The 282238-nt window shown below is 44.7% G+C and overlaps 3 protein-coding genes across 5 annotated transcripts in view; 1 reads left to right on the top strand and 2 right to left on the bottom strand.

Annotated features, from left to right (window-relative positions):
* Nucleotides 1–589: 589 nt before the first annotated feature.
* TRAP1 (TNF receptor associated protein 1) lies at nt 590–133812 on the bottom strand. Its single transcript, XM_029576390.1, has 18 exons — nt 133658–133812; nt 117580–117741; nt 112513–112595; nt 111660–111800; nt 99511–99582; nt 93513–93673; nt 91510–91619; nt 90720–90793; nt 87842–87997; nt 65221–65341; nt 48967–49036; nt 44936–45083; nt 35825–36010; nt 34780–34918; nt 27546–27631; nt 18725–18870; nt 15505–15577; nt 590–1576 (listed from the first exon to the last, which is right to left on the bottom strand). The coding sequence occupies exons 1-18, from the start codon at nt 133764–133766 to the stop codon at nt 1475–1477; spliced, it is 2139 nt and encodes a 712-aa protein (XP_029432250.1). The 5' UTR covers nt 133767–133812; the 3' UTR covers nt 590–1474.
* Nucleotides 133750–147645, top strand: LOC115075722. 3 transcript variants are annotated; one of them, XM_029576391.1, is made up of 3 exons: nt 133791–133872; nt 142464–142584; nt 145331–147645. In XM_029576391.1, the coding sequence occupies exon 3, from the start codon at nt 146335–146337 to the stop codon at nt 147280–147282; it is 948 nt and encodes a 315-aa protein (XP_029432251.1). In that variant the 5' UTR covers nt 133791–133872; nt 142464–142584; nt 145331–146334; the 3' UTR covers nt 147283–147645. The 3 variants fall into 3 exon arrangements, with proteins under 3 accessions (XP_029432253.1, XP_029432251.1, XP_029432252.1); XM_029576393.1 differs by lacking the exon at nt 142464–142584 and having other exon boundaries at nt 133750–133872; XM_029576392.1 differs by lacking the exon at nt 133791–133872 and having other exon boundaries at nt 140893–142584.
* Nucleotides 147646–196853: 49208 nt separating this feature from the next.
* Nucleotides 196854–282238, bottom strand: part of CREBBP (CREB binding protein) — a 918877-nt gene continuing 833492 nt past the window's right edge. The window contains exons 27-31 of the mRNA XM_029576620.1: nt 227471–227636; nt 219216–219383; nt 212214–212375; nt 208796–209077; nt 196854–199652 (exon numbers count right to left, since the gene is read on the bottom strand). Of these exons, the coding sequence (XP_029432480.1) occupies nt 197532–199652; nt 208796–209077; nt 212214–212375; nt 219216–219383; nt 227471–227636 (2899 nt within the window). The 3' untranslated portion in view covers nt 196854–197531. The remainder of the gene's footprint in view (nt 199653–208795; nt 209078–212213; nt 212376–219215; nt 219384–227470; nt 227637–282238) is intronic.

Genomic DNA, 282238 nt, shown 5'->3' on the forward strand with positions numbered 1-282238 from the left:
TAAGTAATGAGAGATTTTAAGTATCTTAAGACAACGCACTGACTATTATGTGAAAATAGATCTGCTGTACTACAAAACCTGTTGTCCTAGACCTTTAGTTAATATGTATTAGAAAATCACAGTCATTTATATTAATCTCTGTTGTGTTGATTTATAGTATGAATGTTACTTTTGTAAACTGTTGTGATCTTCTTTTGGAACAATGGTAAATAAAATGTCTAAATAAATAAATACCTTCTATATTATATATACTATGTTATATATATTGCACTGTATTATGTATTGCACTATCTTTGTCACCCTATAAGCCCCGTCCCTTCTCCACAATGGAATACCATGATACACTTCCTTACCAAGTCATGATCCCTTACCCTTTCTTGTGTCTCTATTATCAATCAGATGTAACCACTTAGAATACTTTGCTTAGCGTACCATGGTAGGAGAACGAGTAATAAAATCTTGTAATACATAAATAATAAAAACTGACTTGGATAAGACGTGATATATTGAACAAACACTCAAAGTATCTACAGCTGAAAGCTGGGATATATCCTTAGCAATGTGGACAGAAATAAATGAGCAGACTGGATGGGCCAATTAGTCTTTATCTGATGCCTAACCATACTTTCACATTCTATTTACAGATTAGGAGAGAATTACTTAAATATTGAAAAAAGAATTGGGTTCCTAGACATCCAAACAAGGTGGAACTGCTTTTGGATCATCATTTCCTAATACAAAAATTATAGGCCAGATTTTAAAAGGTCCGTGCGCGTGTCCATGTGTGTGGCTATTTTATAACATGTGCGCACTGCGATGCAATTGGGCTTCTTCCCAGTTTCCTCCCAGTCTTCCAGTAGGACAGTCCTAAACTTCTCCTTTAAACAGGTAAGCTGCACTATATCATTTAAACAGAAACATCTGTGGTGCCTGGTGTCCCAGTCATAAGATCCAGGTCTCACTGAGTCTACTGCTGATGCATATTATTGGCCCAAGCTTTCACCTGGAACGATATTCTTTTTGAATATATGTAGGGTTTAAATTCTCTCCTTAGTGGTCACATTTGCTGCCAGTGAGGAATGGCTCCATGTTGTTTATAAGATGCTCTGTGTTCTCCATACCAATTTCTAAAGATGGAATATTAAAACCTAATTTTTATTTTGGACTTCAGACACTTTCGGGCAACATGGAAACAGATCTGTTGTTATTGCACTACCAAAATTATAAATAAAGAATACTAAGAAAGTCAGGCCAAGTTGGGCTCATGGCTCCAAGGGACTGAGTGTAATGGTCCAGTAATATTAGCAGTTGTGATCTTGTCTTTGTTCATGCGTAATTCTGCCCCCTTCACTGCAGTCTGGTATCAATAAGAATGAAGGCAGTTAACTCCATATAAATGATGGCCTCCAAGAAGCAGTCAGTGTCTACAAAGCAAGATGACACATATGGGGCTTTGTCCCTATGTCCTACTCCTTCAGTGCTTTTCCAGGGCTTTGGTCAGAAGTTCATTCAGGCGGTTCACCATTGGCCTTGGGTCATCATTCAGTCCTGCTGCAATCATGGCATTCTCGTAGATCTGAGGAATAGAGAAGCGTGTTAGACTTCAAAATCTAGCACCTACAAAGGTGATTATGGAGCAAATCTAGCAGAGTATTGGGTTTCTGGAGGTTTTTACCGGCTGATGCATCTCCTGATCCTAAAGTAGCACATACACGAGGTTCTGACATGGCTGTATCTCCCAATCCTGGAGCAGCATGCACATGGAACTCTGGTGCAGCCATGCCTCCTGATGTTGGAGTAACATGCACAAGAAGCTCTGGCATCAGTGACTCCAGATCCTGGAGTAACATGCACATGACTCTGATATGACTGCATCTCCCACCCTCCTAGATTTAGTGTGCTGGAGATTAGCATTATAGCCAGTATCTATTTCTTTGCCAGAGAACAGAACAGCAAACTAAGATCAGTCACATGGTCCATGGCTGTTGCACTACAGCAAATCAAATTATACACAAAAAAGTTTGTAGTTGTATTGCTCATTTATTTGAGGAAAATAAAATATGCTCTGTAAAGCCTTTCATTGGCAGCAAATGGAGAAATTAGTTCTGATAATTTTCTTTCCTTGAGTCCAGCCAGACAAGTCCAGTCACATAGGTTATGACTCCCAACCAGCAGATGGAGACACAGACTAACGGATTTGCTGACATCACTTCTTATAGACCTGTGTTGACCTCAGCCTGCCAGTATTCTATGTAACAAGCTAAGATAAACATTTTTTATACACTAAACTTTCTCTCATCCCACAAGCAAAAAACAGAGGGCTTTCATGTGTAGGACAATTCTTGTTATATTACAGTGAAGAAGTACTGTGCTAGTGTTTCCCTAAAACTCTAGTTACTGTTAAGTAGGAACATAGGAAACATATGTGGGTCTCCAGTGGCTCTTATCCTCATATCATATCCCATGACGACTTCAGAAGTGTCAATCAGAGCATGAGAGGGAGGGTCAGAGGCTGCAAAGCTCAGCATTAGAATCTCAGCACCTGGTTAATGTAATAGGACTGGCACTGCTGTCTAGACATGCAGTGGCTACAGCAAGGGCCGTCCTACTACTCTGAGCACATATAACTAAGAGACACTACATTCCAGCACTGTACATTCTACAAAGTGAGAGGAGGGCAGAGTATAACAAGTTCTCTCTATATGTGTTTGGCAGAGACTGAAGGACAGATATTAGTGTCATTACTCTAGAACAGTGGTTCTCAATCTTTTTTCTGTCAGGACACACCTGACAGATGGTTCTCACATGCATGACACACTGAACACATGATCAACACGGGGCTAAATATAAACATATACACTGTCTACAGGAACTGCCCTGATCCCCCAACAATGGGTACAGAACCAAACTAGGACATTCCCCGTTCAATTTACCATACAAAAAAGATATTTCTGGTGTCATCTCAGTAACAGCAACAAACACTCTCTCCTACCTGGTGTAATAGCCCTCCTTATGAAAAAACAGTAATTTACCATCAATACATGTTCTATTGAGAAAACACAACAAATAATATTGATACAAATGTCTACATGCTAGTAAAATACTTCAACTCGGTCACACACATAGAATCGTTCTTCACCAAGTACAGAAAGACCATAAAGTTCAAACATGTAGACAGAAACTGGAATGGAAACCCAAAGTCCTCACACATGGGTGACATCAACAGATGGAGCCCAGCACGGAAAACTTTTGTCAAAGTTTTTAGAAACTTTGACTGGCACACTGAGCATGCCCAGCATGCCGCTAACCACGTGGGGTCCCTCTTCAGTCTTATAGCATTGATTTTGTGAAAAAATAAAACAACAAACCGAGAGAAACCCAACTCTGCGGGGTGGTGGGCGGGTTTCGTGAAGACTAACATCTTGCTGTCCTTGGAGAACACCTGTTACAGGTAATCAACTCTGCTTTCTCCAAGGACAAGCAGGATGGTAGTCCTCACACATGGGTGATTAAGTAGCTTCAGGCCACTCCAACCATGTGCAACAGAGAACAGGTGCCAACGTGCACAACAACTAGAGCCGCACTAACCAGAGGAGCAGGCCTACACCCAAGGACAGGGCCCATGGAGGGAGAGTTGGGTTTTCATGACTGAAAGAGATTACGGAGGATGGACTGTCCAAAACAACTGACCCACCGGCCATCTTTGTCCAGGCAATAATGTGAGGCAAACGCATGGAGGGAACTCCAGATCGCCGCTCTGCAAATCTCATGAATGGGAACTGCACGCAAGTGGGCCACCGAGAGTGACATGGCCCATACTGAGTGAACCTTAACGTGACTGTCAAGCTGTAAGCCCGCCTGGGGTGTAGCAGAAGGCAATACAGTCCGCAAGCCAATGGGAGAAGGTCTGCTTAGAAACAGCAACCCCCAATCTGTTTTTGTTGAAGGAGACAAAAAGTTGAGTGATAGACGGTGAGGCACCATCCATTCCAAGTAAAAGGCCAGTGCCCTCTTACAATCTAGAATGTGCAGAGCCCACTCACTCTGGTGAGTGTGAGGCCTTGGGAAAAAAGAAGGCGACACAATGGACTGATTGAAATGGAACTCCGAAACCACCTTGGGAAGAAACTTTGGATGCGTCCACAGGACCACCTTGTCATGACACAATTTTGTATAAGGTGGGTATGACAACAGAGCTTGCAGTTCATTGACCCTGTGAGCTGATGTAACCATGACCAAGAAGATGACCTTCCAGGAAAGGTACTTCAGGCTGCAAGATTGCAATGGTTCAAATGGAGACTTCAATAGTTGTGACAGGATGATGTTGAGATCCCAGGAAACTGCTGATGGGTGAGTGGGGGGGCTTTAGTTGTAACAAGCCCCTCATAAACCTCCCCACAAGCAGATGGGAAGATATTGCGGTACCATCCGAGCCCCGATGGTATGCCCTAATGGCACTTAGGTGAACCCTCACCGATGTGGTCTGCAGACCAGATTCGGAGAGGAACAACAGGTAGTCTAAAAGCGCCGGTGGGGAGCAAGAGAAGGGATCCAGACCGCAGCCCCCACACCAAGCCGACAACCTCTTCCACTTCTGATTGTAAGATTTCCTGGTGGAGGGTTTCTGGACTCCAGTATGAATCGCAATACCCCTTCCGAAAGGCCCAGGGCCTGTAAAGTCACCCGGTCAACATAAAAGCCATGAGAGTCAGGGCTTGGAGGTTGGGGTTGTGGAGCCTGCCCTGGTCCTAAGTGATTAGGTCTGGAGCCATCCCCAACTGGATTGGAGGACACGAGGCCAGGACCCGTAGGGTTGGAAACCGGACTTGGTGGGGCCAAAAGGGGGTGATCAGGATCATGGAGCCCTGATCCTGCTGAAGCTTCTGGAGCGTTTTCAACATGAGAGGAAGGGGAAGGTAAACGTGCAACAGCCCGGTGCCCTAGTGAATCAAAAAGGCATTTGTCATCGATACGCTGCTCCTCTGGCTTAGGGAGCAGAAGCAGTACACCTTCCTATTCTCCAAGGAAGCAAAAAGGTCTATGTCCGGGGTCCCCCATGAGTGAAAGATCTGGTTGACTGAGGGACCACTCATGAGGTCGGAAAGCATGGCTCAAGGAGTCCATTAGAGTGTTGTCCACCCCTGGGAGGTACACTGCCCTGAGGAGGATGCCATTGTCGATGGCTCACAACCAAATGTGGACTGTCTCCTGACAGAAAGTGAAGGACCCTGTGCTCCCCTGTTTGTTCAGGTAACATATAGCTACTTGATTGTCGGTCTGAAAAAGGACAACCTTGTTCAGGAGCTGCTCTCTGAACACCTGTAGGGCATGCCAAATTGCTCGCAACTCCAAGAAGCTGATCTGGGAGTACTGACCCATATATAACTGGTAGCAAGCAATTCGGGCAGTTAACAATGTGCCCGAAATACTCGGCGTCCAAGGGCATGAAGGGCTCTATGCTCCCGCCCCGGGGTGGGGGGGCGAGGCATGGGTGCAAATACTTTTTGCCTTCTTCAAGGCTGATTCTACCATCATCGACTGATGAGGGAGCTGTCGGCTCTCAAAACCAGTGGTAGGTTGGACCAGGTAAACTGCATCCGTCTTATGGTTCATCGGCAGCACTGAGATGGGGTGCTCCCAGAGGCAGGCCACCAGCTCCTTGAAGATGTCATAACAGGTACTGCCACTACCTCTTTGAGGGCATCCAGGATTTGCAGAATTTTAAGCATCTTGTGCCTAGTGTCTTGCTCCGTTAAGAGCTGGAAAGGCACTGATTGTGCCATGGCCTTTACGAACCCCATGAAGGAGAGATCCTCCGGGGGGGGCGGGGGAATTCCGCCGCTTCTCCGGTGGAGAGGGCTCTGAAGGCAGATCCTCTGATTCCTCGGTGGAGGACATGGATGCCTCCCCTTCCCAGGGGGTCATAAGGGACCTCCCCTTCACTGCGTCTCTCCAGGGATGTGGGGGGCCTAACACCCTACTGCGCCTGAAGCGCAGGCCTCGTTGGTTTCGAAGAGGGAACTGACGGCATTGGCAGGCCTCGAGGCTGTAAAAGCGCTGACATGTCTAATGGTGTCGGGGGGGGGGGGGGGGAAATCGGGGGCACTGAAGGCACTGTTCCAGATGGCCTTGGTGGCGGAGCACTGTGCGTCCCCGAGATGCCACCGAACCCGATGGCCCTTCCTCCTCTGAGGAGTCACTCACCGAGATAGGAGCCGGTGGTGGCAGCAGCGATGCTCCCTTCAGCCACAAAGGGGCTTGGGGCATCGGTGCTGGCTGCGACGGTAGGACACCAAGCAGCATATCAAGCCTTTCCAGTAGAGGTGCAAGCACCAGTGGAGTCGGCTCTTGCGGCGGTGGCGGTCCCAGTGGAATCGGAGGCTTGAAGCCCTGCAAGGCCTGGCCGACCACCAACCGCATGCGTCTCCAATATCTCCTCAAAGGCAGCAGAGGACAAAACGGCTTGAAGAGGAGGTGGAATTGGGACATCCCTGGGAGCACTGGGCAGCACCGAGCCGTCCACCGGTGTCGGTGGAGGTCGCCTAGAGGCTTCGGAAGGGTCAGAGGAAATTGCTTCCTTCACCCGAGACCGCTTCAGAGGAGGCACAGATGTCGATGCCTGACCACAATCTTGCATGGAAGACGATTACCAATGTCGATGTTTCTTTGATCTTTCTCGATGGTCACCACAGTCTTTGCCTGGAACCGATGGCTTGGCGAGGTACCCGACCAGAAACAGGACGACAAAGACTGCGCTCGGTCCCCAGCTCCCACCTCGGGACTGGGGAACAGTTGTGGGGGCAACCCTGAAGGGGGTTAAGACCGGACCTCTTTCCCGAGCGGGGATAGATGTCCTGGAATCCGATGACTGATCCGATCTTTTGGGTCCAAATAACTTTTCCATCTTATCAAGATGTGCCCGATGGCCCTTAGGGGTCATCTGGGCGCAGAGATCATAACCACAGACATCGTGGGACAATCCCAGGCAAAGAATGCAAACCTCGTCGGGGTCTGTGATGGACATTCTCCGGGTACACTGGAGGCACCAGTGAAAGCCGGTCGATGCCATCGCAAAAAGTATGCGGTGCATGGTCAATGGTCGGCGGTCAGGGGGTAATGAAGCCATCTGTGATCAACCATGAAAACTAGATGGGCTTACAAGTTCGCAGACAGAGGACCCGAAAAACATGAGGGACCCTACATAACGCAGGAGAGTGAAAAATTGCAAAAAAACAGAAAAAAGAAGCACAAACTCCACGACTGCGAGGCAAAAGCTTCGCGGAAAGGAAGAGACTGAAGAGGGCACCGCTTGGATGTGTGGTTAGCGGCATGCTGGGCATTCTCAGTGTGACAGTCAAAGTTAAAAACTTACAAAATTATTAAAAATTCCCTAAACACCAATAAAATATTTCAAACAGCAGACATATCATATATTACCCAATAATTAAAATGGCAGTCAATCTTGCTCTCATACGTTTTCTTACTTACATACACAGTCTCAATCACACACATTCTCTCATACACATACTTATACACATGCTGGCTCACTCTCTCTATCTCACGCACTCACTTTCACCCCCACCCCACATGGCAGCTACAGCACAAGGCAGCTGGTATGCTGCTATTAAAAGCAGAGTCCTGACAGGCTGGAAACTGCAACAGGAATGACCCTCCTCCTGCCCTGCATCGGTAAGAAGGCAGCACTCAGCTGTTTGCCTGTACTGCGATGGCGGCACAGAGCAGTCAGCTGATAATGTATTTCTATGCTTTTTCTTCTCCCCACCCCAGCCTTTTATTTTTTTGCAGCTAATGGACGGATTTCCCCAACAGCCGCACGGTAGGAAATCCCAGCGGCTACATTCTCAGATGGCTGCTCTGAGCCATGATGATCGCAGCACATGCAAACAGCTGAGTGCTGCCTTCTTATTGCTGCAGGGCCGGGGGCGCCTTGGGACGCAATTTCTGCAGAGGCAGCAGCAGGATGGCCTGTTCTTCTTCCAGCGTGCCTGGTAAACATCACTTCCTCTTCCGGGGCCACAGGGGCGGGAAGAAGAAAAGGTTATGTTTCTGTTGCTGGCTTCCACAAACACTGCTACTGTTCCCCTCCGGGCTTGAATGTGCTGATAGCCCGGGCAGGAATGGCAGCAGTGTTCGTCTCGCTGAGGCGAGGGGGGGCGGGGGGTAGAGCAGCGGGCGGGCGACACACTTGCCGGTGAGAACCGCTGCTCTAGAAAACACCTTACTGCCTTGCAGTGTAGTTAGTGGATGAATATGGAGACAACTTGGGGGAAGTTATCTACACTGAACACCAGGGCCGGTGTTAGCTTTTTTGCTGCTCCCTGCAAAAAATTACTAGTCTGCCCCCCCCACCCCCACCCCAATTCATTCAGTGTCTGTCCCGAGCCCATCAAATAAAGCTCAACTCCGTTCTGCAATTTATATTTTTAAAAACGAACACGTGCCCCCCCCCCAGAACCCATGGATAGGAAACCATTAGGTAACCTAGGCAAACTTTACAGTATTGCACACACGCCACCTCACCCCGAGACACACACTCCCACACCCTTTACAGGCATACATACAAATTACGCATTTATAACACATTTTACATAAGAACATGCCACAATGGGTCAGACCAAGGGTCCATTAAGCCCAGCATCCTGTTTCCAACAGTGGCCAATCCTGGCCATAAGAATCTGGCAAGTACCCAGAAACTAAGTCTATTCCATGTTACCGTTGCTAGTAATAGCGGTGGTTATTATCTAAGTCAACTTAATTAGTAGCAGGTAATGGACTTCTCCTCCAAGAACGTATCCAATCCTTTTTTAAACACAGCTATACTAACTGCACTAACCACATCCTCTGGCAACAAATTCCAGAGTTTAATTGTGCGTTGAGTGAAGAAGAATTTTCTCCGATTAGTTTTAAATGTGCCACATGCTAACTTCATGGAGTGCCCCCTAGTCTTTCTATTATCTGAAAGACTAAATAACCGATTCACATCTATCCGTTCTAGACCACTCATGATTTTAAACACCTCTATCATATCCCCCCTCAGCCGTCTCTTCTCCAAGCTGAAAAGTCCTAACCTCTTTAGTCTTTTCTCATAGGGGAGATGTTCCATTCCCCTTATCATTTTGGTCGCCCTTCTCTGTACCTTCTCCATCGCAATTATATCTTTTTTGAGATGCGGCGACCAGAATTGTATACAGTATTCAAGGTGCGGTCTCACCATGGAGCGATACAGAGGCATTATGACATTTTCCGTTTTATTCACCATTCCCTTTCTAATAATTCCCAACATTCTGTTTGCTTTTTTGACTGCCGCAGCACACTGAACCGACAATTTCAATGTGTTATCCACTATGACGCCTAGATCTCTTTCTTGGGTAGTAGCACCTAATATGGAACCTAACATTGTGTAATTATAGCATGGGTTATTTTTCCCTAAATGCATCACCTTGCACTTATCCACATTAAATTTCATCTGCCATTTGGATGCCTAATTTTCCAGTCTCACAAGGTCTTCCTGCAATTTATCCCAATCTGCTTGTGATTTAACTACTCTGAACAATTTTGTATCATCTGCAAATGTGATTACCTCACTTGTCATATTTCTTTCCAGATCATTTATAAATCTATTGAAAAGTAAGGGCCCCAATACAGATCCCTGAGGCACTCCACTGCCCACTCCCTTCCACTGAGAAAATTGTCCATTTAATCCTATTCTCTGTTTCTTGTCTTTTAGCCAGTTTGTAATCCATGAAGGGACATCGCCACCTATCCCATGACATTTTACTTTTTCTAGAAGCCTCTTATGAGGAACTTTGTCAAACGCCTTCTGAAAATCCAAGTACACTGCATCTACCGGTTCACCTTTATCCACATGTTTATTAACTCCTTCAAAAAAGTGAAGCAGATTTGTGAGGCAAGACTTACCTTGGGTAAAGCCATGCTGACTTTGTTCCATTAAACCATGTCTTTCTATATGTTTTGTAATTTTGATGCTTAGAACACTTTCCTCTATTTTTCCTGGAACTGAAGTCAGGCTAACCGGTCTGTAGTTTCCCGGATTGCCCCGGAGCCCTTTTTAAATATTGGGGTTACATTAGCTATCCTCCAGTCTTCAGGTACAAGGGATGATTTTAATGATAGATTACAAATGTTTACTAATAGGTCTGAAATTTCATGTTTTAGTTCCTTCAGAACCCTGGGTGTATACCATCCGGTCCAGGTGATTTACTACTCTTCAGTTTATCAAACAGGCCTACCACATCTTCTAGGTTCACCGTGATTTGGTTCAGTCCATCTGAATCATTACCCATCAAAACCTTCTCCATAATGGGTATCTCCTCAACATACTCTTTAGTAAACACCGAAGCAAAGAAATCATTTAATCTTTCCGCAATGGCCTTATCTTCTCTAAGTGCACCTTTAACCCCTCGATCATCTAATGGTCCAACGGACTCCCTCACAGGCTTTCTGCTTCGGATATATTTTTAAAAGTTTTTACTGCGAGTTTTTGCCTCTACGGCCAACTTCTTTTCAAATTCTCTCTTAGCCTATCTTATCAATGTCTTACATGTAACTTGCCAACGTTTATGCATTATCCTATTTTCTTCTGTTGGACCCTTCTTCCAATTTTTGAATGAAGATCTTTTGGCTAAAATAGCTTCTTTCACCTCACCTTTTAACCATGCCGGTAATCGTTGTGCCTTCTTTCCACCTTTTTTAATGTGTGGAATACATCTGGACTGTGCTTCTAGGATGGTATTTTTTAACAATGACCACGCCTCGTGCACACTTTTTACCTTTGTAGCTGCTCCTTTCAGTTTTTTTCTAACAATTTTTCTCATTTTATCAAAGTTTCCCTTTTGAAAGTTTAGCACGAGAGCCGTGGATTTGCTTACTGTCCCCCTTCCAGTCATTAATTCAAATTTGATCATATTATGATCACTATTGCCAAGCGGCCCCACCACTATTACCTCTCTCACCAAATCCTGTGCTCCACTGAGAATTAGATCTAAAATTGCTCCCTCTCTTGTTGGTTCTTATGGTTCCTGAACCAATTGCTCCATAAAAATGTCATTTATTCCATCTAGGAACTTTATATCTCTAGCATGTACCAATGATACATTTACCCAGTCAATATTGGGGTAATTGAAGTCTCCCATTATTACCGCACTACCAATTTGGTTAGCTTCCCAATTTCTCTTAGCATTTCACTATCAGTCTCACTATCTTGACCAGGTGGATGGTAGTATACTCCTATCACTGTAGTCTTCCCCAACACACAAGGGATTTCTACCCATAAAGATTCAATTGTGCATTTAGTTTCATGCAGGATGTTTATCCTGTTGGACTCTATGCCATCCCGGACATAAAGCGCCACACCGCCTCCTGGGTGCCCTTTCTGTCATTGAGATATAATTTGTACCCCGGTATAGCACTGTCCCATTGGTTGTCCTCCTTCCACCATGTCTCTGAGATGCCAATTAAGTCTACGTCATCATTCACTGCTATACATTCTAATTCTCCCATCTTACTTCTTAGACTTCTGGCATTAGCATACAAACATTTCAAAGTTTGTTTTTTGTTTGTATTTTCATTCTGCTTTTTAATTGATAGGGATAAGTTAGAATTTTTTAGCTCAGCTGAGTTTTTAGTTACAGGCACTAGGACTACTTTTCTTATAATTGGAACATCACTGTCGGGATGCCCTAATTCTATTGCATCATTAGTATCCTTTGAAGATACCTGTCTCCGAATATGCATGAAAAGGAACATTCAAAAGTATGGTCTTCTGAGGCAAAAATATTACAACATGCATATTATATTTACATGCACTCCTGTGGTGCAACCAGAAAACTCTGCAAAAGACACTTGGAACTCCTATGGAATTAGACTTTTTGTAATGTTTATTGGCCTTCAGAAAGCCATGAACAAAGAGAATTACCATGACAATATAGTAAACCTCCCATACCAAAACAACCCTAACAACTTATCTATGAAAAGACAACACTGCACATATTACACCAGGCCCTAGTACACCAATAAAAATCTTATTAGGAAACCAGGCTGCTATAGATCCCTACGCAGAAATTACATGCCAGCAAAATACCTCACCTTGGTCACACATGCAGGACACAGAGACCCTGACCAAATATAGACTAAAGAGATCAGAAAGTATAAACAGAAACGTGCTGAGAAGAACTGAACTGGAACTCACAACAAGCCAACCTCTATATGCAGAGCAACAATGGAAAAACAGAGACAGTACCATTCTTCATAAAAACATTAAATAAAATCAAGAAATATGATGTTTTATATTTCATAAAAAGAATAAATATTTCATATAAGTTAATGAATAAGAGTATCCAAAATTTCCCAAACACCAATAAAATATTTAAAAACATCTAATGAATAAAAAATCCAATAATTAAAAAGTGTTCTATTCCCCCACCCCCCAAAAAAATGAAATATTTCAAAAGAGCAGAATCATCATTTTACACCCAATAATTGAAACTAACAAGAATTTAAAAATTTCCTGCTCTCCATTTATTTATTTATTTGTTCAGTTTTATATACCGTCATTCGGTTCAGCCATCATAACGGTTTACAAAAAACAAACAGAGAATAAACCATTAAAAACATTGATGCATAAATTAATAGTGGAAAAGAAGAAGGGATCGGGGAGAGGTTGGTGGTGAAAAAGGGAGCATAAGGAAAAGGATAGTGGTAACAATGTTGGTATTTAAACATATTCAGGATGGTCTTCCAGTGTTAATTATAAGTTCATATTGCTATTATGATGGTCGTTGCCATACTTGTAATCTTTTGATTTCCAGTCACCCTGAGACTGTGGTGGATTGGGGGAGGTAGGGCCACACACATTTTATCTTCTCTCTCACTTGCACGCATAAACCTTCATTCTCTCACACATTCCCTCTTCTCTAACATACACAGGCTCCCTCTCCCTCACAGATACATTAGGAGAGGCCCTTCTTCCATTTGTGTGCGTGTGCCCAGCTTCCACTCCCTCCTCCTCAAACAGGAAGGTCAGTAGGCCATGGCGCAGTTCATCCCACCATAGCCCGAAGACAACAGGAGGCTGTGTGTGTGTGAGCGACTGAGAGTCTATGTGCCTGTGAGTGTGTGTGTGTGAAAGCCTGTGTGCTTGTATGTTTGTGCATATTTGTGTGTCTGTGAGAGCCCATGTGTCGCATATAGGCTCTCACAAGCATGCACACAAATAGGCTCTCAGTCTTACACAGACACAAGCACAAACACACACAGGCACACACATGCACACACAGGCTCTCAGTCACTCACACATACACACACATGGCTTCCTGTCATCTTTGGACCGTGGAGGGATGAGCTCCACCACAGCCCCGTGAGCTTCCTGTTGTCTTCGGGCTATGGTGGGATAAGCTCCACCATGGCCTTCCTGCTTGGGGAGCGGAGCTGTGTGCAGGCGCGTGCACACACACAAACAAACGGTAGATGGACCTCTCATTTTCAGCTGCCAGTGGGTTGAGCACCAGTGGCCGGCAGCCTTCTTCGGTCGCCAGCGAGTTAGGCTCCGCCGGTGGTCCCGTGGCCTCTTCTGATGCCGCCATCCTCCCCCCCTTGGGTATGTCGCCCCTTGCAAATGCATGGTATGCACACCCATTCACGCTGGGCCTACTGTACACTTGCTTAATATTCCGGAAGATTTACTTCACAGGAGAGGAAGGCAACACCAACACAGGAAAACATTTTTTGGAACCAGACAAGTACACCTTCTTATAATCAGAGAAATTCAGAATAATCCAGGAATATAAAACATTGGATGTTAAAATGATCAAACACGTCAGTACTAACAAAAAACAGAGACATGTTTTGTTTTTTTTAATTCACTACCAGACAAATTCTTATCTATCTCACTTTATCACTCTAACACATCAAATCTCTTTCCCCTTCCTCTTTTATACTGCCAATCTAACATATTCTATGATTCATTTGTATGTATAGGCAATGTCATCTTTTGCTCTGGCCTGAAGAAGGTTGTCAATTTCTGAAAACTATGAAAAATAACTAGTTATATATTTGCTGCTGAGAATCAACTTAAATCTCCAGTATTATCTCTATCTTAAAATCATGGAACTTTATTTCTCTCAATATAACTCAACTATTTTTATTTTAGAGAAAAGACCTCAGTATTGGCAAGCGTTGGCGGTGGTCAAACAGACCCTTTGAGTCGGAGGCATGGCAGCGCGGCAAAACAAGAGTTCTACATTGCAAGCGCCAGATAAGTGCTCCGCTATAAAATCATAAAAATTGTCGGGATTGTTAAGGAGTATTGGACATTAGAAGCACAAATATGCGCTTTACAAAATGACATAATTGTCATTTGTGGGAGGTTTGAAAGAAAAAAATAAATTTGCAAGAAGGGCTACTAAGAAAGAATTTTAATTCTTGTTGCAGAGAAAAGCATTGAATGGTGTCATTTGGTTCATGAGCCAGTGATGAACAAGAGTATATAAATCACAATGTCCCAGCATTTAAAATACAGCTGAATAATAATGAATAAATCATAAAGACTATAACAGCTAAAGATAAGAGCCAATGTTAAAAAAGAAAAAGACATTATTATCTAAGTGGGAGACATAATGAGACAGCCACGAGTTTTGGAGAAATATGACAACTTCATAAGGATTATATAAAGTAAAAACATTGGCATTCAAGTTGTGACTGTGGATAAAGTAGCAAATAATAATTGAGTTATAAGGAGTGTAATTCTTCCAATTAAGATATATATTGTCAACAGCAATTCATCAAATAACAGGTTAATATCAAATTATAGTGACACCGTTATAAGAACACATTACAAAAAACAAACAAGAAATAGTCTCTTTAAGTAATTTTATTAAAATAAAAATAAGAGAATATAAGACCGGTGACTGAAACAATTGGCTTTAAAGTAGTTTCTGAATTTTCAGATCTCTTGCCAATACTGAGGTCTTTTCTCTAAAATAAAAATAGTTGAGTTATATTGAGAGAAATAAAGTTCCATGATTTTAAGATAGAGATAATACTGGAGATTTAAGTTGATTCTCAGCAGCAAATATATAACTAGTTATTTTTCATATTTCATTGTATACTAGTTATTCCCCAATATTGTTGTTCAGTTTCTGAAAACTAGTCAAGGAATGTATTGTTAGTCCAATAAAAAGGTTGACCTTTATTTCAAAGATTTTCTTTACACATTGACATGGGGCTGAGCCCCTTGGAAAGACTAGCATGGGGTTGCTGAATCTTGAGCCGGGTGCCTTGGGACAGGGTGAGACTTGGTGGGATAGGGAGACAGCTTTGGGTTCAGAACAGGGTACAGAGCCTTTCACCTTGAGCATCTGGCTCTGAAATATTGTAAATGAAGAAAAATTGCATCTAGAAGGTATATGGTAATCTATGAAATACAATAAAAGTGGTGGATCTCATCTCAGCACTTGTACTCCTTACCTGATTAAGAAGAAGCTGGGCCAACTCTGGCTCACTGTCTTTCAGCTGCCCAAGTTTCTTAATCAGAGCATGTCTGTAAGAGAGCAACAGATTACACGTCTTAGGGCCCACCGCCACGTGACTCCTTACATACAGAGTACACCATTATCGAGGGAACATGCAAAGGGTGCCCATCGGCACATTCCCAAGCAGTACCATGATTAAAATGCTGACCTTTCTTCCACCACCTCTCCTCCCTGGCAGTGAGAGCAGGCCAGCAGCATGGCCAGCCTTTGCGGCTGCTACTCTTCAGCATTCTCTGTTTACTGATTACAAATGAGTGCTTAGGGGGGGACAGGGAGCACGTACTCACCATATACCTGCCCTGCGGGACTGGCACTATTCTGCCCAGAGTACACAGAGGAACCTGAAGTAGAGGGGGAGATGGAGAGGAACCTAGAAAATGAGGGAGGGGAGTGATGGAGCGCAATCTAAATATGGGTGGCAGAGGGAAGGGGCAGCAGTAAGATGAAGAGGATCCTCATGGGGCATTGAGGAAGAGATGGAGAGGAACAGGAGGAGTGGAAAAGCAGGACATGGAGAGAAGATGGAGAGAGATCTTAAGGAAAAGAGGTAGAGCTGGATGAATAGCAGAGAGGATGAATGTGAGAGGGGGAAGGAATAGAGGGATGATGACGCACCCCCCACTGTTCAAAATCCTAGATCTGGCCATGTGTATCATGCATGAAATTCAGTTGAATTTCTTTTTCCGTGTAAGGCCAAATTAAAAATCAGGACAACTATGCAGCCAAGACATAGGACAATTTCTTAAAAAGAAGGACATTTATCCACCAAAATAAGTGAAATTACTAAGAACTGAGGCAGGGCTCGATGGGAACAGAAAGGCCCTAAAATCAGCACTTCTTCTGTTTCTAAAAATGTTTCCATTTGCCCGTTTACCTTTAGCTCCCCCTGCCTCAGCTCTTACTATTATAGTTGAATAAAAAAATCATCCTTATCCTTAAACTCTCTCCCCTGCCCCTCTGCTGCAGGGCTCCTGCTGCCACAGTCTGATTGCACAGCACACTGAGATGCAGTTTAGATGAAAAATGCTTAGTACATATACATTATGATGTAAGAGGACTGGATTACAATCTCTCTTTAATCGCTGTTCCCCATCCCTTGCTGCTTTATCCCATGTGTTTCTCGCTTTAGTACCTGGCCCCCTCCTCCCCCCCTTCCCTTCATTACTTTACCCCATATGATTCTCTCTGTAGTGCCCATCCCCCTCCCTTGCTGCTTTAAGCAAAGTTGCTTACCTGTAACAGGCGTTCTCCATAGAGAGCACAATTCAGCCACGTAAGTGGGTGATGTCATCTGATGGCACCAACGCAGAACGTACTCCCAGAGAGCTCAGAAAGACCTAGAAGCCTTTACTAAGTATATGTGGGGTGTTCCTGCTCAGCCACTGTCTCACGAGGCTTCTTGGTTTGTCTACAATCTATCCTTCAAATGTACGGGGTTCGTTGAAAAGGGAGAGGTATCCCTTTAGTATAAACTGATGGCAGAAGAGGACCGGAAGGCTCATCTGCATACGCAACAGCCCCAGGAGAGGACTCCAGGGGTCATCGTGAGCTATCCAGGTTTAATTCTCCAGCTTCTAGAGGCCCTGCACCCCTTGCAACAGAAGACTGTAAGGCTCTTCATACCTTACCCAGCAGCCCCGGGAGAGGACTCCAGAGGTCACCACAAGCTATCGAAGCTTCAGTCTCCACAGCTCCAGCTTTCAGAAGCCCTGCACCCCTTGCAGATTTGATACATAAGGAATTCAATTCAAAACAAGAGTCAAAACAAGAGTCAATAAGTGGGTACCTAGGTAGTTATAAGTAGATTGACTATAGTGTTTTGAAGGTCACTGACAAATATAAAATAAATCAATAAACTAAAAGCACATTTGATTAACTATACATTCCTACTCCCTTAGAAATTTTAACTTGATGATAAATCAACAAAATGAAGATGCAGATAGAGGTCCAGCATCGACAGGGAGGCTATCTAGTCTTTTGCACTGAGTGTGGCAAGTATGATTATCTCCCAGTTAGTGAGAGGTTGTATGTGTGCACTAAGTGCAAAGAACTCCTAGCCCTCAGAGAACGAATCCAATCTCTGAAGGCTTGAGTGGCAGACCTGGAGGAGCTAAGGAAGACAGAGAAGACCTTCAGGGACATAGTAGAATAGTCCCACCTCCAATTTGGCAGCCCTATGCTGCCTTGGAGGAGAAAAGTCGCCTGGATGGAGAGCCTCACCTTAGTGAGGCACAAAGCAATTCTGTAGCTAGGACCTGCCCTCAAGATGTAGTATCCTCTCACATCCAGGATATGTCTCCAGGAGCATGTGCCAGGAGGGAAGGGTTAGGACAGCCATTGTAGTTGGTGATTCGATTATTAGAAATGTATATAGCTGCGTGGCTAGTGGTTGAGAGGATCACTTGATAACTTGCCTGCCTGGTGCGAAGGTAGCGGTTCTCATGCATCACATGGATAGAATTTTAGATAGTGCTGGGGAGGAGCTGGCTGTCTTGGTACACATGGGTACCAATGATATAGGAAAGTGTAGGAGGGATGCAGGGTCACGCGGGGGCTTCAGAGAGTCCTGGCGGTCGATGGCCACAGGGGCAACAATGGTGCTCAATGGCGAACCTGGTGCCTGATCGGTGGAGCTCGATGTAGTCGAGGAGGTAATGAGAGACGTTGGTGTCAATGGTATTGGGGCAGCACCGCATCACAAAGGCATTGAGGTCATGCTGGCACCAAAGCCGTGCACCTTGACGACCTAATGGTGAACCGAGCATCCAGGGTACACACCTCAACAGTATGGAGGGCCTGCCATTGCTTCGACATCGACAGCCCTGAAGGTGGCCATGCAGCACCTTGATGGATCAAGGGCATAGATGGCATCGAAGGCCTTGTGGGCATCGAGAGCACCATGGGCATCAAGAAGACAGCAGCATCGAGGGTACCATGGTCACCATAGCACTGAGTGCAGGGAGGTCACCGAGGCATCGATTGTTGCAAGGGCACTGAAGCATCAAGTGAACCGAGGGATGGAGACCTTTTAGTCTCCATCCCTTCCTTCACTTCTTCACCCCATGTTTCTCAGTTCAGTGCCTGTCCCCCTCCCTCGCTGCCTTACCCCATGTGTTTCTCTCTTTAATCCCTGCCCCCTACCCTTGATACTTTACCCTGTGTTGATCTCCAGTGTTGGCTGCAAGATCTGGGCTCGCTCTTCACTGGTCTTTGCCAGCTGCTGCGTTCGCAGAAAGTGTCGTGCAGCTCCCATCTCCAAGACTGTGATCATAGCTGGGTGTGTGTCCAATCGAGGGGTCACCTTCCAAGAAAAGGGCAAAAGGGCAATTAAAACAACAATATCATAAAACATTCAGGTGTAAAATAATGAACACCCAGGGTATGTTCATATATGTAATGGAATTACTTAGCCTGAGTGACTACTCTGGCTAAAAATGTAATCAGAAACTAGGCCTTAGTGACCTCATAGTTCTCACATTGCCACACATCACATAACTGTACAACTGTGGGAAGAAGTGTGAAGGATCGGTGGTGTGGGAGTTAGAATTGCAAGAGTGGAGCTGGGACAGACAGAGAGGTATATAGGGACATTGAGAGCAGGCTAAACTCCAGACAAGCAGCCCTTGTGCTGCTTTGGAGGAGCAAAATCACCTGGCAGGAGACCATCACCTTGATATGGCAGGAAGTGATCTTGTAGCTAGGATCTGCCCTCCAGGTGATGCCTTATCCTCTCACACGAAGGATGTGCCTCCAGGGCCGTGTGCCCAGGAGGGAACGGTGAGGACGGCTGTTATAGTGGATGATTCAGTTATTATTAATGTAGGTAGCTGGTTGGTTGATGGGTATGAGGATCGCTTGGTAACTTGCCTGCCTGGTGCGAAGGTAGTGGATCTCATGTATCACCTGGATAAGATTTTAGAGAGTGCTACGGAGAAAATGACTTCATGGTATATGAAGATACCGATATAGAAAGGCATAGGAGGCAGGTTCTTGAAGCTAAATTTAGGATTTTAGATAGGAAACTGAAATCCAGAAATCTCCAGGGTTGCATTCTCAAAAATGCTCCCTGTTCCATGCACAAGACCCCAGAGGCAGGCTGAGCTCCAGAGTCTCAGTGCATGGATGAAATGATGGTGCGGGGAAGACGTTTTCAGATTTATTAATGACTAGGGAACATTCTGGGGAAGGGAGAGCCTATTCCGATAGGATGGGCTCCATCTTCACCAGAGTGGAACAGGCTGCTGGTGCTAGCCTTTATTTTTTTTTTAATGTGACAATTTTTATTAAAGACAAAATGAAAACAACAATAACTCAATCATGGTCCATATATAAAAGATAGTGCATAAGAATTTTAGTACAGTATAAGTGAACCTAATGTCTCTTGGCACGGAAAATGTCATAATGCCTCTGTATCGCTCCATGGTGAAACTGCACCTTGAATACTGTGTACAATTCTGGTCGCCGCATCTCAAAAAAGATATAGTTGCAATGGAGAAGGTACAGAGAAGGGTGACCAAAACGATAAAGGGAATGGAACAGCGCCCCTATGAGGAAAGGCTGAAGAGGTTAGGGCTGTTCAGCTTGGAGAAGAGACGGCTGAGGGGGGATATGATAGAGGTCTTTAAGATCATGAGAGGTCTTGAATGAGTAGATGTGAATTGGTTATTTACACTTTCGAATAATAGAAGGACTAGGGGGCATTCCATGAAGTTAGCAAGTAGCACATTTAAGACTAATTGGAGAAAATTCTTTTTCACTCAACGCACAATTAGGTTCTGGAATTTGTTGCCAGAGGATGTGGTTAGTGCAGTTAGTGTAGCTGGGTTCAAAAAAGGTTTGGATAAGTTCTTGGAGGAGAAGACCATTAACTGCTATTAATCAAGTTTACTTAGGGAATAGCCACTGCTATTAATTGCATCAGAAGCATGGGATCTTCCTGGTATTTGGGTAACTGCCAGGATCTTGTGGCCTGGTTTGGCCTCTGTTGGAAACAGGATGCTGGGCTTGATGGACCCTTGGTCTGACCCAGCATGGCAATTTCTTATGTTCTTATAATCTGTCTTTAAAATTTATCAAAATGAGTAATACCTAATCCCTATCCCCCCACCCCCAATAAGCAACAGTAATTAAAATTATTCACCAAAAGTATATTTGCTAGGAGCGACCTAATTAACACTTGAGAGCCTTTCCTTTGTCATTCATGTCTCCATGAGGATGAGCTATCGGAAATGTTACAAGAAGAATCCCTCAAATCCGATCATCAGGGAGATAGCCCCCTATCCCCTGGAACCCTCTCTGAAAGGCCTGAGCAGGGGCAGATTGCCCTATCGGGGGATCGGGCTTCCCCCGGTGGGCCTGTAACTTTCATCACGTGATTTTGTTTTTGTTTTTTTTTTAATTCCCGGCACACCTGGGAGGGCAGCAGCAGGAGAGGCCACATGGTGGCAAAGACCTGCCGAAACAAGGCTGCCATGGGAGCCCATCTCCCTGGTGGCGAAGACCCCCACCAAAGCAAGGCTGCTACGGCAACCTGTCCCTGTGGCGGCAAAGAAGATCTGCCGAAGTAGCCCATCCCCATGGCAGTGAAGAAGGGGATTGCGGTGAGCCCCGGTGCGTGCATGTGAGAATGGGAGCCTGTGTTATAGCAGGACTGGCACTATAAAAAGCAGAGTAAAAACGCAGGAATCGTTGTCCGATATCTTGATTCATAGTCAAAATATTCCCATTTTCATCACATTATTCTGACTTTATTACCCCGTCAGCTTGTTAGCCAATATTTTACCTGCTTTATTATCGCCTTCAAAATGTTTGTTTTACTAATTCTAAATTACGAGCTATCGACGCAGTGTCTAGCTCAGCCTGCCTTGACTTAAAATTTTGTAACTCTTGACATACCTGGGATGCAAGCAAGGTCTTATGGGAGCCTTCCAACCCTGAGTGGATTTTAAAAGCTGCCCGGATATGCATGTATCTCCCAGAGCGCATACATCTCAGAAGTTTTCAAAAAGGGGCTGGGCATGGTCTGGGCAGAGCATGAGGATTTCAGGGTGTGAACCTGAGATGTGCTTGTAAATACTTATGCAATCCAGCACACGCCAAGGCTCCCTGCCATGTAACGTTACTTCTGCTATGGATGCCGTGTGAGTTATAAAATAAAGATAAATAGACAGATCTGCGGGTTTTAAGGGTCAGGGATAACTTGGGAAGTGAAGGCTATTAAACTAGGGGGGTTTGAAAGACCTCTCTCTTAACTGGGTGAACTGGGGACAAACTGGTAAAACGGGAAATGGCACTGGCATGCGTCCCTTTTAAAATCCCCTGGTTTACATGGGAGAAGCAGCATTCATGCCCACTTAAAATTTGATGCACACGGTCAGGCTGTTTTATAACGTGTGTGCATGTAGGCACGCAAGCTATAACACACCCATGTCCCTGTGCGCGGGCCGAACACATTGTTTGAAAGTTACCGTGGTCATGATCAAATCTGTTTATTGATTTTAACAAAATAACATACAAAAAAATGACATGAAGTGATTGACTTTGTACCACTCCATGTCCAACAGAAAAATATAGTACCAGAAAAATTCAACCATGAATCACAAAAACACCCCACAAGGAACAGTATCCCCAACCCCCCTCCAAACCTCCCAACCCCAAAAGAAAGAGCACAAAGCCATATATAGCTGGTACCAAAACAAAGATAAACATATTAAGTTAAAACAGGCAGAGAAGATATTCAATCAAGCCAGATCATTCAGTATTTGGTTTCTTGCTCTAGGAGGCAAAGAATCTAAATAGGGAAACCAGATCTGGAGACATTTTGCCTTACACATTTGGGGGCATAATTTTCTCATGGTGGCTAAATTGAACAATGCACTTCTCCAGTGCGTGAAACTATCAGCATGGGTAACTCTCAAGTCAAAAAGGATAGGTTGTTTTTTTTTAACCTAATTAAAAACCTTTCTTAAGCCATGACTTGATATTTTTTTACAGAAAGAAAGAATGGAGAAATCTTCAAACAGAATCAAAGCCAGATTAAAAGGAAGAGAAACACCCACAATGTCAGCCATGTAAAGCAGTTGGGAACAAAAAGCATATCCCAAAGTTCTAGTGGCATTAAAAGGTAAATTTTAAAAGCAAAACAAAAAAAAAAAATTTAGGGTTCAGGCCCTCACCCTCCTCCAGCACCCCCCCAGCCTTAAATACAAGTTGGGGCTCTCACGGTGTTGTCTGGGACACTCCACGCACAATTAAACTCTGGAATTTGTTGCCAGAGAATGTGGTTCGTGCAGTTAGTATAGCTGTGTTTAAAAAAGGATTGGATAAGTTCTTGGAGGAGAAGTCCATTACCTGCTATTAAGTTCACTTAGAGAATAGCCACTGCCATTAGCAATGGTTACATGGAATAGACTTAGTTTTTGGGTACTTGCCAGGTTCTTATGGCCTGGATTGGCCACTGTTGGAAACAGGATGCTGGGCTTGATGGACCCTTGGTCTGACCCAGTATGGCATTTTCTTATGTTCTTATGTTCTTACTCCCCTTGCACCCAGCCCGGTCAGTGCCATTTTCCAAAATGGTGCCAACCTGGCCTTGCCCCAGCCATGTGGACTGGGGCAAGGTCCGGGAATCAGACCTCAGCCACATAGCCTGGTTCCCATGCCCGGACCTTGCCCCAGTCACATGGCTGGGGGTCAGGTCAGCGCCATTTTGGAAAATGGTGCCGACTGGGCTGGGTGCAAGGGAGTGTCCCAGACAACACCGTGGGAGCCCCGTCTTGAATTTAAGGTTAGGAGTGCAGGAGGGGGGTGGGGGCCTGGACCCTAAACTTTTTTTTTTTTAATTTCGGGGGTGAGTGGTGGGTATGGGAAGGGCTGCTGGGACAATTTTTATTTTTTTAGCTCTTGGGAGGGGGGGGCTTGGGGCCCAGACATTGTTTTGGACAGGGGGCAGTGGGGATGGAGGTGTTTGGGGACCAGGACACTTATTTATTTATGGTCTTTGGGGGCAGTTGCCATATGGCTATATTTGTTTTTTCAATGGGGTAGTCGGGGCCACCTTGAGTGGCAGCCCTGGGTTGAGGCAGGAGTCAGTACAGACCCCCGCTCAAATTCCCCATTCGGTAGCACCTTTTTTTTAAAATTCTTTCCTGGCTCTTTAAATGTGAGGTGGGAGCCTCAGGTCTCTCGCTGCGCTGAGTGAGATAGATCTGGATTTTTTAGCTCTGAATAATACCTCAAGGAATAGTTTTATTATTTTAATAATTTTAATTTCTATTTTTAACAGCTAAATACTTTATTAATGTGCTTTTCAAAATTTTAACTGTTATCTTTTATTGGATATATTTACTGTATTTCCATTACTGTTTTAAATTGTAAACCGCTGTGAAGGCTAATGCCAATATGGCGGTATAGAAAAATCAATAAACTATAAAAGGCTGAGCAATGAGTAAGCCTGGTAAGTCAGGAGAAACCTAAGCGCTATCCAGACTCCACAGTTTTGAGTACTCAGCGATCTTTGGTAATCTCGCGCCATTCCGAGCTGGATCCTCCTGCCTACCGGGGAGGATGATTGTTGGGTTTGGAGGATGGTCAATAACTTGGCCTAGGCTTAGTTTGGGTCTGTGTGCCACTTTAGGTTGACAGTGTTCTTCCTGGTGACTTTGGGCCGGAAGGTGTTGCTGCTGCAGAAATAGAGGCAAGATAAGCTATCTTTGAAATTATCAGAAGGGGTATCTCTGGAAGTACAGCCTTTCACATGCATAGTACAGCCAGCGGGCTCTGAGCTGGTTGAGAGGAACTGGACTGCCACATGTTGCTCTTTGATTTGAGCAACTGTTTCCCTGAGTTTATCTCTGATGAGGGGGGTCTTCTAGGCAGGGGATGTCCACTAACTTATGGATATCGTTCCACAAGCTGCTGGCATGCAACCAAGTGTCACAGGTAAACTTTGTGGGTGTGGCAAGACACATGTCCACTGCCCTGAAACACAAACAAGAACGGTGTCCTGCAAGCCCCTTTCTGCAGGATCTGCTGCACTGAAACACAAAGCCAGTATACTGCAGGCTCCTCTCCTGACAGGATCTGCTACACAAGGCATTTCATTCCACACTCACACCCTCATACCCTGAGTCAGCACAGCTGTAGATTCTAGGACAAGCAGTGCTTTATTACTAATGCTAGCTTATGCTCTACTGCAGCTATGGTATAGCAAAGACGATAGTTGCAATAATGTAGTACAAATACTTTTCTTACAGTTATTAGGAGGGTGGCTGAACATTCAGGATTCTCTGTCTGTCCCTCTCCCATCCATGCTTCTATTGTACCTTTTTTGACTGCACATCTGAAACATGTTTTGAGAAATGACATGCATTTAACCAAAACATGGTCCAGGGAGAGGAAACAATTGTTCTTTTGTGACTAAATCCCTCACCAGAGAGAGCCTGTGCATCTGTTGTTTACTTCCTCCTTTCCCACACGATTCCATGATGAAGGAATCAATGGTAAGAATAAATACATCCCGTCAAGCTTGTCAGACTTAGGAAAAGCAATCCCATTACACCAAGCCAACTGATGTGTTCCTATGGAGGCCGATGAAGACCGGGCAGTCATGTCAAATGCTTCATAAATTGGCCAAATAAGATGGCACATGAACTCTTCCATGTCTAGAAACAGTTGGGGATAGGCCGACCTGGTATCACCTGATGGGAGGTATGGCTTCAAGTTTTACAATCAATCATGTAAGTATTGAACTATGTAGAATTGGTGAGCAGAAATCCATGCATTGAGCATGGAGTTCTAGAATACTTTCTTATCAAAACTAAGAACCTGGGATTCTTTCCTGATGAAGTATTGAAAAATATTCTTGTTTTCTTGGCTCTTTTAAGAACTGACTCCACTACTGCTGATTGATGAGGTAGATGTACTACTTCATAATTCAGAGATTTTTGTATTCTGCACTTGAGGTCTAATTTCCTTGCTATTGGGACACAAGAAATCGGGTTCTCCACATTCTTGATTGTAACTCTTGCAGAATAAAATGGATTGGAATGGCTGCTGGCTCATACGAAATCTCTAGAATCAGGAGAAGGCTGAAGATTTTTATGCAAGGATCCTTCTTCTTGCAAACATGGACTCTGAGCACTGTACCTAATTTGTCCAGAAATCTGGAGCAAGAGAGGTCCCCCAGTGGAGAAGAATGTTCCAGAAGCTCAGTTAAAGGATCAGAGGGTATCCCCATCAAACCCTCAGATCTGAGAGGGGAGGTAACACGAATCCAGGAAAATGATGAATTAGGCAACAGAGGAGGACCTTAGTGATTTCAAAGGTGTATACTCCTGGTGAACCTCCTCAGACTGGCTGGACTCAGCTGCAAGCAAGAGTCGGGGACTAAAACCACCTCGTGGGGGATCTGTTGGGGTGTCTATGTGGGGAAACTGGGACTTCTCCTCATGGGAGTAAATCCAATATCTTGGAAAGGAGAGGTTGGAGAGTATCTTTATCCTTAGAAGCCAGACAGGTAAAGAAAGTTTTCACCAATTCCGCCACTCGGTCCAAGGGCTGACGTGCTCTTTAGCCAGGCATTGGAGGTGAACATCTTCTCCTGATACCCTTGCACACCCTTTGGACTTTGTACGATCTGCCCCAGAGGCTGGTTCAAAAATAAGGGGACCACAGAACAAAAGGGATCCGGCATCTCTAGACGAGGGCCTTGCTCCAATCATCTCGATGGTAACATTGTTCTGGTGATTGGTGGGGTAAGTGTATTATATCACCTGCTGCTCCTGACAATTTTCCTCTCCATTTGGGAGTTAGTAAAGAAGAGAACAGTTGAGTTGGCAGGTTCATCAACAATGAAGCAGTCTGTTCCAACACTTGGTGTCAAAGTTCGATGCACTGCATGCTCTGGGGCTTGGTGCATCAAGGATTTGTGTAACAAGGTTTTGTGCATCAATAGTACCAATGTTTTGCGCTTTAATGAAGTCTGATGTGTCAATGGCACCAGGGCCAAAGGAAGGTGCCTTGGCACCAACAGATACTTTTTCAATTCCGGATGCACCACCAGCTCTAGAGAGCATTTCTTTTTTCTTAGCTTTTTGTTTGTTCGACCCTGAGGTATCAGCCTTTTCCACCAATGAGATTCCTCTTTCCTGCTCAACTCTACTCCCAGGGAACACAAAGCAACTCTGCTGTGGGAGGAGAATCGGCTGCAGCTCCTTAGAGTCTTATGCAACTCCTTCATTTTCCAAGCCCTGGACTTCTATGACTGCAGTGAAATGAAGCTACAGAGATAGCAGTTTGCTAGTCATGGTCCAGTCCAAGGCATCAGTAACAGAGATTATGTCCATCTGTAATGGACGTCTTTCTACCACATATATAGTCTTACAAAAAAGATCAGAGCTCCAAAACCCTGCGAGGCAACAGCTCTGCGGAAAAGAAGAGACTGAAGGGGGATCCCGCATGGATGAAAGTATAGTGGCATGCTGGGCATGCTCAGTGTGCCTAGTCAAAGTTCTAGAAACTTTTACAGAAGTTTTTCATGCCGGGCTCCATCTGATGATGTCACCTATGTGTGAGGACCATCATCCTGCTTGTCCTAGGAGAAAAAATACTTTCTCTGATTTATTTTAAATGTGCTGTTAGCTTCAAAGACTGACTCCTAATACTATATGAAAGGGTAAATAATAGTTCCCTGTTTACCCGTTCCACCCCACTCATGAGTTTGTAGACCTCTATCATATTTTCTCTCAGCCGTTTCTTCAGCCGACCTATCCTCACCTCATAGGGAAGCCATTCCATCCCTTTTATCATTTTGGTCACCCTTCTCTGAACCTTTTCTAGCTCCATTATATCTTATATTGCTAATAATGTCAATGCAATCAGTATCTTGTGTCATGGATGCATTGTACTTCCTGGATATCTCACTGAGATGCCAATGCTGTCAGTGCACTGGGTCACAGATGCACTATACTTCCTCACCTTGATGTTAGTGATGCGATTTCCCAAGCCATTCCGCATCCAGGCCAGGAGGTCCTCTGTTTCCTTCTCTGACAGACGTTCTGAAGCTGCAAAGGGAAAAAGAGGTAGCAATATGTAACACAGAAGGTGTACTGGCAGCACTCCAAGAGTACATGCAGTAAGCAGTAACACCACTCTGTATCAGTTAAAAGACTTTTATTTGAACAGCTCCCCTGCAATTCTCTGATTATCTGGCATTCAGTGGGATAGGACTGGTTGATGCTGAGTGTGAGTTTGAGATTACTGTCTAACATAGCAGATCTCCCAAGAGATTCAGAATTGCATGAAGGAAAAGCAAGTTTGCTTCCCCGTAATCAGGATTCTCCACAGACAACAGGATGAATTATCCAATATGAGCGGGTGATGTCATCTGCTGACGCTGACACAAACCCAGCTCTCAGACCTCAGTAAAATCTTACTGAGCACGTGTGGGAGTTCCCGCGCACACAAACACTGCATCATGAGCTCCTCAAGAGGCTCTTCCAGAGCTTAAGCTTTAGTAAGGTAATAGGCTGTCCAGAGAGAGGCAGGTGGATAGTAAGTATAGTTAAATCATCCAACCGTCTACAAAGAACCCTGTTTACAGACAAACTTGCTTTCTCTGTCAACAAGCAGGCATGAATAAGTTATTACGCATGGGGAGTCCCAAGCTGAGGTTTGCACGGTACAAGCATTTAAAGATAACCTGGCCCCACTAGAGGAACAGGCTGTGCAGAACTGCTTCTCTGAAGTTACTGTCACCTTGTCCAGATATCAGTGGGATGTGAAGGTGTCAGAGGACCAAGTAGCAGCTTTGTAAATGTCTTTAATATAAGTGGCCCTGAGAAGAGCTACTGAAGTTACCTTGGCTCCCACTTGATCAACCTTGACAGACAGTATGTAACAGTGTGTTATACAGTCCACTAGCCAATTAAATAGTGTTTGGCACCTGCCATTACCAAAGGACACAGTTGAAAAGCTTGACGGAGAGGTTGAGTCCTTTTTTGGTAATACACCACAGCTCCCTTACAGTCCAAGGACTGAAGAGCCAGTTCTCCTTTGTGCGCATGTGGTCTTGGAAAGAATGTAGGTAGCACAATGGCTTGATTAATGTGAAACGCAGATACCACTTTCAGAAGGAACTTAGGGTGGGTTGGTAAAACCATTCTATTGTAAAAAAACCCAACAAAAAAACCCCGCAAAAACTGCAGGTATGGTGAATATGAAACCAGAGCAAAAGTTCTCTTACTCTTCACGTTGAAATTACAGCCACAACAAACACCACTTTCCAGGTGAGAGATTCGAAAGGAGATTTCTTAAGTTATTTATTTAAAATATGTTACTTGCACCCTCCGAAGTTTGGGACAGGATACAAATCATACACTAAGGTGATGCCAAAATTTGAAATTTTTTTTGCACTTTCTAGTTCTGTTCTGTACCTGTTGCAAATCTTTTTATGATGATGATGATGATGATTATTGTTGTTTTATTGTAGTTCTATGCATTTTTGGAAAGAGGATTCATAAAAGAATATATAGATATTTGTTTTATTATGTGATTGAATCTGACGTTTGTTACGTTTTCTTTGTTTACTTTTTCCATGATATTGTACAAAACCATTCAGTACCTGAATGTAATCCACTTTGAAGTGCTGAAAAAAGTACAAAAAGCGGAAGATAAAAAAAAAAAATGTATAAACTGCAATAAATATCAAATAAATTAATACAGATTAATAAGGCATTTTTAATGTTTGCAAGTGCTTGAAGTAATAGAATTAAAATATTTTAAAATGTCACTCATGCATGTCTGTTGCATGAGTGACATGCATGAGTGACATGACTCAGAAATCCATTGTAGGGTACATGCTAAGGCATTATTTATCAATAAGAGTACAACTAGTAGGGCCTAGATCTGTATGTCTACTGCCCACCCATGTTAATCTTGGCCCCCCAAAAAATTCAGTTCTGGCTTCGCCACTGTTTCAAAATAGTCAAAAACTGGTCCTGGGCTTCAAATGATTCTGATGTTCAGCCTTTGAGTGACAGCTTTCCCTCTGCTGATTTTTGGAGGGCAGCTACAGCTGTGAAGAGTGGGAGGATTCAAAGTCGCAAAAAGAGTGGAAGGGGCATGTTTGGAAGAATGAATGGTTGTAGGGAAAATACTGGTGTTGGATGGGGGCCAATTGGTCCCCTGCTGCAGCTGATAGCACTTGTAAAGTGGATAGATGTTCTTTAATCAGAATCACCATCTCTTGAACTTGGTTACCGAACAAGGCATATCTGCAAGACAATCATGCAAGTCTTCTCCAAGGCCACTCACTCGCAGCCATATGAGCCATTGTGCTCCTAACAAAGAGACCGTAAACCTTGCCACAATGTCAAAAGCTTCGTAAGTGGAAACGGCGAGGTGCTTCTTACATTCCTCCATATACTCCACTATTTGGTGGAAGTCCGCTTGCTCTAGGTCTGTTGAATTTGCTGGATGCTTTAGCTTTTGCATGCATTCATACAGATAATTGCATCATAAAGCGTTGGTGAGCTGTGATCCAGGTATTCAACATGGACCACTGGAAAACCGTTTTCCTCAAACACATCCAATGTCTTTGGGTCTTTCCTAGGAGGTATGTTGGAATGACACAAGTGCGATTAGCACTTTCCAGCACCGACTCCACTATTACCAAGCAGTAGGGAAGTTGGACAACCCCAAAACCTGGGGAAGCTTAGACTCTGTATTTTAAATCCAGTTTAAGGGCCACTGGCAGGCATGATGTCACCTGGATGAGGAGAATCCACTCATAGTGAGGACTTAACTGTAGAAGCTCTTGTGGAAAGGCACGCACCAATGTGGGATGCAGGGTGGCCCACTATGTGAAAAAATTCCTCCATCTTGGACGGGAGAGTTTCCCAATTTCCCTCTCTGGTTTCCAGGACTTAAGTAAAGAAATTCTTTGGGTTGGAGAATCCTTTGTGCTGGAGGAGAGACATCCTCTTCAGAAACCCAGACTGGCTCATCATCACTAAGAGCAGTCTGTACAGCCATGGAGGAAATCTTTACCATAGCTGTGTCTGCCAGGCAGCAACTAGCTGAGGCACTTTGTGCCAGTTGTGTCAACACTTCCCTTTAAATGGTGCTATGATTCATAGATGGTGGCTGGCTGTGCCTCCGCTAAGCACTAAGCTGAGCAGCAGGACTCCTTGGCTCATGCTCAGAGGCACTCTGCTCTGATACAACTAATGGTCCCTTGGCATGACATGCCAAGTGGGAAGACTACGCCTTAGAATACGAGCATCGCACAGAGGACACGTTCAGTGCCGTGGTCAGCCTTGGGTCCATGCAAAACAAATAACTCGGTGACACTGGAAGTTTTGGCACAATAAAGGATGAAGAGATCTGTACCAATTAGGCTATTTCCTGCTGGCATTGAGGAGGAGCTTGCTCCAGTGGAGCCCTGCAGCGACATTAATGACTTTTTCTTTGGCTCTGATGGGAGAAAGCACCAAAGAGGATCCCTTACATCGTTTAGGTGCTCTTCTTGGTGCCTTGTCCAGCGCTTCCATGCTATGCTTAACCCCCGACTCCAGGCAGGTCTGTGAACCAGTGCCACTGAGGGGGAAGGATCTTTTCTATGCATGCGGGATCTAGATAGTGAAGATGTCTGTCTCGACTCCATGTGTTGAAAGCCTGACTACACTTTCCTCCTAGATGAGGAGCAGCCCCACACCGAGGTCAGGGGCTCTTACCTCCCAGTGTCCTCTTTATGATCTCCATCTTCCAGGCGTGGTGCTGCTACATCCTATGGGACATCAGACTATAAGTGTAGCAGATAGAGGAGCCATGATGCAGTTCCAGGCAATAGCAGATGGCATGCATATCCCTAATGGACATTTGGTGCCCATAGATACAGGCTTTGAAGCCACTGCGTGCGGGCTTCTTGGCCTTCTCTACACTTCTCTTAACTTCTCTTTCTTTTTTTATGTTTTTTTCTGAGAACTGAAAAGTTCAATTTGCGGGGTTGCCAAAGCAATGGCAAAAAAATATAAAAGCAATGAAGTAGCAACACGTTATAAGGCCAAAAGCTGAAAAATTTAAGAGAGACTGGGACATGGCCATGCAATAGCTTGGATGAAGAATGACTGAGGGGCTCTCTCATATGCTCAGTAGTTTTTACTGAGCTTTGAGCGCTGAATTTGAGTTGACACCATTGGATGACATCAACCACTCACCTATTTCATGCCTCCTTGTGTGGATGGATAATTGTTTTAACATTTATTTATTTATTTCTTCACTCTTATATACCACTTACTCAGAGAATCTCTCTCCACATGTGTATCGGGAGGGAGGGAGGGGGGAGAGGAGTTGCCACGGGAACGGCAAAGTCTTTCTGTGCCCAGCTGCTGCGAGCGGGAGAGAGAGAAAATTACTCTCCGCTCTTTCCCCCGTAAGCTGCCGGTCCTTGTTCAGGGTACTGATTAATAAAAAGTAAAAAACTTTTCCTCTTTTTTTTTTTCTCCCCCCAGACAGCTTAAAGTGACAGAGGAATTTTACTTCTCTGACAGTAAGAGACCAGTGACAAGAGACCTGAGACATGAAGGTTCACAGGGGACTTAAGTGACAGAGGAATTTTTACTTCTCTGACCAGAGGCCTGAGGCATGAAACTTGTCAGGGGTCTCCACAGGAAAAGGACTGGACCACCCCTCCTCCTGCACCTCTTCTTCCCCCCGTGGGGAAGGCAAAAAATCCACCATTCCCACAGCGTGAGGGGATCCTGAGGCACTGGAGCCGAAGGCATGGAGGGCATGGGAAACCCCCCCCGTCCGGAACAGAGTGGGAGAGCCGAGGCCCAGCTTTCCCTGGGTCTGCAGCCGGTCTAAATTGTTTAGCCGGGGCAGGATACTGTGCGTCCCAGTCAGCCTCAGTTTGCATATATACGTCATGTAGTAGAAAGAAAAAATTGGGACGAAAATGGGTGCTGCCTACGTAAGGTCCCCTCCCCGGAGGCAAAAACAGGGGAGGGTCTGCATCTGGCTGCCAATCTTGGGGTCGTTGAGGGCTCACCCCTCCGGCGGGGAGAGAAAAGGGAGATCTCCTCCCCATGAGCCTTGTGCAGCTTCAGAACCCGGAGCAGGCAAGATGGCCGCCGCACCTGCACCGCGCGGGGACGGGACAGGCCTCTGCCTGCGAGCTGCCTGATCGCTCCTCGAGCCGCGCGGTCACGGCACGGGAAAAAACCCCGTAGAGAAATCGGCCTCTGCGATGCCCCCCCCCACCCCCACCCCCGGGGATACAACAGGAGCAGAGGCCTTCACGGAGGAGCCGCAAAGATGGCTCCCCACAAGTCCCACAACACGACCTACACAGCATTAAAAGCGCGCGAAAAAATGAAAGGCAGCTGGGTGAAGTAATCCACCCCTCCGGAGGCCTGGGAGACTACGGCAGACTAGGGCTGAGGAAAAGGTCTGAATACCCTTTTAAATGTGTCCTTTTGTGAAATAGTTCTTTTCTTCTTTTTTTTTTTTTTAATCAGCCACCAAGCAGGGGAAACACCTCCCTGATACCTTAGCACAAGCAAGCACCCACCAGAGGAATTTTATCATCTCTGGGCTTGTATAGAAGGGGGGAGAGTGACCGGCCCACCGGTAAATACTCCCCCCAGCTCACCGGGTAGGGACACAATCTCCGGGTAAAAAGGCATTAGGGCATTGCCCTGCCTGCCCTTCAGGATGCTATCAGTACACTTGCCTTTCCTGGCAGTATTTATTATTATTTATATGGATATATATCTTTTAATCAGGATTGATCTAGCCAAAGGTCTAAGGGATATCTCAAATGCCAAACCTTTTCCAATGTACAGGATTATCACGGAATTTGACAAGGAACAGGACTGCAGGTTATGCGTTCCTTCATCTGCTGGAGTCAGAGAAATACTGAAGGATTGCAGGTGGCACACCAGTACATCTAGGGGGTGCTTTTCAGCTTTTCTCTGACTCCATCTGCTGGAAGGGAAGCATAACCCAGCAGTCTGGACTGATCCTGGTACGTACAGGGAAATAATAATTACAAACATATAACATTTTAAAAAATGACTTAGAGTACTCTTAGTGCCTGAGTAGTAATGCAAGGTATGTAGCAGGTGCGGTTTTCTTTTAGGTTTCTATAATTGTTAGCTGACCATGGCTGCTGTTGGGGGAATGCCATTCTGATAGCTCTGGGAATCTCCTATCCCTCCATTAATCCACGTCATTAGCCTCATACGTCCCCCGCCTCTTTACCTCCATTATCTCTGCGTCCTGCTGCTGTATCTTGAATACCATGCAAGGTACCCAACTAGGGAAGCCTACAGAAAAGGCTAATTTATAACATAACAGCACTTCCCTGGCTAGCAGAAGATGCTTCTATGGCACTGTCAAGGTGCTTAGCCCTAAGCCTAAACCCACCAATAAGGGTTTCTCATGTTCAAAACTATTAGTATACACCATAAAAAAATCAAATGCAATGCCACCAAAATCTAAGCCTCTCTGTTACAGTTCTGACCATATTTGTACATAAAATATTCCCTATACAGTAGAACCATCCTACATTAAGCTACTGTCTTCACAAGAAAACATTCTCATAGCAGGGATCAGTAAATCAGGTGATAGCAGTAAATGCACTAATTCTTCTCAGGCACAAGGGAAAAACACATACAGCCATCAGCACGTATCATCTGAAGATTAGTTTCTTTTTGCATATCAATCAGGGAAAGAGACTTAAGCTGTGTGTCTATTAATACAGTATTACTAGAAAGTACTGTATTTTTCGCTCCATAAGACGCACTTTTTTTCCCCCAAAGGTGGGGGAAAAATGTATGTGCATCTTATGGAGCGAATATAAAAAAAAAAACCAAACAAAAATCTAACAAACCCCCCCCCCCGACTCCCCCAAGACCTGCCGACTTAATTTCCTACAACCCCCCACCCTCCTGACCCCCCCCCCAAGACCTGACAAATTAATTTCCTGCAACCCCCAGGGGTCTTATGGTCAGGTGCGTCTTATGGAGCGAAAAATACGGTATTCATTGAAGTTTGCAGAAAAAACAGATGTTAAGAAAGTTTACTCCAAAAGGGCTCCATTTTCTTCAGATTTCCATAAAGCAGCCCCTCTAGGAGGCAGACATCTGAGCTCCTAAGGTGTATATGAGTCTGAGGGTGCTTGCTACTCCTGCTGCTGTGTCTGTACCTGGTCGGCTGTCCTGGAACTTCTCTTCTTTGTAGTGATCCACCACGATGTCCGTTTCCACTGACATCAGCTTCTTCTTGTCAAACTCCCGAAGGTGCAGCAGGGTCAGCTCATCAAATTGCTCATAGCAGAACAGTACCTATATCAATAGAAGCTCTCATTTATTTATTTATGTATTTATTCACTTTTATATACCGGTATTCAAAAGCAAGTATCATATCGGTGTACATAGTAAACATCACATCCAGCATAAAATAATAAAAACAACAATTATCAAAACTTCTAAAACCAATACAAATAGTCAATAAAATAATTAAAAATAATAAACATTCCTACAATAAAACTTCCTCTTAGCACTAGTGGGAAAGAGGGGCAAGGGATAAGAGGAATACCTTTAATTGACAAAGGCCTGCTCAAATAGCCAAGTTTTTAGTTTAGTTTTGGTTGGTTTTTTTTAAGTGTTCGGCTGTGATTCCAATCTTATCTCTGTTGGTAAAACATTCCACATCTTTGGGCCAGCCATATGAGTATAGCTTGTGAGGCAGGGGTGATATCCACACAGGAGAGCAAATAAGCTCAAGCATTACTCTGCACAAAGGAACTTGGGGATCTCTCATCCCTCAATGTCTGAACTCCATCCTTCTGTGATATCTCACACCCACTCTATCTCATACCCATGCCTCCTGTAAGAAATTGCATCCATTACCTCAAACCCTCCCCTTCCCTGCCTCATTCTCACCATTCTCATCCCTTCTGCAAAACCTTGCTCCCTTCTCCCTCTGCAGGACCTTGCATCCTTAATTACTTCACCCTTATTGCAGGACTTCACACTCCTCACGGTTTCATTCCCAACCCCCTCTACGGGACCTTACACCTCTCACTACCCTCAACCCCTCCCCTTCCACAAAACCTTACATCCCTCACAACCCTCAACCCCTCTGTTCCATGAGACCACACAACTCCTCTATGAGATTTATGCTGCTCATTCCTCACTGTCTCATCCTCACCCCCTCTGTGACCTCTCACACTTCACTGTATTACTCACTTCCATATCCTTCTGTTTCACGGCCTCAAAGTAGGGGGAGTGCTCAGCCAGGTGACGGTTTGGTGCACACAAGTAATAAATGTTCCGGGTCCCAGCCTGCATTCGGCTTGCATAGTCCATCAGGCTGGTCAGCTGCCCTGCAGGCAGGACGGAGGACTCAAAGCGCAGCAGCTTCCCAATATCCTCCTGGAGAGGAGACATGTAAATAATGACATACAGCAGACTCAAGACTCCTCAGGTTGAGTTTGCTCAAGAAAAAAAGGCAAGCGATTCTTAGTGTCAGACTAATCAGGAACTCACCATCACCAAGTATACTCCACCTCCATGGACAATAGAATGGTTTATGTCTTGCTATATTTAAATGTTTCATGCCTAGCTTAAATTATGATCTGGTGGAGCTAATTTGCATTATAACCTTATATTAGAAATTGGTGTAATTGACTGCAGATAAAGAGCCTCCTTACAATGCCCAATCACTTTCAAGAAAAGACTCAAGACTTGGTTGTTCATCCAAGCCTTCTCTTAGCACTACTTTGCCTCCACAGCTTCCATGGACAGACCCCATCTTTAGCAATCCTCTAAGTCGCCTTTCTCGTATATAACAGCAGCAGCAGCAGCCCTGTTCCCTCTTCCTCACCCTTCAATCAGCGAGCTTCTCCCCAGTTGGCTCGAGGCCCCACAAGTCCAGGCCCATCTATTTTATCTCTCTTTGTTTCCTCCAAGTTATTTATCCAAGTTTTTACTCCCTGTTCATTGTAAGACAATCTTATGTCATTGTTCGTTTGTTGTTGGAATGTAAACCGAAGTGATTAGTAACTCTGTTACCTGAACCTCGGTATATAAAAGTGATAAATAAATAAATAAATAATAAATGTAAGATGGGATAAGAAGTAACATCACATCCTAGATGATGTCACAGAGATTGTATCACATGGACATACATATTCATTATGGACCGCAACTAAGACAGAAGGATGCTGGAATGCATAAGGAGAGACGATGCTGATACTGTACAGATCACTGGTGAGAACTAATCTGGGGGCAAAGCCCCCGAGTCCGGCAAGAGCCAGGAGATGGTGCCGTCTCCTGCACAGAAAAAAAGACTATCTTAAATTTAATTTTTTTCTTTTTTTTAAAGAAGAAAGAGCCAATTTAACTCCTAAAAGAAAGTACTTGCTTGATCCCAGGAAAAGAAGAAAGATAGCCAGCTAACTAGCCGAGATCAGGAGACCGAAGGGTGAGCTGAATCACCTGCTGGAGACAGACAAATACTGAAGGATTACAGGATAGGCTCTGTCATCATGTAGGCCACCCTTTCAGTATTAGTCTGTCTCCACCTGCTGGAAAGGAGGCTCAACCCACGGTCTGGACTGATCCGGGTACTTATAGGGAATCTGGGGTAGTGTGTCCAGTTCTAGAAGCTATACCTCTAAAAGGATATAGATAGGATGGAGGTGGACCAGACAAAGGCTACGAAAATAATGCAAGGTATACACCAAAATCCCTATGAGACGAGACTTAATCTAAATATGCTTTATCCTACAAGAGAGGAGAGATGGGGGTGGAAGGGATATAACTGATATGTAAGGAGGCAAGCTTGAAACAGTGTTTTAAGTTTTTATTATTTTCTATGGGAGGAAAGGGTTATGGGCGATTTTATATAGGAAAATTGGTTCTTACCTGCTAATTTTTGTTCCTGTACCACCACAGATCAGTCCAGACTCCTGGGTTTTGCCTCCCTTCCAGCAGATGGAGACAAAGAAAGTTTCACAGGCACCGCCTCATAACCTGGTGTGCCGCCTGCTGCTCCTCAGTATTTATCAGTAACCAAGCAGAGCCAACTTAGAGAACAAAAATAACCTTCTAATGGATTAACCTAACCCTATTCCCTAGAACGAGCAGAGGATGAGGAAAAGAACTGTAGAATTAAAACAAGAAAAAAAGAAAAGCCTATGCCATTCTTCAGAAAAGGCTAGAGAAAAAACAGTATAGATCGAGCAGGCTCTCTTCACACAACCCCAAAACTCCCCAGTGGGCGGGCATCTGGACTGATCTGTGGTAGTACAGGAATGAAAATTAGCAGGTAAGAACCAACTTTCCTTTCCCTGTATGTACCCAGATCAGTCCAGACTCCTTGGATATATCAAAGCTTCCCTAATTGGGGACTACAAGAGCCCCACTCGGAGGACACTGGCTCCGAAATTGCCGACGTCCGAATCCTGAACATCCAATCGGTAGTGTCTGGCAAAGGTGTGTAAAAACTTCCAAGTAGCCACCCTGCAGATTTCCTGTGGGGAAACCACCTGGCATTCTGCCCAGGAAGCCGCCTGCGCTTGTGTAGAATGAGCCCTTAGTCCTTCTGGGACTGGGCGACCACGACAGATATATGCAGATGCAATAGTGTCTTTCAACCAATGAGCAATAGCTTTAGAAGTCTTCTGTCCCTTCTCTGTGCCATGCCACAAGACAAAAAGGTGATCAGATAAACGAAAACTATTGGTAACCTCCAGATAGTGCAACAAGGCCCTTCTGACATCTAGGTGTCTCAGTTCTCTTGTGTGAGGATCCCTCAGCTCCACATCCGTAAAGGCCGGAAGCGCCACAAACTGATTGAGGTGGAGACCACCTTCGGCAAAAAGGAGTGGACAGTTATTAGCAAAACTCCAGAATCCGAAATTCGGAGACAGGGTTCCCTGCAAGATAACGCCTGAAGTTCGAACACTCTCTTGGCCAAACAAATCACCAGCAAAAAAACCCACCTTCAACGTGTTATACTTCAATGTGGCCTTCCTGAGTGGTTCAAAGGGTGCTTCACACAACCCTTGGAGAACCAAATGCAGGCTCCAGGAGTGACACACCCTATGAGCCGGTGGGCATAAATGTTTCACCCTATGGAGAAAACATACCACATCAGGATGAGCCACAAGAGGATCACCGTGGATCTGGCTCCTCAGACATCCTACAGCGGAGACCTGAACTTTAAGAGAATTAAAAAATAACCCTTTCTCAAGGCCCTTCTGCAGAAAAGAAAGAACCAGAGAAAACAAAGCTCTGCGAGGATCAACACCTTGAAGTTTGCACCAGGACTCAAAGATCTTTCAGACTCAGACTCAAACATATGCTAGGGACGTAGAGGTCTTATGCACCCAAAGGAGGGTAGAAATAACCTCCTCCAGATAGCCTTTCTTCCTCAACTGCCGCCTTTCAAAAGCCAGACTGCTAGACAAAAGCGATCCGCCTGATCTAAAAAGATAAGGCCTTGACAAAGGAAATTTGGAAAATGACTCAGGTGCAGGGGCCCGTCCAAGACCAGATTGACAAGGTCCGCAAACCAAGGCCAGCGCGGCCACTCTGGAACCACGTCCTTCACTCATCCCGGGTGAAGGAAACACGTAAAGGAGAATGTCGAATGGCCAAGGAACCACCAGCACATCAACACCTTCTGCTCTGTAATCTCAAATGCGACTGAAGAAGTGCGACGCCTTGACGTTCATGTGAGTTGCCATCAGGTCTACATGAGGTTTGCTGCACCTGCGAGATATCAGATTCAGGACAACCTCCGATAGCTCCCACTCCCCGTGGTCTAGTTGTTGGCAGCTGAGGAAATCCACTTGCACGTTGATCGATCCCGCTGTGTGTGACGTTGCCAACATTGCCAGATGCTGCTCCACCCAGGATATCAGCATCTTCGCTTCGAGAGCTACAGGATAACTCCTGGTGCTTCCCTGATGGTTGATATAGGCCATTATCGTTGCATTGTCTGACAAGACTCTGACTGCCTTGTCGCGCAGTCCCATATCAGCAGGTTGTTCAGGTGGACCAGAATCCCATGCTTTCTCAACACTGCCACCATCACCACCATAACCTTGGAAAAATGTTCCGGGCACAGTGGCCAAACCACAAGGTAGCACTCGAAACTGATAATGATGCTCCAAAACCGCGAAGCGCAGAAATCGTTAATGTTCTAGCCAGATGAGAATATGCAGGTATACCTCGGACAAATTCAAGGACATCAGCAACTCCTCCGACTGCACTGCCATTATCACTGAGCACAAGGATTCCATGCGAAAACAAGACACCCATAAATGACAGTTGACCCCCTTGAGATCCAGGATGGGGCGAAAAGAGCCCTCCTTTTTGGGCACAATAAAATAAATGGAATATGGGCCACATTTTCTTGAGACGTGGGCACTGGGACCACTGCCTTCAGACTGAGAAGTCTTGACAATGAACATTCCACTGCCTGCCTCTACTGCGGGGATTTGCAGAGAGATACTATGAATATGTCCCAAAGAATACTGCGAAACTCCAGCACTTATCCATCTCGTATCACCTCCAGGACCCACTGGTTTGACGTGATTTCGCCCCACCTTCGATAAAAGAGAGAGAGGTAACCCTCTATCTCCTGTTCCTGGGGGTGGGTCGGCACACCTTCACTGGGGGGCTCAGGAGGCGGGGTCCACTACCCGAGCCTGCACCCCCTTCTGGGCTGTTTGGGACGTAAGGACGGAAACCTAGACAAGGTTGAACCCCCTGAAAGACCACTCCTCTGTAGACTCGAAAACATTTGGATCCCCTAGTATGAGCTCTCATGCTAAAGGAGAGCGGCGTCTGTTTCTTATTCTCTGGCAAATTAGGAACCTGGGACTCTCCCCACTTATTGGCCATTTTCTCCAGCTCGCTCCCAAACAAGAGCAAGCCTTTAAAGGCTGATTTTTAAGGTTAGACTTGGAGGTTGCACCTGCCGATTCTTAGCCATAACTGATGCCTGGCCGCTATTACTGACCTCCTGAGAGAGAAGTAAACAGGAGTAAGCCACCAGAAAACAACAAGAAGCTATCTGAAAAGTAATTGCCATTGCTTCAAAGGCTTGCTTAAGGATGGCCTCAATTCTCCTATTGTGTGCATCCTTCAAGGCCACTCCTCCCTCTATGGGAATAGTTGTCCCCTTGGTGATGCCACACACAAGCGCATCCACTTTTGGAAAGTGTAATTGCTCTCTCACTGCTGGATCTAGGGGGTACAGTCCTTCCAAGACTCGTCCCTCTTTGAAATTAGCTTCCGGGGCACCCCAATTAAGATCAATCAATTTTTGAATGGCCTCCATAATCTTGAACAAACATGAGGCTTTATGCAAAGAAATAAAAATGGGATCTTTCTTCAGCTCAGACATAGATTCAGCCCCAAGATCTCCCAGCATCTTCAAAGTCTGAGAAATCAGAGCTGGTAACTCATCCCTATGATAAGAACCGCAACATAGTTCTATACAGCTCCAATCCAAGAGGAATTTCCTCATCCTCCAGGAGTAAGGATAGGCTTTTTCATCTGTGCCATCTGGATCCCTATTGGGAAGACTGGCAACCAATCTAGGCATACTCCGAAGATTAGCCACAGCACCAGGCGTGCAGGATTTCACCACCTGAGACTCTGATCTGGTAAGATTGATCGGGGCAGAGGACTGCACCTGAAGAAAAGACTGGAATCCTTGAAAAAATTCCATTCAAGAAAAGGCAGAGGGATGCAAGCCAAAACCAGGGGGCACCTGTCCTGTGCCTACTGAACTACCTTCCCCCGTTGACAAACCAGTTAGGGGAGCAGTTAGGTGACCCTTCTGGCATCTTTTTACCCAGGCCCACATCAAGCTGGCAAGAACCCCCTGAGCTTCCAAGCAGTGCTGACACAAGTTAGAGGGAATGCCAGCTTGAGATGCCTGAATATGACAAGCCTTTGGATCTCTCTTGAGCACAGAGGGTAAGGCGCTTAGGTTTCTTTGCTACAGGCGCCATCAGTTTGTCAGTACGCTCTAACTGGCGACTGAGAAGTATGCGTCCAGCTGTATCTGCGCTGTAAAAACTAGGCATCCAAAATTTAGGAGTTCAAATTTTAGGCACACAACCCTGTGCCTCTAAGAGCACCCAAAAACTGAGCTCCCACAAGGCCGCTCAGATTGTGCGCATAGGTAAGCGCGTGTGTATAAACGCTCAGATACATGCCCCTAGCACTGAAGCCAAACCAAGCACCCAACTAAGCTTCCAACTAGGCGCACTCGCACAAACCGACGGAACTGAAAAGGGCAATCTAATGCACAGGAAAAGCACACGAAATGCCACTGCAGCCTACCAAATAGTGAACAGGGAAAACCTTAGAGTAAGGCCTAGCCAAAAATGGCTGTTCAACTTGCCAGGCTATCCACGACCCCCAAGCTCCTCCAGAGGTGGGAACAAATGTTGGATTAGCGTGCCAAGCTCAGAGACTGAAGGGAAGAGGAATCCCTACAAAAAAAAACTCTCTCGGCCCCCTTTTTTTTTTTTTTTTTTTTTTAAATTATTCTTTACCTGAGCACAGCCCGACCCAGCTGAGTACAGAGTCGGTCTCCGGTTGCAGGGGGAGAGGGCATAAACCTTCACCACTGCACTCGGTTTCCTGCACTCGCTTGCCTTTCAATTGTTTTACAGGTAAGTCCACACCAGCTGAAAACCAGCTACCGGACCAAGGCACTCATCGGAGGGAGGGATCAACATATATCACCTCAGGAATTCTCAACTGAGGGAGGGAACATATGGTATTACCAAAGGAGAGCGGGACGAATACATTTTCCTTTTCTTCTTCTAAAAACTTTAAGCAATCCCCAGTAGGGAGATACATGTCCACTATCTGCTGGAGACGAAGAATATTGCCGGGCTGATGTCAGTGCAGGGGTATATATATACACACCATGATGTCAGCTTTGCTCCGGCTCCATCTGCTGGTAGAGGTCATTAACCCACTTATTCTGGATCCACCTGTCTAAACACCAAGAAACAGAGGATAGTGCAGTTTCTGAAAGTCAACGGATTACAATATCTGAGGTAGTTTGGTTTCACTAAAAGGACTTGCCAGTTAAATCTGATCAATTTCTTTGACTGGATAACCAAAGAGTTAGATCTGAGGAGAGCGCCTTTGATACAGTTCTGCATGACTTATAAATACACTGAGCAAACTTGGTATGGGCCCTAAAGTGACTGACTGGATTAGAAACTGGTTAAATGGGAGGTGAAAAAGGATAATGGCAAACTGAGTTCACTCCAAGGAAAGTAGTATTAGTAATGGTGTTCCACAGGGTTGGTCTTTGGACTGGTTCTTTTCAACATTTCATAAGTGAATTTGCAGAAGAACCATCAGGAAATGTTTGTCATTTTGCAGATGATATGAAAAGCTGCAACAAGTAACCAGCCAGGAAGTTGTGGAAAGCTTGAGGAGCGATCTAGTGAAGTTTTAGAATGGTCTAAAGTCTGGCAGGTAAGATTTAATACTAAAAATACAATTATGCATGGGCTGCAGAAACCCATGGGAGAAGCACATTCCTCTATGTACAAAATAAGAGTGGGATCTGGGGATGATTGTATCTATTGATCTTAAGGTGGCCCAACATGTGGATAAGGCAATGGCAAAAGCCACAGGGAGAGGAATGGTCATCAGAAAAAGGTAGGTGATATTGTCCTTGCATAAGTTTCTGTTGAGACGTCATTTGGAATACTGTGTACAATTTTGGAGACTGCATCTTTAAAAAGATATAAACAGTATGGAGTTGTTCCAGAAGATGGCTACTAAAAAGGAAAGTGGTCTTTGCTCTAAAGCATATGGGAAAAGACATCAGTTGGGGGGGGGGGGTGGAGAGAGAGGCTGGACCACTAGCATTCACCCCTGAGCCCTTCGAGTCACTCCAGAAGAAATGGGGACCTGCAAGTGATAAAAAAGGAACAGTATTTACTCCCAAAAAAGTACCACGGGCTCTGCTTGCAAGTTTTAGAACCAGAGTCTAAAATCTGAGGGAGACTGTCCCTGAAATTACTTTTAACTGAATTTGTTTTAAATTTTTTTTTTTTTTAAATATTTTTAATTAAAGTGATCCATCCAAAGTAAAGAAATACTTCAAGTGAAAATAAGAAAGACAAGAAAAATCTATCCTTTCTAAACCAAGTTAGAGGACCGAAGGGTCTGCCATCTTTCACCTGCTGGAGTCAGAGTAATACTGAAGGGACAGAGAGAGCGCTCCAGCTTATAAGAGGCGACCCTCTGAGTTTTGCTCTGACTCCACCTGCTGGAAGGGGGACATAACCCACTGTCTGGACTGATCCGGATACGTACAGGGAACAAAGATCTAAAAACATGAATATCCTAGAGGAAAGGTGAGATAGTGGAAATGTGATAAAATATTTAAATATCTCAGAGGTGGTTCTCTTTCAGCAAAAAGGAGACTGGATTAAGGGTACACCAAGGATTAATCTAAGGAAATATTTCTTTACAGAAAGAGTGGTGGATGCATGGACCAGCCTTTTAGTGGAGATCAGGATAGTATCTGAATTCAAGAAAGCATAGAACAAACACAGTGGACCTCTAAGAGAGTAATAGGGATTGTTGAGCTGAGTAGTTGGGTTGATGGGCAGACTAGATAGACTATATAGTCTTTCAGCCATCATGAGTCTATATTTCCATCCCCTGGGTGCTGCAGAGTGATGAAGCCTGCTCCCTCTCTTCCATCCCCCCCCCCCCAGATGCTGCAAAGTGATGCAACCTCTTCCTCCAACCCTTTCCCCTCCCCTGCATGATGTTTCCCCCCCCCCCCCACCAAGTGCTGCAGAAATTTGCATGCCTACTCTGCCTCCTTTACCCCTGGGTGCTGTAGAGTGATGCAGCCTCTTCTCTCCTTTACAGTTCTGCAGAACGATGAAGCCTGTTCCCTCCCCTCCCTTGGGTGTTCACAGTGATGTAGCCCTCCACCTGGATGAAAAAGTAATGCACCCTACACTCTCTTGCCTCCACCTCCCACCTTCAGGTAGCTGAAAGTATCACCTTAGTAATGGTCCCAACTCTTAGTGTCCTAAGTTTTTTCCAGAATCCAGATTTCATCCTCTTTGCTACAAATCCAGATGGGTTATTCTGTACTTTACATTAACACAGGAAGCTCAAAATGAATCCATAAGTGCCCTCATAAGCACTCAAACTGTTGCTAATTTACAGGTGTAGCCTACTCCTCCTTCCTCTGGACCTCTCTCCAACCATCAGCAGCCTTGTGTTATCAGAACCCAGCCAACACCCTTGGAAACACTTCCCAGGTCAGTGCACCATTACCCTAACTTCCTGTTCTGCTGTCGTCAAAATCCCCTCCCTTATAAACAAGCCATAATCGTCAAAGAACTTGGCATATTTCTCTGGGTCCTTCTTGCTCTGGTCCATGAAGAACTTGATCATCCTCTTCTGCAGCACCTCCCGCAATTTTCTGCAGTTTTTAGAAGGTAGAAAATGAAGACTGGGTTAGCATACCAAAAATAAAATCAGTTACAAGAAAACCAAAGTCTTTGGGAAAAGCTGATAACTTTATAAGGCCAAGGGTATAATTAAAGATTTGAACTTACAAGACTATTTTCTTTCTGCCTGAAGGGGGGACCTTGGAGTCCCAAAAACTTGTGTCCTTAATCACTCTGCTTTCTAAAGGTTTCAGCTCTTCCTAAGTACTTTTTTGGGTTTCCTTCTCCACCTTAGTTCTTTCTATCTCAGACAATCATTTGATAACTGTCTCACTAAACCATCATTCCCCACAGCCTCATCCAGTCATGATCAATGCCTTCAAAAATCTCTAAGCTGTTGACCTTGTATCATCTCCACTACTGTTTAATCTCTCCTTTCCTCCACTAAGTTGTCTGAGTCAGTTGACAAAGCAGTTTCTTCTTACAACACTACACTCTCCTCTGCTTTAGACACTCTTGCCCCTCCCCTTACCCATCCTGTAAGGTGCGCCAAACCCCAAACCTGGCTCACCCCTAGAATTTTCTCCTACGCTCCTCTGCCCAGAATGTCTCTGGCTAAAATCCTAAGCCCATATAGACTTCATACATTTTAAATTCATGCTGATCTACTTCCAATCTGCTATTGCACTTGCCAAGCAAGGCTACTACGTCCATCTGACAAACTCTCTTGCATCCAACCCTTGCTGTCTCTTTGCCACATTCAACTTTCCTCCTCAAACTTCCTTTGCTTCTTTCCCCCACTTCCCTCTCTGCCCAGACTATGGCTAACTACTTCCATAGCAAGATTCACAAAAGTAGTCGAGTTCTCAGGCAGGCCACCTCTTCCTCCCACTCTTCTTTACTTTACACTTCCCCTGGCCTCTGCTGCTCTCCTTTTCTGAAGTCAAGGAGGAGGAAACTGCCCATCTTCTCTCCTCTGCCAAACACTACTTGTTCCTCTGACCCCCATTCCCACCCAGTTCCTCAGCTCTATCTTCACTGCAGTTAACCCATCCATCTATCACGTTCCACTGCTACTATTCTTAACCTCCATCTGCTGGAGACAGAGAAATACTGAGGAGATACGGGTAGCATACCAGGATAATAGGGGGTGCTCTAAGAAAACAAAGAGGTAGGCGATCTATGATACCGTCAGGTGAACACAAAAAAAAGATGCCTGGATCTTTTTCAACTCTTTATTGGTGCAGAGACGTGTCAAGTAAAATCGCCCAACTCAGGCCGAGTTTTTTGATTGACAAGAGTCAACATATTCTTTGTTTTACCTGAGATTAGCTTTTACAAATATTATTTTAGATTTAATTTTATAACACTGTGGGGTCGTGTATTTACAATTATTATTTTAGCTTTAGTAATTTTTAAAATTTTCTGCTGACGTTTTTGGCGCCAAAACTGACCCTTTAAAAATGGCTGACCAAACGCGGCTTGAATTAGATGAAAGCAGAGACTGCTGTTTGTTATGCTGGCATGCATTTCGAACCATCGTGCACAAGGTAAAACATATTATTTAAAAGAACCTTTGAGAAACACTGATTATAAATGTGGTGTGGTTTTTGAATCAAATAGTAATTAAATTCACAATATCGGATAAGGAGTGCTACTGATGCTTGTAATGTTATTTAGTTTGAGCTGTAATGGCACAGCCTGTTAAATAGAAATAAAACAGTCTTATATATATGTGATAAAAAATTATATCACAATTCTTTGGTAAAGAGGTTAGCATTGATATTAAATATATTATACACACAATTGCTTTTAATATTTCTAGTGCAATTGTGAACACTGAGATATTAATTAAAATTAACAGTAAGATTTTTTATAAAAATAGAGATGAGTCACACTATGGATCAATTGTTTTACATTAATCATTTTTTAAGTATAATGTAAAAGATACATAATTAATAGACGGACACAAGATATAAATAAGCTGAATCTTCACCGTGTCAAAAGTAAAAGGATTTGGTGTAATGTAATAATGGCTCTATTTTAAACTGTTAAGATCGGGTTTTTTTATTGATTTTTTTTTATTTTTAGCAATCATAATGCTGATATGTTTATGAGCCAACTGAAAGAATATTGTGATGCTATGTTTTTTAGCCATTCATATATGATGAAATTGTCGATGATATTTACCTAAAAAAATGGATTTGGTTCAAACTGTGAAGATCGTTTTTTGATCTTTAACAACTTAGATGCTGATATATGTATGAGTTATCAGAAAGAACCTTGTGATATTGTGATTTTTTTAGTCTTGTATATATGATGAAATTGTCGATGATATTTTTAACACATGCTTATAATAATTTGATTCAAGAAATTTTACATATGTTTTAACAGTGGTTGGATTTCTTCTAGTTGTTCTTGTACTGCTGGCATAATAGTACAATTGATTGGATGAAACAACATCATTGATTGAAATAGTGGAATAGTGGAGGTAAATTGGTATTTTTTAATGAAAATTATTTTCAATATAATACATTCATTTTGCTTTTACTATTTAAAATATGCTTTCAAAAAATTTTTTTTGGTTTGGATAATTATCTATTGTCACCTTTTAATTAATTAATTAATAATTATTTTTATGAAAGATTTTTTATGTTTTACTTGTATTATGGTGTTTTGATTTTAGATCTTAACTATGTTTAAAAAGGATATTTATTCTTTTATATAAAATTCTTTTTAATATTCGTGAGATCTTAATAATATTATTTTTGAGATATTTATGTATTTATTTTTGATTGTTTACTTTGATTGTAGCCCCTGAGGCAGCGGCTGCAAAGCTGCGAAACTCGGCCTGAGTCGGGCGATTTTACTTAATAGGGGGTGCTCTACAGGTTTTTCTCTGTCTCCATCTGCTGGAGGGGAGGCAAAACCCGGCAGTCTGGACTGATCCGGGTACATACAGGGAACCATCTATCACGTTCCACTGCTACTATTCTTGCTACCTTTAAACATGCTGTGATCACATCACTCCTCAAAACTCTTCACAGGATCTACCTGTCCTGTCAAATATTGTCCTATCTCCCTCTTCTTTTTAGCTTCCAAACTATTTGAAAGTGCTATTCACCACCTGTGTCTTGACTTTCTTTCATTCCTAGTCATTCTGGATCTAGTCTGGTTTTCACCCTCTACATTCCACAGAAATAGCCTTTGCCAAAACCTCCACTGTCCCGTTTATGGATAAAACCAAAGGCCTTTACTCAGTCCTTATTCTCTTTTGACACTGTTAATCATCACCTATTCTTTGAAACTGTGTCCTGTTTTGGTTCTCTCTTACCTCTCCCATCGCACTTTTAGTATTTCCTCTGGCAGATCACCCTCTACTGGAATCCCACTATCAACTGGTGTGCCTCAGGATTCTGTCCTGGGCCCTCTTCTCTCTCTATTCTAATTCCCTGGGTGCTCTGATTTCCTCTCATGGCTTTCAATACCATCTTTATGCTGATGGTTCCCAGATTTACCTCTCTTCACCAGAAATTTCATCACAAATTCAGGTCCAGATCTCTGCCTGCTTGTTCGACATTACTGCCTGGATGTCCCACCACCTCCTTAAACTCTACACAGCCAAGACAGAGCTCCTTATCGTTCCCCCCCCAAGCCCACCTCCCTGCTTCCACTTTTCTCTATTTCTGTGGCTAACACTGCATTCCTCCCAGTCCCCTCAGCAGAGTGAGTTTCTTCTAATACAGCATGCTCCCAGCACTAAAGTGTGCATTCTGCACTAAAGCAAGAGAACATTTTCCCTGCAGTACAGCAAGTTCGTTCCAATAGCAAGAAGAGCTCCCTCTGGCTCAAAAACAAACTCTTTGGTGACAGTACACATGTGTAGCAAGACTCCTTTTACCACTGCCAGCTCACCTGATGAGGCTACTTTCCTGCAACAGCTCCCGGCTCAGGTTCAAGGGAATGTCTTCACTGTCCACTACCCCTGAAATAAATCAGTTGTGAGAGCATTAACTTGATCAATGACACCCTCTCTCCTTTAGAATTGAACAAAAAGCGATATGTACCTATCCCTCACAGAAGGAAACTACCCCAACTGCCTAATATCAGCAATTATCAAACCCATACTGAAAAAGACCAACCTTGATCCAGAAAACCCACTGAACTACCGACCCATATCAAACCTACCATTCATTGCCAAAATTTTTGAAAAAATCATCCACTCCCAACTCAGCGACCACCTGGAAGAAAACAACATCCTACACCCCACGCAATTCGGCTTCAGGAAACACCTGAACACCGAGTCACTACTCCTATCACTAAACGACACCGTGCTCAAAGGTTTTGAAAATGGCCACAGCTACCTGTTAGTCCTACTCGACCTATCAGCAGCCTTCGGCACGGTAAACCACTCAATCATGACTGACCGTCTCTCCGAAATTGGTGCAAAAGAAAAAACCGTACAATGGTTCACATCCTACCTATCACAAAGAACCTACCAAGTATCGATCAACGACACCCTCTCAAAGAAAATAAACCTTGACAGCGGAGTTCCCCAAGGCTCCGCTTTATCTGTGACACTCTTCAACATTTATCTGCTACCGATATATCACTTCCTCTCTAACCTTAAACTGACCCACTTCATATATGCGGATGATATCCAAATACTAATCCCAATACACAACACTCTGAAAGACACCTACAAAAAAACAGCCACTTACCTGACCAAAATAAAACAACTACTAACCAACATGAAACTCATCCTAAACTTTGATAAGACAGAAATAATAATACTGAATAGAAAGAACAATGCTCCTCAACTACCACCACTCAACTTAATGAACCAAAAAGCGGCAATCTCCCCTGTCACTCATGCCCGCAACCTAGGAGTCATAATTAACAAAGAACTATCCTTCAAGAACTACATCACTGCTAAAATCAAAAACGGATATCACAAACTCCTAACCCTACGTCGTCTAAAACTTTTCCTATCCCCCGACGACTTCAGAACAATCCTTCAACTACTTATCTTCTCCATCCTGGACTACTGCAACTCCCTGCTATTCAACTTACCTCTCACCACCACCCGACCACTACAAATCCTCCAAAATACAGCTGCCAGAATACTCACTGGAACTAAAAAACATGACCACATTACTCCAACACTCATTTCACTACACTGGCTCCCAATAAAATTCAGGATAGACTACAAAATACTATCCATATTACAGAAAATATACGAAAAACAAAAAAATTGGCTAAGTACAACTATAAAACTACACTCTCCAAAAAGAAACCTCCGCTCAGCTAACAAAGGTTGGATGGAATAAATGATAGCTTTATGGAGCAATTGGTTCAGGAACCGACGAGAGAGGGAGCAATTTTAGATCTAATTCTCAGTGGAGCACAGGACTTGGTGAGAGAGGTAACGGTGGTGGGGCCGCTTGGCAATAGTGATCATAATATGATCAAATTTGATTTAATGACTGGAAAAGGAACAGTGTGCAAATCCAAGGCTCTCGTGCTAAACTTTCAAAAGGGAAACTTTGATAAAATGAGAAAAATTGTTAGAAAAAAACTGAAAGGAGCAGCTACAAAAGTAAAAAATGTCCAAGAGGCGTGGTCATTGTTAAAAAATACCATTCTAGAAGCAACAGTCCAGATGTATTCCACACATTAAGAAAGGTGGAAAGAAGGCAAAACGATTACCGGCATGGTTAAAAGGGGAGGTGAAAGAAGCTATTTTAGCCAAAAGATCTTCATTCAAAAATTGGAAGAAGGATCCAACAGAAGAAAATAGGATAAAGCATAAACATTGGCAAGTTAAATGTAAGACATTGATAAGATAGGCTAAGAGAGAATTTGAAAAGAAGTTGGCTGTAGAGGCAAAAACTCACAGTAAAAACTTTTTAAAATATATCCGAAGCAGAAAGCCTGTGAGGGAGGCAGTTGGACCATTAGATGATCGAGGGGTTAAAGGGGCACTTAGAGAAGATAAGGCCATCGCGGAAAGATTAAATGATTTCTTTGCTTCGGTGTTTACTGAAGAGGATGTTGGGGAGGTACCCGTAATGGAGAAGGTTTTCATAGGTAATGATTCAGATGGACTGAATCAAATCACGGTGAACCTAGAAGATGTGGTAGGCCTGATTGACAAACTGAAGAGTAGTAAATCACCTGGACCGGATGGTATACACCCCAGAGTTCTGAAGGAACTAAAAAATGAAATTTCAGACCTATTAGTAAAAATTTGTAACTTATCATTAAAATCATCCATTGTACCTGAAGACTGGAGGATAGCAAATGTAACCCCAATATTTAAAAAGGGCTCCAGGGGCGATCCGGGAAACTACAGACCGGTTAGCCTGACTTCATTGCCAGGGAAAATAGTGGAAAGTGTTCTAAACATCAAAATCACAGAACATATAGAAAGACATGGTTTAATGGAACAAAGTCAGCATGGCTTTACCCAGGGCAAGTCTTGCCTCACAAATCTGCTTCACTTTTTTTAAGGAGTTAATAAACATGTGGATAAAGGTGAACCGGTAGATATAGTATACTTGGATTTTCAGAAGGCGTTTGACAAAGTTCCTCATGAGAGGCTTCTAGGAAAAGTAAAAAGTCATGGGATAGGTGGCGATGTCCTTTCGTGGATTGCAAACTGGCTAAAAGACAGGAAACAGAGAGTAGGATTGAATGGGCAATTTTCTCAGTGGAAGGGAGTGGACAGTGGAGTGCCTCAGGGATCTGTATTGGGACCCTTACTGTTCAATATATTTATAAATGATCTGGAAAGAAATACGACGAGTGAGATAATCAAATTTGCAGATGACACAAAATTGTTCAGAGTAGTTAAATCACAAGCAGATTGTGATAAATTGCAGGAAGACCTTGTGAGACTGGAAAATTGGGCATCCAAATGGCAGATGAAATTAAATGTGGATAAGTGCAAGGTGATGCATATAGGGAAAAATAACCCATGCTATAATTACACAATGTTGGGTTCCATATTAGGTGCTACAACCCAAGAAAGAGATCTAGGTGTCATAGTGGATAACACATTGAAATCGTCGGTGCAGTGTGCTGCGGCAGTCAAAAAAGCAAACAGAATGTTGGGAATTATTAGAAAAGGAATGATGAATAAAACGGAAAATGTCATAATGCCTCTGTATCGCTCCATGGTGAGACCGCACCTTGAATACTGTGTACAATTCTGGTCGCCGCATCTCAAAAAAGATATAATTGCGATGGAGAAGGTACAGAGAAGGGCTACCAAAATGATAAGGGGAATGGAACAACTCCCCTATGAGGAAAGACTAAAGAGGTTAGGACTTTTCAGCTTGGAGAAGAGACGACTGAGGGGGGATATGATAGAGGTGTTTAAAATCATGAGAGGTCTAGAACGAGTAGATGTGAATCGGTTATTTACTCTTTCGGATAGTAGAAAGACTAGGGGGCACTCCATGAAGTTAGCATGGGGCACATTTAAAACTAATCGGAGAAAGTTCTTTTTTACTCAAAGGAAAATTAGTTCTTACCTGATAATTTTCGTTCCTGTAGTACCACGGATCAGTCCAGACACCTGGGTTGCGACTCCGCGCCAGCAGATGGAGACAGAGCAAAACTTGACGGGCTCCCTACATATAGTAAGGTGCCACCCACAGCCCCTCAGTCGAACGTACTGTCAAAGCAAAAACAAGTGCCCGACTAACTAACTATAAACTGCAATATATATGCCAATTCAGAACACACCCCTGGCAGAAAACAGAAAACCAACAGAACCAGAGGCAAGAGGCTGTATGCCAAAAACTCGCAATAATGCAGCCCGAAAAACAAACGAGCGGACTCTCTCACTCTTCATCGGAATCAGAACAGACGGGCGGGAGCCTGGACTGATCCGTGGTACTACAGGAACGAAAATTATCAGGTAAGAACTAATTTTCCTTTCCCTGTACGTACCCGGATCAGTCCAGACACCTGGGTTGTGACTCCGCGCCAGCAGATGGAGACAGAGCAAAACTTGACGGGCTCCCTACATATAGTAAGGTGCCACCCACAGCCCCTCAGTCGAACGTACTGTCAAAGCAAAAACAAGTGCCCGACTAACTAACTATAAACTGCAATATATATGCCAATTCAGAACACACCCCTGGCAGAAAACAGAAAACCAACAGAACCAGAGGCAAGAGGCTGTATGCCAAAAACTCGCAATAATGCAGCCCGAAAAACAAACGAGCGGACTCTCTCACTCTTCATCGGAATCAGAACAGACGGGCGGGAGCCTGGACTGATCCGTGGTACTACAGGAACGAAAATTATCAGGTAAGAACTAATTTTCCTTTCCCTGTACGTACCCGGATCAGTCCAGATACCTGGGATGTACCAGAGCAAATTACTGAGGGTGGGAAGCAGAGAGTCCCGCTCGGAGAACACTCGCTCCAAAACCCTGAGGCTCAGCTGCCTGGACATTGAGTCTGTAATGCTTAGTAAACGTATGCAACGACTTCCACGTCGCCGCTTTACAGATCTCCTGCGAGGACACCTGAGAAACCTCAGCCCAGGACGTGGCCTGCGCCCTAGTGGAATGAGCACGAAGTCCCCTAGGTGCCAACTTCCCCTGCAGAAGATACGTTGAACCAATCGCCTCTTTGAGCCAACGCGCAATCGTGGCCCGCGAAGCCGCAGACCCCCGGCGAGGTCCGGAGCATAGGACAAACAAATGGTCAGACACCCGGAAGGCATTAGTCACCTCCAGATAACGAATGAGAATCCTGCGAACATCGAGTCTGCGCAAGTCTCTCGACCTCTTGTCCCCCGGATCCATGACTGAAAAACCAGGCAGGTCTACGGATTGATTCAAGTGAAAAGAGGATACCACCTTGGGCAAAAAGGATGGAACAGTCCGTAGGGAGACCCCGGTCTCCGAAAAACGCAGAAAAGGCTCTCTACAGGACAACGCCTGTAACTCTGAGATTCGACGAGCAGACGTAATCGCTACCAAAAATACGGCCTTCAGCGTAAGGTCCTTCAGAGTCGCGCGCTTGATTGGTTCAAAAGGTGCCCCACAGAGGGCTGATAGTACGCAATTCAAATTCCAGGACGGACAAGGGTTTCGGACAGGAGGGCGCAAGTGCTTAGCCCCACGAAGAAAACGCACCACATCCGGATGACAGGCCAAGGACACTCCCTGGACCTTACCCCTGAGACAACCAAGCGCAGCGATCTGGACCTTCAAGGTACTCCAAGACAGTCCCTTCGAGAGACCTTCTTGAAGAAACTCGAGTACCGCCGGCACAGCTGGACGTATAGGATCTATGTCGCGAGTACCGCACCAGTCCTCAAAGACTGTCCAGACCCGCATGTAGGTTAGGGACGTAGACTGTTTCCGAGCCCTCAACAAAGTCGCAATCACGGACTCGGAGTACCCCTTATTCCTCAAACGCGCCCTTTCAAAAGCCAGGCCGCGAGACAAAAGTGATCCGCATCCTCCAAACAGACGGGTCCTTGTTGAAGGATGGACGCGTCCCCGTGAAATCGAAGCGGAGGCTCCGCCACCAACTGAATGAGATCCGCGAACCACGGCCGCCGTGGCCACTCCGGTGCCACCAAAATCACCGCCACCGGGTGCAATTCTATCCGACGCAGAACCTTTCCGATCAGAGGCCACGGAGGGAACACATAAAGTAACACGTCCGTGGGCCAGGGAAGCACCAATGCATCGACGCCTTCCGCGCCCCGCTCCCTCCGTCGGCTGAAGAACCGCGGAGCCTTTGTGTTGAGAGCAGTGGCCATGAGATCCAGGTGGGGCCGTCCCCACCTGGCACAGATGCGCCGAAACGCTACCTCCGGTAGCTCCCACTCTCCTGGATCCAGCCGATGGCGACTGAGGAAATCCGCCTGAACGTTGTCCACCCCTGCGATGTGAGACGCCGCTATGCCGCCGAGGTGCTGTTCCGCCCAGGCCATCAACAGACTCGCCTCCTCCGCCACTTGTTGGCTCCTTGTACCTCCCTGGCGATTGATATAGGCCACTGTGGTCGCATTGTCCGACAGAACCCGGACCGCTCGTCCCCGAATCCACGGGAGAAAGGCTCGTAACGCCAACGACACCGCCTTGGTCTCTAACCGGTTGATGGACCACAGCGACTGCTGACTCGACCACTGACCTTGCACCGAGCGGCTCCCACAGACCGCTCCCCAGCCGGAGAGACTGGCGTCTGTTGTCACCACCATCCAGGTGGGCATGAGCAGGGAGACTCCGCACGTCAAGTGGTCGGTGGAGAGCCACCAATGCAGACTGTCCCTGGCCCGGTCCGTGAGTGGCAGCGGTCGATGAAACTCTTCCGAGACCGGCTTCCAGCGGGACTGTAACGCTGACTGTAATGGTCGCAGATGAGCAAAAGCCCAGGGAACCAGGGCAAGCGTCGATGCCATGGAACCCAAGACCATCAGATAATCGCAGACCAGCGGGCACCGCATGGACAACAGACGTCTCACCTGTCGCTGTAGCTTGACCACTCTCTCTTGAGTCAGAAACACCCTGGCCCTCTCTGTGTCGAACAAGGCCCCCAGGTACTCTAACCGCTGGGTAGGCTGTAGCTGACTCTTGGAGAGGTTGACTACCCAGCCGAGAGAGCGCAAGAGCTGTAGAACCCGGGCAATCGCTTGTCGACATTCGGCTTCAGACTTGGCCCGGATGAGCCAATCGTCTAGGTAAGGGTGAACCAGGAGCCCTTCCCTCCGGAGTTGGGCCGCCACTACCACCATGACTTTGGTAAAGGTGCGTGGAGCCGTGGCGAGACCGAACGGAAGAGCTCTGAACTGATAGTGCCTGCCTAGGACGCAAAACCTCAAATATTTGTGGTAGGACGGCTGAATGCCGATGTGGAGATAAGCTTCCGTAAGATCCAGCGACGCCAGAAATTCGCCCGGACGAACCGTGGCCACTACCGAGCGGATCGTTTCCATCTTGAAACGCGGAATGCGAAGGCATCTGTTGACTCCCTTGAGGTCGAGGATGGGACGGAAGGAGCCGTCTTTCTTCGGGACCACGAAGTAAATGGAGTACCTTCCCAGTCCCCGTTGTGCCGATGGCACGGGAGAAATGGCACCGAGATCTTCCAGACGTCGCAGGGTCGCTCGGACAGCGTCCCTTTTGAAAAGAGCCTTGCAAGGAGAGACGAGGAACTTGTCCCACAGTAGACGAGCAAAATCTAACGCGTAGCCGTTCCTTATTACGCCGAGAACCCACTGGTCTGAAGTTATCTTGGTCCATTCCTGGTAAAACAAGGCGAGCCTCGCCCCCACCTGTGGGACGGCCTCTGGAGGCTGCCGCGAGGAACGGACCCTTCTCGTTTCATTGGGCCGACTTGGACCCCGATCCCGATGGGGTTCCGCCAGTCCTGTTAAACCTCTTCCCTCGAAAGGACTGAGACCATGAGGAAGGTCTAGCAGAGTTCGAACGGTAGGACTGTCCCGCCCTCGCCGATCTCTGCGGTCGCTGTCGCCGGTTGGATCGAAACCGGTTCCTTGGGGAGAAGGTCGAACGATGTCTGGGCCTGTCCTCCGGCAATTTAAAAGCCTTGTTCTCGCTGAGGAACTGCATCAGATTGTCCAACTGCTTACCAAATAATAGCTTTCCCTTGAAAGGCAATGAGCCCAGGTGGGCTTTAGACGTACCATCCGCCGCCCAGTTCCAGAGCCAGAGAAGACGGCGGGCAGAGACTGCCGACACCATGGCCCTGGCTGATGTTCTCAGCAGGTCGTGCATAGCGTCCGCGCTGTAAGCTATCACCGCTTCCAAGTGATCCGCCTGCGAGGCCTCCCCGACGGAGAGGCCAGCATTCGCCTGCAAAGTTTGGGCCCAGCGGAGCCCTGCCCGCAACGCAAAATTACTACAAATGGCCGCCCTGACTCCCAGGGCGGAGACCTCAAAAACCTTCTTGAGTTGCACCTCCAGCTTCCGATCCTGGATATCCCGGAGCGTGGTAGCTCCGGTGACAGGAATGGTAGACCTCTTCGTCACTGCCGACACCGCGGCGTCCACTCGTGGGAGACGCAGCAATTCCAATACATCCTCCGGCAGAGGATATAACTTGTCCATCGCCTTACTCACCTTCAGGCCTAACTCCGGGGTATCCCATTCCCGGAACAGAATGTCGGATGCCGAAAAATGGAACGGGAAAGCCACCGCGGGCCCCGCGAGGCCTAAGAGGACTGGGTCCATATTCGCCCACTGACGGGTCTCTACCGGTGGGGCCTCCACCCCGAGTTCATCAAGGATCGCCGGGATAAGGGGAAGCAGCTCCTTGCGCTTGAAGAGCCGCACGACCTTGGGGTCATCCCCATCCGCCGCTAGCGTCCCTTTTTCTGTTCCCGGCTTGACTGGATCTTGATTATCGAGCCCCTCGGGCCCTTCCGCGGTCTCCGAGACCGCCCCCCTCCTCCGAGGAGGAGGTAGAGTCTGTATCATAGTTCTGCGAGTCCCCTCGCGATGGCCTCTTTTCCCTGGGTGGACCCGGCGCTTTCGCCTGTCGGATCGATCTCTTCTGGGGTTGGGAGAGACCCTCCCTGCCCCCTGGGGCCTTCTGTGGTCTGTGTTTGGAGCGCTTGTATTTTGCTAATTTTTTGTAAATTAAGCTACACTATTGTAAAAATAAAATTCTCAAATTCCTTTATCCCTGACTAACTATCCCAGGGATCCCAGAGACTGTGGGTGGACCTGCCCCATCTGCTGGAGACAGAGTAAGACTGAGGGGCTGTGGGTGGCACCTTACTATATGTAGGGAGCCCGTCAAGTTTTGCTCTGTCTCCATCTGCTGGCGCGGAGTCACAACCCAGGTGTCTGGACTGATCCGGGTACGTACAGGGAACGCACAATTAAACTCTGGAATTTGTTGCCAGAGAATGTGGTTCGTGCAGTTAGTATAGCTGTGTTTAAAAAAGGATTGGATAAGTTCTTGGAGGAGAAGTCCATTACCTGCTATTAAGTTCACTTAGAGAATAGCCACTGCCATTAGCAATGGTTACATGGAATAGACTTAGTTTTTGGGTACTTGCCAGGTTCTTATGGCCTGGATTGGCCACTGTTGGAAACAGGATGCTGGGCTTGATGGACCCTTGGTCTGACCCAGTATGGCATTTTCTTATGTTTCTTATGTTCTAAAGGTCTTGTAAAGATTCTACCTACAAGCTCCTAACAACTTACCTCAACTCGGAAGAGAGCCATATCCCTAGGAAGTCCCAAACTCTGGAACACCCTCCCAACCAAACTCAGAACACAGCAAAATCTAAAAACCTTCAAAAAAGAACTAAAAACCTGGATGTTCACCAAAGCCTACCAAAACACCCAATGACTCTCAGACATTATTTTCCCTTCTATCGGCAGTATGCAAACATGTGGAACCAATGCACGCATGTAATAGAACACATAATTGAACCTGTTTAGTATGACAAACTAACTATGTCTATAAAGCCTACAATATTTATATTAACAATCGCATTAATCTTTTGGACACCCTGTTAAACATTGAAACTTTGTAAACCGTTGTGATGGCGAAACCAAACGATGGTATATAAAACTCGATAAATAAATAAATAAATGTTCTTTTCCCTCCCAGAAGGGTCCCTCAGTGACATGCCTTCTTTTGCCAATGATACATCCCATTTTCACCCATTGCGCTCCTCAGTTTCCTCAATCCTATGCTCACTTTTCTATGTGGTATAGTCTCTAATTCAAAGTTTACAAGTGTGATGAAATGGGGATCTCTATGCCCGTTATGATTTCTTGTTTTACACAGAGAGCTTTTTGCTTCCCTAGTAAAACATCCTTTCCCTTGCAATCTTTAAACTGACAGACAGGTGGCAGCCTAACTCCTGCTGTGCTTTGCAGTTCTGGCAGTTAGGACTGAATTGGTTAATTTGCTTTGTATTCCAAAGTGAGGCTTGGGTACAAGGCTGAATAACATCGCAACATTCTGTACTGCTATTGGTTGGGAAGTTAGTGTCTTGGGCTTTCATTGGTTATGCAGTACCAGCCCCAGAGTGATCCAGCCAAATTTGCTAGAAATCTCCAGTCTTGGCTAGGAGGCAGAGGAACCAGATCTGTGCCAAGGCCCTAACCCAGCTCTATACATCCATGTAAGGACAGTTTCACTAGCTAAGTACAGTATAAAAGTGTCTAGTTAGGATTAACTGTATGAATCTGTATTATTTTACATGTTATCCATTTACAAATTACATTTTTATGTTCACTGGTCTTACTATTTTTGTTAATAAACATTTTAGTTTGTTAGCTCTGTCCTGTGACTTACTTTTTAAATTTGGTCTGTAGGCGCATCTGTAGGACCTGTGTGACCCTTGTCTTGTGTGGGGTCTCAGATTCCTAGAAACCACCTAAGGATAGCTTGTAGATAGAGTACTTGCCCAGATGCAAGCAAGAATCCAGTTCGTGGGTGGAAAGCTGTCGGTATAGTTGTAGAGACATGTGCACAGGTGCAGAAAGGTCTGGGCAGTGCTTGGCAGGACCCTCCCAAGTGTCCAGAGGGTTAACCTTGAGTTAGGGGTAATGCTAAGGCATTACCCCTAACTTAACAAGGAGGGAACTTGTTCAATTGAAATGGTTTCAATCCAAAGTGTAGCTCTAGCACCATAGCACAACACATGCAGAACAATTATATGGTACTTCCAATGCCTTATTAAGAGATAGACTATATCACAAAGGTCTGATTTCAAAGTGGTTTAGTGGCTGAAGGAGGAGCCTAAATAAATACAAAAGGGAGCAACTCAATAGCACAGTTGAAAGGAGGCATCTACTCCCACCATTTATGCCTCAAAATGTTTTTCCCACCTCCATCCAGGGCACCTTTCCTGTAGCTGACAGGCAGCATTCTCTTATGTGCTGTTAAACCCCCAATACCAAGAATATAGGTCTCACTTCCCCAGTGGGAAGTCTCCTACATCCTCTAAAACTGATCCCTGTCAATTTTTCAAAAATGGTCAAATCCTACATTTAGGAAGATTTTCAGACCAACTTATCCTAACCTTAGAACTGCAATTCATTTACCTATATTTTAGAACCCACATTAGGTATCTAGTGCTGAAAAATCAGTGCTAAATGCCTTTTTCGCCCTATGCTAATTCCACTAGGTATGCCTCCAATTTTTTAGGCTCCTAAATGTAGGTGCTTAACCCTTTTCAATTTTCAAAGTTAAACTCTGAAAAATGACTCCTTAAAGCATTTTATTCTTCAGAAATGTGCTAGGGCAGTAGGAGGAAAGGCAGGATAGATCTCCCTCTGGTTGCCTCCCACCTCCTGATGTGCTAGACTAGACAGGGGACAGTAGATGCTTACTCCTTGTGTGTCGGATCTATCACAGGTGCTTTTTTGGTCTTGTGAACTTGCACACAGAAGAATTTAAAGAGGAACTGTAACCATGTGCACTGTGGAAAGCAAAAGCAACAGATTGCTACAGTCCAAATAAAAAAATTCCCTGTATTTGAAGGTTAGAATTTTGAGGAATGAATTTTCAAAGGGGTTCCATGTGTAAAAATAGCACATGTACACACATACATGCTAACAAACATTGAGTATGCATGTATTTTTTACATGAGGAAAAAATGGGAAGTCTAGGGGTTTTCCAGGGTGGGGTTAAAAAGTATGCACAGCAGTTGCTATTTTGTAAGCAATATATGAGTTCATACCCTTTTACACCTGCTAATTGACTCGCACAAGTGAATAAGACTTTTCTATTGTCTTCAGTGGGTTCAGAGTGAAGTGCTATAGGATCTAGATGAACTGAGGAGGACTGGGTAAATTGGTAGAGATATCAGCAAACTGGTGATTCCAAGTATGCAAGCAAGTATTTTCAATGCGCACACTTTATGAAACACCTGCCTCCATTTTTAATTCTTGGTGTTTATTCATAGAAACATAGAAATGACGGCAGAAGAAGACCAAACGGCCCATCCAGTCTATCCAGCAAGCTTTCACACTTTTTTTTTCTCATACTTATCTGTTACTCTTGGCTCTTAGTAACCTTTTGGTTCTATTTCCCTTCCACCCTCACAATTAATGTAGAGAGCAGTGTTGGAGCTGCATCTAAGTGAAATATCTAGCTTAATTAATTAGAGGTAGTAACCACTGCAATAAGCAAGTTATACCCATGCTTATTTGTTTACCCAGACTATGTAATTCAGTCCTTGTTGGTTGTTATCTGTATATAGATCCACTTTTCTTCATTCCCCCTGCCGTTGAAGCAGAGAGTTATGCTGGATATGCATTGAAAGTGAAGTATCACACTTTCTCCCCTGCCGTTGAAGCAGAGAGCTATGCTGGATATGCATTGAAAGTGAAGTATCAGGCTTATTTGGTCTGGGGTAGTAACCGCCGTAACAAGCAAGCTACTCCCCGCTTTTTTGTGAATGCAAATCCTTTTTTCCACATTCATTCACGTCCTCTAGACTTTATGGATTCACAGTGTTTATCCCACGCCCCTCTGAAGTCCTTCTCAGTTCTGGTCTTCACCACTTCCTCCGGAAGGGCATTCCAGGCATCCACCACCCTCTCCGTGAAGAAATACTTCCTGACATTGGTTCTGAGTCTTCCTCCCTGGAGCTTCAAATCGTGACCCCTGGTTCTGCTGATTTTTTTTCCCGACAGAAAAGGTTTGTCGTTGTCTTTGGATCATTAAAACCTTTCAAGTATCTGAAAGTCTGTATCATATCACCTCTGTTCCTCCTTTCCTCCAGGGTGTACATATTTAGATTCTTCAATCTTTCCTCATAAGTCATTTGATGAAGACCCTCCACCTTTTTGGTCGCCCTTCTCTGGACCGCCTCCATCTTGTCTCTGTCTCTTTGGAGATACGGTCTCCAGAACTGAACACAGTACTCCAGGTGAGGTCTCACCAATGACCTGTACAAGGGGATAATCACTTCCCTTTTCTTACTCGATATTCCTCTCTCTATGCAGCCCAGCATTCTTCTGGCTTTAGCTATCGCCTTGTCACATTGTTTTGCCGACTTCAGATCATTAGACACTATCACCCCAAGGTCTCTCTCCTGCTCCGTGCACATCAGCCTTTCTCCCCCCATCGAATACAGTTCATTCGGATTTCCATTCCCCATATGCATTACTTTGCACTTCTTGGCATTGAATCTCAGCTGCCATATCTTCGACCACTCTTCCAGCTTCCTTAAATCCCGTCTCATTCTCTCCACTCCTTCTGGCGTGTCCACTCTGTTGCAGATCTTAATGTAATGTCACAACAATTTCATGTGTGCATGTTTATAAAATGGGTAGAGAAAGTATTGTTTCCTGCACTGGAAATAGATGTGCATATTTTCAGGGCAAAAATAAGCAGCATTTTATAAACTGTGCAGCTCCCACCACTTAGTTTTTAAATACTAGCATTAATCTGTGTCCATTTACGTAGCAAATGCTAAACCATGAATAGGCTTGAAAGTTGGGCTTTTTTTAAATTGTGAGTTTGCAAATATCACTTGCTTTATCTGAAAAGGTGTGAGAACTGGTACCTGGGCATGCAGTCAGTGGTGTTTTACTTGAAAAGGTGCTAACAAATACTGACAAAAACAAGAAATGAGATAAGCTGAGTGTACCAAATTGTTAAACTACTTGCATTGTGACTCACTTAGAGGAGTCTGTTTAGAAGTATTTTTGTTTGAAGTAATAGCTTTAGAAGTATAGATATACAGGAAGGCAAGAAATGAATAAACCTTAATCCTGAGGAAGCGATGAGAGTAGAAGCTGCATCCACTGGTGAATAAGTTGGACATGATGGGAAATAGTGCTTAAATTCTACTTAGGAATTTGTCGGAGGGTTAGACTATTAGAGCCCGATATTCAACACTCTTAGCCAGATAAGTAGTGACTTATTTGACTAGGTGGCAGCAGCTGAATATCAGGTCCCATTTAGTGGCCGTCACTTAATCAGATAACTACTTATCTGGCTAAGTAGCTAGCTGGGTAAGTGATGGGTGGGATATGGGCAAAGGCAGATCTAAAGTTAGCTGGATAAGACTTATCTGGCTAACTAGTGATTTACTTGGGAATATACAATGGTATAGCCATGCAAATCCGAAAAAGAGGAGGAGTTAGGGGTGGGAGTAGGCTGGGTTTACTGTTTTACAAAGCCCTATCGCATGGCTTCGATTTTAGTTACAATGTTTTCAGGAGCATTAAGCCGTGTGATAGCTTGCGTAACGGCTGTATCACCCGTTGCGATGTTTTTCGCGGATGCCGGTTTGGTAGTCTGAAGCTCCCAGAGCGTTCATCTATCTATCGGAGACCTCGGGGGGGGGCGGGGGGGGGAAGAGAGAGAGAGAGAGAGAGACTAGCCATAATGTCCTGACCCTAGCTAGTCTCTCTCTCTCTCTCTCTCGTAGTAAACATGGCTCCCCCAGTGGTTGTATGTAGGAAATATCACATTCTGGCACTTACCTAAAAGTGTGAAAAAGTGATTGCAATTTGCGGTAAGTTAGCTCTTCGCATAGGTATTAACGCAAATTGCGATAAACTCCCTATTACCATAAAACACACCCCTTTTCCCATTGCATGCGATATTTACCGCATTTTGATAAATCCAGGCCTAAATTACTTAGTTGTTCATCTTTGAATATCTACCCCTTACTACATAAGAACATAAGATATGTCATACTGGGTAAGGCCAAGGGTCCATCAAGCCCAGTATCCTGTTTCCAATAGTGGCCAATCCAATTCACAAGTACCTGGCAAGTACCCAAACATTAGATAAATCACAAGTTACTATTGTTTATTAATTACCATAATAGCAGTTTATGGATTTTTACTCTAGAAACTTATCCAAACCTTTTTTAATCCCAGTTACACTAACTGCTGTAACCATATCCTCTGGCAATGAATTCCAGAGCTTAACTATGTGCTGAGTAAAAAATAATTTTCTTTGATTTGTTTTAAATGAGCTACTTGCTAACTTCATGGTGTGTCCCCCTGGTCCTTCTATTATTATGAGAGAGTAAATCGTGAACATAGAAAATATTTCCAGTTCAGTTGTTATGGCCTTACAACACACAGTTACAATGTGACATGGAGGCAGTCCTCCTTCAATCAGGGATACTGAACCTGAAGCCACATGGCTCTTTCAAACACAGAATGTATGATGGAAAATGAGGAACATGATTCCTGTTGTAATGCCAGACAACCTGCTTTATCCTCACTTCCTTGCTACTAGACATCTTCTGTCCTTATCCCATACTTTCTTGAACTACCAGATTGTTTAAAAGGTAGTAGAAATGCTAATATTTAGATACTTGGATTACTGTAACAGCTAGCTCCCAAAGAAATACCTCCATTGTTTACAACTAGTTCAGAATTCTGCTGCAAGAATTGCATCCGGGGCAAAAAACGGGGATCACATGCCACCTAGGATTCTTCTGACAGCAACACGCTGCTGTCAGAGCAATGTTTAAAGCTGTCAGGATCCCAGCATACCACGATCCCAGCACTGAAACAGGTTGCCAAAAGGTACAGGAGAGTGGGAGGGAGACACTGATGTAAGAGTTTTCCTAACAGGGATGGGGCAGGGAGTACCAACTCATTATACTTTTATTTTTAAATAATACCTGAAGGGGCTTGGGGTTCAGCCCTGCAGGCACTTTTTTCACTGAGGCGGGGGGCTGGGAATTGGACCACGAGGCACATGCTCAACATTTTTTTTTTTAAATGGTCAACCCCTCTTAACCAGCTATATTCTTTAAACCTAACTGGTTATATCCCAAAGGTGGCTGTATAAGTTTAAAGTTATCCAGCTAAAGTTAGCTGGATAACTTTAGCTAGAGAAGTTAGCCATTAAGCTTTTTTGAATATTGGCTTATATGAATATAAGACTGGCGCTCTATGGCACAATTAAATACAAGGAGTAAAAAGTACACCGACAATAAATCTAAGACTATAATAATACTTAGCATGCCCTAGCTTAAGAGTGATGTTCATTCTTATCATGGTATGTGCAAAACAAACTAATCTAGAGACACTGACCACATAGGCATATAGACAGAAACACAAAGAGAAGCACACATACAGGTGGAGACACATTCTTGCTCACTCGAAGACCGAGACGAACAGAGACCCCTGTTAGCAACCCCACCCTCCGTATACCCAAAGGAAGTTACCTCGAAGGAAACGGAGCCACTTAGGCAGGATGTCAGTGGCTTTGGTCTGGATCAGAACTTTGCGACTGTAGAGAGCAATGCTGGAATCAGTCTCCCTGCTGACATCAAACATGGAAGGCTTCTGAGGACCAGAACGAGAAGGTGGTGAAATCAGGTAGAGAGAGCAGGGGGCTGCAAGAGTATATCTGCCATTATTTATATAACACCTTGCACATAAACCATGACAGTATGTGAAAATCTTCAGAGGGATAGCTGTGTTAGTCTGGTGTTGCAAAAAGGTCAAGAGGTGAGTGGCACATTATAGACTATCCAGTTTATTGAGGCATGAGCTTTTGAGGACAGAGTCCATTTCGTCAGATGCATGACGTGTAGTACAGGAGGTGGATAAAATCCATGGAGATGGGGGACGGGCAGGATACAGAACAAAGAGAAGGGTCTGAATTAGGCAGGTAGTGTTAACAGCATTATAGTCCAGCCTACTGACAACTGAGTTACATGTAAAAAGACAGAATGATCTGAGAACAATTAAGTTCATAGATATTAACGTAAATTAGTGGGTATTTTTTTTATTATTGTGAGAATTAAATATCCAAATATTATTGGGCAAAGAGAATACATAGAACCAGCAGCCAGCCATGGCGTCCATTGCCCTTTTAAAGCACCAGGCGGTGATGCAGAAGCGCAATGTCACAGGGGGCCCGTGGCTTATGGCTGAAGACCTGAGCAAGAGGCCTAAGTGAATCAAGCAATAAGGGAGCAAGAGAGTCCAAGCTGGGTGAGTTTATGTAATCAACAATTATATAAATTAATAAGGGTTGAAAGAAAGGAAAGCATTAGGTACCATATAAACTGAAGTAAAGAAGTGCATAAGTTATAATTATTATATTTAAAAAAGAATTCTAAAGTAGCAGTAGATCTCAAATGCTAAGGGGTAAGGATGCCTGAAGGAAGCGAGGATGGGTGTGTTACATATTTTTAGTATTTCAGGAACACACATGCAGCTACCTCTGGTGTGGAGAGCCTGCAAGCACATTACTGGCTTCTGGACTGCATATCAGCTTCCAAAGGCAGAAGGAAGAATTCTGCTTTTACTACTCAAGTACAGTTAGAAAAGTGATTGTATTGAATAAAGTGGCTTGCCTGAGGGCTCACAGAGCGTCAGTGGCAGAGGGGAATCTCCAGTCTATTCATCCTCCTTGAGAAAAGCAGTGAAACAAAATGGTATCCACCTCTGTGGACCCTATCACATCATCTGAGTTAGAAGTTCATACATTATTCCAGCAATCTGTACCAATGCCCCTCTATAGTCTATATGTGACCCATCACTGGATAAGCATGTACAGGAACTCTAGAACAGGCAACTCTAGGCATGCTCTTCCCAGCTACTAAAACCAGAGTCAGCCAACACCCCAGCCACAGTGTCTAAGAAGAGGAAAAAAGTGTCTTTTCTGATCAATGAGTTCTGAATAATGGGAGTGCAGAGTCCTAAGAGCCATTTTAGTCCTGGAGAAAAATGGAAAATTGCTAAGTTGTGATTTCTTTTGGATCATTTTTTGTTGGCTCAATAAACATGCAGGTCCCCTTCTTCAGGTGCAACTGCAAGGCTGAAAGAGAGAAGCATTTATAGGCACTGCTATAGGGCAGGAATTTCCACAGTGCAAGTCATGCATGGAGACTGGAGTAGCCTCAGTTAGCAGCGTGTCTGTCACATTAGTCCATCTGAATGTGCATGGTAAAAGAATAAGAAAATATAAGGTGATACCTTTTTATTGAGCTATTTAAGAAATGCATTAGTCCAATAAAAAGGTATCATCATATAATTTATTGACCTTCACTTCTGGTCATCAGTTACCAGAATCCTGGTTATTGAATGAAGGGAGAAAATATTTCCCCTATAATAAAGAAAATGTATTTTCAAAATCTCATCCCAGAAATGAAGTAAATGTTTTGTAATCTTACAGAAATTAATTTCTTAGAACAGTGTAGCTACATATCAATGTGTCAATACCAGAAATGCATGTTAGTTTGTGTTGGCAGTGCATTTTATGATTTTCATCAGTTCTTCAGAGCACACAATGCAAACAGCAGTTTCATTTTGCTGGTTTCTCTCTTCATTAACAGGATACAGTAACAATTATACAATTTATAGTACTAGTATTGTGTGTTTATATTGTGATTGTATTGTATTCTGTTTTTTTTTAATTGTTTTTTGGTTTAAAGCACTCTGTTTTATTTGTGCTGTACACCGTCCTGCGCTCGAGTTAGATGAAGCAGTATAAAAATGACAGATACCAATAAGTAATGAGAGAGGAAAATTGGTTCTTACCTGCTAATTTTCGTTCCTGTAGTACCACGGATCAGTCCAGACAGTGGGTTGAGCCTCCTGTCCAGCAGATGGAGACAGAAAAAATGAAAGGGTATCCTACATCAGGACAGTGCCAACCCTGCGTCCCTTCAGTATAAACGTTATCAAAGCAGACAAACAGATGGTGAACCAATATAAGATCAAGCACGTAAACAACTGTAACTTTCAAATTGAAAACAGGAAATTCAAACATGTAGGGAAAACGCCCTTACATAGCTAGCAATATAGCAGATACTTCCGGTGCCTCATAGCTCATATAGTAAGGAGACATTTCCAAAAACCTGTGAATGAAAACTTCGAGCGGACGAATGAAAAGTAGTAGTCAGGGCGGGAGTCTGGACTGATCTGTGGTACTACAGGAACGAAAATTAGCAGGTAAGAATCAATTTTCCTTTCCCTGTACGTACCCGGATCAGTCCAGACAGTGGGATGTACCCAAGCTTCCCTAAGTAGGGTGGGACCGAGACAGTCCCGCTCGAAGCTCCTGCCTTCCGAAGGAGCCAAACACTGGCGCCTGTACATCGAGGTGATAATGACGAGCAAAAGTATGCAGAGACTTCCAAGTTGCCGCCCTGCAGATTTCTTGTGGAGAGACCGGCTGACTCTCCGCCCAAGAAGTAGCCTGTGAACGCAAAGAATGGGCCTTTAAAGCCCTCCGGAACTGTCCGGCCCCGACAGATATATGCAGACTCAATCGCCTCCTTTAGCCAACGAGCAATTGTAGCCTTAGAGGCCTTGTTTCCCCTATTTTGGCCACTCCATAACACAAAAAGATGATCAGAGACTCAAAATTCATTTGTAACCTGTAAATATTGCAGTAGTACTCTCTTTACATCAAGGCACCGTAGGTCACCACCAGGCGTGCTCACAATGTCTTCTAGAGAAAAAGTAGGAAACTCCACTGACTGATTGACTTGAAAGGAGGACACGACCTTGGGTAGAAAGGATGGTACAGTTTTGAGGGAGACACTTGAATCAGAAAAGCGAAGAAAGGGCTCCCTACAAGACAAGGCTTGGAGCTCGGACACTCTCCTGGCCGAGAAATAGAGACTAGAAATACCGTCTTAAGGGTTAAGTCCTTAAGCGTGGCCCGCTGGAGGGGTTCGAAGGGCGCTTCGCAAAAAACCCGAAGCACCAAGTTAAGGCTCCAAGAAGCACAAGTAGCCCGGACAGGCGGGTTCAAATGCTTGGCCCCTTTGAGGAATCGAACGACATATGCATGGGCCACCACCGCGTAACCATCGATACTCCCTAAGAGGGAACCGAGAACCGAAACCTGTACCCTCAAGGAATTGAAAGACAAGCCTTTGGAGAGGCCATTCTGTAAGAAGGAGAGGACCTGGGACACCAGAGCTTTAAGCGCTGAGACTCTGGACGTGGCACACACATTCTCAAACATGCTCCATACCCGAACGTAAGCAATAGAGGTAGAAGTCTTACGGGCCTGCAACAGAGTGGATATAACCTCCTACTTATATCCCCTTCTTCCTCAGACGCCACCGCTCAAAAGCCAGGCTGCTAGACAAAAGCGATCCGCCTGATCGAAAAATACTGGACCTTGGCGGAGCAGGTTTGGGAGGTGACCGAGGCGAAGAGGACTGTCCGTTGCGAGGTTCACCAGATCCGCATACCTCTGGCGCTACGAGAACGACGGGCCCCCTGTGGAGTTCTATCGTTCTGAGTACCTTTCCCACCAGAGGCCAAGGTAGGAACACATAGAGAAGAACATTGTGAGGCCAGGGAAGAACCAGGGTATCCACCCCTTCCGAGCAGTGCTCCCTTCTGCGGCTGAAGAATCTGGGAGCCTTTTCGTTGCTCAGAGTAGCCATCAGGTCTAAGAGGGGGACCCCCCCACTTGTGCACAAACAGATCCATCACCCCATCAGACAATTCCCACTCTCCGGGGTCTAGACGTTGACGACTGAGGAAGTCGGCTTAAACATTTTTCTTCCCCGCAATGTGAGAGGCTGTCAGCTGATCCAGGTGACGCTCCGCCCAGGAGAGCAGCTTGCTGGCTTCCAGGGCACTGAACGACTTCTGGTGGCCCCCTGACGATTGATATAGGCTATTGTGGTGGCATTGTCGGAGAGTATTCACACCGCCTTGCGACGGATCAAGGACAGGAAAGCCTTGAGTGCCAGACGGTCCGCCTGGGCCTCCAGAGGATTGATGTGCCACTGGGATTGAACTGGGGAGTACCTGGGTAGACTGAGTCTGACACACTGCTCCCCAGCCGGAAAGGCTGGCATCCGTTGTTACAATAATCCACTGAGGTGTTTGCAGGGGCATCCCCTTTCAATAGGTGAGCGAAAGAGAGCCACCACTGCATGTGGGCGATGGTAACATTGGAGAGCGGCAGGGGTGTATGAAACTCCTCCGAGACTGGCTTCCAGCGGGACAGCAAAGCTTTCTGTAAAGGGCGCAAAAGCCCAAGGAACCAAATCTATAGTTGAAGCCATAGAACCCAGAACCTGGAGATAGTCCCAGGCCGTGGGAACCGAGAGAGATAACAGATGTTGAACTTGATCCATGAGCTTGAGCGCACGAGTCTCTGGTAACAACACTTTGCCCACGCGGGTGTCGAAGCACGCTCCTAAGAATTCGAGAGGGCTTGAGGTTGCTCTTGGAGAAATTGATTATCCACCCGAGGGAGGTGAGGACCGACAAGACCCGGTTGACCGCTGTCACACACAGGTCCTCCGACTTTGCCCGAATGAGCCAGTCGTCCAGGTACGGGTGGACTAGGATTCCCTCCCACTGGAGGAAGGCCGCCACTACCACCATGATCTTGGTAAATGTGTGTGGAGCGCTGGCAAGGCCAAACGGGAGCACCCGAAACGGATAGTGACGTCCCAGAATGTTCAAACAAAGAAACTTTTGATGTTCCTTGTGGATCGGGATGTGAAGGTAGGCCTCCGTCAAATCGAGTGCCTTGTTTACTCTTTTGAGATCCAGGATTGGACGAAAGGAGCCATACATTTTGGGGACAATGAAGTAGATGGAATACTGGCCGGACCCCTGTTCCTGTGGGGGGGACCGGGACTATGGCTCTGAGTGCTTGAAGCCTGTCGAGAGTCTGGCACACCACTGGTCGCTTCCGAGTTCCGCAGGGAGAGACTAAGTAGAGGTCCAGGAGATCTCGAGCAAATTCTAAAGCGTAGCCTCTTTCGATCACCTCGAGGACCCACTGATCCGAAGTAATTTTGACCCATTCCTCCAGAAATAGGGACAGCTGACCACCTAAGTCTGGAGCAGAGGAATGGGCCGGCTGTATCTCATTGCGAGGACTTTGTGGCAGGGTTTTGGTGGTTGCTGTCTCGGAAGGGAGTTCCCCCCCCCCGAAAGGAATGAGACCATGCTTGAGATCTAGTGGAGGTGTTCCGTTGGAAAGCTCCTCTCAACTTGTTGTACCTGCACTGCCCCCTGAAGTGAGAGTGCGACGGAAAAAATGAACTGGACTGTTTAGGGCGGTCCTCAGGCAGCTTATGAATCTTGTTTTCGCCCAAGGATTTGATAAGCTGTTCCAGGTCCTCGCCAAAGAGCAACTTACCCTTGAAGGGGAGAGTGCCCAACTGCAATTTAGAAGAGTCCGCCGCCCAATTCCGCAGCCAGAGGACACCGCTGAAACCATGGCTCTAGCCTGCACCCTGAGAAGATCATAAAGGGCGTTAGCCCCATATGCTACCGCGGCTTCCAGCCACTCTGCCTGTTCTGCCTCTGCAGACGGGAGGTCCTAGGTGATGAGTAATTGTTGAACCCACCTGAGGCTTGCCTGCTGCATGAGACTGCTACAGACTGTTGCCTGAACTCCCAGAGCCAGAACCTCAAATATCCTCTTGAGATGAAGCTCCAACTTATGATCCTGAAGATCTTTCAACACAGTCGCCCCTACCACTGGGATGGTGGTGCGTTTGGTGACCGCGGAAACCGAGGTATCTACCTTAGATACCTTAACATTGACATTGATCTGGCAGAGGGTAAAGCTTATCCATGGCCCTTCCAACCCGAAGGCCTGCTTCTGGGGACTCTCACTCCCGAAGCAGGGGTGGAATGGGAAGGTACGTGGCGGAGCCCTCAGCCCCGTCAGGACCAGGTCCACGGTGCTTGAAGTAGAGGCAGTGGTGGGTTCTTCCGGAGGGACCTCTATACCAAGTTCATCCAAGACAAAAGGAATGAGCGAATCAAGCTCTTCCCTTTGGAATAATTTGAGGACCCGCGGATCGTCCCTGTTGACTGACGGGTTCGGAAGTGACAAATCTGTGATCGGGTCCAGATCTGGTAAAGGAGAGGGAGGAGGAGGGTCCAAAGGATACGGTACGCCCGGTATGGTCCTGGCCCTGTTGGTGCCTGGTATATCTGGGGCCCTACCCGGTGGTGACCCGAGGGAATTTTTTGCTGGGGGGGAGGAAATCACTCTGCTCCTCCAGACTAGCCAAAAAAGATTTGTGCATCAACAGGACAAATTCCATTGAAAAACGATGTTGCACCTTCCCGGGCAAAGGAGGAGGAGGGGCCTCATGGGAGAGGTCAGGGACTGCAACCGAGGAGTTTGCGGGACATAATTCAGGCAGCGAAGTGTTAAAAACCGGCTCTTTATTCCCTTCAGGTCCTGGATTCGCAGGGAGATCAGAGGACAAAATGGCCACCGTTCCCATGGTTTTTTTGTGAGGGAGTCGGCCTTGTGACCTGCTTCACTGCCTGACCGCAAACTGCCGATCATGCTGCTGCCGCAGAGGGTCCCTCTCCACCGGGCAGACAGAGAGAACGTCGCGGGAGAGCCACGATGCAGGCTCCCCACAGGCTAAACAAGCCGCTGCTCGTGGCATCAGTGCAGGGGGGAAAAAAACCACGCGGCACAAAAAAAATAGAGCCGAATCAGCTGTGCCTGGCAGAAAGCGAGCGGCAGGAAGGGAAAGAACCCTACAATGCTCCTTCCCCCTGTAAGTGCCGGTCAAGTGTAAACGCGGGTAAAAGGCTTCAGACCCGTTTTTTTTTTTCTTCAAACTGAACATGAGCAGAGGAAAAAACACGTCTCTGCTAAGGGACCCAATGCAAAGGCATCTCAGGGGTCACACTAGGGAGAAAAGGGAAAGTGACTGGACCACCAGTATCAACCCTTTAAGCCAGGCAGACCGTCACCAGGAAAGGGGTCCGAGGCTGAACCACTCAAGGGGAAAATTCCCCCCTGGAACCCAGTAAGAGCTATGAGAGCGCGCTGACTCACCTGTTCATAAAGTTTGACTTCCTTTTTTTTTTTTTTTAAATCAAATGAGTAATACTTGCTTGATCCTGGAAACAACCCAGAGGGAAGAACAGAGAAAATCACCACAGAGAGGGAAAAACAGGTAAGTCTAGGGAAAGGAAAATTAGTTTCTTACCTGATAATTTTCGTTCCTGTAGTACCAAGGATCAGTCCAGGACACCTGGGTTGTGACTCCGCACCAGCAGATGGAGACAGAGAAAAAGCTGTCGGGCTCACCCATATATGGTCACACTCCTGTCACAGCCCCTCAGTCTTACGTAATGTCAAAGTAGCAAAGGACAAAACAAACCAAGAGGGATCCCTCCTCAACAGGGAGCAACGACAAAACCCCCAACTGGAACAAAACTCTCAACCGAGAAAGCAGAACAGTAAACCGAAATACTGAAAACCTACGAGCGGACTCTCCGTTTCTTCTGAACAGCACGGGCGGGATCCTGGACTGATCCTTGGTACTACAGGAACGAAAATTATCAGGTAAGAAACTAATTTTCCTTTCCCTGTACGTACCAGGATCAGTCCAGGACACCTGGGATGTACCAGAGCTAACTTACTGAGGGTGGGAAGCAGAGAGTCCCGCACGGAGTACCCTCTCTCCAAAACCCCCAGCAGTGATCTGAACATCCAGCCGGTAATGCCGCGTAAAAGTATACAAGGACTTCCAAGTAGCCGCCCTGCAAATTTCTTGGGGCGACACCTGAGAAGATTCCGCCCAGGAAGCAGCATGCGACCGGGTCGAATGAGCCTTGAGACCCTCAGGCACTGGCTTCCCTTGTACTATGTACGCGGAACCAATGGCCTCCTTGAGCCATCGGGCAATTGTCGTCCAGGAAGCCATGCCCCCACGCTTTGAACCTGAGAACAGAACAAAAAGATGATCCATTACACGGAACGGATTGGTGACTTCCAGATAGCGGAGAAGTGTCCTCCGAACATCCAACCTCCGCAAATCCCGCAGCTTTGACTGCGACGCACCCCGGACGTTGAAAGCGGGAAGCTCAATGGACTGGTTCAAATGAAACGCCGAAACCACTTTGAGCAAGAAGGAGGGGACCGTACGTAAGGAGACCCCGGAATCCGAGATCCTTAGGAACGGTTCCCTACATGAGAGCGCCTGCAACTCGGAAACACGGCGCGCTGAGGCAATAGCGACAAGGTAGACCGTCTTCAACGTGAGATCCTTGAGGGTTGCCCTCTTCAAGGGCTCAAAAGGAGCCGAACACAACGCAGAGAGTACCCAATTGAGGTTCCAGGACGGACATGGAGGACGTAAGGGAGGATGGAGATGTTTGGCCCCCCTCAAAAAACGTGCAATGTCCGGGTGCAGCGCCAAGGAGCCCTTCCGCCCCTTGCCACGCAGACATCCAAGTGCTGCCACCTGGACCTGAAGGGAACTACACGAAAGACCTTTAGCCAAACCAGCCTGTAAAAACGACAGAATATCGGATACAGGAGCCGAGGTAGGATCCACGTTGCGCTCCGCACACCAGTCATCAAAGACTGCCCAGACACGAACGTAGGCCATAGAAGTAGACTGCTTTCTGGCCCGCAACAACGTGGCGACCACCGCATCCGAATAACCCCTCTTCTTTAAGCACTGCCTCTCAAAAGCCATGCCGCGAGACAGAAGTGATCCGCATCCTCCAAACAAACGGGGCCTTGCCGAAGAAGCCCCGCCAACCCTTGAAGACGAAGGGGCGATGCTACCGACAACTGAATGAGATCTGCGAACCTCGGGCGTCGCGGCCACTCTGGCGCCACCAAGATCACTTTGGCCGGATGTAGCTCTATGCAACGAAGAACCTTGCCGATCAGCGGCCAAGGAGGGAACACATACAGCAGTACGTCCAGCGGCCAGGGTAGGACTAACGCGTCTACTCCTTCGGCCCCTCTCTCTCTCCGACGGCTGTAAAACCTGGCCGCCTTTGCATTCTGCCATGTGGCCATGAGGTCCATGTGTGGCGTCCGCCACTGTTCGCAAATGAGGTGAAACGCCTCCGGCGCCAATTCCCACTCTCCGGGATCCAGATGATGACGACTGAGGAAGTCCACCTGAACATTGTCAACTCCGGCAATGTGAGACGCCGCTATGTTGCTGAGGTTGTACTCCGCCCAGGCTAGCAGAAGCTGCGCCTCCTCCGCCACAAGTGGACTTCTCGTCCCCCCCTGACGGTTGATATAAGACACGGTGGTGGCGTTGTCAGACAACACTCGAACCGCTTTTCCCCGCACAAGCGGCAGAAAGACTGTAGTGCCAGGCGAACCGCCCTGGTCTCTAGGCGATTGATGGACCACTGAGTCTGAGCTAAGGGCCACTTGCCCTGCGCCGACTTGCCCAGGTAGACTGCTCCCCAGCCGGAGAGACTGGCGTCTGTGGTTACTACCGTCCACTCGGGCACTAACAGGGACACTCCGCAAGTCAAGTTGTCTGCTTCTAGCCACCAGTGAAGACTGGCCCGCGCCTGGGCCGTGAGTGGCAGTGGCAGATGAAAACTCCTCGGACACCGGCTTCCATCGGGAAAGCAATGCTGATTGCAACGGACGCAGATGAGCAAAGGCCAGGGGACCAAAGCTAGCGTTGAAGCCATAGAACCCAAAACCGTCAGGTAATCGGATACCAGGGGAAGCCGAAGCGACAACAAGCGGCGCACTTGCCCCTGCAGCTTGAGGACTCTGTCCTTGGATAGATAGACCTTGCCCTCTTCGTGTCGAACAGGGCCCCCAAGTACTCCAGAGACTGGGTGGATGCCAGATGACCCTTGCTGAGGTTGACAACCCAACCCAGGGACTGCAAGAGCGTGAGGACTCTGTTGACTGCTTGTCGACACTGGACCTCGGACTTGGCCCGAATCAACCAATCGTCCAGGTAGGGGTGTACCAGGAACCTCTCTCTTCAGAGGTGAGCCGCAACCACCACCATCACCTTGGTGAATGTCCTGGGAGCCGTGGCCAGCCCGAAGGGCCTTGAACTGATAATGCTTGTCCAGAATGCAGAACCTGAGGAACCGGTGGTAAGACGGCTGGATGCCGATATGAAGGTACGCTTCCGTGAGGTCCAATGATGCCAGGAATTCGCCGGGGCGCACAGAGGCAATCACTGACCGGATTGTCTCCATTTTGAAGTGTGGAATGCGAAGGCATCTGTTTACCCCCTTGAGATCTAGAATTGGCCTTGAAGTACCGTCCTTCTTCGGCACGATGAAATAAATGGAATAACGACCTTGGCCGCGCTGCTCGAGTGGCACTGGGGAAATCGCCCCCAAAGCCTGCAGGCGTTGAAGGGTCCCTCGTACCGCTGCGCACTTTATGGGGCACTTGCATAGCGACACCAGGAACTTGTCTGTCGGAATCCTTGCAAAATCTAACACGTAACCGTGATTTACCACGTTGAGGACCCACTGATCTGAAGTTATCTTGGCCCATTCCTTGACAAACAACTGCAGCCGAGCTCCCACGTTTGGAACGAACGACTGAAGCTGAAGCGAGGGATGGACCGGCCGCATCTCATTGGGAGGCCTTGGAGCTCGAGCCCCCCGGGGTTCCACTCTGACGGCCGAACCGCTTCCCCCGAAAGGACTGAGGCCAGGAGGACGACCATGAGGAATCGGAACGATAGGAAGGACCTGCGGACCTCTGGGGACGTGACCTCCTGTTACCACAGAAAACGGGCCCTGTTGGAGAAGGAGGATCGGGCTCTGACCCTATCCTCAGGCAACCTGAAAGCTCTATTCTCGCCAAGAGACAACATCAAATCGTCCAACTCCTTGCCAAACAATAATTTCCCTTTAAAACGGCAGCGCCCCAAGATGAGCCTTGGACGAGCCATCTGCGGCCCAATTCCGGAGCCAGAGGAGCCGACGGGCCGACACTGCTGAGACCATGGACCTGGCCGAAGGAGGTCGTGTAGCGCATCTGCACTATACGCTATTGCAGCCTCCAGCCGATCTGCTTGTTTGGCCTCCGCTTCGGAGAGACCTGCATTAGCCTGGAGGACCTGAGCCCATCTCAAACTGGCCCGCATAGCGAAGTTACTGCAGATGGCTGCCCAGACCCCCAATGATGAAACTTCGAAGATCTTCTTCAGCTGTACCTCCAGCTCTTGGCCCATCCAGCGCATCCTCTGGCAACGGGTAGAGCCTGTCCATAGCTTTACTGACCTTCAGGCCCAACTCCGGAGTGTCCCACTCCCGGAACAAGATGTCCGATGCCGTAAACAGAAAAGGGAAAGCTACTGCTGGACCCATGAGACCCAGCAGTACCGGATCCATGTTTGCTGCCTGCCGCAGTACCACCGGCGGCGCTTCCACCCCCAGTTCCTGGAGGATAGCCGGAATAAGCGGGGTTAGTTCCTCTCTGCGGAACAACCGGACCACCTTTGGGTCATCACCCTCGACGGCCGGCGTTCCTTTCCCCGCTCCCGGCTGAGAAGGACTCTCGTCCGTCGCATCACCGGCCCCCTCCGGGGGCTCTGCAGCCGGATCATCTTCCTCCTAGGAGGTAGAATCGGAGTCTGTGACCTGCGGCATCCCCCGCACAGGGTGCTTCCGCCGCGTTGCGTCGCCCTCAGGGACCGCCGAGGATCTCCTCTTCCGGGATCCAGCTGATCTGCTGGATCCCTTCGCTTTCCTCGGCCTCCTTTTGCTCCGTTTATACTTTAAGATTTTGCGCAAAAGTAGCGCAAAATCGGATGAGCAGGAGGACCCGGAGCCCGCAGTTTCCTCTTCAGACCCGGACCCCTCATGGGACCGGGCCTCCCCAGGGGCTTCCCCCGAGGGACGTTGTTGTGGCGAAAGCGCGGGAGGCAAGCCGCCATTTGCGACTGCCACCCGCGTGGCTTCCCTGACTGTGGCCAAAATGGCTGCCGTTCCCGCGCTAAGCGGGAACGGGTCCCCCAGGCCGTCAGCAGCAGCGGAATTGCGAGGCGGCGAATGCGGCGCCCGGGATCGGCCCTCCTGAGTGACCCCCGAAGGACCTTCGCCCCCGGCGGCACAGGACGCGCAGACGCTGTCCCGGGAGAGGCGTGAACGCGCCGAGCCGCACGCGCGGCAGACGGATCCCCTCGGCATGCGGCCCCGATGGGAAAGAAGGCCCCGTGTAAACTAAGCCTAAAAACGGCGCGGGCGGCGACGAAGACGGCCCCCCCCTGAAGGAACGGAGAGCCGGCGCGAAGGAGAAGCCGCGGCACAAAACAAAACAGGCAAACACTTTTTTTTTTTTTTTTTTTAAGAAAACCGCCGCTGTCCACGGTCCTGAGGCTCCTGTTCCAGCGGGGGTGAGTGAACCGGGCTCCCCGGTGTCACCCCCGACGCTGCTACTTCCCTAGGCGGGTCCTCGACCCTAGCAGCGGCCTCAACCAGGGGGGGATGGTCCCCTCAGAACCTTCCGAACCCCCCTGGGAGGCAGGACCAGCGGGGATGTATCCTCTCAGCAGAGGAAAAAAATTCCTAACTTTTTTTTTTTTTTTTTTTTAAATACCAATCAAATCCCAATTAACGAAAAAGACCTTAACAACCAAAAGGAAAACCCCCAGGGAACAGCCAAAACCCCCAGGGACCAGGGCTGTGACCAAACCTGCACCATCTACTGGAGACAGAGTAAGACTGAGGGGCTGTGACAGGAGTGTGACCATATATGGGTGAGCCCGACAGCTTTTTCTCTGTCTCCATCTGCTGGTGCGGAGTCACAACCCAGGTGTCCTGGACTGATCCTGGTACGTACAGGGAACAGCAGGTTCAACTGCCTTCATCTGCTGGAGACAGAGAAATACTGAAGGGACACAGGGTTGGCACTGTCCTGATATAGGATACCCTTTCAGTTTTTCTCTGTCTCCATCTGCTGGACTGGAGGCTCAACCCACTGTCTGGACTGTTCTGGGTTCGTACAGGGAACCTATTTTAATCCATCTATGTCTGGATTAAAATAGCATTCAGATAAAGCAAGTAACGCTACTCACAATTTATACTTTTAAAATAGTGGTTCTCAACCATTTTTTTTTTTTTTTATATACCGACATTTGATCTCAATTGAGATATCACACCGGTTTACATTCAGGTACTGTAGGTATTTCTCTATCCCCAGTCGGAACACACCTGACAGATGGTGCTTACATGTGTGACACTGAACACATGACTGTCATAGGGCTAAATGTAAACATACACCCTGAACCCTCCCAACAATGAGTGCAGAGTACAACTAGGACAGTCCCCATACAAGTCAACATACAAAAAAGATATTTCTCATGTCATCTCAGTAACAGCAACAAACTCTCTCTCCTACCAGGTGCAATAACCTTCCTTATGAAAAGACTAATTTACCACCAATGCATATCCTATTGAGAAAACACAACAAATAAGCCTGATACAAATGCCTACATGCTAGTAAAATACCTCACCTTGCTTACAAACACAGAATATACCTTCATCAAGTACAGAAAGACCATTGGAGCCCTCTGAGAAGGACTCCGAAGCATCAGCCCCCCAGGGGTCATAGGCTTCCTCATCCTCACTGTAAGCTACTGGGGTTGCGGCCCTAGATACTCAGCCTTCATCTAGAGGTGCAGGCACCAGTAAAACTGGACAGGGGACTGCAGGCCTCGACGGCTCTGGCAGCCTAGGTGGAGCTTCCTCCTCCTCAGAACCGGCAATGACCACTGTATCTGTAGGGGGAGGCCTAGGTGCCCTGTCGGGCACTGATGCCATCTCAGGAACCGATGCCAGTTGGTCAGTAATGCCATGATCAGCATGTTGAGCTTCTCCAGCAGAGGTACGAGCACAGGTGGCCCCAGGTCTAGTGCTGTCATTGCCACAGGACCGAAGCCCTGCAGTATACCCTCCAGCTGGATTCAGCACTCCAGCTCCTCCTCAAACACTGCCGATGCCAACACCAACTAGCAGGAAGGAGGAGTGGTCAGATCTTCTTCAGATCCGTGAGATGGATTGGTGACTGGTATCAGGACCGGTGGAGACCATCGCGGACCCCTGGCACTGACAGGCTTTCCTCATCGCGGGGTAAGAAAATTATTATTTACCTGCTAATTTTCGTTCCTGTAGTACCATGGATCAGTCCAGACCGTGGGTTATGTCCCCAATCCAGCAGATGGAGTCAGCACAAGCTTTGAGGGGGCGTATCCATATATACTACTACCCCCTCTGCAGGAGTTCAGTATCGAGTATATCAAAGCCCGAGTAGAAACCCCCGAAGGATCAAGTTTGTGGAAACAGATAATGAAAACAATTGTAACCGCAACAAGTAACTGCAAACATCCTACCAACTTGTAGGGAGCTGTGAAAAACAGCGAAAAGAAACAACTGTGAAGACACAGAACACTGTGAGCGAGGAGCAGCGCAGAGCTGAGCAGGATCAAGAACCCAAACGCGGTGGGCGTCTGGACTGATCCATGGTACTACAGGAACGAAAATTAGCAGGTAAATAATAATTTTCTTTTCCCTGTACGTACCTGGATCAGTCCAGACCGTGGGATGTACCCAAGCTTCCCTAAATCGGGTGGGGTCCTGCGAGGCCTGCTCGGAGAACCTGCTCGCCAAAGTGTCCAGAGACCGAAGAGGCGAGGTGCAGACAATAGTGCCTCGAGAACGTGTGTAACGATTTCCAGGTGGCTGCCCTACAAATTTCCTGCGAGGATACCGAGCGAACCTCCGCCCAGGAAGCCGCCTGAGAACGTGTAGAATGCGCTACGATTCCGGGTGGGGGAGTCCGACCCGCCCCAATGTAAGAAGCAGCAATGCCGGCCTTCAGCCATCTGGCAATGGTAGTCTTCGAGGCCTGAGACCCCTTCTTAGGACCGGCCCAGAGTACGAAGAGATGGTCAGAGGTCCGGAACTCATTTGTAGCCTCCAGATAGAGGCGCAGAGTGCGCTTGACATTCAAGAGACGGAGAGACTTCGGCTCTGAGGAAGAGAAGGACGGCAACTCCACCGTCTGGTTCACATGGAATGCAGAAACCACCTTCGGAAGGAAGGAGGGAACGGTGCGAAGCGAAACTCCAGAGTCGGAGAAACGGAGATAGGGCTCTCTACACGACAGAGCCTGCAGCTCCGAGATGCGTCGAGCGGAACAGATGGCCACAAGAAATACAGTCTTGAGAGTGAGATCCTTTATCGTTGCACTGCGCAGCGGCTCGAACGGTGGTCCCGACAGGGAGCGAAGCACAAGGTTAAGACTCCAGGAGGGACAAGGGTCCCGTAACGGAGGACGCATATGCTTGACACCCTTGAGAAAACGAGCAATGTCAGGATGCTGTAGAAGAGAGCCCCCATCGCTCAACAGCGAACCAAGGGTGGCCACCTGAACCCGTAGTGAATTATAGGCGAGCCCTTTTTCCACCCCCGCCCGTAGAAACTGAAGGATCTGAGGTACAGAAGCCTTAGCGGGTCTCGTGGCCTGGCTGGTACATCACAGCTCGAACACCTTCCAGACTCGAACATAGGCCGATGTCTTTCGTGCCCGCAATAGCGTGGATACTACCACCTCCAGGTAGCCCCGACGCCGGAGGCGGCGCCTCTCAAAAGCCAGGCTGCAAGACAGAAGAATTCTGCCTGCTCGAAAAATACCGGGCCCTGATGTAGGAGCTGGGGGAGGTGCCCCAGCCTGATTGGCCCGTCGATCACCAGCTGTAGCAGGTCCGCAAACCAGGGTCGCCTGGGCCATTCTGGGGTGACGAAAACCACGGTCCCCTGATGGCTTTCTATTCTGCGGAGCATCCTGCCCACCAGGGGCCATGGTGGAAAAGAAAGATATGGCGGCCACGGGAGGACCAGGGCATCCACTCCCTCCGCACTCTCTCCGGCGACTGAAGAAGCGTGGAGCCTTGGCATTGAGAGCGGACGCCATCAGATCCAAGTGGGGGGCCCCCCACCGATGGACGAGAAGTTGCATTGCTTTGTCGGAGAGAGACCACTCTCCGGGTCCAGCAGTTGACGACTGAGGAAGTCCACCTGGACGTTGTCCACACCGGCGACGTGCGAGGCCGCTAGCCGGACGAGATGACGCTCCGCCCATTGCATCAGCAGCGCCGCCTCGAGCGCGACCTGCGGGCTGCGCGTGCCTCCTTGTCGGTTGATGTAGACCACGGTGGTAGCGTTGTCCGATAGGATTCTGACTTCTCGGTTCCGAAGAAGCGGGAGGAAATGTCGCAGAGCTAGCCGGACCGCTCTGGTTTCCAGACGGTTGATTGACCACTTCGCCTCCACCGTGGACCACGTCCCCTGCGTGGCGCTTCGATCGCAGACTGCACCCCAGCCTGCTAGACTGGCATAGGTGGTCACCACCACCCAATTTGGCAGATCGAGGGACATGCCACGGGCCAGGTTCGGTGGATCCAACCACCAGCCCAGACTGTCCCTGGCATTCTGTGGGAGCGGGAGAATCATCTGATAGTCCTGCAATACTGGTTTCCAACGGGAGAAGAGCGCCCACTGTAAGGTCCTGAGGTGCGCGAAAGCCCAAGGTACAAGGTCGATGGTGGACCCCATCACTCCCAGGAGTTGCAGGTAGTCCCAGGAGGTGGGCTCTGGTAACGCAGAGAACCGTCGTGTGTGATCCCGCAAGGATTGAGCTTTGTCCTGGCGCAGAAAAACTTTGCCAGGTAGGGTGTCGAAAGTTGCCCCCAAAAAAAAACCCAAGCGTTGCGAGGGCATGAGGGAGCTCTTGGAGAAGTTCACTACCCATCCCAGGGAATGTAGAAACCGTACTACTCGAGTCACCGCTGAGCGTCCATGATCGAATGACTTCGCCCGGAGGAGCCAATCGTCCAGATAAGGATGAACCAGGATGCCCTCCTTCCGGAGAGCTGCCGCCACAACTACCATGATCTTGGTGAAGGTGTGCAGCGCCGGTGCCAATCCAAACGCGAGAGCCGTGAACTGAAAATGCTGGTCCAGAATTTTGAAACGAAGGAAACTGTGGTGGTCCGGGCGGATGGGAATGTGCAGGTAGGCCTCCGTTAAGTCCAGGGAGGCGAGGAACTCCCCCCGATGCACCGCCACAATCACTGACCGGAGCGTTTCCATGCGGAACCGAACGACTCGAAGGGATTTGTTGACTTCCTTGAGGACTAGGATAGGCCGGAAGGAACCGTCCTTCTTTGGTACGACGAAATAGATGGAATAGTGGCCCGAGCCCACCTCTCCAAAGGGCACGGGCGCAGTAGCGCCTATCTCCCGGAGTCTGTCCAGAGTCAGCTGCACCGCTCCTCTCTTGAGGTCCGAGCCACAGGGGGAAAAGATGAACCTTCCCTGCGGGGGGCGGACAAATTCCAATGCGTAGCCGTGTTTTATGGTATCCAGGACCCACTGGTCCGAGGTGATCCGTGCCCACTCCGCTTAGAAATACGTTAGTCGGTCCCCAATCCTGGGGACAGGGGAGTGGGCGAGACTGGCATCATTGTGAAGACTTGGTATAGGGGTTCCCGGTTCCGGGAGTAGTGCGTGCGGGCCGATGCCCGCGGAAGGCGCGCAACCAGGGCTGAGACCTGGGGGCGGATGGCCGGGAGCCCGTCTGTCTGTAGCCCCTGTAGCGCTCTGGCTCTGGTCCGAGAAGAAGAAAACGCTCTGGATGGTCGAAACCTATCCTCCGGCAGCCGATGAACAGCGTTCTCCCCCAGGGACTTGATGATCTGGTCCAAATCCTCCCCGAAGAGGAACTTGCCCCTGAAGGGAAGAGAGCCCAGACTGGACTTAGAGGACGTATCAGACGCCCAATTGCGTAGCCACAGTAGTCGTCGTGCTGCCACTACCGAAACCATGGATCTTGCGAGGACCCGAAAAAGGTCGTACGAGGCGTCCGCCCCATACGCCACTGCGGCTTCTAGCCGATCTGCCTGGGCAGCCTCATCGGACGGCAGGTTCTGAGACGTGAGGAGTTGTTGCACCCAAAGGAGACTAGCCCGCTGGGCAAGCGAACTGCACATCACCGCCCGCATACCTCGAAAACCCGCTTAAGGAAAACTTCCAACTTACGATCCTGTGTGTCCCGCAACGCCGCACCTCCCGTCACTGGGATAGTCGTCCTCTTCGTGACCGCCGACACTGCGGAGTCCACCTTTGGGACCTTGATGAGGTCCAGAAAATCTTCGGGGAGCGGGTACAGCTTTTCCATAGCCCGGCTGCTCTTCAGGGAGGCCTCCGGGGTGTCCCATTCCCTGGTGAGAAGTTGTAAAAACGAGTCATGAATGGGAAAAGCCCGAGCCCTCGGCCGGAGTGCCGCCAGGACAGGATCTCCCTTCCTTGAAGAAGTGATGACAGCGGGAGCTACTGGGGCAGGCGGGTCTGGTGGCGGATCCAAATCTAATTCTTGGATGATCTGCGGGATGAGGTCGTCCAGCTCTTCCCTCTGGAAGAGGCGTAGGGTACGCGGATCATCCCCCTCCTGTGTGCCGTCCCCTTGTCCCCCGTCCGGGAGGTCAAGTCCATGTCCCGCTGGGTCTGGCACCGCCCCCACTGCCGCGGGCGTGGATCGGACCCGGGTAGGAAGGCGGGAGGCCCCCACTCCCGGAGGGTCGGGGGGGGCCGGCGTCGAGGGCGACATCCGAGGGATCTTAGGAGGGGGGGGGGTCCCACAGGTGCTTCCAGCCCCTGCAGATAAGCGGTATGCATGAGCAGGATAAACTCCGGAGAGAACCCCGGCCTGCTCGGGTGCGCTTCGGGGGCGGCGTGGTTCCTGCTCCCTGGCTCTGGGTGCTTGGTTCCTGCACCAAAATCGGGGGAACACCCCCGCTGGTAGAGTCCTCCAGGGATCCGTTCTCCCTCGTGGCCTCCAGGGATCCGTTCCCCCTCGTGGCCTGCGCCTCAGGGCGCTCAGAATGTAAAATGGCCGCCGTTCCCGCCAAAAATGGCGGAGTGGCCGGCCCGCACCGCCCGGGCAAAAAAGAGAAATCAGTCAGGGACTGTGAGGTACCTTCCCCCCCGGGAAGGCATCGTGCACAGATGCCCTCCCGGGAAATCCGGGACCCCGGGTCTCCGCAGGCCGCACAGCGGGACGGCCGCGGCATCGGGATCGCTGCAGGAGAAAAGAAAAAGCCACGGGGGGGGCCACGCGCACAAAGGCGCCGCTGCGGGGGGGGGGCCCGGTCGGCCCGCACTGCCCGCTGTCTGAAAATAGAGGAGGGTGCCGCGGGGGGGGGCCTTCCTGGCCACACGACCCGCCCCAGACATCTTTCCCTAAATGGCTCAGCAGCCCATGAGGAGCTGTAAAATGGCCGCGGGTGAGGGAGTAAAGAGCGAAGAGGCCGGCTCCACCGGCTTTCGCGGGCACCGGGGGCTGAGCTGTAAAGGAAAAAACTACAAAGGAAAAACAAACTTACCCCTGGCTGCAACGAGAAATAAACAGCAAGGCCGCAGAGAAGAGACAAGGAAGAGAAGCCACTCCCCAGAAGTTGAAAGAACTCTGCCTTTTTTTTTTTTTTTTTTAAACTTAATACAAACTTGATACAAACTTGATCCACAGAAAAAGACAACAAGCCATAATCAAGCAAGAAAGTGAAGGAAAGGAGGGGAAGCCTGATTCCCCTACTCGCATCTGCTGGAGTCAGAAGATACTGAACTCCTGCAGAGGGGGTAGTAGTATATATGGATACGCCCCCTCAAAGCTTGTGCTGACTCCATCTGCTGGATTGGGGACATAACCCACGGTCTGGACTGATCCAGGTACGTACAGGGAACGCTTCAGGGGCATTTTGGCATGAGCCGGTGCACCCCCATGCCCAGCACCATGCATCAGATAGGGACTGGTGCCGATGCTTCTTCAGCTTCCCTCAAAGCTCGGCTCAGTCCTTCTCCGTGCCAAAGCTAATGACGAGGAACTCAAAGTCACTGGCCTGGAGGAGATCGACAGTGGTCGGTCTTTGGCGCCCTTATCCAACAATGTCGTCGATGGCGCGGCATCCATCGATGCCGATGTCGCTGATGCCAATGCTTCAGACTTCTTCGACCCGAAGATTTGCTCCATCTTGTTGAGTTGAAGCCAGTGTCCCTTCAGGTTCATCTGGGCACATAAACAGCAACCCCGGACTTCATGCAATGCCCCCAGGCAGAGGAAACATATCTCATGTGAATCAGTGATGGACATGGTCTTTGGACACCACCTACCATGTAACCATGTCGACCCGAACAAAAGGGGTGTGTAAACCAACATGATGGTGGCAGGTGTCGAGGGCTGGTGGGTACCAAGGCACCGCCACCGTGGGGAATAAACCGTGAAAGGAAACTTACCAGAGTCACCAAAAACTCTGATTAGTAATGCGATTGGGAGGCACTTAGAGGGACCTGGCAATGGAACAAGAGAAAAAAACCCACAAAAAACGCAAGAAAAAAAAAAGTTTTCCACAAGGCCAAAAACAGCCAAAAGTGAGCTCACTTACATCGCGAGGCTTACAGCTCCATGGAAAAAGAGACTGGAGAGAGACCCTGCGTGGATGCATGGTATAGTGCATGCTGGATATGCTCAGTGTGATTAGTCAAAGTTCTAGAAACTTTGACATACGTTTTCTGCATCGGGGCTCCATCTGATGATGTCACTCATGTGTGAGGACTACCATCCTGCTTGTCCTCAGATCATATCCCTCATCACTGATAGGCAGAGTGCAAGATATGGATCAATCTCATTAGTGACTCAGCGGGGCAAGATGTGTAGGTTTTCTCTCATTAGTAACTTAGTCAGGTGAGAGGCATGAGTGCTCTTTCACTAATGACTGAGCAGAGTGAAAGCTGTGCTGTCGTTGCCACAGGACCGAAGCCCTGCAGTATACTCTATGAGGAAAGAGTAAAGAGGTTAGGACTTTTCAGCTTGGAGAAGAGACGACTGAGGGGGGGATATGATAGAGGTGTTTAAAATCATGAGAGGTCTAGAACGGGTAGATGTGAATCGGTTATTTACTCTTTCGGATAGTAGAAAGACTAGGGGGCACACCATGAAGTTAGCATGGGGCACATTTAAAACTAATCGGAGAAAGTTCTTTTTTACTCAACGCACAATTTGGAATTTGTTGCCAGAGGATGTGGTTAGTGCAGTTAGTATAGCTGTGTTTAAAAAAGGATTGGATAAGTTCTTGGAGGAGAAGTCCATTACCTGCTATTAAGTTCGCTTAGAGAATAGCCACTGCCATTAGCAATGGTTACATGGAATAGACTTAGTTTTTGGGTACTTGCCAGGTTCTTATGGCCTGGATTGGCCACTGTTGGAAACAGGATGCTGGGCTTGATGGACCCTTGGTCTGACCCAGTATGGCATTTTCTTATGTTCTTATGATCTCTCTCCTTAGTGGCTCAGTGGATTGAGGGATGTAGTATCTTTCTCATTACAAACTCAGCAAGGACAAAGGATGTGGGTAAACTCTCATTAGTGATGTAGTAAGGTGAGGGGCATGGCCTCCCTCTCATTAGTGATTCAGTATTGTGAGGGGCATGGGCTCTCTCTCATTACTGACTCAGCAGGATGAGGGACGTGGGCTCTCATTAGTGACTGTGTTGTGAGGAGTATGGGCTCTCTCATTAGTGACTATGTGGTGAAAGTGTGTAGGCTCTCTTATTAGTGACTTGGCGGGATGAGAGGGTTGGTTTTGCTCTTATTAGTGACTTGGCAAGGTGAGGGATGTGTACTCTCACATTAGTGACTCAGCAGGACAGGAGGTGTATGTTTGATCTTATTACTGACTCAGTGGTAAGAAGGATTTGCGTTTTCTCTCAATAGTGACTCGGCAGGATGAAAGGTGGCAACTGTCTCGTTGGTGATTCAGTGGGATGCAGGGTATGGGCTCTCATTAGTGACTCAGAGGAATAAAGGGTGTGTGAAGTCCTTCATTAGTGACTCAGGAGGTAAAAGGATGTGGGTCTCCTCTCATCAGTGATTCAGTGAACCAAGGTGGTCTCTCTCAGTTTCAGCTGGGTGAGGGGCATAGGCAGGGCAGGGTGTGAGAAATGGGATGTAATCTGGTGAAAAGAGAAGGCACTTAATTAGTTCAGGAAGACAACACTGCTTCTCACCATCTCAGGGATGTAGAAGATGCTGCGGATGTTCAGAGGTGCGTCGGTCTTGTAGTGGAGGGTGTACCGTGGTTTGTCGTATGCCTGGGCTATGAAGCGATAGAATTCCTCATGCTGCCATTCTCCAATGTCTTTAGCATCCATCATCCAAAGCGCCTAACCCAAGGAGAGGAGAAAGCATTAGCACATGCATCAAACAAGAACCACGAGCAAAACAAGCTTTCTTTTAAAATAGATATGACTTAGGAGACACTGAAAGGAAAGTTACTGTGCAGAAGGATCTAATCAGGGCTGTGAATACCAAATATTGGGTATAATTTCAAAAGCTTTCATACACATAAATGGGCTTTTAGAAAATTAGCCTGGAGCTTGTACACATTAAAGGATGCATGGAAGCGATTCTGCACAGACTTTTACAAGTACTTAAAAGAGGTGTTCCTGGGGGCAGGCAAGTCACTTTCATTTATATGTTCGAGTTTTGAAAGTATGAAAATATATGTACATGTAGAAGCAGGCGTGCATGTGCCATGCAAGGGTACACAAGTACCTGCTAATTTTGAAAGCAGACTTGCATGTGCAAATATGCAAGTGCTTTTTACATGTGAGCTCTTATAAAATTACCCTCATTATTGTTATATTTGAAGTACTGATGTACGCAGCACTGTACTGGATGACCAGAGGGAATATGTACACTGGAATCACTGGATAGGGACAGACATGGAGCCTTGACTCTCTCAGCTGTATACCGGAGTCACTGGGCAGGGACAGGCATGGAGCCATGGCCTTTCAGCTGTACACTGGAGTCACTGGGCAGGGACATACATGGAGACTCAGCCTCTCAGTTTTATACAGTAACTTTGTATAGCATAGCAATATTTAAGACCAGTACTTCTCAGTCTGTGATTCACAGTCACAAGTGCCTCTGTAGTAGTAGAACAATATAGCTTGTTAGGCCCTGCAGTGTGGCTTCTTCAAACAAATAAAGATGTTTTCTCAAACATAATGAAATGGAAATTCTGAACCATTAACATTAAAAGCAAATGAATGTGTCAGAGCTGTATCCGACTTCAGACTTAGGGGTAGATTTTCAGAGCCCTGCTCGCCTAAATCCGCCCAAAACCGGGCGGATTTAGGCGAGCAGGGCCCTGCGCGCCGGGAAGCCTATTTTACATAGGCCTCCCGGCGCGCGCAGAGCCCCGGGACTCGCGTAAGTCCCGGGGTTCTCGGAGGGGGGCGTGTCGGGGGGCGGGGCCGGTCGTCGCGGCGTTCCGGGGGCGTGTCGGCAGCGTTTTGGGGGCGGGTACGGGGCGTGGCTACGGCCCGGGGGCGTGGCCGCGCCCTCCGTACCCGCCCCCAGGTCGCGGCCCGGCGCGCAGCAGGCCCGCTGGCGCGCGGGGATTTACGTCTCCCTCCGGGAGGCGTAAATCCCCCGACAAAGGTAAGGGGGGGGTGTAGACAGGGCCGGGCGGGTGGGTTAGGTAGGGGAAGGGAGGGGAAGGTGAGGGGAGGGCAAAGGAAAGTTCCCTCCAAGGCCGCTCCGATTTCGGAGCGGCCTTGGAGGGAACGGGGGGGAGGCAGCGCGGCTCTTACTGAATAGCATGAGGTGAACAGCAGTACTCTAGGAACCTTTATAAAACTTATTACAAATAATATCATGGTTCCTTTAAAACTCAGGAGTTGCTCTGCAGAGGGGTAAGGCTACAAGACATTTTTGCACCAACACAAAATATCGTGGCGATGATTCCCCTACATTTGACTCCCTTACCTCTGCTGTCTATGCACCCTCCTAGCTTTGAAAACTAAGGGGTAGATTTTCAAACCGCGCGAATTGGCGTACTTTTGCTGGCGCATCAGGCGCCAGCAAAAGTATGCGGGATTTTAGTAGATACGCGCGTAGCCGCGCGTATCCGCTAAAATCCTGGATCGGCGCGCGCAAGGCTATCGATTCTGTATAGCTGGCGTGCGCTGAGCCGCGCAGCCTACCCCCGTTCCCTCTGAGGCCGCTCCGAAATCGGAGCGGCCTCGGAGGGAACTTTCTTTTGCCCTCCCCTCACCTTCCCCTCCCTTCCCCTACCTAACCCACCCGCCCGGCCCTGTCTAAACCCCCCCCTTACCTTTGTCGGGGGATTTACGCCTCCCGGAGGGAGACGTAAATCCCCGCGCGCCAGCGGGCCGCTAGCGCGCCGGGACGCAACCTGGGGGCGGGTACAGAGGGAGCAGCCATGCCCCCGGACGTAACCACGCCCCCCAGGCCCGCCCCCAAAACGCTACCGACACGCCCCCAAAACGCCGCGCCAACCGGGCCCGCCCCCGACACACCCCCTCGCCAAACCCCGGGACTTACGCGAGTCCCGGGGTCTGCGCGCGCCGGTAGGCCTATTGAACATAGGCGCACCGGCGCGCAGGGCCCTGCTCGCCTAAATCCGCCCGGATTTAGGCGAGCAGGGCTCTGAAAATCCGCCCCTAAGAGAACAGCACATATTTTTGGCTCTAGAGAAAGACTCTTCCCAGATGGAATGGTTGTAAGCATCCTTCTCAGTAATGGGGTCACGCTGAGTTTTTATAAAGCAGATTTTTGGAAGATGTGAGACTGAGTTGAGGTGACCCCATTCTTCATCCTGAGCAGAGCACTGTTTCTGTAGCCAGTCAGGACCTTCCACTGGAGGCAATATTGGGTCTCTCTTGGTACTGCAGCTGTTAGGCTCAGAGATGTAGGGATCAGTGACACCCACTGACTTGGCACACAACTAAGAATCTCCTTTGCAGGCTTCCCTCCACCCTCAGTTACTCCCAGAGTATTTTATTTTACATCTCTACTTGTCTTAGACTTTAGGGGGGGACACCCTGAGGAACTGGCACTCCCTGCCTTGTTCCTCACCTGCAAGGTGTTGATGCGCCGGCCATTCAGGTACAGGGGGAAGCTGATGAAATTGCTGTACTTGGTCACCACCGCTGAAAGAGAGACAGGGAAAGTGTAGAATGACTTTGGACTCTTAAGTCATTGATAGATGTCACCCTTACCACTTTCAGTAAATGCGCCTGCACAATGAATAAGTATAATCTTACCAGGCCAAAAGAGACTGCAACTCAAATGCCCTATTATGTATTATAACTATATTAAAATTAAGTTCTTTGACATTTGATATAAACTTGTGCTCGTGTGTTACTTGCATTCGTGTAAGATCGCAGGATCCTGATGCGGGGATGGCTTAGCTTTTGCTGATATAAGAGCCAGATAAAAACACCCTTGTATACAGAATGTTCATATAGAAAAAGTTACTACTACAGACTATCAGAATGTAGTAAGATTTAGGAAAAACATTCTTATAAACAGAAGTTATATAAAGAAATATTTTAAGGGGAAGCAAATACTACTATTAAAATAAAATGTAGCGTTCTGGGTCTTAGAGAAACCTGAGTCTTAGTAGGCTTTGACAGCTTTTACTGGACCAACATAACAGATGTTGTAGCATATAAGCTTGAGACCTTGCTGGTCCTGACTTCTGACGACAACTGAAGAAGCAGGCTTTGAGCTCTTGAAAGTTTGTTTAGTATAGCATTTCTCTTTTGTTGGTTCTTTAAAAATGCATCACAACCTACAAAGGCTCTTTTTAGCACACAGTTTGCCTTAAAAAAACCAAACATTCCCCAGGCAGCGTTCCACTCACCTTTCACTCTGTCTTCACTGGCAAACTCTTTACAATCCTCTTTCAGATGGATGATGATTTTTGTCCCTGTCTTGACTCCGCTGGCTTCAGCAATCTCAAACACGCCAGAACTGGTAACATCAGCAAGACACAAACAAAACCTGTGTTCTACAGAGCTTGCTCAGCTTGTATCAAATGAATAATCCAGACAGAGCCACTTCACACACTCATATTAATGATGCACTTAAAAAGAACAGTGCAAAATTCATTCAACACAGCAAAAGCAAGATGCTCTCCCCAAACCAGTTACAAACCACCCACGCTACTTCTAATGCAATCTCAGATATCCCAAAGAATCTTTCAGCTGAAAGCACAAATTCAAGGACTGGTCCTGCTGTGTAAAAAGACCCATCAGGGATAAATTAGTTCTAAATGCTTCTACGTGGATTATTAACCTGCAGAATTTCTATTCTGGTTACAGAGGCTGGAAATTAGCTGCAGCTTACCCCTGTACAATGAATACAGTAAGAAGATTAGTTTCTGGAGTTTTCAGTGCCCACAGCACATCGTTAGTGTACAGCACAGAACTGCTTCAAACCCACAGTAAGATCAACAGCCACCATGGTACCCACCTTAAAGAATTTTAGAAGTTAAGTGACTCAGGCAAGGTCACAAAGTGAGCGGTAGAGCTGGGAGCTCCAGTTATCATAGTCTTGAGTTTTAACCTTTATGCAAAAGTTTCTTTTGCAGAAGCATGTCTTGGAAGCTTAGGACAACACACTCAAAGCTTCCGGTCAATAGCTTTCAACTGCTGGCCTGCATGCACCTGCAGACAGAAATTCTACTCACAAGGTAACTGCTTTGTGTGGTTTCTGATCAACCATGTAATCAAGTCAAAATAAACAAACACCTCTGTTGGAAACTGTTCCATGCTTTTTTGCTACATTATCATATCTTAGAGAAAAGTGCATTTTGTAGCACTTCCCATAGGTCACTGATCCAGTGTGGGTCATTTTCATTCAGACCAGAGGTGGGCGTCACACAAAGGTGAATGATTCACTTTACCAAATCTTATCATCACTGTGGACAGAGGATTAGATAGAACCACTATATTAATGCACTTTCAATGTGTCGAAAAGCACTAAAAATGTACCACTTATTAGAAGCCTTGCCCTTGTGTAACAGTTTTCTTTTCTCAAGTGGTTCTCACTTTTGTGAGAAGGACCATCCAGTGAGAAACATCTCTAACACAGATGCGAAAGGAAGGGTGACCCTCAGGAGCAGAGGGTCAGCCTGCAATATCATCAGCTCCTGATGAAATCAGCTTGACATTCTCCAAACTATATACAGCAAGTGAGCCCATCTTTAAAAGGAGGAATTTTTAACTGCTAAGTCGAATAGATATTTCTTTATTTATGTACGTTTATTTCTTGCCTTTCCTAGAAATAGTTCAAAGCAAGGTACAAATATGTAAATCATAAAACTATGAGCTAAAAATGGTCCCATTTTTATCAAATCAGATTTATTGCTGGAGGAACCCTTCAATAGATGGCACAGATGTACTATTATAATGAGGCCAAGAGAAGCAGAGTGCTCCCGACACCCTGCGAATACAAGAGAAGCCACTCATCTCATGACAAAAGTAACCTTTATTGGATTATCAGCATATTGTATCCAATTGTGACTTTGCCTTTTACATGTAAAGTTGAAGGACAGAAAATTTTATTCTGAATCTTTCTCACGTTCCCACCCTAGCCGAGCTCTCCACCTGCTGTTGATTCACAACACCTCATCCACTATGGGAGGATGGTGATTGTTTCTCATGAACCACAATACTCTAAATGCAACAGGAAAAGGCACCATCCTGGGCCTGCAGTCTTCCCCCCTGTGAACCTCCTCAGTCCATATACTTACATCAAACTCATATACGAGGACCTCAGAGTTAGCAGTAATTAACTAAATGACCTGAAATACTTTATAACATGTTAGGTAAAGGCAGAGTTTTGAGTGTAGCAGGTACTTACCCATCAGAAGACCACTTATATCCCAGGCTCTCATCCTCCGAGGAACGTGAGTAAACCTCCACCTTGTTGGCTACCATGAAGGCAGAATAGAAGCCCACCCCAAACTGGCCAATGATCTTGCTGCTAGCCTCAGTCTGATTCTGCAGAGCATCCAAGAAGGCCTACCGAACACAGACCGGAAGGTTACAATCCACCTGCCCAGGCTGCAGTCACACAGCGGATCCATTCTGAATGGATTCACTTCATTTAAAACGCCAGAGCCCAGGGCACCTGCATGCCTCTTCTCAATGTGCCCCTCAGCACATTTTATTGATCCGACATGAAAATGCATGCAGATGTTGTATAAAAACTTCAGGATTTGGGGAATGGAACCAAAAACTCATGCTCTATGATACTTTTGGATTATTCTTAGACTGGGCCAATTAAAGGTATTGCAACCTACAAAAAAATTCAGTAAGAAACCAACTGAGCAGAGAGTAGCAAGTGGTTTACTGAGAGTGGCATCTCACTTTGCAAGAGCCTCTTATGCTCATGAGTAATTTCAGATGTATCTTTAGATCTGTGCTTCAGTCGTTCCAAGGGAGATGACTCTAATGATTCAAGAGCATCATGGAGCCCTATCATTATACAACAGCTCAGCTTTAAACTTACCCCCACCATCAATTCCTACTTACAAGCAAGAGGACTTGCATTCTGATTTTAGATTTAATTAGTCACTTTTCCAAATCCAAGCTCAAGGTACGTTACAAATTCAGGTACAGTTGGGTAGGTCCTTATCCAAGAAAGCTTACAATCTAAGAGGCCTTTTTATCTCTATTGGAAAATGCTTAGTAAATGATCCCGTAAGTTTACTCCTGAGACAATGGTGAAATGACTCACCCAAAGTCACAAACAGCATCAGTGGAACAAGTGAAATTTGAATCCTGGTTTTCCTGATTCCCAGCCCCACTGCTCTAATTACTAGGACATTCCTTCACTCCAGATGGATATAGGGCTTCCTAAGAAATACCCATGTCATCAAATAGACTTTATGCTGCTTGGAAAACCAAATCAAAAGTACAACACAAATGTGCAGAACTGAATGTGTGACCCCACACTGCCTACAAAATATAAAAAAATGTTTATCTAACTGGATCAGCAGCAGCTCTAGTAAGAGATAAATAACACCTGAAGGATTGGTATATTGCAAAATAAATAAATAAAGCAGAGTTGCTTACCTATAACCGGGGTTCTCAGAGGACAGCAAGATGTCAGTCCTCAAACAAGTGACATAATCTGATGGAGCCTGGCATGGAAAACTGACTTAAGTTTCTAGAACTTTGACTGAGCCTCTCTGAGCATGCTCCGGCACACAATATACCATGGGTCCATGCGGGGTCCTCACAGTCTTAGAATTAAGAATGAAATAACAAAGAATAAAACCTACAAAGTGGAGACCAAACTCCACAGGGAGGCAGGCAGATCTCGTGAGGACTGCCATCTTGCTGTCCTCTGAGAACACCTGCTACAGGGAAGCAAACTCTGTTTTCTTGAGGACAAGCAGGATGGCAGTCCTCACACATGGGTGAAATCCTCGCTACAGGTAGCCTGCCCCCCCCCCAAAAAAAAGGGGGGGCTCAACAAAATGAGCACAACAGCAACAACATTTTGTTGGTAACAGGAGGTGGGCAGCTTGAACAGAAATAACAGGCCCTAGGCTGGAACAGAGTTACGTTCTAAACCTCAAACAAATTCCGAAGGACAGATTGGCCAAATCTGCTGTCATGTAGGCCCTCCCTATCCAAACAGTAATGTGATGTGAATGAGTGGATGGAACTCTATGCCACAGCTCTGCAGATCTCTTCCATGGGTTCTGCTTGCAAGTGGGACACCAACACTGCCATGGCTTGAACAGAGTGAGCCTTGACATGACCCCCAAGATTCATTCCTGCCTGGGCATAACAGAAGGAGATGCAGGTTGCTAGCCAATTGGAAAGCGTCTGCTTGTCAAAAGTGATCCCAAACCTGTTCTGGTCAAAAGAAACAAAAGGCTGGGTGGACTGTCTATGAGCTTCTGTCTGCTCCAGTTAGAAGGCTAAAGATCTCTTGCAGTCCAAACTATGCAAGGCTTGTTCGCCTTGGTGTGAATGAAGCCTGGGAAAAAATGTTGGCAGGATGATGGACTGGATAAGGTGGAAGTCCGACACCACCTTAGTCAAGAATTTAGTTTAAGGTGCATAAGTCACTAAGTTCTGGAATTTGCTGACCCTGCATTCTGACGTGACCACCATCAAGAAAAGACCTTCCAGGTCAGATACTATAGGTCACAGGAGTGAAGCGGCTCAAAAGGAGCTTTCATCAGCTGAGCTAAAACCATGTTGAGGTTCCAGGACACAGTAGAAGATGATAGAGGAGGCTTCAACTGAAATAGACCTAGCATGAAACGTAAAACTATAAGCTGTACAGATATGGGCTTACCCTCTACACCATGGTGATGTGCACCAATCATACTCAAATGAACCCTGAGTTGGTCTTGAGACCAGCTTCAGATTGGTGCAGAAGGTAGTCAAGCAGTTTTTGTGTTGAGCAGCAGAAAGGGTCTAGGGCTTTTTGCTCACACCAAATGGAAAAATTCTTCAGTCCATAGGACTTCCTAGTGGAAGGTTATCTAGAAGCCATGAGGACACGAGACACATCATCCAAGAGATTGAGGGGATGTAAAATCAACCTCTCAACATCAGAGTTGTAAGTGACAGGGCCTAAAGGTTAGGATGTCGCAACCTGCTCCAATCCTGGGTGATGAGATCTTATCAGTTTCTGGATGTACAACTCCCGAAGGAGTGTATATCAGATCTGCTGCGGCCAATGGGGAGCTATGAGAATCATAGCCCCCTTGTCCTCCCTGAGTTTCAAAAAAGTCTTTGCCACCAGTGGAATTGGAGGATATGCGTACATGAGAACCTGGCCCCAATGAAGGGTAAAGGCATCTGAGGCTAGCTTGTCATATTACCTGTACATGGAGCAGAACTGAGGAACCTTCCAGTTCCCAGGAGCTGTAAACAAGCCCACCTCTGGTTTTCCCCAGAGGCAGAAGATCTAATTTGTTACCCCCTGATCCAGAGACCATTCATGGGGTCTGAAGGAGTGACTCAGTTTGTCCGTTATCCCATTTTCCATACTGACCAAACATGTTGCTCTGAGCCCCATCCCATGGGAGAAGGACCAGGACTATATCTGGACTGGTTCTTGACAAAGGAGGTAAGAACCCATACCTCCATGCTCATTGATGTAGTACATCGCCACATGGCTGTCTGTCTGGATCAACACAATTTTGTTGGACAGCCACATTCCTGATCACCTGAAGCTCCAGGAAGTTACAGAAACATTCCTGGGTGACCAGAGCCTCTGAGTGCTGAGCCCATCTACCTACATGGGCTCCCCAGCCTAGGGTAGACACATTCTTTTCCAGGTTGGAAATTTCCCGTCACTAGGACAAGGAGTCCCAGAGGGACAGATGCAGTCCTGCAGCCATTGGGCTCTTCACATGTGCATGCGTGCTGAGGGACTAATGTGTACTGTGGTGGTCATGTGGCCCAACAGTCAACATGGGCCATGCTGATACCTGCTGGTTCTGTTGAATCTCTATCATGATGGTCATCAGGGTGATGGCCAGTTGCTGCGGCAGGGCTCCTATGAAGCCCAATTGAGTGATGAGCTGAGATGGGCCTTGGGGTAGTTGATGACAAATCCTAGTAACTCCAAACACCCAGATGTTCAAGTGCATGGACCCTTCAGCCCCTGCCCAAGAGGTGCTCTTGATCAGTCAATCATCCAGATAGGGGAAACCATGAACTTCTAGTCTGTGAAGTACCACCACGGCCAGGCATTTTGTAAAGACCCATGGGACAGATGCTAGCCCACACTACTGGAAGTGCTGTTTTCCCCACCACAAATTGGAGATACTTCTGGTGGCTGGGGAAGATCTCAATTTGAGTATATGGTCTTTTAGATAGATAGCATAGCCAATTCCCTTTTTGCAGGAAAGGAATCAAGGAGCCCAGGGAAATCATCTTGAATTTGCCTCTTTTTAGAAACTTGTTCAAAGCCCTTAAGTCTAGGTTGGAATGAAGTGCCCATTTTCTCTGAAATCAGAAAGTAACGGAAGTAAAATCCCCACCCTCTCTGTCATGGTGGAAAAGGCTCAACTGCTCTGGCGATTAAGAGGGAGGAGAGCTTCGACAGAAGCACTACCTGATGTGCTCCCAGTCCCCAAAATGGACTCAGCGGGCAATTTGGTGGGGCACTCAATAGGTTTAATTTGTACCCACTGTAAATGATGGTGAGAATCCACTGGTCAGAGGTTATACTGGGCCACCAGTTTGCGTAGAACCGTTCCCTGCACCCAACTGGAAGGTCCAGCAACACAAACAATAGTTTTGGCTACACTCTCTTCAATCCAGTCAAAACCCCGTCGCTAGAGTTGACTGAGATGCCGTCTGGGGCTTGGCGGCCCTCTGTTGCCTCAGATGGTTATAAGGGGCCTGTTGCTGCTGATGGAACAGAGACAGCAATAGATAGTGTCTCCTTCGGTGGAAAAAAAAAGACTTCCTGGGGCCAGATCTCGAAGGCCTCTTGAATGAGGAGGATGGATCTTGAGTACCAGTGGAGAGCTGTTGGAGTGTAGCATAGTGGTCATGAATTTGGGCCACTGCATCCTTCACCTTTTCTCCGAAGAGATTCTCTCCTGTGCATTGCATGTTAGTGGGTCATTACTGCACCTCCTGACAGATATCAGAGGCCTGCAACAAGGCAATTCTGCGGGTGCCAATCCCTCGATGCTGCCTCAAAATCATCATAGGTCGAATGGACCCTGAGTTTTCCACACTCTATAGCCTTGTGCACTAGCGACTGGGGGGGTGTCCTGTTGCTGTTGAGTCAACTGCTTGGCCACCTCCTGCACATGCTTCTGGATGCCCCGCATATACTGGCTCATGAAGAGCTGGTAGGCTGCTATGTGAGCAATGAGCATAGGTCCCTGAAGCACTTTCCTCCCAAGGGCATCCAAGGCCCTCTGATCCTTCCCAGAGGGCACCGAGGAATGGGTCTAAAGGTGCTTGGCCTTCTTGAGAGATTTGACCATGAATGATCGGTGTGGCAGCTGCCACTTGTCAAATCTGGGAGCCTTCTGGATGAGATATATCGCTTCCACATTTCTATTAACAGGAGCCACCAAGATGGGGTTTTCCCACATCTTCATCAGCAATTCCATAAGGATCTTGTGTACTGGGACTGCCACAATCTCCTGAGGATGCTCTACATACTGGAAGATATCCAGCATCTTGTGAAGGGTATCTTCCTCTATCTGTAATGTAAACGGGATGGCTTCCGCCATCAACCTGACAAAGTCTGCGAAGGAGAGGTCTACCAGGGGAGACTTCCTTCTGCTGTCGGAAGGAGAAAGATCGGAAGGAAGGCCTTCTGATGTGTGGCATCTGAAACATCTGAGGAGCCTCACCCCCAGAGGCCATAGGGATCATCATCCTCATCGACAAGGGATGGATCCCGAGACACTCAATCCTCGGCCAGCGGTATTTGACTGTGCAATCTTGATGATGCAATACTTGCAAAAATAGAAAAAACCCTGAAATACTCCAAAAGGAGAAGATTCTGTGTGCACGCGCTGCAACCCTGGACGTCAGGTGATGCCCCCTGGCAGAGGATATATCTATCATGCTGCGAGACACAGGGCTCCATGGAAAAGAAACTGAGGGGAGCCCATGTGGACTTGTGGTATATTGCATGCCAGAGCATGCTCAGAGAGGCTCTTTCAAAGTTCAAGAAACTTTGGCATAAGTTTTCCTTACTGGACTCCATTGGATGATGTCACCCATTTGTGAGAACTGCCATTCTGTTAGTATACAATCATTTAACAACAGAACACACTCACAAAGCTGTGATATTAGAGGTGGGGAAAGTGACAACAGACAGAAAAAAAAAAGAGTGATATCGAGATCTTTACCTTGGATCCTGATCTAGCGATAGTTCCCAGATTAGAAACGAGCTCTTCCTTAGTCATGCCAATGCCGGTATCCTGCACAGATTACAATGTTTACAGCTTGAGCTATGGGAGTAACGCATTCCATTACTGGCAGGGATGACTATGCAGCATGATCCATGGGAGTAACATTGTCTTACTTTGAGGGGGTAACAATTGCTGGCAGTAGTAATGATTATAATATGGACTACATACAAAATTATGGACAGAGGCAATGATTATGGTATGACCAGTATCAGACAGAATTATGGGCAATGGTGATGATCATGGAAATACATGGTACTGCTGTCAGGATGATTACAGTGTATACTGTAGAAGTAGTGTAGCATTAATGATACAATGATTTAAATCATTTATGATCAGAAAAGTTACTGTGCTGGGTTTCATATGAAAGAGAAGACAGGAGAATCATATCAACCAAAACAACTTATTAAGGAAAACATTTTTTTTTGTAATTTAATGTTTATTAACAGGAACATATATATCTATCCGTATCAAACACGTAGCTTAATACAACAACAAAAGGTAAACAGCCTTATTACAATGAACCATTGGTATACACCTTTTAATCCAATTACGGTATTTTTATCCCATACCTCCCCCAAACCCCCCCACCCCCCCCAAACTCTCCCTATCCTGGATTGGACATCTGCAAGCTAGCAATTTAATGTGTGTGCACCCTATCCCCATCTTCTCCTAATTTACAAACACAGCCTTATGACTTGTCTCCTGCGTCACCCTCCAAGCAAAGTACAAGGCCCAGGTCTTATCAAATTTCTATATGACATCATGAATATGTGCAGTAAGTTTGCATGTTATATACGCTAGCTAGTCTCATGTGTACCTTTAACTTTAAAAGTACATCAATCTTATGTTATCAGGCAGCAAGTTCACATCTGGCTGCAATAATAATTTGAAGGATCAGACGCTGAACTCTCTTGTCCAACTCCACAACTTCCATGGAAATCAATAAAAGTCTAGGGTTCTTTGCAATTTTGCAGCCAGTGATCTCATGTTTAAGATCAATGACCATATCTCAGCAGCTAGCCACCTTTGAGCACTCCCACCAAATATGGTAATAGTGTCCCTTCCCTCCACACCCATGTCATTAAAGATCTGTAGAGCTTGAAAATATTTGTCCAAAAGCTTTCTTCATTTGTAATTATTGAAATGTTCAAGAGACTGGAGATAGAGATAACTATTTCCTAAGTGTAGAAATCCAGGCCATTTCCCATGTTGGTATGCTGACTGCCCATCGAGACCCAGGCCCAAATGTTTGATATTCACTAGTTATGTGCACAGTTCACAGCACCCACAAAAAATTGTTTTACAGATTTTTAGAGACCTAGAGATTATAGATATTGAGCAGTGACAACACTTAGTGTTCCTGAAAAGTAAAATATGGCTCAGTACTATGAGGGTCTCATTATGCATGTGTTTATACTATGGCTTTAAATTTGATGTGATTATGTATTAGTTCCATACACAAAAAGGTGTGTTTCTATTACTATAAAAAAAGCCAGAAGGAAGGTGTATCAGGACTTCTCCACATCAGCAGAATCAATTTCTTGCCTAGTAGAAATGCTTTCCTGTCAGACAGGGTCTCCCCCTTCATTCTAAGTGACAACAAAGCCATATCAAACAATATCACATCAGCTGTTCATGAAATACTTTCATCCATAAGTTGACCAAGAAAGCTGGTGATTTTATGCTGTCATGGAGTGCACCACTGAAACCACCTTAAAGGACCGGTCTCAGCTATCTGGTCCTAGTCTACCTTAAGCAAGGCATTCTAGGTACAAAGTGGCTCCTGAGGCTCGGGGAGAGCAACCAGAGGCCTTGGAAGAAGAGAAGAAGACAGCTCCTACAAAGATAACTGACCTAAGGCTGTATGTTTAAGAAGTAGTGCTGAAGCAGCTTCTGTTATTAATTTGATTATAAACAATGAAGTTTGTACAAGAGACAGCTGGTGTCCAGACTGAAATCTGTCCTCCAGCCAGCCACAGACCTCTCGTGCTGTGCCACATATGCCAAGGGACAAGACCAGAATGCATGTAAACATGCTGTTCAACATTTACCACAACAGTTGGAATCCACTGGATGCCCTAACCAGGGTAATGTAAGCTCTATGCAAGAACTTATATTGCATCTCCTTCAAATCAACGTTGGTAGTGAAACCTGTTATCCTAAGAAAGCAAGACAACAGCTTAGCTGCAGAGAGAACAAAGGACAAGTCTCTTTGCCAAGAACTTGCCAACAAGTCACATGAATTAACTAGGTCTAACTGTTAAAGGGCCTTATGTATGAGTGCCAGCAGCCAGTTTTCACCAAGGTCCCTTTCCGACTAGGCTCCCCCTTCCCCAAAATGTTGACCAGGTCCTCAAAAATATTAAGCCCACTTTCTTGCACCACCACCTCATCCAAACATTGAGAGACTCTAGAACGCTGCCTGCCTCTGGTTTCCTGTGTGTGGAACAGGGAGGATTTCTGAGAATGCTACACTGGATTATTTGGAGTTACACTTTATACCTAAAAGCTTCCAGAACAAACCTTCCTATGTTGTTGGCACCCACATAGAAACATAGAAATGACTGCAGAAGAAGACCAAACGGCCCATCCAGTCTGCCCAGCAAGCTTGCACCATGAGAGCTAACTCCTCCCCCAGCAGTCTCTAAAATTCTTCCCAGGTGGCACGAGGTTCACCACTTTCACACCAGGATGGCAAATTACCAAGTGATTCTCACACCCGCTAGCCACCCAGCTGTCTATATTTCTAATGTCTGAATCTCCAACCCCAATAGCCGTCTTAACCCTTCTCTCTTAGGCACATGTCCCTGGAGACATATCCTCAGTATAAGAGGACACAGCATCTATTGTAAGTACGAGGTAGGTGAATACAGAGGTCACAACTTTTGTCTAAAGTTAATTGAATTATGAATGTTTATGAAAGATACAAAAATATGTGGGTTGTAACTTCAAGATAAAAGTCATAGGCATCTATCTCTGCAGCTTGAAAGGAGTTAGGTCCAGAGTCTATTGTTCTTGTTGTTATGCATCACAGCTGTAACTTGGAACATTTATGCATTCTCTATAGGAGGAATGTTATATGTTTACAAGCTTTGATAGATAAAGAGCAGCTGAGGTTGAAGCTTTCTTTGATGATTGGCTCTACTGCTCACAAGTTTCAGTTTATGCTAATTCAAACTTTTTACTATATATCATTACCAGGTAGTCACTGAAGACTGAGGTGGGCAAGTACAGGGATCCCAAATCATCTACAAAGTGCTTGGGGTAAAAGGGCCATATGAACTAGACAGATGTATGTCAGAGATGTTTCTAGAGGTTTAAAAAGGCTTAACTTTTACCTTTCAACAGATCAATTTTCTCTTGTGTTTCCTCCTGGGAAATATATTTCTGCTCTGAGTTATTCAGTCAACAAGATGTGACCATTCCTTATGGCATTAAGTGCTACTATCAGCTGTACCCCCTTTATCAGTTCATGGTTCTAGTAGGATCCCTGTTGTGATGTTGGAGGAACATGTCAGCTCATGAGCTATTTATTTTATTGCCCCGGGGTTTTCGGAGTGGGCGTGTTGGGAGGCGTGTCGGGGGGCGGGGCCGGAGCGCGCGGCGTTGCGGGGGCGTGTCGGCAGCGTTTTGGGGGCGGGTACGGGGGCGTGGCCGCGCCCTCCGTTCCCGCCCCCAGGTCGCGGCCCGGCGCGCAGGAGGCCCGCTGGCGCGCGGGGGAAATCCCCCGACAAAGGTAGGATGGGGGTTTAGACAGGGCCGGGCGGGTGGGTTAGGTAGGGGAAGGGAGGGGAAGGTGAGGGGAGGGCAAAGGAAAGTTCCCTTCTAGGCCGCTCCGATTTCGGAGCGGCCTAGGAGGGAACGGGGGTAGGCTGCGCGGCTCGGCGCGCGCAGGCTATACGAAATCGATAGCCTTGCGCGCGCCGATCCAGGATTTTAGCCGATACGCGCGACTACGCGCGTATCTACTAAAATCCAGCGTACTTTTGTTTGCGCCTGGAGCGCAAACAAAAGTAGGCTGTTCGCGCTCGTCTGAAAATCTACCCCTATACGAATAATCAAGTGTACTACAAATTTCTCATACTAGGCTTTCAAACGACTGCACTTTACAACTCTTACCACCAGATGGCACAATTCCCTATGAGAGCACAATAGGGACTCAAAGATGGGCACTCAATGGCAGGGTGAAGAAAAACTTAAATCAGCCCACAGTTGCCATAAAACATGCCTCTTACAGGCATGGAGGAGAAATGTAAGCACATGTCTCACAACAGATCGAGAGTTCTCACAACAAGAGCCTCTTGCTCGTAGTCGCATTGAGAGTTATACCTAAGATATTCAGTTAACTTTAGCCAAATTCTTCTGTGGAAGCAGCAAAAATATCTACAGGTGGATTACATTTGCGAAATGCAGCAATAAAGCAAAGGGAAGGGCTTATTGATGACCATTTCAGGTGCTTTACCCACAGAAATGGTCTCTTTGAATGTTGTTCACCATTGCGTGCAAGTTTGCCTGCACAGTTTGGAGGTGGTCCTGTCAGAAGAGAAAAGTGCACACATTGCTTCTGGCAGAAAAACAATCTACAGAAAAAGCAAGTTCAGATTTCGGCAGGTACTTTTTCCTTGGGCAATAATCAAAGCAAAACTACCTGGATAGTTTTAGTACTGGTGTAAACCCCACAGGAAAACTACCCACAGAGTTTGCACCTATATCCAAGCAGTTTGATAATTGTTCCCTTTATTTTGCATTCTTACATTTTATGCCACTTAACATTAGAACATAAGAATTGCCATGCTGGGTCAGACCAACATTCATGAAGCCCAATATCCCATCTCAACAGTGGCCACTCCTGGTTGCAAGTACCTGGCAGATCCCATAAAGTAAATCTAATTCTTATTACTTTCTCCCAGGGTTAACAGCAGCTTTCTTTATTCTACCTAGAGAATATAATGGTTTATGGACTTTTCCTCTAGGAACTTGTCCAAACCTCTTTTAAACCCCACTATGCGGTAGATTTTAAAACATGCATGCGCGCGCACATGGACGCTAGCATTTTATAACATGCGTGCGTTGGTGCGAGCATGTTATAAAATACGGTTCCTGTGTGCGCATTTGCAGGCCGAGCTGGGACTCGTGCATGCACGGAGGGGGAAATTTTAAAAAGCAACGCGCAGCGATGCGAGTAGAGCTTCCCCAGTTCCCTCCCAGTCTGTTCCAATTAAGGAGCAGACAGGGAGGGAATTTCCCTATACCCCTACCTAACCTTCCTACCCTTTCCCTTCTCCTCCCCAACCCCTAACTCCTTCCTAGCTATTATAATTTTTTTTTTTATTTACCTTGCTGCTCCTTTGGTGCAGCAGTAGACTCCGCACGCTGGCCAACTGCCGGCATGCTCTTCCCTGGGACAGCGGCTTCCCCTCCCACCCCACGGAGACCACGCCCCCAGCCCGCCCCTTTCAGACAGGACGGCACTTTGGCACATATCACGCAAGGCCTGGCCATGCGCATAACCCTGAAATTTACGTGCGATTTTTTTTTAAATCGGGGCATATATGTTAGTCACCTTGATCACATCTTCTAGCAACAGATTCCACATCTTAATAGTGTGATGCGTGGAAAAAGTACTTTCGTCAATTTGTTTTGAATCTGCTGTTTCTTAGTTTCATGGCATGACTGTTTTAGTATTATTTGGAAGGGTAAATAAACATCCTTTATTTACCTGTTCTACCCCTCTCAAGCTTTTATAAGCTTTAATCATATCCCCTCTCAGCCGTCTGTTTTCCAAACTGAAGAGCCCTAGCCTGCATAGCCTATCATAGGAGAGATGTTCCATCCCCTCTCTCATTTCTATCACCTTCTCTGCACTTTTTCTAATTTCGCTATTTCTTTCGTGAGATGGGGCAACCAGAACTGCACACAATACTCAAGATGTAGTCACTCCATGGTTTGTTACAGAGGCAATAAATTTTTTATTTTATTTTCCATTCCTTTTCGGATCATACCTAACATTCTATTTGCTTTTTTGACTACTGCCATGCACTGAGCAGAGGAATTCAACACTGTCCATAAAGACTCCAAGATCCTTTTCCTGGGTAGTCCCCCCAATACATGTGTACCTGTAGTTGGGATTATTTTTCCCTGTGTACATCACTTTGCACTTTTTCACATTAAATTTCATCTGCCATTCATTTGCACACTCTTCTAAATCTCACGAGGTCCTTCTGCAGTTCCTTGCAACACACCGCTGTTTTGACACATTTGAATAATTTTACATCATCTGCAAATCTGATCACCAAACTCTTTGTTCCCTTTTCCAGATCATTTATGAACATGTTACAGCACAGGTCTCAGTACTGATCCCTGTGCTCCACTAACAATCTTTTTCCATTTGAAAAACTGACCATTTAGTCTGTCCTATGTTTCCAGCCTTTTAACCAGTTACTAATTCACGTCTCCTATCCCATGACTTTATAATTTCCCGAGGAATTTCTCATGGGAGAGTTTGTCAAATGCCTTCTGAAAATCCAAATACACAATATCAACTGGCTCACCTTTATCTACATGTTTATTTACACCTTCAAAAAATTCTAAAAGATTGGTAAGACAAGACATCCCCTTGCTAAAACCATATTCCATTAAACCATGTTTATCTATATGGTCAGAGATTTTGTTTTTAAGAATGGCTTCTATCATTTTGCTCGGCACCAACACAGGCTCGCCGATCTATAGTTTCCCAGATCACCCTTGGAGCCCATTTTAGAAATCGATGTCACATTGGCCACCTTTCAGTGTTCAGGTATTGTGGCTGTTTTAAATAATAGGTTACAGATTACTAGTAACAGGTTAGCAATTTAATGTTTTAGTTCTTTTAGAACTCTGGGGTGGATGCCATCTGGTCCCAGTGGTTTATTACCCTTTAGTTTGTCAATCTGATCTATTACATCCTCCACTGCTATAGATATTTGTTTAGTTGCTCAGAATCTCCACCATTAAATAATGTTTCAGCTGTGGGTATGTTCCCAATATCTCCTCTGTAAAGGCTGTGCAAAATAATTCATTCAGTTTTTCTGTTATTTCCTTGTCCTCCCTGAGTACCCGTTTTTGCCTTTTGGCTATCTAGCAGCCCAACTGACTCTCTCACAGGCTTTTTGCTTTGAATATACTTGAAAAAGGTTTCATTATTAGTTTTTGCCTCACTGGAAAGCTTTTTCTCAAAGTCTCTCTTGGCCTAACTACTGTTTTAGATATAACTTGCCAGTGCCTATATGCTTGCCTATTTTCATCATTTGGGTCTGCTTTACATTTTTTGACTGATGCCCTTTTAGCTTTAACTGCCTTCTTTAACTCACCGTTAAACCATGCTAACAGTCATTTGGTCTTCCTTAGACCTTTTTCAATGCATATAATACATTTTACCTGAGCTTCCAAAATGGTATTTTTTAAACCATGTCTGTGCCTCATGCAAACTTAACAGTTCAGTTTTTTTCTAATTTCCTTATTCTGTAAGTCTCCCTTTGTAAAATGACATGCTACTGAAGTACGAACATGTAATATTTTACTGGGCCCTTGTCCTGCTTTGTTAATAAAGGGGTTTTCTGTCAAGGTTTTGAGATGGTTGTTGTAATTAGTTATCTGCTCTTTGGAGACAAGTTGCGTCCCATCTGTCTTTAAGATAGCTATGGTTTTCCCTTTGTGAAAAATGATACATTAGATCCTAGGGAGTACAGTAGTTATACCCCAGTTTCTAACTGCCATTAGCTGCAAAGTTAGTGAAGAAGGTAATCATTATATAATGGACTGATTATTTAGAGAAAACTGATAAACTGGATATAGCTCAGGCAGGCTTTAGGAGAGGGTGTAGTACTGAGACACTGTTGGTTTCACTGAGGAGGAGATTTTTCCTTGTCTGACAGGGGTGGGGTTGTTTTCTTGGAACTAATAGATGTATCCAGTGCATTGGACCTGATGGATCATACTATATTCTTAACATGTTGAGAAGGGCTAGGACTAAAGGGTCAAGTTTTGAAATGGTTATCAGATTTCTTCCAAATATGAGAACAAAGTGTGGTGTTTCAGCAGAAGAAATCTTGTCTGAGGGTCCTTCAAGGTTCATCTTTGTTCCCTTTACTTTTTAATTATTTTGGCTCCTTTAGGGAATACAGTATGTACATTTAGTTTTAGCACATACATCTATGTGGATGACATATGGACTGTTGATCCGGTGGATGGGAATCAAGAGGAGGTTATTTTTCAGTTAAATTTGTGTTTAGTGGCATTGATGGATTGGCTGAGAGAAAATAAGATAGTTATTAACATTGCTAAAACAGAATTATTGCAAGTGGGGATCAGGCATATTACTAAGATGCCTAGGCTAGGTGGAATGGAATGATTCCCAAACAGCAGGTTATATCACTGGGAGTGGTATTAAATTCTCAGTTGATATAATTTATATCCTGGTGTCCCATTGGTTATCCCTCCTTCAACCATGTCGCTGAAATGCCTATAATGCCATACATTCTAACTCTCCAGTCTTACTGTTCAGACTTTTGGCATTCACACACACATTTTTTAAATTATGTTTTTTTAATTGCATTCTCATTTCTTTCTGTATTCACAACGTGCTTATTAGCAAAGGATATAGGTAGCTTAGAGTCATTCATATCTGGGTGCTTTTGGTCTCATCTGTCTGGGCTACTTCAGCCTTAATCACAACTTCTCTACTGCGATATTCTAACATCCCTGTTTTGCAAGTATCTTTGGAAGATATATTCCTCCAATCCATGTGCTTCTGAGTGACTGTCTGCTTTCCCCCATGGTCTAGTTTAAAAGCTGCTCTCTCTCCTTTTCAAATGTTAGCGCCATTCAATTAAAGTGGAGTCCATCCCTAGGCTCCCCTTTCCCTGAATGATCCCCAGTTCCTAACAAATCTAAAACCCTCTTCCCATCTGCGCAGTGAGACTCTGGAGCTCAGTCTGTCTCTGGGGTCCAACGCATAGAACATTTTTCAGAATGCAACCCTGGGGGTTGTGGATTTCAGTTTCCTACCTAAGAACTTACATTTTGCCTCCAGAACCTCCCTCCTGAATCTATGTCATTGGTATCCACATGTATCACGACAGTGAGCTCCTCCCCAGCACTGTCTAAAATTTTATCTATAGGTGGCGCGTGAGGTCTGCTCCCTTCTCACCAGACAGGCAAGCTACCAAGCAATACCCATGCCCACTCCTCCTTCCTGCTAGTGATCTCTTTCCTTATGCATCCTAGTAGGGAGGTGCCTTCTTTTGAAACAATGCAAACAATACAAAGAAAGAGGTCTTTTTTGGTTTGTTCCAAGTGGAATGAACCAAAAATCGCCTCCTATGAAAATACTTGAAAATTTTGTGGTATTTTTGAATTTGTGGCATTTAAACAAAAAAAAAAAAAAAAAGAAGAAATGGGCCTCTCGCAGTCCCAGAATCCCCTCCCACCCCAGCAAAACGTAAACCCGGGACCTCTTTGAGACCCTACGACTCCCACTCCCAGCCCAAGAAAACTAATCCAATTAGACGGAGCCTGCCTGGGCCCTTCCATTTTAACATGCCGTGGCTGGGGAGCTCTCATGCCATCTCCCGTTTACACCCTTGCTGGGTCCTGTGTGATAAAGGACAGGGAGCAATGCCCACTTGCTCAAGTCTGGGTCCTGGTCCTTTAAAAACAATGCATCTGCCTGGAGGACAACACCAAAGTGTCATCACTTTGGTGCCTTCCTCCAGGCGAATAGCATCATTCTCGAGTACAGCTGTACATCATACTGACCCCGGCTACATCAGAGAAAGGCACTGGGATCCGGACAGGAGCGAGTGGGCATCGCTCCTGCCCTTTATCATGAAGGACCCAAAAAAGGTTAACTGGGGACTAGGGTGGAAGCTCCCTGGCCCCGGCACATTTAAATGTGGAGAGGAATGGTCAGGATGGATTGGATTCGTTTTTTGGGCTGGAAGTGGGGTTTGGAGGGACCCAGGTCATGGGTTCTCTGTTTACTGGGCAGGAGGTTATTTATGTGACCACGGGAGGTCTGTTTTCTTTGTTTGTTTGTTTTGGGGTGTTTTCAGTTTGACAAACAAACCAGACTGAATAAAATATTAAATGAACTGAAATATTAAATGAAAAAACATCCCTGTTGACTTTCCCCCATTGTTTTATCACACTGTTATCTTCAAGTCATCAGAGATGATTCCTCTTAGGTCCCTTTCCTACTTCATAGTTGTCCATTCATGTTCTCCTGAGATTTTTACCCTAAATACATTTTTTCAATGAAGTATCCCCTTGATAGATTTCCTATTAGGCTCTGTTTTGAATTTGATCTATTTTATAACTGCATTAGTATCTGCGGGAATGTGACAATGCTGAGATATTCAGGCTTGTCAATGTGTCCACGTCCACCTTTCCAGAAAGAGAAGTGCTGATATTTTGGTGCAACAAACCAGGGTAGAAAAATGCTTCAAAAATACAGCAAGCTGGGACCTAAGAACATAAGAAATTGCCATGCTGGGTCAGACCAAGGGTCCATCAGGCCCAGCATCCTGTTTCCAACAAAGGCCACAAGAACCTGGCAATTATCTAAATACCAAGAAGATCCCATGCTACTGATGCAATAAATAGCAGTGACTATTCCCTAAGTAAACTTGATTAATAGCAGTTAATGGACTTCTCCAAGAACTTATCCAAACCTTTTTTGAACCCAGCTACACAAACTGCACTAACCAATAAGAGGTCTGGTACAGACTGTGAGCTGGGATGGGGAAAATAGGAGGACAGATACACATGAAGTCATATGACCAGCCTTGTTATGGTACAACACACAGGCCAAAAATACCATGCCTTCACCGTCTAAACACTGACATCACCCAGCCAGTGTTCCCATCTCTCTCTCAACGTCCACCAGTCCCCAGTAGTCTCTCTCTCCACCTCCTCTCCTTCCCAAGAGTTGCTTTCTCTCTCTCACACTTGCTATCTCCAGCAGTTTCTCTTACAAAGCCACCCCAGTCCCAGCAGTCTCTTGTCTCTCTCATGCCTCACCCTATCCCCAGCCAGCAGTCTCTCTAGTCTCTCCAGACAGAAGCAGCATTGCAGCTCTCATTCTCCATTCCCTGGATGCTCTGGCAGCTCAGTGTGGGCCAATAAAGTGTTACACCACTTCCACCCTCCTCTTCGGCCTGCCCAGCCTCTGTTGAAGCCTGCCCCAGATGCCGTCTCTTCCTATGCAAAAGGTTCTGGTACAATGTACCAGCACATACCACAAGAAAAAAAATTCTATCCATGACTACAATAGGATCATAAACCCTGGAATGTGGCAATGCTGAGACAATTACACTTCCTGATGTGTCTAAATAACCTAGCAAACGTTATTTCTTGCATCTAACTTACCTGGGTGGAAGGTGGCAGAAACTTTACAGCTGCTTCTACCATACTCACTAAGCTAGACACCTCTGTCACGTAACACCTTAGCACTACTCCTAACGCCCACGCCGGGCAAACCATTATTTTATTTATTTTTTTAAAAATTGTATTCCACTCATTCCACTGAAGAGCCTTAGCAATTTCAATTTAGTTATAAATGGTTGTGTCTGAAGGACCAATCACACAAAGTACTAACAGCAGCGTTCCAACCATGGCTTCCTGTCCAGGACCTCACAATCTTACATCTCCCTAAAGATACTGGGAGATACTGCTGTCCACGCCTCACTATTGGTCAAGCAGGCACCCCAAGCCTCAGTTTGAACTACAGCTGCAGGCCAGATCAAAGGAAACGAGTTCTCTGGACAAAACAAGGAATCACAATGCACATAAAACCCCTGGGAGGGAAGAGTTAGGCAAAGGTGAGGGCAATGGCCTAAACCAACCTCTGGTCCCTTTTACTGAACTCCAGGATTACCTCATTATTTTACTGGAAAGTCATGGAACTAGAAAGGAAAATAATCTTACTATAAAAAAGAAAAACCTTTGGCTGGCATAGGAATGAGGGCTAGATCTTACAACTCTCCTTCTCCTCTACAAGCCAGCAGAGGAACAGCATGTGGGTGGTCCCAGCTCTTAAAAGGAGGTACCTGGATGGTGAGGGTCCCCTTCTCACTGTCGGTCTGCAGGTGAATCTCCAGCTCTGTCAGAACCATGCCTGCTGCCATCAGCTGGTGCCGCAGCTTTTCCAGGGCATCGCTGCCATTCGAGATCAGCTCTCGAATGAACACCTAGAGAGGAGACAGAGACGTTTCTTGCCGATTCTGGATTCAGGCTGTTGGGTTTTTTTGGGTTTTTTTTAAAGTTTGGAACTTTAATTTTTCTGTTTATTTTCAGTGATGAGTTAGATCCTAGATGGGTACAGCATTACATGGATTCTGTGCCCGATTATACCCATCCTGCTCTCAGCAATTCAGGACTTACTAATTTTAGCTAGAACAAGTGGTTTAAAAAGATATTCAAAATAATTTTAGTTGTACAACAGCGTAAGGGCAAAACAGTGAAAGCAGAAATGTGTGCCTGCATTCAGTGGCAGAGTCCATGGGAGGATCCCACTAAGATCTGCCTCCCCCTCTCCAAGCACAGCAGAAAGCCCTGCGTGTCAAGTTAGAAAAGGAAGGGAGTGCTGCACTGTTCAAGAAGTCCTGGCCCTCTCTTTACCGCTGTAATCTGAGACAAGATCCCCGAGAGCCTGAAATCTCATTCCATACAATGAAATCTTTTTTTCTTCCCTTTCTCTCTCAACACTGAAATGTAGAAAATTGCCAGGGATCCCATAAAGGCCCCCTAATGAATCATCTGGATGTGTTTATATGTGAAATTAAAACCAGACTTTGTTAAAAAGGTCCTGCAGAAACAGCTCTGGCCGGGCAGCATAGGAAATGAAGTACACATCAGCTTCCTGGCTCTGTCAGGAGTCAGCAGCAGCTCATGGTACTGTACCTCTTTCTCAGAATACAGCGAGCGAGCCACAATGTCCAGCAGCTTCTTGGTCTCAGCCTGGAACTCATGTTTGGAGGCAGAACCTGACCACCAATTATAATCAAAAGGACACAATGTTATTCTCAAATTAGCAAATGAAAACCTTCATTTCCCCTTGAATTCTTTGTGCTTCTCTTTGCCTGTTTTTGCCAAATGGCATCCCTTGGTGATGGGAAACGAGACAAGAGAAAGGCTCTGACAGCCTTGTGCCTCAGTACAAATCAGTAAGGTCTTACAGCTTAATAATCGCTCAACTCTTCTGTTATGTGCCAAGACTATTCTAACTTTGTTCCAATAAAGTATCAGCCAGTATGTAGTGTTATATGTTACACTGAAAGCTCGCAGACATGGAGAGTACAGCTAACCAAACCTTCCCACAGCGGGGATCCCAGTGTCATTTATCATGCAATAAATTAGATAAGACACTCAAAAAAACAAGTCCTTGCTGTTTAATAGCAGGTATGTTACAGGATGCCTCACGATATTTCATAAACAATCTCAATTTCATCCACTAACGTGGGGGTAAACTAAATATCCTATTACCAAAAACCCGCACCAAAAAATGCAAACTTTTCCTTATTTATTTTTTTATTATATTTTTTTATATAATATTTTTCTTTAAATTAATTTATAGTTTTTTCTTTTTTGTCACCTTTTTCTGTGTGTTTCCCACGTTGTAGTGTAATAATTTAATACAATTCACTTCACTAATATTTTAAAAATATTTAATAGGTGTATGGTGATGCTTCATAAAACGCAAGGATCACTAATCCTTAGTGCCCTGCTCAAATGTTTTCGTTTAATCATGAGCACCACCGTCCACCCTTTAGTACTTTATTAAGCTCCTAAGACGTTATTTTTATAAATTTTGGTTTTCTGTAAAATCTCTCTTAATTTCTTCTTAATTTCTAAAAGTAATTGTTGTTTTTCTGCAAATCATTAAACACTGGATTCGTGTAAAAAACACTGGAATTCCAACAGAAAATTCAAACAGAGAATGTCAGGTTGCCAATGATTTAAACCGGGAGCTGAAAAAGCTGAACCACTTATCTTAGCGTGTAACAATATTCCTTAGGCGGCACTTGCCCCAACAAGGCCTGGTTTCGATTGCTCTTCCTCAGAGGAAGCCACTCTCCTGACACGATAACTTTTATCCTTGAATATAACAGAAACGCTGTTTAATGTAACGCCTTTATTGCGACAGTTTTGTTCTATGTAAACCGACCTGATTCGATACTTGTATTGAGAATGTCGGTATATAAAAATCCGGAATAAATAAATAAATAAATAAAACTTCTTATGAGCTCGTCTCCACGCTGCTCACACCGTCCGCCATCTTTTGACGAGGAGTACGGTGTGAGCAGCGTGGAGACGAGCTCATAAGAAGTTTTATATTCAAGGATAAAAGTTATCGTGTCAGGAGAGTGGCTTCCCCTGAGGAAGAGCAATCGAAACCAGGCCTTGTTGGGGCAAGTGCCGCCTAAGGACTATTGTTACACGCTAAGATAAGTGGTTCAGCTTTTTCAGCTCCCGGTTTAAATCATTGGCGACCTGACATTCTCTGTTTGAATTTTCTGTTGGAATTCCAGTGTTTTTTTACACGAATCCAGTGTTTAATGATTTGCAGAAAAACAACAATTACTTTTAGAAATTAAGAAGAAATTAAGAGAGATTTTACAGAAAACCAAAATTTATAAAAATAACGTCTTAGGAGCTTAATAAAGTACTAAAGGGTGGACGGTGGTGCTCATGATTAAACGAAAAAATTTGAGCAGGGCACTAAGGATTAGTGATCCTTGCGTTTTATGAAGCATCACCATACACCTATTAAATATTTTTAAAATATTAGTGAAGTGAATTGTATTAAATTATTACACTACAACGTGGGAAACACACAGAAAAAGGTGACAAAAAAGAAAAAACTATAAATTAATTTAAAGAAAAATATTATATAAAAAAATATAATCACGATATTTCATGGCAAAGGCGTGAACTAAAATATTTCTCTTGCCTAAACAGTTGGAAGTGCAGCAGATTTGTGTGCAGTGCCGTGCTTTGCTTAACTGAAAAAACAAACCAAATGAAAATAAAAACCCACAAAGTTGAAATGACCTGGTCTTGAATTTGCATTTACAGGAATTGCAGAAATTGCAATGGCCCCTGATGCAGGTGATCTTCACTGAAACACTGCCAGGGTTGGGCAGGTTTTGTTAAACTAACATCACACAGGACAAGCTGAAACTGTGTTCCAAACAAATATTACTGCACAAAGGGGAACAGCATACAAAATGATCACCCCCAAACCACTGGGTGTATATTAGATTATAATGTGAGAGCTGGTGTCATAAATTTGTCTTTTGGCATCAACTTGGCAGTGAAATCTGAAGCATAATCATCTACCAGCCCACCCACTCAGTCAAGGTAGTGATTTCCTGGCAACATCCTAAATTTGTTTTGTTTTCTTTGCAAATAAAATCTAATGTAAGAAAATGCTCAAACATCTTTATAATTCTTCAAAAAGATGGCACAGCTTGTGGACCTATAATAAGGCTTTGTAGTTGTTGCGAGCATGGGGCACAGTTGTTTGCTCGACGGAGAGTGAGCCCTTGGATCATGGCACGACCGCAGGGCGGAGCTCTAAGGTATGGACTGTGGGAGGCGAGTGTATCCAGGCACAGGTTTGACTTGGATCGTAGCTTGGACTTGGAACGAGGTGCACTCAGACCTCCGCTGAACCTGTATGCACAGAGTGAGACCCAACAATGCAATGCTGGTCTCTAGAATAGCCCTCCGGCCACTCGACAGCCCTTTTGGACCTGCCGATTGGAACAGCGAGTGCATCAGGACAGACTAAGGCTGACGACAGGACGTGGCATGATGAGGAATACGGACGAAGACACTGAAGGCTTGGCACTTGAAAGAAGACGAGGAACATGGACGAAGGCTCTGGAGATGAGAAATATAGATGAAGGCTCTGGTTCAGGTTAGAGTTCAGCTTTCCAGGGCACTGCACCTCAGTGTGCCCTAAACAGCCCTCTGTGGGCTGGTCATGGACCACGCTGTCCCGCTGCACGTCCTAAACAACCTGCCATAGATTGGTTATGGTCAAGCCAGGAGTGAGACAGGCTCAGGACTGAGACTCGGACGGGAGCCAGGACATCCCTTGGAATGAGAATCTAGAAGGCTGACCTTGGAACAAAGGCAGGGACATCAGGAACTTGATTGAAAATTCAGAAGTCTCAGACGAGGCGAAGACTCAGAAGACTTGGATGAGGAACTGACGAGAGACCAGGAACATAGAACATGGAGGAGCTCCCATGAAGAACAAGGCAAACAGGAACAAGAAGACCAGGAATATCCAATGAGGAACATGAAGATCATCAAGATAGAGAGATGACCATGGAAGACCTTGCAGGAAGAAGAGTCATGGATGACCATAAGGATCCATTGTAAAGGCCCCGAGAAACTGGCAAAGAGCCCTTTTATAAGGCTGAAGATGTAACGAGGTGGAGATGTCATCAAATGGGGCCGCAGGGCAATTCCTGCCATGAACCCTTTAAATTGCGAAGAGAGGCACGCGTGCGTACCTAGGACATCAGGTGCAGTAGGAGGTTGGCGGTGTCCCAGCTGCATCGAGGAGCCTGCACCGGCTGTGTCCCAGCCACGAAAATCATCAGCGGAGGCTCCCAGCCGTGAAGAAGGTGGAAGCAGCATCAATGGCATTCGGGCAGTGAAGAGCTGGAGGCGTCAGTGGCCCGCTAAGCAGAGGGCAGTGTCGGCGGCCTTCCCCGGCCATGCTAGGAGTCAGCGATGGCGGTGGTTCAGCCAGAAAGAGCAGGCAGCGGCCTCCCATTACATGGCAGCAGAAGTCAGTGGCAGGCGGGCCACGTCTTCACTGGCGATGGAGCTCAGCAGTGTGGTGTGGGGGTCAGAGAGTGAAGCTGCTCGTGGGCTTGTCTGCAAACAAGCGCAACAGTTGTAATGGTGATCTCTTCAGCTGTTCTTAAATTTGCACTTTGTTATAAACCTCCCTCGTTTCTGATGACGCCTAATCTCTGATAATGTTACCTTATACACACAGTTGTTCTGGGGTGATCATTTTGTATGTTGTTCCCCTTTGTGCAGGTTTTGTTAAAAGCAATGCTGTTTTGGGTCAGCCATTAAACTAAGAGCCAGCAATCATCTAGCAACTATTATCATCATGAGTTAAGTACTTTTTTTTAAAGCGCTGCAGCTTTGGTAATTGCTTTATATATGCAAGATATCGGAACTGTCTTATATTCAAGAAAAATATATAAAAAAAATATTCTAATCTCAAACTCACCCTGGTACATGATTACATCTAGCCCTGAGGCTTACGCTACTTTGAGACTTAATGCTCGCCATAGTGTTTGTTTGGTTTTTGTTTTTTTTACAAGGGATTAGGATACCAATTTCAAGCATCTAATTTGTTCATTAGTTCTTTTTTCTTTTTTTCTAAAATGTATTCATTACCCAATCTATATAAAAGATCCACTGTCTATGTCAAGCTGCAATCATGTGGGTTATGGGAGGCAATAGTAAATTAATTATGTAACCAAACTAAAGATGCTTTTCCTTTGCCAAAGTTTTAATGTAAACTTGGTGCCACAGATGCACATTGTGTCTCACTTCAGTCCCATTCCTTGAAGCAATATTATTTTACTGTTTTCCCCTTCTGTATGGCTATGCCTTGCAAACAGTATGCAGTGAGAAACTCTAGGCAGAATGACAAGAGAAAGCACTGGTATTTCACTGATAATTGACATTATTACACAAAATAGCTCTTTCCAGATGAGCTGGAATTCATTTTACAGGGTAAAATTAAAACTAATTTTAGTTTGGTCATTCTGTCCTTGTCTTGCAAGGTGCGCATGGGTACAGGCAGAGTTTCACTTTTCCACTTTATAGAGTCCATCCAAACCCTCTCTGCTTTTCTCCATGTATTGGTGAAGTGACATGCCAGAGACAGAAAATGTACCTGTGACACACCCCGAGAAGGAGCCCTACCTTGTACACTCTCTGTGTTGGTGATGAGCGTGTGAAGAGGCTCCTCTTCCTTGTTCTCCACTGCCTGTGTGCTGTACTGCTGCTTAGCAAGGACCCTAACGGCAGCTAGGTTAGGTCCAGTAAACTGGAACTCTGCCCTGTGGGGACAAAGTGCCACTCGTCCTGTGGAAGGCAAAAAATGTTAAATGTTAGGATTATTTCTGTTTTGTGTTTTTTTTGACTAAGCAGTCTTCTCACAGTCTTTTGTACTTCCAGCTCAAATGGAACCTGGCACCATGAGCCTTCATTCACAACTTCCTGGGATTTTTTTCCCACTATTTTATATTCCCTCCTACAACGTACCTAGTCTGATCACTGCAGTGACAGGTTTGAGCTGGAAGCCATGCACCAAGACTCCATTCAGACCCTGCAATCATGGGATCTGAATCCAGCCACTAGGTGTCATCCTTGGGCAAGGACCATGATTCTCTCCCTGCTAGGGGCGGCTCAAGGCAACCTGCTGCCTGAGGAGAGGAACAAGATGGCGCCCCCCCCCCCCCCAACACCCAAAGGTATACTCACAAAAAGTCGCATGCGCAGAAGGGTAATGAAGTCAGACGGGGGGGGGGGGGGGGGGGGCAGGAAAGAAGAGCCAACATCCTCCTCCCTCAGATTGACATAGATTAGCAGTGGTGGGCCCGCTTCTCTCCCCCAACCTCTGCACTCTCCCCATTCCCCTCCACCCACCATCACCACCCCAGCACTAGCCTTAGAAATATAGAAATACAGCATTTCCTTATCCAGAAAATATGTATCTCAGAATAAAGACATTTTTCATTTTCTATCAAATAATGTATCCCTGGATCACACATCAGCAGCAGAAATGAGCCAAAAAATCGCCAACTCAAATTTAAATTTTTATCTAAATAACCAAGAAGCAGAGCACATCTCTTGGCCTGTCATTAATTGTATCTGGTAATCTGGCTATAAGACATTACAAGAAAAAAGCCCTAGCTAGTTGTAGCCACCCAGCAAATTATTTGTAAAATTGTTTGATAACATTACATCAACAATCTTGGAAAACGGATACAAGATCTTACTCGGATGATATTTAACACCTCATAAATTACACTCAGAATATCCATAGATATCAGCTGGAGATGAATATAGAATAAAGAGACCATAAAGCATAAAATATACAGACAAAAACTAAAAGGAAACCACATCAAGCCAGATATGCATTGCAATATTACCGTTCTTCATAAAACAACAAATAAAATCAAGAAATATAAATCATGAATACTACTAGTAAAACCATACTAATAAAATAAAAACATATTTCAAAACATCTGATGACTAGAACATCCAATTTTAAAATGTTATAAATTTCTCAAAACACCAAGAAAATATTTCAAAACAGCAGAAACATCAAATAACCCCCAATTTGTTTTAATAAGGATTAAAACATTTCTCCATACTTGGTATCTTTTGCTTTCTAATCACCCTGAGATTGTCATGGATTGGGGGAGAGGGGACACCCAAACGTTATCCTCTCTCAGACACACTTACACATGTTCATTCTCTTACCATACACCCTTTCCCATACACACATCCATACTCTCATATGCACTCCTTCTCCCTCATGCACATACTCACAAGTTATGTTTGTGTGTCACAAACATGTGCATACATAGGTGCTCACACACACATATGCAGGCTCACACATACACATTTTCATTTTCTCACATGCACACACACACACGCATACACAGCGGCTCTCACTCTTAGGCCTCACGGGAATCTGATCTCTCACAGCCTCGCTGGGCCTCTCTTCATGCTGCTGTAGGATAGGTGATGCTGGTGGTGTCCAGGGTGACTGCCCAGTGTGTTCAACCCAAAGGCCAACACTGCTCATTCATGTCACTGTTATCCCACTGCCAAACCAGTCTCTCTCTCGTCACTGTCATCTCCTCCACCTTGACCAGTCTCTCTCATGAGAGACTGTCACCCCCTCCCCCAGACCAGTCTCTTTCTCACCAGTCATTATCACTCCCTTCCCCTAAAGCAGCCTCTCTCTCTCACCAGTCACTATGAATTGCCCCCCTCCAAGACCAGTTTCTTTCAGTCACTGTCTTCCCCCACCCCTACCCCAAGACCAGTATCTCTCTCCAGGAGCCACTGCATATTCAATAGTTTCCAGCAAGTGTCACAGCAGGCAAGGCTGCTACTGAAGAGCAGGGCCTGCAGCCTGCATATTCAATGCCTTCTAGGTCTGCTGCTCTGCCTCTGACTAGAGTGTGTTTGTGTGCGAGAACTGTAGGCTTGCTGCTGCCTTGAAATCGGCTCTCCTGCAGTTCCCATCGGCAGACTCGTCTTTTTTTGCCCCCACACAGTTTGGCGCCTGTGCTGCAGTGAGGTGTGACGCTGCACCTTTTTTTTTTTTTTTTTGTAGATGTATGCATCTGGTTTGGAACACCAAGGATAGTGTGTGAGGTAGTCTGCAGCCGTGGAAGGGCAGGGTAAGGCAGACATCGCAGGGGTGCTTTGAGAGGGGCTTTTTTTGCCACCTCAAAATTCTGCTGCCTGAGGCGACCGCCTCACCCTGCCTCATAATAGAACTGCCCCTGTCTGCAGTATTCCCAGCACCAGCTGACCCGGGGAACGAACCATCTATTAACTTTTAAACCAATCATCCAATTTCATACAAATTTATGCCACAGATAGTAGAGCACCTTGTGACCCCACCCTCCCACCTGCTCACACTTTCCAGGTGCCCTTGACATATCCCAATATTTAGAATCCATGTTTCTTTTCCTCTCTTATGAGAAAACAGGCCGTTCAGGTTCAGTTGAAAGCTTAGAGAGGTCAGAACACATTGTGATGTCACTGATTATTATGAAGGCTGTCCTACCATTGGTTAGTGCATATAGTCAAATAAAGAAACAGTATCGTGAAATGTGTACATATCTCCTAGTTTTATAACTCCCATTCCAAAGTATTCTGCAGGAAAATAAGAACCAGCTTCCACTGGGATGTCAAATAGGGCTCGTAATCAATACCAGTTATCATATATGTGGAAAGGGCTCGTAATCAATACCAGTCATCATATATGTGGAAATTTATTTTAAGTAGCTAGTTAGCTTATGTGAAGAATTAAGTAGCGCAATAAAACATGGTGAAGTAGAGAATCACTAACATTACTAGTATAATTATTTGATATAAGGTCTATAAGTTCTGAGAATAAATATGCCATTTTTCTTAGCCTGCTTGTATCAAAATACAAGTCATGAGATCAGATATATTAAAGAGCAGTTACTCAGGAGGCTAACTGTGCAGATATCAGAGGAAAACAGGACAGTAGCCACTTGCCCACACCTAACTGCTTGCTGATGTGATAAGGACAGACAGTTGGAGCCTCAAGAACATATGGGAGTAGCCCTGAGAAGAAACTAGAGCAAAGGTCAGAAGAAATAACTTAAAAAGAGCAACATGAAACAGACGGAAATCAGAGAAAGAACAGCTCAGAGGAAAAGCTTTTGATGAAGTGCCTAATGAACTGTTCCTGGTTTTCTGGTGCCGTGTTCTCGTATTTCCAAAGATATCTCAAACTCACATTGTGAATTATGAGTGTGTCTATTTTTGTGTATATTCCTTAATGCAAATTCTAATCTTGTATGCTTTTATTGCTTATTCTCAGACTTATAACTAAACTTCTATACTTGTAAACAAGTGTGTTGTGTATTCTGTGACATATAACCTACCAGTCAGCCACCTTTTACATTTGGCGCTCACGACAGGATTTTGTGTTATAGAATTACATTTTGCTTGTTGACTGTTAAGTAATCATGTTTAAGAAAAATAAGACTATTAATCATACACGGTTGATTCCAGGCTGGTTCCGGGATCAACCATGGTTCTGTGTAGCAGAGCAACTTGCTAGGTCTAATGTGATGTGATCAGTGGGTAAAGGAGTTGGACAAAGAGATAGGACCCTTAGAAGTCAAAGAAGCCACAATGTAAGAAAGAATACGGTTGGAAAAATTAGATATGAATGGGGTACGTGCTTGTTGGTTATTGTTACAAACTAATGTTTAGCAACATAATGAGAATGGGCAGCTGTAGGATCAGATTGCTTTTTGGAAAAACAGAATCAGGACTATGAGACACAACTCTTGGCTCTAAGAACTACCCTTGAATCTGCACAGTCACAGCGGGACAGTGGATTAAAATAAGCTACCCTGGCTGTTCAGGATTCAGCAGCTTGTCATGCTCATGTTTTAGCACAGCGTATGCAGCAGGATCTTCAAGTGTCTACATCAAAAGTGGCTGCTATTATTAGGGGCAACGCCCCAGCTGCAGATCCGGATATCTGGAAGGGCAGAGATAGTGATTATGAGGAGGAAAAGATAAGTGAGTTGTAGCAGTGCTCCACAAGGAGACTACGGCTGCTTGTCACTGTTAAATTTTCACAGGATGAGAAATTGCAAGAGGGAGAGGAAAGTGGAGTTCCCAGAACAAGTGCAGTGAACACTGCTGGAAAAAAGGGATCCCCTGCTTCAGAGTAGACAGACCATTACCACAACATATACTCTGAAACAATTACTGCAATTGGCAGATAGATTTTGCCAAAAAGAAAAGGAGAATTTGGGGGATTGGCTAGTGTGTCTTTCAGAACAGGGTGCTGGGTCAGTACAGCTCTCAGATTATGAACTTGCTGTGATGGGCCCTATCTGCCAAGAATGTTTTGTACATAATCATGCAAGCCACATACTTGCCACTTTATCTACTGGGACAGAAATACCATGTCTCCTTAATGTAATTGGGGCAGTCCTTCAGGAGAAATAGAGAGATCCCGGTGACTGGCCAGGACATCGTAAGGCAGAAAAGTGGAATACACTAAATGAGGGTGCCCATGTACTACGTAAATTGGGGTTACAAATAGCTATCCAAAAGGATTTACATCTTGATGATTATGACAAAGTGCATATTACTGCCAGGGATATGCGCCCATTTGTACAGACTGCTGGGTCATCATGGTCTAGATTGGCCCTCTCTCGTTAGGGAGGTGACACAGGAAGAAAACCGTAACACAATTAAACAATTGATCTCTAAATTGAAAGACCTAGATGGCCTGGGTTTAGATGAAACAAGGGAAGACAGTCATGAAAGAGGGGAGCCCCGTAAGGGCATTTTTCCCATGGAGAAGGGAGATTCACGTGGACGGGCTCCTCCATCTCCCTACTTAGCACAGGATCGTTACGAAGGTTCCATTACAACAGGCATGCAGGTCCTAGCGCATATAATTACAGAGGATGGTCAAGGACTGTCTCTTCCTGTTATCATTGCTCCCCAGAAAGAATGCATATTAGGCATCGACTTTATCAAATAATTTGAATGGGAAGTTAAACAAGGACGGATGTTTAGCCGCCCAAAACACACCTTGGTGTCTGCGGTTCATGTTTGTTGTCTTCCTGAGAGTGTGCCCCTTCCCAAACCTAAAGCGATTTTTCATTCTGACCAGTTTAAAACCAAATGCCCACCAGCAGTTTTGCAGACAACTATTGATGATTTAAGGGAAGCAGGAGTAGTACATTAGTGAAATCTCTTTTTAATAGTCCAGTGTGGCCAGTGTTAAAACCAGATGTGTCTTGGCACCTTACAGTGGATTACCGTAAACTGAAAGCTGTCATCCCGCCACTTCATGCTGCTGTCCCCCTCTATAACTAACCTAAAACATGCCATCCAAGAACATAATGGTACCTGGTACGCTGTGGTAGTCTTCCGAGTCCTTGCGTCTATCTAGGGACGGTAAGGAAATGGTACCTGGTACGCTGTGGTAGATATTGGACGTCCAGGCAATAGACTTGGTTTTTGGGTGCTTGCCAGGTTCTTGTGGCCTGGATTGGCCACTGTTGGAAACGGGATGCTGGGCTTGATGGACCCTTTGTCTGACCCAGTATGGCATTTTCTTATGTTCTTAGTATTCCTGTTGTCCCTTCTAATCAGGAGAGGTTTACCTTCTCATGGCTCAGGCGACAATACACCTTTACCAGACTGCCACAGAGATATATACATAGCCCAACCATTTGTCCTGAAAAGGTTGCACAGACATTGGAACGGTTAACTCCCAAGTTTCCAGGTTCCATAAAGTTAAATCATTATGTAGATGATATCTCTCTTCAGGGAAGAGACACACAGGAGATTGCTAAAGCTTTAGTCCTGTTATGTCAGGAATTGGAAAAAGATGGGTGGTTAATAAATCAGACAATCAGTGAAATTTCTGGGGATGCGGTAGCAGGCAGGTAGGCGTATTCCTGAATCAGTGATCAATAAAATCCAACAATTAGCAGCCCCTACCTCGCAGAAGGAGGTACAGCAAGTTTGTGGTATTTTTAATTTCTGGCAGAATCATGCACCACATCTGTCCAGATGCTGCATCCTATATATGCACTATGTAAAAAGAAATGTGTATTCCAATGGACATGGGCAGCTCAGAGTGCATGTGATGCTGCCAAATTGTCAGCACTTACTGCTCAGAATTTGCAAACTCTCAGTCAGGATGCTGCTTTTATTCTTGAAGGAGCATCCTCACTGACAGTCTCCCACAGGAGCAGACTGGTCTCTCTGGCAGGCAGATGAGACTGGCCGAAAGAATACATTAGGGTTTTGGGGAAGGAAATGGACTCCTGTGGCTTTGCAATACACTATGCTAGAGAAACCAATTTTAGGGTTTTATTGGGCTTTGATTGAGACAAATCAGATTACTGGAGAACGGGATATTACCCTGAGAACATAATGGAGAAATTACTTACCTGATAATTTTGTTTTCCTTAGTGTGGTCAGATGGACTCAGAACCAATGGGTTATGTGCTCCCTGCTAGCAGATGGAGATGGAGTCAGGTTTCAAAGATGATGTCACCTTAGATATACCTCTGCAGTGACCTCAGCCATTCAGTATTCTCTTCAAAAGCCATTGTGGACATACTACTGAAAAAACTTGAATACAATTTAAGAACTTGATTAAAAACTTGGTTAAAACTGGTGACCGTAACTGTACTCAACCAAACATAAGCGCTGAATCCCAACAATATTATAGATGCCCAGATCTAGGGATAGGGTGATGGCTTACCCGTAACCTCTTTGGGATCGAGATTCATGAGCGATTCCTTGGCACTGTTCATGGGCAGCCATGGGCGGGATGCTGGGTCCATCTATGTACACTAAGGAAAACGAAATTATCAAGTAAGTAATTTCTCCATTTCCTAGCATGTAGCCAGATGGACTCAGGACCAATTGGATGTACAAAAGCTACTCCTGAATGGGTGGGAGGCTGCCCGTGGTCCGGTTAGCACCGCCCTTGCAAAGGCTGCATCTTCTCGGGCTTGGACGTCCAGGCAATAGAACCTGCAGAAGGTGTGCAAGGAAGACCACATCACTGCTCGGCAGATGTTGACGGTAGACAGTAGCTTAGCTTCCACCCAGGATACTGCCTGGGACCAAGTGGAATGAGTTTTAACCTGAATGGGTAAAGACTTCCCTGCCTCTACATAAGCTCCCATGATCACTTCCTTGATCCTGCAAGCTATGGTACCTCGCGAAGCTGCTTCGTCTTGTTTCCTTCCACCATGAAGAACAAACAAGCACACCGGTTCAGTACATTCTAGATACTGTACTAACAGCCTACTGATGTTTAAGTGGCATAGGAGGCGTCTTCCGAGTCCTTGCGTCTATCTAGGGACAGTAAGAAAATGGACTGGTTCAGGTGAAACTCAGAGACTACCTTTGGCAAGGTCAAAAAGGGATTTCTACGCTCACAAGATTTACAACCTTGTCTTCGACGCTAAAGCACTATTTTCTTACGTATCCGAACTAACACAAACTAACGCACCAACTATCCCCAACAACCAAGCACAATCCAAAGCCGACAAATTGGCTCTCTTCTTCCAAAACAAAATCTCCAACCTCTTAACTCTCCTGCCCCCTACCACCACCTCCTCTACTAGCTCCTACCATCTTCTAAATAAAAGAATCTCTCTGGAATCAATTGAACCTACCACCGCCTTGGAGATTCAATCTCTATTAAAGAAAATGAAGCCTTCCTCCCATCCCTTCGACCAAATCCCAACAAAACTACTCCTGATAGTACCTGACACCATCTCCAAACCCCTGGCTGATATCAAAACTGTTCGTTATCACAAGGAATCTTTCCAGATGCCCTAAAACCTGCCTCTCTTAAACCTCTCCTAAAGAAACCGAACTTGGACCCAAAGGATTCCAATAGTTTCCGCCCTATCTCCAATCTTCCTTTCATAGCCAAGATTATGGAAAAAGTAGTCAACTCACAACTTTCCGATTATCTGGAAGATCACAAAATACTGCTCCTTACCCAATACGGGTTCCTCAAGGCATTAAGCACCGAAACCCTACTCATCTCTTTGACAGACCACCTCATCATGGATAAAGGACATGGATAAAGGACAATCCTTTTTACTAATTCTCCTTGACCTTTTGGCGGCATTCGACACCGTAAACCATTTCATCCTCCTCAACCGCCTGACATTGGAATAACAGGAACTGCCTTTACATGGTTCAAAACATTCCTCAGTAACAGAGGCTACAAAGTCAGAATCAACAATAAAGAATTCCCTCGCATCAATTCCTCACTAGGAGTTCCTCAAGGTTCCTGCCTGTCCCCCACTCTCTTCAACATATACTTCCTTCCACTGTGCCAGCTACTAACCAACCTTAAACTAAAACACTTCCTATACGCCGATGACGTGCAAATCTTGATCCCCATTACAGAATCTATTACTAAAACACTTGAGCACTGGGAAAATTGCCTCCGAGAGATTAACCTCCTCCTCGCTAATCTAAACCCGATACTAAATTCAGCTAAAACAGAACTTCTCCTCATCTCCCCGGAAAACAGTAATACCCCACAAAGGTTACCATCTAACACCTTTGTCACCCAAGCAAGAGACCTGGGAGTATTAATCGACAACCGCTTGAATTTAAAAACGTTCATCAACCACACAATCAAGGATTGCTTCTATAAACTGCAGGTACTAAAAAGAATTAAACCACTCCTTCACTTTCAAGACTTCAGAACTGTCCACCAAGCCGTAATATTCTCCAAGATAGATTACTGCAACTCCATTTTGCTAGGTCTCCCTTCCTCCTCCATCAAACCTCTTTAGATGCTTCAAAACGCGACATCCAGAATCCTGACAAACACTGGAAGAAGAGACCACATCTCTCCCATTCTCAAAAATCTACACTGGCTACCAATACATTTCAGAATTCTATACAAGTCCCTCACCATCATCCATAAAACCATCCATACTCAAGCACCTCTTAACCTTCTAGTCCCACTCAGACTACACACTTCATCCAGACCCATCAGAGAAGCCTATAGAGGATCCCTGCACGTCCCCCCAACCAAATCCACATACCATCTAGCATTCAGAGAATGGGCCTTCTCCACAGCAGGACCATCTATATGGAATGCCATTCCCCCAGATCTCAGACAGGAACCCTGCCTATTAACATTTAGAAAAAGGCTTAAGACTTGGTTATTTAAACAAGCCTATCCCGAAACTAACTGACTCTCCTCAGCAACCACTAATGTTCTTTCAGTACAATCAGGCCGATACAGTAAAGCGCGGCCACGGTTACCCTGCTTCTAACCCGCTTCTAACTCACAATTTGGCCGTGTAAGTCCAACCCGCGATTCACTATCCCTTTTAACTCATGTTTACCGCTTCTTTAAATCAACCGGTAACCCTTTCCGCCCGCAGCATGTATATGAGATGTAAACGCTCCGATTAGCTATTCCCTCCCATACAGTAATGTGCGCCCCGATTATCTCCTTTTTAACCTGTAGTTTTGCCGCGCGTTTAACCTGCTAACTTACTGCCTACACTTACCCCTGCATTAGTGTGGAGCGTCAGGTCAAAGAGACGAAATTTCATGGGCAAACGACCCCCTCACCCCCCGGGATCCTTACCCTGGCGTTAATGTGGTGTGACAGCAATAGGCAGGCTCCGGTCAAAATCCCCCCCTCCCGAAGCAAGGCGCAGGGCGAAAATCGGCTCGACATGTCATAAAACAAAAGTAAATAAAGTGTAATAAAAGTAAACTTACTGCATGTGAATTTTCTTTGAACAGTCCTCTCTCCCCTCCTCCCGAGGCGCACACTGCGGCTCCCCTGCCTCCCAGAGGCAGCCGGCAGCGAAAGCGGCTTCCAGCAGCCCCTGTCGGCGAAGGTGGATGAATGGACGCCCGCCGGCGAAGGTGAGTGAATGAATGCATGCCCGTACGCGCCGGCGGGCGTGCATTCATCCAGGTGGGAGCCGGCGGGCGTGCATTCATCCAGGCGGAGGGAGCCGGCGGACGTGCATTCATCCAGGCGGAGGGAGACAGCGGCGAAAGCGGCTTCCAGCAGCCCCCGCCGGCGGTGAATGAATGAACGTCTGTGTACGCCTGTGCGTGCAATTTTGGCGCTCAAGGCGTGACGTCACGACGTTTGACGTCACGGTGTGTGACGTCGGCGTTCGCTAATGCACTGCCTTGAGCGCCCAAATTGCACGCACAGGCGTACACAGGCGTGCATTCATTCACCTTCGCCGGCGGGGGCAGGGGAGCCAAAGCGGCTTCAAGCAGCCTCCGCCGGCGAAGGTGAATGAATGCAATTTGGGCGCTCAAGGCAGTGCATTAGCGAACGCCGACATCACACGCCGTGACGTCAAACGTTGTGACGTCATGCCTTGAGCGCCCAAATTGCATGCACAGGCGCACATTCATTCACCTTTGCCGGCGGGGCCTGCTGGAAGCCACTTTCGCCACCGGCTGCCCCCGGGAGGCAGGAGAGCCGCGGTGCATGCCTCGGGAGGAGGAGAAAGAGAGAGGACTGTTCAAAGAAAATTCACATGCAGTAAGTTTACTTTTATTACACTTTATTCACTTTTGTTTTAATTTTTCCCCTGCGCCTTGCTTCGGGAGGGGGGGGGGGGAGAGAGGACTCGCAATCCCCCTGGTACCTGTCATTTGAAATGACAGGTACCAGCACACCCAGGATACCGTATTGGCGCTGTATAGCGCTCTATACAGTAAAATGGATTGCGCTGGCCTAACGCTTCACGGACGCTTCTTGGACGCGGCTTGCATTTGCATGCTATTTAAATACAGTATCGAGCGGTAGGTGATCCGAACTGTGCGTGCGGCAAACGCGGGTGCGCCCGGCCCTAACGCACCTCTTCCTACCGCTCCTTACTGTATCGGCCTGCCAGTAAATAATTGCTCCTCTTACTGTTGAGTTAATCTTGCTTTGTCTTCTTCTTCCCCCAGTTCCAGCACCCCTGTTTTATTGTAACTTTTTGCTTCTCGCCACTTGTTAATATTCAAGGTTATTGTACCCCTGTTACCTGTAAACCAGCTTGATATGATTGTATCATGAATGCTGGTATAGAAAAAGCATAAATAAATAAATAAATAAATAAATAGATAGAGAAGGAAGGGATGGTGCGAAGCTGCAACTTTCCAGAAGAACAGCTCTTGACATGACAGTGCCTGTAGTTCAGAGATGCGATGAGTCGAGCATATTGCCACCAAAAATACAGTCTTCAGTGTTAACAAGTGTAGAGACAGCACATGCAGCAGCAAAAAGGAAAGCCCTGCTAAGAAGTCCAATACTAGATTGAGGTTCCATAGGGGGACCGGACACTTTAAGGGTGGTCGGAGGTGTTTAACTCCTTTTAGGAAATGGGACAAGTCTGGATATGTCAAACAGGCAGGCTCTGTTCACTTCACCTCTGAAACAGGAGAGAGCCGCCACATGGATCTTCAAGGAGTTGAGGGACAATCCTTTGTTCAGGCTGTCCTGTAAGAATTCCAGAATTATGGGGATCTTGCTCGTCCGAGAGGGCACCCCACATTCCTGGCACCAGGCCTCCAATATTCTCCAGTTCCGAACATGCGCCAGGGACGTTGAGAACTTCCACGCAAGGAGCAAGGTGGCAATTACAGCCACCGAATAGCCATGCTTCATCAGGCGAGCCCTCTCAAGAGCCAGACCATAAGACAAAACTAAGTTGGGTCCTCATGAAGGATCAGACCTTGTTGGAGAAGGGGTGTGTGATGTGTGTGTGTGGAGAGGGGGGGGGGGCAGGTATAGGGGGCTCTCCACCAGAAACCTCTGCATGTCTTCATTCAACAGTCATCTGGGCCAATCCGGGGCCACCAAAAGAACTAACCCTCTGTGGCGTTCGATCTTGCGAATGACCTTGCCCAGCAGAGGTACACACAGAAGGTGTACAGTAAGCCCTCCTCTGGCCAGGTCTGGACAAGGGCATCGATTCCTCGGGAGTGCTGATCTCTTCTGCGACTGAAGAATCGGGGGACCTTCACATTGTGAGACACGGTCAGTAGGTCGATGGATGGGACTGGCCCAAGGAATCTTGCACCTCCTCAGTGTCATCCGGATCCCTGCCAGGGATACCCTTGGTGAAGCGAGCCACGCCTCGAGGTCTGTCCATAGAGGAGGGAGAGGGATTTTTTTTTTTTTAACTAGTTGAGGTTCCGTCCAGCAGGGGCCAGTGAGATAGCAGGTTGCACCTGTACGATGGTTTTCATGGTTTTGAAAAAATCATTCCATCCTAGAGAAGACGGCAGGGCACCTGCCTAACCCAGGAGCCGCTGAATTTCTCTCTCCCATGGATGGCCCAGTCGTGGGTGCTTCAAGCTAAGGCTATGGCTAACCCCTCATCTGAATGGGAGGAGCCAGGCTTATCAAAGACCGAGGAAGCCAACTCTCCTTGGACTTCCTCATAGTGCTGACACTGGTTGAAATTTAGGTCAGGCTGAGAAGCCTTAATATGACAAGCAGCACAAGGAGCAAGGCGCTTAGGGTTCTTGGTTGCCAGCACCATTGACAGTTGTAGATGTGCGTTCCAATCGGCTCATGCTTAAAAAATTATCTGCCACAAATTTAGAGCACCTAGAAGGGGCGCGGCGAGAGGCACACTCGGGTCATGCACTCTCCTTTTCATGTATACACGCACAGCGCTTTCAGAGTTGTGCGTGTAAGTACATGCTGACATCACGTGCTCTCAGAATTGTGTAAGTACGCACTGACGTTATGCGCACAGTCAACGTACTGTTCGTACTGACGCTCTACCGTACATAGGGCCATATGACATACAGAAAAGCGCGCAAGATGGCGCCGATGAGGCCGACCATGCAGTGTGCCTAATGTGGGGCCTAGCCCACCAAGGGCTGCCTAACCTGCTCGGAGGCCCAATTCCCCTTACCCTCTGGGGAAGTGGGAACAACGCCGGTACAGATAAGGTCGTGCTAACCCATCCTCCGACTGGGAGGGGCCGGGCTTGGAGACGTTGTGAGGGCCTAGTCCTCCCTGGGCTTCCTCAAAGTGCTAACACAGGAAGGATTGTAAGCCAGGCTCCGCAGCCCTAATATGGCAGGCAGCACAAAAACTGTAGCTTGTGCTTCTTTGCTGCCGGAGCCATAGTTGTCTTGTGCATTCAGCTGGCTAGTGCATGGATTTGAGCACGCACAGATCCGTACGCATAAGCACCCTTAAAGCCAGTTGTGCATGAGCGAAGGCGTGTACTTATGCGTTCCAGTATGCACGCAGGTATACGCACTGGTGTGTACCCAGCTAAGCGCACACGTTAGGCAAAGGGCCGGCCCACACCGAGCGCACCAACGGTCAAAGGGGGAAAATGGCACCGCACCAAAGAACGTGCACAAGATGGCGCCATCACGGCCTGCCATGTGAAGTACATAGAAATTCATGGAAACATACAATCAGACTATGGGTGTCCAAACTTTTGCACACAATTCTATGTCTATATACAGTGCATCTGGTATGTACTATATGATTAAATAATAATAATAAATCACCCAGACCCTCTTCACCCCATCCCCAATGATACCTCTCCTAACCTCCGCAAAATGACACCTTTCTGCTATCTCTACTCCAAGCTTACTTTTCCCTTTCTATCCCTAAATACAGGAGGGGAGGGGCTGGGCTAGCAAGCAGAGCAGGCTCACCTCCTCCCCACCTGTTCTGCAGGCTGCCTGAGGGGCTGGAGGAGGAGAAAAAAGAGCATCTTCTGTTGATCTCAGCTGTGAGGCTGCAGATCGTCAGCCAGCCTGTGACCCCCAGATTTTTGCCACCCTAGCCATACACTAATGTGCTTACTGGCAAATCCAGGCCTGATTACACTAGCCTCTGACTCAATGTGGACATTCTAATATGCTGTACCCTGCCTTGGATGACTATCTTATTCAAAACAATAGGTAATAAATCCAAATAAATGTTACAACTTATACTGCACTGCCCCGATGAGAAGAAATCACTGTGGGCTTTAAAACACTCCGAAAAAAACAGGCTGCAAATGATCGAGAAGACCGGACGGCTCAATAAGTATATTGTGCACGTTGACAAAGGCTTGCTGATGCAGTCCTGTTTCTATCAAATTATCACTTCAAATGATTGTTCTGATTTAATCCTGACATAGACGGTGTGATTAGTGAATACGTGTGGCGATACCTTTTGTGTTTTCTGTTAGTTTCGACAGGGTCGCGATTCTTTTGCTCTTTGTTTGTTTGCTGCTACAACTTATACAGCAACAGTAGGGTTGCATTAGGCTTCCAAAAAGGCTTTAGTAATCTGTACAGTGTTCATGGTTATAAACCTAATATCAAGAGTGGTGGTTGTGTGGATTATTCAAAACCTGGTGGGAGGACATAAAAGGGGGCTTGGGTATTGGATTAAGTACTGGACACATTGCCTTAAAAAATGGATTACATAGTAACATAGTGCGATAGGGAATGATGACAAATGAAAGACCAAAATGGTTCATCCAGTCTGTCCAACAAATGTTTTAGGTTAGTAGCAACTGCTGCTCCATGCATACTGCCTCCAAGCCTTCTGTTAAGGGAAGTAGCAACTGTTGCTCCATGCGGGCTACTCCCAAGCAGAAATGTAAACTTTAGGTGTAATAAAAAGTTACCCCATTTCTTTATTTCCATTCTCAAGCCAGCAGGAATGCTGTTTGTCCCATGCCCTTTTGAATTCTTTTACCATTCTTGTATTTACCACCTCTTCTGGGGGGGGGGGGGGGGGGGGCATACCATACATCCACCATACTTTCCATGTAGAAATATTTCCTGACATTGTTCTCGAGTCTTCCTTCTTGGAGTTTCGTAGTGTGACCCTTAGTTTTACAACTTATTTTCCATTGGAAATGATTTGATTTGCATCATTACCTCACAGACACTGGACCACTCCTATTTTATTAACAGATTTTAATTCAGTTTTCTAAGTAGCTCTCAATTATATAAATCTACCTCCTGACCCATAGTTTATTCTTATACAAGTGAAAAATAAAAGATCCAACCTGTTTTGACTGTGATGAAGAACTGACCATCCTTATACCACTGATTCCTGCCTAATCTATACTTATTTGGGAAACACATGGACTTGACCAAATGACCAAAAAGCCATTCAGTGGTTATTGAATCTCAGGATACATCTCATCTAAAATCCTCACTTTTCATATGCCATACGAAAGATAACTAAAAATTTTTGTACAGAACTGAAACCAGTTAGTAACATAGACCCTTATCCCTTCTCCTTAATCTCACACTATGTAACATGCTGACATTCAGCAATGGAAGAGGGTTTCATTAATATATAAATGTCTATGTAGCCAGATAACATACATGTTAAGATACATATAGTCGTATATGCATTTATTTGGACTTATTACCCGCTCTTTTTGAATAAGAAATTCGCCCAAGGCGGGACACAACATATTAAGAGTGCTAACATACAGTTAACAATTCTAATTTGAAGAAGGAACACTAATTTGAAGTAAATGCATTCTAATCTGAAGAAGAGGTTGCCATTACATCTCCGAATATACAAATGCATGTGTGGGGTTTTATTCCTATATATTTCTCTATCTCCCCTTGTATCGTATCCCTTTAAAATCCATGTGCCAGTGAGCAGTCGCGGAGACATTACATAATGCTGTGTACTTCCTGTGTACTTCCTCTCTCCAACCCGTCTCACCTCGCGTCGCAAATACTCGCGTCATCTTCAAGCCCCCGATTCTCGGAGCCCCCCGCAACTGTAGTGCCAGCCGCAAGCGGCCCAACCTCGACATTAGTTCCGCGGCCATCTTCAGTCTCCCGGCAAACGGTTAACCTCACACCGTCACGACTCGACGCGGCGCCCACCTATGACGTCCACAGACGCCGACTTGTAAAGCGAGCTAACGCCGAAGCGTATGGTCCCATCTTCTTTTTCTTTTTACAGTAATCGAGTAAACGATGTAGTATATAGATTAGTAGAACCGCTTTCCTGTATAGACCAGGTAGAGATAGGTGGGTGGGCAGTCCTGAACAGACATTCTACGATATCAAGCACTAAGCTGAAAGAAGCGGGGTTAAATATCCTAGTGTACCGGGGAGGGTACATGCTAGATAAGAGTTTCTAAAAAGGGCACCTTTACCTAGATGTGCATACCAAACATTTCCCAGCCTTTTTGATACGTGGTCATCGTTTTTTCGTGAACAGAGGAAAAAGGAGCGTAGGGAGTAGTGTGGCACAGGGAGGTGGAAAATTAGTGATAGAGAAAGTGTTATGGGCAAATCTGAAACCTATTAAATGGTGTTTACCCCCAGAGTGGTGTGTATGGGCAGTCTTTACATAAACGACACAGTATAATTATTATAGCAACGACAAGGTGGGGGGGGGGGGGGGGGCGAGAACAATTGTAGGGAAAGAAGGTTAAAGGGGACAGGGCATGGGGGACAGCAAAGGGGTAGAAATAGGAGAGAGAGATGAGGGGCAGAAGGGTAAAGAGCAGGATGGGGAGAGAGATATGATGCTGGGAGCAGGACCAACGGCCTGTGGTAAAAAGGAAGGGACTAGTGGCAGGAATAAAAAGGATGTTTAAGGGGAGAAAGCAGACCTGCCCCCACCAGAAACACAAGGGTTAGCTGGTTACCCACGTGTTTATCAGTTTCCCAAACCGTTAAAGTCGGGACCCTCGTTTAGTACTGACTGAATTCAAGTCACTGTTACCCCTTGCTCTTGAAGCAGAGAACAAATGTTGAAGTTACATCAAAAGTATCAGGCTTATTGGTTAAGAGTAGTAACAGTCACACCAGCAAGTTACACCTATACTTTTGTTTCCGCAGACTGTAAAAGTCAGGGTCCTTGTTTGCTGCTGTTTGAATCCCATTCCTCCTTTCCCCTGCCGTTGAAGCAGAGAGCAATGATGGAGTTGCATTAATGGCATGTAGGCTTATTGGTTAAAGATAGGAACCGCCCCACTAGCACATTACACCCATGCACTCTTTTCTTCATTTCCAGCCTTTAGGGATCCAGTGTTTATCCCATGCCCCATTGAATTCTTTCACTGTTTTCAGCATCATCACCACCCCCAGAAGGGCATTCTAGGCATTCACCACCCTCTCCGTAAAAAAATATTTCCTGACATTAGTTCTGGGTCATTCTCCTTGGAGTTTTATTTCGTGAGCCCTAGTTCTAGTGATTTCTTTCCAGCAGAAAATATTTGAATTTCTTCCATCATTAATCATAATTAAAACCTTTCAGGTATCTGAAGGTCTGTATCATATCTCCCCTGCACCTCCTCTCTTCCAGGGTCTACAGATTCAGATCCTTCAACCTCTCCTCATCTGTCTTCTAATGCAGACCCCATATCATTTTTGTCACTCTTCTCTGGAGCACCTCAAGCCTGTCTTTATCCCCCTTCAGATACAGTCTCCAGAACTAAACACAGTATTCCAAATGAGGCCTCATCAAGGACATTAACACCACCTTCTTTTTTTTTTTTTTTTTTTGTACAGGTTATTCCATTCTCTATGCAGCCTAACATTCTTCTCACTTTAGCTATCGCCTTGTCACATTGTTGCACCAGCTTCAGATCTCCAACCACTATTACCCCAAGATCACTTACGGCTCTTTTGGATTACTGTACCCCAGATGCATGATTCTATACTTATTGGCATCGAATCCCAGCTGCCAAATCTTTGACTAGTCTTCCAGCTTTCATAAATCACTTTTCATTCTCTCTGCTCCTTCAGGCGTGTCCACTCTATTGAAAATCTTAGTATCATCTGCAAAAAAAGGCAAAGTTTTCCTTCTATCCCTTTCTCAATGTCTCTCACAGAGATATTGAACAGAAAAGGTCCCTACACCGATGCCTATGGCATTCCACTTAACACGAGTCTTTTGTCAGAGTAGGTTCCATTTACCATTACACTCGTCTCTTATCAGTCAACCAGTTTGTAATCCACACCACCACCTTGGCGCTCACTCCCAAGCTTCTCATTTTATTGACAAGCCTTCTATGTATTGAACATAAAAGGGTAGATTTTCAAAGGGATACGCGCATACCCCCCGAAAACCTAACCCCTGAAAGCGTACCCCCCGAAAACCTATTTTGCATAGGCTCGGCAGCGCGCACAAGCCCCGGGACGCGCGTATGTCCCGGGGCTTTGAAAAGGGGGCATGTCGGGTGGGCAGCGTGAATTTCGGGGTGGGGCAGGAGGCATGTCGGGGGCGTGATGCCGGCCCGGGGGCATGGTCGAGGCCTCCGGACCAGCTCCTGGGTCAGCAGGCGTAAATCTGCCAACAAAGGGAGGGGGGGGGGGTGGTTAGATAGGGCCAGAGGGGTTGGTTAGGTAGGGGAAGGGAGGGGAAGATGAGGGGAGGTGGAAGGAAAGTTCTCTCCGAGGCCGCTCCGGTGCACGAACAAAAGTACGCGCGCGCGTAAATTTATAAAATCTACCCCAAAATGCTCACAATAATCCACAAAACCATACATAAAAATGAACCCAACTGCCTAAAGACATTATTCTAAAAGCACCATCCCCAATGAAACACGAGATCAGCAAACAAAGCCCTACTAGCAATTCCTCCAATCTCTTCAGCAAACCTCTCAACAGTTAGAGAAAGAGCGACTTCAATAGCAGGCCCATACCTATGGAACTCACTTCCAGAAAACATAAGGCTATAAAACGACACAAAACTCTTCAAAAAACTACTCAAAACCTGGCTTTTCCGACAAGCCTACAAAGACTGTATCGGATAAGTGGACGGTATTGGACACGCTGACGGTATTAGAAAAGCAGTCTTCAACCTTTTGCATTTATTTTTGTTTATCCCATACCTATACTATCTAATTGCGCTACCACGATTTGTTATTGTCTTCTGATATTTATTTTAGTCAACAATATTTTAGATTTTAATTGCTATTACCAAAACTTTACCTGTGATATATACTATAGCTGTTATCATTCCTTTACTATATCATTATTGTACTTTCCTTGCTAAATGTCTGTAAACCACCATGAAGGCTCCCACTGATTAGAAAAGCAATGACTAACCTTTTGCACTTGTTTTGTTTATCTCATAGGTATGCTATTTAACTGTGCTCCCACGATTTATAATTGTCTTCTGATATTTATATATATTAGCCTACAATATTTTAGATCTTAACTGCTATTACCAATGCCCCTCCTCTAATATATATTATAGCTGTTATCATTCCTTTACTATATCATTATTATCATTCCTTTACTATATCATCATTGTACTCTCCTTGCTAAATGTTTGTAAAATGTTATGAAGGTCCCAACTGATATGACAGTATAGAAAACCAAATAAACCGTAAACCTATGCAGGACCATATCAAAAGCTTTGCTGAAATCCAAGTAGATCACATCTATCACTCTTCCTCGATCCAATGCTCTAGTCACCCAATCAAAAAAAATCAATCAAATTTGTGTGACAGGACCTTCCTCTGGTGAATCCATGCTGCCTCGGGTCCAGCAACACACCGACTGAAGGTAGTTCATGATCCTTTCCTTCAGCAGAATCTCCATTAATTTTCCCACTACCAAGGTGGTGAGGCTAAGCAGCTTAAAATTTCCAGCCTCCTCTCTGCTACCACTCTTGTGAAGTGGGATCCACCACTGCTCTCCTCCAATCCTGCGGCATCACTCCCATTTCCGGGGATCTATTGAATAGATCCTAATCAGTGGACCTGCCAGTACATCTCTGAGCTCCCTCAGTATCCTGGGGTGTATCTCATCTGGCCCCCATGGCCTTGTCTACTTTGTTTGCCTGGCTCTTCCCATATATTCCCTTCTATAAATGGAGTTTCATCTACTCCATCCTTATCTACGGTCTTGTTAATCAACAAAGGGCCTTCTCCAGGTGCTTCTTTAGTAAATACTGAACTGAAGTGTTTGTTTAATATTTCTTCCATTTTCTTGTTACTCTCCACACATTGCTCTTTGTCACCTTTCAATTTCACTATACCACTTCTCACCTCCCTTCTTTCACCAATATATCTGAAAAAAGTTTTGTCTCCACACTTTACCTCTTTGGCCATCCTTTCTTCCGCCTGACCTTTTGCTTTCCTTATTTCTTTCTTCATCTCCCTCCATTTTAACAGATATTCTTCCCTGTGTTCCTTTTTTTGGGATTCTTTATCCTTCTTGTATGCTGTCCTTTTTGCCTTTGTTTTTTCAGTCACTTCCTTAGAGAACCAGATCAGTTTCTTGTTCCTTACTCATTTACTTTTCTAACATATAGAGTTGTTGCCTTTTAATAGCTCATTTTAACTTGGCCCACTGTTGTCCCACCTCACCCATTTTCTCCCAGCCTTCCAGATCATCCTCCAGGTACATCCCCATTTCAACAAAGTCTATATTTTTGAAATTCAAAACTCAGATCTTTGTGTCTCTTCTCTGTCTCTTATTTTAAAATTCAAGAGAGAGGATCCTTGCATTTGGCAAATAGGTAGCAGAAGGGAAGTGGGTTTGAACACCACAGATTAGAAATGGCACTTGCCAGCCAAAACATGGCGCTTGCAGCCCACCCCATTCTGACCCCTGTGTTATTTCAATCTCCAGCTCTCCTGATTCTGGATTCCAGTAGGCATCCAATTCTCCACTTCAAACATTTTTTCATATGGCACAGAGATTTCTCTGTCAGATAGATTTAAACAAACTGCACACAGTGGGATGTATAGAAAGCTACTCCAGAAACCTCATGTGGATCAAGATTTGGCCCAGAAGTAGATAAGAAGAGGAACTCAAACCTATAGATGAGAGATTGATAATTGCAGCCAGGACCAGCCAAATATTTGCCTAGGGCACCTTAGAGTATGGAGTGCCCTAGGCAAATATTTGGTCATGAACCCCCCTTCCCCAATTTACCTATTGGTGGCAGCTCCAGCACAACACTCCCTCCTAGTGGGAACAGTGGCTCCAGCACAGTGTTACATTCGTTGATGCATTGTGGCACAGCACCCCTCTGTGCCTCACATAAGGCTGGTGACATTTTGCTGCCTCCAAAATTTTGGTGCTCCAGGTGACCACCTATTTTGCCTAATGGAACCACCAGCTCTGACTCCAGCACAGCAAATTGGACTATGGGACAAGATGGTGCATAGCCAGCATAGAAAAGACTGGTAAAATGGACAAATACGGATTCTGCAGTACAGAACTGGAAACGGTTACACATCTCATTGCTGAATGCGATGTGCTGATGTCAATAGGCCTGTATACAGATAGGCACAACAAGATGACATGGCTGTGTTACTGTGTTATTCATTGGAAACTATGTAAGTGTGTGAGAGAAACTTATGTTGGGGAAAGTGGAAAGCCTAAAAAAAATTCCTATGGGTAGTTATATTATTTGTTACATTTGCATTCAACTTTTAAGGATTGATTTCTCAAAACTTTTAAGAAAAGTCTTTTTTTGTAAGCAGAAAATCTGCATTTCTCGATTTAATTTGTGCCATACAGACAAGACAAAAATTATATTAGACAACAGGGTATACAGATGGGGGCATGGTTTAGAGACATCCATGTAAATGTATAATCAGGGTATTTTTCTGTCAATAAGCAGGCTGAATTAGCCATTACATGTGGGTAGCGTCATCCAACTGCACCGAGTGTACTCAGTGCAGTTGGATGACGCTACCAACATGTAATGGCTAATTCAGCCTGCTTATTGACAGAAAAATACCCCTACCTAGCTTGTAGACTACTGAGCACTTTTGAGCATGTGCAGGAATTCCCAGGTGAGTGTTGCCTTGTAAGCTTCCTTAGTCATTTTTTTGTCTAAGCACAGCATGCATGTGTACTCAGTTTCTCTAAAAACATTTTTTCAAAATTCTTTTTTCATTATTTGTTTGTCTACTTTTTATTGCCTTGCTGCACTGCAGCACCCACAGCAGCACTTTTTGGTGCTACAAAAAAAATACAAACTAAAATATAAAGGACTTTTGCCTCCTCTCAGAAGCCACAGTAGATAATCTTCCCACAGTGCAGTATCGTCTGCCTCACTAGGACACAAGTAGGAACCAATTGCAAAATAAATAAATAAAGCAGAGTTGCTTACCTATAACCGGGGTTCTCAGAGGACAGCAAGATGTCAGTCCTCAAACAAGTGACATAATCTGATGGAGCCTGGCACGGAAAACTGACTTAAGTTTCTAGAACTTTGACTGAGCCTCTCTGAGCATGCTTCGGCACACAATATACCATGGGTCCATGCGGGGTCCTCGCAGTCTTAGAATTAAGAATGAAATAACAAAGAATAAACCTAGGTCAACAAGTAAACTACATCTTGATGTGCCATCACTACCGCTAGCCAAACTGTCCTCCACAAGAAACAGAGCCATCTCTATCATTGGCCCGAAATTATGGAACTCTTTACCTCAACACCTGAGCTCACAAGAAAACACTAAATCTTTTAATAAAGATCTCAAAACATGGCTATTCAGCCAAACATTCAAAGATGGCAGAAGACGACCAAACGGCCCATCCAGTCTGCCCAGCAAGCTTCACACATTTTTTTTCTCATACTTATCTGTTTCTCTTAGCTCTTTGGTTCTATTTCCCTTCCACCCCCACCATTAATGTAGAGAGCAGTGATGGAGCTGCATCCAAGTGAAATATCAAGCTTGATTAGTTAGGGGTAGTAATCGCCGCAATAAGCAAGCTTCACCCATGCTTATTTGTTTTACCCAGACTATGTTATTCAGCCCTTATTGGTTGTTTTTCTTCTCCCCTGCCATTGAAGCAGAGAGCTATGCTGGATAAGCGTGAAGTATCAGTTTTTCTTCTCCCCTGCCGTTGAAGCAGAGAGCTATGCTGGATATGCGTGAAGTATCAGTTTTTCTTCTCCCCTGCCGTTGAAGCAGAGAGCTATGCTGGATATGCGTGAAGTATCAGGTTTTCTTCTCCCCTGCCGTTGAAGCAGAGAGCTATGCTGGATATGCGTGAAGTATTAGTTTTTCTTCTCCCTTGCCGTTGAAGCAGAGACAAAAGACCACACCCTTTGCATGTCCTACTTCGGGCATGCAATATCTTTCCAGTGACTATCTCACTGACTCACTGAAACCTTATCGATTCTCACTCATTATCAGCTGTCCCCTTACATGATTTGAGCACGGATATATATCTCGTTATTCTGTAGATATTGATTTGGATTAAGTTGCTGTTCGGAACCAGTTTCAGTTACTGTTAAATGCGTTAAATGTAACAGGTTGTTGTAAATGTAAACCGGAGTGAAGGCGATTTTTGCTATACCTCGGTATATAAAAACTGCTAAATAAATAAAAAAATGATAAGACTTTCACATTTAAAGGCGAAGTATGTGACAGAGGAGAAGGTATTCGAAAGGGATACAGGGATTTCCGAAACCGAGATACGGACGCACGGGTGTCAAGGAGAGATATGTTTGCAGCATTGATAGCTGCCGGAGTGGCTAAAGAGAAAATAGATGGTATTCCAACCAAAGACATGTATAAATTGTATCTGCAAAAATGCAAGGGTAAACAAAAGAAAGTTTACTCGGAAAGGGAGGAAGACTGGGGAAAAGTGTTACTAACAAAGATGAACCAATTGTTGCAAGAGAAAAAAGAGCAAGAGGTAAATGCTACAAACCCCTTCATAAACGAGTCTGAGTCCGTACAACCCAGCGCCCCACCTCAGGAGGCCAATAGTACCAGACTGTATCCGGACTTATCCTGGGCACAATAGGAAAAAGGCCATACCCCCCAATTCGCTGCCGTCACCGTGGATAATCGCCCCCATATTGGGGTAGAAATACAATGGCAAAATGGGGCACAGCAGGTGATGGCTTTAGTAGATACGGGGGCGGAGGCCACTTTAATATTTGGAAATCCCAAGAAACATGGGGGGCAAAAAGGTAGAATTAGCGGGTCTCGGAGGAAAAACTGTGATAGGGAAATGAACCATAATTTCTTTAGTCGTGGGAGGATACAAAATTCCTCAAGCTAAGGTAGTAATTGTACCCATTAAGGAATATATAATTAGGATGGATCTGTTACAGGGACTTAAGTTGAATACAACATGTGGGCAAATGGTGTTTGGAAAGGCGCCAAGTAAGCAAGTAGCATTTGAAAACAATAGACCAGTATATCTATCCAGAACAATAATAGTGGGTAGAACTGTGGGACCAGAAATAGCTTTGCCTAAAAACAAGGGGTCCGGTATGCCAAAAGCAATACCGGATACCTGGAGGACATAAAGAGATAACAGAAACAATTAAGGATTTACAGGAAGCGGGGGTGCTAATTCCAACCACTAGCGGTTGGAATAATCCCATCTGGCCAGTGAAGAAATCAGATGGTTCGTGGAGAATGACAGTAGATTACAGGGCTTTGAACAAAAATACGGACCCTCTGACTGCTGCGGTCCCCGATATTGTAACATTGGTAGAGCAGATACAGCAACATTCGGGGAAGTGGTACGCCGTAATTGATTTAGCAAATGCTTTTTTTTCACAATTCCTATCTGTAAAGAAAACCAAGAACAATTCGTCTTCACGTGGGAAGGACGACAGTATACCTTCACTAGACTACCTCAGGGATACTTATATGGCTCTACCATATGTCACCGGAGGGTGGCAGAAGATTTAGAAAGGTATGATTGTCCAAAAAACATACAATTAACTCATTACATTGATGATATATTAGTACAAGGGGATACAGAAGAGCAAGTAGCGATAGCTCTAGCACAAGTAGTAGAAATTATGGAGAATAGAGGTTGGAAAATTAACAAGAATAAAATACAAGGACCTAGCAACACTGTGAAATTTTGGGGATACAGTGGTCGAATGGTAAAAGAGAAATCTTACCAAAGGCAAAGGATAAGATATTGTTGTTTTCCCCAGTGAAGAAATCAGATGGTTCGTGGAGAATGACAGTAGATTACAGGGCTTTGAACAAAAATACGGACCCTCTGACTGCTGCGGTCCCAGAATCAAAAAGCAGCCCAGAAGTTTATAGGACTATTTGGATTCTGGCGACAGCACATTCCACATTTGGGGCAAATATTGTCCCCATTGTATAAAGTCACTCAAAAAAAAGGAAAAATTTGAATGGGGACGATTACAACAAGATGCTTTTGATCAGGCTAAGGTCGCTATCCAAACAGCATTAGACTTATGGCCTATCAGGAAGGGGCCAGTAGAATTACAAGTTTCATTTTCATCTTGTTATGCAGACTGGAGTCTGTGGCAGAAACAAGACGGTAAGCGAGTACCATCAGGGTTTTGGAGCAGGAAATTACCTGATGCTGCATGGCAGTATTCAGCCTTTGAGAAGCAGTTACTAGCATGTTACTGGGCTTTGTTAGACACGGACCAATTAACTCAGAACCATGAAATCCTTATGTGCCCTTTAATCCCAATTATGCAGTGGATACACAGCACCCCGCATACCCATCGGATAGGGTATGTGCAAGAAGCTTCCATTGTAAAATGGAAATGGTATATCCAGGACAGGGCGAAATCAGGCTTGGCTGGGCATTCCATGCTCCATGAACAGGTAGCGGAAATTCCTATTAATCAAGAAAAAGAACAGATAGAAACATTGGATATTCCTCCTCCGGTTACTACCGGGGTACCATTCGACCAATTACCCAAAGAACAGCAGTTACATGCTTGGTTTACAGACGGTTCAGCTAGAATGAAGGGAACCGAGCGATTATGGAAGGCTGTAGTGTATAATCCCCATACAAACGAAATAAGTCAGGAGGAAGGGAAAGGCAAATCTAGCCAGTTTGCGGAACTTTATGCCATATGGATGGCTTTACAAAAAGGGGAAACGGATTGCCACATTTATACTCACAGTTGGGCAGTCATGAAAGGAATGACTCGGTGGATGCCAAAATGGCATAAAGATCAATGGAAGATACATCACCGCCCGGTATGGGGCGCTGACATTTGGCAAAAAATCTGGGCTGAGTGTCACAAAAAGCATGTTACAGTGTTCCATGTGAAAGATGTTTCTTTATCTAATCTGTACAATTCCATTGCAGATAAACACGCAAAAATCCAAGCCAGTGTCACGACCACAAACGAGCAGGGGCTATGGAAATGGGCACACGAAAAAAGTGGCCACTTGGGGGCAGAAGCTATTCATAGGTGGGCCCAAGCCAGAGGGATACCAGGATCCCTCCCTGATTTTCAAAACACACTCACACAATGTGAATATTGTCAGTTGTCACATCCAAGGTCATCACAAGCTATTGAGCAGGGGCATTATCCATCGTGGTTTAAATCCTGCCACTATTTGGCAAATAGATTTTATAGGCCCTTTACGAAAATGTGGAGGAGATGTATATTTATGTACGGCAGTAGATACATTTAGTGGAATCATGATCGCTGTGCCTGCACCAGAGGCTAATCAGAAAGCTACGTTAAAACTTTTAAATGAAATGAGTCGGTATTATGGAATACCAAAACAAGTTCAGAGCGATAGAGGGACTCACTTTACTGGTAAATTAGTGCAGCAATATGCTAGAGACAACTACATTGAATCGATCTTTCACATTCCATATTATCCGCAAGCTGCCGGCCTTATTGAGCCTTATTGAGCATATGAATGGGTTATTAAAAAATATGTTATGCTCTCTTACAAAATCTGCCACCATGAAGGGGTGGAAATCTGTATTGTCCACAGCTCTACAGCTGCTAAATAGTAGACCTTTAAAAAAGGACGGAAAGACTCCTTTCCAGAAGTTATATAATCAGGAACCCGCTTCTACTCAGATCCGAAATATAATTTGCTGGGCTACGGCTTCGGGAAACGTCGAATTGCCCTGCCAAAATAGTTATGAAGTTGCGGGATATGATGTAACCAATCCCACCGCTATAGTGATACCTCCCCATGAATCTTTATTGTATGATTTACAGATTGGGTGCAGCATCCCTAAGCAACATTTCGGATGGCTGTGTATTCGATCTAGTTGGGCAAAACAAGGCATAACTGTATTGGAGGGAATCATTGATTCTGACTACCGTGGTCCCCCATATATGTACTGTAACACAACTTGACGAATAAAGAAATTTACGTTCCTGCCCAAACCAAAATGGTACAATTGATTATTATTCCCTATGTAACAGACCAAATGGTATGGGGAATTCCCAATTCCACTCCCCGAGGACAAGGTGCCTTTGGAAGCACCTCCAATCCAAGTAAACTACATCCAGGAGCTAAAATATGGATCTTCAAACCTCATAGAGAACCTAGGAAAGGTGAAATTTTAGCTGTTGGCAAAGATGCAGTACTGACTGTACTACCAGAAGGAGATGAACATTGGATACAGGTACCCAGTATCCGATGTAAACTAAGGGAATAACTAATGATGTGTTCTCTCGCTACAGGTTGGCTTGCATCTCCAGTTTATGGCGATCAACCTCTTTTGCCATCATTGGTATGGTGCACACCCTATAATCAGCCTGTAGAAGTAACCTCCGGACGGGGGACTATCAAGTGGAAGAACAGCACCTCCTCTCGGGCGCAGGATAATTTCACATGTAAAGCATACGATGCTTGTGTGGTTTGGAACATCACCACAACTGCGGCCGGAGGGGATACAGGCCTCATCACTAACATTATTGCAAATTGGATTCCCGACCCCGCACACATGCAACAGTATGTGCAGAAGTATTTGCATTTAAATATCTCGCTTCCTCCTGGCATTGCATAGATGGCATTGGTTCCTGGCGTATCTCACTTCCTCCCGAGATACGCCAGGAACAATGCCATCTATCCTTTAGAAAGAAACTGAAAACCTGGCTGTTCGCCCAAGTCTACGGCTGATGGAGACTCTATCAACCCATTATTGACCCTCTCTCCTTGCCAATCCCTCTTCCCTTCTCCTCCCCCCCTCCCCGCCGCCTCCTGCCCCGCCCGACACCTCCCCAGTTTACCTCCCCTGATCCTCTTTCCCAAGAAATGCAACTTCTATTAATTGCCTAAGATAAACCTCTAGAGAAATCCAGCAAGATATGTCCAGTTACTTAATTTATGTTTTGAGGACGACTTTATGTCACTCCAGTTGTTTTAGTTTATATTCTTTCCTGTCTTCCTAAGCCCATGTTTTTTCTCCCTGTTTAATGTAACTTTTATCTTCCTTGCATTTGGTTTTGCAGTTCTTTTTACCCTAGTTCCATGTAAACCGGTTCGATAAGACATGGTCTTGAGCATCGGTATATTAAAAGATATTAAATAAATAAATAAATAAATAAATAATGATTTGGTTATAGAAGGGTGGAATGCCACTTGGGAAATGGGACATAATCTGACTGCATTTGTTAATTGGACACAATCCCGTATGCAAGCTTTGTATCTACAACAGATAGAGATGAGACGAACCAAACTATAAATGAGTATTTCTCCTATTTGGAAGGAATTGTTCCAATCATATGTACCATACCAATATCCTGTAGGCTGGCTGCCACAGTATACGATATGCGATACAAATTGGTGTACAGGCCAAATCATGTTTTATAATGCCTCCAATACATTAACAGATACTGTATGTAAATTTACATCACTTCCTTTCCCAGTCTATCTTCCTGAAAGAGGAAGTGTGCTAATACAAGTTTTGCATACTAACAATTGGATACGCACCACCAATAATCACACTATTGACAATACAATATGTACCCCTACACTAATGGGATTGGCTTGCCCTTTAATGTATTCCACATTACCTGATGATTGCTCGTTGCAGCAACCTTTGGCACACTGTAGTCTTCTAATATTACCTGATAATGTAACTGGTTTCATAATTCCATTCCCTGAAACTGTATGTGTATATAATTTGACTTTTACAGGATGCCTGTATAATGTTACTTGGTTTACTTTTGGTTCTCGACAATATTATTTACCACCACTGGACATCGCTGATGCGCAATTGGGGGTAAAGTTGGACTTATCATTCTTTAAGACACCATTGTTGGATTTGACTAAACTGCAAAAGGTATTGAATACCTCAGATTCGTTGAAACAGACCCTGAGACATGTGGACATTGCTGTAACTGGTGCCCTGCTTCGAGCGGACTTTGCCAAGGAACGCCTACTACATTTCCAACAACAATTGATAAAAGACACCTTTCATTCTTGGGATGTGTTTTTCGGACGTTCCTCTACTGCCACAATGACTCTGAATTGGATTTTTCATCCTATCCTTATTGTAATGTGTGTATGCCTCCTGTGCCTAGTGTGTACATGTTATCTTACCTATCGAGTGCATAAAATAGCACATCAAAGTAAATATACCACTACAGTGGCTTCGTATGCAGTGGGGCCTGCATTGGAGAATGATTGATCAAGGGTGGCGTGCAGGATAAACATGTTCTTGTTAAACAGGTTGTGCAGCTCAGCTTTCTGGCTCCGTGTCAGGAATAAGGTGGTCTGATCAATCGCCTACATTCCAGGGGCAGGACAAGTCCGAGTGGGCAGTAGCAACTGTTGACACATAACATGGGGGGATAGTGATCAATCCTTTCTCTCTCACATGCACACTTGTTTACGGCATGGTATAAAAGAGCTGGTCTTTCCAGTGTCCAGCGGGAGTAGGAGATATTGCCTCTATAGACATATAGAGTGCTGGACACTGAAAACTCCCTTCTCACCTTTGCTGACCTGACGACTCCTCGATACAAGGTTGATGACACGAAGGGTGCTGGATGGCATATGCAATCATGTGGTATGTAAATAACTTTCTGTAAATAACGTATATTACCATGATGTCACATTAATAAATGATGTCATAGATATTGTGTCAGAATACCTTACTCTCTCATTCCCAACAGGGGCCATGGGGTGTTTTCCATGGTAACTACCCAGGATGCATTTCTTTTTCCCAAGATTCCTCACACAGTCCATGATGGCTGTCCATATAGGTCTGAGTGTGTGGTCTCTTTTTTTTCTTTTCTTTTATCATAGCTAATAAAATATTTCTTACTTTGACAGGCAGCACTGATTGTAAAAACTATATTGGTGTGGCACAATGTGCTGGTTCCATCTGTAATAAACAAAAATGGCAACAGAGCTCAGTGGAAGGAGGAAGGGAGGGGGATGGAAGGAGAGCAGGCTCTGGCCTGCCTAAATAAAACAACAGCTAAGTAATGTAAGATGATAAAACAGCCTCTTTTGCTGTCTTGCTTTTACAAAACAAAACAAATCCTGGCTTCTATTCATGTTTATAATTATTCAACTGCTCAAAAAACTACAGTTTTGGTTGGGTTTGTCTTTTTTAATTTCAAACATTTTAAAAAATAATAAAAAAAAAAGAGGCGAGGATCCACTTCTCAGCACTAAAAAAAAAAAATATGCATTTTTCTCTTTTTCTTAAATGCTGTTTGTGCTAACTGCAGCAAGTATGGTGGAAGGAGGAAATGTGGCTGGGAGTAGTTGCTTTTTTCCTCTGCTACAGAAAGTGGTGGGGGTGGGTGGAAGTAGTCACTTTTCTCTCTGCTACAGCAATGTTCTGCCGCAATGAACTTTACAACTAGTCACTTACCTCTTTCTCAAATAGCATGGTGTTTGATGAAAACAAAAAAAGAAAAGTCACAAAAAAATATATGCTTTGTAGCAAAAAGTAAACAAAAGGATTTTCTATTTTCAGTTTGAGAGAAAACAGAAGGATTTTAATGGCTATCGACTACCCTTTCAAACCCCTGCAGCTACTTACACTGAGCATACTCATTCCTTCCAACATGGCTGCCCTCCATGTAAACAAAAGATCTGAGCATGCGCAGGGATGATATCATGGTCTGTGATGTCATTCCAAGGTGGCTGCCTGCGGCTTGGTTCACAAAGACAATTCAAATGTGCTTTGTTTTGGTTTTACTGCCCATACGTGGTCTTGAAGTCATTTCCCGTCCCCACCACAACATCCACCATCTTGGATGTGCATCATGTGCTGTCTCCAGGCACTCGCTACCATCTTGAAAAATGTATTTCTGGTTCTGCTCTGCACCCTCCACAAGGGCCAGATAGGGGGCATGACTGTGACATCATCAAAAAGGGGCAGAGAATGGGCAGGGCTATGATGATGTCAAAGGGCCAGGGCTTAACCCAGAAGTGAACACTGATTGACAGAGAGAATAAGTGTGTACAACAGATGTGGACACTGTTAAAAAACAAACAAAAAAAACCGTTAGAAGCGCAGTCCACATGTTCTACACATTAAGAAAGGTGGAAGGAAGGCCAAACGATTGCCAGCATGGTTAAAAGGTGAGGTGAAAGAGGCTATTTTAGCCCAAAGATCTTCCTTCAAAAATCGGAAGGCTCCATCTGATGAAAATAGGAAAAAGCATAAGCACTGGCTAAAACAGAATTTGAAAAGAAGTTGGCCATAGAGGCAAAAACTCATAATAAAAACATTTTTTAAATATAGATGAAACAGGAAACCTGCAAGAGAGTTGGTTGGACCGTCCAACGTGGAGGCCAGTGTTCAGAATTGGAGAAATTTCTTCCAATGAAGGGGGCAGCAGCAACTCTGGAATATCAGTAAAGTATTTTTTCACAAATTCCAACCATATATTTTCCACAAAAGGACATATCTTTTTGTTGAAGTAATCACTAGAAAAGAATTATCTGATTCTAGGACCAGACTTGGTATAGCTTGGCATTGTGAAGATTTGGGCCCCAACTAGTTTCTGGTGCCTTTACAAGTGGATGTCACTGGTAGAATATCAGTACTGAATACAGAGCCAGTTGTTGGCAGACTCCATGCTGATTTCTTACCATGTGCTAGAGGAGTTCTTGTCCTTTTGTTTACTGATGATCTAGGGTGACACGGTGCCAGCATCCCTTAGCACTGAAGACCACAACATCTCTCTTTACTGGAGAGGGATTGGCACTTAAATCTAGACTGTACCGAATCATGGTGCTGTGCATTAAAAGATTCTACCTTTTTAAATTTTGGTAAAGGTTCATCAGCTTATGGCCATTTTTCTTCTTCCCTGAGGAAGCCCAAGGTAACTAAAAAAAGTCCTGAAGTGTATGGCTCCTTGACATTCTGGCCTTAGGAGATATAAGAACACAATACCATTAGGTATATCATGAGGATCTAGATATCTGATACACCTGTCTTGTTGGTCCAATGACATTTTCTAGATGCAGTGTGGACGTTGACAACAGAAAAAGTCCATCCAATCTGCCCAGCAGGTTTCTTATGGAAGTAACTACTACTCCGTGCAGGTTAACCACAACCCTTATGTTAAGGATAGTAACATTAACAAGCACTGTCAAACTTATATCAAATTTACCATCAACATTTTTACAGGGCGAGCAACCTTCTTGATAATTTATAGACAATGCTGCTTGAACATGTTATGCTTTTGGACTTAGCAGTAAAAGAAGTCTTGCATTTTTTCCCTAATGTTTGTGTATCAGTACCCCAGACCATAAGTCAGGGCCCTTACCCCCCCCCCCCCCTCCCTGAAGCAGAGTGTGATACCCCATGCCTTTTGTTAGGGGTAAGTAGCTGCCACACCATGCAGATTATCCCATGCATTCTTTTCTTCATTTCTACCTCTAGCCTTTAATGATCCACAGTGTCTTCCCTAGACCTATGGAAGAGAGTTGGGCAGTGTAAGAAAATCTGCACATTCTTGAGATGTCACTCTACTTGGGTGCCTGACTTTAATCTGCTTGCCCATAGAGAACTGCTCCTAGATATGTTTGGGCAGTTTTCTTTTATAGGAAATAAAAATAAAAAACTTGTTCATTCTAGATGCCCCACTACTTTTGTCTAACCACAATTATGGATACGTATTGGACTTATTTACCAGTTTACTGCACCAGCTTTCCCCTTTTTTCAGTTGCTTCTGCTTCTCCTTCAAACATGGTTAGCACATTCTATATAACACCAGTTGTTCTCACTGCTGCTACAGCTGAAATTCATTGCTTCTTCAGTCTTCTGAACACTGTTCTATAATTAAGTAATTACAAATTGATTGACAATTTAAACAATGTATTGCTCACAAATGCACATGCCCTCCAATTTGAAGAAGGAAATTAGATTTGTAAAAAAATAATTACAGCAATTTGACAATCATATACACATTCATAAAGAAGAGCAGTAACTTTCAAGAGGGCATAAAGAGCAACTTAAACAATGATTTAGAAACAAATGCCAGAGATCAAATGCCAGGCTCTGAAACCAAAATTCCAACACATTTCAATACAGTATAGTCGATTTGAACTACCTTTTCTCAAACGTTTTCAAATGCAGTAATAAGCTTGATTTGTGGAGCATTTCCTGGCACTTAATAGCCTGGATACCAAGGGTCTGAATCATCCATAGACTTTGGGATTGTCCTTTCAACCTCTAGGTCAGGAGTGAGCAAACTGGGGGAGTGGGGCCCCCAGGGGCTGCTTTAAAAGTCCTGAAAGGGGGGGCACATTGGCTGCTCAGAGAAGAAAAAAATGGCTACACCATCAAGTCTCAGTGCTGTTGAGATACTGCATGCTCAGGAGGAAGGGAGCTGTCAGACAGTGACATCATTGTAAGCATGCCATGGCTTAGCCATGCATCTCTTTTGGTGGGCAGGATAGAGGAGCTGCTTCTGCTGTGGTGAATCTGGACAGGGAGCAGCTTATATTGTGGTAGAATTGGACACGGGTGCAGTCATTATGGTGTTCCATACCCCAGGAAGAGCTGCTACCCTCCACTCTCAACCGGGGAAGATTTCCTGTTGGCACTAGGTCCCTGCCCAGGGACAGAGATCACAGTTGCTGCCCATCATGGGGGAAAGAAGTGGTGAGGTAGAGGAGGGGAATGGGCAACAAAGCCAGAGAGAATGAAGAGGTGGGGAAGGGAGAATAAAGGCAAAAAGTTAATAACCAATTCAGAACATGAGAAAATAAAAAGATGAGGAAAGAAAAATAAGGAGAGAAATAGGAAAAATTAGAGAAAACAGTAAAAAAAAAAAAAAAATAAGTTTACAGGGTGGGATAGAGTTTTTCTTGGCTCCTATAAAATTTTGGCTGGCACATAAGTTTTTAAAATTTTTTCCAGGCATTGTGTTGTGTGGCATGTGCATGTTTCTGTGTTTGTCTGGTATGCGTTGGTCTTTGTGTGGCCTGTGCATCTGTATGTGATATAGTCTGCCTGTGTGTGGTGTGTCTGTACTTTCTGTCTAGGTGTGGTATATGTCTGTCTCTTTGCCTGTGTGTTAGGTTTTTGTGTCTGGGTGTCAGTTGTCTGTCTGTGGCGGTGTCTGTGAGTTTCACTCTCTGTCGCTTTGGGGGTGTGTATATATGAGCTTATTCCTTTCAGCAATGAAGAGAAACAAAATGGGGGCTTTGAGCCACTGATTGGCAGTGTGCTCTCTAGGGAATACCCTTCATGTTTGTGATTGGGTGTATAGTAACCCATCTTGGGGAAGGGGTGCCCCAACCAATTGCATGAGTGAAGGGGGGGCCAGGCTCAAACATTTGTTCACACCTGCTGTAGGTCCATCAGTTTCAGAAAACATAGACCTAAATATCGTATTGGGTCTTGGCATTATGATCTGGCAGTCCAAATGGTTTTCACAAAAATAAATGGAGAAATAGTAGCAGTGCACAAACATATAAATCCAGTAGCAAACAGATGTGTCGCCGATACAATATAAAACTGTCTTTGAAAAAAATCAATCATAAGCAATCAACTTTAATAGCATTATTCCAGTATTTAATCAATATCAAAGATTGAAGCAGACAGGAGGTTCATGGTCTCCCAACACAGACAATATTTCGCTGAGCTGCTGCACCAGGAGGGAAAGGTAATCCAAAGGTAAGTATGACAGAACCATAAGCAGAGGCTATGAACAATACATAAAGGGGTAAATTCTAAAACCGGCGCATGCACATGGATATGATTTTACAACATGCACGCATGTTATAAAATACAATTCCTGCATGCACATGTGCACCATATTTTTATATCAGCATGTGCATGTGCGGGCAGGTGGCATGCAAGGGAGAGATTAAAAAAAAAAAAAATAGATGTGCGGTGATGCGATCGGGCCTACACCTGTTCCTGCCCAGACCGCTCCAATTAAGGAGCAGACTGGAACTTTCCTGTCCCCCTTGCTACTCTGCTTCCCTTTTTCCCTCTCCTCCCTGACCCATAAAAACTCCCTTTTCCTACCCTTTTATTTTTTTTTTTAATTTTGGAACTTGAATGCCTGTGCACGTTCCTCGGGACAGGGCCTAATGGCCGCTGTCCTGGTTGGCCTCCACCCCCCCACCCCGGCCTGCCCTTTTCAAGGAGCCTGGCACTTCCGTAAAATGCATTTGGTGCACGCATGGCCCAGCCACGCACACCAGGCTTTTAAAATTTGGGCTGAGCATATAATGAAAATATAATAGATAAAAGTCATGGGGTTACCTACCATCAAAATAACAGAATGCAATTTAGTCTTCAAAAGCAAAGGGATTTCTACAGTGTATACAGAGTGAGCACCAATAAAAATTAAAGGATCCAAAAACCATACCAAAAGATATCATGTGATACAATAAAGACCAATCCAAAAGGAATACTTATGGCCAATTGATGGAGGAAAAAGGTCACATGATTGTCAGGTAACCAAAAGATTAAAAAAAAAATGCTAATCCATTCTGTGATTTACTGCCACAGACTCTCTTTGGCATCCTCAGTCTGTCACTGTCTAATTTTAACTGCACTTTCTGTATCATCATCTCTCTACCTTGAACAAAGTCACTGGAAGCTCTCCCCTTGTTCATATAGTTCAGGGGTCAGGAACCTTTTTGGCTGAGAGAGCCATAAATGCCACATATTTTAAAATGTAATTCCATGAGAGCCATACAATATGTTTAAAACTAAATACAAGTAAATGTGTGCATTTTATGTAAGATCACACTTTTAAAGAACAATAAGTCTCTGAAAATATTACACCAGGCCTTAAAACACCAATACATCTCCTATTAGGAAAACGGACCAAGTCAGGCTGCTATAGAGTCCTACACAGAAACTACACGCCAGCAGAAAACCTCACCTGAATCACGTGCTGTCCCTCACCTAACATAGAATAAAGAGACCAAAACGCATAACAAGAAGCATGCAGAAAAAACTGAATTGGAAACTGCAACAAGCCAGAGTCTCTGTATGCAGTGTAACAAAGGAAAAAAGAAACATCACCCATCCTTATAAAACAAATCAAGAAATATAAAATTATCAGCAGTAAAACTGTACTAACAAAAAGAACATATTTCGAAACAGCTGATGAGTGGAATATCCAATAATTAAAACTCATATAAAACATTTCCAGATACCAACAAAATATTTCAAAATAGCAGACACAAAGACCCAGTAATGAAAAATAAGGATACAAAAATTTTTTTGCTCTGCATACCTGGGAACGTTTGATATCCAGGTGTCCTGAGATTGTTCTGAATTAGCAGGAGGCGGGGTGGTTTGCTTGGAACTGTCTCCTCTCTCAGTCACATACCAGCACTCTCTCTCACACTGGCTCTCAATTACACACCTATACACACATGCTCTCAGTCACTCACATATACACATGTTTTTTCTCTCATTTATATAGGCTCTTAATTACACATTTACACACATGCTATCTTTTCACACTTACACACACAGGCTTTCAATCACATAAATACATGCTGTCTTTTTCTCTCACACACAGACTCTCATTCACATGCTTACAAACATGTCCTCTCTTTCTCTCATTTACACACAGGCTCTCAATCACATACTCACATGCTCCCTCACCTAAATCAGCTCTCAATCACACACAGACACACATGGTCTCTCTCTCTCATTTAAACGCAGGCTCTCAATCACATACTCACATGCTCCATCACCTAAACCAGCTCTCAATCACACACAGACACACATGATCTCTCTCTTACTTATACACACAGGCTCTTAATCATACATACACATGATTTCTCTCACACACAAAGGATCTCAATCATACACACATACTCTTTCACACAAACAGGTTTTCAATCACAAACTTACACATACAGGTTCCCAATGGTAAACTTACATTCATGCTCTCTCACAGGCAGGCTCTCAATCACAGACATACTCTCTTTCACATATACAGGCTCTCAATCATTCACATACATGCAATCTCTCACTCACACACACAGGACCTCAAACACACATGCTTGCTCGCTCATTCACTCTCTCTCCCCCACCCCCACCCCGGGAACTCGCGGCGGCAGCAGCCTCCTCCCAACGCTAACCTCCTTCATTTTCAGCCCTCGCGGAGGCGGCCGCGGTTGAAGCTCTTCATTTTCCTCCAAGCCGCGCTGCAGTCTTCTTTTCGTCTGACACTAGCGTGGCCTCTTCTTGCCGCGCACGCACCCAATGCTCACCACTTCCTCTTCCGGGCCGCGGGGGCAGGAAAAAGAGAGCACGCCAGTGCCGCTGACTCCAGCTGTCCTGCCGCGTTCCGCCCAGGCTGACAGCATTTTAAGCCCGGGCGGAGGAGGACCGGGGAGCAGCTGGGTCAGCGGGGGACTGGAAAGTGTGGCGACACTTGTCTGCGAGCCAGATGCAGCCCTCAAAAGAGCCATATCTGGCTCACGAGCCATGGGTTCCCGACCCCTGATATAGTTGCTACAGTATATTGTTTCTAGCACTAGAGTTTACTCTGATTTGACAGCATCTTTTATCTTTTGGTTACCTGACAATTATGTGACTTTTTTCTCAATCCTTGATGGTTCTGTCATATTAACTTTATCTATTTGTTTGTATATTACCTGATCTGTGCCTTCCAAAGCAGCCATTCCGTGAAACACAGCATGTTGAGGGACCACAAACCTCCTCTCTGCTTGAATCTTTGATATTGATTAAATACAGGAACAGTGCTATTAAAGTTGATTGCTTATGAATGATTTGTTCAAGGACAGTCTAAATAGTTTTAATACATGGAAATCTATCAAGAACTTTAAACCAAGACCTTCATGGCCAAAATGCTGGCACCAGGATGACCTCTGCTTTGCATTCCGTTTTTTTCAGAATCTGTTTGAAGTCTTGCTAACAAAATCACAGGCCTAAAAGCCATCAGGGCAGAGGCAGGCTTGGATGTAATCAGTACTTGTTTTCTAGAAAGAAAGGTGTCAGTACTCAGATGCAGGGCCATCCTTAGGATTGGAAAATGAGGACAATCATTAAATGCCCCTGCCCCTCAAGGTAGCTCAGCACCCTGCAACTGGCTGTAGGATTCATTCACAGTATGATGCTCCCTCCCCATCCTTCCTTTCGCAGGTAGTAAGAACATAAGAACATAAGAAATTGCCATGCTGGGACAGACCAAGGGTCCATCAAGCCCAGCATCCTGTTTCCAACAGAGGCCAAAAACCAGGCCACAAGAACCTGGCAATTACCCAAACACTAAGAAGAATCCATGCTACTGATGCAATTAATAGCAGTGGCTATTCCCTAAGTATAATTGATTAATAGCCATTAATGGACTTCTCCTCCAAGAACTTATCCAAACCTTTTTTAAACCCAGCTACACTAACTGCACTAACTACCTTCTCTGGCAACAAATTCCAGAGCTTTATTGTGCGTTGAGTGAAAAAGAATTTTCTCCGATTAGTCTTAAATGTGCTACTTGCTAACTTCATGGAGTGCCCCCTAGTCCTTCTATTATTCGAAAGTGTAAATAACCGAGTCACATCTACTCGTTCAAGACCTCTCATGAGCTTAAGAGATCAGCGCTTTTATCTGCTGTCCCTTCTCTGCCACTGTCATTACATGGGAAAAGCACCAGTAGAGGAAGGAGGTTGGAAGAGAGAGAGGCATCACTAGTGTTTTTCACAGATTTAGATTCAGGAATCTTTGCTATAAGAAAATTTGTATATATGTTGCCAACCTAATATATTTAAAAGAAGAACATTAAAAAAACAAACCATAATAACGCCAATATAATGATAAATAAAATTAAAGGGTACAGAATAGTTAATTGTATGGGCAATTACTAGGTTCTGGTCTTCTGTATTAGCCCTGTACATGCTGTCCCAGCTCTATAGTATAGAAAAAAGGCCTTAACAGGCAATATGATTTAACAATCAAATTACAAAAATACGTATTTGCCAAAAAACATTTGTAATCTTAAGGGACCTTCATACAAACCCCTCACTTTGATATCTTTTAGAGCCTTGTGTTATGCTCTATCGATAAGTCAAAGGGGTATTCCTTTAGTCATTGGTCCAAGTTTTTAACGATTTTTTTGAAACATTTTAAATATTTAAAATTTTTTTGTGAAAAAGTGCACTACTTCCCCGTTTTGTTTTGAGAATAATTCATGCCCAACACGGTACCATGTTTCGCAAACTGCTGCGTCAAGGGCTGGAATCAGCATACATTCAGTCCAAGATATTTCTTCTTTTAAGTCCCGCTTCTGAAAAATCAGTAAATATATACTTCAATGACTCACCAATATTGAGGAAACTTTCAATGGGAAAACAACTTACATTTGATGAAGGGGCTAATCAATTCTCCATGTAGTATTTTCATCCGCCAAAGTTTCAGCGTCCTGAAATCTGACGCCAAACTGGGCTTTTTGAATATTCCAACATGATGATGTATGCGTGTTAACTCTAAGCACAGAAAGATTTAAAAGGTCTATGGCAACTCTCTCATGTGATGACATAGACGTAATTCCAAAATGAGACGATTACCTGAAAGGGAACTTGCTCAAAGATGTTATCAGCATTGACTCAGGATACGGAGAGATTTAAAGGGGCTAAGACGATTACCTAAAAGAAAACTTGCTCCAAGTTATTATCAACAGAACAGTCAATTAATAGTTTCAAAAATGGATCTCTCAACGGAACAAAATAACCCACATCCACTGTACTCCAGTGTACCGAATAGTCTACCAACAATATCAAAAACAGAGGGTATCACCAGTATATTTTTTATCGCTTAACAATATATGCAAAAGCCCAAATGTATGTAGGCCCCTTACTTACAGAGTCTGTATTGTGTAACAGACACTATTTTTGTATAGGGTCACCTTGCTTTAATTTAAATTAATCATCAATAGTCCATTTTTTGTTAGAAATTTTTCATTATAGTAAAAACTAATGTCACTACTACTACTACTACTACGGAGTAGATGAGTATTTGTGTCCCCTTTCTTGGAGTGTGTGACATTAGTTTTTACTATAATGAAAAATTTCTAACAAAAAATGAACTTTCTCTCAACGGAACACCATCCATTCGATCTCCTTGTTAAGTCCTTGAGGAACCACAGTATGGAGTTTAAAAATCAATTTCTGTTCCTGTTGTAGCTCTATTCCCACCTCGCCAATGGGGGAGCACTTTCTCCAAAACTGTCCACTTGCATTCATTAAAATCTCTCCATATCCTGAGTCAATGCTGATAACATCTTTGAGCAAGTTCCCTTTCAGGTAATCTTCTCATTTTGGAATTACGTCTGTCTCATCACGTGGGAGACTTGCCTTAGACCTTTTAAATCTTTCTGTGCTTAGAGTTAACACGCATACGTCATCACATTGGAATATTCAAAAAGCCCAGTTTGGCGTCAGATTTCAGGACGCTGAAACTTTGGCAAGTGAAAATACTACATGGAGAATTGATTAGCCCCTTCATCAAATGTAAGTTGTTTTCCCATTGAAAGTTTCCTCAATATTGGTGAGTCATTGAAGTATATATTTACTGTTTTTTCAGAAGCGGGACTTAAAAGAAGAAATATCTTGGACTGAATGTATGCTGATTCCAGCCCCTGAAGCAGCAGTTTGTGAAACATGTTGGGCATGAATTATTCTCAAAACAAAACAGGGAAGTAGTGCACTTTTTAAATATTTAAAAAATGTTTTGTGAAAATGTTTCAAAAAACCATTAAAAACTTGGACCAATGATTAAAGGAATACCCTTTGACTTATTGATAGAGCATAACGCAAGGCTCTAAAATATATCAAAGTGAGGGGTTTGTATGAAGGTCCCCTAAGATTACAAATGTTTTTTGGCAGTCCCAGCTCTATAGGCCAGTGCCTTGCAGAGAACAGCCTGAAGCACAGTACAGTTACTTTCCCCCCTAATTCAGCTCCTCAGGGCTTGAGGCAGATGAGAAAAAAAAAAAAAGTAAGAACCATCAGGAAAAAAGTCCTAGATGTAATGGAACTGAAGACTGGGATGTAATCTATTCATAAAATACAAAAAAGGTGGGGGAAGGGAAAAGAGCAGTAGCTGTATCAGGAAAACATCATCCAGTTAAAAGGAACTCAATTAAGGGGGGTTGCCCTGGAAAACCCCAAGATGATTTTCATGGTACATTTAGATCTCCAGCACAGAGAAGAGGTAGATTCAGACATGTTAGGAGACATCATTCAAATGGCACACAAAGGGGCAAGTCTTGCTTGTAAATTCTTCAGTTCAGTAAACATGAATTGGAGACTACCTGCTGTAGCATCAGCTAGGAGTGAATAAATGCTAGATGCCCTAGTTGAAGAAACCACTTGAGAGGAGGTTACACTGGATCTGGTACTGCCAAATGGGGACCGTTACTGACCTCATGAAAAGAGATGTAGGATCTAGTGATTATTGAACTGTGTGATTCAATATTAGACTCCAACTGTACTGAAGTTAGGGCACTGGACAAGAAGAGAGTTTTGAGGAAGCCCTAAGATTAAGAGAAGATGTGGTGTTAGCAAAGACCACCAACAGTAGGCATAAATTTTAAACAATGTTTTGTTTCCTGTTTACAGAACAAAGAGAAAGCAATAAACCTAAGGCAGGAAATGTGTCAAACTATCATGAAATGATCACAAAACAATTTACAGGGGAGGATAAATGTTTAGTATTTACACAAATGAGAACAGATAAAGCCCATAGGACATGCTGGATACTGAAAGGGATAAAGAAAATACTCTTACATCTCTGTTCAACTTGTCTTTGAGACAGGGACATTCCATGAAACTGGAGGAGAGCAGATGTGGTCCCATGCCACAAAAGTGGAAATAAGGAGGCAGCCATCAACTACAGACTTGTCAGTATAACTATGATGTCTCCTATAGAAGCACTACTAAAGAAAAGCAGTGCACCACCTCGAAACCAGTATATTAGAAAATCCAAGGCAACATGATTTCACAAAGGAATATTTTATCAGACAAACTTAATAGAAAGGATTTTTGGTTACCATATGCAATTAATACTTGGTTGGTTGGCCACATGAGCAATATTCACATATATGAATTTGGATTGCTGGTTGAGAAGCAAGTTTGCTTATTTATAAACAGGGTTTCTCCTTAGATAGCAGGATGAATTAGCCACTATGCCTAGGTGATGTAAACCGATGTTGCCAACTTGGACCCCTCTCTCATAGCTCAGTAAAAGCTTTACTGAGCATATGTGGGAGTTCCCACACATGCTACCTCGTAAGCCCCTCAGTCACTTCTACAGCTTAAGGTTTAGAGATGTAGCTTATGTTCCAGGGAAGAAAGCAGGTAATAACAATGGCTACTTCACCGTGCTGTCTACAGACAATGGTTTAACAGTTAAGCAACTTGCTTTCTCCACTGACAAGCAGGTTGAATTAGCCATTACATCTGGGAAGATTGGAGTTAAAACTTGCACTGCAGAAGCACTTACTGAAAAGCAGCCTGGTCCCACCAAGCTACAGTGGATGACTAGGAAAATAGGGTGTTGTGTGGCGCTATAGAAATGTTAAGTAGTATTAAGTAGTAGAGATGTGATTTGGCTGAACCTTTCGGTTCGGCTTTTGTTATCAGCCTGCCGCGGGAAACAGAGTTTCCCGTGGGTGGGCAGATTTTTTTTCGGCTGTCCCGAACTGAAAAAAAAAAAATCCCACCCCACCCCTTCAGATTTAATTAATTACAATCCCCCCACCCTCCCAAAACTTGCCTAAAGTCCCTGGTGGCCCAGCAGGGGTCCCGGGAGTGATCTCCTACTCTTGGGCCATCGGCTGCCAATAAATAAAATGGCGCCGGTGGCCCTTTGCCCTTACCATGTGACAAGGGCTATCTGTGCCATTGGCCGGCCTCTGTCACATGGTAGGAGCAAGGGATGGCACCATCTTAAAAAATGGCGTGGGCCATCCCTTGCTCCTACCATGTGACAGGGCCGGCCAATTTGATTAGTGGCAGCCGACTGCCCAAGAGTGTGAGATCACTCCCGGGACCCCTGCTGGACCACCAGGGACTTTAGGCAAGTTTTGGGGGGGTCAGGAGGGTGGCGGATTGAAATTAATTAAATCTGAAGGGTTGGGGTGGGTTTGGGGTTTTTTATCTGCCCTTTCTCCCCCCAAAAACAATAAGAAAACCACACAAAATTTCTTGGGTTTTCCTATCATTTCGGGGACCCCTCGAACCGCAACGAAATAGGAAATATCGTCTATATTTCCTATTTCGTCGCAAACGAATGCACATCCCTAGTAAGTAGTAGCTTGTCCAAAGTTACTGTATTCTTGAGATCTGTAGACTAGACAACAATGGGCATAAAGGTGTGAACAGCAGTTTTGCAAATCTCTAACACAAATGGCCCTGAGATGAACCATTTAAGTCACTATGGCTTCCACTTGATGAGCCTTGACAGTCTCTGTAATTTTTAAGCCAGCCATAGCACAACAGTGCGCTATGAAGTCCACCAGTCAATTGGAGTTTGACAACTGTCCTTCCCAATCTGTTGGTATTAAAGGACACAAATAATTGGGAGGCTTGACAGTGAGCATATGTTTTTTCAAGGTAATGTTAGGGCTCTTTTATAGTCCAGGATGTAAACTTCCCTTTGACTATTGTTGGCTCCCTTAAAGAGGAACCATTCCAACAAATGGAACCAGTACCCACGAAGGGGGTGGGGATAATACTGGGCTTGCTATTTACAAATGGGGAAAGTGTTTTTAATATCTAAGCAGTTACCCAAGTTAAGTAATCATGAGATATTGGTTTAATATAAGAGCAGAAGGCAGATGTTATAGAGATTAGATCTGAGTTGGCATGTGCTGAGTAGGATGCTCTTGCAGAGCACTCCATATTTTCTTCTGTATGTTGATCCTGCTCTGTGGGAAAGCAGAGTTGCTTACCTGTAACAGGTGTTATCCCAGGACAGCAGGATGTAGTCCTCACATGTGGGTGACGTCAGTGGATGGAGCCCTATCACAGAAAACTGTCAAAGTTTCTAGAAAATTTTGATTGGCACACTGAGCATGCCCAGCATGCCAAGATCCCTTGAGCCACAGGGGTCTCCCTTCAGTCTTGTTTGTAGCAAAAGGTGAGAGCGAAAAATAAAATAAAATGTTTCGGACCCAACTCCGTGGGGTGGTGGGTGGGTTTCGTGAGGACTACATCCTGCTGTCCTGGGATAACACCTGTTACAGGTAAGCAACTCTGCTGTATCCCAGGACAAGCAGGATCGCCTCAGTCATCAATTCCAACCACACGAATGGTCCCTGGATCCCTCAGTAGCAACCAGGATCTTTCAACGTTGAATGCCTGCCAGATAAGTGGCCCGGAGAAACATTGAGTGTGATAGGGTACAGGCCCAAATCTGCGCAGCTTCTTGGCAAAGGAGATACGAGCCCGTACCTCCCTGTTTGTTGATGTACCACATGGCTACTGTGTTGTCCGTCTGGATCAGAACAGTCTTGTGTGAAAGGCAGTCCTTGAATGCATGTAGCGCATAATGTATAGCTCGAAGCTCTAGGAAATTTATTTGAAATGTTGCTTCGAGTGTTGTCCAAGTCCCTTGGGTTTGGAGATTGTCTATATGAGCTCCCCAACCAAAGGTGGATGCATCTGTAGTTAACATTATCTGTGGGACTGGCTGCTGAAAAGGTAGGCCTTTGCGCAAGTTGTCCGTGTTTGTCCACCAAACTAGAGATGATCTTAGTTGGTGGGTCACTTGAATTGGATAATGTAGTGGTTGAATGGCCTGGATCAATTGTGATGTTAAAGTCCATTGAGTAACTCTCATGGCAAGTCGTGCCATAGGAGTGACATGAACTGTGGAGGCCATGTGGCCTAGTAAAGTGAGAAACTGATGGGCTGTTTGTTCCTGTAAGTAAATGGATCTTGCTAGTAGAGTAAGTGTCCTTGCCCAATCTACGGGTAGAATAGCCTTTGCTAGATTGGTGTTCAATTCTGCTCCTATGAATTGAAGCAGGTGAGTTGGAGTGAGATGGGATTTTTGATAATTGATAAGAAAACCCATGGAGTGAAGTAGGGTAATTGTTTGAGTCAGAGAAGTGAGAGCTCCTTGCTGAGATTGACTTCTGATGAGCCAGTTGTCCAGATAAGGGAAAACATGGACACTTTCCTTGTGCAAGTGTCCTGCTATTACTGCCAGACATTTTGTGAATACTCTGGGGGCAGAGGCTAGGCCGAATGGCAGAACTCTGTACTGGAAATGTTGATGGCCCACCATGAACCGCAGGTACTTGAGTTGAGGAGGGAATATTGGAATGTGAGCATAAGCGTCTTGAAGATCCAGAGAACAAAGCCAGTCTCCTGTTTGAAGAAGTGGAAGCATGGTGCCTAGAGAAACCATCCTGAACTTTTCTTTCTTCAGAAATTTGTTAAGGTTTCTGAGGTCTAGGATGGGAAGTAGGCCTCTGGTTTTCTTTGGAATGAGGAAATACCGGGAGTAGAATCCTCTGTCCTGCTGAGTCTGGGGCACTGGCTGTACAGCCCTGGCTCTCAGAAGGATGGATAATTCTACTTGTAATTGGAGTAGTTGAGAATTTTGTTGTGGGAAGAAATGTGGTGGAGATTCTGGAGGAATTGAGAGGAAATTTAGTTTGTAACCTCGAGACACTATGGAGAGTACCCATTGGTCTGATGTTATGCTTAGCCAATGTGTGTGAAAATAGGATACTCTTCCTCCCACTGGCAGACCTGGTCGAGGATTTAGGGGATGGACTTGTTCTCTGGGCTGTGTTTCAAAAGCCCACCGCTGGGCCTGTCTGTGCAGGGGGTTGCGGACGGGTAGGCCTAGGCTGTCTGGCCTGGGACCGATGTTGTGGTCTAGTTGACATACCCCCTAGAAGTTTGGGGGTAGTATCTTCTTGGCCTATAGTAAGAATGTCTGGTTTCTCTTCAAGGGAGGCGACGAAAAGATTGTGTAGAGGGATCTTGTGGTATTTGAGACAGTTGACGTAAAGTCTCTGTGTGGTCTTTAAGCTGTTGTACTGCTTCTTGGACCTTTTCCCCAAACAAATTGTCGCCAACACATGGTAGATCCACAAGTTTTTCTTGGACCTCAGGCCTGAGGTCCGAGGCCTTAAGCCATGCCCATCTACGGGCGGTGATTCCAGCTGCTGCTGCTCTGGAAGCTGTCTCAAAGTTGTCATAGATCACCCTCACCTCATGCTTTCCGGCTTCTAGGCCTGGAATTGTGTTCTAGGTTCCTGGAATTGTGTAGGCAAAGTAGTAATAAATTCCTCCATTTGCTTCCATAGGTTCCTCTGATATTGTGTGATATACAATTGGTAAGCAGAGATTTTTGTGTTCAAGATGGCACTTTGATACACTTTTCTGCCTAATGAATCGAGAAACCTATGGTCTTTACCAGGTGGAGTTGATGAGTGTGGGCACACACGTTTTGACTTTTTCTGTGCAGACTCTATTACCACAGACTGGTGTGGTAACTGTTGTTTCTGATATCCTGGAGCTGTCTGCACTAAATAGGTTGTGTCCACATGCTTATTTACTGCTGGGACAGAAGATGGATGCTCCCAGATGCGACATTGAAGAGCCAAGAGGACCTCATGGATTGGAATAGCCAACACTTGGTTTAGGTGGGTCTACAAACTGTAGAACTTCTAGAGTTTGTTGTCTGGTATCTTCTTCTGCTGTTAGTTTGAAGGGAATGGAGTCAGCCATGTCCTGTATGAATGTGGAGAAAGATAAATCTTCTGGAGGTGATTTTTTTCTCTAGTCTGGAGGTGAATGTTCAGACATGAATCCCTCAGAAGACATTACAGACTGCTGGTCATCCCACGAGTCGTCTGGGTCACCCTATAAGGAGACCTTGGAGGAGATCTGGGAGGGTAGTGAAGGCCTGAAGAGCCTGGTTGTGGATCATCGGAGGAAAACAAATTTGAAGAAGGCTTTGTTGTTGGCAGGTTATCGATGACATTTTGATATCTTTGTAAAAGACGTAGATAGAATGCGAGATCCTGTACTTCAGGAGGCTCAGATGATGATTGCCTCGATGATGCAGTGGTTGTCATTGATGTAGTCATCGGTGGAAATGTTCTGGAAGACTTCGACGTCGTTGGAATCGAGATCGGCATCGAAGAGCCCGATGGTATCTGGGCGAAGATGGACGTCGATGACGTGACGAGTCTCAGTGTCATAGTGAGTGAGTCCATTGTTGTCCTCGGTGCCAACAAAGGCACCGGCGGGCCCACTGTCATCGGTAATGCAACCGGCATCGATGCTGGTGGCATCGGCATCATCGCCGGAGGTGCTTGATCCTTTAAAGCCTGAATGACTGCTTGTCTGATGAGATCAGACAATTCCGACTGTACAACTGATGGAACCAGAGCAGTTGTAAGCGGTGGCGGAGGCTGCGATGATGGATCCTGTGCAGAAGTCTGCGGAGGATCTGGCATCGATGGAGGCAAAGGCCCAGGCATTGAAGGGACCACTATTTCCTGGATCCGTGGCCGCTTTGCCATCGATTCCTCCTGGGAGGTCGATGCAGATGACGACGGTCGACGATGCCGATGCCTATGCTTTAATTTAAGTTGGTCGGTCGACTTCGTCGATGCTGTGGACGATGGCGAGGATGGACGATCACCGGATCTGCCCGGGCAAGGTTTTTTAAGTAAGGCTCGTTTAGTCACTCCGGCCAGAGACGACGTCGATGATTTTCAAGGGGAAGGAATCAGTTGCAGTTGGAACAAATGTTCCATTTTTTCCTGCCTAGCCTTTCGCCCTTATCTCAGCGCATTTAGGACAAGTATTCACGTCGTGCTTTTCACCAAAACAGAGAACACATTCAAGATGTAGGTCAGTGATCGACATGGTTCTGTTACATATAGGGTATTTTTTGAAGCCCGTAGCCATTTTGCTATCGACGGCCGTCGAAAGAGAATGGGAATTCGTGAGAAAAAAAAATTTTCAAAGATGGAAAATAGAGACCGAGGTACTCACCAGCTGGTGAAAGGGAACCCGAGAGACCTCTATGAGAGAGAATATTCGAAAAAACTATGACTTTTTAGTCAGAGAGGGTTGTGAAGAACTCGCAATGGCTCCTGTCCCGCAATGCCCGTAGCAGTGCGGAAAAGCGAAGACTGAAGAGAGACACCTGTGGCAGAGAATATCATAGCATGCTGGGCATGCTCAGTGGCCTCACAGGGCCAGTCAAAAGTTTCTAGAAGCTTTGACAAAGATTTCCCGCGCTAGGGCTCCGTTGGTGACATCACCCATATGTGAGGACTAGCATCCTGCTTGTCCTGGGATAAATACAAACACTCAGTTCTTTAAAAGTCTGTAGAACACTCAGTTCTGCAGACTTTTAAAAATAAACACACTACCTACTGCTTACTAGCTACCTTATTGACTATTTAAAAATACAAACAGTCTAACTTGTTTATTCACTGCCTATTAAAAGCAGAAGCACACTAAATAATATTCCCAAATAGTTAACTTTGCCCCAATACTTTTAAAAAAAGACAATGTACCAAGTAAAAACTTACTGATTCCTTTCAGCCACCAGCAAGGTGATCCTCTCCTCTCAGTGTTCCCACTGATTTTGCCACCAGGCTAGAGACTGACGAAGTGAGTCGGTGATGTGGAGAGTGGTCGATAGAGGTTGGACGGACTGAGTCCATTGTGATCTTAGAGTCCACTGCATGACTATCATGGCCAAGCAGGCCATTAGGGTAACCTGTACTGAGGACGCCATGTGTCCTAGCAGGATGAGGACGTGGCGTGCAGTTGTGCAACTTTCCAAGTTAGACTACTGTAACTCCCTCCTCACTGGACTGCCTGCCTCCACATTAAGACCCCTCCAGCTGCTACAAAACGCAGCAGCCAGATCACTCACAAACATCAACCGCTCAGCACACATCACCCCTATACTAAAAGAACTCCACTGGCTCCCCATTCCACACCGGTCACAATACAAAATTCTCACCTTACTTCATAAAACCATCAACAACCAAAACATCAAATGGACCAACGACCCTCCCCAACTACTCCACAGCCAGAAAAATCTGCGATCTCAAAACACTGGCCTTCTAATCATCCCCCCCCCCCCAAACTAGCACACCTCTCCTCCACCAGACAACGCACTTTCTCTGTAGCTGGCCCCACCCTCTGGAACAAGCTTCCCCCCCAACTCAGACTGGAACCCTCCATCCACTCTTTCAAAAAGAAATTGAAAACCTGGTTATTCCTAAACGCCTACCAACACCCCACCTAACCCACCCCCACCTTTTAACACCCATCATCTCTCCTGCCTAATTGTATATTCTGGATACATGTGCCCCCTCAAGGCTTACCGCCACTCGTTTATTAAAGTTCGTTCCTAATTTCTCATTTCTATGTATACTTAGTTCCAACCAGTTTATGTTAAATGTAAAATAGTACGACCTCTTGTCATACTATTCCAATTGTTGTTTTGTGAACCGATGTGATGTACGCCAACGAATGTTGGTATATAAAAGCAAATAAATAAATAAATAAATAAATAACCCATTGGTCTGTGGTGATGTTGACCCAATTGGTTGAAAAGTGATGAACTTGACATCCCACTGGTAAATTTAGATTTGGATTGGTGGAGGGGCTGCTGTTCTCTGGAATTTCTTCAAAACCCACATGCTTGACCTGTTTGTGGAGGAGGCTGAGGTCTGGATGGTTAGGCTGCCGAGGGTGTCCTCTCTGAGGTGGTCTAGTTGTTCGACCACAAGGAGCAGGTGGGTGTAATACCTGTGTGGGTGATAAAATGGCCTTTCAGTGTCTTTCCTAGATGACCTTCTGGAAGAAGAAGGGACCTCTGTACTGATCATAGATAGTTGATGCAGGGTTTAATTGTGGTCTTTCAATTGAGCCACTGCGTCTTGTACTTTATCACCAAATAAATTTTCACTGGTGCAAGGTAAGTCAGCCAGTTTGTCCTGGACTTCAGGTCTGAGGCTTTTAACCATGCCCATCTCCTGGCACTGATTCCTGTTGCCGACAAACGAGAGGCTGTTTCGAAGGAATCGTAAGTCGCACGGACTTCATGCTTTCCAGCTTCAAGGCCCTTATATACAATGGCATTGAGTGTGTCCTGGTGTTGTTGAGGAAGAGTTTCTGCTACTTCCTGAACCTGTTTCCAAAAGTTTCTTTGGTACTGCGTCATGTAGAGTTGGTATGAGGCAATTCTTGACAGCAGCATTGAGCCCTGAAACATTTTACGTCTTAAAACATCCATGAACTTTTTATCCTTGCCAGGAGGTGTTGATGAATGTGGACTTAGTCTCCCTGATTTATTTTGTGCTGACTCTACCACCACTGACTGATGTGGCAGTTGTGGTTTCTGGAAACTGGGTATGTGCTGAACTAGGTAGGTTGCATCTGTTCTTCTGTTCACTAGAGGAACAGTGCAGGGATGTTCTCAAAGTCTATGCTGCAGGTCTACCAGTACTTTGTGAACTGGAATAGCCATGACTTCCTTTGGAGCATCAACAAATTGAAGTACTTCCAAATTGAAGTACTTGTGCCTTGTATCCTCCTCTGTAATTTAGATCGAAAGGCATTGTTTCTGACATTTCCCTTACGAAATTTGCAAAGGAGAGTTCTTCAGGTGGAGACTTCCTCCTTTCCTCTGGAGAAGAGGGTTCTGACAAAATATCTTCTGTAGAAGAGTCAGTGTCCACGCCCTCCCAGGTATCTAAGAAGGTCTCTGGTTGAGGTTCTGGACGAGGAAGGAAGACTGGTGTTGTAGGACGTAATGGCATGATGGATCCTTCGATGGATGTTTCGTGGCATCGATGGTGATTGTTGTGGCATCGATGGCATAGAGGGAAATCACGGGCGTCTCGGTCCCGAGAGCCCTGATGGTCCAGGCATCGGTGACTGTGGACTGGAGTTGGTGCCTTCTTCATCCGATGACCCGGGAATAGGAATTGGGTTCTGCGGAGGCTGCACAGGTTGCTTCGGCATTGGTGGACCAGGTTGTGTTGGTAGGGCACCGATCAGTGTATCCAGCCTGGTAAGCAACGGTGTGAACATCGATGGCTCCTGGTGGCGGTGCCAGTATGGGGCCAGCACTGGTGGCTGTAGTTCACGGAGGGCATCAATGACTGCCTGGCAGATAAAACCGTCCAGTTCCTCCCCGAGAGCTGATGAGGACAGAGCAGCTACAGGGGGTGGCAGGCTAGGCTGAACTGGCTCCTACACAGGTCTCTGTGGTGGCACAGTACCCGGCCCCCATATTGGTGGGGATCGCCTTGGATGTTCCGGTGTAGAGGGCGTACTCGGCTCCGTGACTTCTTTGCAAGCGGTTTGATGGCAATCGAAGCCGCTCCGGTGTCGGCACCAGGCATGGATTCCCATCTGTGCCAGTGTTGGTGTTTTTCATGGTGCTCGGCTCGGTCTTTCCCCAGCGCAGAGGTAGATTTTGTCGATGACTTCTATGGAGTCTGTGATGGACGGTCACCATTACCTTCATGTTCCTGGCGGGTTTTTATGAGGACTTTTTTCGATACCCCTTCCGGTGACGACTGTGTAGACGTCGATGGAATCAACTGAAGTTTAAACAGGGTTTCCATCTTTTCTAGGTGAGCCCGCCTACCTTTCGGTGTCATTTCGGCACATTTAGGACAAAAAGATGTCATGTGCAGAGCCGAGGCATAGGACACAAACGTCATGAGGGTCGGTTATCGACATAGAAAATGTATGGAGTGCCCTTGCACTAAAACCTGTTGCCATAATAGCAAAGGTTGAGGCCCAAAAACAGTCAATGGCCTGCGGACACAGAGGAACGTGAGCGTGGTATCGACCGCAAAAAATGATTATTTTACTCACTGAATCAAAGAAAAATATATAGAGAGGGGAGACCTCTATGAGGGGATATTTTTCTGAGAATTTTTAATATTTTTTCCATGAGGAAAATTGTGTGAGGATTCACACAGAGCTCCTAACCGCGAGGAAAACTGCAGCGCGGAAAAAAAAAGAGACTGAAGGGAGACCCCTGTGGTTTGAGGGATCATGGCATGCTCAGTGTGCCATTTAAAAGTTTCTAGAAACTTTGACAGAAAGTTTTCCATGATAGGGCTCCGTCCAGGGACGTCACCCACATATGAGGTCTACCTTCCTGCTTGTCCTGGGATAAAGACAAAGGATAACTCTCATGCTTACTTCTCTTTAGATATTTCAGCTCAAGTTGTTCATGACCCAATGGGCACTTGGGTCATCCCACTGTCTGGCATCAGGGCTTCTTTGGTGGAGTGCCATCAGAAGATATTTCCTTCCTTTGAAGAGAGTTGGTTCATCCCCAAATTACATGCAACACCACTTTCACAGAGAAACAAGATTGTCTTGCTTGCTGTCCATATTTCTACCAGCCCTCCTTGCAAGCTCTGCAGCAGTGGAGTTGGTGAGCATCAATCTGAAAGATCTGGCCCTGGGAAGCCTGCTGGAGCATCCAAGGCAGGCAGAAGCTCATTTTCCAAAGGAAAGACTGGACTCAGTAGTATGGAAATATTGTTGCAGGCCCCAACTCAAGCTTATAGCATTATGGGATCTCCAGCTAACAATAACACTTCAAGAAATATAATGTGCCATATTAAAATTGAAATCTGTTTCTCTAAGATAAATCAACTTTTAACTGCATTATTTATGCTGGATACCAACATCTCTAAAAAGTCTCTAAAAGTTAAAACTGTTTGAAAGTCTTAAAAATCAAGTTGCAATTGTGCAGTTAATTTCACAATCACTAAAGAAAATCAGACTCTGAATTGCAAGATGGAGAATTCAAATAAGTCCTGAAATTTGAGACAAAATATTTTTCCAATATTAAAATGCATTCTACCAATGGATTATTTAAGAGATACTAATATGAGACTTTACAGATTCTGAAAGAAGCAACACTGTCAATATCAGTGATTAATTCTCCCCTATCCCTGCTAAAGATAAGATCTCATTAAGGATGTGTGAGAGAAACTTATGTTGGGGAAAGTGGAAAGCCTAAAAAAAATTCCTATGGGTAGTTATATTATTTGATACATTTGCATTCAACTTTTAAGGATTGATTTCTCAAAACTTTTAAGAAAAGTCTTTTTTGTAAGCAGAAAATCTGCATTTCTCCAGATTTAATTTGTGCCATACAGACAAGACAAAAATTATATTAGACAACAGGGTATACAGATGGGGGCATGGTTTAGAGACATCCATGTAAATGTATAATCAGGGTATTTTTCTGTCAATAAGCAGGCTGAATTAGCCATTACATGTGGGTAGCGTCATCCAACTGCACCGAGTGTACTCAGTGCAGTTGGATGACGCTACCAACATGTAATGGCTAATTCAGCCTGCTTATTGACAGAAAAATACCCCTACCTAGCTTGTAGACTACTGAGCACTTTTGAGCATGTGCAGGAATTCCCAGGTGAGTGTTGCCTTGTAAGCTTCCTTAGTCATTTTTTTGTCTAAGCACAGCATGCATGTGTACTCAGTTTCTCTAAAAACATTTTTTCAAAATTCTTTTTTCATTATTTGTCTACTTTTTATTGCCTTGCTGCACTGCAGCAGCACTTTTTGGTGCTACAAAAAAAATACAAACTAAAATATAAAGGACTTTTGCCTCCTCTCAGAAGCCACAGTAGATAATCTTCCCACAGTGCAATATCGTCTGCCTCACTAGGACACAAGTAGGAACTTCTCAAGGACTCCCCAACTGGCCAAAATCAAATGGGGTCAAGTGATACAATCATCCTGCATTGAATTGAAACATGTATCGAGAAAATATAAGTCAGCATCGGCACCCTCTATGCAAGACATATCGTGCACTTGACACAGGGTACAATGATGCTGATGTATTTGAAGCAGGAAGCACTGATGCATGTACTCAATGCACAGGAAGCATTGATGCAGAGGATAATCATCGATGTACTCTTTGTAGAGGAACCTTTGTTATACTTGAAGCAGAGGAAGAATTGGTGCAGGGAAGTATGCTAACCCATGCAGGAAGCTCTCCAGAAGTGCATAGTAAGCATACAGGTGTGCAATAAAAGCATCCTGGACAGTAACTTTCAAATGGGCATGTGGGTGCACATATACACGTGTGTCTGAGTGCACCCAGACATGCAGCCATTTTATAACACAATTCTCAATTCCCCCACCCCTCACACGTGAAATTCTATATATTTATATTTTTTGAACGATCACACAAAAAATATTGAAAGTAGGGAAAGGATGGTTTCATACGATAACTGCAACCTGCTATAATAAGCCTTGTATGCAGTATAGTTCATCAATTGCAATCATGAACCAACCTTCCTCCTACCAGTATTTTTTTTTTTATTATTATTTATTAATTTTTTTAAATTAAAAAAATGTTTAAAAATCCTTGTGGTAAATCTTTGTGAGATTTTAACTGAAGTCTTTAAAGTCCATCAACCTTTCGTAAATATATTTTCTAGCTGTTTGCAAACGTATTGTTGGTGTTACTCATCAAATATCATTGATCACATGTTAATTGCCTCAATTTATACCCTTAAATCGCGGTACTTTTTGAGTGTTCACATTCAATGTAAAATATACCTTTAAATCGCTGATGTTTTTTTTTAGATGCTCACATTCAATGCAAAAAAGTGTCTCATTCAGACTTTCAAATGAACGCCGCTATTGATTTAAAACGGCTCACTCAATTTCAATAACTCCCCGGCGTATCTGTATTTATTGAGTGTCCACATTCAGTGCAAATCTTTTTTCGTTCAAATTTATAAATGAACGCCGCTTCTAACTTTAAACTTTTAAGTTCACTCAACTTCTCATTTCAACGACTTCCTGGCATCATCAAACTTTCCACTGCCGGGTCCGAGTAACCCAACTATACTTTTAAATCTTCAGCGATTGACTCCGATAATTTTCCGGCATCATCAAACTTTTCGGGTTCGCCTAAACCTCCGGCAATACTTCTAATTCTTTCAGCATTTTACTCACAAAAGTTTTCCCAACCTCTGTGGGAAATATTCTCAATCAACTTGACTTTCTGATCTTAAAATATTTAGCGTCTTTGTCACAAATAATTCCCCAAGCTTCTATAAAATACATATAGTGCGTTCCCGATCTACTTAGCTTTCTCTTAGTTGTCTACCGACATGGCCATATTTCGATAAATATAATTTATCTTTTTCAAGGGAGTTTTCTTGTCTTCTCCTCAGCGTCGGGTAGCTCTTTCCCGCTTAAGCCAGTCCTTTGAATCACAGGTTTTCTCCTCGTCTTTTAACCAAGTCAATGATTCGGTCTTTAACCAATGGAGAGTTACGAATCCCATGTTCATATGTCTACATCCAATGAAGTTTTTCAATACGCTCCTGTTGAAAAATTGGATGGTTGTCATAATAATGACATCCATTCAATCTCTTCGTTGAGTGTTCTCGGAGGTTTAACAGTCTCTTCACATCTCCTCCCTGTACATTGGCTTTCAAGCTATCACCGTCCATCATAGATCTTAAAAAATATGCTGTTTTTCTAGACAGTGCTCGACCAACGGGGCTTCCATAGTTTTTGTGTTTATTCGTGATCTGTGCTCTGTCAACCTAATTTTAACCATACATGCCGTCTGGTCTACATAATTCTTTGGACACGGGCACTGTATCACATAGACCACATTTTTTGATAAACAATTGGTGTTATTGCATCGTAAAATCTTAAACCCTGTGACTGGGTCTATCCATGAAGAACCCTCTATAGTAAAATTACACATATTACACTGGTTACATCTCGAGTGTTTTCCTTGAATGCCCTCCCAATGTGTGGCATTTCTCAAGATGTCAGCATGGACTACTCGATCCCTAATATTGGGTCCTCTCGTCATAGCAATCAATGGTTTCTCCTTAAATACTTCATGTAATGAGAGGATATGCCAGTGTCTGGTAATAGATGCTATAACTGCTGGAGTAGATGTACTTTGAGGCAGAATACATGTCTTCCTGTCCTGTTCTTTTCTGCTTCGATACTCCAGCAGCTATTCCTTGTCTGAATATTTTGCTCTCTTGTAAGCCTTAGATATCACCTTTGATGGATAACCCCTAGATTTAAATTTTTCTTTGAGCCACTGTGCTTGCCTCTCAAATTCTTCTTTGGTTGAACAGATTCTCCTGAATCTAAAGAATTGACTAACCGGTAATCCTTGTTTCAGAGACTTAGCATGATGGCTGTGATAACACTGCAATGAGTTTTTTTTCTGTTGGCTTATGATGTACTGTCTCCAATTTTGTTCCCCTTCTTACTATGTCCACATCCAAATAATTGATCTTACTTCTGCCTTGATTTGATGTAAACTGAAGATTAACATCTACTGTATTAATCCACATTAAGAAGTTCGTTAAATCTTCTTCCGTGGACTTCCATTTTATAACATAAATACTTATGCGCGCATATCATAAAATAGCCTAGGCATGCAATGTGTGTACCTAATTTTAAGCTTGTGTGCACCCAGCAGCATAAGTCGGCTTACAGATGCGCAACTACTTGAATTTTAAAAGACTCGGGTCCAGCTAAGAACCATGATCACCAGATCTTCCACCAATTTGCCCACTGTTCTATGTCCTCCTAAAACTCCTGGTTATACATCCTGCATTCCCCTCAGTTATCCCAGACCCCTCATACCCCTCACAGATGCCTGTATTTTTTATTTATTTATTTTTAACTAACAATTCCTCCATAGTAGAAGTAAAGCTATGCAGCACTGGACCTGGGTGTGTGCTCAGGTGCATAGGTACTTGTGCGCACATCTCTTGGCTCCACCCCAGGACGTCCATGCCTCTTTTTCTTCTGATGAGAGATGTGCGCGCATCTGCCCGCTTTATAAAATAGGGTGGACATGTGCTAGTGCTAGATTCATGCCCATTTCCCGATTTTGCCTCGCATCCAGCTTTTAAAATGTGCCTCAGTGCGCAGGAAGTATGCCAATGTGCAGCTCAAAATCGAGCATGCTTGCCCATTTGAAGCCAATCACTTTGATGCAACTGTGTGCTTCAACAAAAGCATCCTTGCTCTGTGCTTTATTAGAGACTCCAGTTCCAATATGCTTCATATTGTTGCTTGCCACTTCATAAAAAAAAAAAAAAGAAAAAAGAAACCTATCATTGTCCCTGAAGAGGATGTTCCATCGCTTACACCAGGTCTGAGGAGGACATGTCTGTCACTTGATCAGCTTGCAGGTCCAGTGAGAAATTTCTTTCCCTCGCTATTTAAAGAGATGGAGAAAATAATCCAGTGGCTTCTTGCCAGTATTGCTGCAGAGATACCTCAGGCTGGAGTCCTACTGTCGCCCATTGGGGTGAACGCATCATTATTTATTTATTTAATTGGTTTTTGTATTCCGTCACTCGGGTTCCACCGTAACGGAACACAACAATAAATAATACACAATAAATATACTAAAATCAACTTCCTAGGACTAAAAAATAAAACAAATTAGAACCCTCAATGGCAGTGGAGTCAGGTTGCTCATAGGGTTGATTTTTTTTTTTCCCTTCTAAGGCAATCAGTACAATCCCAGTTCACCCTTGTCATCCTTGGAGTTCTGGGTTAATGAACCCTCACATTCACAAGATGGGTCTACAGATAAACCTTCTCCTCCATTTCTGGGTATAGCAAAATTGCTTACCTTGTAATAGGTGTTATCCCAGGACAGCAGGATGTAGTCCTCACATATGGGTGACATCGGTAATGGAGCCCTATGTACGGAAAACTTCTTTAAAAGTTTCTATGAAACTTTTGACTGGCACCGGAGTGCCTACTGAGCATGCCCAGCATGCTATGATATTCCCTGCCACAGGGGTCTCTCTTCAGTCTTGTTTTGTAGCAATAAGCGTTAGCCAAAAATAAAATAATAAAACGTATCGGACCCAACTCCGCGGGGTGGCGGGTGGGTTTCGTGAGGACTACATCCTGCTGTCCTGGGATAACACCTATTACAAGGTAAGCAATTTTGCTTTATCCCAGGACAAGCAGGATGCTAGTCCTCACATATGGGTGATTAGCAAGCTAGAGGCTGAGTTATTTTGTGCTGAAGTGACCGTAAGGTATTGTTATTGAAATGAATCAGCCGAAATCACAGCAGGTTGGATGTAGAAGGAGTTGGGGTTATACTGGAAACAAGTTCTTTAAGACGGACTGTCCATATGCTGAATCTTGTCTTCCTTCTTTGTCTAAGCAGTAGTGGGCTGCAAAGGTGTGAAGAGAACTCCATGTTGCTGCTTTACAAATGTCTAGAATAGGTACAGAGCGAAGGTGTGCTACTGAGGTTGACATTGCTCTGACTGAATGTGCTTTTACTCGCCCTTGAAGAGTAAGGCCTGCTTTGTCATAACAGAACTGTATGCAATCTGCTAGCCAGTTTGACAGAGTATGCTTACCCACTGCTTTACCTGGTTTGTTTGGATCATAGGAAACAAACAGCTGACTGGATTTTCTTTGGGCTGTAGTGCGGTTTAAATAGAAGGACAACGCACGCTTACAGTCCAAAGTGTGTAAGGCTCTTTCTCCCTGGTGAGAGTGAGGCCTAGGAAAGAATGTAGGTAAAACTATTGATTGGTTCAAGTAAAATTCCGTGACAACCTTAGGAAGGAATTTTGGATGTGTCCAAAGGACTACCCTGTCATGGAGGAACTTTGTAAAAGGTTCATATGTGACTAGTGCTTGTAGTTCACTGACCCTTCTGGCAGATGTAATGGCTATGAGAAAAACCGTTTTCCATGTAAGGTATTTAAGGTCACAAGTATTTATGGGTTCAAAAGGAGAACGCATAAGTCTAGTGAGTACTACGTTCAGATCCCATTGTATGCTTGGGGAATGAACTGGAGGTTTAATGTGAGTTAGGCCTCTCATGAATTTACGGACGAGAGGCTGTGTGGAGATAGCTGCATCCCCCAGCTTGCTATGGTAAGCTGAGATTGCACTTAAGGGTACCCTTACAGATGATGTCTTAAGACCAGAGTCTGAGAGGTGGTAAAGGTAATCTAGTAGCGAGGTAGTGGGGCAAGTGAAAGGATCTAAATCTTTCTGATTGCACCACAGCGTAAACAGTTTCCATTTGTAGGAATAATTCTTTCTAGTGGAAGGTTTACGTGCAGCTATAAGTACTTGAGATATAGCGGATGGAAGGTTGAGTGGCTGTAAGATCAAGCTTTCAACATCCATGCTGTTAGGGACAGGGATTGAAGGTTGGGATGGCGCAACTGACCCTGTTCCTGAGTTATGAGATTGGGAGCTACTCCCAGGCGAATTGGATCCCTGACTGATAGATCTAGCAGTGTGGGGAACCATACTTGTCGAGGCCAATATGGGGCTAAGAGTATCATAGTTCCCTTGTCCTGTTGTAGTTTCACTAAAGTTTTGGTTATGAGTGGTATCGGTGGATACGCGTATAACAGGCCTGAAGTCCAATGGCGAGCAAACGCGTCCTTTGGTAGGCTGTTTTGTTGCCAGAGGAGAGAGCAGTAATTGTTCACTTTGTAGATGAGTTGAGATGCAAAGAGATCTATCGTCGGTTGACCCCAGCGTTGGAAAATCTTGGATGCTATTGCTGGATCCAATGACCATTTGTGCGGTTGGAACTGACGACTGAGGCGATCCGCTACTGTGTTGTGGATGCCCGCTAGGTAGGTGGCCCGTAGAAAAATTGAGTGTGTGAGGGCCCAGTCCCAAATCTGTGCTGCTTCTTGACAAAGGAGATAAGAACCTGTCCCTCCTTGTTTGTTGATGTACCACATGGCTACTGTGTTGTCCGTTTGGATCAGAACAGTCTTGTGTGATAGGCAGTCCTTGAACGCATGTAGCGCATAGCGTATAGCTCGAAGCTCTAGGAAGTTTATTTGAAAAGAGGCTTCGAGCTGAGTCCACTTGCCCTGTGTCTTTAGATGACCAATGTGTGCTCCCCATCCTAAGGTGGATGCATCTGTAGTCAAAGTCACTTGTGGAACTGGCTGCTGGAAAGGTAGGCCTTTGAGCAGGTTGCCCATTGATGTCCACCAGAGGAGCGCAGATCTGAGTTCTGGTGTGATATGAATGGGAGTAGACATTGGTTGAGTGGCTTGTATCCACTGTGTTTTGAGTGTCCATTGCAGTAGGCGCATGGTCAATCTGGCCATGGGAGTGACATGAACTGTGGAAGCCATATGCCCTAGAAGAATGAGGCATTGGTGAGCGGTTACCTGGAATGGTTTGCGAAGATTGTGAGCCAACTGGACAAGTGTTTGCGCACGATCTCTTGGAAGAAAAGCCGTTGCTAGTGTAGTGTTCAGTTCTGCACCTATGAACTGTATCAGATGAGTTGGTGGCAGATGGGACTTCTGGTAGTTGATGAGGAATCCCAAGGAGTGAAGCACTTGGATGGTGAGCTTGAGAGAAGTGAGAGCTCCTTCTTTTGATTGACTTTTGATGAGCCAATCGTCCAGATAAGGGAACACGTGCACTCTGTGCTTGTGGAGGTGTGCCACTGCTGCAGCCATGCATTTTGTGAATACTCGTGGTGCTAATGCAAGGCCGAATGGCAGCACTCTGTATTGAAAATGCTGATTTAGTATCCGAAAGCGCAGGTACTGGCGATGAGGAGGATAGATGGGGATGCGTATGCATCTTGAAGATCCAGAGAGCAGAGCCAATCTCCCCTTTGAAGAAGAGGCAGAATGGTGCCTAGGGATACCATTCTGAACTTTTCCTTTCTCAGGAATTTGTTGAGATTTCTGAGGTCTAGAATGGGTCGAAGGCCTCCTGTTTTCTTTGGAATGAGGAAATATCTGGAGTAGAATCCTCTGCCCTTTTGAGGCCCAGGGACCGGTTCTATAGCCCTGGCTCTCAGAAGGTTGGATAATTCTGTTTGAAGAATTATGGAATGTTGATTTATTGTGTAAGAGTGACGTGGTGGATTTTCTTTTGGGATAGTTAAGAAATCCAGCCTGTAACCGTGAGTTATGATGGATAACACCCACTGGTCGGTGGTGATGGAGGTCCAATTGTTGTGGAAGTACTGTATGCGACCTCCTACTGGTGTTTCCTGAAACGGGTTGATGTAGCTGCTGCTCTCTGGGGCTTTTCAGAAACCAGAAGTAGTTGTTGTTTGTGGAGGTGGCTGAGGTCTTGTTGGCCTTTGCCTAGGCTGTTGGCGTTGTGTTGGGCGATTGGCCCTTGGCCTACCAGCTGGGGGATAGTACCGACGTGGACGGTAGTATGGTCGGCGAGAGTCACGTCTGGGAAATTTCCTGGAGGAACTTTGAGGTTCTGGAGGCTGAGAGGATAATTGTTTTAAGGTTTTGGTGTGGTCCTTTAAGGTTGCCACAGCTTCCTTAATCTTTTCCCCAAAAAGGTTATCCCCGGTACATGGAAGATCAGATAAATGCTCCTGAACCTCTGGGCGAAGATCCGAGGCCTTTAGCCAAGCCCATCTTCTCGCAGCTATGCCTGATGCTGACAATCTTGCTGCTGTCTCAAAGCAATCATAAGTTGCCCGAACTTCATGCTTGCCCGAGTCAAGGCCCTTGTGTATGATGTTTAGGAATGGCTCCTGCAACTGTTCTGGAAGAGAAAGCGTGAGTTCCTGAACTTGTTTCCACAAGTTTCTTTGGTATTGATTTATATAAAGCTGGTAAGCAGAAATTTTTGACACCAGCATGGAACCCTGGAAAATCTTTCTTCCTAAATTATCCAGGAATCTACTTTCCTTTCCAGGTGGTAAGGAAGCATGTGATTTCTGCCTTTTTGCCTTCTTTTGGGCAGATTCAACCACCACTGATTGGTGAGGCAGTTGAGACCTCTGGAATCCTGGAGTAGGTTGTACCAGGTACGTGGCTTCAGCCCTCTTGTTCACCGCCGGTACAGAACTTGGGTGCTCCCAAATTCTGTGCTGTAGTTCTTGAAAAACCTCATGGACCGGGATTGCCAACATTTCTTTGGGAGGGTCCACAAATTGAAGGACTTCCAAAGTTTTCTGCCTCTCATCTACTTCCGTCTGGATAGGAAAGGGGATGGTGTTTGCCATTTCCTTTACGAAATTAGTAAATGAAAGGTCTTCTGGTGGAGACTTTCTATGATCATCCGGCGGAGAGGGCTCTGAGAATAGTTCTTCATCCGAAGAATAGTCAGAGGAAGAGTCACCAGGATCATGATGTGGTGGCACAGGCGAGCGAGGCCTAACAGGCCTTGGTACTCCTGATGGGCCTGGGACAGGGTCTAGTGGCCACTGCCTTGGTAGACCAGATGGTCCTGGAACTGGATCCTTTGGTAGTTGTTTGGTCAGAATGTCCAGAAGTGAGTCCAGTTTGTTAAATACTGGATGCAGGATGTTGACATCCCCCGGTGGAATCGGTGCTGGCATCGCTGGCACCGAGGAAGGAACCGGTAGAGGCGTATGCGGCATCAGTGACAGTACCGGGGTGGGAATCGTCTCCGGATCCGCTGCCATCGTCGGTGACCTCGGAATCGACGGAATGGGCATCGATGGTAATGGCACCGGCATCGATGGTGGAATCGCCTCTCGTAGAGCTTGTTGCACCGCTTGACGTATCAGTGAGTCAAGTTCCACTCTAGCAGCTGGTGAAAACAGAGCAGCTGTAGAGGGAGGCGGTGGAGGCGATACCGATACCTCCTCAGAGCCCTGAGGAGGTTCGGGACCCGGCACCGATATCGGTGGGGAACGCCCTGTAGTAGGCCTTGGAGCCTCTACCTCCGTCCGGGTTTTCTTTGCCGGAGAGGCCATACCTGCGGAAGTCTCTTCGGCCATCGTCTCCTGCCGCCGTCGATGGCGATGCTTCTCCTTTTGTTTTTCGCTTCCAGCAGTCGATGCCCTCGATGATATCGACTGAGATGAAGTCGAGGCGTCTCCCGCTTCTGGGTGTTTTTTCTTCAACAGAAGCTGGCGAACGGAAGCCGATGGAGAAGACTGCGTTGACGTCGATGCCCGTGGAAGTAGTGTTATGGAGAAAAGTTGTTTTCTCCATAACACTACTTCCACGGGCATCGACGTCAACGCAGTCTTCTCCATCGTCTTCCGTTCGCCAGCTTCTGTTGAAGAAAAAACACCCAGACGCGGGAGACGCCTCGACTTCATCTCAGTCGATATCATCGAGGGCATCGACTGCTGGAAGCGAAAAACAAAAGGAGAAGCATCGACTGCTGGACTCATGCTTCCTTACCAAAAGGCAGAAATCACATGCTTCCTTACCTCGGTGCCAGCCCTTAAACGACGACCTTTACTGGTCATTTCAGCACAAGATTTACACATTTGAATGTTGTGGTCCTTGCCTAAGCAAAGAACACATTCAAAATGTGGGTCGGTAATCGACATAGTTCTTGTGCAGTTAGGGCACTTTTTGAAGCCGGAGGCCATGGCGCCGGACGGCCGTCGACGGCAAAAACCCCCGAGTTATCGCTCCCAGCCGGGAATCGATAACAGAAAAAAGTTACCGACGGTAACAAAAATTGAAAAACTCCTGCGGCTAATCAAATTTTTTCAAAATTCGTACAAGGTGAAAATCACCTCAAGACTCCTAATAGCCCGCGATGCTAACGGCTTCGTGGAAAAAAGAAGACTGAAGAGAGACCCCTGTGGCAGGGAATATCATAGCATGCTGGGCATGCTCAGTAGGCACTCCGGTGCCAGTCAAAAGTTTCATAGAAACTTTTAAAGAAGTTTTCCGTACATTGGGCTCCATTACCGATGTCACCCATATGTGAGGACTAGCATCCTGCTTGTTCTGGGATAAACCATTATGCCTCATCCTGGAATATTTGGCATATTCAAAGCTCATGGAAAAGGAGGGGACCACTCTTAGTATTGAAGCCTCATGTTTAGAAGTCTTTGGGTCCCTCCAGGTATTGTATATGCTCTGTCAGATTTGGCGGCTCTCCCAGTCCACAACATTCTAGACTGGTTGTAGAGAAGAATGTGGGAAACACCTATCTTTGGTGTTCCTATGGCTAGGAAGCTGAATCTCAAATGCAGAATCCAAACATCTCTGGAGGTTGGAGTCTTCTATCTGCCTTGAGTCTGTCCTGAAAAAGGCTGCTAGACAATTTTTCCAAGAAAGTCTTCCAAGCTCAATGCTTACATACCAGACCTCTGTGCACCAGTTCTATATGGTACAATATTCTCACAACTGTATTCAAATTCTAAAGGTTTTTTCCACAACCTCACTCGCAGCTGCTTTTAAAAGTGGAGGATTACATTTGCTATCTTCTCCATTCTGTCTACAAGTTTTTTGATTCCATTTTCAGGCACCTCCTCAGATTCAAATGGAGCTTGGCATATGACATGGCTTAAGGTGAGTAGCAGCATAGATAAAGTTCATGGAAAGTTACCACACTGGTTTCAGTAACAAATTCAGGAATGGGAAGTAGCGGTCTAACCCTCTTGAGGGCCCCCAACAACTTTTTACTTACATATGGTCATGTTTTCACAGAAGTCCATTCCTACCTCCTCTTCCAGCTCAATGTCAGCTACCATTTCTGGTCAGAGACTGGCAGCATAAGTGCCATTTATTTTATTTAAACACTTTTATATACCGAAGTTCGTATGGACATCACATTGGTTTACATAAAACGAAAGGGAAGCAGAGGAAGAGAAATCGGAAGAAAAAAGTTACATTATAACAAATGTTGAGATTACTTACCTGATAATCTCCTTTTCCTTAGTGTAGACAGATGGACTCAGAACAAGTGGGTATAGTGTGCTCGTGCTAGCAGTTGGAGACGGATCTGACGTCAGCACGGGTACATATACCCCCACAGGAAGTGAAGCAACTCAGTAATCTTCCTTGCAAAAGCTGTTATGGATATATGTGTACTGACCGATCAATGAATTAGTGAAACAGGATTCCCCTGACCGATTGATAGTAGCTGGACACCGCCAGCGTTTCCAACCGGAAGGCGTCGACACCTGGTAGAGTGGACGCTCTTATGTAAGAAACTGACATGGCTTACCTTGAATTGGTGAAACCCATGTACACCGGCAGCCGGGCGGGATGCTGAGTCCATCTGTCTACACTAAGGAAAAGGAGATTATCAGGTAAGTAATCTCAACATTTCCTAGCGTGTAGCCAGATGGACTTAGAACAAGTGGGATGTACAAAAGCTTTACTCCCGGACTGGGCGGTAGGCTGCCTGAGGACCGCGTAGGACTGCCCTCACAAATGCTGTGTCCTCCCTGGCCTGGACATCCAGATGGTAAAATCTGGAAAAGGTATGGAAGGAGGACCATGTCGCCGCCTTACATATTTCTGCGGGTGACAGCATCCTCGATTCTGCCCAAGATGCTGCTTGCGCTCTGGTAGAATGAGCCTTGACCTGTAAAGGTGGTGACTTTCCGGCCTCTACGTAGGCCACTCTGATAACTTCTTTGATCCAACAGGCTATGGTAGGCCGAGAGGCCGCTTCCCCTTGCTTCTTCCCACTGTGAAGGACGAACAGATGGTCCGTCTTTCGTACTGCTTCTGTCATTTCCAGGTATCTGGGCAGCAATCTGCCGATGTTGAGATGGCGTAACAAACGTCCTTCTTCAGATTTCTTCAAACCCGCCGTGGTTTGCAAAGATATGGTTTGGTTGAGGTGAAATTGTGAGACCATTTTAGGTAAAAAGGAGGGAACCGTGCGAAGATGGATAGCCTCAGGAGTGATTTGCAAAAAGGGATCAAGGCAGGACAGTGCTTGTAGCTCTGAGATGCGGCGTGCGGAACACACTGCCAGCAAGAACACCATCTTCAAAGTTAGCAAACGGAGAGACAGGCCCCGAAGGGGTCTGAAGGTGGATCCCGCGAGGAAATCCAAAACTATGTTGAGGTTCCACAGGGGCACTGGCCACTTCAGTGGCGGACGAATGTGCTTGACTCCTTTCAGGAAGCGGGAAACATCTGGATGTGTGGCAATGGTCTTGCCATCCCTCCTGGGACCGTAGCAAGACAGCGCAGCCACCTGGACCTTGATGGAGCCTAGGGAGAGACCCTTCTGAAGCCCATCCTATAGGAAATCCAGAACAATAGGGATTGTGGTCGCATGTGGATTGGTGCCATGAGTGTCGCACCAGGCTTCAAATACTCTCCAGATCCTTATGTAGGTGAGGGATGTGGAAAACTTGCGAGCTCGGAGGAGTGTATCTATCACCGGCTCCGAGTAACCTCTTTTCTTCAGTCTAGCCCTCTCAATGGCCAGACCGTAAGAGAATTGAGCCGGATCCTCGTGGAGGATGGGACCTTGACGTAGCAGGTCCCTGAGAGGAGGCAGGGGAAGAGGCTCCCCTGTCAGTAGTCTTCTCATGTCCGCGTACCAGGGTCTTCTTGGCCAGTCTGGAGCCACTAGAAGAACTAGGCCTCTGTGCTTCTGAATCTTGTGTATAAGGGCGCCCAGCAGGGGCCACGGAGGAAAGGCATATATCAGGGTCCCTGGAGGCCATTGTTGAACCAGAGCGTCGATCCCGTGAGAGAACGGATCTCGCTTGCGGCTGAAGTATCTGGGTACTTGAGCACTGGACCTGTCCGCCAGTAAGTCCATGTCCAGAGTCCCCCACTGATCCACAATCATCTGTAAGGCTGTGGGGGACAGCTGCCATTCTCCAGGATTTAGGTTTTCCATGCTGAGGAAGTCTGCCGCGGTGTTGTCCCTTCTGGCAATGTGGACGGCGGAGATGTCCTGGAGATTCGCCTCTGCCCAAGCCATCAGCGGGGCTATCTCTAGGGACACCTGTTGGCTTCTGGTTCCGCCCTGTCGGTTGATGTATGCCACCATGGTGGCGTTGTCGGACATCACTCTGACTGCTCTGTTCCTCAGACTGTGGGCAAATCGCAGGCATGCTAATCGGACTGCCCGTGCCTCTAGATGGTTGATGTTCCACCCCGACTCTTCTCTGTTTCACCGCCCTTGGGCGGTGAGCTCTTCGCAGTGTGCTCCCCATCCGCTCAGGCTGGCATCTGTGGTGAGCAGAGTCCACGTGGGGGAGGACATCTTCGACCCCCTGCTCGTGTGGTCGGACTGCAACCACCACCGTAGCTGGGTCCGCAGTCTGGCTGGTAGAGGTAGATGCACGGAGTAATTCCGGAAGCGAGGGCTCCATCGGGAGAGGAGGGAGCGTTGTAGTGGTCTCATATGGGCCCTTGCCCAGGGTACCACTTCCAGGGTGGATGCCATGAGACCGAGAACCTGCAGATAGTCCCAAGCTATGGGCCGGCTGGCTCCCATCAAGGACCATAGACGCGTCTGGAGTTTTAACCTCCTCTTGGTAGTGAGGCTGACCTTGTCTGCCTGGGTGTCGAACTGGACTCCCAGGTATTCCAGTGATTGGGAAGGCTGTAGGCAACTCTTGCTTAGGTTGACTACCCATCCCAGGCTTTCCAGAAGGGCGATCACTCTGTTGGTTGCCCGATGGCTCTCCTCTCGTTATTTCGCTCTGATCAGCCAATCGTCTAGGTAGGGATGGACAAGGATTCCTTCCCGTCTGAGCGCCACTGCTACTGCTACGATCACCTTGGTGAAGGTCTGCGGCGCCGTGGCTAACCCGAAGGGCAAAGCCCGGAATTGGAAATGTTGTCCCAGAACCTTGAAGCGTAGGTAGTGCTGATGATCCCGATGGATCGGGATATGCAGGTAGGCTTCTGACAAGTCTAAGGCCGTGAGGAATTCCCCTGGCTGTACTGCGGTCTTGACTGAGCGCAGAGTTTCCATGCGAAACCTCGGGACCCTTAAGTATCGGTTGACTGACTTGAGGTCCAATACGGGCCGGAACGTGCCCTCTTTCTTGGGTACCATGAAATAAATGGAATAGTGCCCAGAATCCATTTCCCATGCAGGTACTGGGATTATGGCTTTCAAGGACAGGAGCCTCGCCAGGGTAGCTTCCAATGCTGCTTTCTTGTGGATTGGACACGGAGATTCCACGAACCTGTCCGGAGGGATGTGATGGAAGTCCAGATAATACCCCTCTCGGATGATGGCGAGGACCCACTGGTCCGACGTATTCTCAACCCATATGGGGTAGAAGAGGGTTAACCTGCCCCCTATGGCTTTGACCCCTGGATGGATCGGCTGATTCTCATTGGGGGGTGCGGCCGGGACCCGAACCCGAGCCGGCTCCCCTCTTGTGCTGCTTGGTCCGAAAGGTCTGGTTCCTGGCCTGAGGACGAGGCGCCTGGTAGCGACTCCTATAGGGAGTGAAGCGTTGAGAGCTTCTACCTCTGGAGGGCCTCAGAAAGGTGCGCTGGTTCCTCTTGGACCTGTCTTCCGGCAGTCGAGGTACTGGAGAGGCACCCCATGTGCTGGCCAGTTTATCTAGGTCGCTGCCAAACAGAAGACACCCCTTGAACGGCATTCTAGTGAGACGTGTCTTAGAAGGGGCGTTGGCTGACCAGTTTCGTATCCAGAGCTGCCTCCTGGCTGCTACTGAGGATGAGACCCCCTTGGCTGTCATACGGACTAGGTTGGAGGCGGCATCCGTAAGGAACGAGAGAGCTGACTCCATGTCAGCTGCCGGAGCATTGTTCCTGACCTGTGACAAACAGGAACGCGTTACCACGGTGCAGCAGGTTGCGATTCGCAAAGACAGAGCTGCTACCTCAAAGGTGTGTTTCAGGATGGCGTCCAGGCGTCGGTCATGAGCGTCCTTGAGGGCCGCCCCCCCCTCCACTGGAATGGTAGTGCGCTTGATCACAGCGCTAACCAAGGCGTCCACCTGAGGGCACGCCAGCATATCCTTGATTGCCGGGTCCAGGGGGTACATACCGGACAGGGCCTGACCCCCCCTTTGAATGAGGCCTCTGGCACGTTCCACTCCAGATCGATCAGCTGTTGTGCCGCTTGCAGGAAGGGAAAATGGTGGGCTGTGGGACGAAGACCCTCCAGCAGGGGGTTCTGCGTAGATGCCTCCATGGTGCTGAGGCCTGGAATAGCCAACTCCGTCAGGCACTGAGAAACCAGGTCGGAGAGACCTTCCTTGGGAAAGAACCACCTCATGGTTCGGTATGGCTCTATCCCCGAGGGAAGTTCTCCCTCCTTGAGGGATTCAGACTCGTCCTCCGAGACATCAGGGTCCGCATGAGTGGGACTGCCCGGAGGCGGGTGCCCGCAATAAGGGCGAGAAGGGCCAGGGGCAGGGTCAGCCGAAGCGGCAGCAGGGCCTGGACGGGACGCTGACTGCATCTGTACAAAGGCGTGGATCCCCTTAAATAAGTCAACCCAGGAAATGGAAGCGGTTTCTAGCCGTCGGGGTACCAGGTCCTCCGGAATTCCTGGCTGTTCAGGGCGCCCCGCTAGATCCGGGGTGGCCCCTGGGGAACTGTCGGTAAACCTCGGTTGAGACTGAGACTGGTCCTGGCCCGATGCTCCCACGGCCTCCTCGCATTGGGCACAAAGGGAGTCCGGCTCCTCGCTCAGCGTGGCTCTAAGCTGGCACGCTGAGCAGAGGCCTAGAGCTTTCACGCCGGAAGCGGGAGGTGCCGTCTCTGGAGACGCCGAGGCATTTAAATGTTCCATCGCGTCTTGCGAATGCAGGGCGCCGGTGCTTATGCTGCCAATAATATGCGCTCAATAATATGCGGTCAGCAAAATGCGCTCAATAATATACAATATGCGCTCAATAATATGCGGTCAGCAATATGCGCTCAATATACAATATGCGCTCAGCAATATGCACTCAATAATATACAATATGCGCTCAATAATATGCGGTCAGCAATATGCGCTCAATAATATACAATATGCGCTCAATAATATGCGGTCAGCAATATGCGCTCATCAACAGGCGCCTATCATGGGCGCTCAATACCTGAACAAGGCAGACAAAATGGCGATCTCCACGGCGTGCCACATGCAGGCAACGCCGCCGATCCTCGTACCTCGGAGACCAAAAATTAAGAGACATACGCCTTACCTGATCCTCGGCGCTTCCCGGCTGTAACCCTGGCGGTCTCCGGCTGCGGGGGGGAGAGGGGAAATACCTTCACTGCCGCGCTTGAGGAAATGCACCCGCTGCCTCTAAGCCGCCAAACTCGTCTCGCTCGGGGCTAAGTCCACGCCGGGACCGAGGCGCCTCTCAGCCCGACCCGAGCCCTTCTCGCTCGGGGGCTAGATCCCTGCCGCGATTCGGCCACCGGACCGAGGCGTAGACCTCCGAGGGATCGCGGAAATCACCCCGGGAAACTCAACTGGGGGAGGGACCCGAGGGTATCACCGCAGGAGTGCGGGGCTCGTCTTCTGAGAAATTTGGAAAGTAGAAAGTAGAAAATAGAAAGTAGATTTGGAAAACATGCTCAGCGAGCGTGCAGGCACTCCAAACTGCTTTGGAGACGAAAATTACTGAGTTGCTTCACTTCCTGTGGGGGTATATGTACCCGTGCTGACGTCAGATCCGTCTCCAACTGCTAGCACGAGCACACTATACCCACTTGTTCTGAGTCCATCTGGCTACATGCTAGGAAATAACTGATTAAATAAAAGAGGCAAAGAGAAAAGGATAAAGAAGAGCAGATAGGTAAAGGGGGAGATGTTAGAGGAACAGATAATTGGTTTAAGAAAACATAGAATTAACTCAAAAGGGGGAATATGTACAGTGGAGGGGTAGGAGGTTGTCAAATAAGAGTGGCAGGGTGTTATGAGAAGGCCATGAGCCTAAGTCTATACACAGCATAAATCCGTTCCCAGTTTTTGATACCTTTCACCTCTGTTCCAGTGAGGGACGGAATCCAAATCTTAGAGGCATGATGCCAGAAACCAAAGACCTCTAGGTCCTCCAAATTGTGGAGTCTGTGTTTCTCCCAACTACCATCCTCTCCACACTGCTTGAAACTTGATCCATATCTGTCTCACTTGACGCAATTTCATTGAGAAGTGAAATCACTTCTTCACTAACAGAACCATTTCCTGTGTTCCAGCATAGATGGAGATTCTACTTCCAATATTTTCCTCATTTCCAAGAAATCAGGAGGATTGAGGCCTATTCTAGATCTCAGATCCTTGAGCAAATGTTTCAAGAGGAATTCAAAATGAATTCCCTCAGCATGATTCTCTTTTCATCCAAAAGGAGAAACGAATGTGTGCTCTTGATCTGAGGGATGCATATGCTCATATACCAATCCATCATTCTCTTTAGTGCTGCCTTTGCTTCAAGGTGGATTCATCCCACTACCAGTACAAGGTATTCCCATTTGCCTTTCTGGCAGCTCAACGTCTTTCCCAGATATCTTGCAGTAATAGTGGCAACACCTGCTTCACCAGGCAGCTCAAGCTTTTCCTGTACTTGGACGACAGGCTAATCCCAGCGAGTTCTCGAAACAGAGTGTTGCTTTTCCCTATACAAGTCTATCTTCTATAAAGCTTGAGTAGAACCTCCTACTGTGGAATTTAATATTGTGTAACTACAGCATGGTTTATTTTTCCCTATATGCATCTCCTTGCACTTGTCCACATTACATTTCATCTGCCATTTGGATGCCCAGTCTTCCAGTCTTGCAAGGTCCTCCTGCTGTTTATCACAATCTGCATGTGATTTAACAACTCTGAATAATTTTGTGTCACCTGCAAATCTGATCACCTCACTCATCGTATCCCTTTCCAGATCATTTATAAATATATTGAAAAGCATCACTGTTTTGGTATATAAAATATTATAAATAAATAAATAAAACTGACCATTTAATCCTAATCTGTTTCCTGTCTTTTAACCAAGTTGCAAGTCATGAAAGGACATCCCCTCCTATCCCGTGACTTTTTAGTTTTTTAGAAGCCGCTATTCTTAGAAGCCTTGTCAAACGCCTTCTGAAAATCCAAATACACATTTACTGTTTACTTTTATCCACGTTTATTTACTGCTTCAAAAAAATGTTGTGGATCTGTGAAGCAAGACTTCTCTTCATGCTGGCTGAGTTCCATTAAAACATGTCTTTTTCTAAGTTCTGTGATTTTGTTCTTCAGTTCATCCAAATCATAACCCTTGAAAACCGTCTCCAGAATCGATATCTCCAACATCCTCATTTGTAAACAGAGAAGCAAATAGGCCAATTCGGAAAGACTAAATGAATTATCTTCCCTAAGATCCCCTTTAACCCCTTGATCATCTAACAGTCCAACCGACTACCTCACAGATTACTTGCTTTGGATATATTTAAATATTTTTATTGAGTTCTTGCCTCTACAGCCAACAATTTCAAATTCTGTCTTAGCCTCTCTATCAATATTTTACAAATACCTTGACAATGCTTATGCTTTTTCCTATTTTCTTCAGATGGATCCTTCTTCCAACTTTTAAAGGACCTTTTTTGGCTAAAATAGTCTTTTTCATCTCACCATTTAACCATGTCAATAATTGTTTGGCCTTTCTTCCACCTTTCTTAATGTGCGGAATACAACTGGACTGTGTTTCTAAGATGTTATTTTTAAACACTGTCCAGCCTGTTGTACAATCTTAACTTTTGCGGCTGCACCTTTCAGATTTTTTGTTTTCCCCATTTTATCAAAGTTTCCCTTTTGAAAATTGTGTTAGATTTGTAGATTTACATAGTCTCCCTTCCAGTCATTAGTTCAAATTTGATCTTGCTATGATCACTATTGTTAAGTGGCCCCACCACCTTCTGTCACCAAATCCTGTATTTCATTAAGAATTAGAATTAAATAGCTTCCTCTATCAAGATTCCTGATCCAATTGCTCCATGAAGTAGTTATTTATTCCATTCAGAAACTTTACTTCTCCCTCTCTAGCATGTCCTGTTACATTTACCCAGTCAATAATGGGATAATAGAAATCTCCCATTATTACTGCATCTCCAAATTGGTTAGCTTCCCTGATTTCTCTTAGCATTTTGTCCAAGTGGATGATAGTCTACTCCTATCACTAAACTCTTACCTTAACACACACGGGATTTCTACCCATAAAGATTCTACTATGCATTTAGTCTCTTGTATAATCTTTATCCTGTGGACTTTAAGCCCTCCGAGACATAAAGCGCCACCTCCCCCACCAAGTTGATCCTATCATTGTGATATAATTTGTACTCTGGGATAGCACTATCCCATTGGTTATCCTCCTTCCACCAGGTCTCTGAGCTGCCAATTATGTCTCTCTCATCATTCACTGCTATACACTCTAACTCTCCCATCTTACTTCTTAGACTTCTGGTACTGGCATACAGACATTTCAAAATGTGTTTTTTGCTTGTATTAACAACCTGCTTTTCAGCTGATAGGGATAATTTGGAATCCTTTAGCACAAGTGAATTCTTTACTCACAGGCAAATTGACTACTTTGGTTTTTATTGGAACCTCTCTGTTGGCATTCACTAAGTCTCCTGTTTCATTAGTATCCTTTGAAGCTATCTCCCTCTGAACCATGCACTGCTGAGCAACTGTCTGCTTTCCCCTTGCTCTAGTTTAAAAGCTGTTCTATCTCCTTTTTAAAAATTAGTGCCAGCAGCCTGGTTCCACTCTGGTTAACGTGGAGCCTGTCCTTTCAGAAAAGACTCCCCCATTTCCTAGAAGGTTGCCCAGTTCTTTACAAAATTGAATTCTTCTTCCCTGCACCAGTCTCATCCACCCATTGAGACTCCAGAGCTTTGCCTGTTTCTGGGGATCTGCACATGGAATAGGGAGCATTTTAGAGAATGCTACCCTGGAGATTCTGGATTTCAGCTTTCTACCTAAAAGCCTAACTTTGGCTTCCAGAACCTCCCTCCCACATTTTCCTATGTCATTGGCGCTCACATGCACCACGACAGCCAGCTCCCCCTCCCAGCACTGTCTAAAATCCTATCTAGGTGATGCGAGAGGTCCTCCACCTTTGCAGCAGGCAGGCAAGTTACCAGTCATCATGTCCCCAGCTATCTACATTTCTAATTGAATCACAAACTATGATGGCTGACCTAATCCTTCCCTCCTGGGCAGTAGCCCTGGGAGACCCGTCCTCGGTGAGAGAGGACACTGCATCACCTGCAGAGTAGGTCCTTCCTACAGGATCACTTCCTGCTACACCAGGGTGATTGTCTCTGACTAGGAGACTTTCCTGATCCAAGGCAGCACCAGGGCTGCCAGACTGATTGGGACTTGGCTAGTATGTCCCTTAAGGTCTCATCTATATACCTCCTCTGCCTCAGCTCCTCCAGGTCTGCTCTTTACACCAGGTGCACAAATATAACCTCTTACCGGCAGGTAAAAAATCATGTGACACTAGATGCAAAAGACTGGAAGGTCCTCCCTCTTGCTGCTGGACTGCTGCATTCATCTTAATTTTGTAGAGTTCCTAGTTAAGTTTAGGTTGATATGGGAGTAGGAAATCATACAATTAAGAGTCCTTTACATTTAATGGTCTATTCACTATTAATCTGTTAGTGACCACAAGGGACTGATTAAATTCTCAATAAAGGCTGGTGCAATAGTATGATTTATATAAGAACCTGATCTGTTTTTAATGTGAAAGTGTCTCTTGCCTATAAATCAAAGGATGAGCTAGGGATAGCTGAGAGGGAGGGAAAGACAGACACTAGAATTAACTCCTTCTGGCTTGATTATCTCAGACTCGCACAAACTCTAAAGAATAAACCCCACTATTTTACCACTCCCCAAACTTTAAGTCCTAAGATTTCCCAAAGCAATACTTACTTATCCTCTTCAGTCTCCAGCAAGATGATGATCTCTCAGTATGCCCACTGGACTGAGAGATTTGAGTTTCACACACCTATCGGAACTCCTGCATATGCTCAGTAAAGCTCAAAGCTCTACTAGCTAAGAGACACAAGTCTGTTCACTGCTGCCAGATGATGTTGCCCGCATGTAATGGCCAATTCTTCCTGTTATTTATAGAAAACATCATTTACAGTGGGGAACAATAATTTGTCATCTTTGAAGTGTTACAGATTTTTTTTTTATTAAGAATAAGGCCCAAAGCCCAAGAGCAGCTTCCCAACTGGTGCACACAGCCAGTTTCAGGATTATCACAATTAATATGCGTCTCTAATATATGCAAATCTATCTCTTGCATATTCATTATGGATATTCTGAAAACCCAATTGGTTAGGTGTGTCTCCAAGACAGGGTTGGGAAACACTGCCCTAGATTATATCTTTCTTTGACTACTTTTCCCGATTGTTAAATATATGAGAATTGAATTTTGTCGTCTCTGGATATTATACTTGTTTTGTCTTATTATGAGTACTTTCTTTTTCCATTAAGTTTTTGTGGTCTCTACGCCTCATATAGTAGACTCCAATTTTACCAAGAATGAATTTGGCATTTAACTTGTATAGTTTATGGCTTTCTTTTTTTGTTACTTCATGCTTGTATTCTAAAATTCTTATCTAGATGTAATATCAGACCTAATAATAGGCATAGACACAAAAATTAAGAGCAAAGATAGCGGATCCCGCATGTGAGATACCAAGTTTGTTAAAATGGAGGAGTAAAAAAGGCACTGGCAGGGTAATAACATTTGTGAAAAAGGATAGTGGATTAAGCTAACAGATGCTCTAGTAGGTGCAACATATGTTAGGAAAGTAAAATAAAGGGAAAAAAATTATATGGTTTTCATACAAGGTGGCTGAAAAAAGGGTAAAAAATTAGCATGACAAAGTTACAAAAGATCTCAGATAGAGGAAGAGAGAAAAGCTGACAACAGCATGGAAGGAAGGATGTCAAAAGCATGAGCAAAGAAAGACAGCTAAGGCAATAAAGCAACATGACAAAGACTTTTTTCAGGTATGGCCTGAAAAGAGAACGTGCAAATGCAATAGTGGGGTTGTAAGATTAAGATAAAAAAAGGAATGCTTGGAGCATAGATGGGCCACAAGGACCATGGCCCTTCCCAAAATCTGGTCCTTCCTGCAGAATTGCTGTGGGAGATCCAGGGATTGGTTGGGCAGGCAGCATCTGTTTGGTGGCAGGAGGAATAAAGCAGCGATATATCAACCGCATCTTCTACCTCTGCAGGTCTGGGACTGACTGCTGCTTTGAACTGCATGGGATTCTACAGCCAAGCAGTTCTAAACAAATGCTAGGTCAGGCGGCAGAGGAGGCTGTAGCCAGAGGAACTACCTCTCTCCTCCTCCTGCCGCTGATCAGTGTGGGAGGTGAGTAGGGATTATAGAGGAGGGATGGAGAAAGGAACAGAATTTGAGGGGTGGGTGCAAGGGAAGGGAGAGAGGGAGAGGGCTAGAGATAAGGGGAAGGGAGGATGGGAGCAGAGCTTGTTTGGCTTGCTCCCCCCAACCATTGAAGAAGGGAGTGGGAAAAAGACCTCATGATAGCTGGGTAGATGTCACACCATTTACAGAATGTAGGATTTGCATGGAATTAATGAAACAGTAGACAAAGCTATGGGGGCCAGATGAGATACATTTTAACAACTCAGAAATCCTGCAACTCCATTGATGGATCTGTTTAATCACGAAATTTTTGAAGATGGGAGTGGTTTTGGTGGACTGAAGAAGGGTGAATACAATCCCTTTCTATAAATAGGGAGGAAGATGGAAATTACAGGCCAGTTAGTTTGATCTCAGAGGTGAATTAACTAATGGAAATTCTACTAAAGGAAAGGACAGTTTGGTATCTTTCCTGCAAGAAGTAGGATCCAAGGCAGCATGGTTTTACCAAAGAGAGATAGCATCAAACAAATCTAATCAATTTCTGGGATCCAGCTTTGGTTGTCCAAGATCCTACTGCAATCTCTTCAGTTCACTTAAGTGCTCTGGATACATAGATGGAATGCACCACTCATTGCCAAGCATATCCATTAACCTTGTAAGCCATTTTTAGGACAGAATCCATATGCTTCTTCCTGACATCTCTCACGGATGCAATGCCCTCTTTGGAAATGTTAGGTCAAGAACATTGGGACTCAGCTCTCCTTTTCAGGTCTAACCCATACTCTCTTAATAAGTCCATCAATGGCTTGATAGGCTAGGACCATCTTCCACCCTTCATTTTTGTGCTAAAGAGAGATTCCAGAGGGTTGCCCATGACATATGCCTCCTATGTTTCCAAGCTGAAATACATGGTCACCTTCTTAAAAAGAGAGCCTGTAGTAGTCTCCTGTAAAAAAAGACAAGTTCTCTCCTATACTGGCTGATCCCATCAAGCATCAAAACTGGTTGATGAATCCAGAGATTGGTTTATCAGGTCAGGTGGGCTTTTGGCAGTATGTGGATCTGTTTAGAAAGTAACTGGGAGACCTGGGTCGCTTGGTAGGTTTGCCCTGAGGCCAAAGAGCCCTTGTGAAAAAAGGTGATGTCAAATAGAAACATTTAGTTAAGCTACTGGACAAAGCTGTTGTGCTGTGATTCAGGTCCTCACACCATTCAGGATACCTGTCCACATCTTCCCAATCAGAAGGGTTCCTCTTACAATAGGTGGAAAGACCTAGCTTCAGAAGCTCAAGGCTTGTCCTATATGCTGTACAGCATCCTCCTCACTAGGGAGATAGTCCTATGTCTGCTATAATCCCAGTCAGCACTCAGTGCTGAAATATTAAATGTAGGAGAAGGTTCCTGACAGCACAGTCAGACAGCTACAACCTGGATTCCAAGGTAAATTATAGGGTCTATTTTTATTAACCTTCTGATAGAGAAAGTGGACCACTTAGCCCTCTCCTGGGTTCAAGATGGCAACTGCATGGCTCTACCAATTGGCCCTATGAAAAAAAATGGTAGCTGCATCTCCTTCAGCCACTGTGATTATAACCATGACAGCAGTTGGAAGGCAGCAAGAGGCCAAAAACCAGCAACTCGTGCCTCTAGAGCTCAGCGTCTGTGTTCTTTCCCAATGACAGACCAGCTTCAGACTGGCTATCATCAAGGAGGTGACAGGTCCAACAGAGAAAGTGAAATCACTTATATTTTTGCCTTGCTACTACTGGTCTATTTTGCCCACTGATAACCAGTACTCCATGGTAGTGACTCCTAGGGAATGTAAGAACATAACATTTAAAAAACATCATGCATATTCTAACTCTTCTTTCCCTGATTTTATTCACCATTCTACCTAAACTATTAGTAAGGCTTGAATACATTTTTACATCTGCCTTACCATTGGTTTGGTACTTCATGGTGGGTTTACTGGGCACTGAAGGATTTCAACAGTCACAAAAGTCTGTCTCACATAGCTCAACCATTTTATAATGTAACTCAAGGAAAAAAAATTCTTTACGTATACCACAGGTATACGTAAAGATTCAATGTATGACATTTGTTTGTAGCAAATGAAAGTTTCTACCCATTTTTGGTAGAAATGAAAACTAGCCTCTCTCAACAAAAATAAATTAAAATCTTACTCTTGCAAAACTTTAAAGAACAGAATACATGTTAAAAACTTCAGTAATTTATATCAATTTTAAGCAATACTTTATATACAATGGAAAAAGACATGCATAGTCCAAATACAATGTTGAAAACAGCATTTTCATAACAAAAAAACCCCAAAACACAAAAGTGTTAATACCATGTACATGGATTCAAGGACCACCCCTTTGTCTGTTGCACACAGTTTATTTAACAATATGATATATAAGTAAGAAATGAGCTGCTTTTTTTATATTTTTTAACATTCTATACAGTGATTGATTCATCCTGGATTTTCTTATTTATAAGTAATTATATAGTTTGCATGATTTACACTAGAATTGCTTTTCCTCATTTCAAGTTTCATGTTTGAAGAAAGAAGGACTCAAAATACTTGCTTTCTTCTGTTTAAAATCAGCACGTTCTATGAAGTGATCGTCCCTAATTTCGCTCGCAAACATTTGACTAAAACCAGGGTTTTTTTCATAGAAACAAAGCAACAGTTTCTACATCTGCAAGACGAGGATTTTTTTTTTTTTTTAGTGTCTGCTAGTATACAGGTGTATGTGCAAAAGTCTATTCCTATCTAGGAAAGGGAGAGTTTCTTCTCACTCCTTCTCCCTTCCCCAAAGGTAACACTTCGAAACGCCAGCAGAAACTTCCCCCATAGAAAAAAATACAAATCTTCCAACACGGCCTCATGAAAAGATACCAAGACAGCGTTAAGACGCAGCATTATTTCTGTAAATTCTCTGAACCGCATTTTCTTCCCCCTAGCCCCATTCTCGTCTGTTGTTTTGAAGCACAGGTGATTTTAAAATTCTTGAAAATACAAATAAAAATTATGAATATAAGGAACTTGCCCCCTTTAAAAAAAAAAACAAAAAACACAAAACAAAAATGAAATAGGTAAAAGTCAACAGCAACAACAAAAAAAAAGAAAAGAAAAAAAGACCAGATATTTTAACCACCTGGTTTTAACAGAAAAAATATATTCTTTGTATTGTTTAACAGCAATTCATTTTTTCACGTCAGAAGTAGTGGTCTCCTTTAGAAACTGAAAACCACTTGAATTTCTGACATTTTCAGTACAAAATGTTCAAACATGTAAAGGACAACAACAAAAGTGTTGCTCTCATTAATGCTACAAACCCTCTACAAATTTTTCTAGTGTGTCTCCCGTGGTATCTCCAACCAGAGATAAATCATTTGACAACGCACTCCTGTTGGGGGTGTTTAGTTGTGGAAGCATTGCACTCTGTTCGGGGTTGCCCAAGTGTCCCTGATCCATGGAGCTTGCCATGGTCGCTGCAAGTCCTGGGTGTGGGGAACCAGTCTGGGGAGAGACATGATGAGGAGAAGGCTGGGGCTGTATCCTTGGAGATGGGCTGGAATGTGGAGGCTGAGACTGGGGGCGTGGGGATTGAACAGGTGCTGGAGATCGTACTTGGTTGCTAAGGGAAGTGGCAATCTGTTGGCTGGGGAGATGAGACGTTGGCGGTTGTCCTGAGAGCATATGTTGTTGAGGGCTCATGGGATTAGGCTGACCTGATGACCCTAGTTTCATTTGTTGCTGTTGCAGAAGCCTTTGCTGCATTGCTTGTTGAATGCTGGGGGCTCCATCACCTCCCATGCCTGTCTGTCCCATCTGATTCAACTGTCCCATTTGTGACATCTGCCCCATGGGCCCTCCCTGTATGGAAAGATGTTGCTGCATACGTTGTTGCTGCATGGCTTGGGGATAACCACCAGGTCCTTGAGGTTGTTGAAACTGACTATGTCCTGCCATGCCAGTGCCTCCTTGCTGCTGCTGCTGCTGCATGATCTGTCTCCGTAGAATCTCTCTGTATTGCGGACTCACATTTGCCATACTTGGATTATGGCCAGGGTTCATAATGCTGATTGCTTGCCCCTGGGGGTTCATGCCTCCCATTCCTTGCTGTGGGGGAGGAACACTGGGCCTCTGAACACCCACTGACAATGTGTTAATAGTCTGCATTCCAGCCTGTGCGTGCATTCCTGGCTGTTGCATGCCTGTCTGAGATTGTTGCATGCTAGGTTGTGGCTGCATACCGGGCTGATTAGCCACATATTTAGCTGTTCTTTGCTTGATGAAAGCTGCCATAAGTTGAGGGTTAGATTTCAAGATATTAAGGACTTGTTGCTGTTGCTGAGGAGAGCTGGGTGATTTCAGAGTCCGCAGTAAGTCTTGAAGTGCATTTGGTGGGATATTCCGTGGCTGTGGGACACCAGGCATCCTAGGCCCGGCCACTGCTTGTTGTGTTGACATTGGAATAACAGGCCTTGGAATCCCTGGTTGCATTGATTGCTGCTGGGGCATTGGAGTCGACTGCCATTGCCCTGGCTGCATGTTGGGAATCACGGGAGGACCACTGATGGGGTTAGTCCGGGGTATGTTCATATTAACTTGCTGAATTGGATTTACTGGACCCACTGTTTGGTTTACTATTCCAGGGCGCCCAGGAGGCAAACCGTTATTGATATTGACCCTATAAAGTTGTTGCTGCTGCTGCGCTTCTCGTTCAATCTGCCTAGCAGCTTCCACAGCTGCTGGAGGTGGCTGAGCAGGTGGTGGAGCAGGCGGTGGTACTACCTGGTTTGTAGGTTTTCCCTGGGACACAGCTGATGGGGGTTGAGTTCTGGACACAGTGGGATAGCTAGGTGATGACATACTTACAGGGGGAGGTTGAGGCTGAGGTGGAGGCTGTGGAGTTTGTGGAGTACTTGGCTGCTGTGTGGGGGTACCAGGTGTTGCTGAGGTAGGAGAAGGCAAACTTTGCTGAGGCACGTTGCGGGTGTTCATTGTGGCCATCCTTCGTCGCATGAGCTGAGCTTGCTGCAGGCGGTGCTGGATCTGCTGCTGTCGCAGCTTATGTTTTATATTGAGACAGAATGGCACAGGGCATTTGTTCTCTTGGCAGTGTTTGGCATGATAGCAGCAAAGAGCAATGAGTTGCTTGCACACAGGGCAACCACCGTTGGTCTTGCGCTTGCAGCCCTTTGTGTGCTGGACAACTCGTTTCATCTTCTGACAGGATGGCAGTGAGCAGTTGGCATTGCGGCACTGGCAGGCATGAACCAGGGACTGGATGCAACGTTGTATGCTCAGACGACGTGACTCCTGGGGGCTTTTAGACTGCTGGTCGCCTTGGCTATTGCTTTCATCATCCAAACCCAAGCCCCATTTAACCATCTTATGTTCATGGCTCTTAGCATTGTAGCAGTTAACACAGAGGTCATAGTCCTGAAAGGAAGATGGGAACACAATATATTAGCCTTATGTAGTATAGTATTCTTGCAAAATTTTAAGACCAATATAGTTTCTTAGCAAACTATTCACATTTTAAATAGCAATATTAGCAACGAAATAAAAACACTTAAGATGTTAGTTAAAATGAAGTTATGATTTCTCTTTTTCTTTCCAATTTATATTTAATTTTTGAGGAGAAATATTTGTCACTTATGCCACCATAAATCTAAGCAAAACAGAACTGCTGATGCTCCTTAAAGATGCATGCACCAAACTGACAAGTAATGTACAAATATAGCAAGTGTGACCTCAAGAGGATGAGCTGAAAAGAAAACCCCCACATACTGACTGTATTAATCATCTTGCAGACCAAAAATATATCTAGGAGTATGACCCAGATGGAGTCGTAGAAATAAGCAAACAGATATTTGAAAAACCTAGGTAGTAATGATACTTCAAAACAGTATGACCATTTGTAATGGTTCTATAACAGCTAGAAAAAAAACAACAAAATTAAGTATTCCCCTCTCTTTCTTCGTGTATTTTATTCCAGATGTGAACTAAAATGTGTAAAGTTCTGGAACAGGACACCCTGGAGCTGGGCAATCCCCAGGCATCCTTTTCTTTAGTAAGGAAGGAAAACTATCTTGAGAAGCATTCTCAAAGCTTCTATTCCTTTAAAAGAAAAAAAAAAAAAAAAGAAAGAGTCCATTGTTTAACAATGTTTAAAAAAGTTGCTTTACTGAAATAAGTGCTCTCTATGGACAGTAGGATAATCAGCTATATAAGTAGATATCATTCGATGTATTTCTTCAAAAGCTGTAGAAAAGTCTAGAAGGTTTTTTCTGACATGAATGAACTTCCTGTTGTGCTGCTATTGCACAAGGTCCCTCAGTCCAATATACCGGTAATAGATAAAAGGAATTCAATTCCAGAAAGGAAATGTGGGAGGTCATGTGTGATTATCTTACTAACCACAGAGATCAACTGTTATAGATAAGCAATTCTGTTTTCTCAGGAGAAAACCAGGATATATCAGCCACACAAGTGGGAATCCCTAGCTAGAGATTGCCTAGCAACAAAACCGGGGAAAACAACCACCAGACCACCAACAGGTGGGGAAAATCAGTTTTTTTTTAAACTCATTGTTAAAGGAAAGACAACTCAAAATAATACAAATGAGCCAGAAAATGGAGTTGGATTGTACGCCTCAAACAGACTTTGAAAGACAGAATAACCAAACCTAATACTGCATCACGAGTGAGTGTCTTAATAATGGGAAGTAAATGAATGGGCAGAAGTCTATGTAGTCTTGCAAATCTCCTCAGTAAAGGTTCTCATGCAAATATGGCTCTGACATTATGTGCCTTAACGTGTCTTAATTTAAGAAACATCTGAAGTCCTATCTTTTCAAGTTGGTGTTTGAAAATGAGAATTAATCTTGTCAGAACATTGTTGATCTTTTGTTGGGCTATTACAAGCTGCTCCTGTTTCTTAAGGTTGCTATGGAAATGCTGGCTATTGTTCATTGGGATGCCTATTCTGTATGTGGATTCAGACCCAATTGGGCATAACAAAAAGGAGATATAATCTGCTATCCAATTGGAAATGATGTGCTTGGTTACAGCAAGCCCAGGTCTGTTAGGTCAAAAGAAACAAAAAGTTGGTTGGAACTTCTAAGGGCTTTGGTTCACTCCAACCTAAAGGTGATGGCTCTCTTGCAATTCAAGCTATACAGGGCTCAATCACATTTATGAGCACAGGGCCTGGAAAATAATGTTGGTGGGATGATTAATTGGACTGACCTTAAACAGAAATTTGAGATATGAAATAAGACACCAAAATCCTACTGTGATGAAAATTAGTATAAGATGGCTAAGTCATTGGAGCTTGAGGCTCACTGACTCTGGGGGCTGAAGTGACCACCACCAAAAATATATATTACCAGGTCTGCTACTTGTTTCATAATAATTCAGAGGCTTCGAGCGAATTTTCATCAGCTGGGTGAGTACCCTGTCAAGGTTTCATGATACTGTTACTTGGTTTTGATTGTTAATATTGCTACCCTTAACATACAGCTTGGGGTAACCTGCATGGCATAGCAGATACTATCCTTTACAGAAACATGAGGGTAACCTTCACAGAGCAGCAATTACTACCCTTAACATAAAGCTTGGGGGGTAACCTGCATGGAGTGACAGTTATAGCCATAGTAAACTTGTTGGGCAGACTGGATGAACCAGATGGTCTTTTTCTGCTGTTATGTTACTGAGGATAGCTTAACAGGAGGCTTCAATTGAAGCAAACCCTACATAAACTGAACTAAAGGCGATGTACAGAGATGGGATTTCCTGCTACATTTTCTTGATGAGCATCAACTGTGCTGAGATGAACCCTAACAGGGCCGGTGCAAGAGTATTTCAGCACCCTAGCTGAACCTTAAATTGTACACCCCTCCTCCCTCAACTTATCTATTTGTAACAGCTCCAGCACAGTGCTCTCTCCCACCAGTTGTGGTGGCACCAGCACAATGGTCCCTTCTTTAGAGGTATTGGCTACGGCACAGTATCCTTCTAGGCCACACAATAGCTAGATTTTGCCATCCCAGGTGACCACCCAGTTTGCCTAATGGAAGCACTGGTCCTGAACCCTAACAAGAGTTGAGTGTGAGACTGGACTAAAAAATGTAGAAGATACTCAAGTACTTTTTGTGTACGGAAAGAGACGGGATCTAGGGCCTTGCCTTATATTAGAAGGTAACTCTCTTTCCTTTGAACCTATAAAAACTTCTGGCAGATACTTCTTAGAAGCCTGAAAGACCTGAGACACTTCACCTGAGAAATCAAGCAACACATCATATGGCTCTCAACATTCAGAATGTAAGAAATCGAGACTTAAGGTTGGGATGAAACAAGGTTCCTTGGTTCTGTGTTATCAGGTATGGAAAATTCCCTAATAAAATACTCCTAAAGGAGCAGAAACGAAATTTGGCTCACCCACAAAGGAGCAAGGAAGTTCATAGTGCATTTGGCCTCTTTTGAGTTTATTAACTAGAGTTATCAGATGATATGCATAAACACCTGACCCCACTGAAGAAGGTATCTGATGGTAGCTTGGCTTCTGATGATCTCCTAGAGCAGGTGGTCTGCATCTTCCTGTTCAGTGAAGTCACAAACAGATATACAGCAGGTGTTCCCCACTAAAAAATGGCTCTCTCTCCACAACTTCCTGATCTAGGAACCACTTATGAAGATCCAGTACCTGAGTTTGTCTTGCACAACACGGCTTTTCTCTGCCAGGTATGTGTTTCTTAAGGCTGTCCCATGAAAGATGACCCAGTTCCACACCTTGACAGCCTCCCAAAGCAAAAAGAAAAATCCTGTTCCTCCTTGCTTATTTAGGTACAACATGCCTACCTGACTACAACAGGACAATTCTACTGGCCACCAGATCTCTGAAAACCTTTAAAACTTTCATCTCTGTCACTAGTTCTAGGAACTTTTAAAAAAGAGTTAAAAATTGGTTATTCAATAAAGCTTACAAATCCAACCAAAACACCAACTAAACTTCACCGCACTCCAATACAACATCATATTTAAATGAAGCTCATCACATTTATGCTCCTAAAAAAGAAAGAACTCATATATTGATCTTAAGACTGATTTGTGTTTTTCTACCAAGCCTTATTCCACGTTATTTCTTGATCCCCTTGCCATCCCAATTTCCCCATCACCTTATCTGTAAACCGTTATGATGGCGTTACTTTGACGCTCCGAATGACGGTATATAAAACTCCTTAAATAAATAAATAAACTTTATATAATATTATTTCTTCTGAGCATACCAAGTGCCCTGTGCTTTGCTAAGCCCTTGTCTATGGCTCTCCTTAGGTTAGGCTTGAGGAATCCACTGTCAAAACAATTAAGTGAGAGGAAATTTGGAAGAGTAATCCAAAGGTCAGATTAATATGGGACAGCCATCATGACTAGGAGTCTCTGAGCTGTCTGTCACCAGATGCCCCGAGTGGCTTCTCATACAGAGATGTACCATGGAAATAACAAGAATTGTTGAAGCCCTATGACCCAACATCCTCAACATATTCAAGGTTGATGTCATCTGATTGTGAAAAACTTCCTTGACAATGGACAATAATTCAGTGATCTTATTGGCAGAAGGTAGGCTTTCATTTGCACCATGTTTAGCAGAAATCCAACGAATGTCAATTGAACTACCTGGGTTAAAATAGATTGAGATAATTTATAATGAACCTTAGCAAATTCCACACCCACATGGTGGCACACATGGATTCTTTGCACATGCCAGAGATGTTTTTTGTTTTTAACTCTTACCTTTATATTGATTGTTCAAGACGAGTAACATTCAGGTACAATAGGTATTTCTCTGTTCCCAGAAGGCTTGCAATCTAAAGCCTGTATTCTATGTGATCCTCATATATACTTCACCAAAACTCTTCTGTTTTGGCTTTGATCAGTAGTGTTTTAACTGTACCAATGTTCTTTTCCAGCTCCCGGTAGAACTGCTTTGTGTTGCAAGTGTGGGGTGCGGTCGCTTGCTTGAGAGAGAGTGAGCTCCTGGTTCATGGTACAACCTTAGGGCAAGGCTTCAAGGTAGGCACCATGGGAGGCAAGCATATCCAGGCATGGGCTGAGAACACCGCTTGGACTTGGAACGAAGCTCACTCAGACCACTGCTGAACCTGTACACACAGAGTAGATCTCAACAATGCAATGTTGGTCTCAGGGGTAGCCCCTCCAGCCACTCGATAGCCCTTTCAGACCTGCCGCTTGGAACGGTAAGTACGTCAGGACAAAGGCTGAGGACAGGACATGGCATGAGAAGGAACATGGATGAAGACACTGAAGGCTTGGAACTTGGACGAAGACTTGGAACATGGATGAAGGCTCTAGTTCAGGTTAGAGATCAGTTTCCACAGGCACTGCACCACAGCGCACCCTATACACAGTCCGCCATGTGCTGGTCGCGGACCACGCTGTCCCGTTGCGCGCCCTACACAACCTGCCACAGGTTGGTTGTGGACCACACCGGGAGCAAGACAGGCTCAGGACTGAGACTCTGACGAGGAAGGGAACTGAGACTCTGATGAGGAAGGGAGCCAAGACATCCCTTGCAATGAGGAACAAGGCTTGCAACGAAGATCATGGAGATCCACTGGCTGGACAAGCTCCATGAACCCTGGAACTAGAAACATGACTAGGAACTCAAAACTTGACTTGGAACTCTAAAAACAAGGATGAACTCCAAGGACTTGAACCAGTGAAGACGGATTTGGAGACAGGCCTTGTGCCAGGAAGCGCCCTACACAGCCCCCAATGGGCTGATCACGGACCACGCCACTGGCACGCCTGGAGGAGGGACGAAAAAGGATCTAGAAGGCAGACCGTGGAACGAAGACAGGAACATCAGGAACTTGATTGAAGATTCAGAAGACCTGGACGAGGCGAGGACTCAGAAGACTTGGACGAGGAATTGACAAAGAGACCAGGAACATAGAACATGGAGGAGCTCCCATGAAGAACAAGGAGACCAGGAACAACCAACGAGGAACATGAAGACTATCAAGACAAAAGCATGACCATGGAAGACCTTGTAGGATGAAGAGACCATGGACGACCATGAGGATCCATTGCCAAGGCACAGAGTGAAGATTACAGAGCCCTTTTATAGGGCTGACTTGATGAAATCATCAGAAAGGGCAGCGGGGCTTTTCCCTCTGCAGGCCCTTTAAATTGTGAAGAGAGCCATGTACGCCTACAGCCATCAGGTGCAGGAGATGAGGCTGGCGGAATTCAGGCTGTGAAGACAGTGTTGGCAGCCCCAGCCACGAAGAACAACCTTGGCGGCAGCTCCCAGCTGCATGAGAGAGATTGCGACAGCGGCTTAAGCCGCAAAGAGCTGGAAGTGTCAGAAGCACTCAGGCTGCAAAGAGGCAGGCATCGGCGGCGTCAGTGCCACATGGGAGCAGCGGTACAGCAGCATTGGGGCTCCTTACAGGCTGCACAGAGGATGGAGAGGCGGCAGCTCCCTGTTGCATGGCAGCAGGAGTCAGCTGCACTGGGACTGCGGCTCCATTGGGGACGGTGAGTGGAGCCGCTCCCTTGCCTGTCCTGCGAGTGAGCGCAACACTGAGATCTGTCTAAATGTTTCTTGTTCTCTCTCATTTCTTTTTTCTTTATATCTCTGCAGTTTGTATGTTTCTGTTATTTTATATTTATTATTAAAATATACATATTGAAGATCTTCTGTTTATGCAACCTCCTGGATACAATGCTGGGTTCACCTTCTTTCCAACAGGAAGCATGAGTAGGGTTTCCCAAATTCTTTTCTGTACATCCTGAAGAAAAAGTTGGAGGATGGTACTTCCATCTACTCCTTAGGAGCATTACAGCATTTGTCTTCCTCAAAGAGGTGCTTGGGCTTACCTTACACATCTCTAACTTAAAGGGAATCCCTTCTGCCTTTTTCTGCATGAAGGTTGAAAAGGATTGATCCTTGGGTGTAGGGTATCTATTTCTAGATTGTAGAGGAGGGTTCTGTGATGGGAAGTCTGAATTTGCTCCTGTTCAGAGTCAGAATCTTCTGAACAGTAAGACAGATCGCAGGACTCCTCAGCCTCTGAGATTACCATCCTAGCAAATATCTGAGGAAGCACCATCCCTAAAGTCATACCGTTAGAGGGTACATAGGAAAACTGCTTTGTCCTTGGACTGATTGAGGCTTCCGTCTCAAAAGTTGTATAGCTATGACTCACTATGAATGGCATTGAAGCTACAGTATTGAGATATTAATGTCTGTGCCAAACTGCATGAAGCCATAGTGAAGATCTCAACTATAATTGATGCAGAGGTTGGCAGAGTGACTCAAAGATTTTCCTGTCTAGCTCCTGCTCAAAGACTGCTGAGGCCAAAATATAGGAGGGAATCACAATAGGAGAGGACATATTCTCCTGAGTCACCAACAGAGATGAACCAACAGCTTTAGTATGAAACCTTGGAGGATTCTGCAGTTGTGCTACCAAGCAAGAGACTGAGCTAACTTTCTAATGAAGTTACTTGAGAGTGGGCAAAGAAACTGTCACAATCTTCTCACTTTCGGACTCGAGCATCAACAAAAGAAGACACAGATGCTCTGATGTTATGTTTCTTCGTGTCTGAACTCAACTCTGAGGAATTCTTCTCATGCACTGAGTGGGAAGGCTTTCCGCTCCTAAGCCTCTTTTTAGGTCTCAGATCTGACATGTCAAAGCACTGCTAGTGGTCAGTGTGGTTCCTGGTTTCTTTGATACAGATGCCTTCAGCAACAATGATACATCAGTCTCAATGCGTTGTACTGAGATATCTAGCAACTTCAATCTTTGGAGGTTGATTGTACAATCCCTAATTGTACAATCTGCGACATCACTGTGCAGATTGTACAATTAGGGATATCATGAGCTAAGCTCAGACAGCATAATGCAATTTTTGTGATGGCATTACTTGAAGATGCTAGCTTTTTGCGCTACTATCATGAGGAGGCATTTCTCCATGGGGAAGAAGTATACTGTCTTCCCAGGATGGTCTGTTGGTTCTTCTATAACAATAAAGGACCGGAAGAGATACAGTAAAAGATGGGGTATAAATTGGTAATAAAAATTAATCCAATATTAGGATGTTCTGAAATATTAGGCTTATGAATTAGGGAAATAAGAAGGATGGTAAAAACTTGTTTCTTTCCAAAGGGAGTTTTCTATATATGGGCTCTTCCTGCTATGCCTATTTTAATATGGCTTAACATTTTTGTTTAATGTTATTGCATTTTTGTCACTTTGTATTTAACACATTTGTAATCAAATTGTAATTTAAAGAAGTTTGCAATCTGCTCAAAACAATATTATTATATAATGTGAAATATAAGAGCTTTTAAATAAATAAAAAGAACATACAAACAACAGAATTAAAGGACAAAATTGCTGAAAATAGGGCTGAGGTTACTGAATTGGCTTTACTGGAAGAGCAGGAAAATCCCAGGGCCCACCAGTTGCCAAAAAACAAAGAAATAAAACTTATTGAATTGCTTAAAAAAACAAACCAAAAAAAAAAACTTGCTAGGTGGAATCTGTGAAGGAATAAGCAGATGGAAATGGCTCATACTGCACACTACAAACTTCTCTGTATAGAGAGCAAGAAAATAAGTCTGCCAAGGTCCATGGACAACAAAGGAATGAGAGGGCCCCATGTGGTAGTGACAGGACATAAATCCCTCAGCATGTCAGTAAAAGCCTTTACTACAGCTTTTGAAGAAATGTTCTGCATCGATGCCAGCATATATCACCTACTTGTGTAGCAGATGCATATTTCTTCCTTACAGAGAATACAGGGGATTCAAAATAGAAAATCACTTACTGGTTTCATTAGATACAATGCTATGCCTTCCCTACTCATCACAGGCATCAGAAGCAGCCTTGGCTGAACTTTTCTAATTGTCTTTCATTTTGCCAAAAATATATGCTATGCCACTTGAATATGCAAAATAAGCTGTCTGAAAAGAAGTTTATTTTTGCTCATAAAAATATAAAAGGAATCTTCACCAGCAGAAAAGCATGAACTACTTTTAAAATGGAGACATTAAGCAAAATTAAGCTTTTCAAATCCAGTGCAGAAAGCAGTATTACCAGGTCACAGTTTGTTGATGCACATGTTCAACAGTAGATTTATTATCTGGAACTTACCCACATTATTAAAACCATGACAAAGGTATGCTATTATGTCAAGAGGGATTTCATTTTGTGGTAGCTTTAACACAAGTTTTTCAGTTAAGATCTTAAACAGAAAATGATAAAATACATATAGGTGATTCCCAGACCACTAGGCCTTGTCTCCTAGTTCTATACTGAAAACACTGGCACAAACAAATGCAGTGTATTCATTATGCTTAACTTAAAGTATATCTGCACATATCTCAAATGAAGAAAGAGAATAAAGTTCTAAGTATTGCCCTGCAGACAGGAGACATAACTGAGGGGAGTTTATGTTGAAAATGTGTTTATATAGACCTAGAAAAACAAGATCTGATTAGACATGCAAGTCCAGCCATAAAATTATGCTTAGCCTGCTACTTACCTCACAGACCGTGCAATGCCACCTGGTTTCTACATGGTGTTTACACTCATTGCATGTATAAACAAAACGCTCCTGCCCTTGGGTGTGCAGCTCCACCAGCATGCATAGTGTTGACCATTTGGAGCGACGTAGTGAGGAGAATTCCCAATGCTTATCCCTAGCCAAAGTAAGGAAGGCATCTCGCCCATCCATCAGGTCACAGCTTAGTAATGGGTCAGGATCCACAATGGGAGGCAGTGTGTTGATGACAGGTCCTGCATGCAGATGAATCACAAAAAAGACCTGCAGGAAGATATTACAATCATCAGGAACAGAAAATATAAAAGCAATCATCCTCTTCTGGAAGAGGAGTGGTCGAGTGGTTAGAGCAATGGACTGCAAACAAGAGAAATCAGGGTTCAAATCCCACTTCCTTCACTGATAGTTTCTGTGCATTGGGAACTATCTCCTACTGCCTCAGGTACCCATTATAAGCTCGTTGGGGCAGGGAATTATTGTACTTGAATTACTTATAATGCTGTAAGCATTATAAGTTAACTATGTTTTTAGCCATGGACTGGCTAGTTAACATAGCTGGATATAGTGTATTTTTCGCTCCATAAGACGCACTTTTTTTCCCCCAAAAGTGGGGGGAAAATGTATGTGCGTCTTATGGAGCGAATATAAAAAAAAAAAAACAAACAAAAATCTAACAAACCCCCCCCGACTCCCCCAAGACCTGCCGACTTAATTTCCTACAACCCCCCACCCTCCTGACCCCCCCCCAAGACCTGCCGACTTAATTTCCTACAACCCCCCACCCTCCTGACCCCCCCCAGACCTGCCAAACATCCCTGGTGGTCCAGCGGGGGTCCAGGAGCGGTCCGGGAACAATCTCCTGGGCGTGGGCTGTCGGCTGCCAGTAAACAAAATGGCGCCGACGGCCCTTTGCCCTCACTATGTCACTGGGACCGACCGCTGCTATTGGTCGGTCTCAGTGAGGGCAAAGGGCCGTCGGCGCCATTTTGATTACTGGCAGCCGACGGCCCACGCCCAGGAGATCGTTCCCGGACCGCTCCTGGACCACCAGGGATGTTTGGCAGGTCTTGGGGGGGGGGGTCAGGAGGGTGGGGGGTTGTAGGAAATTAAGTCGGCAGGTCTTGGGGGAGTCAGGAGGGTGGGGGGTTGTAGAAAATTAAGTCGGCAGGTCTTGGGGGGTCAGGAGGGTGGTGGTTGTAGTAAATTAAGTCGGCAGGTCTTGGGGGGTCAGGAGGGTGGGGGTTAATTTAAAGGGTTGGGATGGGGTTTTTTTTGGGGGGGGAGGGGTTCCCAGAGAAAGAAAAGTTTTCTGATCTGGGGAGTGAACCGAAATGGCCCTCCCCAGACCCGAAAACAAAATGGGGAGAAAAAAAAAAAGCTATGCACTCCCCTAATTTGCTCCATAAGACGCCCAGACGCAGAGCCGGTTTAGCACAATTTTTTTTTTTTTTTATTTTCCCCATCTGAATCCTAGGTGCGTCTTATGGTCAGGTGCGTCTTATGGAGCGAAAAATACGGTAGCTATCTGGATAGTGTAATGGGTATATTCAGTGGTGTGGCCCCCAGCTATCTAAAAGTTAGCAGGATAAATATATCCGGCCAACTCTAGGACAGTTCTACAGCGCGACCAGAGTTAGCTGCATAAGTTAAGCGGCTAACTCTGAAACGCCTTCCACTAGCCTCTGGAATGCTCCCAACTTCTGTGTCTAAATTATAGCTGCATAAATCATTGGAGTGGAGGAGTAACCTAGTAGTTAGAGCAGTGGGCTGCGAACCAGGAAACCAGGGTTCATGTCCCGCTGTTGCTCCTTGTGACCTTGGGCAAGTCACTTTACCCTCCATTGCCTCAGGTACAAACTTAGATTGTAAGCCCTCTGGGGACAGGGAAATACCTACAGTACCTGAATGTAATCCACTTTGAAGAACTGTGAAAAAGTGGAATATAAATATAAATAATATAATAATATAATATATGGCTTTGAATATAATAGGGTAGCCATTTAGATGGATAACTTTTCAGTTATCCATCTAAATGGATTTTGAACACCAACCTCACAGCTTTTAAGATTTGGAAAGGTGTATATATACACACACACACACATATATACACATAGCTTAGTTGAAACTAATAAAAAAAATTGTAATGTCACCAGTTTATGTTCCACATTTGATTGTCATAAATCAAATATAGAATGCTTTTTCCACTCTAGACCCAAACAGAAAACAAATGTCATCTATAATGCAACCTCCAAAAGTCTTGAACATATATTATAAAATTCTCCAAGTTTGCTTATAATTTTTTAATTTAAAATAAAACATTACAAAAAAAAACAACCCCTCCCCATGGAATAATTTCTTTTGTGAAAAAACATCTGCTACTGCTGTCCTCTGCATCCAGGTCTGTATTCTTCCCTCACTATTTTCTGCATGCAGTTTGTGTGTGTTTTCATTTCACTTTTCATTCTTGCCCAAGCTGTGCAAAGTCTCCTAAACCATTACTGACATCATATAAATCTTGCAAATAGTGTGTGCATGACAACTTGTCTCAGCTTGTCTGAATTATATTTCCATAAGATGATAGGCTGGAACAGAAGCCAATTATTGCATAGATCATGGAAATCCAAAGACTCAGATTCCAATACCACCATCTCCATTACTCACTGTATAACTTTGATTAGGACACTTAGCCGCCTCCCATGCTCAAATGTAAGACATTAAGATCTTTGCCTATTACATCACTTACAATTCAACAGAGGTATACAATAGGAAAAGTCTCCTTATGTTAGAAAAAGTATGAGGTTTTATATATATCACTATCAACATATGAATGGAGCTGAATTAGATCTTTATTTGGATAAACTGAGTGAGAGATGAATTCTTTTGAGGTTAAGAATATTCAATTTTAATTTTAGACATAGCTATATCAGAAGAATGCACAAAAAGGGCTGATCCTGTTGTTGATGGTGCAGCATTATGAACTGTGGTGCAGGGGATTCAAACTTTATGTATTTATAATTTACATTTCTATGCCACTTATCTAATACAATACATGTGGATCCCCTGTCAGGGCCAGTCAGAACTAGGTGCATTAAAGTGGTAGTGCACTAGGGCCCAAGGACAAAAGACAGTTGCTGCTATCATGGTAAGCCTCTCTAACCAGTAAGTATAACATATGGAAGGAGAAAAAAAACCAAACAAAAATTCCTGCCCTAATTTGCACAAAAGTCTCACAGTGTCAGGAAAATGCACAGCATTCATGTCTACCAGCCCCTTTGATCATATAGTATATTTTGAATTATATAACTACCTGATTAAAAAAAAAATCAAGAAAAATAAATGTATAACTGAAACAGTGGAGAGCTGACAGATTCAAGATCAGTTTTGTTTGTCCCTGGTATACCTCTTTATGCTTCTCCATGGTGGCATAAAGCTTCTGGGACAGGTCGTTGGACACATTGGGCATGCTGGGTTTCTTCTTGTTAGCTCGGCTCATGCTGCTCTTATTCTTGTTGGTCTTTTTGTTGTTCTTTTTCTTGGCATTTTTGCTATCACTCTGGCAGCCCTGAAATGAATACATTGCAAAGCTGTTAGAAAGGATTCTTTCATAACCTTCAAATTTTTCCATCTGTCATTTTTTTTTTTTTTTTTTTTTTACAAATTATGGTAATTTATTTATGAACGTTTGATATCCACCTTTTACTAAGAATGAACTTAAGGTGGATTACAATCACATTTAAAAATAGTTACAGTACCATAACAGACATGAGGTCGCTTACAGTCATAATTGAATCAGGAAGGTCAGGTGATGTTTATGGAATAGGTTTAAAGAGAAGGTGCACATTAAAGTGTGTGCTCCAGGTATGGCACAATGTATTTAATAGCAACACTGATATCTAGAATAGGAGTGAGGGCTGCTACAGGTCTGGTTTTCAGGATATCCAGAATGAACATCAGATGTATTTGTATACATATAGTTAAAGAAACAAGGCCAATCTGTATAGTTTAGCTACCCTGAAAGCCAGACCTCTTTACATACTTTGAGGAACATAGTTCAGTATCCTTGGTCTAGTCATCAGTCAGCTCAGCTAACCTGTGTCAGCTGGTAGGAAGAGACTGACAGCAGAACAGAAATGGAAAAAGATAATGATGTAAAAAATGTGTGTGTTTATGGAGAAATATTTTTACCATACTATACCAAAAATTCAAATCTATATCTTCAGTTTTTAAAACCATATTCCTGTTCTCAGTCTCAAAATGAAGTCTGCAACATCCTCTTCCTTTTTCTCAAAAAAACAAACAATCAAAAACAATTTGAACTGACTGCTGTTAAAAGCTGTTTCTGACTTCTGAAGTTGTAGGCAGAGACTGAACATCTTCAGAGATAACAATACCCCACTGGTACCCTCACTGTAGCAGCTCAAAGCACAAGAGCTCCCGGGGATCTCCATACTATGAGGGTGAACCTGGGTTTGAGGGAAGACCACGTATTTTATATTTTTTCAGTAAATTGATCTCTTAAAGTAGTATTATCACCTTGAAAACATAACATTGCTTTTCATTTTTCAGTACTTGGAAAGGATGCTCCTTATATTTAAATGCATATTAGCCCATTTTTGTGTTTTAAAAATGAACCCCCCCCCCAAAAAACTAGTGAAATAATTCTTAAAAAAAAAAGGGGGGGGGGGATCAGGACACGTCAACCAGCAACAAGAATCCACCCAGCTTCAGTCAACACATCTTCCTGCTTCTGCTGATGCTTGGCTTTTCGTTACTATAAAAGTGAAAAGTTATATGTAGCTTGGGTCCATTGCTATGATTCTTGGCTACCTAATCTCTATGGGGTGCCTTAGGTGCTGTGCATCAGCATTGTAACAATTACTTTTACCAGGCTAGTTTTTTCCCTCCAAGATATTAAGGATGGCTGAAACAAACTTAACAGAGCATCTCTATGGCTACTAAAAAAGATAAAAGATAACATGGGCAGCCACTATAATAGCATTGCCCTTTGCCAAATCCCCCTACCCCTAGACAGCAAAAAACAGCAAATCATCGTGACCCCACAAATTTGTTTTGGGTGTAATGGCTGCAGCAGGTTTCATAATCAATTTCAAGAAGAACAGAACAGCTATTCTATTGTACCCGAGCTGTACACCTACACAGATTGCCAGGTTGCCCCTCTTGCCACCCACCTTGGACACCAGCAAGGCAGCAATATCTTATCCAGCCCCCTGTCACAGTACCAAGCAAGGGAGCCCCCCACCAGGCATTACCATGGCCCTCCTTTCTGGCACTACCAGCCGTGAAGACCCAAGATAAGACATTATTCTGGGTGGCTGACCGTCTGTCTAAGCCAAGCCCATAAATCTAGTGTAAAAACATGTACCCCCATTAATCATTACCCACCAGTTTGGTAACCTGCCATAGGCATGAGAGAGTGCTAAACTTGCCTCATGCCTACCCCGCACCCTTCCAGCATACACCGATTTGGAAATTAATTTTTTTGCGACCCCATTTCCACAACTTCATGTCCCACCACTTAATCTGTGAGATATCTGACTACAATAAATGAGTTTGACAAAACATGGAAGCCAAATGTACCAAATCAGTTTTCACTACTTTTATCAATTGTCTGTAAGTAATATTTCTCAAGTCGTTTCCCCCTAGGTGAAATGTCATTTCGGGTGTGGCAACCCCATCCCTCATCCACCATTAAGAAGTAGCAGGTGTTCCCAGAGCATGCTACAGTGATCAAACCAAGAAATGTGTACACCATAAGGAGCAAGACATAAGTGAGGAAGCTAACCTCCACCCCGATTTTCTGTTTCTATGTACAACCTGGTCTGTGCTGTGCTAGTGGTTGCCCCTATTTTAAATGAATGCGTACCAAATTCCATTGTATTAAAAACCAACTTGCACAATGCTGCTCTAAAAATTGGAGTGAATTGATATTGAGTTAGTGAAACCCTATTGGGATGAAACAATAGATGCATGCCATTGGCGGGACGCCTGGCTAAGTATGCTCGCATGTTCTTGACTGGGCAGGTGACCAGGGATTCAATCCATTTCAAGTACAGTGTTAAAACCCCATCCCACCTGGTCCGTCTTTGATCTGTGGACAGTAATGTAAGCCACTTGGTCCCTGAACTCAACTTTCTTAAACAGTAATCTATTATGGCCACAGTCAATCTTTAACCCTGCTACAAACTCACTCACACGCAGAGCGCCAAAAAATGCGAGAATATGGAAGACGGAACAGTATGGATTCAAATTCTGATTCACACAGAACTGAAAACATATGCCATAACTGCATCAATACTTCATGTGTCGGGGGTGTGTGGGGGGGGGTGGGGTCGTAAATCTTTTGAGATTCTGGCTTTTCTGGCCCATCTCATCAACATTTTATTTACTATAACTCTTGGTAGGGTTTTGCCTTCGTAGCAAAACTAGCCAAGTGATTGGTCACGCAGCCTCTAGATAACCTGGAATCCGCTATGTAGCGCTTTGGGGATGGGACCCGAGGCCCAACCATGGATGGTCAAGAATTTTCGTAAATACCTGCTACATGCTGCCTAAGTGGATAGTGCTACTGATCTCTGTAGAAGGTCTTTGGTGGTTGCACTCCAATCCTCCATAGGTGCTACGAACCTATATCCCCACCACCTGCCTCCAGAACAAATCCCATTTAGCTTGAGACAAAGAATCATCAATAGGGTTGTTAATCCCAGGTACATGGCTTGCCCATATTGTAGTATTGAGCCTTAAAGCTGCTAACACAATCTGTCTTACCAATTCAACAACCTTAGGGCATCTGGCAGACACTCTGTTGACTACTTCGACTACTGCTTGGTTGTTGCACCAAAATATTATCTGTTTCTCAACTTAAAACCCCATACTACAAGAGCCACCATTATGGGGAATAGCCCTCTTCTACCCATGATGCAGGCCAAGGCACGGGACACCAAGAACCCTGGCAATATACCCTGAATCCCCATCCGCCTGATGTGGAGTATATATCTAAGTCCCTGCTGGATATGGGAGGCTCTTGCCAAATAGACACACTTAATTTCTCAAGGAATGTCGCCCATACGGTCAGATCATCCTTCTTGGGCCTGATTATCCAGATAAAGTGATATGGGTCTGGTCACACCTGCTGTTGCCAGCCTCCTTAGGAAAACTCTACCCATAGGTATGACCCAGCATGCGAAGTTCAGGGTAACTATCAGGGACTGCATGGTAGCCAACGTAATTGTTTTGGTAATTAAAGCTGTCCAGATCATTGACCTTGGATTATGCAGCTTATCCTTAGGCAGTCTTGACACCATTGTGTCAAAGTCCAGCTCAATTTCCAAGAAACATATCACAGTGGAGGGGCCCTCAATTTTCTCATGCACCAACTGAATCCCATATTCATTTGCCACATCATGAAATTCTTGTTACAACCTGGTCCAAAATTCTGACTCTGCCAGCCTCATGAATAAAAAATTGAGGTAATGGATGATTATGTTGAGACCAGATCTTTGTGCAACACCCAGTGATGGAAGCACATCCTATTGGCATACATTTGTCAAAATAATATTGGCCATGAAACTTGAAGCCTAGCAACGGGAAACTGTTCAGGTGAATGGGATGGAGATAGAATGCCGACTCAATATCTGTCTTGGCTATCAGGGTACCCAGTCTGCAATCCCTCAACAGGGCTATTGCACTGTCAAATGGGATGTATTGTATAGTGCATTCCTTGGTAGGCAAGATGTTGTTCACAGATGACCCTTTTGGGTAGAAGAGATTCTTAATGAGGTGGAATTTTCCTGGCTCCTTCTCTGAAATGACAGTTAATGGAGAAAGTATCATTTTCTTAAAAAAGCAGTTCAAGGAATGGCCCCGCTATCCTGTTCAGCTCCAATTCCTGGTTGATTTTTTGTTGAACAATGGTTTGACATTGTGCCGTGGAAGGTACATCACATGTGTCCATGCCGGTGATCTCTCCTTAGAAGGGTATGATAAATCCTGTCTGGAAATCCATGGTGATTTTGGACTTTGTGTTACATTTAGGACTGTGATCAACCACACAGACATCGAATGCACATTTATAGGAGATGTTGCTTTGCTGAAAATGGATGGTTCACTTTGTTTTAGGATTATTCCTGATATTGGCCTTCTTAGCGTACTTGCTCGCTGAATGAGAACCGTAGCAAAATGAACCACGTTGGTACTTGCATTCCTGAAAACTGCAAGAAGATTTATTATATCGCCAATAGGTATTACTTGTGCCCATACCTGCTGTGGTCTGCAGCTCGGCATAATTAGATTTCTGTGATGGTCTGCCTCTGGTTCCAGCATCGCTCGCCTTATTGGTTATCTGCTGGCGCTATAATCCTATGTTTTGAGTACTCCATGACATGAAGAAATTTTCTTCTATCATGTCTTGGAAGCCCAGCCATTGTATTCCTTATACACTGCCAAGATGGTGTTGACATAACTCAACCTAGGGCCATACTGAGAGGGGTCATCCTGACCTATAGCACTCATCATCCTTGGAAATGCTTTTGTCTAATCAATGTTCCAGTTTTGTCGGCGCTCAATGCCCGGTCCCTTTTCTTGCCCTTCCTCCTGTCTTCCCTAGTCCTTCGACCTTCCAAAATTTGGAAATTGTCTATGGATGTGCACTATTTTTGCACAACGCTTTTGGGATGCTTTCCCATAATTGTGATAGCACTGTTAATGCCCAGGGTCCCTGGATGCCTCAATCGATTCTCCGAGTCACCTAATGGGACTGGAGTCGGATGTGTTGTCGGAAGAGCTATTTGGGCTAGAACCTGACACCTGTCTGCTCTCCACCTTTTCTTTCTCTTCTTCTCAGCTTGTGTCAATGTGGTGCCCCATGAGACACAAACTTATCCCCCCCGAGTTCTCACATAACTCACTGCCCATAGTTCCACCATAGTGATTTGTTACTGCGCCCACTGTGATGCCATTGGTTGCTCCCTTGGGCGAGTTGGGTCTCAGCTCAGTGGACTGAGCTAAGTTGGTCAGACCCATCCTGCTGCTGTTATTCCTTGTAGTGCAATCACCCCTTTCTTCTGGCTGGTGGTTTTGATTTGTCACTAAGTTAATCATATATCCTTCCTCTGGCTGGCGGTTACTTGGAGATGGCGCAGAGTTGATTGACTGCTGAGGCCCATGGGAACTGTACATGGCTGATCCTGGTGTCCAAGGAATTGATGCAGCCAATGGACCCCAATTTTGGGGTGTACCTAGGTATGCTCAGAAATATCTGGGGTGCATTGCTGGTACACACTGATATGCCCAATGTGGCAGAGGGAGGGAGGGAGGAAGCCTGGACCCATGCTGCCCTGAGGAGCTAGTGAACATTGCCATAATAAGGAACAAGTTGCTGACCAAGTCACTGGTCTATTCACATTGTACTAAGGGGAGGAAATTGCCCAGAGACTGTCTTGTTTGTGTAATCAGTCTGTGCCGAGACCGCAATGAGCATCTGGCATGATGGACTGCCTCTGCCTCCTATGTGCTGCTGCCGTGTATTATCAGCCAATGTAATTTTTCTTTTGTTATGCTGGTCTGCCGACTAGTCTCTTGCTCTCACGATCATAGCCTTCTTATTTTAGAATTAATCCCTGATTGCCACCTCCTTCATCACTCTTTGCTCCCCACTGGCTTCTTTAAATCTTTGGCTGTATGGATCACATGGCCGCTGAAGACAAAGACGCATGGGCTAGTCCTGAACTGCTGGCGTGCTGAAGCTTTGCTTTTGGCCACCAACAGATTATACGTTTTCAGGCACACTGGCAAGAATGCTCCAGTGGAAATGCCAAACTGGAAGGTCATGAATCGTGTTTGCAATCGTTCAGCAAGAAAGGAGCTCCCAAATGCGATTGAAAGAGGAAGAGGCTATGCACGTACAGGGATTTAAATCCCCTTGTGTATAATCAGGGGGTTTATACACAAGGGGATAATCCGCCTGTGCGCCTCCTCCCTCTCCCTCGGGGAGACGTCGCAGGGCGATGTCACTGTGACGGAAGCAGCCAGCAAAGAAGTGTGTGTGTGTGTGTGTGTGTGTGTGGGGGCATGCAGTCAAGTGATTGCATTACTGCGGGTGTGTGTGTGTGGGAAGCGGTCAGGCATACCCCATGACGCTGGGCTAAAGGTGGACTCTGAGCACCTAGCACGGGCCCACGACCTTATTTATATATGAAATGTCTTTTTAAATGTTCTTGAATAACATCAAAAGAATTTTAAGTAAACTGCTAAGATCCCTTTGAAAAAGACTACACTGAGGTATAATCCAAAATTCAAGGAAAAAAGTTAAAGGTTAATATACATATTCCATACTGCAGTAAGTTACTTGTGCTTTGGTCCCAAGAATTGCATGAGGGTCTCTTACCTCCGTGGTCTCACAAGCTGCTGTACTCTCCTCTTTCTTCCTTTCTTCCTCTTCCTGCTCCAGTTCCTTTATACTTTCTTCCAGTACATTGGGCCAGAAATCCCCTTCAAAATAAGGCAGCTCTTTGGCGCTTGTTAGCCTGTCCTCAGTTGCTTGTTTGAAGATGTCCTACGGAGGGTGACACAAGAAAAAGTGAATAAAATAAGAAAAATATGGTCTGGCATAATGGTTCAGTGGTAATATTGTTAATTCCATGTAGGATACCTGGGTTTGGAAGCTGTGGTCTGTGGCCCATAGTCCCTGGTCAAAGGCCATTGGTGAAATAAAGTGGACCAGATAGCAGGAAGAAGAGTTTAAAAAGTGAGGGAAAATTCTGGATAATTGAAAATTAAAACTTTTAGCACTGTGGCCACAGTATGGGATATAGCGATTTAAGTTGCAATACCACCTTCTTTACTACTCTCTGTATAACTTTGAGAAAGACAATTGGCCTTTGCCTCATGCTCAAATATAAGACATTAAATCTTTGCCTGTTACATCTCTTACATTTCAAAAGTAGTATAAAAAAATACCTTATGTGGCAGTTGAATTCCAGCATTAGTGAGGCAAAAAATGAAAATAAATTGAAAAAGCCAATTTGATAGGGTATGTTTCTTCATTAGAAGGCCTTATCTGGCTATGCTGTAAGAGAGAAACTGTGGCGATGAAGGGCTTGGCTCTCTCCAAGTAGAATATTAGGGTTCTTCTATAGTCTAAGGTATTAACAGATTGCTTGGCCTGAGTGGAATGAGGTTTTGGGAAAAAAGTTAGAAACATGATGGATTGATTTAAATAGAATTGAGATACTAACTTAGGTAGAAACTTAGAATGTCCCCTCAATACTATCCAATTATTTAAAATCTGTGAATAGGGAATCTGGATTACTAAGGTCTAAAGTTCACACGCTATGTGCTTAGGTTACTGTTATGAGAAATAATTTTCCAAGTTAGAAATTTGAGATGTACAATTGCTAAAGGTTCAAATGGTGATTTAATTAATTGAGAAAGAACTACATTGAAGTCCCATTGATTAGGAGGGACCGTGATAGGAAGCTGAAGATGGTAGAGGCATTTGATGAATTTTTCTACTGGGGATAAGATACTAGAATAAGGATGGCCAACTCCAGTCCCTGAAAGTCAAAAACATACCAGGTTTTCAGGATATCCGCAATGAATATGCATGAGATAGAATTGCATGTACTGCCAACATTGTATGCACATCTATCTCATGCATTTTCATTGCGGATATCCTGTAAACCTGGCCTGATTATGGCTCTCTAGGACCAGACTTGGCCACCCCTGTACTAGAAGATCTTGAAAGTGTTGGTAATATGCCACTCTAGTGCTCAAGTGAACTCATTTTGATTTCAATCCAGATTTGGAAAGATCAAGAAAATATTGGAGCAGAAAGGAAGTGAAGCAGCCGAATGGGTCCTCATTATGAGATGTTCACCAGAAAGACAACATTCACCTTCATATTGACTGTGGTAAAGATTCACTCCTTGTCTTGTTAGATCTGTCACCCCATACCAGGGTTGTTAATGAAGATACATATAAAACTTTAGGGAACAGAGCGCTTTCCGTTTTCCGGGTAGAGTTTCCTCGTGTGCCAGCTGTATTTATTTATTTAGTTTTCTATACCGGTATTCAAAAAAATCATAGTTTACACAGAAACAAGTACAATAAAATCCATCAGTATAAAATAAAATAGAGCATACACATCATACATAAAAATATATAAAACAATGTTCATAGAAAATTCAATAAAATAAAATACAAATAAAAGGTGCAATAAAAATAGTAAAACAAAATACTAAAAGAAAGCAAAAGAGGAAAAATCAATCTGGGAAGGCTTGCTGAAATAGCCAGGTCTTTAGTTTCTTTTTAAATGCCTGTGGCCCTAACCCTGCTTGAAGATCTTTAACCTTATTCTTACAATGGTTTGCAAAGTTATCATAATCCAAAACAGATAGTTCTCGCACTCTTTTGACAGGTTTAATTAACTTATTGACAATGGAAAAAAATTCAAATGGGCAATTTAGGGATTCTTGTAACTGGGCAAAATAATAATTTTTGCATGTGATCTCCAAGTGAGTAAAAAGATCATAATAAGCTGGACAGAAAAGAAAAAACCCAAGTAAATCTGCGATACCATGGGTGGGGAAGATGTAATATAGCAACAAATCACAGGACCAGATGATATACACCCCCGAGTTCTGAAAGAAATCAAAAATGAAATTGCAAACTTATTACTAATGTTAAGGACCATCCCACAACTGGCCTCACTAACACCCAGGAAGCCAGCTGCCTCTCCACTCAGCCAGGACACTGCCAAAGCTTGCAGTCCAACCTCACCAGTGCGGCTTGCCTTAGACGTGTGCATGCGCATCAGGACACCCTTTAAGTACCACGCGGCAGGAAAGCTCAGCGGCGCTGAATGATAATGTCAGAGCTGGCTAGGGATTTAAACCCCAGCCATGTTCCTGACTGGTGCCTCAGCAACAGGTCCTCCAGCACTGCAGTGCGTGTTGCTCTTCCTTGCTTTATTTTTGGTTCTGTCCAGTTTTCTCCGGTTTCTGATCCTGCTTCTTTTCTCCAGTTCCTGACCTCGCCTTGCCTTCTCCAGTCCCTTGTCCTTTGCCTTGCTTGCTGTAGTCCAGATTCTTGCCCTGCCTTCTCCTTGGACTGATCTCTCGTGTTCTGACCTCTGCCTGGACCTCAACCATACCTGTCTGCTGCCTCCCTGACCTTTGCCTGGACCTAGACCATGCCAGTCTGCTGCCTTCCCTGATCTCTACCTGGAACCTGATACCGTATGACCGCTGCCTGCCCACACCTTTGGCCTATTTTCTGGATCCTCTTCTTTCGCTCACTGGGACCTCACCTAAGTTCTGCCGGTCCCAGAACCCAAGGGCTCAACCTGCTTGGAAAGAGGTTGGAAAAAATGAAGACCAGACCCAGTCTCAAAGCATGTCCACTTACTGTCCAGCATGGGCCTAGCAGATTCACCTGCTACACCAGTGTTTAAGGACCTCACTTTCTGTGACAACTAATAATTCTTAACTTCACATTCAAATCAGCTACAGTACATTTATTTATTTCGGATTTTTATATACCGACATTCTCAATACAAGTATCGAATCAGGTCGGTTTACATAGAACAATAACTGTCGCAATAAAGGCGTTACATTAAACAGCGTTTCTTAACATATATTTTCTTAACATATCACATATAAATATAACTATAAATACAACTTAAATATAAGTATAAATACAACTTAACTTAAATATAAATACAACTTGAATATTACATAAACAATAATAATAATGATGATAATAACTCGTCGACAGGACGAAGATCAATATCAGGAATGTTTAAAGCGTGAATAAATATCTTGAATAATTGGAGGGATAGTCTAAATTGTGATGTGAGGTATTACTATGTGAGGTATAAATTGTGATGTGAGGTATTACTATGTGAGGTATAAATTGTGATGTGAGGTATTACTCATGTAATACATGAGTAATACCAGATGATAAAAATGGCTCCAGAGGTGATCCGGAAAACTAGAGTCCAACATCAGTACTGGGTAAAATCATAGAAGATATTCTGAAAACCAAAATTTCTAAACATCTGGGTACAAACTAATGGGGCAGAGCAAAGGGAAGTCTTGTCTTACAAATCTGTTGTATTTGTTTGAAGAGGATAACACACACAGGGACAAGAGTCAGCTCATTCAGTGTATCTGGATTTTCGGAAGTCTTTTGACAAAGTCCTCATGAGAGATTCATCAAGAAATTAAAGTCATGGGATAGGAGGCAAAGTAGGACATTGCTAACTGGCTAAAGAATAGGTAGGGACCTTCGTTTTCAGTTTTTATTTTACTGTTCCCAGGAATCAGTGTTTACAACAAGAACACAAATGATATTTACCTAAAAAACAACTAATTTCTTTCCACTGATTTCTCCTGGTTTTGTTAGAGACCGATAAATTCCTAGGTAAAACAAAAACTGAAAATGAAGGTCTCTATGGATAGGAAACAGAAAGTAGGACTAAATGATCATTTCTTTCAACAGAGAAAAATAAATAGTGGAGTGCCTCAGGGATCTGTACTGGGACTGGTGCTTTTCAAAATAGATTCAATACAGGTTCTGTGAGTTACAGAATTTATTCAGATATACAATTCTTCATCCAAATACAGTTTACATGGTCAGAAACTGCGAGGCTAGTAGCTCTCCATTATTACACTTTGGCTAGTTCACAATAAGCTGATACTGAACATCACCAAAACAGAAATTACTGTAAGTCAGCATTCTAATGCTGGCCTTATACCATTATCTATGACCATTGATAATATCTCATTGCAAGTTGCTCTGTGTGTGAAGAAGCTTGGGGTTCGGCTAGATTCCAGTTTAACCTTTCAGCAGCATATTAAAATCTGTAGTGAGAGTTGGATTTTTTTAAGCTGTGATTCTTCCATGATTGACTACAGCAATGCAATTTATAATGGCCTTCTAGCCTCTTCTTTAAAGGCCTTGAAGTTGCTACAGAATCACCCCATTTTTTATGACTTACACTGGCTTCCAATCTATCATTGTGTTCAATATAAAATTACTTTGCTAGTACACAAATTATTGCAACTTAATTCTTTCTTCTGGGTGAATGCTATGTTAAGGATATATAACTTACTCAAGCTCTTCTCAAAGAGGTAAATTAGACATTCCCTCTCTGAATCCAGAGAAAGGGCCTTTTCTGTTGCTACTTCAGGATTGTGGAATTCACTTCCAGAGAATTTGTGATTAGTTGATTGTTCAAAAACTTTAAAACATTTTCAATTAGACTTGTATTCCAAGAGCCAAGATATGAAACAGGACTTTGTGGATTGCACTTTTTGTTCAAGTAGGCATGAACTTTGTATTCTTTACTGATTGTAGCCTGTTTTATTAGATTAAATTTTATGTCTCTGCAGGCTAAGGAGATAGTTTGTTTTAATTCTATTTGTTTGTATTTTGTCATTTGTTATATTGATTTATTGTATTTTTAAATATGTTTATTGTACACCTCTTAGTGCTTTGGCATAGGTGGTTTATAAATTCATAATAAAGACAAAGAAAAAGAAAGATTTATAAATGATCTGGGAAATGGAGTGATGAATAAGGTAATTAAATCTGCAAATGACACAAGATTATTCAAAGTTATCAGATCACTAGCCAATTGTGAGGAACTGCAGAGGACCTGACAAGAATAGAGGACTGAGTTGTCCAAGTGGCAGATGAAATTTAAAGTGGACAACTACAAAGTGAGGAATATAAGGAAGAATAATCCAAACTATAGGTATATGATGCTAGGTTCCATGTTAGGCATCACCAACCAGGAATATGATCTTGGCATCATTTTGACAATTCTTTGAAATTCCTGACCAAGTGTGCAGCGGTTGTCAAAACGCAAACAATATTAGGTATTATTAGTAAAAGAATAGAAAATAAAACGAGGATATCATAATGTCGCTATGATCCATGGTGGAGTATTGTGTGAAGTTCTGGTCGCTCCATTTAAAAAAAAAGATATACCAGAGCTAGAAAAGGTACAGAACAGGGCAACCAAAATGATAAAAGGAAGAGCTCCCCTAAGAGAAGAGAGTAAACAGGTTAGGGTTCTACAGCTTGAAGAAGAGATGGCTGAGAGACAGAGGTTTATAAAACCATGAGTGGAGTGGAATGGGTTAACAGGGAACAATTATTCACCTTTTCAAATAGTACTAAGACTAGATGTTATGCCATAAAGATAACAGGTAGCACATTTAAAAAGTCAAAAAAATTATTTTTTCACCCAGCACACAATTAAATTATAGTTTGTTGCCAGAGGATGTGGTGAAATCAGTACAGCTGGGTTCAAATAGGATTGAACAAATTCCTGGAAGAAAAGTCCATAAACCATTATTAGCCATGTAGTCATGGGAAGGCTACTTTTTATCCCTGATTATAAGCAAGTATTGGATTTATTCTTTGGGATCCAATCGGGTGCTTGTGACCTGCACTGGCCACTGTCAGGGACAGGATGCTGGGCTTGATGGACCCTTGGTCTGACCCTGTATGGCATTTATGTTCTTACAAATCTGATACAACTTCCTGTGACCTGGATTTCTCTCTACGTGGGTATATGCATCCATGAGATCCAGAGAACATATCCAGCCTTTTCTGTTTAGAAGTGAAATTATGGTGTCCAGTGAAATCTTGAAATTTTCTTTCATTTATTCAAGCCCCTTAGGTCTAGGTTGGGACTGTATCCCCCAATTTTCTTGGACACCAGAAAACAGAGTAGAATCCTCACCCTTTTTCCTGCGGTGGTAGTAGAGGTTTGACTGCCTTGGTCTGCAAGAGGGAGAAAAGCTCCATCTTTAGAATCTGCTAATAAGGGGAAAGATAAGATCTTATTTGGAAGGCAACTTGGTAGATGTTTCACAATCTTAATTTCTATCCTTTCTTTACTATTCCGACAACTTAGGGGCCAATAGCTTACATATATTTTAGCATTCCTCCAACAGGAAGATTCTATAGCAGGGAGACAGATTCTGTCTATGAGCTCTGGAGCCGTCAAAATCCCAATCCTGGTTTTGTCTGGGTTGCTGACCAGGATTTTGACATTTGCATTTGCATTAGTGAGACCCTGAACTCTATTAGTGATGGGGTTAAGAATATGGAGGATAGCGCTTCTTTGGATGAAAGATTATCTCCTTGATAACCTGGCTTGAGTACTTCCTAGATGACACAGGCAAATAAGAAGTGGCAGCAGTGAGATCTGAAGCATTGAACCATAGGTTTTTATGATATCAATTGCTTCCCATGATCATCTCCATGAGGCACCAGTCTCGACCACTGGTTCTATTGGTGGCACAAACAATGCCAAAATGCTCGATGCTTATATATATCTTTGTTCCTGTTCTATGTAAGGGCATTCCCAACTAGTTATAAGTTACATGTGAACCGATACGATGTGCAAATGGCTGTCGGTATATAAAATTCTCTAAATAAATAAATAAACAAATATGCTTGAAGTGTAAAGAGATCTTTTTGCCAGTTCCTACTTGACAGTTGCTGATGCCACAACTCGAGAGACAGAAGATGAGGAGACATTCTCCCGAATGATCAAGGGGAATGTTCCAAAAGTGGTGGAGTGGACCCCTGGAGACTACTGTGGCTTAGTGACAGGAACAGAGGCTAAGCTTGCCAGTTGATGGAACCGCTTGGAAGTGGGCAATACAATAGCCCCAGTCTCCCTGCTCTCAGAATTGACTGTTAAGAGGGAAATGATACCTTCACACTGGTGCCTCTGCATGACACTCAGTGTCATGTCCCTTTGATGCTGAACTCGATAAAGTAGAATTCTTCTCTGAAACTGAGTATGAAAAGCGGGATGGTTCTCTGCTCTTAGCTCTCTTCTTTGGTCTTGGTTCTGAGGATGCTTATCAATCCCTCGGTGCCAATGTGCTGACAACAGATAGTGCAGCTCCTGGATCCTTCTACACAGATGCCTTCAGTACCACTTAAGATGCAGCAGGCTTTGGCATCAATCCAAAGATATCTAGAAGCTTTAATCTTCAGAGTCAGACGGTCTCTGGCAATATCTTCATGCACAGAGCACACCTAGAGACATCATGTTGAAGGCCCAAACATCTAATGCAATCCTTCCTATAACCCATTTTGGACATCTTGCAATTGCATTAGAGGAACAACTTGAAGATTCTGGCTTATTTCTGTGTAAATCAATTTTGCAAAATGAAATGAAATGTTAATGAAAATTTGTGCAACATGGAGCTGTTGAGAAGCTTCATTAGAGAGAAGGAAAAAAATCTGTCAGTTGTCATTGAAAAGGAAAACCAGCTTAGAAAATTGCAGAAAAACCTGTAAAGATGAATAGAGGGATAATTGAAGAGGACTAAAGCGAGCAAAAGGAAATCTGCAAATTCAGTGCAGAAAAAAAAGTGGATGAGGAGAACCACTATACATGTGTGTGAGTTTGTGGATGAAAACATACTGAAGGTCCCATACAATGGCAGCTGTGCAAGAAATATCATATATACCTAGAAAAGACTATTAGGTTCTTCTAAGTTTTACAAGAAAGGCTCAGGATGATGTCACTCACTTGAGTGGTTGATTCTTCCTGCTTGTCGACAGAAAAACTTTTTTTTAAAGGTAATACAGACAGATTAAACCAACCTTATAGTCATGTATGATCCTTTCTGCGAATGCCTTGTCCAACATCTTCTTGTACCATTCTTGAAGGCGTTTAGGTTTAGGGATTTTCTGGTCTGGGGGATGGCAATGGAAGATATAGTCATCTCCTTCACTGGGTGGGCAGGCCCAAATATGACCTGTCACATACCTGTAGGATGAATACAGTTTCAATTAACTTTGCCACAAGTTATACACAAAACAATACATATTTTCACATCCACAAAAGTACTTTGTGAAACATACATCTGCAAAGCAGAGTTGCTTACCTGTAACAGGTGTTCTCCTAGGACAGCAGGATGTTAGTCCTCATACATGGGTGACATCAGATGGAGCCTGGCACGGAACTTCGATCTCAAAGATTCCAGAGCTTTCAGCATGCCCTACTGAGCATGTGCAGCTGTAGTCATCATCCTACCCACTAGGCAGAATCCCTCAGTCCCAGAGGAGGTGGGAGGGTTTTGTGAATACTAACATCCTGCTGTCCTAGGAGAACACCCGTTACAGGTAAGCAACTCTGCTTTCTCCTAGGATAAGCAACAAGATGGTAGTCCTCACACATGGGTGAATACCAAGTTACAGGCTGTCCGAGCATGACAAAGCAGTAAACCGCACAGTGCTGGAGCATTATCTCCGTCTTTTGCCTACAAGGCAGCCAACCCACCAGGCTGGAGAGGAGTTGGGTTCTACAAAGAAAACCAAGAAAAAGACTGAGACACAAATCCCCATATATACCAAGGAGGCCTGAAGCAGGGGAGTGATGTGAGTGCAAACAGAAGCAACTGCGCATCACGGAAGACAGTACAAGCAGGGTTTCTGACAAAAACAGTGTATCTAGATTCTCCTGGATACAGGACAGACCCAGAGATGTAAACAAGAGAGTCACTAGGATGGAAACCACACAGTTTCATCCACTGTACCTAAGACTGGAGGGTGGCTAATGTAACCCCAATATTTAAAAAGGGCTCCAGGGGCAATCCGGGAAACTACAGACCAGTTAGCCTGACTTCAGTGCCAGGAAAAATAGTGGAAAGTGTTCTAAATATCAAAATCACATAACATATAGAAAGACATGGTTTAATGGAACAAAGTCAGCATGGCTTTACCCAGGGCAAGTCTTGCCTCACAAATCTGCTTCACTTTTTTGAAGGAGTTAATAATCATGCAGTTAAAGATGAACTGGTAGATGTAATGTATTTAGATTTTCAGAAGGCGTTTGACAAAGTTCCTCATGAGAGGCTTCTAGGAAAAGTAAAAAGTCATGGGATAGGTGGCAATGTCCTTTTGTGGTTTACAAACTAGCTAAAAGACAGGAAACAGAGAGTAGGATTAAATGGGCAATTTTCTCAGTGGAAGGGAGTGGGCAGTGGAGTGCCTCAGGGATCTGTATTGGGACCTGTACTTTTCAATATATTGATAAATGATCTAGAAAGGAATATGACGAGTGAGGTATTCAAATTTGCAGATGACAAAATTATTCAGAGTAGTTAAATCACAAGCAGATTGTGATAAATTGCAGGAAGACCTTGTGAGACTGGAAAATTGGGCATCCAAATGGCAGATGAAATTTAATGTGGATAAGTGCAAGGTGATGCATATAGGGAAAAATAACCCATACTATAGTTACACAATGTTAGGTTCCATATTAGGAGCTACCACCCAGGAAAAAGATCTAGGCATCATAGTGGATAATACCTTGAAATCATCTGCTCAGTGTGCTGCGGCAGTCAAAAAAGCAAACAGAAAGCAGAGATGCTTACCTGTAACAGGTGTTCTTCCAGGACAGTAGGATGTAGCCCTCACATGTGGGTGATGACAGCATACGGAGCCCTATCACGGAAAACTTTTTTGTCAAAGTTTCTAGAACTTTTGATTGGCACACTGAGCATGCCCAGCATGCCATAATCCCTGTAGCCACAGGGGTCTCCCTTTAGTCTCGTTTGTAGCAAAAGGTGCGAGCGAAAAAATAAAATAATAAAACAGTTTCTGACCCAACTCCATGGGGTGGTGGGTGGGTTTCGTGAGGACTACATCCTGCTGTCCTGGGAGAACACCCGTTACAGGTAAGCAACTCTGCTTTCTCCCAGGACAAGCAGAATGGTAGTCTTCACATGTGGGTGATTAGCAAGTTACAGGCTGACTCATATTTAATTTGGACCAACAGCATACAACTTATGTAACAGGCACAACAACTGGTGTACTGTTGGGAAAAATGAGGCAACCTGAAAATCACAGCAGATTGGATGTGGAAGGAGTTGGGATTATACTGGAAATAAGTTCTTTAAGACGGATTGGCCAAACGCAGAGTCCTGATGTCCTTCCTTGTCCAGGCAGTATTGTGCTGCAAATGTGTGAAGAGAGCTTCATGTTGCAGCTTTACAGATCTCAGCAATCGGTACCGAACGATAGAGTGCTACTGAGGTTGCCATAGATCTTACTGAGTGCACCTGGAGAGGAAGGCCTGCTTTGTCATAGCAGAAGTCAATACAGTCTGCTAGCCAGTTGGAGAGAGTTTGTTTGCCCACTGCAACTCCTAGTCTGTTTTTGTCAAAAGAAACAAAAAGAGTTGGGTGGATTTCCTATGGACTGCAGTGCGGTCAAGGTAAAATGAAGTGCACGTTTACAGTCCAAGGTGTGTAAAACTCTCTCGCCCTGGTGAGAGTGAGGCCTTGGGAAAAAAGTGGGCAAGACTATAGACTGATTCAGGTGAAAGTCCATCACCACCTTGGGAAGGAAAGTAGGGTGAGTACGGAGTTCCACTTGGTCATGGAGGAACCTTGTATAAGGTGAGTATGTGACAAGTGCTTGTAACTCACTAATCCTTTGAGCAGATGTAATGGCTACTAGGAAGAGAACCTTCCATATAAGAAATTTATCACCACAAGAGTGTAAAGGCTCAAACGGGGAGCGTATGAGCCTTGTAAGTACTATGTTTAGGTCCCATTCATTAACTGATGGCCATAGAGGGGGCTTAAGTTGTAGCAGGCCCCTCATAAATCAACTCACAAGGGGCTGCACAGTTATTGGGGCATCCCCTACTCCCTTATGGTACGCTGAGATGGCACTGAGGTGTACCCATACCGAGGTAGTCTGGAGACCAGAGTCTGAAAGGTGCCAGAGATAGTCTAAAAGAGATGGAGTGGGGCAGGAAAAGGGGGACTACCTTTTTGCGTGCATCATGTGGTAAATCTATTCCACTTAGAACAATAGGATTTTCGTGTGGAAAGCTTTCGTGAAGCTACAAGCACTTGAGAGACATGAGTTGAAAGGTTGAGCGGTTGCAGGATCAAGCTTTCAACATCCAGGCTGTGACGGATAGGGTTTGAAGGTTCGGACGGCGTAACATGCCTTGGTTCTGAATTATGAGAGTGGGTGCTGTGCCCAGGCAAATGGGTTCTCTGATTGAGAGGTAGAGCAGCATGGGAAACCATACTTGTCAAGGCCAATACGGGGCTATGAGTATCATTGACCCTTTGTCCTGTTGTAGTTTCACGAGAGTTTTGGCTATCAGCGGTATCGGGGGATACGTGTATAGGAAGCCTGTGTTCCAGGGGCGAGCGAAGGCATCCATGGCTAAAGTGTTTTGCTGTTTGTGCAGGGAGCAGTATCTGTCCACTTTGTGATTCAGTTCGGATGCACAGAGGTCTTTTGTTGGTTGACCCCAGCGTTGGAAGATTTTGCTCGTTACCACAGGATCCAGAGACCACTCGTGGGGATGGAACTGTCGACTGAGGCAATCTGCTACTATATTCTGTATGCCTGCCAGATAAGTGGCCCGGAGATGCATGGAGCGTGCAAGGGCCCAGGCCCAGATTTGCGCAGCTTCTTGGCAGAGGAGATAAGAGCCTGTGCCTCCCTGTTTGTTCAAGTACCACATTGCAACTGTGTTGTCTGTTTGTATGAGAACAATCTTGTGTGAAAGGCAGTCCTTGAACGCAAATAGAGCACAGTGTATGGCTCGAAGCTCTAGGAAGTTGATTTGAAACTTTGCTTCGAGTCGTGTCCAAGTCCCTTAAGTTTGAAGGTTGATCACATGAGCCCCCCCAACCCAAGTTGGATGCATCTGTGGTTAAGGTCACTTGAGGAATGTTGCTGGAAAGGTAGACCTGTCAGCAAGTTGGAATTGTTTGTCCTCCAGAGAAGTGAGAGACGAAGCTGGTCGGTTACTTGGATCTGGGAGGAAAGAGGTTGAATGGCTTGTAGACACAGATTTCAAAGTCCATTGAGTTATTCACATGGCCGGTCTGGCCATAGGAGTGAAGTGGACCGTGAAAGCTATGTGGCCCAGCAACGTGAGGAACTGATGGGCTGAGGCTGTTTCCCTTGAGCGCAGAGATCTCGCTAGCTTGGAGAGTGTGTCTGCGCGGTTGTTGGGAAGGAAGGCCTTTGCAACTGTGGTATCCAAATCTGCTCCGATGAAGGTAAGGAGATGAGATGGATTCAGGTGGGATTTCTGGAATTGATGAGAAACCCTAAACAGTGTAGCAGATTGATAGTGAGCTTGAAAGCGTTGAGAGCTCCTTGCTTGGATTGGCTCTTGATTAGCCAGTCATCCAGGTAAGGAAACAAGTGTATGCTGTTTTTGCGTAGATGGGCCGCAGCCACTGCTAGGCACTATGTAAATACACGGGGCGCCACGGCCAGTCCGAAAGGCAGAACCCAGTACTGAAAATGTTGATGTCCCACTATAAAGCGCAGGTATTTGCAGTGATGTGGGGATATGGGAATGTGTGCATAAGCGTATTGAAGATCCAGAGAACAGAGCCAGTTCCATTGTTGTAGAAGGGGAAGCATGGTGCCTAGAGACACCATCCTGAATTTTTCTTTTTGTAGAAATTTGTTAAGATTGCAGAGGTCTAGGATAGGTTGGAGGCCGCCTGATTTCTTTGGAATTAGAAAATAGCGGGAGTAGAAGCCTCTGCCCTGCTGTGCCAGGGGAATGGTTTCCACAGCCCTGGCGCTCAGTAGGGTGGACAGTTCTGTCTCTAGAAGACTTGTATGATCTCTTTGGATCCACAGTGGATTTGTTCGTGAATCCGGGGGTACCATGAGGAAATTTAGATGGTATCCCTGGGTTATGATGGATATTACCCATTGGTCTGTTGTAATGCAGCGCCAGTTGGCTATGAAGTGGTGTAGCCAACCTCCTACAGGCAAGTCTGGTCTTGGATTTATAGAATGGCTGCTGTTCTCTGGACAGATTTCAAAATCCAGAGGCTGGGCCCGTTTGCGGGGCTGGTTGAGATCTGGATATCTTGGCCTTCCGTGGATGTCCTCTCTGAGGTGGTTTGGCTGGTCTCACGCGAGATGTAGGTGGGTAGTACTTGTGTAAGCGATAAAAAGGTCTTCTGGGGTCCCTTCTCGTGATCTTTCGAGCAGAGGAGGGAGCTTCCGTAGTTACTGTGGAAAGTCGACGCAGGGTCTCATGATGGTTATTACCACTGCATTTTGTCGCCAAATAGATTATCTCCGGTACACAGGAGATCAGCGAGCTTGTCTTGGACTTCTGTTTGCAAGTCAGATGCCTTAAGCCAGGCCCAACTTCTGGCACTGATTCCCGTCACTGATAAGCGAGACGCCGCCTCATAGGAGTCGTACACAGCTGTGACTTCATGCTTCCCTGCCTCAAGGCCTTTTTGGAGTATGGCAGTGAGGTTATCTTGTTGTTGTTGGGGAAGAGAGTCGGCTATTCCCTGGACTTGTTTCCACAGATTCCTTTGGAATTGTGTCATGTATAATTGATAGAAAGCTATGCGTGACACTAGCGTAGAGCCCTGAAAGACCTTTTGACCCAAACCATCCAGGAACTTTTGGTCCTTTCCAGGGGGAGCTGAAGAATGAGGCGTAGTCTTCCAGCCTTCTTCTGTGTGGATTCCACTACCACTGATTGGTGAGGTAACTGTGGCTTTTGAAAGCCTGGAGTGTGCTGGACCAGATATGTTGCATCTGTCTTTCTATTAACTGGTTGGACAGAGCAAGGGTGCTCCCATAGGTGATGTTGCAGATCCAAGAGCACTTTATGGACTGAAATGGCCATAAATTCCTTGGGGGCATCTACGAATTGAAGAACTTCTAACATCTTGACATGGATGTCTTCTTCGGTGACCAGGTCAATGGGAATGGTTTCTGACATTTCCTTTATAAAATTAGCAAAGGAGAGGTATTCTGGAGGGGACAGACACCTTCTGGAGGTGAAGGCTCTGAGAGTATGTCCTCCGTAGAAGTGTCAGTGTCAACATCCTCCCATGGATCATACGGGGTCTCTAGGTGAGATCCTGAAGGAGGGAGAAAATCTGATAAGCCAGGACGTGCAGACATCGATGGAGGCCTGGATGGCCTCAATGGAAGATGCAGCGGCACCAATGGAGACTTGGGCGGCATCGATGGCAACCGTGGGTGCTTAGATCCCGAGAGCCCCGACGGACCAGGAACCGGTTCCGGCATCAATGGAAGTGGTGCAGTAATAGGACTAGAGTCCATGTCTTCCTCCGAGGACCCCGGGATAGGTATCGGGGGTTTCGGAGACTCAGTAGGTTGGCTCGGTCCAGGCTGGGTCGGAAGGGCACCATTAAGTGTATCCAGGCGGTCGAGCAGCGGTATAAACAACGATGGCTCCGGTGTCTGTGCCGGTATGGGGGCCGACATCGATGGTGGATGAAGGCTCCGGAAGGCATCAAGGACCACCTGTCGGACAAGTATGTCCAGCTCCTCCCTGGAAGCTGGTATAGGTAACTGAGCTACAGGGGGAGGCAAGCTAGGTGTTACTGGCACCTCCACAGGAGTCTGCAGGGGCTCAGTACCCGACACAGATATCAGTGGGGAACGCCTCAGGGTTTCGGGTACAGAGGAGGATGGAGGCTTTTCTGCTCGTGCCCTCTTCGCAACCAGCTCGATAGCCATCAAGGCCGATGCGGTGTCTGTGCCAGCACCAGGTGTGGATTCATGTCAGTGCCAGTGACTGTTTCCCTCGGTGCTCGGTCGGTCCTTCTCCGGCACCGAGGAAGACGCTACCGATACTCTGGACAGTGACAGTGACGGATAGTCACCACTGCCCTGCTGCTCCCGGTGAGGTTTATCGATGGATTTTGAAGATGTTCCTGCCGGTGATGACTGGGTGGATGTTGATGGAGTTAGTTTTATCTTGAACAGAGATTCCATTTTGTCCTAGCGGGCACACCTGCCCTACGGGGTCATTTGAGCGCAGCCAGGGCACCGGCGTACATCGTGTGATGGGACGAGGCAGAGCACACAAACATCGTGCGGGTCAGTAATCGACATCATAAGCGGACACTCTGGGCATTTTCTGAAGCCTGTTGCCATGGTGGAAAAAGAGGGCCGGAAAAAGAGGGTGGCAAAAACGGTCGGTGGCCTGCGGGAACAGAGGAAAAGGTAGCTGGAACAGACTGAAAACGGTGGCTATTACTCACCGAGCGTCGAGGATCACGATGGGAGACCCTTATGAGGGAACGTTTTGTGAAGAAAACTTCAAATTTTTCTGTGAGGAAAATTGGTGAGAAAATTCTCACAGAGTTCCTAAGCGCGAGGCAAACTGCAGCGTGGAAAAAAAGAGACTGGAGACCCCTGTGGCTACAGGGATTATGGCATGCTGGGCATGCTCAGTGTGCCAGTTAAAAGTTCTAGAAACTTTGACAGAAAATATTTCTGTGATAGGGCTCCGTATGCTGTCGTCACCCACATGTGAGGAATACCATCCTGCTTGTCCTGGGAGAATGTTGGGAATTATTAGAAAGGGAATGGTGAATAAAACGGAAAATGTCAATGTCTCTTTATCGCTCCATGGTGAGACCGCACTTTGAATACCATGTACAATTCTGGTCGCCGCATCTCAAAAAAGATATAGTTGCGATGGAGAAGGTACAGAGAAGGGTGACCAATGATAAAAGGGATGGAACAGCTCCCCTATGAGGAAAGACTAAAGAGGTTAAGACTGGTCAGCTTGGAGAAGAAACGGCTGAGGGGGGATATGATAGAGGTATTTAAAATCATGAGAGGTCTAGAACAGGTAAATATGAACTGGTTATTTACTCTTTCGGATAACAAAAGGACAAGGGGGCACTCCATGAAGTTAGCATGTGGCACATTTAAAACTAATCAGAGAAAGTTCTTTTTCACTCAATGCACAATTTAACTCTGGAATTTGTTGCCAGGGGATGTGGTTGGTGCAGTTAGTGTAGCTGGGTTTAAAAAAGGATTGTATAAGTTCTTGGAGGAGAAGTCCATTACCTGCTATTAATTAAAGCTGACTTAGAAAATAGCCACTGCTATTACTAGCAACAGTAACATGGGATAAACTTAGTTTTTGGGTACTTGCCAGGTTCTTATGGCCTGGATTGGCCACTGTTGGAGACAGGATGCTGGGCTTGATGGACCTTTGGTCTGTCTCAGTATGGCATGTTCTTATGTTCTTGTGTGAAAAAAAAAAACCAACTGAAAAACAAACGGGTCTGTGAACCCTCCGGGAGAGACTGTCGACTTCTGACAGCCAAAGGTCTGGAGAAGAGGGCCCAGAAATGGCTGGTAGGCAGAATGGGCAGAAGAAACCCATGCCACGCTTAAAAGAACAAGCAGCAAACTATGGCAGGGCCTGGGACAGATACTGCGTGCTGAAGCATCAGATGTAGCTGACTGTGCAGGACAGATTTAAAGGTTTCAGGGGATGAGATACAATCCCCGAAACTGACCTATAGCCCAAAAACTCCCGAGCAGAGAGATGAGATAGGCCTGAAGCATTCAAGAGCACCTGTCAGAACAGGTTCATCTATCCTGTCAGGATCGTGAGGGGATTCCCAAAGGGCCTTCCTGCTCCCCTAGAGAATGAAAATAAACTAAAGAATGGCAAAAATAAGTGGAAAAACGTGGTGTATCCTTACCAGCAGGTATTCAGAGTTATACCACAGGTGTCTTAGCTTTACCTCCTCTCCCCTCGATAATCCAATCGGAAGGAGCGACAAACACAAGGAGGCTGACTGGAGGCGTGTCGGGGCAAGCACAAGCCACCCAGTTGTCTATCAACCCCAAGTGAACAACTCACTGCCGAAACCAGCAGGGAGTAACTCAATAAGATGGAGCACTCAGACATTTTGAAACAGCAGAAACTGAGAGCGATTATCCCAGGGAAGAAATTTCCGCTCCTAAGGGCGCACGTGGCCCAGCAATGGACAACATTGTATGACTTGGGACGCCTCTATCTGCAGATGGGGTGATCCTGAAAAAGGGGAAAAACAGTTTGCATGCTTCTGCGAACAAAGGGCAGTGCCTCTGTTGCAGGGTACTCGGTCCCCAACTCCCTCAGCCATGGACATGGCAATAAGATGAAAAGCACAATCACCCAGCTGATGGACTGAAACTCTCCTCAGAGAAGGGTTCCGCAGGCAAGAATAACTGACGATAGCGATCTTTAAGGAAGACGACACAGAATCCAGCAAATTCCAAAGTGACTCTTGAACAGGGGGAAACCTGGAGAGTCACCTGGGAGCAACAGTGGACAGGCTCCCTCATGGATAGAACTGCTGCATCTTAGAGTGCCCAAGGGAGAGAGGTATTCTAGACTATTCTCAGGGCTGGTGCCAGTCAGAGCAGTGCCATCCCTTGCCCGGGAACAGAAAACGAGGGACACCCCTCGATGGGGTGCATAGACGGGCGACGAGAGGGGAACCCAAAAGGGTTGCCCTGGAACCCAGTTGAGTCTCCCCATCCAGAGGGAAGCAGCAGGATAGGGACCTAGCAACCCCTCAAAGGAGAGCTGAGGTACAATCACAGATTGCTGAGGCGTCAACGTGACCAACCAACCACAGGCAGCCAGTATGTGATAGGGGAGGTCGCCACTCCAATCCCCAGAGGGACCCCAGCTGAAGTTGGTCCAATGACTGCAGATGCTGTTCCCCGGCCCTGTCCTCTAAGGAGATGCACTGATTTAGAGGCTTGGGGCTCCGGATCAGAGAAAAAACATTTATCAGGGACAGAGATCCAGGGACTGTTCCACAAGAACATGGTAGAGGACAAAGACATATGCTTCTACTGAGAAAGGAGAGGATGCTGGAGTCACTCTCACGATGTCCACTCACCTCAGAATCCAACCAGGAATGCAGTCCTAGGCCAGCCCTGCAGCACACAACCTGTTGTGACCGCCCAGAGGGAAAAATCCACACACACACACACACACCAATGCCCAGGCGACAGAGGGAAATTGGAAGCCCTCCGCTGCAAAAGCATGCTGGGTGGACTCATGTTATGGTAACTCATCCATGGATGGTGGCACACCCATGATCCTGAGCGCCGAGCTTGTGGGAGAAATCCCACACCCCAGCGAGGACCGAGAACCACATGCCTGAGTTGGAGATTACATGCTGCCCCACGACCAAGCACAGAGTGTGTAATGACACCTCCCCTGCCAGTACTCCTCAGCACTATGCGGTATGGACTGACGCGGAGGCTGTGACCATGCCGAAAGAACTCTAGTCTGGCTGAGGATTGCACAGCCAGAGAGAATGCCGCCTAGCAGCGACCAAGGTCCTTGGAACAGATGCGAAATCTGTCTCAACCGCGCAAGCTGCATGTCAATGCCACTAACTCCAGCAGAGTGGAGAGGATATTGTGATGGTGTCTCCAGCATCACTGTGCTCTGGATAAGGCATGGTGGAGGGTTGCGGTCTATTGCGTCACCCTTTTCAGTACCGGAGAATGCTCCGGGAGGCGGGCCATCGAAACTTGCTGATACTCCTCGACCTATCGGCGGCCTTTGATACCGTGAATCACTCCCTTCTCCTAAATCAATTAGCGAACATCGGAATTACAGGCTCTGCTCTTGCCTGGTTCAAATCATTCTTGGGAAACAGAGGATATAAAGTCAAAATACATAAAGAATCACAGTTTTACCCTTCCTCGCTAGGTGTTCCACAGGGCTCCTCTCTCTCCCCCACGCTCTTTAACATTTACCTCCTACCCCTATGTCAACTATTAACCAATCTGAACCTCAAATACTTTCTATACGCAGATGACATCCAGATTGTCATCCCTATCAAAGAATCCCTTACAAAAACTATCAAAATCTGGGAAAACTGTCTTCAAAATATTGACATCCTCCTCTCCAGCCTAAATCTAATCTTAAATTCCGCTAAAACCGAAGTCCTCATAATTTCCCCCGAAAACAGTAACCTCACCTCAAATCCACCAACCGGCTTTCAAACTTCACATGTAAGAGACCTAGGAGCCATTATCGACAATCGGCTAAATCTAAAATCTTTTATTAATCAAACCACGAAGGACTGCTTTTATAAATTACACGTCTTAAAAAGAATCAAACCACTTTTCCATTTCCACGATTACAGAACAGTTTTGCAATCAATAATCTTCTCTAAGTTAGATTATTGCAATTCTATTCTATTAGGTCTCCCGTCTTCTCATACTAAACCTCTTCAGATGGTTCAGAACACGGCGGCCAGAATTTTGACAAACACAAGAAGAAGAGACCACATATCTCCGATTCTCAAAGACTTACATTGGCTGCCAGTGCACTACAGAATTTTATATAAATCCATTACTACCATCTACAAAGCATTCCATCAACTCTCTCCGCTTAACCTCCAAATCCCATTTAAAAAACATACCTCCATCAGACCTATCAGAGAGTCCTACAGAGACTCATTACAGGTGCCGCCTGCAAAAACCTTTAACCATACGACTCTCAGAGACAGGGCTTTCTCTACAGCAGGACCTACCTTGTGGAATTCTATCCCACCAGAACTGAGACAGGAACCTTGCCTCCCCACTTTCAGAAAAAGACTTAAAACCTGGCTATTCTTGAAAGCCTTTCCAGACACCAACTGAACCCACTCTCAACTCAAGCAACTAAGAACTCCCATCAGGGTAATCAACAACCTTTGACAACTCAATAATGTTCTCTCTTTTTTAATTTGGCAGGTTTTATTTACCTTGGTCATTCTTTTGTTATCTCAGTGTTAATCTCTCTTTTGCCTTCTCTTCATTCCAAGTTGCATTTTATCCCTGTTTTATTGTAACTGCTACCTTATTCTTCTATCACATGTTAATGTTTTTAAGTTATTAAGTATTTATTCTGTTGTCACACCTTGTTATTTGTAAACCGGCATGATGCGACTCCCATCGCGAATGCCGGTATATAAGAAATTTAAATAAATAAAAATAAAATAAATAAATAACCAGCTCACCTGTGAGACTCATAGGGGACGACTGCTGTGAAGTCCCTGGTAAGCGCAGGTGCTTATGAAGGACTGCAGATATGCCCTGTGATCTATAAGCAGTTTGCCAGTAAATAGCGCCATTCCTGGAGTCACAGATGCCTACAGATTTCGAATGCTCGGGGGCCCCGAAGCCCGAAGGTACGGACCAAAGAAGTTATGAGCGTCTTCAGGGAGAGGCCCTGCAGCCCGACAGGTCATTGATATCAAAAGGAACCGACGACCGCTAGTGCAGTCAGCAATTTCCCTTGGCTCACCAATTTGTCCAGTGGTGTCGATGCTACGAGCTAGATGCGAGGCGCAAGCATTATGGCTGACGAGAGCCTCGCTAGCGCACATTAATATTGATGGTGTGTGCATCTTGGTGGGGCCCCCAACTCTGGGATCATTGGATGAAGGGGCAGTTCTGCGCTTCCCAGTGCTCTGTAGTGGACACCATCAGGAGCCCTGAAGGCACCGGGCCACTGCATACAGATACACCAGCGCACCAGTGTGCGTCAAGTAGATGGGTACGCCGGTGCTTGATCTGTAAGAGCCCAAGAACCCCTGTCCGCTGAGGGCTGCAGGGCCATGCAGGGCCTTCAAGGAGTCCTGGCGGTCGACGGCCACAGTGGCGACAAGGGCGCTGAATGGTAAATCCAGTGCCTGGTCAGTGGGGCTTGATGTAGTTGAGGCAGTAATGAGAGGCATCGGTGGCCCAAAGGCCTCTCCGGTGGCTCCCCACCTTGATGACCTCAAGGGCACCATGCCGAGGGATTGAGTACACCAGAAGGCACCGTGCCAGAGTGCATCAAAGTCTCCATGCCATGCATCAAGGACACTGTGGCATCGAGGGCATCAAGGGCACCAGTGCAGCGAGACTCCAGTTCCACCGATGCTGATAGACCGAAGGCAAGCAGGAGGGGAGGCAACATCATCCAGGGCTCCTGCCTGTGGAGACTAATTCCTCGAGACATGGGGAGGATAAGCTCTCCTCCCCACAGGAAGAGCGTGGTCCTCAATCCTTCCATTGTCTGAATCCACCGATGCAGAGAGATCGATGAACCACCGTAGAACTCCAGCCCGCGTAGAACTCAGGCGAGTCCCCAAGGCTCAGTGGCCTACATGGATCACTGACAGACTGCATAGTCCAGTCTTGTCAGCACTGTGGAAAAAAAGAAAACAGACAGAGCAAAGAAAGGACACAAAAGCAAAAACCTTCAGGAGCAGTTTTTTTTTTTTTTTGTTTTTTTTAACAGACTGTCAGGCTGCACAGGGGAGAACCCACAATGCGGCTGGCAGACAGTTGGAAAAAGAATAAACTACAAGAAAGAAAAGCTGCAGCTCTAGAAAAAAATCACTTAAACTGTAAAAAGAAAGCAAAGCTGAATATGTGCCTTAATGTAAACCGTTGTGACGGTTCCCACCAAACGACGGTATAGAAAAATGTTAAATAAATAAATAAATGTGAACAACTACATTTTCTAATAAAAAAAAAAAAAAGAGTATGAGCTCCACAACCGTGAGATGACAGCTCCATGGAAAAGAAGAGATAAGAAGACGCTGCCTAGGGGGCAGGGTGATGACTACAGCTGAACATGCTCAATAGGGCTTGCTGAAAGCTCTGGGATCTTTGAGTTTAAAGTTCCTTGCCGGGCTCCATCCGATGTCGTCACCCATGTTTGAGGACTACCATCCGGCTTGTCCTAGGACAATACCCAAATACATAGTCCATATAGATATGTACACCAGCGGTTCTTCTTCGAGCCCTGGCATGTAGATTCAGTTGTGCAAAAATACCAAAAAATATGAAACCCCATGGGTGAAAAGTCAAAACCTTGTCAAATACAGATCTACCCTAATTCTTAGAGAAACATTTCTTAATAATGTATTTGTATTAGTATGTATAATGTCTTTTATGAGAGAAAAATACTGTCATATAGTTATGATTGAATGCAGTTTTAACAAAAAGTTTTTGATTCATGCTTTACAGCCTCCATGGTCCCCACCGTTTTTCCCCCTTAGTATTATAGAAAGTATAGCTTAGATTATGTACAAGGTCAGTCTGAATATTTTCTTTGCTAAGATACAGTGTAGGAGTTTTCTTTCACTCACTTTGTTAGAAACAGCCTGGCACATCTCCCCTTCTTCGCTTACAGCTCATGGCCCCCCCCCCCCCCCAGCACAAAATGGTGATGTCTTAATTAAAAGGATAAGACTGCTACTTGCTTGGGGCCAGCTAGCACAGTAAGAGTTAAGATTTAACTTTTACTTGGCTTTATCTGTCAACAAATGGTTTTGGTGAAAGTTGAGCGCTGAAACATTTAACCAACATTGGAAGAATTCAACAACGTTTGTGATGATTTTTCCAGACTAAACGTGTTTCGTCTTCGAGTTGAATGAACACTTGTGCTTAATGAACACATTTTGTACTTCTGGATAGAACTCCACAAGTTAAGTAAAAGCTGGTGTTTCACCATTTATTATCAGTCTTGAAGATAATGGGAAGATTTGATGTTGCATGGGTTAACAACATTGTGTGACTGCTACTCCGTTTTGGTTATCAAAATGAACAAAGCATTTGTAGTTCAGAATTTTGAAAAATTGACTTAAAGAAAATTAGAGATATATTTAATTATATTTTGTATTTAATGAATGGCAGTGAATGAGGATTGGGAGAAGGTTGAAGAGTATGTATGAGTGTTTTGAGAGGGATTTTTTTTTTTTTTGTTTTATTTTTGAAGGAGATGGCCTTTAGATATATTAAATCTTTTATTAAATCTTCTTTATGGAATTTATAATTGAATGAGTGTATTGTTAATAAAATATTGTCAAAAAGATATATCAATGATTGGTGTTCCAATACTTTAATATTTTATATAATTGATATAGATTTCTATGATACCGTTCTGGTTTGTACTTTAACACTGTACACATATTATACAGGAAAATATAGCTTTTCATTATTTCAGAAAAGACAGTCAGTGTTGTCATTTTCTTAGTCTGTCTTGCGTGATCCAGACCACAGGGCAAATACCCCACCCCAAAAGAACACAACATTATTATATAACCATCATACACATTGGATTGTGTTCAACAAAAGAGACTTCCATCCAAGAAAACTGGCTTTGAATTTAATCATAATGGAAACTATGACCTATGATTAAATTTGAAAGTAGTTTTATCAGATGGAAGTTTCTTTTGATGAACACAATCCAATGTTGCTATTGTAGAATGGTCATATAACATAACATTATAAAGAAATTTTTCACTAAAAATTAGGGTGGACCCATATTTGACAATGTAGATTTAGTTGCCAGAAAAATTATTTATATCACTGTACCACTGACTGTATAATGAAAGCTAAGTATGTGCTTGAATCCTGTAGAATTTTTTTAAAACTTCATTTAATTTATTTCTTAACCCAGCAGTTTCCTCCTGCTCTTTTTCCACTCATTCAGAACCAGGACTGGTAACTCCTGCCATTCACTTTCATTTGCAACGACACTGGGATTTCTTCCATTATATATTTCTCCCCTCCCACCGATTAAACATACCTAGTCAGGTCATTGTAGTGACGGTCCTGGGCTATAGTTCATACACCAGGGCTCCTTTTAGAATTCTGCAGTCTACAAATGCTGCAAAACGCAGCAGCACGCATACTTACCAACACCTGCAGATCAGAACACATTACTCCTGCCCTCAAAGAACTACATTGGCTACCCATTGCCGAACGGATAAGATATAAAACACTAACTATTAAACACAAAACACTATATACAGAAAATATGCAATGGCTCAATAACGTCCTGTACTTCCACAAACCTATCAGACCACCCAGATCACAACATGCTGCCACTTTACACATTTATTTATTTATTTAAAAGCTTTTCTATACCATCGTTTAGTAATGTACCATCACAACGGTTTACATTAAGGCACGAAATAGGTTTGGTTTATATGTTAGCCATGGTGTGCCAATATTTACGGTTACATAGTACAGTAATATACTCTAATTGATAAGTGGGTTGGGTACCATTTATATGATTGTTTGGATAATCATATATGTGTATCCTGTTTTTAATTTAATATTTAATTATGAGTAATAAAATCAATTTTTCTTTTTGTATCTATAGGTGACTTTCAGCTGTGTTTGTTGTTATTTAGCGCTTTCACTGTGGAATGCTTTTTTGAAGAGCCAAGTTTTTAGGCTTTTCTTGAAGAGTTTTAGATCTTTCATTAGCCTTAGTTCGACTGGTAGTGTGTTCCATAGTAATGGTCCTGCCAAAGATAGTGCTCTCTCTCTAACCTGGGTCAGCTTTGCTGTTTTGACTGAGGGTATAGTTGCCATCTCATAAAGCCGCACTCCTCACCTCTATCAAGAAACGTGCTTTGCCCATAGCTGGACCCACAACCTGGAATGATATGCCCCCTGACTTATGACAGGAATCATGCCACAAAAAATTTAAGCAAAAACTCAAGATATGGCTCTTCGTACAAGCCTTTCCCTGAATTTCCAATATTAGCACAATGAAGTAATCGCCAACTATTTGGACGCCCTCTTAACACTCACTTTCCAGCCCTTGCATCCTATTTTGTAATAATCTCTTACTATGCTACCTTGCCTTTTCCTCCTGCTTAACTATCTCTCTCAGCAAATTGACTATTTTGCTATTCTCTCCCAGCTAACTGACAAAGTTTGCTTACCCTTTGATTATTTGTACGTTTAACATCCTTGATTACTATAACTATCATACCCTTGGATTATTACAATATTAGTTTATTTAATACCCTTGAGTACTTTAATTACTAGTTTGTTTAATATCTTGTATTCTCTAGAATTGTACTTGTAAAGCAACATTGCTATCTTTCTTGTTGAATGTAAACCGAAGTGATGTTTTTCCACTAAATGAATGTTGGTATAGAAAAATCAGAAAATAAATAAATAAATAAATAAATAAATAAATGAACCCTGAATCTTGTCACTAGGTGTCACCCTTAAACAATGACCACAACTTCCCACCCATTAAGGGCTGTGAATGCTGCCTTCGCAGCATCCCCTAACCTACAGGTCTATCCAGTACCGAGCGGTAGGAAGAGCTGCGTTAGTGCCCAGGGCACCCGCGGTTGCCGCACGCACAGTGCAGCTCACCTACCGCTCGATCCTGAACAGTAATTTTATGCAAATGAAAACCGCGTCTAAGAAGGGTCCGTGAAGCCTTAGGCCCGCGCAACCCATTTTACTGGATAGAGCGCCTATACAGTATCCTGGGAGCGCGGGCCTAACGCTTCACGCCACGCTGGTATCTGTCATTTCAAATGTAATTTGAAATGACAGATACCTCTCCCCTCCTCCCGAAGCAAAAAAAAAAAAAAGCGAAAAAAATGTAAAAACAAAAAGTAATTCGCTTCGCCGCTTTCCCCCAGCCCCCGCTCACCTGCCCCGGCCGCGATCATGGGTGCCGGTCTCCGGGGCAGCCCCAGTCCTCTCCCCTCCTCCCGAAGCGCAAAAAAAAAAAAAAAGCGAAAAAAACTTAAAAGCAAAAAGTAAGTCGCTTCGCTGCTTCACTGTCAGTCTCTTCTTCCCTCCTCCCGGAGCAAGGCTGCTTTTCGCGCCCTGCTCCAGGAGGAGGGGAGAAGAGACTGACAGCGGCGAAGCAACTTACTTTTTGCAACCCCCGATCGGAGCTCTCCTGCCTCCCGCTGGCGACTTACTTTTTTTGCAGCTGTCCGGCCATCTGGAAGAAGGTATCGTGGCCTCCCGGGGAAGATGGATGCCAGCACGGGGGAAAGCGGCCCCTGTGCATGCAATTGGCTGCTCAAGACGTGACGTCACGACGTTTGGCGTCACGGCATGTGACGTCACGTCTTGAGCAGCCAATTGCATGCACAGGGGCTGCTTTCCCCCGTGCTGGCATCCATCTTCCCCGGGAGGCAGGAGGAGGCAGGGGAGCCACGATACCTTCTTCCAGATGGCCGGACGGCTGCAAAAAAAGTAAGTCGCCAGCGGGAGGCAGGAGAGCTCCGATCGGGGGTTGCAAAAAGTAAGTTGCTTCGCCGCTGTCAGTCTCTTCTCCCCTCCTCCCGGAGCAGGGCGCGAAAAGCAGCCTTGCTCCGGGAGGAGGGAAGAAGAGACTGACAGTGAAGCAGCGAAGCGACTTACTTTTTGCTTTTAAGTTTTTTTCGCTTTTTTTTTTTTTTTTTTTGCGCTTCGGGAGGAGGGGAGAGGACTGGGGCTGCCCCGGAGACCGGCACCCATGATCGCGGCCGGGGAAGGTGAGCGGGGGCTGGGGGAAAGCTTGCCACCTACCCTTACCCCTGCCTCTACCGCAGGGGTAAGGGTAGGCGGTAAGTTAGCAGGTTAAACGCGCGACAAAACGGCAGGGAAAGATAGCGATAGTCGGGGCGCGGGTTACGGGATGCTAGGGAATAGCTAATTCGCTTGTTTGCATGCAATATACATGCCGCGTGCGGAAGGGGTTGGCCGGGGATTTTAGGACGCGGTAGGAGTAGGTTAAAGTGGATTCGGGATCGCAGGAAGGGATAACGCGGCCGGAAAGTGAGTAGAACGCGGCTTAGGAGCAGGGTAAACGCGGCCGCACTTTACAGGATAGACCTGACAGACAGTAAAAGACCTTCTGCATAGTAGTATGCAGCACTTCCATTCAGCCACCTGGTTAGCTTGAGCTTCATTTCTACACTGTGTTTTCAGTGAACATACATAACTCACAGATGTTCTTACTCATACAATAACAGTACCATGTACAAAACCATCCTAATACTTATTGGCCTCAAGGGGGTATAGACAGCTAACAAACCACCTTTAATTATTTCTCCCTCAGTATGGGTAATTTGTATCACCGTACTGTTATATCCCACATTTCCCTAGGTAGATAACCTGGAGAGACACAGAAATCATTTATAAAATAATTTTTCTTGCAGTATTTCATCACACCCAGGGCAAGCTTTATGTTAGGAGTGAATGACTATCTTGTGGATAAATGCCACATAACAGTATCCAGAAATGTTCTGCCATAGTGCAGTTTGTGTCATAGCTGATGAATCAATTAGTAACAGATAATTATTTACTTCTAAGAATTGTTCAATGAAGGTTGAATTTTCATGAAGTCACACTGATGGATCACCAGCTTAAAGGAGGAGTACTAAAAAATTATTTTTTATTTTAAAGAATACAGTAACTGAACACTTATCAGTTACCATATGAGACTGTCATTTTCTAAACTGCATCTTGTTTAAAGTGTCCTTTTTTTATGGGACTGTGAAAGTGGGAATGGGGGTTTTCATGTTACTGCAAACATTGAGGGGTATATTTTCAAACCCTGGCGCGCGTAAATCCCAGGGTTTACGTACATGGCCAGGCCTTACGCGCGCCAGGCCAATTTTCAAACAGCCCAGCCACACGTGTAAGTCCCGGGGCTTGAAAAAGGGGTGGGGCTAGAGGCGCCCGGCACTGCGGCCATTTGCCAGGGTGCCAGCGCATGCAACTTGCTCCTGCTCCAAGGCAGGAGCAAAAGGTAAAAAAAAAAGAAAATTTGGGGTAGTTAAGATAGGGTTAGGGAGAGGGCAGGGAAGGAAAGGGAAAGGGAGGTTAGGCTAGGGAGTTGGGAAGTTCCCTCCTAGTCTGCTCCTTAATTGGAGCGGACTGGGAGGGAACTGGAGAAGGCCCTGATGCGTTGCCGCGTGTAAATGCTAAAGTTGACCACTCTTGCGCACGCTGACCCGTCATTTTATAACCTGCACGTGCATGTTATAAAATTGCACGTCCATGTGCACGCGTGCAAGTTTTGAAAATCTACCCCTAAATTCCTGCACTGACATCACAGTGATTAAACTGTTTAGTGCTATAAAATTTAAAAAAAAAAAAAAAGCATTTTGATAGACATGAAAACCTGTCTCAGGAAATGAAAGTCCCATGACAGGATAACTACTGAATAAGACAATTCAAAATTTGTTTTGTTACTACAAAGAAAAGCTATTTAGAGAAATCACAGAAAACTCACTCACCCAAGTTTCTTCACATATTCTAGGTATCCAATAAGGATTTCATGATAAACAGCTGTTCGGAGGCATCGTGGTCGAAAGAAGTGGATACTATCCAGATAAGAAATGTATACTCGCCTGAAGGGAGAATAAATCAAAGAAGAAAATTGTGTTCAAGCCAATTTGTACACTTCATCTCAAAATTTTCAAATCAATGACAGCAAGTACATTTTTCAAAGCAGTTAATCGCCTCCATGGCTTTTTTCCTTATGGTGCCCTCTCAAGGTACTATTGTCTCTCTGACCCTTTTTAACATTTATATTAGACTTTTGGGTGTCTTCATTAGGTTGGGGGGGGAGGGGAATCAAATTTCAGCTGTACACTGACAATGTACAATTCTACTTGGAGTTGGCCCCTGGGAGGGAGAAAGCTGTGAGCAGGTTGAACACTTGTCTTCCCCTCCCCTATGAGGAAAGACTAAAGAGGATAAGAACATGAGAAATTGCCATACTGGATCAGACCAAGGGTCCATCAAGCCCAGCATCCTGTTTCCATCAGACCAAACCAGGCCACAAGAACCTGGCAAGTACCCAAACACCAAGAAGAACCCATGCTACTGATGCCAGTAATAACCAAGGCCATTCCCTAAATCAACTTGATTAGCAGCAGTTAATGGACTTCTCCTCCAAGAACTTATCCAAACCTTTTTTAAACCCAGCTACACTAAAAGCACTAACCACATCCTCTGGCAACAAAGACCAGAGCTTAATTGTGTGTTGAGTGAAAAAGAATGTTCTCCGATTAGTCTTAAATGTACTACTTACTAACTTCATGGAGTGCCCCCTAGTCCTTCTATTATACGAAAGTGTAAATAACTGATTCACATCTACTTGTTCAAGACCTCTCATGATTTTAAAGACCTTTATCATATCCCCCTCAGCTGTCTCTTCTCCAAACTGAAGAGCGCTAACCTCTTCAGCCTTTCCTCAAAGGGGAGCTGTTCCGTCCCCTTTATCATTTTGGTTGCCCTTCTCTGTACCTTCTCCATCGCAACTATATCTTTTTTGAGATGTGGCGACCAGAATTGTACACTGTATTCAAGATGCGGTCTCACCATGGAGCGATAGAGGCATTATGACATTTTCCGTTTTATTAACCATTCCCTTCCGAATAATTCCTAATATTCTGTTTGCTTTTTTGACTGCCGCAGCACACTGAGCCGATTATTTCAAAATAGTATCCACTATGATGCCTAGATCTTTTTCCTGGGTGGTAGCTCCTAATATGGAACCTAACATTGTGTAACTATAGCATGGGTTATTCTTCCCTATATGCAACACCTTGCACTTGTCCAAATTAAATTTCATCTGCCAGTTGGATGCCCAGTCTTCCAGTCTTGCAAGGTCCTCCTGTAATGTATCACAATCCACTTGTGATTTAACTACTCTGAATAATTTTGTATCATCCACAAATGTGATAACCTTACTCGCTGTATTCCTTTCCAGGTCATTTACAAATATATTGAAAAGCACCGGTCCAAGTACAGATCCCTGAGGCACTCCACTGTTTATCCCTTTTCCACTGAGAAAATTGACCATTTAATCCTACTCTCTGTTCAGGGCTGTTCAATTTGAAGAAGAGATGACTCAGGGGGGATATGATAGAGGTCTACAAAATCATGGAAGAACTTGAACAAGTTAATCTAAGTCAATTATTTATTCTCTTAGATAACAGAAGGAATAGAGGGCATTCCATAAAGTTATCAAGTAGCTCATTTAAAACAAATTGAAGAAAATTCTTTCATTTAGTGCATAGTTAAGCTCTGGAATTCATCACCAGAGGATGTAGTTATGGCAGTTAGTGTAACAGCTTTAAAAAAGGTTTGGATAAATTCCTAGAGGAAAATTCCATAAATTATTAATTAATAGCCAATAGTAGTTTGAGATCTATTTAATGTTTGGGTACTTGCCTGATTCCTGTGACTTGGATTGGCCACTGTTGGAAACAGGATGTTGGGCTTAATGGACCCTTGGTCTGACCCAGTATGGCATATCTTATGTTATTGCCCAGATGTAGCAGAATAATCTTAAACTTAATCCAAAAATTAAGGAGAGGTACTTTGGATTCTAAGGCCTTCTTTACAACTGTCTGTTTTTTACTGATGAATAAAGGGATAGTAACTCTAAAGGAGTAAGAAAGCTAGAACTATGGGGGGTATCTGTAGACAGAGTTGACTATGGTCTCTCACATAACAGCCGTGGCAAAATCCTGGGTTTTTTTTTTTTTTTACCATATTCATCAGCTATGTCAACTGTACTCTGTATCAGAAACCAAAGACTTGGCTACTGTAACTTGTTAATAGTGATTTTCCCCCCCAAAAAACCCTATTTAAATTGTCAAGGACACAAAATGCAGTTGCCCACTTATTATTAGGATTATGCCTGTGTGATCATGTGTCTCCCGCTTTACATGCCTTCCACTGGCTATTCATCTAAAATCATAACAAAGTTAAGATTTTATCTTCAAAGGACAAAGGAAGGAGTACAACTGGCAAGTACAAGTAAGAGAGCTTCTTCTTGTGTTGTCCTTAAGCTATGAAATTCTTTTAACTATCAGGAATATCCAAGATTATTTAGTTTTCAGGAAAATAGCAAAGAATACCCTTTTTTACTTCAACATCTTGCTAGGTATAGGTGTGCTTTATTTCTGTCTTGGATTGTAACTACAGTTGTATTTACCTACTGTTATTTTGCTGATTGGCTTATGGATGAAGTTGAATAATTGCTCCAATTGTACTCCATGTGCCATTTGTATTTGTAGTTATTAAAATTTGTTAATCACTTATGCCTGGGCAAAATTACAAAACTTCAAACTAAGACAAAACTTACAGAACTAAGAATTTACAATTTGAAGCAAGATCAATCAACGCCAGAATTATCAACAAATATGCTGCAATCTCAAAAAATTCTAAGCACACCAGATCAAGCAAAATCTAGTCCCTGCAAAAACAATTTCAGGACTGCTTTAAAAGGAGAAATTACTACTTACCTCATAATTTCCTTTTCCTTAGTACAGACAGTTGAATCCAAAACCAGTGGGTTATGCACCTCTACCAGCAGATGGAGACGGAGCAAAGCTAACATCACAGTATATATACCACTGCAGTGACATCAGCCTGCCAGTATTCTCTGCAAAAGCCAAATGTGGATAAACTAACAAAACTTGATTATAAATAGATAACCATTCCAGCACTCAGCCAACAGGAAAATACTAAGCTCAAAGTGTAACAACACTAATCTAGGGACTGGATTGACAATTAGCAGTACTCCCTGGAACTCACAGCCACGAGGGAAGACCATAGCACAACCATTCAGCAGCCAAGGATGGGAAGTTGGATTCACCTGCCTGAAATAAGGAAAAGGAAATTATTAAGTAGTAATGTCTCCTTTATTGGCGTACAGATATGTGAATCCAAAACCAGTGGGATGTACCAAAGCTACTCCCTAAACAGGATGGGAGGCTACCTATAGTCCAGCCAAACACACACGTGAGAAGGCTGCATCCTCCCAGGCCTGCATATCCAGGCAATAATGCCGGGAAAAGGGGTGTAAAGAGGAACATGTTGCAGCTTGGGAAATGTCGATGGGAGACAACAATCTAACCTCCACCCATGACACTGAGCCCTAGTGGAACAAGTCTAAACCTGACTAGGCAATGGCTGCTCAGCATCCACACATGCGGCCATGACTACCTCCTTAATCCAGCAGGCTACTGTAGCCTGGCCGCCGGCTCATCCTGCTTACTCCCACAATGGAGTCTTGACAACGTAACCTCCACTGCCTGTGTCTTCTGCGGAGAATTGCAGGGAGATACCATGAACATGTCCCGAGGCACACTGCATAACTCCAGCGCATGGCCATCCCTTATCACCTTTAGCACCCACTGGTCTATCATGATCTTGTCCCATCTCCGATAAAAAAAAAAAAAAAAAAAAAAAGAGGCGATCTCCCTTCTCATGATCCTGGAGGTGGGTCAGCACCTTCATTGGGAGGCTTGGGGTGGCTCCATAACCTGAGCCCCTTCTGAGCTGCCTGTGACGAAAGGACTGAGATCTATCCAAGGTGGAGTCCTTTGAAAGGTTGCTCCTTTGTAGGGTCAAAAACATCTGAAACTCTTAGCACAACCTCTTGTGCTGAAGGATTGCAGAACCTGTTTCTTATTCTCTGGTAATCGAGGAACCGAAGACTCACTTACTGGCCATTTTCTCCAGCTCACTCCCAAATAAGAGTGAGCCTTTAAAGAGCAACTTCGTAAAGTTTTTACTCTGCAGGCTGCTGTTTTCCTGACCACAAGTGAAAAGCGGCATACATAATAAGGCTACTGACTAGGGAGGTTTTGGCCTGGGACCTCCACACTCTGGGGAAAAAAGGACTCCTTGATTTTAGACCGTGATGCCTTTGTTATGGCAATTTAATGTACCGTTATTTGTGACAACACTGGTCACTTGATTTCAGCTTCTACCACACTTCTCCATATACGTATCTACATCTGGATGCCTGTATTTGTGAATGACAATCAGAGCCCTAATCTTTTGCCACGGGTCTGACGCCCCATGCAGTCTTGCAGGCCAGTTCCGTTCCACCATTCAAGGAGCTTACAGAAATGGGCCATATTTATACTTGCCTTTCCCAAACGGAGAAAGAGGTTGGAAATGAAGAAAAGGCTGTATGGGAGCAACCTGCATGGTGTAGTAGTTACTAAACTTAACAGAAGGCACAAGAATTGGTTAAGGGTAGTAATTAGCCTTGATGCTTGTGACGCAACTGCAACATCACTCTCTGCTAAGCTAGCAAGGGGAAAAAGGGGAACTGGATTTAGACAACAGCCAACAATGGGCCCCAAAGTTTATGGTTAGAGGTACAATATGCAGACATTAGGGACAGCTTCTTTAGCCAAGACCAAATGCAAAGCACATTCAAACAGCACTGTCAAAATTATCATGAAGGCTGCTCACCCTGTAAAACTTTGCTAGCAATAATTTTCTAATGAGTTTGACAGTTGCATGGTTTGCACTGTAAATATTGCTACCCTTAAGGCTCCCCCCCATAAGGCTTGGGGGGAACCTTCATGGAGCAGCAGTTGCTGCCCGCAGTGGAGACATGGGGGTAGCCTTCATGGAATGGCAGTTGCTACCACAAGAAACTTGTTCCAGACTGCAAGGACCCGGGGGAAGGGGACTTCCTCTCCTGAGTTGCTGATGCCCCTCTGAGCTTCTGCAAGGCAATGGGCACAGACACTGATGCCTGTGTCAGTAAAGCGCCAATGAATGCATGTAGGGATTCGAGCATGTAGGGACTCAAGATTCAACAGTGATGCATTTGGTGCCATTGATATCCCAACACAGAAGCCCTGCAGCACATTTTCCATGGCCAGTAGTACATGTCTCTCCAATTCCTCCTCAAAGATTGAGATACCAATTCCAACAGATGTAGGGGAATGACCATATCTTCTTAGGATCAGTGGCTGACACTAGCACCAGTGGAGACCATGGTGTTTCTTGGCATGTCAGGGACCATCCCTGTGCTCAGCACTGTGCATTAACGGGGACAGATACCAATGCTTCTTTGGCTTCCTTCGATGCTTAGCATGAATGCACTGGACAAAGAGGAAGAGCCTAAGGCCTTCTTCAACCAGAAGGAGCTGGAGGATGGCCTTTCTCCAGATTCTCTGCTTGTTATCGACACAAAGGAAACAGATGCCCCCTTGATGCAGACGACTCCACTTCCATCGGTGAGGCTCTGTGGTCCTTCGACGTCTCTGATACTGATAGATCAGTTTTCCGGTGCCCTATTAGATGTTCCATCAAATCCAAACAGCACGGATGTGCTTTGGGAGTAATTTCTGTACATTTGCAACAACCCCACATATCAAACAATACCCCCAAGCAGCGGACTCATCTATCATGGGGGATCTGAGATAGACATAGTCCTCCTGTATCAGGTGCACTGCTGGAAACCGGACATGGTGTCACGAAACATAAGGGACGAAAATCAAATTTGATGGCTGTGGATAACAGATGGCTGATGGGCACTGACGGCATCACTGCTTGGAATGGAACCAACTGCAAAAGGAAACTAAAATTGTCAAGTTAAATGTAAAACATTGAAAAGACAGGCTAAGAGAATTTGAAATGAAGTTGGCCGAAGAGGCAAAAACTTATAATTTTTTAAAATGTATCTGATGCAGGAAATCTTTGAAGGAATCAGATGGCCTGTTACATGATCGAGGGATTAAAGGGGTACTTAGGGAAGATAAGGCTATCACAGAAAGACTAAATGAATTCTTTGCTTCCGTGTTTACTAATGATGTTTACTAAAGGATGTTGGTGAGACACCGGTCCTGTAAACAGTTTTCAAGAGTAATGATTCAGCTGAACTGAACCAAATCACTGTGAACCTGGAATATGTAGTAGGCCAGATTGACAAACTGGAGAGTACCAAATCACCTGGACCGGATGGCATATTTAAAAAATAAAATTTCAGATCTATTACTAGTGCTTATAATATATAACAGCCTAAAGTATGTGTAATTCAGTTTTCAGTGAAAAGAATGTGAGAATATGGTTATTTGAAAAATGAGAATAATGTGAGTAGAGTAATTGCTATGAGCTTTCGTTAATGTCAACTGACGAATAATAAATAACTTGATTCAGGGACATAGATACCATTATTTGGTAGTATTTTTTCCCTAGTTTCTGTGAAACTAAAAATTTTTGTCTGAAGTGTGTGTTTATTATTGTTTTTATTATGTATGTATTTTTTGTTCATCGCCTAGGCCTATTTTGTGTTAGGCGATCAATAAATTTTAATAAATGAAAATGAAATGAAACTAGTAATTTCTAACCTATCATTAAAATTGTCCATTGTACCTGAAGACTGAAGGGAGGCCAATGTAACCCTGATATTTATAAAGAACTCCAGGGATGATCTGGGAAAGCAGAGTTGCTTACCTGTAACAGGTGTTTTCACAGGACAGAAGGATGTTAGCCTTCACATATGGGTGACATTACAGGATGGAGCCCAATCATGAAACACTTTTGTCAAAGTTTCTAGAACTTTGACTGGCACCTACTGGGCATGCCCAGCATGGCACTAACCCTACATCCAGCAGGGGTCCCCCTTCAGTCTCGTCTTATAGTAAAAAGTACGTGCGAAAAATAAAATAAGAAAACGTAAGCAAACCCAACTCCACAGGGTGGCGGGTGGGTTTCGTGAGGACCATCATCCTGCTGTCCTATGAGAACACCTGTTACAGGTAAGCAACTCTGCTTTCTCACAGGACAAGCAGGATGGTAGTCCTCACATATGGGTGAATACCGAGCTGAGGATGCCTAAGCAATACACCAAATGCACCCAAAAGACGTGCAACAGGCACAACAACAGGGGTGGAATTTGGTAAGGAGGGCATCCTGAAACCCTGAACGGGTTGGTGGAAGGACGTTGGGTAGTTAAACTGAAAACAAGTTGCGTAGAACAGATTGGCCGAAGATGAAATCTTGTCTGCCAGTCTTATCTAAGCAATAATGGGCTGCGAAGGTATGGAGAGAACTCCAGGTAGCAGCCTTACAAATATCAGCAAGCGGCACCAAATGGAGGTGCACCACTGATGTCGCCATGGCCCTGATAGTATGCACCTTCACTCTGTCTTGCAGCGGAATGCCTGCTTGCTGGTAGCAAAAAGAAATACAGTCCGCTAACCAGGAGGAGAGGGTCTGCTTTCCCACAGGATTTCCCAATTTGATGGTGTTGAAAAAATTGAGAGGATTTCCTGTGTGCTGACGTGCGGTCTAGATAGAAGGCTAGGGCACGTTTGCACTCCAAGGAATGCAGAGCCTGTTTTCCTGGGTTGGAATGGGGCCTGGGAAAAAAAGTAGGTAGGATGATGGATTGATTAGTATGAAATTCTGATACTAACTTTGGTAAAAACCTAGGGTGAGTGCGAAGCACTACCCTGTCATACAGAATTTTAGTGTAAGACGGGTAGGTAACTAAAGCCTGCAACTCACTAACTCTGCGAGCAGATGTAATAGCAAGAAGAAAAACTACTTTCCATGTGAGATAGCGGAGATCACAAGAGTGGAGAGGCTCAAACGGAGGTTTCATGAGCCGCCCCAAAACCAGGTTAAGGTCCCAAGCAGGGCCCGGAGGGCACAGTGAAGGTTTTAAGTGGAGCAAGCCTCTCATGAAGCGTGTTACTAAGGGTTGTGTTGAAATAGCGATATCCCCCACGCCTTTATGAAATGCAGCTACCTTGCTGACATGCACCCTGATGTAGGAAGTTTTCAGGCCTGACTGATAGGTGCCAGAGATAGTCCAGAAACTTCGCCATGGAACAAGTGAAGGGGTCTATGGACATGGAAGTGCACCAGATCGTAAACCTCTTCCATTTAGAAAGATAAGACCTTCTCGTTGAAAGCTTTCGTGAAGCTACCAGGACTCGGGACACAGACTCTGAAAGGTTAAGAGGTTGGAGTATTAACCTTTCAACATCCAGGCAGTCAGAGATAGGGTCTGGAGGTTGGGGTGGCACAGGTATCCACCGTTCTGAGTTATCAGAAGCGGATCCATCCCCAGAGGAATGTGCCGGTGTACTGGAGGATTGGGAACCACACTTGGCGTGGGCCAGTGAGGGACTATCAGAATCATTACGTCCTTGTCCCTCCGTAACTTCACGAGAGTCTTCGATATGAGTGGAAGTGGAGGGTACGCATAGAGGAGACTGCTGGCCCACGAGAGGGCGAAAGCGTCCCTCGGTTGGAGTGGTGGCTGCGAGTTAGAGAGCAGAAGTTTTCTACTTTGCGGTTGTGGACTGAAGCAAAGAGGTCTAAGTGAGGGTAACCCCAACGTTGGAATACTGTACCCGCTACTGTGGGTTTGAGAGACCACTCGTGCGGATGAAACTTGCGACTCAACTTGTCCGCCAACACATTGTCCACACCCGACAAGTAGGTGGCTGTGAGGTACATCGAGTGGAAAAGGGCCCATGCCCATATCTGTGCAGCTTCCTGACACAGGAGGTAGGAGCCTGTTCCCCCTTGCTTGTTGATGTACCAATTCGCCACCTGATTGTCGGTTTGAATCAGGATGGCTTTGTTCGAAAGGCGATCCTGAAAAACCTTGAGGGCATATCTGATCGCTTGAAGCTCCAGGAAATTTATCTGATGTTTGGCTTCCTCTGGAGACCAGGTTCCCTGGGATTGTAGGTCGCCGAAAAGAGCACCCCACCCTAGGTTGGAGGCGTCTGTCAAGGTAATCTGAGGTTCTGGAGCTTGAAATGGAAGGCCTTGAAGTAGATTGGAGTGTTGTATCCACCAGGCGAGCGACAGAGCTGTGTGGTAACATGAACAATGCTGGTCATTGGTTGACAAGCTTGAACCCACTGGGATTTTAGGGTCCACTGCATTACCCTCATGGCTAGGCGGGCCATCGGAGTGACATGCACCGTGGTCGCCATGTGACCCAGCAGTATGAGGAAGTGACGAGCAGTTGAGGATATTCGAGTCTGTAAATGATGCGCCAGAGAGGCCAGGGTGAAAGCCCTATACTGAGGGAGGAAGGCTTTCGCCTGTATAGTGTTTAGGTTGGCCCCTATAAAGGATAGGGTTTGGGATGGAACTATCTTGGATTTGGATAGTTGATTAGAAACCCTAAGAAGATCAGGGTATGGAGAGTGAGATGCAAGGACGCCAATGCGGCTTGTTGAGTCGGAGCCCTTATCAACCAATCGTTGAGATAAGGGTAGACATGGACACCCTGACTCCTGAGGAAGGCTGTGACCACCACAAGGCACTTGGTAAAGACTCGTGGAGCGGACGCTAGGCTGAATGGTAGTACACGGTACTGGAAGTGGCGAGGGCCGACCAGGAATTGCAGGAATTTGCGATGAGATTGAATAATTGAGATGTGTGTGTATTCGTCTTGGAGATCTAGAGAGCACAGCCAATCCCCTCTTTGTAGAAGAGGAAGTAGAGAGCCCAAGGATACTATCTTGAACTTTTCCCTTTGTAGATATTTATTTATTATTTATTTATTTATTATTTTTTATATACCGACATCCGTTTGCACATCGTATCGGTTTACAGATAACTTGGAACTTTTTGGCATAGACTTTACAAAGAACCAAACAATAACTATCTGATAACGTATAAGAGAAATTAACTAGGTGCAGATTAACTAGGTACAGGGTTTCAAAATTGTAGGTACAGGATTTTAAAATGTAAAGAGATACACTAGGTGTTGCAGTTGGATACTGCTGGCGAGATAGTGGACCCTTGGGCTGGCCTACCTAGGGTGACAGGGTAGGCCAGGAGGTGGAGCTACAGGCAGGAGGTGTTCACCCGGGAACCAGGAACCCCCCGGGAGGAGCCCGTAGGGCACTGGGACCTCGGGACTTGGAACAGAGACTGAAAGTCCAGTGGTTGAGATAGGCTTAGACCGGGACCAGAGCAAACAGGAAGGATCGGAAGTCCAAGGTACGCGGGAAGCAGGGGACCGGCTGTACAGGGCCGAGGGCCGGCTGAAGGCAGGGCAGCGGGCGGCAGCGGAGTATGTAGCAAACCAGAGGCTGAAGCAGGCTGTAGGCTGAAGCGGAGTCGGTAGCGAACCGGAGGCTGAAGCAGGCTGTAGGCTGAAGCAGAGTCGGTGGTAACTGGAGGCTGAAGCAGGCTGTAGGCTGAAGCAGAGTCGGTGGTAACCGGAAGCTGAAGCAGGTTGTAGGCTGAAGCGGAGTCGGTAACAAACCGGAGGCTGAAGCAGGCTGTAGGCTGAAGCAGGCCGGGGTCGGAGGCTGGCTGCAGGCTGAAGCAGAGTCAGAGGCAGGCAGCAGGCAGAAGCAGAGTCAGAGGCAAACCGGAGTCAGAAGCAGGAAACGTGGAGATCACCAGGAACGCAACTAAGAACAACTATGGAGTTGTGAACCTCGTTGCAAGGGGATGAGAGAGAGTTTGGACGCCGGTTATATCGGAGCTCGAGCGTGACGTCAGCAGCACGGGCGGGGCCAGGCTTCCGGGAGTTGAGTGCGCGAGACTGGCGAGAAGCAGGCACATAATGGCGGCCGCCACGTGGAGTGAGAGCAGCCCCTGTGGTCCAGAGCGGGCGGAATACGGTGATTCTTGAAACGGAGGTAGGCGGGTTTGAGCCCTAAGCGGAGGGAAACGGTAGAGACCGCAACACTAGGTACAATTTTAGAGTTTAAATTAAATTAATATATACAATGTTTTTGAGGAGGAAAAGAGAGGGGGGAGTAAAGAGTAATTAAGGAGGAGGCTTGGTTATAGGTTAAAAGTGGTTAAGGAAGGGACTTGTTTATAAAGGTTAAAAGAGGCTGAGGGTAGGGGACCCAAGGATACTGAATAAGAAGGGAGATATTTACACAGGGTTCAAAAGGCATATAGCAAATACACAAATTAAGTAATATCAGATCATGTGGGCAAATTTCAGCAAATTAATTCACAGTTATTCGGCAATTATACTACAAACATTTCAGAAATTAGTCACAAAGGTGGGTAGTATCTGACGGATAGGCCTGTAGAAACAGCCAGGTTTTTAGTTTTTTTTTTAATTTAGGTGTGAAGGTTTCAGTACATAAGTCTGGAGGCATGGAGTTCTAAAGGGTGGATCCAGTCAGAGAGAATGCTCTGTTCATTGTGGAAATGAGTTTAGTAGATTTGATCGAGGGAGTGCGGAGTGTTCCTTGAAGGGTGGGACGAGTTGGTCTTGTGGAAGTGCGCGGAAGGAGTGGAAGGCTGATCCAGTGGGAGTTTTCATGAGGGATAAGGTTTTGTATAGGATTCGCGATTGTATTGGTAGCCAAAGTAGCTCAATAAGAGTTGGTGTAATGTGGTCTCTTTTTTAGGAATTTGTGAGGATACGTGCTGAGGCATTCTGTAGGAGTTGTAAAGGTTTGGTGTAGGTAGCAGGGAGGTCAAGAAGGAGAGCATTACAGAAGTCTATTTTGGAAAAGATAATAGACTGTACTACTGTGCGAAAGTCAGTGAAATATAGCAGAGGTCTGAGTTTTTTTAAATTGTTTGTAACTTGAAGTAGCAGTCACTTAGGATAGATTTAATAAAGGGTTTGAGGGTGAGCTTGTTGTCAATCAGAACATCCAGGCTTCGGGTGTGGGAGGGGAAGGTAGTGGATGAGTAGGAAAGGGGAATAGAGGGTGATGGACGCTTGGTGGAGATGATGAGGAATTCAGTTTTTTGAAGGTTGAGGGCAAGACGCATGTCGGTGAGTAGTTGGTCGATAGAGGTGAGGCATGATTCCAAGTTTTGGAGAGCAGTTTGAAGGGAATCTGTAAAGGGGAAAAGAATTTGAACATCATCTGCGTAGATGAAGTGTTTGATACCAAGGTTGGTGAGGAGAAGCATGTAAATATTAAATAGCGTGGAGGAGAGAGAGGAACCTTGGGGGATACCTCGGTCAAGACTAATCGGGTCAGATTCGTTGTTATCGGTGATGACTGTGTAGTGACGATTTTGTAGGTAAGATTTTATCCAGGAGAGTGCAGTACCAGAGATTCCAATACTGATGAGGATGTTGATAAGGATATTGTGATTAACGGTATCGAAAGCTGCGGAAATGTACAACATGGCAAGATGATAGGAATTACCAGTGTCCATTCCTTTGATTATGGTGGTCTGTTAGGGACAGAAGTAAGGTTTCAGTACTCAGGTGTTTCCGGAAATCATATTGTGTGGAGGGAAGGATATTGTGTTCGAGATAGTCAGATAGGCAAGAATAGACTAGTTTTTTTAGGATTTTAGATAGGAATGGGAGATTGGAGATAGGTCTGAAATTAGATAAAGTAGAGGGATCAAGACTGGGTTTTTTAAGGATGGGTTTAACCACAGCTTGTTTTAGTATGTTGGGGACCGTGCCTTGTTCCAAGAATCGGTTGATAATATTAGAAAGAGGTTTAGCATTAGCTTTGGGAAGAGATAGTAGAAGTTTGGTAGGAATAGTTTCAGAGGGGTGGAGGAATCGTTTCAGAGGGGTGGGAGGAGGGTCTCATCTTTTTTAAGATGTTTTCTATCTTCAGGGAGGAGGAAGAGTCAAAAGATGAGAGTGTAGCTGGAAGGTTGAAAGTGGGAAGTATCACGTTGTTAGCGTTAAGACAGAATTGTGCAGCGAGTGAAGAAACTTTGTTTTGAAAGAAATGTGCTGGTTCATTGCACTGATTTTTAGATGTGGGTATTTGAGGTTGTGTTGGGGTGGATCTGGTGAGGTTAGTGATTATAGTAAAGAGAGCCCTGGCATTGTATTGGAAATTATGTATTTTTTTAGCATAATATTCTCGTTTAGTTTGAAGAATGGCTTTCCTGTAACCGTGCATGAGTTGATAGTAGGCAGTTTTAGTTGCTGGGGAGGGGTGCTTGCGCCAGCGCCTTTCTGAGGATGGTTTTGAGATTCTTAAGTTCAGGTGAAAACCATGGTTTTTTATTTGGATGGGCAGGTTTAATGGTTTTCAATGCAATAGGGCAGAGTTTGTTTGCTATGTTGAGTGTGATATCAATCCAGGAGGAAATGGCGGCGTCGGCTGATGAGAGGTCAAGTTAGTTAGAAATGTCTGAGCAAGCTGTTGTGAGGGTATCTAATTTGCAAGTTTTACGGTATTTGAAGGATTGTGGTTGTGGTGAGAGAGTTGACTGTTGTAATGCGAGGGTAGTTTGAATGATGGAGTGGTCAGACCATGGTACATCAAGACATGATGGGGAGTTGATTGTATTGATGGTGGAGTTAGTGAAAATGAGGTCCAAGGTGTGGCAAGTCTTATGGGTGGGGGAGTGTATAATTTGTGTAAAGCTCATTGCTTCAAGAGAGGAAATGAAAACTTCACAAGCTGGAGAGATTGCAGGTTAGAGTCAACATGGAGGTTAAAATCGCCAAGGAGAATAGTAGGGAGGTCTGGGGAGAGTGAGTTGGCAAAGAATTCGATAAGCGGAGAGGAGCCATTCTCTCGGAGACCAGGGGGGTGTAGATAAGGCAAATTTGGAGAACTTTTGATTTAAAGAAGCCAATTTTGTATTGGTTTGGGAGGTTGCATTTTTGGGATATAAGTTTTAGTTCTTTTTTTGGCAACGAGGAGTAGTCCACCTCCTCTTTTCTTTTTGCGGGGTATAGAGAAAATGTCATATATGTCAGTGGGAAGCTGGTTAATAAGGGGGATATCATGGGGTTTAAACCATGTTTCGGTTATGGCACAGATTTCAGGCTTGGAATCGGTTAGGAGGTCATGGAGTAAATGTGGGGTTTTTTTTTTGGAGAGACTGGGCATTGAAAAGGAGTAGTGAGATTAGAGAGAGGCCAAGAAATTGAGTGAGGGGGGAAATCAGAATAGGAGTAAGTCTTCTTTGCAGGTGGATGGGAGGGTTGGGTAAAGGGAAGGGGGTTTTTGAGGGGAATCTTCGCTGGTTGGGGATAGGACAGTTACAAAGAGCTCCAGGGGCGATCCGGGAAACTACAGACCGGTTAGCCTGACTTCAGTGCCAGGAAAAATAGTGGAAAGTGTTCTAAACATCAAAATCACAGAACATATAGAAAGACATGGTTTAATGGAACAAAGTCAGCATGGCTTTACCCAGGGCAAGTCTTGCCTCACAAATCTGCTTCACTTTTTTGAAGGAGTTAATAAACATGTGGATAAAGGTGAACCGGTAGATATAGTATACTTGGATTTTCAGAAGGCGTTTGACAAAGTTCCTCATGAGAGGCTTCTAGGAAAAGTAAAAAGTCATGGGATAGGTGGCGATGCCCTTTCGTGGATTGCAAACTGGCTAAAAGACAGGAAACAGAGAGTAGGATAAAATGGGCAATTTTCTCAGTGGAAGGGCGTGGACAGTGGAGTGCCTCAGGGATCTGTATTGGGACCCTTACTTTTCAATATATTTATAAATGATCTGGAAAGAAAACGACGAGTGAGATAATCAAATTTGCAGATGACACAAAATTGTTCAGAGTAGTTAAATCACAAGCAGATTGTGATAAATTGCAGGAAGACCTTGTGAGACTGGAAAATTGGGCATCCAAATGGCAGATGAAATTTAATGTAGATAAGTGCAAGGTGATGCATATAGGGAAAAATAACCCATGCTATAATTACATAATGTTGGGTTCCATATTAGGTGCTACCACCCAAGAAAGAGATCTAGGTGTCATAGTGGATAACACATTGAAATCGTCGGTACAGTGTGCTGCGGCAGTCAAAAAAGCAAACAGAATGTTGGGAATTATTAGAAAGGGAATGGTGAATAAAACGGAAAATGTCATAATGCCTCTGTATCGCTCCATGGTGAGACCGCACCTTGAATACTGTGTACAATTCTGGTCGCCGCATCTCAAAAAAGATATAATTGCGATGGAGAAGGTACAGAGAAGGGCTACCAAAAATGATAAGGGGAATGGAACAGCTCCCCTATGAGGAAAGACTAAAGAGGTTAGGACTTTTCAGCTTGGAGAAGAGACGACTGAGGGGGGATATGATAGAGGTGTTTAAAATCATGAGAGGTCTAGAACGGGTAGATGTGAATCGGTTATTTACTCTTTTGGATAGTAGAAAGACTAGGGGGCACTCCATGAAGTTAGCATGGGGCACATTTAAAACTAATCGGAGAAAGTTCTTTTTTACTCAACGTACAATTAAACTCTGGAATTTGTTGCCAGAGGATGTGGTTAGTGCAGTTAGTATAGCTGTGTTTAAAAAAGGATTGGATAAGTTCTTGGAGGAGAAGTCCATTACCTGCTATTAAGTTCACTTAGAGAATAGCCACTGCCATTAGCAATGGTAACATGGAATAGACTTAGTTTTTGGGTAATTGCCAGGTTCTTAAGGCCTGGATTGGCCACTGTTGGAAACAGGATGCTGGGCTTGATGGACCCTTGGTCTGACCCAGTATGGCATTTTCTTATGTTCTTATATGAAGGGTCACATTGTTGAGGGTTGGGGGGGGGGGCGAGAATCGAGGAGACTGTGTGGGAACCAGAAATAGCTTTTCAAAAAGAAGGGCCAGAAAGGGGAAAGGGGAGGTCAGGGAAAAACTATGACAAACAATGATATACTATAACAAACAATGATATACAGTGGATGGTCCACTTAGATGATGATGGGCACTTTGGTGGGTGCACAAAGGGGCGCGCTCCTTTGGAGCGCGACGCTGGGAGGAGGTAAGCAATTTAAAGCCCAGCGAGGTCGCCGTCTGCTGATGTCACTTTGGCACCTGGATCGGGATTGGCTGCTGCGGCGATGCGATGAGGTACAAGGGATAGAGAAAGGCCCGGTGAAGCGGAGGGCCGAGAAAATCAGCCTCGTGGTCGGCGGAGGAGCCCGTGGGGACAAGAGCGGATTAGAGAAGCCTTACCCCCGGCGGGCTTTCAGCGCCGATTGCGCAGGCCCGGACTCCTGCTGCCCTTCACGTCCGAACGCCAAAGAGAGAGCCGCCGGGAGGAGGGAAGCAATTTAAAGCCCAGCGAGGTCGCCGTCTGCTGATGTCACTTCAGCGCATGGATCGGGATTGGCTGCTGTGGCGATGCGATGAGGTATGAGGGATGGAGCAAGGCCCGGTGGAGTGGAGGGCCGAGAAAATAAGCCTTGTGGTCGGCGGGGGAGCCCTTGGGGGCAAGAGCGGATTAGAGAAGCCTTACCCCGGCGGGCTTTCAGCGCCGATTGCGCAGGCCCGGACTCCCGCTGCACTTCACGTCCGAACGGACAGGTCCAGGATTGGACGAACGCCACCTGATTTTTTTGGGATGAGGAAATATCGGGAATAGAAACCCTGCCCCTGTTGGGAGAGGGGCACTGGTTCTATTGCCCAGGACTGGAGGAGGTTTGAAACCTCCTGTTCGAGAAGGGGAAAGTGGTTGGTTGATCCCCAAGTCAGCCGAGGTGGGGAGTCCGCCGGTACAGTCAGGAAGTTGAGTGGTAACCCTGAGTGACTACCGCAAGCACCCACTGATCAGTGGTGACTGTGTGCCAAATGTTGGTGAAGTGGCACAATTGACCGCCGACCGGTACAGATGGAAGAGGAGGTTGGCATATGCTCTTCAGGGAGGAGTCAAAACCCTGATGCTGATCCTGGCTAAGGAGCTGGCTGGGTCTTCTGAGGTCGGGATTGTCTGGACTGACCTTTTTGATAAGGCTTGGAAGGGCAGCCTCGGGAAGCCGGAGGATAATACCTTCTTGGTTTGTAGGCCGGCCACTTAGAGTCTCACCTGAATGTCCTCTTGGAGGTGGACGAGAAATCAGCAGGCACTGAAGAAAGTTGACGCAGCGTTTCATGGTGGTCCTTTAGCTGCGCCACAGTCTCCTGGATCTTGTCTCCGAAGAGATTATCACCAGCACAGGGCAGGTCAGCCAACCTGTCCTGTACCTCTGGTCTTAGGTCGGAGGATTTCAACCAGGCCCACCTTCTTGCACTAATCCCCACTGCGGACACCCTAGAGGTTGTGTCAAATATGTTGTACGCAGCGCTGACCTCATACTTGCCTGCATCCAGGCCTTTTTGAGCCAGAGCATTAAGCTCATCCTGGAACTGGTCAGGTAAAGATTCAGAGAAATCCTGGATCTTCTTAAAAAGGTTTCTGTTATACTGGGTCATGTATAACTGGAAGGAAGAAATGCGAGATATATGTATTGAACCATGAAAGACCCGTCTGCCAAAAGCATCTAGGGATTTTTGCTCCTTCGCTGGAGATATGGAGGAATAAGGTTTGGAACGCCGTGCCTTTTTCTGGGCTGATTCCACAACCACCAAGTGATGATCCAGTTGTCATCTTTGAAACCCAGGAGCTGACTGTACAAGGTAGGTGGCATCTGTCTTATGGTTGACAGGCGGAACCGAGCCTAGGTGCTCCCAATTCCTCTTTAGAAGCTTAAATGGAATTGTCAGACATTTCTTTAATGAAGTTAATAAAGGACAGATCCTCTGGAGGAGAACACCTTCTCTCTTCAAGAGGAGAGGGTTCTGAAGGCAGATCATCTGTATCCTGGGAAGAATCATCAGTCCAAGGATCATAAGGTCGATCACTAGCTCCATGAGGGTCTTCAGAGGTAGGAAATAGCGTTATTCCCGAAGGGCCAGGCCTAGGCACCGAAGGCATTGATGGAGGCACCGCCGGCATCGATGGTGGCACAGATGGAACCGGTGACATCGATGGATGATGGCAGAAATCCAGACGGCAATATGGGTATCTGTGTTTCTTCGCCTTCCAATGACAAAAGTATTGGTATGGAAGGAAGAGGACATACCAGTGTCCTTGGTTCCAGCGGTGGAAGGGCACCGATCAATGCATCCAGTCTACCCAGTAGCGGTGTGAGCGCCATGGGAATCGGATCGATGACCGGCTCGGGCACCGGTACCGGCGTCGATGAAGGCTGGAATACCTGGAGTGCTTTTCCGATGGCCTCTTGATCATCCGATCCAATTCCTCATGGAAGCCTGGGGCATGTAACCCCGGTTCCAGAGTAGGAGGCAATAGAGGCGTAGCCGGAGGGTCCATTGGTAAAAGTGGAATCATGGCTCCCTGCACCGAAGAAAGTGGGGAACACCTCGGTGACCCAGTCACAGAGGAGGTTGGGGCCTTCTCTGGATGAGATTTCTTTGTCGGTGGCTCTGTCGACGCCGATGCCTTGCCTGGATCAGCGGACTGAACCTTCTGATGCCGGTGTTGACGCTTTTCACAATGTTCTCCTCGGTCCTTCTCCTGAGGCAATGAGGAAGAAGTAGACACCTTCAGAGTAGTCAATGCCGGTTGGGCAGCTGGCTGCTGGTGAGTGGTCGATGGCACCGGCTCAGACGAAATCAAAGTGGTCGATGGAGTCGGGGGTTTTGAATGAAAAAGAAACGCCATCTTTTCTAAGCGGGCTTTATGGCCCTTCGGTGTCATTTGGGCACATTTGGTGCAAGTTAGGGTATCATGGCCGGACCCCAAGCACAATACACAAACTCTATGCGGGTCTGTGATGGATATTGTCCGAGGATAATCGGGGAACCGACGAAAACCTGACGCCATAGCTTCGAAAAAAATTTAGCCGCGGTGCGGTCGATGGCCAGTAAGCCCCGAAGGGAAAACTCGATGGGAATCGACCGCAAACGAGGGTAAAGCCTTACCTTTCGACCGCGGAGTATGGATATTGATAGGGGGACCCCTATGGGGTAGAATGTTTTGAAAATTTTTAAGAAGTTCCGTGAGGAAAATTCCTGTCAGGAATCTCTAGAGAGCTCCTTAACCCGCGTGGCTACTGCTGCGTGGAAAAAAAAAAAAAAGAGACTGAAGGGGGACCCCTGCTGGATGCAGGGTTAGTGCCATGCTGGGCATGCCCAGTAGGTGCCAGTCAAAGTTCTAGAAACTTTGACAAAAGTGTTCCGTGATTGGGCTCCATCCTGTGAAGTAACCCATATGTGAGGACTACCATCCTGCTTGTCCTGTGAGAAACTATAGACCAGTGAGCCTGACGTCTGGGAAAAATATTGGAAACTTTTTTTATTTATGCAAATTTTTATGACATACCTTTGCATAGAAATACTTGGACAGAAATTCGAACAAATCATTAATTTCAAATATAGAAAAAAATAATAGCAAACAAAAGATAAGAATCCTATGTCCATTTAAATAACAGCAAAAGAGAAGAAAAAAGGGGATTGCCATCAAAGGGAGAAATCAAGAAAAAGAAAAGAAGAATTGACTTGACATACAGTCAAATTTCACAATTATTAATTCCGCTGATATTGGGATGATGCTGGAGAAGATGTTAAAGGACGTTTAAACTCTAAAAGGCCTTAAGTTGTTCAGGAGCAAAAAAAAAAAAAAAAGAAATTATTATATTTAAAGTGACATTTACATGGATACCTAAGAGAAAAAGAATAACCTAAGGAAAATAGCCTCCTCCCTAAATGTGAGAAAAGCTCTTCTTCTTTCTTGAGTTACACGTGCTATATCTGGAAACACACAAACTGGCTGACCATAAATAAGGGTGCAAAATGTTGAAAGTAGTTACGCATAACTGAACTTAGGTCCTGAAAAGTAAAAAATGTAACTAACAAAGTAGCACAATCAATAATATCAGAGGAGCTCTCAAGGAAATCAGTGAAATTTGGAAAACCAGAAGCAACATTAGTATTAGGATCTGGGAAGAAACAGAAGGAAGAAAGAACATTTTACTTGTAGGTGGAAGATTATCAGGAAGAAATTTCAAGATCTCAAGAAAGTATTTTCTAAAAGTAATATCAGCTAATTCCCCAATAACCTTAGGGAAATTTAGAAAATGCAGATTCAAATGCAGAGTCTGATTTTCCAATAATTCAATCCTTCTGGTTAGTGCATTCCGGTCTTTAACAAAAGTAAAGTGAAGACCTTGAATATCCTGAATCTTCGTCTCTGTCTGGGAAATTCTCTGAGAAAAAGTAACAAACTGTTGGTCGTATGAATTACAAAATCAACCCAATCGTACCACTGGTAAATCTATCAACATTCACAGGTCAATGCCAAGTACTATATGTAGGCCTCTCACTCACAGGGTCTGCATAATGCAACAGACTCCTAATTAGGTACAAGGCCACCTTGCTTTAATTATAAATATTTTTGTTAAAGTTTTTCATTTTTTATATTAAAACTGCCCCATATCGATTCTTCAATAATCCTCTTAATTTTCACACTCTGTACTCCAAAGATACGAGAAAAACGATCAGTACTTATCTCGCCAATTTTGGTCAGTCACCCTGGGTGACTGACCAAAATTGGCGAGATAAGTCACCCTGGGTGACTGACCAAAATTGGCGAGATAAGTACTGATCGTTTTTCTCGTATCTTTGGAGTACAGAGTGTGAAAATTAAGAGGATTATTGAAGAATCGATATGGGGCAGTTTTAATATAAAAAATGAAAAACTTTAACAAAAATATTTATAATTAAAGCAAGGTGGCCTTGTACCTAATTAGGAGTCTGTTGCATTATGCAGACCCTGTGAGTGAGAGGCCTACATATAGTACTTGGCATTGACCTGTGAATGTTGATAGATTTACCAGTGGTACGATTGGGTTGATTTTGTGGTACACATTGACGGTACACTGGAATACAGTTGTAAACGGGTAGAAGGTTGTGATTGGTCGTATGAATTACCCATCTGATCCAATCGAGAAGTGAAAGAATCCGTTTTGGAGAAACAGGCATTTAAGGAGGATCCAAAACACCATAAGATCCCAAAGTGAATCCAGGGTCACCATGGCTGGGTGACTAAACACTACAGGACAGCCAGTTGAAAAAGGGAAGTTCCGGACTGAGTCTGACGAGGGTACTGCCGTTTTTATCTCCACCTCAGCTGGAACCGAAACAATAGAAGAGGATCGAAATGGCTCCAATGACTCTCCCTGACCAGTTCCAGGCTTCAGGGCTGAATCCTGTCGAATCAGCTCCAAAATCCCACTGGCCCCCTCCGAATCCTGTCGAATCGGCTCCAAAATCTCACTGGCCGATAGCATCATAGTCAGGCGCAGCTGCGCCGGTAAGAGAAGAGAGCTGCTGTGCTGGTGGAAGTCGCTGATTCAGCAGACAAGGACGCCTCCATTGTAGACACCCGCCATGCTCCCTCACCACAGGTGGCAACAGAGTCCTCAGCTCCTTCGATTAAAGTTGACTGGGTGGTAAAGTAAGTGATCGGCTGCTGGCTCGAAGGGAAGGAGGTTTCGGGGGATACACCCTTACCCTTCCCTTCCTCTTAGAAGGCATTCGGGCAAGAAGAAACAGCACAATGGCTAGAAGGAATCTAAGATAAAGCGGAGCAGCCGACCTCTGCCTCTAGCAAGCTGCCATCCAGTGGAAACTATTCTAAAGAACAAAATCACAGAACATATAAACAGACATTGTTTAATAGGACACAGCCAGCATGGATTTACCCAAGGGAAGTCTTCCTCACAAATCTGCTACATCCACAAGTGGATAAAGGTTAACTGGTAGATGTACTGTATTTGGATTTTCAGAATACTATGTGCAATGCTGGTCACTGCATCTAAAAAAAAGATATAGTTACACTGGAGAAGGTACAGAGAAGGATGACCAAAATGATAAAGGGGATGGAATGGCTCCCCTATGAAGAAAGGTTAAAGAGGTAAGGGTGGTTCAGCTTGGAGAAGAGACGGCTGAGGAGCGATATGATAGGGGTCTATAAAATCATAAGAAGACTAGAATGGATATATGTGAATTGGTTATTTACTCTTATAGATAATAAAGGACTTGGGGGCACTCCCTGAAGTTAGCAAGTAGCACATTTAAAACAAATCAGAGCACATTCTTTTTCACTCAATGCACAATTAAGCTCTGAAATTTGTTGCTGGAGGATATGGTTAGGGCATTTAGTGTAGCTGGGTATAAAAAAAGGTTTGGATAAGTTCTTGAAGAAGTCCATAAACTGCTATCAATCAAGTTGACTTAGTGAATAGCCACTACTACTTTTACTGGTATTAGTTGCATGGGATCTATTTAACTTTTGGGTATGTGCTAGGTACTTGTAACCTGGATTGGCCACTTTTAAAAAAGGATGCTGGGCTTGATGGACCCTCAGTCTGACCTAGTATGGCAACTTATACTCTTTAATAAAACAAAAGAAAAACCTATCTAAGAAGACTAAATCAGAAATAGATTCTAATTATGACCACATAGCACCACGGAAAAAGAAAAACTCATGCGTGAGGACTGAAGTTTTCCGTGATGGGCTCCATTGGATGATATCAACCATATGCAAGGACTAACATCCTGCTTGTCCTCAGAGAATATTACTCCTTTAGCAATAAAGGATACTGATAAATGGACTCAAGTAGATGTTCAATCTGCACAGAAGTGTTCAAAGTAAACTAAAATTTAGCTTGATGTTAAGCCATAAAGTCATATATTATTTTATTTAAATCCTTTCTGAGCACTACCTCCAATACTAACAGGTCGGAAAGCAGGGGATAGTATGTCTTCCTGTGTAACAAAGCGAGATGCAAGTACCATCAGCATGAATGGACTGTTTGGAAATAAGGGTGTCAATATTGATGCATTCGGCATCCAAGGTGTAACATCCTGCCTTGGCCTCTTAGGAGAGTATAAATCTGCTCCATTCTTGTCACTGCAAGTGGACAATACCAAAGTACTAGCTTAATATTGAAGCTTCAATGCCGGAGCATAGGACTCTGTCTTGATATCTTTAACTTTTGCACTCAGCCCTAATGGCTTTTCCAGGGGAGCATACGTAGAATGGATAGCTTTAAAAGGTACCTTTATTCTGCCTCATACTCTATTCTGAAGAGAAAGAGGCAATCCTTGATTGGATGATTCATCCAAATGACTAACACTTTTGAAGTCAAAGAGTTCGACACTGAAATTACTGATGGTCAAAATCTTTGAAGCTTTTGGCTTTGATAATGATGGCATGCTTAGAATGGTCTGGAACATTTCTTGAAGTCTCAGCCATCTATGGTCCTTATAGACATTTTAGAACAAATTAAATTGGATTATATTTGAGATTTAGAAAGCACATAAATTAGGCATGGTGATCAGTTATAGATATTTTCAATTATGAGTGGACAACCACAAACCTTGTGATTTTTTTCAGTCACCAAAGGGAATATGGCATCAGCCAAAGTAAAAGTAAAATTGATGGAAAATCAAAAAGTGGCCTCATGTCTTCCTGAGGCAGCATCAGTGGTACTGAGTGAGCCCTACAACTTACATATGAGAAGTTTTGCTCGATGCAGCAAAATATATTCTCATCTTGCTCCATGGAGAACAGTCGTGGGGAACTCGCAGCATGTGTCACTATAGCATGAATTGCGCATCACTAGACAGGGTTTCTAGCCCAAGCTAGTAAAAAGGGATCTGTTCTCAGTGTTATCAAATAATGTCACCCACATGTAGGATTAATTCATCCTGCTTGTCCATAGAGAAAAGATATCACAGCCTATATATATATTTCACTTTTCTCCAGGACCAATATGACTATTAGAACTCTATATAGTTGTACTCTCAGGTACAGATGACTCAAGAAAGGTGAGATAGAAGAGGTATGAGAGAGATTCAAATATCTCAAATGTTTCCATTCGCAGGAGGACAGCTTTTTTCAATGGAAAAGAGGTTCTAGAACAAGGGGGTCATGAGATGAGGTTGAAAGGGGGTAGACACAGAAGTAATCTTAGAAAATATTTATTTACAGAGAGGATGGTGGATATGTGGAGCAGCCTCTCAGTGGAAGTGGTAGAGACAAAAACAGTATTTTTGAATTCAAGAAAACATGGGATAAATACAGGGTATCTCTCTAAGGAAGTGATAAGAATTATAATGCTAAATTAATTGGATGGATGGGCCATATGGTCTTTTTCTGCTGTCATATTTCATTAGATAATAGTGTTATCTTATTCTTAGACCATGCATAATCACTCTGCTTTTTGTTTAGTATTTGAACCTGTGACATTCATGAGGAGACAATAATGAAATTAGTATGGTCAAAGTGTTAAAAGTTCCCAACAAAGTATTTTTTGTTCAGAGGGCAACTGTTACCAATACATATCATCAGAAAAGGACCTACCGTATTTTTCGCTCCATAAGACGCACCTAGGATTCAGAGGGGGAAAATTAAAAAAAAAATTTTTTTGTGCTAAACCGGCTCTGTCCCCGGGCGTCTGTGCGTCTTATGGAGCAAATTAGAGGAGTGCATAACTTTTTTTTTCTCTCCCCATTTTGTTTTCGGGTCTGGGGAGGGCCATTTCGGTCCATTCCCCAGATCAGAAAACTTTTCTTTCTCTGGGAACTCCCCCCCCCAAAAAAACCCCATCCCAAGCCTTTCAATTAATTAACAACCCCCCATCCTCCTGACCCCCCCTTCAAGACCTGCCAAATTAATTTACTACAACCTCCCACCCTCCTGACCCCCCCCAAGACCTGCCAAAAGTCCCTGGTGGTCCAGCGGGGGTCCAGGAGCGGTCCGGGAGCGATCTCCTGGGCTTGGGCTGTCGGCTGCCAGCCCTTACTATGTCACTGGGGCCCTTACTATGTCACTGGGGCCAACCAATGGCAGCGGTAGCCCCTGTGTCATAGTAAGGGCAAAGGGCTGTCGGCTGCCAGTAATCTTGGGGGGGTCAGGAAGGTGGGGGGTTGTAGTAAATTAAGTTGGCAGGTCTTGGGGTAGTCAGGAGGGTGGAGGGGGGGGGGGGTTTGTTAGAATTTTAGTTTTGTTTTTTTTATATTCGCTCCATAAGACGCACATACATTTCCCCCCCACTTTTTGGGGAAAAAAAAGTGCGTCTTATGGAGCGAAAAATACAGTAAGTAGTCATTCCAGTCTGCCCAGCAAGCTTCTTAAGGTAGTATCTGCCATTCTGTGCAGGTTATTTCCATGTTTCTCTTAAGGGTAGTAGTAACTGTTGCTCTATGCAGATCTCCCCAAGCCTTTTGTTACCCATAAAAATTGCAGCTAGCACATTTCTTACTGGGTGATGAGCTTTCTTGAAAATTCAGACAGTGCTGCTTGACGTGCTTTGCTTACGGACTTGGCTGTAGAAGCAGTCTTGTGCTTTTTACCTTGTTTGCATATCAGTACCTAGACCATAGAAGATGGGCCCTCTTGGTTGTTGTCTGTATCCTATTCCCCTTTTCCCAAGCCGTTGAAGCAGGGAGCTATGTTGCAGCTAAATTAGAATCATCAAGCACATTGGTTAAGGATAGTAACTGCTGCACCAGCAAGTTACTCCTTTGCATGCTTTTCTCATTTCCATCCTCTAGCCTTTACAGATCCACAATATTTATCCTATTCCCCTTTGAATTCTTTCACTGCTTTTGTCTTAGTCACCTTCTCTGGAAGCACATTCCAGACATCTACCACCCTTCTCCATGAAAAAATATTTCTTGACGTTGGTTCTGAGTCAACTCCCCTGGAGTTTCAATTTGTGACCCCTAGTTCTATTGCTTTCTTTCCAATGGAAAAGATTCTAAATCTGTGCATCATTAAAACCTTTCAGGTATCTGAAGGTCTGCATCATATCACCCCTGCACCTCCTCTCTTCCAGGGTCTATATGTTCAGATCCTTCTGCCTCTCCTCATAGGTCTTCTGATACAGACCCCACACCATTTTGGTCACCCTTCTCTGGACTGCCTCCATCCCTGTCTCTATCACTTTTGAGATACAGACTCCAGAACTGAACATAGTATTTCAAGTGAGGCCTGATCAAGGACCTATACCGGGGTATTATCACTTCTTTTTTCTACGGGTTATTCTTCTCTATATGCAGCCCAGAATTCTTCTGGCTTTAGCTATCGCCTTGTCACCATCTGCAGATCTCCAGATACTATTACCCGAAGACCCTCTCTTGGTCCGTGCATATCAGTCTTTCATCTCCCATCATATATAGTTCTTTTGGATTCGTCACCCCAAATGCATGGCTCTGCACTTCTTGGCATTGAATCCCAACTGTTAAACCTTAGACCACTCTTCAAGCTTTCTTAAACCTCTTTTCATTCTCTTTAATCCTTCAGTCATGTCTACTCTGTTGCAGATCTTAGTATCATCTGAAAATAGACAAACTTTACTTTCTATCCCTTCCCTCCAATGTCGCTCACAATGATATTGAACAGAACTGGTCCCAACAATGATCCCTGTGGCATTTCACTTACACCTTCAGAGTAGGCTCCATTTACCACTGCACGTTGTCTCCTATCAGTCAACTAGTTTGTAATCCATGCCACCACCTTGGCGCTCACTCCCAAGCTGCTCATTTTATTCACAAGCCTATGTGGGACTGCATCAAAAGCTTTGCTGAAATCCAAGTAGATCATATCAAGTGCTCTTCCTCGATCCAAATCTCTAGTCACCCAGTCAAAGAAAATCAATCAGATTTGTCTAACAGGACCTTCCCGTGGTGAATTCATTCTACCTCGGGTCCAGCAACCCACCGGATTGTAGATAGTTCATTATCCTTTCCTTCAGCAGAGTCTCCATTCATTTTCCTACCACTGAGGTGATGCTAACTGGCCTGTGGTTTCCAGCCTCCTCTTTGTGTAGTGCACAGAACACATACACAGAGGTCGTTGAGAAACAGATACAGTGCCTAAAGGGTTAAAAATGCTTGATACAGGGACGGGAAACCCAATGCTTGATCACAAACAGAAACAAAAATGCTTGATTGCACACAGAAGAACAAGCATGCTGTGAAAGGGTTAATGCAAATGCAGGAATTTCTGTGTCAGAAGCTATGGATTTCTACTCAGCCCCTACTATGATAGTGATTAGTGCTTCTTGCTGCTATAAAACAAACCACTGTGTGAATGGCATGGATGGAAATGGCATATGTAAACAGCGCTGCATTTAGACAGTTTTCTCCTACTACAAGAAAACAGACAAGATAGTGAGAACTTGTTTTACTAATTTTATAATTGTTTATATTGTTGGCAGTAGAATAAATATTAAAATGGAAAACAGTGAAATGCGAATTCAGAGAATGGGGCTGAAAGGCAAATGGGAAGAAAAGGACAGTGACTGGAAAAGGAGGCATGTCATTGCCTGTCACAACCAATAAGGAGGGGAAGACCAGGGACTGTGGCGCGAAGAATTTGTCATGCAAGAGGGCAGTCCTAGGGATAAGCGTGAGACGCTAATTGGGCATAAAAGACTGACAAGAAGCCAGACACCCAAGCGCCAGCAAGCTACAGACAGCTGAATATAAGCTTGCGTGTGAAGCCTCCCAGCGTTGTATCCATGATTTCCCACTCCTGTGCAGCGACTGCTTTCTAAAGATCCTGGCTGCAGTGACAGCTTTTGTGTGCCCGATTGTCTGCCTGCCTGCCTGACTGGGAGCCTGCTTGACCGGACAATTAATTCAGATTCAGAGATTTCTCAGGGTGCCACCGATTTTATAGATAGCTCAGCTTAGCCTCTTAAACGCTTATCATATGTATTTTATACTATATTCTACTGTAATCTATTTTATTATTGCTAAAAGAAATATATTATCTTGTTATAGCTAAGAAAATATATGGTAACCACTTTTTACCTATTTCCCTCTCTGAATATTATTGCTTTTATATAGGAATATAACAGACAAGAAACTGGAGGGAGGTAGATAACTGCATGTTCAATTCTCATAAGCCGACATTAGTGACTGAAAGGGTACATACTGGAATCCCAGCATAGGTGGGAATCAGGCAAAACATGAGGGATCTTCAAACATGCGCACAACACACTGTCTGCTACCACTCTTTTGAGGTGGGACCACCACCACTCTTAGAATCCTGTGGCACCACTCCCTTTTCCAAGGATCTATTGAACAGGTCCTTCAACGGACCCGCCAGCACATTTCTGAGCTTTCTCGGTATTCTGGGGTGTATTTCATCTGGCCCCATGGCCTTGTCCACTTTCAGCTTGCCTAGCTCCTCCCATCTATTCTCTTCTGTAATAGAGTTTTGTCTACTCCAACCCCGTCTACAGTCTTGTTAACAAGTGTGGTGATTTGAGCCAGAGGTGAGTCTCTGTGCTGTAAAACTTTGGGTGGTTTCCTTAAGGTGTGAAGGTTATGTTGCAGGAAGTAAAAGGAAACTACATTTCCCAGATGCCCTGGTAGTCAGCCCCAGACTAAGGTGGGGTAGTCTATCTCACATAAAGAGAAGAACCCTCCAGAAAAGGACAGGCAATTCAGGAGAGCTGAATGGAAGGCGAGGAGGTTGGAGAGGCTGAGGCAGAAGGAGAACAGTGCCCAGGCACACCTTTATTCTAAAGCTAAGTCAGCTCAAAGAAATCTCTTTCCTTTTTCACTTCTGGGCAGTAGTTTGTTGAATAAGAGTCTCTAGCACTGTTATGGGTTAATTAGAGCGCCTAGGTCTCTTACTGAAGAAGCAAAGGTAGAATGTTTTATTTAAATATTGAGAGCACTTATTTTGGTGGTTGGGAACCAAGGGCACTTATTTGTTGGGTTAGGAACCAAATAGGAATCGTTATGAAGAAAAGGAAATGTTTTGGGAGTTAACAGCACCATGAGCTAGTAGCTGGGGAAAAAGGGTTGTTATAGAAACTATGGCAGCTGTGGAGAATTGTAATTAGGGCCACGTGGCTAGCCTAGGTAGTCTCTCTCGTTTAATGGGGTTTTTCAGTACTACTTTATAGCTGGGAGAATTAGGAGTTATGGTTGTATTAAACCAGCTTTGCCTGCAGGTATGTTGAAGGAAAGCCTAGTAGAGCACAGGGAAGGAGCTGGTTGTTTTATGTTAACAAATCCTTGGTTTAAGGGGGGGCTGGGGGGAACCCAAGGTCACATTGATTGGGGAAATGTATTTCAGGCAATACTTATATGTTGTGTGTGACTTCTCTTCTGTGAAGTTGGTTTCAATAAACTTCAGAGCCCTATATGAAGCTACTGCCTGGGTGTAATATCTTATTTTAAGTTATGGCAAATGGGTGCTATGCCGGGAAGGTGACTCTGACCTCCAGTAGGGAATGAGTACAGATTAGTCTCAATTCCCTAGCTTTATGAGGGCCTTCCTATATAAGTAACTTTAACCAATAGCTTCCTTGCCTAAAGGTTACACTGTCAGCATTACTCGCAGGAGAAACTTCAGTGTTGACTTGGCTACAAAGGAATCTGCTGCAGCCGTCCTTGAGAGGAAGCCTCACGTCACCCCAAGGACCTGCCACTAGGGGCGCCACACCTACCACACAAGCAACAGTCCTCCTTCCAGGGTTTTCTTAGTGAACACTGAACTGAAATATTTGTTTAATATTTCTGCCATTTCTTTGTTACACCCCACCCTTTGCTCCTTGTCACTATACCATTTCTGACCTTCCTTCTTTCTCAGATATATCCAGAAAAATGTTCTCTTCCCACTTTACCTCTTTGGCCATCCTTTCTTCCACTTGATCTTTTGCTTTATTTCTTTCTTCGATTCCTCAGTTTTAACAGATAATCTTCCCTGTTTCTCTTTTTTTGGGATCATTTATACTTCTTGAACGCTATTCTTTTTTACTTTATTTTTTCACCCACCTCCTTAGAGAATCAGATCAGTTTTTTTGCCTCTTACTCGTTAACTTTTCTAGCACATAGATTTGTTGCCTTTGTAATAGATCCTTTTAATTTGGCCCACTGCTGTTCCATCTCACCCATTTTCTCCCAATCTTTAGTTATTTTTAATTCTTAGGTTAATTGTTGTTCTGTTGCAGGTTACCCCAGTTAATATGGATTACTCTTTTCTTTGTTTCCATCATTTCACTACTAGAATCCTCTGTTTATTCCATGCCCTTTTGAATTTTATTATTGTCCTTTTCCTTAATACCTCTTCTGAGACGGCATTCTATGCATCCACCACCCTTTCCATGAAGAAATACTTTCTGACATTGGTCCTGACTTGATCCCCTTGGAGCTTTATACTATGACCCTCCCTTTGATCTACAGTTTTCTTTAGATTCAATTCCTGTGTATTATTTATATCATTCAGGTATTTAAAAGTCTGTATCATATCATACCAACAGAAAGTTCTATGAGTTCACTACCAACACTACAAAATTTTAACACTACAAAAGTTTTTTTAATGTTGCTGTGACATAAAAATTAACATGATCAGATTTCACTATACCATGAGGAAATAATTTATATTTAATAACACTGTGTGTCTGATTTCATGTTTAGCCCCACTATGGATTATGTTGCATTGCTTTCCACTTATGTTCACTAAGACTATTAACAAGCAGAAGAATTTTAGAAGCCGGCACTCTCTAATGGCAGTAGGCATGCCTTGTATGCTATTATACTGTTCAATGTGGCAGATTCCTACCATCTGTGAAGTAGCTTCACCTTATCTTTGTAATTTCAGCCAAATCTGTATCCATATCATAAAATTATGTGAAATAAATTACTTTCTAAGCTTGTTCAGAGATTCCTTTGCATAGCGAAACATATGAGTGACTGGGGCTTTTTGTGACTTGCTCTGCATAGTTTTAATCCCAGCAGAATAAATGTGAAACCCCTTCTGGGAAGGAAATTAAAAAATAGGATGGTGTCTCTTTTTGAATGGGATCTTATCAGAGTACCACAGTAAATCATGTTTGTTTTTATTGCAGTTGAGTTTAAAGGGTAAATTCAGGGTTGCTGCACAGTAAAACTAGAAGCTTCAGGGGTGCCTTATGTGGCTGTTCTATAATTTCCAGATCATACACGTTCAATTTATGTAAAAGCAGGGCCTTTATACGTAAAGAGGTACATATTCTGCGCCATTTGTTTGGCTAAGTTTGGACTTCTCCAGTCAAAGAATGGGATTTGAAAATCCCCACTGGCCACCTCCAAGTTAGCTGGCTAACTAGTTAGCGAAATAAAACTTAGCTGGATAACTTGGAGATGTTCCGAGGGTGCTTCGGGGTGGAGTTAAGTTAGCCAGAGAAGTTATCCAGCTAACTCCAATATACAGAGTTAGCCAGATAAACAAATCCAGCTATCTTTAAGATAACTGAGTATATTCAGCAGTGAGGCTGAATATCACAACAAAATTAGCTAGATACGTTTAACCAGCTAACTTTACTGACTGCACAGAAGTTGAAAATGAATCCTAACATTTCTACAAGAGGCTTTCAAGCTGCCTACAGGAGGTAGCAGTTTAACCTCTACTTAATATCTGTTCAATCTGTTGGTCAAATTCAAACTTTTTAGATATTCAATAAAAGCACAGTAGAAACACAGAAAGATTTAGGATAATTCTTTTAACTGCTAATGGCTTTTAAACAAAAACAACATTTGTCATATATTCAGAAAGAATCCCAGAGTCTTTGCATTCCATTGCAGTTACTATTTTCACTGGAAGACAAATCTAAAATACTTTTTTTTTTTTTTTTTTTACATAGTTACGTAAAAAAGAGCTCAGAACTCTTAACACCACCTATTCCAGAAAGACTATTTCATTTCATTATATAGTAGCTGTGTGCAAGACCAGCAATTCTTATTGTGTATGATATTATAAAATAATGCTTTGCACCCATGAAGCACTTCAATGTAGTCACATTGAATTGGATATGTTAAAACCCTGCAATGAAGTTATTTAAATATTTTATCTTTAGAATACCAAGTTTAATAGTCCATTTGGTACTGAACGGATACTACTTTGTATTCACAGATGTAGCTTGAATATTATTTGAAATGGAATGTAATTCAAAGCTCAGATTTTGTACTGAGTTTTGAGAAGTACCTGGTGTTTGGAAGCGCACAGTCTGAGCCATATTCTTGCACGTGCATTCCAAAAAAACAAACATCCACTCCATCAATCTCCTCAAAGGCAAAGAGTGCTTTGGTTCGATAAGGGAAGGACTCAGACATTTCACCCGTATCCACAAACCTGCAGCAAAAAGCACATGTAATGAAGCAGACTGATTGAGGCTATCACTTCACAAGAGAGAATGAACACTACACATCACTGATACTTGTCCAAGTCCGTTATTGCTACCAAACAAAATGGAGTTGCACACAAAGGTCCTGTTAAGAGTTTTCATTCTCTGGCCTAGTGATATTGTCATGCAATAACATTACAGCAAGCATATTCTTATAAATTATGTTCATAGCAACTACAATCTTGTAATGTTAAACTATAATGTGATGTACCATTAACACCAACAAAATCTTTCAAACCTATATTCAAGAATCCCCCTCTTTATCCCTCTTCCAGCAGCTAACAAAAATTTTCTCAACATCAAATTCTGTTCTAATAACTCCAGCAACAGTCAGGACAATAGGGTACATGAGGTTTGGGGAATGTAATAGACCAGCTGAGCCATTAAAGGGCTCCAAAGAGTTTTTCTGGCGATCTTTGTGCTCCAGCTCCTCCTTGGCTTCGGCATTGCCATTCCTTCAAGCATGAGTTCTTCCTTATTCAAACTGTTTACCTTGTCCCCCAAAAAACTATTTCCAAATGTAATTCATACTATGTTCAGAGCAAATTATAAATTTATCTGCTCCATTTAAGCTACCAAGTCAATAAAACAGACTATTTTAAATACGTTTCACACAAATTATAACTTTATTATTACATATGAAAAGACTTTACCCCCCAGGAATTTATTTATTATTTATTTAAAAAAATTTTCTATACCGTCGTTTAGTAATATACCATCACAACGGTTTACATTTCGGCACGAAATAGGTTGGTTAGGTTTATAAGTTATCCATGGTGTGCCAATATTTTACGGTTACATAGTTCAGTAATATACTCTAAATGAGAGATGGGTTGGGGTTACTATTTATATGATTTTGGGATAATCATATGTGTATACTGTTTCAATTTAATATTTAATAATGGGTAACAAATAATAAAATTGTCAATTTTCTGTTTGTTGGTGACTTTCAGCTGAATGTATTGTTAGTCATCGCTCTCATTGTGAAATGCTTTTTGAAAAGCCAAGTTTTTAGGCCTTTTTTGAAAAGTTTTAATTCTTTCATTAATTTCAGTTCAAGTGGTAATGTGTTCCACAATAATGGTCCTGCCAAAGATAGAGTTCTCTCTCTCACTTGGGTCAACTTTGCTGTTCTGACTGAGGGTTGGTTAGCAGTGCTTTATTGGCCGACCTGAGATTTCTTTGTGGGCCATGTAATCGTAAAGCAGTGTTTAGCTAGTCGGCGTTTTCGTCATTAATTAATTTATGAATTGTGCAAAGTATTTTGAATTGTACTCTCTGTTCTATTGGGAGCCAGTGTAAATCCGCAAGTGTTTGGGTAATATGATCTCTTCTGCCTTTTCCAGTAAGTATTCTGGCAGCTGCGTTTTGAAGTATTTGCAGTGGCCTGATTGTGGTTTATGGTAAACCTAGGAAGAGTGTGTTGCAGAAGTCCGTGCTGGCAAATATTAGTGCTTGTAGTACTGTACGAACGTGTTCCTGGGTTAATAAGGGTTTTAGTCTTCTAAGGACCATTAGTTTGGCATAGCCTTCTCTTACTTTTATTGATATGTGTTGTTTTAAGGCTGATTTTGGTGTCCATAATAACTCCTAGGTTTCTAACCTTATCGTTTAAACTCCACTAATTTATCATTTTTAAGTTTGATGGGATTTTGAATTCTTACAATGTTTTTTCATAGAAACATAGAAATGACGGCAGAAGAAGACCAAACGGCCCATCCAGTCTGCCCAGCAAGCTTCACACATTTTTTCTCTCATACTTATCTGTTTCTTTTAGCTCTTGGTTCTATTTCCCTTCCTCCCCCACCATTAATGTAGAGAGCAGTGATGGAGCTGCATCCAAGTGAAATATCTAGCTTGATTAGTTAGGGGGTAGTAGGGGTAGTAACCGCCGCAATAAGCAAGCTACACCATTCTTATTTGTTTTAACCCCAGACTATGTTATACAGCCCTTATTGGTTGTTTTTCTTCTCCCTGCCGTTGAAGCAGAGAGCTATGCTGGATATGCATCTAAAGTGAAGTATCAGGCACATTTGGTTTGGGGTAGTAACCGCCGTAACAAGCCAGCTACTCCCCGCTTTGTGAGTGTGAATCCTTTTTT

This window comes from Rhinatrema bivittatum, chromosome 14 (assembly GCF_901001135.1).
Source record: "Rhinatrema bivittatum chromosome 14, aRhiBiv1.1, whole genome shotgun sequence".
Classification (NCBI taxonomy): domain Eukaryota; kingdom Metazoa; phylum Chordata; class Amphibia; order Gymnophiona; family Rhinatrematidae; genus Rhinatrema; species Rhinatrema bivittatum.

Bases quoted from the DNA above. Each gene is read 5' to 3' on its own strand.
- TRAP1 (XM_029576390.1), bottom strand. From the start codon at position 133,766: ATGGCCGCGGAACTAATGTCGAGGTTGGGCCGCTTGCGGCTGGCACTA. The intron at 65,342-87,841 runs GTGAGAAGCAGT...TCTGGTCCTCAG, and splicing joins TCTTCTACATCCCTGAGATG to AAGCCTTCCATGTTTGATGT. The intron at 27,632-34,779 runs GTACAGACACAG...TTCCCTTTGCAG, and splicing joins GTTCCAGGACAGCCGACCAG to CTTCAGAACGTCTGTCAGAG.
- LOC115075722 (XM_029576393.1), top strand. From the start codon at position 146,335: ATGAGTATTTCTCCTATTTGGAAGGAATTGTTCCAATCATATGTACCA.